At 41.4% G+C, this 225,696-nt stretch overlaps 4 protein-coding genes, 2 long non-coding RNA genes and 3 pseudogenes across 14 annotated transcripts; 3 read left to right on the top strand and 6 right to left on the bottom strand.

Annotated features, from left to right (window-relative positions):
* Positions 1-231: 231 nt before the first annotated feature.
* LOC121649248 lies at positions 232-4,377 on the bottom strand (annotated as a pseudogene).
* A 21,078-nt stretch (positions 4,378-25,455) lies between these two features.
* On the bottom strand, positions 25,456-27,423 carry LOC121649273. Its single transcript, XR_006012088.1, has 3 exons — positions 27,103-27,423; positions 25,756-25,841; positions 25,456-25,620 (listed from the first exon to the last, which is right to left on the bottom strand). It is a non-coding gene; the product is annotated as an uncharacterized LOC121649273 (long non-coding RNA).
* Positions 27,424-36,545: 9,122 nt separating this feature from the next.
* LOC121648287 lies at positions 36,546-42,903 on the bottom strand (annotated as a pseudogene).
* Positions 42,904-44,730: 1,827 nt separating this feature from the next.
* On the top strand, positions 44,731-48,477 carry LOC121649042 (annotated as a pseudogene).
* A 9,701-nt stretch (positions 48,478-58,178) lies between these two features.
* LOC121648524 (actin, cytoplasmic-like) lies at positions 58,179-76,934 on the bottom strand. 3 transcript variants are annotated; one of them, XM_041998717.1, is made up of 10 exons: positions 76,930-76,934; positions 76,457-76,459; positions 64,591-64,715; positions 64,389-64,517; positions 63,808-63,918; positions 63,571-63,655; positions 63,281-63,442; positions 59,508-59,699; positions 58,959-59,140; positions 58,189-58,471 (listed from the first exon to the last, which is right to left on the bottom strand). In XM_041998717.1, exons 3-10 carry the CDS (start codon positions 64,711-64,713, stop codon positions 58,328-58,330), a joined length of 1,128 nt encoding a protein of 375 aa, XP_041854651.1. In that variant the 5' UTR covers positions 64,714-64,715; positions 76,457-76,459; positions 76,930-76,934; the 3' UTR covers positions 58,189-58,327. The 3 variants fall into 3 exon arrangements, with proteins under 3 accessions (XP_041854652.1, XP_041854651.1, XP_041854650.1); XM_041998716.1 differs by lacking the exons at positions 76,457-76,459; positions 76,930-76,934 and adding an exon at positions 65,849-65,867; XM_041998718.1 differs by lacking the exons at positions 64,389-64,517; positions 64,591-64,715; positions 76,457-76,459; positions 76,930-76,934 and adding an exon at positions 64,054-64,067 and having other exon boundaries at positions 58,179-58,471.
* Positions 76,935-79,474: 2,540 nt separating this feature from the next.
* LOC121649329 lies at positions 79,475-80,873 on the bottom strand. Its single transcript, XR_006012095.1, has 3 exons — positions 80,672-80,873; positions 79,936-80,089; positions 79,475-79,816 (listed from the first exon to the last, which is right to left on the bottom strand). It is a non-coding gene; the product is annotated as an uncharacterized LOC121649329 (long non-coding RNA).
* Positions 80,874-92,679: 11,806 nt separating this feature from the next.
* On the top strand, positions 92,680-180,458 carry abca2 (ATP-binding cassette, sub-family A (ABC1), member 2). 5 transcript variants are annotated; one of them, XM_041999434.1, is made up of 50 exons: positions 92,680-92,807; positions 106,155-106,248; positions 106,402-106,404; positions 110,825-110,936; positions 113,115-113,278; positions 113,424-113,545; positions 118,250-118,363; positions 122,683-122,859; positions 127,375-127,596; positions 129,980-130,341; positions 132,300-132,459; positions 139,862-139,990; positions 140,101-140,268; positions 140,655-140,751; positions 142,523-142,696; positions 145,734-145,836; positions 145,934-146,048; positions 147,362-147,552; positions 147,799-147,949; positions 148,070-148,274; positions 148,368-148,532; positions 151,352-151,532; positions 154,654-154,866; positions 154,968-155,164; positions 156,241-156,414; positions 156,624-156,820; positions 157,521-157,641; positions 157,746-158,030; positions 158,191-158,412; positions 159,077-159,179; positions 159,544-159,869; positions 162,173-162,386; positions 164,127-164,232; positions 164,303-164,414; positions 164,494-164,554; positions 164,735-164,909; positions 164,989-165,104; positions 165,271-165,418; positions 165,702-165,825; positions 166,707-166,839; positions 168,240-168,360; positions 168,532-168,710; positions 171,831-171,972; positions 175,343-175,477; positions 177,059-177,162; positions 177,236-177,328; positions 178,313-178,415; positions 178,522-178,659; positions 178,753-178,962; positions 179,103-180,458. In XM_041999434.1, the coding sequence occupies exons 1-50, from the start codon at positions 92,742-92,744 to the stop codon at positions 179,130-179,132; spliced, it is 7,557 nt and encodes a 2,518-aa protein (XP_041855368.1). In that variant the 5' UTR covers positions 92,680-92,741; the 3' UTR covers positions 179,133-180,458. The 5 variants fall into 5 exon arrangements, with proteins under 5 accessions (XP_041855368.1, XP_041855367.1, XP_041855370.1 ...); XM_041999433.1 differs by having other exon boundaries at positions 179,097-180,458; XM_041999436.1 differs by lacking the exon at positions 106,402-106,404 and having other exon boundaries at positions 179,097-180,458.
* Positions 180,459-181,963: 1,505 nt separating this feature from the next.
* LOC121648302 (RING finger protein 223) lies at positions 181,964-197,211 on the top strand. Of its 2 annotated transcripts, none has more exons than XM_041998305.1 (3): positions 181,964-182,083; positions 190,944-191,714; positions 192,611-197,211. In XM_041998305.1, the coding sequence occupies exons 2-3, from the start codon at positions 191,101-191,103 to the stop codon at positions 192,852-192,854; spliced, it is 858 nt and encodes a 285-aa protein (XP_041854239.1). In that variant the 5' UTR covers positions 181,964-182,083; positions 190,944-191,100; the 3' UTR covers positions 192,855-197,211. The 2 variants fall into 2 exon arrangements, with proteins under 2 accessions (XP_041854239.1, XP_041854240.1); XM_041998306.1 differs by lacking the exon at positions 181,964-182,083 and adding an exon at positions 189,709-190,177.
* Positions 197,212-200,494: 3,283 nt separating this feature from the next.
* LOC121649317 (formin-binding protein 1-like) lies at positions 200,495-225,474 on the bottom strand. 2 transcript variants are annotated; one of them, XM_042000055.1, is made up of 18 exons: positions 225,192-225,474; positions 224,468-224,583; positions 223,675-223,725; positions 218,943-219,090; positions 215,600-215,662; positions 215,410-215,505; positions 215,287-215,301; positions 215,078-215,206; positions 212,832-212,978; positions 210,766-210,942; positions 210,479-210,670; positions 208,331-208,345; positions 208,146-208,255; positions 206,548-206,680; positions 205,143-205,288; positions 204,893-205,029; positions 203,668-203,826; positions 200,495-201,301 (listed from the first exon to the last, which is right to left on the bottom strand). In XM_042000055.1, the coding sequence occupies exons 1-18, from the start codon at positions 225,219-225,221 to the stop codon at positions 201,273-201,275; spliced, it is 1,893 nt and encodes a 630-aa protein (XP_041855989.1). In that variant the 5' UTR covers positions 225,222-225,474; the 3' UTR covers positions 200,495-201,272. The 2 variants fall into 2 exon arrangements, with proteins under 2 accessions (XP_041855989.1, XP_041855990.1); XM_042000056.1 differs by lacking the exon at positions 225,192-225,474 and adding an exon at positions 224,065-224,308 and having other exon boundaries at positions 224,408-224,473.
* Positions 225,475-225,696: the final 222 nt, after the last annotated feature.

Genomic DNA, 225,696 nt, shown 5'->3' with positions numbered 1-225,696 from the left:
AGAACACAAACTAAACCTAACAGAAAAACAGAAACCTGAATGTTTGATTAATTAAAACTGCGTTCTAATCATTTAGAAACAGTGAAGAGTGAGTATATTTGGTAACATTTGATCCACAGTACATAGTTGTTTTTGTGGCTTAAATAGGTTTAAGAAGATTAAGACAAAATATGATAACATTTCTGATAAAACATGGAATTATTTTAGCCCCATTACCAAGATAGAAACAGCTGACTTTTCCTTTTTTTCTTTATTTACAAACAAAGATACACAGAAAAATAATGCTCAGAAGAAGTGCTTCCAAACCTGGACATTAAAGACAATCTTTAAGGTACCACAGGATGTATGAAACTGAATAGTCTAACAACAAAAAAGAAAAGAAGAGAACATTTTTACACATCAACTTTCAGGTTTATATATTTATAAGATAACAATGACTGTTTAACTGGGACTTGTCAGATTTAAGAATTTCTACCTTGTGAAGTGTTTTCATCTTATATCCACCTCTTCATGTAATCTTACAATATAAAATAGATCAGTCTATACAACACTACGTGCGAATTTTGCTTTGTGGTGAACTTTAACTGTCTGTCAGGATGAAGATTTATAAATATGATCATTTAAAAGGGTCATCTGATTTCAGTCCTTTTAATACAACAGCACAGTGGTGGTGCTCGGCAACCTTACTTTGCTGTTATGTGTCAGTGTGACTAAAGCTGCAGCATAATGGCATTAAATGCACAGAGCAGAAATAACAACTGACAGTTGGCACCACAATACACACTGTAAATACTCTAAATGCAATGGACAAAATTGATAAGGGTTGACAAATGCCTCTGTCCCAGTCAGTATCTGTGCACTGACCAAATGTTAGCTACTACAGCTTAATGTGTTTACAGGAAGTAAGGTGTTGTTGTTCGGGGTGGGATGACTCTTTCAGAATCAGGCACTGCTCTGAAGAGCTTTGGCTCTCTTGTGCTAGCGTCTTTGAAGACCACGATGGATGCAATGTTGCCACAGCGGTAGCAGTAGTTGGGAGCCGACCACACTGTTACCAGCTTCTCATCAAACATGAACTTGTAGCCTTCATGGACGAGCTGATGTGCCCTGCAGATCAGCTTCAGGTTGTTGATGTGAACAAACTGCAGATAAAAAAAAAAAACAACTATTATTTGAAGCCTGTGCAACTCTGATGTACTTCAGCTTGACGTGGCATCCATCCATACACCGTACCCACTGTGAGACCATAACTATAAAACCTCAAGACAAACACTCAGACCTCAGAAATCCAGCTGTCGATGTCCTGTAATTTTTATACAAGCACTTATATTCAAACTGCACGTAATTCTTGCAGCTTACCTCATTTGTGACCTTTGCACCAAAAAGCCAGCCAGCTCCTCTGGGACTGATGGCCCAAGTGTCCACGTCCTCAGGGTCTGACCACACCAGGTCACAAAAAGCTCCTTTATGGGGGATCTCCTGGTTCCGCTCGATGGTTCGAATTAGGTCAAGAGTTTTTATGTCTGGAGAAAGGCCGCCGTGGACGCACAGGATCTGCTCGTCCATCAGCTGATAGAAAACAACATTAAAATCACAATTACTAGGACATCGGACTTCTCTCATCACATAATTATTTCTTACAATTATGAGCAAAATGAAATGCTATGACGGTGCTCTGTAGTATGTGGACCCAGCTGATCTGATTCTGTGCCAACTATGATGGGATCCGGCACCAATCCAGAGGATTTTAGGAAGTCTTTTCTTGGGTTGTGTATGGATTAATTAATAGTAAAAATATGCTAACTGACCTCACAAATCTCTCACAAAGTAGGCCAAAGGAACTAGAAAGACATTTATAAAAACAGAGATGATATCTGATCCTCAGTGAGACACCAGTAAAAAAAAAAAAATATCACACAACGTTCATGGTTGAGGTGTCATTTAGTCAGAAAAGCTTCCCTTTCCATTTTTATACAGATTCTGAAATACAATAATGTAAAATAAATCCCACTGGCATCAGTGAAATTAGCATGTAGCACAGTTAAAAAGTGTCACGGCCCCTTTTACACGTCAAGAATGTGAGAAAAGATTTTGGATTACATCATCCTACACGGCAAAAGTAAAGCTAAAATATCTCATCTGGTCCTGGTGAGGTTGTATGCACCTTATAATGCACACACAACATATTCCCTCTGCTACACTAAACTGAAACACCTACGTGGTGCTTAGGATCGAGCCTTGTTAATCAGACATCTTAAATACAGCCCACATGCAATAATTGAAAATAACAGGACATGCTTCTAGTACCAGAATTTCAATGCATTAGCACGGATTATTTATCAGGATACAACAACTTAAACAAAAACATATCAAGAGCATATTGTATTAATTTTTACTTACAGCTGCAACGGTGAACATATCAAACACTTTGGTGCAATAACGCCAGGCATTCGCATTCCCCTACTTGGTCTGGCACTCATCTGTAAGGTAAAAAATATTCCAATTAAGATGAAGATTTCTGAAGCTGCAAATCGCCATCTTTAATAGATCAAACCTCACCATAAAAACCATAAACTTGGGTGATCTGCCTGCTCTCGTGGTTTCCACGTAGAAGAGAGATGCGCTCAGGCCATTTGGCTTTCAGTACCAGCAGATAGGTGAATGTCTCCAAGCTGTAATATCCTCCATCTACAAAGTCACCCTACAGACAGCAGAGGCTTGTTAAAGATGCTGTCCCAAAATACCATCCTGGAAAGCAGAGTCCTACGTAAGTTCAAACTGAAAAAAAAACAAACCCTGAAGATGTAATTTGACCTGGCCGCCAGTTCGGAAGAGCTTGCAAAGATCACAAAACTGTGAAAAAACACATCACAATTCAGTGTGGAAATTATACTGAATTTGTACAATACAGTAAAAAAAAAAGAAAAACACAGAAGCAGGTAAAGATCTTGTACAATGTAAAACCCATCACATCAAAAGAGGAAATATTAAGATGTTTGAAGACATTTTTACCTGTCCATGAATGTCTCCACACACCGTTACAGGAGTAGAAACTGGCTGAACATTAGATTCTTCCAGCAGAAGATCACACACATAGTCGCATAACCTCTGTGTAGCAAACAAGTGTCAACAAGACAAACAGAAAGGGGTCAGGTCAGATTTATAATAGAAATAAACTTTTAAATAAATATTAACAAATACATTTGCAATTTCAGAATTGGAAAAAAAAACCTTATTTTTCTTCTATTTAGTTTGTTTTGGGCGAACTCATTAAAGTTCAGAGTTTGGGAAGAATAAACTAATACTGTTTCACTGAATGAAATGTGTAATATTTCCTTTGCATATCGAATATGAAGGGTGGTGCTCATCTGACAAGCCTGAAGGGATTAATCTAATAAAAAGTTTAGGATCAAGTCTATAAAAATTAGTAAAGAAAGGAGTTAAGTTTTAACAGTCACAGATTCTACCCTTTTTATATGACCACAAAGACATGGAGATGCCAAGCGGGGGCAGCAACAGAGCCACTGTGATCTGATAATCTGGTACATCTGTAGTCATTCATAGTGGCCCAACAGAGCAGCTCAGCACATGACATTTTGTTTTAAACTTTGATCAGTCGGTGGCTCACACTGACTGTCTGACTCCAAGGTTACACCAGTGTCTATCTTATTTATTCTGTTTCACGTTGTGAGGAAAAAAGCACCCTAGACAAAAGGTTAATGAAACCAGAAAGCCGTCTGCAAGAAAATATGCTTAACTTGTTAAAGTATGACTAAAACATGCTTAAATTCAATCGTTTAAAGCTTAAGATAATGTTATGGCATTATGAGCTCCTAAAATAAAATCAAGGCACGAGGGCTGCTGGGTATATTCCATATGAGCTTCTCAAGTTGTCCTTCACAAGCATCTAAGACCCAAATAGTTAGCGTCATCAAGTCACTATTAACGTTAGCTATATCTTATAGCTATTAAGATTATTACTGGAAAATAACGTAGCCGAACAGATCAGTCTCATCCTTGCTTTCATAAATCTTTGGGGATATTTGGTTCGGACTGTGTTTATAGAAGATCACATAAAATATTTGCTGGACTGTTTTGACTTCCTAAGACAGCAGGCTAGCATCAGTAGCTAGCAGAAGCTAACGTTCCCTAGTTAGGCTGTTACAATACAAAACAGTACAGAGCTAGTTTTACAATTATAAGCTAAGGATACATCTTTAGCTAAAATACTTCTCAAATGTCACATTTACTTTGAGGTCATTTTCTGGGAGATATTTACACTGTTTAGCAATCTCCGCGTATTTATCCAAATCTAGAGGCGCCATTGTACCATGAATAGTTGTCATGCGCAACTTCCTGTAACACTTCATCTGAATTCCGCACCGGTTTCTATGTTGTCCTTTCAAACTTTCACACAAGCTGGAGTAAGTAATTAAATAAATCAGTAAGAGTCCTCAGAGTTTTTATTTTATTTTATTTTATTTTTCTTTTTGTAAAAATTCCTAGTGTGCTTGATTGTTATTGGAAGCAGCCTGGAATTTCTACTAATCAGTTTTCGTAGATGTCAAACTGTCAGTTAAAAAAACAACAAAAGTAAATAAGTATTTTGCCTGCAAAGTTACTTAGGATTAATATGGGGCCTGACCTTAATCATCAGAGATTTTTTTCGCTTTTATGACGTCAATGCGACCAAAGGCAATCAGACGTCACGCGCGTCCTTCTTCGAATTGTCAGATTAATACGCAGTCATTTAGTCCGAGGTTAGCGGCTCAAACGTACGTGTGATTTTTGCACCCAGCAACTTTAGAGGACAATTTTGGAAATATTTAAATTTCGAAAATGGAAAACGAATTACTTAAAGACGTTTCTTTCGATCTACAAGTTGATCAAGAAGATGATCTACAAGGTCGTGTTGTGTGCAGTAAGACGAGTTCATACCTTGTTGAATGTTTTATTGGTGAAGGAACTTTTGGAAAAGTAGCCAAATGCAAAAACGTGTACACAAATGAAGAAGTGGCAATCAAATTTGTGAAAAAACATCGTTACAAAGCAGGACAAAGGGAATGTAAGGTGTTACACCATGTCAAACAGCTGGATCCAGAGAAAAACAACTTAACCAAGTTCCATGAGAGCTTCACATATAATGGCCATGTTTGTATGGCTTTTGAGATGCTTCATATAAACTTATATAAGTTTATGAGACAAAGACGTTGGATACCACTCCATGTATCTGAAATCCAAAGTATTGCTCAGCAGTTACTTGTGGCTTTGAATGCACTTAATAGCATTGGTTTTTCACATTGTGATATCAAAGCAGACAATATATTGTTGGTAAACCCTCAATTACAGCCTTTGAAAGTGAAGCTAGCAGATTTTGGACTAGCTACTAAATCAAGTAAATTGTGTAAATACGATACCTTTCAACACTGTAGTCACCGAGCCCCTGAGATTTTCTTGGGTCTGAAGGTCAATGGAGCAGTTGACACGTGGTCTTTGGGATGCACTTTGGCATTCCTGTACCTTGGTAAAAGCCTGTTTCCAGTAAATACTAATTATCAAGTTATGAGAGCCATTTTGATGATTATAGGTATTCCTAATGATTTACTGAATGAAGGAAGCAAAACAGAAACTTATTTTAAACGGGTGGAGTTGGCTTCTAGAACCGTGTGGAAATGGAAAGGTCCGGCTGAATATACAGGAGATGTAGGTTTCCCACTTGATACAACTTATATTGACAAGGAAATCTGGTCTCTGGATGATCTCCCAAAACTGCATAGAGCACCTGAGAAGCCCACTGAAAATGAGGACACCGAAGGATTCATTAGTCTTCTCAAACATATGCTGCAAGTGGATCCAGAAAAACGGACCAGCCCTGATGAAGCACTCCGTCACCATTTCATAACTCAAGAACACTTTTCCGGGGCAAATAATAACCATTCAGCAACTCTAGCACAGAAAAATATGACAGAGACTGATCTCAGTGCTTGCCAAACACAAACAGCATCCAGCGTCAGGGAGAAGCTCACCCCCTTCTCAGATGGTATTGTCGTGGCCTCAAACAAGCAAGTTAAAGATGAAGCTGGTGACTCCGAAGACGTCTTTTCCAGCAACAAGCAAGTTAAAGATGAAGCTGGTGACTCCGAAGACATCTTTTCCAGCAACAAGCAAGTTGAAGATAAATCTAAGGACACAGAAGAAGGCATAAACTATAATTCAGAGATGAAGGAGGTGCATCTAAGAAAACAGGCCATGTTGAGTGAAAGTCAACCTTTCAAAGCTCAGACATTAAATCAGAAAGATATGACAGAGATTCAACTAAATGAGAAAGAAGATGGGAAAGCTGTTACATCCAGTGCTGACAAAACATCATCAGCCAACAAGGACAGGTCCACATCTTGTGTGACCAACACTAACAGAGTTGATGGTGCAACTTATGTAAAAGTCTATGTTGGACGCAAGCGAGTGAAATGTGGAAACTCACCTGCAACGATGTCAAGACATATTCCTGTCGCAATATTCGAGCGAGAACGACCACAAAATATGTGGCTCACCACAATAATTACCAAAAAATCCAGTGTTGCTAAAACTGGTGATGGAGTAACTGCTAACAATGTGCACCAGCCACACGCAGCAAATAAAGAAACAGAAAATCTTGCTGATTTTCAACAAACTCCAACCAGCTTGAAACAAACTTCTGTCAACTGCTCAGGTGGCATATCTGCTACTGAGAATAAAAACAAACCAGCATCAAAAAACGTCCACAAATCTAAGGACACAGAAGAAGGCATAAACTATAATCCAGAGATGAAGGAGGTGCATCTAAGAAAACAGGTCGTGTTGGGTGAAAGATTTAGTCAACCTTTCAAAGCTCAGAGATACATTACTGTGACCAAAAAAAATCCTTCTATGACATTAAATCAGAAAAGAATGACAGAGAGTCAACTAAATGAGAAAGAAGATGAGAAAGTTGTTACATCCAGTGCTGACAAAACATCATCAGCCAACAAGGACAGGTCCACATCTTGTGTGACCAACACTAACAGAGTTGATGGTGCAACTTATGTAAAAGTCTATGTTGGACGCAAGCGAGTGAAATGTGGAAAATCACCTGCACCGATGTCAAGACATATTCCTGTCGCAATATTCGAGCGAGAACGACCACAAAATATGTGGCTCACCACAATAATTACCAAAAAATCCAGTGTTGCTAAAACTGGTGATGGAGTAACTGCTAACAATGTGCACCAGCCACACGCAGCAAATAAAGAAACAGAAAATCTTGCTGATTTTCAACAAACTCCAACCAGCTTGAAACAAACTTCTGTCAACTGCTCAGGTGGCATATCTGCTACTGAGAATAAAAACAAACCAGCAGCAAAAAACGTCCACAAGACCACGGCAGCTAGCAGAAACATGCCATCCTCCGATATGTCCAACACAGCTGCAGCCAGTCCATGTAGAGAAGACCTTTCGCATTTTGTTGAGGTGAAAACCCGCAAGACGTCTTTAAAAAGGATTAAAAAATCCTTCTCCCAGCTATTCGCATGTTTCAGAGGAACAGAATAAATGGAAACACACAACAGACACCAGTCAACATTCAAAGTGCAATGTGTCAGACATAAATTAAAAACATAAATAAAAAAAAAAATCTATTTTATCATGTAAAGCACTTTTCCTACCAAAAACACACACAAAGTGCTTTACATGATAAAAACAGTTTATGCATGTTAAATAAAACAAACCATCACACATCAAAGTAGCATAGCATTAAAAAAAATTATTGTTATCTCTGTAGTAGAAAAAAAATTACCAAGAGTCTGGTATGAGTAAAAGTATATACCGTTTTATTACAGGAGAAGTACAGAATACAGAATTACTTTCAAGTTGAGAGCTATCGTCCGACTCCGGGAAGTCAGCAGGGAACTCTGACTTGCTGAATCAAAGAAAAACAGATTTATTCAACTCAACTCTAGCTGAAGGCCAACCATAGAAACTGATAAAGCCAGTGGAGGGAGACTGGATGGCGCCACTGTCTTCCAGTTCCCAGAAAGGATTCACGCACAAACAGGCTGGTATTACTAAACAACTGTTTCTATCTAGCAGGTGCAACCAGTCTCAACATTTCCAAGGCCTGGAAGAGTGGTCAGCCTGACTTCACACAAGCCTGCACAATAACCCAGCAGAAAAGCAATAACTTCAATATTCTGTAAAAGGAAAACACACATTATGAAAATGTAATGTAATAAATCAATAATTGTAATAAATGAATAAAGAACAATGATTATACATGTGGTTATTACATGAGTAAATATGAGTGATTACCATATGCATTAAAATTACTTTCACATCTCTCACACATGTAGTCACACAGACATCCACACATGTAGACAGAACAGTTAACCCCCCCCCCCATTCTAGGAAAGGAAAAAATAAATACATAAATAATAATAATTAACTTCCAGATCTGTTAATTTCTTCTAAGAAGCTGCGCCGGCAAGTCATCCCTGGAGCCACTGCCATCAGAAGCCTTGACACACACACACACACACACTATCAAATAACAATCACTAAACAGAAAATAAATAAAAGTCTTTAACTTACATTTACAGTCTCCACTTAAGCAGTAGGGTCAGAAATATTTGCACGTGGTTCTACCTTTAAAAAGGTCAATATTTGTTGTTTTACATCTTATAAGAAAAATGTTATTGCAGTCAATTAACATGTGTAAATATATATATACTTCACCTTACACAAGTTAGGGCTTAATCATCAAGAAAATTAAACAAAAATGAGAGTTAAATCTTTTCATATCTAATGTCAGAGCAGGAATAGATCACTCTTCTTTCAGCCACTAAACTGAAGGCTGATTAATTTTAAAGATGGACTTTCATAAGACTGCACCACTACCTTAAATGATTCCATGGCACTGATATCTTCTGTATAATCTGTTATATTTACATGCATAGAAAACAGATGGAAGAAAAAACAAGGTGCTAACGTTATGCTAACAAGTCGGACAGCTTGATTTTCACTGTACCAAAAACACAATCTGAAATGTTAACCCAACCTTCTGCTTCTCAATCAGTTATTTAGCTAAGTGCAACTGAGACGATCCGTGTCCTCGAAACTGGTCTCCCAACATTTTCACCAACACAAGGAACATGAGTTTCATCCCATGCAACAGCTGGTGAGACACATACGATGGCTGGCGGGAGCAGTGGTGGTTTGTTAGGCTCCACACCTGCTCTTTCATTCCTACTTTTGTGCAAGTTCTTTTGGCTAATCCTGGCTGCGTTTGTCCATACTGTTGTACAGCATTGCTCCTATGAGAAAGAAATCAACAACTGGATAAATAATCCAGAAATCTCAACTCCAGACCATAGCACAGAAGACAATGGATACACCTGCACATGGCTAATTTGTTTGCAGCTTCTCCAGTCTTTCATGGATTATTACTTTAACCTACTACTGTTTAACTCATCATCATTGTCTCAGAGATAACAATATGAGTGACTGTTGTAACTGGTGAATTTTTGCACTGACTGGATCAACCTTGCACAGTTAAACTCCTCATCTTGTGTCACTGAAAACAACTGTCACTACTAATCTTTGCACTGGACTATATTATTTGCTGGCTATTCTCACTTCTTACTGTGTATAGCTAAATACCTCCTTGTATAAGTCTTGTAGATATTGAAATTTTTATACTGTTTTTTATTTTTTTGCTACCTTAAGAAGCACAACTGCTAAATGACTGTACAGCTGCAACACCTAAATTTCCCAGCTTGGGATGAATAAAGTACTTCTATCTATCTATCTATCTATCTATCTATCTATCTATCTATCTATCTATCTATCTATCTATCTATCTATCTATCTATCTATCTATCTATCTATCTATCTATCTATCTATCCATCCATCCATCCATCCATCCATCCATCCATCCATCCATCCATCCATCCATCCATCCATCCATCCATCCATCCATCCATCTATCTATCTATCTATCTATCTATTGGACCATGCCTGACTGTGATGAAGCACCAAGTAGTCTCATAAGCACCTCTCCCATGATTGTAATACCAACCCTGAACTTTTTTGGACATGGATATCATGTTGTTTATTTAACTTGCTGACAACAAAATCAAGTACATCAAGCTACAAGCAAGATTAAACAACATACAAAAAGCAGGAAGAAAGTACGGTCATTACTACTACTTCTGCTCCTGTTAGGTGGTGACATGCAGCTAAATCCTGGCCCTGGTCCAAGTAACAACAGTTTGGGTCAGTCTGATGGTCTACAGACTGAGGCGTGTCTGCAGCGGCTACCAGTGGCCTCACATGGAACTGAAGTGCTAAGGACTTCTACTACCCCTGCACGGGATGGAGATTTCTCATTCAACTTGAATCTTCACACATTTCCTACTGCTGCAGCACAGGTTGGAAATATTGAATTCTCTACTATAAAACAGGATACAATGAGGAGTAACTCACAAAAACATTACTGCAGCTCTGCTCCTCACTTTAAAGGATCTGCAACATCAAATCACTCAAAAAACATCACTGGACCTGCAGCACAAAAGCAACGAGAACTCAAATATTTTCAGACAGTAAATCATGCAAAGGTGATTTGGGGACTCAAGGGTTAAAACAAAAGGTATATTTGGAGGCCAGCTTAATATTAGAAGTATTTATCAAAGAGCGATGAAGTTAAACACTTACTGAGTGATTCTAATTTAGATTTTTTAGGTCTGAGTGAAACATGGCTTAATGGTAACATTCCAACAAACATGACTGACGTCCCTGGTTACACATGTTACAGAAGGGATCGACAGGGTGGAAAGGGAGGGGGTCTTGATTTATATCCGAGACATTTTTAAATGTTCTGTTATTGAATTGGATGCTTGTGGTTTAGAATGTCTGTTTTTAAATGTTGTGCTATCACCTACAATGAAATTTAATATAATGGTTTTTTATAAGCCACCCTCTCATAAAGTTTTATTTTATGGTGATTTTGATAATTTGTTGAAGTCATTTAATGCACAAACTGAAACCATTTTAATGGGAGATTTTAACATAAATTGGATGGACAATAATAAAAAGGAAAAACTCAAAGTGATTGCAGCAAAACATAAATTGCATCAGATCATAACTAATCCAACAAGAATCACCAGAACTAATAAAACACTACAGATTTAGTTTTCGCAAACAAACCAGAACGCATGATTAAAATTTACAACCTTTTAACGGGTCTGTTTGATCATAATATGACCTTAATTGTCAGAAAACTGACCAAAAAATGACTACGGACAGGTTTTTTTGGACCAACAATAAAATTTCAACAAAATGGAATCCCTAAACAGAAAATGCTCCAATTTAAAAATGAGCTCAAAAACATAAATTGGGAGAATCTATTACAAATTGAAAATGTAAATCCGTGTTGTGATTTTCTAATGGAGACACTATCGAATACAGTTCAGAAGTTTACATGTTCATTTAAAAATAATAGGAAAAAAACTAATTTACCCTGGATAAACAATGATAATAATAAACATATGAAAAAGAGGAATTTTGGCATTGAAAAAATCAGCCCAAACAAAATTACAAACAGATATGCTTGTCTTTAAAGGACTAAGGAATAAAGTGGTCAGTGAGCTGACGAAAGCAAAGTCATCTTATTTTATGAAACTGTTTGCTGAATCACGGGGTAACAGCTCACTTATCTGGAAACACATCAACAAGCTAACCATTAGAAAGCCTATTCAAACTAAATCTATAACCAAACTAAATATTAATGGAAAAGTTAGTACTGATGATGTGGAAATTGCAAACGTATTAAATAATTTTTTGTTAAATCTGTGGAAGAGCGTGTCGCAAATTTTAATACCTGCCTTGTGTCATGTGAAGAGGTGACAGATTCTCCCTCATCTTTTTACATCACACAGGTAGATCAGGACAAGATCAATACAATTATCAACCAGCTAAACAATTCAAAAGCTAAAGATATATTTGACTTAGATACTTCGCTAATCAAAATGCATAAAGCAATACTGACAAGACCAATAACACATTTAGCAAATCTATCTCTTAAAAAATGTAAATTTCCTCAAAATTTCAAAACAGCTGTTGTGACCCCAACTTTTAAATCAGGAGCACACGATGATGCATGTAATTATCGACTCATTTCAACTGCACCAGTAATCTCATAAGTTATTGAAAAGCTAGTAGCTAAACGATTGATGAGCTTCTTGGACAACAATCTCCTCCTAAGCCCTAAACAATGTGGATTTCGACCAAAATATTCAACAGAAATGGCCATATGTCATTTTACAGAAGCCATTAAAAGTAGTTTGGATCAAAGTAAAGTCGTTGGAGCAGTGTTCTTAGACTTTAAAAAAGCCTTCGATACTGTCAACCACGAAGTACTTATGTTAAAACTGAAAGAACTAAATTTCTCCCAGTAAGCGTTAAATTGGTTCAAATCTTATCTTAAATCTAGAAAGCAATGCATTAAAATAAATATCAAACCTGCTATACAAAAATGTAACCTAGGTGTACCACAAGGGTCGATACTGGGGCCTCTGCACTTCTGCTTGTATGTAAATGATTTATCTAACATCTGCAAAGATGCTACCTGCCAACTGTATGTAGATGATACTATCATTTGAGTAACAGCAGACACTCCTCAACAGGCTGCAGAATTACTAACTAAGCAGTTGGTTGGAATATCTCAATGGCTGCAGGAAAACTGCCTAACTTTAAACTATACAAAAACCGTTTCAATGTGTTTTTCTTTAAAGATAAAAACACAGAAAGAGTTTAAAGTATATATAGACCAAAGGGAAATTAAGGAAGTTTCTGAGTTCAAATATCTTGGGGTAATTCTAGATTCTAAACTTAGGTTTGATGCTCATGTTAGGTAAATGTCCAAAACTATCAAGACTAATATAAACTGTTTCCCTATGATAAGGCCCTATATATCTACCAAAGTAGCTCAAATGTATATGCATGCAATGATATTATCACATATGTCGTACTGCTCTATCATCTGGAGCCAGGCTTCAAAATCTGCCATGAAGCCTTTAATGTCATTATATAAGCAAACTCTAAAAGTATTTGATCAGAAACCAGCAAAGTGGTATTATTGCCAAATTCTTAAAAAATACCACATACTGAGTTTTGAAAATTTTCTTAATTTTTCTTTCGTGAAAACAATATTTAAGTGTATGAATGGTCTTGCCCCTGATGTGATTTGTCAGTTAATACACAAATATAATGAAGGCATGAGAACAAGAGCTGGAGTGAGTGGGAACTGTAGAGTCAAAAGGTGCAGAACCACTCTGGGACAATCATCGTTCTCAGTCAAAGGATCACAGTTATGGGACGCTTTACCACAGGATCTAAAGTCACTGTCAGACATGAGGCTCTTTTCTATAAAACTGAAGCATTGGCTGAAACAACAACAACACTGTGAACACTGAAAACTTGATCTGGACGTTTTTCCTATCCATGTATTTTACTTTAAATGTAACTTGTAACTGGACTGTACTTCTACCTTTGTCGTTAACTTCTAACTCTGTTTATCTAGATCAAAAAGCCTAACCAGGGATGGGGGCAGTAAATTAGCCTTTGGCTAGAAGCCTTGTGTACACTGCATCTGTTACCTAATGGGTGATAATGTAAAATTGTACTGTCCCTGCAAAAACAAACAAACAAGCAAACAAACAAACAAACAAATAAATAAATAAAAAGTCTGGCTTTCCCAGCCAGACACGAGGCCAGCATGTTTGTCCCAGTGAATGAAGTTTTAGGACAAAATGGGATCTCCTTACAAGCTATAACAACAACGTTTATGTCCTAAACTACATAAAAACATAAATCCAAAAACACCTGTCGCTAACTGAGTGTGTTTCTACTGTAATAATGGGTAGAAAAATAAAATGAGTTCCATTTTATACTCACTAGTTTTAAGACCAGGTAATACAATGTCTAACTAACATGCCACCCAAAGGAGTACCAGTCACACCCACGCCCTGCTACCTGGACCTGCCTGACTGTCTGGATTTAGAAATAATCACCAGAGTTTAAGCACTAATGTGACACAATGATATTTAAAACATTTTAGTAAACAGGATGCGTAACCTTCACATCTCTGCTACGGTACAATAAAAAGAAAAATCTAACTTGCTGATTAAAAACCACATTATGAGCGACTTAACTGCCGTTCCACTAAAAACTTGCTCTAATCTTAATTAAGATATCATGTTTTACAAATAAAACTACTGCTGCTTTATTCTGTTTTAATTCTGTTTCCACAATCCACAAGTGAGTTTAAAAAAAATAATCATCTGCTTTTCTGAAGCATCACCAGCAGAAGGATGTGGCACTGATTGCATGTATTGGCAGTCTTGGAGAGAGCTGGTAAAAGGCTCTTATCTGGCCACATTGGGGATTATTAATGCAGCTGGTCTGCAGCCATAAGCATCATTAGGAAAATGAATCCCAAAGAATTTCTAATAAAAAGACAAATGGCCTAAATATCCCAGCCTTGGCTGGGGAGGGGGGCTTTGCATTTACATCTTCATGATCTAAGAAGGCCTCAAACACTCAGACATGTCTGTAACTCAAAGAACTTATCAAACACACACTCATTTCTCTGATGATTAGCTTCGCTTCAAGGATGATAAATCCTAACTTGGATATCATTTAGAACTTTTAAGCTTAAAAGTTCCAAAATCTTCTCCAGTGTAAGGAAAATCATTTGGTCTTCAGCACAACCTCAGTTTGAAATAATGGACAGTCTCCATTAAATACAAGAGCAGGGACAGCTAAGACATGGTCTTAAAGATATGTGCAGAGGAAGTGAGCTGGAAAGAGTTGCATCATGGGAAAACTAGGAAAACTAGAACTTCAGGATAACTCAGCAACACCACTGTAACCAAACCTAACCTTTGTTTAAATCCAACACTGAGCTCTGCGCTGACTGAATTTAATAGCAGCGCAACAGAAAACATGAACCTGATCTCTTTTTAATGACATGCAGCAAGTTCAAATAAGTGGCTTCAGTGATAACTTGGGACTGATGGCTCAGCCACACTAATGTCCACAGATTCAGTGATCAATTAGATTATGCAACTCTTCCCATTTGACACAGCTGAAATATATTGATATTATATTAATATATACAGCAAAATCGACCCTTTAACAATCACAAAATCAGAGACAAGAAAACATCTAACCCATGCAATACAAGCTGATTGCTGTTTTTGTGGTGCTGTTCATAATAACACAGATTCCAGATGTACTAGTGTAGCTTTTTTAAACAAAGGTGAGTTGTACTCCCTACATGCCAGCCAAAATAGTCATCACAACTACCTGCACTAAAGAAAACGATCATTTCTGTAAAACAAACAGAAAATCCAGTTTGAACTGAGCAGCTCTACTTGATGAAGGTGCCATTTTCTACAGGGTTTCCATAGTTTGGATCAGGCTTTAAATAGATTAATCAACCAATCAGGATTGCTTTATTGAATGTGCTATGATTGGCTGGTTTAGTGCACATTTAAGATGATAACCAAGCGGAGCAAGCGTTTGATAGAATTGAGCGCTGACAGTACTAAACGGTCAATGTGTGCAGAGGCGGGAGAGAAAAGTGTTTTCATGGAAAGTAGTAAACAAATAGGAATTTAATGTGCACAGAATTTATTTTTTATTTTTTAAAATTCAAGTTACTCTGATTTTTTTCTGCTGAAAATATAGCAAATGTCATGGCTCACACTTCCTGCTGACCTTATTTGGACTTTGAAGCATCCCTGCAATCAGGACGGCGCAGCTGGAAGTCTTCAGACTGATTATCCTCGCACGCATAAGAACTCCAAGCAGACCTTCAGTCTTCGCTGGATTATACTACAATCTGTGGTAACCAGTCGCGATCTCAGTCTTGTCTCTGTCTCATAGCATGACATTAACCACTGTGTGTTTTCTCCTCACAAGAACCTGACCTGGACTTCACCCGTGCCTCTGAGGAATCCTGTCTGCCCGCTTCTGCCCGCTCCTGCCCGTCCTTCCAGCGTTTTCATCTCCGTCCACCAATCAGTCACAATAAAACCTCTGTTAACTCTTTCTGGTGCTCCCTTTTCCTTGGATCCTCACACCCTCCGTGACAGCAAAATAGATTTGCAAAAGTAATTTTGTTGCCAGGAATAATATGCAAGGTCCAATTCATGCAACCATGTGGTTAGCTGCACAAAAGCTTTCCATATAATCAGTCTACATCAAGGATCACCAACTCCAGACCTACTGCAGGTTTTCAATGTGTCCTTGCTGCAAAACACCTGGTTAAAATTAAACAGTTTCCCAGCAGCTAGTTGTCAAGGTCTGCACCAGCCTCTTAACGGCCCATTATTTGAGGAAGGTGTGTTGCAGCAAGGACCTGCAGGACACTGGCTAAAGAGGTGTGGAGGTGGTGATCCCAGGTCTACATCACAGAGATGCAAACAATGGCAATTCTATGCAATGTCTCTCCTCAAAATAGATTCTCCATGTTGGCCCTCTGGTTTCTCTACTTCAGCCTGCTAAATTTACCATATAGGCTTGCGTTAATAAATTGACTTTATAAAGTAGGACTTGTTCCAGTAAGTTTGTCTGTCACAATTACTAACTCGAGCTAATGATTATGGCATTTCTTGAAGTAAATACAGGTAGCTTAAACTTGAGCAAGATATTTTTTAAGGTAGATAAGGGTTTGCTTACTTTCAGGGATAACCAAGAAACAAGTCATTTTTAATTCCTTCTTAAATAGCAATGTCTTGCTTTTAAAGCTGTTTTTGTTTTTTATTTTTTATTTTTTTATTTTTTATTGTTTTTCATTTTTAATTCCTTCTTAAATAAGGAAAAGTGTCTATTCATCATTTTTATTTTTCACATGAACTGACTTTCAGATAACTTGCAGATATTATTATTTATTTATTTATTTATTTTTACTTCTTTTATTTATTTATTTATTTAGCTTTATCGCTTTCTAAAATGTCAGTTTCCCAGTTGGCTTTATAAGATGAGGAAAAAAAAAGGCACTATAATAAATTATTGAATCGGTAGCTGATTATGCACAAAAACCATGGCATTTTGAAACAGTAGGCTAGAGACCAGAGATGGTGTCAGAGTACTTACAACGTCATCCCCCGAGTCTGCCCCCACTGAGGTGATAGATTCCTTGCTAATGGTACGGGGTATTCGCACACCAGTCCGGGGTGCTGGCAAACATATCTTTCCCTTCAGTGTCTCTTTTTGAGCGCAGTTTGCAGTTTGTTGAGTTAGTGCCTCCACCTGAAACATGGATTTTACAGCTCCATGTTTTGTGGGCTGGAGCAAAGGTTCAACAAGGTTTGTTGTGCTGTTTCCATTCTGCTACATCTAAAAAAAAAGAAAGGAAGGATATGTTTTTAAAAGCAGACATTGCTATTCAACAGTGCATATCTGTATACATTAGTCCAAATTGTTGCCATAAGATCAATACCCACTTATTTTGACCTCCATAATTATTAAATTGTGACCATTTGAATATTTTGACATAAATTACTGGCATCTGCTTCCAAAATTTGGTTGTGGCCCGTTTTTAACATATTAAATTATTTTTGTCAAACTGGCATGCCACGATGGGCTGGGAGACCTTTTTTCCCCCAACAGTTGTCCAATGATGTTATTAAGTCCACTCGGATGACAGTCTTTGAACGCCTCTAAGAGTGAGCCCTGTGAGTGTGAACTACACAGCACCTTTAAATGCTTGGGGTCACAACCATACGTGCACTTTTCCTAAAACTCAGAAAACCTCATACTAATTCAGTAGGGCAAAAGATAAGTATACCGTCCAGTAAATCGATGTTTTTGTTAAGATTTCCGAGTTTTAGACTATTTTGATTCCATAGCTGGGTCCAGTTTATCCTGACAATTCAGTGTCGATCCGTTAGCTGACAAACTACTGAAAAGCAAAAGCTACATGTGTCTAATAAATATTAATCTAGTTATAAAAGTACAATTACACTTTCAGAAAAATATTTTTCCAGGTATCTCCTCAAGTCATAACAATGAGACTTAACATTACCACCCGGTGGCGTTAGCTGTCGTTAGCTTGCTCGTTCACTGATGTCGCCTTCCTCTTACCATTTTAGTTTTGATTAAATATTCTTCCATAGCGTTTTCAAGTGTTTAAAAATTCTTCTGTTTCTCCGCTGGGATTCAAAGAATAGTTCTAAACGTGACAGTCTATAAATAATGAAGCCTCATAGCGACTGTTTATTTGTTGGGATACTGGCGTGTACAAGGCTGGCCTAAGTCTTCGGTCAGAAAAACTGCAGCTTTCCAGGAGCTTAATTAACAGTTATTTATTGAATCCAACAGGTGCCTTCATGTGCAGTTCTCTCTGTGGGTCTGGACGTGTGTGTATGTGTGTGGTTAACTGAAAGGATAAACAATACAATTTCTGGTTAGGTTAGATGCAGTTCCTCTTGATAATTATGAATATGTAAGAGATAACAACTCTGACAGTACAGATCAGTAAGGTAAATACTCAAATTGCCCACTAGAGGTCTCTGTTAACCATGACATGGGTGGTAACAAGTACTTGAAACAGAAACCTAAGGAAATCAACGTTTTATGATTATAAAGTGGGGTCACAGCAACATAGTGACTCAGTAGTTGTACACAGTGTTACCCCAAGACGAACGTGAGAACTACTAAAGGGCCAGACCCAGAACTATATATCTCAATTACTACAAACCATTTAAACCGAACTACACAAATTAGCAACAGGGCTTTTTGTGAACAAGCATAATGATCAGCTTCAAAAGATAAATAAAGCAGCACTTACATTTTCATTCACGCACACTTAACAGAAGTCACATACTTTACTCGGAGTCCCGAGCATGCGCAGTACTCAGCAGTTGTTTGGGTGCGTTCCATTACTACATCTAGAAAGCCAGAGGAGTACGGGCGGGGACATTTGCACAGCTGCCAATTTGTGAAGAAACAAATGTCCCTGCAAATGATGATTGTAGTCTTTAGTTCTCTGGCATTTTTGGGAGTGAGATGAGCTTAGCCACAGGACAAATGTATGTTGTTCCCCTTATGTTCACTTCAGCTGAGCGAACCTGGCCATCATCACTGGGTGTGACCCGTGTTATGCGTCAAGCTGGCCAAAGTGCTCTTTGGAGCTGATGGTCAATTATCATGACCACTTGGTCTTCTTTGAGTTGTGAAGTAGATACATGCCATTTTCGACAAAGCTGTAGATTGGGGAGATAGTTCCTGATGAACTTAGCCCAGAAATTGTCAGACAGAATGACTGTGTTTCCAGCGACGCAGAGCTAAAATAGTGCTAGGGCCGTACACTACTTGGGGCAGAGATGCATCACGTCGCCCCATAAGCAGAAGGTTGGGTGTAATGGGATCTGGACCTGCAATGTCAGATGAGGCATAACCAAGTGGCTTTGAGTTCAAGATCCCCTCAACTTCCAATAATACTGTCATGAGGACCTCTTCTGGAACAGTTTGGTCTTTCAGGACCACCCGCAGGCAAGCTTTGACTGACTTGATCTCCCTCTCCCATGTACCACCAAAGTGAGGAGCGAGTGGGGAATTAAATCTGAAGTTAATGCTTTGCTCAGCCAGCTGTTTCTTTAAGGAGGGCTTGAGCTTGGCAAAGGCTTCTTGCACCTCTTTGTCTCCACTCCAGAAGTTACTGCCGCGGTCACAAAGAATCTTATATGGTTTCCCTCTTCTTGCCACAAAGCGTTGCAGAGCAAGCAAAAAGGAATCTGTATCCAGACTGCATAAAAGGTCCAAATGCACACACCGAGTCGTCAGGCATTTGAAAATTATGCTCCATCTTTTCTCATGTCTGTGCCCTATTTTTATGGAATAGGGACCAAAGCAATAAACCCCAGTTGACCAATATGGTGGCCGGTTGATGTGCAGTCGTGCAGCTGGTAGGTCAGCCATTCGAAGAATGACAGGTTTAGTGCGCCATCTGCAGCAATAGATACATTTATGTTGGTGTTTGCGGACTGCTTGACGTCCGCGTAGTATCCAGTATGTCCTCCGTATCTCAGCAAAAACACAGTCAGGACCTGCATGTAAAAGCTGGTTGTCATAGTCCTGTATAAGCAACTTTGTTACTGGATGGTCTGGTGACAGAACTATGGGGTGTATAGTGTCCTCTTTCAACTCTTCTGCTTTCCTGAGTCGACCTCCAACTCTAATTAATCCCACAGTGTTGTCATAAGTGGGTGAGAGTGAGAGTAAACGGCTGTTAGAGCTGACAGGTTTACCTGACTGTAATGCTGACACCTCCGCAGGAAAACTCTCTTGCTGTGATCTCCCCAGGAGGGCAACCTCAGTCTCTTGCCGGCTAGAGGAAGTCATGGAGGGGCAGCCGCCCCATATAAGGACTGATATGCAGCATGTACCAGTTCTGACCAGGATTTAGATTGGGTTAGGTCCAGGGCCGTTGGACTGGTGATGTTACTACTGAAGGCAGTGTTGCTGGTCCCCTCACTTCGTTCAGGTTTTGCAGTAGGACTGACCGGCCAGCAGGCTGAAGATTGATGAAGGAATGCTGGACCAGATGTCCAGCGGCTTGGCTTTTCTAAATCTGATAGTGATTTTCCCAGAGTGATGTCATCTGCAGGGTTTTCTCCAGAGGGGACATATCTCCAGTTATCTGCCCCAACAAGTTCCTGGATCTCTGCAATTCATGTCACTACGAACACTTTGTACTGCTGGGATTCAGATTGTATCCAGTGGAGGACAGTGGTAGAATCAGGCCACAGGGTTATCTGCAGTATAGGCATTGTGAGCTCTGCTTGCAGAACTTTGGCCAACTGTGCTCCTGCCAGGGCAGCACAAAGCTCAAGTCGGGGTATTGAGAGTTGCTTTTTAGGTGCTACACGAGACCTCGCCATCACAAAGGACACTTGGATGTCATCATCCTTCTCAACCCGCAGGTATGCAACAGCACCATATGCCCTTTCTGAGGCGTCAGAGAATATGTGCAGGTCAACAGGGGTGCTGGGAGAAATGCTTGATGTGTAATAGCGTGGAAGTGAGATGTTCTGCAGTTGGGATAATTCTCTTTCCCATACTTGCCATTCTGATAGAAGCTCATCCCAACTAATGGGTTCATCCATTCTCTCTCCTCCTTCCATAGTGCCAATACCTTGACTCGTGCTGTGTAAGGAATGATGTAGCCTAGAGGATCATACTGACTTGCCAGTACACAGTACACGTACCTCATGGTTGGTTCAGAAGGTGAGATGGCACGATGCTTATATCCCAGTGTGTCAGAACTGCAGTGCCACAGAAGGCCCAGTGAGGATTCTTGTGGATCTGTTTTGTTAGCTGCCAGCCAAAGTTGGCAATCTGTAGACATTGCCTCTTCAGGCAGATGAGAAATGACGTCAGGCATGTTACTGGCCTATTGTCATATTTCAAAGCCTCTGCTGGCGAACAGGGCTCTCATCTTGTTTATGAGGTGTCTGGCTTGTTCCTGTGAAGGCAGAGACTGTCGACAGTTATCTACATAGATAACTGTGTAGATGCAGTACAGATTCAACTACCTATTCATTGGCCTCACTGTGGTCCTTTACATGGCGCTGGAGTGCATATGTAGCATAGCATGGGCTACAGGTTTTCCCAAAAGGTAGTACATGCCACTCATAAACATCTGGGCAGCGTTCTTTCTCCCCGTTATGCCACAGGAAGCGAAGCAGTGGCTGGTCTTTGGAGAGGAGAATCACTTAGTGTGGAACATGGCATGCATATCTCCACTAATAGCCACAGCATGCTCCCGGAATCTCAGTAAAACTTGTTGGCTTGTTGGTAGTTAAAAGAGCAGTTGAAAACATCTCTAGCCTTATGATATACAATGTGGTGAGGGATGAACCATGATTCCTCAGAGTTGTTCACTTCATCAGTGCTGATCTTCACTGCATATCCAGCTTCTTCCAAATTGTTTGTTTCCTCATTGTACTTATGTAATTGCTCAGGTTTGTCAGACAGACGGCGCTTTGTAGCTCTGAGAAGTGACATCATAGCAGTAGGAGGTGCTTTTAGGCAAGGTGCATTACCTCTACGAAGGAGTGGTATGGCATACCGGGATGCCCCATCAACTGTAACTCGGACAGTATTTTGCTCCAGCTGCTCTATAGCTGCTTTGTCTTCTCTGGAGCGGACTGCTTCTTTGCTGGTTTGGAAGGGCAGTGTATCCAGCTGCCAAAGTCTTTGGACATGTTGCTGTAACTCCTCTGGGGAAGGAAGGCAGGATAAATGAAGACAGCTGCGCTGATCTGAAGATTGATGGAGGAAGGTGGTTGGTCCCTGTATGGTCCATCCAAGTGCCGTGCACACAGCTACAGGGCCACCAATGGGGCCTGTACGGATTGGGCATGTTGGTACTATGAGGTGTGGATGATCAGAACCAATGAGTATCATGCGATGAACCTTTTTAAAGGATTGCAGTGGGATGCCGCTCAGGTGTTTATATCTTTGTGCCAAGTATTCAGCTGCACATGACTGCTCTGCTAGTGTCAGTCTTGCTGCTGTGAAAGCATGATGTATGTCAAGTTTTTCTCCTTTCTTAGTCATGGCCGACACTTGGAATGATGCTGTAGCCCCATTCAGTTGTAGCATTTCCTGTCGAATTGTCCTCAGGGACAACACCTTAGCCTTTCCTGCAAGTCCAAGATGTTGAGCAGCATCAGGTAGTATAATTGTTCTTTTGGAGCCGTCATCCAGAACAGCATATGTGTCCAGTGTTTTCTTACCATTCTGAAGACGAACAGGAACCACTTTGAACATTACCTTTCCGGATTGGCTGGCTTGCCCTATGAGAACAACACTGGGGGAAGTGTTAGTAGTCGAAACTGTCTCTGTCATGGCCACATCATGCAGTATCGGCAGGTGTTGTTCTCCGCATGTATCACAAAGCTTCTTTAAGGTGCAGTTTTCAGGTGAATGTCCTCTCCCACACCTCCAGCATTTCTTCTTCTCCTTTATCCAGCAAGCTTTAGCACTATTAGTTAGCTCGGTAAATTTATAACAAGCATTGAGGTAGTGCTCCTGATTGTTGCAGTAGGGACAGTAAGGTTTAAAGCGATCACGTTTCTTAGACAGTGACACAGTGCTGGAACCAGGTGATGCATTACTGCTCTGTGTTACCTGCTGGTTACCAAGCAGAACAGAAGCAGTCTTGACTCTTTGTGGTCTAACTAATTTGTGTTCTTTATAATCATTGGGTTCTCATTGGCATGTTGCTGCTACTCAGCAAGATACCTGCAGGGTGTGGACCTTCTTCTCTAGCCATTCAGCTAAGTCTGGAAGAGTGTATGTACTGGTACTGCCACCCTGAAGTATACCCCTGTTAAATCAATGCTCAGCAAATGAATCTCTGTAGTTAGGAGGTAGTTTGGTAAGTTGTGTATCAACATGGGAAGAAAGTGTTTCTTTTGAAGAACTTTGATATTCCAATTTCAATTTTATTCAGAGGTCAAAAGGTCACTGGGGACAAATTTACTATCCTTACGGGTCATCGGAGTACAAAAAAGTCCCGTCTTAAAAAACTGCTATTAAAAGATTACAGAATAATATTTTTTTACCACTTTGTTTTGCTCAGATGTTTTAATCATCTTCAGACCTAATCAAAAATACCAAATATTAGTCATTCGAATTATTTTTAACCCTTTAAATGCCAATTTTCCAACACAAAGTCACTGTTTTTCATGAAACTAAAAGCAGAATAATTTTTTTTCCATATAATAGGTTTTTAGTGGTTGGGAACCTATTGTAAATGTGGTGAGAGACCTCAGGTGACAGCAATCAGGGTAGTTCCCGTTAATTGGGCCATGAGCTGCACCATATAAGGGCAGTGACGACACTGGGTGACAGAAGACTGAGCACATGCAGCTGGGTGTAGAGACGTTGCGTCTTTCCTTTCGTAAGATTGCTGCAGCAGGGATCATTGTCGGCCTGGTGCTGTTTGAGTGGATCAGTTTTGGTATGTGTTTAAACATTCCATGGTCATCTGTTGCATTTTGTGATGCTAAGTGGGCATTTCATATCAGGTGCACGCCGTTGAAGGAAAAGCGTCAAGCTCCCTTCGTGTAGGCGACCGATTGTCTGTCGATCGGTAAGTAGTTGTTGATTCTGCACGATGTTAATAGATAAATTACTGACATCGTGCTCCATGCATCACAGGGATTAACTGAAGGCTCATAGGAGCCCCAAACTTGATTGATCGTGTTGCAGTGGATTAAAGGTGGGCCACGGAGCGTCGCCGCCGCTGCTGCTTTGCCCGGAGAGGAAGTTCTTGGGTGTCCGCTGCTACGCTGTCAAGGGGGCGTGACTTCCCAACTGAGACGGACATACTGGTTGCAGGCGGACTTTTCCGCCATTACCCTGCATTCTTGTTTTGGAGGATTATTTGTTTTTCTATTTACAATTTAATTTCGTTTTAGCTTCTGTCTTGTTCCACTGGGGGAGGAGCTTAGCAACCATTGATCCCAGTGTGATTGTTTTATCCTTTTCTGTTTTATTTCTTTCTCTGTTTAATTTGTGTTTTTTTGCTTTGCAGGCCAGAGCTCACGGTGGAGGTGGTGTGGATTTGGTGGTGTCTCGTTGTGGTTTGCCGTGCTGTGTCTGGCACCATCGGGTTGAGGTAGCACGTGTGTATGGATGTGTCTGTGTGGAGGGTGACTTCGCATGTGAGTGGGGCGAATTTGACGCCCCATCTTACCTGCCGCTTCTCACTGTGAGTCTGGCTGCTGCATTGTTAATTAACTGGATTTTATTCTTTTCTTTTCTTTCATTTTAGTCATTTATTGATTTTATAATAAAAACATTTTGACAAACTTGGAACAAGCTCCCCTTTTTCTGGTCACGCACCTAGGTGCCTTGTTTGACTAAATTATTCTATTCCCGGGGTGAAATTCCCCGGGTGGCGTTGTCGAAACTTTAAACTTGTATACGTGTGCTGCCACATAAAGATCAGTCTTAGCTATACTAAAATGCAATAACAAAATCGATTTTGCTGCATTTTTAGTGTTTTTTCGACATAGTCGGATTTACTATCCTTTCGGGTCGTCAGAGGACAAAAAAGTCCCGTTTCAAAAACTGCTATTAACACACCTCCCAGAATCTAGAGGCAGTGAGCCTCATCTTCCTGACTTTATGTCACTACGCTGTCACTTTGGTCTCTTGTGGCCATCTCTATTTTCCTCGCCATTTCCAAGGTTACAGCAAGTGACATGAACTGGAGATGCTGCTGATGACTACACAAAAAATGACAAGTAGATGGCTCCAGCTTTTAGCCATCTATGGGCAGAGGTGGTGGAGAGGGGGCATCTGGGTGGCGAACCAGTACTCGGCTACTGGGCACAGGGTGCTGGTAAGAGATGGGGCTACCATACTGTACAGGGCCAAACACAGAATCCACCAACGGAACATCCTTGTTTATATCCATGGTGGTGATCAGTGGCACGATGTCTGCAGCAAAATCCTTGTATGCCTCAGCCACTTCTAAGACATCTGGGTCCAGCAGGTCCCCACGAACTGCTTTGTATCGCTTACTCCTATTAAGAAGTTATATTATTATCATTAGGAGTTGATGAGAATAAAGAGTAATGCACAACAATTACAGTGAGAAACAGGCGGAAAAAGAGAGAAAATAAAACAAAGAATCTGACAAATACATCAGGATACATTACCTCACACCATCAGCAACTGTGTACTGTCTGGTTTTTGGTTTGGTAGAAAGTACCGTCATCTCACCAACTCTGCCTGGTTTTACACCCTATTAAGCACAAAAAAATATTTAAACAATTAAAACGTAATAACTGGGATTTTTCCCTCACAGGGCTGTAGTAAATGCTGCAGTTAACATACTGGGTTAAACTGTGTGGAATTCATCAAGATTTAACATATGTATGCCCAATAATACTCTTATGAATAATTTTTATTACCATTGTGATTGTTATAAAAACATTGGACCATAACCTCCACCATCATCAAATATGTTTTGGATATTTTCATAGTTTACCCACCTCTCTTAATACAACCATAACTGAATAATAATTTCCAGTCCTTTGTTGTTCACTAATTACAAAGTAAAAAGTTACAAAGTTCACTTTGAATTATGTGTAATGATTAATAATTGTTACACTGATTTTAAGGTTACTAAACTGGAAATTTTTATATTTCAACAGAAACTTCCACCCATTGATGAGCTGCTGCTGTTCCTGATCCACCTCTCAGTGGGGTTACAACTCAAGGACCTTGCTGACAGGTTTAATATTCATCGCAGCACTGCCAGTCGAATTGTCCACTTGGACACAATTCCTGTACTGTCTGCTTGGAAGCAAGCGTCTGTGGCTCCCACCGGAAGTAGTGAAAGCTCATCTGCCACCTAAGTTTGCCGCTTTCTCCGACACACAGGTGGTACTTGATTGCACAGAGATCTTCTGCCAGACACCATCCTTTCTCCTTCTGCAGAGTGAAGCCTTCTCCACCTATAAGTCCCATTCCACATTCAAGGCGATGATTGGTATGGCCCCATGGTGCCATTACCTTTGTGTCTGGACTATATGCTGGATCCATGAGCGATCGTGAAATCTTCAAGCTTTCAGGGATCACAAAGCTGCTGCTGCCAGACATGAGGTGCCAATCATGGTGGACAAAGTTTTGTTGTTGACAACATTGCTCCCTGCAAAGTGTACCGGCCTGCCTTTCTCTTAAAGAAACAACAAATGAGTGGGGAAAATGTCAGGCAGACGCAGTCAATTGCACGTCTGAGAGTGCATGTGGAGAGGTGCATCAGGAGAGTGAAAGAAAACAAACTGTTTGACAAGGTGATACCACTGTCTGTGTGTGGCAACATTGAGGAGTTGTTCAGTGTCGCCTGCTTCCTGGTCAATTACCAGAATGGACCTCTAGTTAAGGCGTGGGCAGCTGGAGAGTGAATGTTGTTGTTGATGTGGAAGTAATGGTGTTATACTCTTCAAAACATTACAATTTAGAAAATCTGTAACATTTTATGCATGTTATTAAGTTCTTACCTTAGTTCTTGGTTTGTGCCAGCACTGTGCAGTTTCTGTGCAGCTCAGCACAGGCGGCACTGCCTTCAGATTTAGTGTGGAGTAATGTGCCGTTTGGAAAAGAAGAGCAACGTTGTGATTGCAGAGTGCTTTCCCAGCAACACAACTGCACTCGGCCACAGCTATGGTAACAGGTGTGCTGTTTTCAAATGTAATCTATGAATTAAAACAAAAATGACTTTAACATGACATTGTCAATGTCATTATATCACAGATATAAAAGAACACCAAAAGAGAGAAAGATGAGAGCAGGCTTTGCGTCCAAGCAAATAGTAGTGTGGACAGTACAGACATTTTATATCTATATCTATATATATAGATAAAGATATACACATACATACATACATACATATATATATATATATATATATATATATATATATATATATATATATATATATATATATATATATGTATATATATATATATATATATATATATATATATATATATATGTATATGTATATATATATATATATATATATATATATATATATATATATGTGCATATATACTGTAAATATGCCACTCTCAGTGATCCCTTCAATGGTTTTCTCATTTTACAATAGTTTCTACAACAATACTGAACATTAAACAGATTCCTGTAGCCTAGAACCAGGGTACAAAATCAGCTCTTACCTCTCACTGACCGATGTACCCCAACACGGCCACTTAAACCTGTGGTCCAAAGAACAGAAGCAAAAAAAAGAACAAACAAACAAAAAAAAAAACACTTTCTGGGGTGCTTATGAAAGCTACGTTTGGTGGTATATAACGTTTTTTAGTGCATACCACTAGCTCTAGCTACATAAACACCACAGATCCTGGCTTGAACCGATGGATTGAACATGTTTTAATCCTCCCTACTCTGAGGTCGTGAGGCTTTTCATGCTTCCTCACAGACCTGTGGCAGATAGCCCTGATGCTCACTCTCCCTGCTGGATCTTTGTTTGAAACTGTGTAGAAGAAATTACAATCATTAACATTATAATAAAAATAAAAAACTGTAATCGTAAATATTTCTAACACTGTATGGTGTCTAGATAATCCAGCTTAAACACATGTTGCAGACCTGGCTGTTCCGCGAAGAGACTGTAGGTGGAGCCAGCGCACCGTGGATGTAAACACATCGGCCAGGGGGGGACAAGTAGAAGAAGAAGCACAGAAGTGAAGAAGAAACCGTCATTCTTGAGCAAAATGAAAGAGAGGGGACAAGAAGCTACCTTGAACCAGAGCTATAAGACGGCTAAGTTGGAAATAAGAGACTCTGTTTTCAGACCACACCCAGGTTGTACCTTTACTGTGTTCGGGACTGTTGAAACAATAAACCTGTTGAGACGGAAGAACGCCTACATCTTTGGACTCGAGGTACTAGCACACGAGCCTAACTGCATTAAAGCCGGCGTTCCGTACCACGGTTAGGAGCGGTGAGTCGGAAGTTAACACTGGGGGCTCGTTCGACTTTTGGAGGCTTTCCCCGCAGAGAAACGGACAATAATAAACCCTGCCGGCCCCGAACGCGAGGAAATGGCGGAGGGTATAAATGACAGTGCAAACGAGGTGCAAAACAGCCGGCCGGCGGCAACACACCAGAGAGCGCCGCTTGGAGAAAAAGGAGAGATGGGGGGCAGTGTATGAGTCTCAGTGGAAACCCATTCGTGACCAGCATGGAGTTAACGCTGGCCACCGACTGCCGTGGAGAAGGAGAGGCTGCTTTGCCCCAGCTAGAGGAACAGAAATGGTTGTTAACTCCCCCACCATCGTCTAGTAGGGACCTCCATGCCAAATTAACAAAATGGCCCAGCAGGGTTTCAAACAAGCCAATAAACCTCCACAAACCGTGCTGTGGTGGGGGTGGAGCTGTCCCGTCCCACGTCGCCTCTCCAACCTACTACCAGAGTCTGGATTGTACAAGAGGGGGGGCCGCGATGGACACGCCGGGGCATTCCCCCTCAGCGCGGTGAAATCCCACCGTTGCACTCCACGAGTCTTCCCCGTGATTGGCCGACAGAACATAACCTGCTGATGTTTAACCATCTAACGACCTCACCCACGGCTGCCGCTCCACAACACCAAAGCCCCAAATACAAGCCTAGTGGAGGCTGGCAGCCTGGGCCGCACGGAACCCCGAAACCCCACTGTCACTGCAGCAAAGAATGCTATGAGAGAAATGCTTACGAGCATCAACCTAAAGAGGAGAGGATCCCCATCCTTCAACCTGGACTTTTTAATGGCGCTGGCTCCTGGAAAGATTTCCTCTACCAGTTTGAGAGCTGCGCCGCAGCAAACCATTGGACTGAGCATACGATGGCTACCCAGCTCCGGTTTAGTCTGACCGGAGCGGCGGGTGCCATCGTGCACAAGAACCCGAGATTAGCTTGCTGGGACTACCGGTGTATTGTGGAGGAGGTGGAGGCGGCATACGGATTGGGTTCTGAGCATGCTGCTACTGTCGGCATTGAATTACGGCAGCGTGTTCGGAGACCGGGGGAGGCGCTACATTCCCTTCGGGACGATATATATGAGAAAGCCTCCATTGTTTATGCAGACTGTACAGAAGAAGAGCAGGACCGCATCAGTGTGGAGGTGTTCACTAATGCTCTGGTGGATGCAGAGACCATCAAAAAACTTTTGGAAGAGCGCCCCAGCACTCTAATCAGAGCCTACGACATCGCACGTTGTCACGAGACCACTCGATGCACCGCCTGGGCCGTGACCCCGCTGATGCGGTCAGGGGCGCGGGGAGCGGCCATACAGAATCCCAGGATGGCCACCGTGAGGGACGGAGATGAATCGCCCCCATGCCAACCATGGACAGAGACGCCGAGAACCAGCCAGCAGAGAAGGGAACGGTGTAATAGAGGTGGCAAAGGACCTTCCCCTACTGTTATCTGCCATAATTGCCAGGGGAGAGGACACTTACAGAGAGAGTGCCCCTCCCCCCGTCACCCGAAGCCAGGGTGGGCGGGGGAGGCACATCACCAGCCCTGGATCCAAACACCGTGATCATCTGTCCGGGGGCTCCAGAGGAGGAAATGTGCATCCAAATAGGGGTGCATGGACTAAGCATGCGCGCACTGTTGGATTCGGGGGCACGGAGAAATGTGTTACCACTACAACAGTTCAACTCGATCGCCCCCGACGTCCGACCAGCAGTGCAGGCGTCACAAGCGGGGGTTCTTCAGGGTATAGCCCCAGAAGGTCTCGCAGTTCTTGGGGAAGTTGTGCTGCTGGTGGTGATATGGGACCGAGTGACGCATGTTAACTTCATAATGGCAGACACCCTTGGGGGTACGGCGGTTATACTGGGGCACCCCTTTCTGCAGCAGTCGGGCGCCCGTCTGGACTACGGTCGAAGGGAGATCATTTTATTCGGAGCAAACCCCCCAGTGAGGACACAGGTTGTCAGAGTGGCGCGTACTGTGGTGCTGGAACCAGGACGTGAGTATGTCGTGCCCGGCCTCACCCGCTCCTGCCGGACATTTAAGGGGGACGTAATGCTGAGCCCAGCTGCAGCTTTCGTTAGAAGACACCACCTCTTAGTTGCCCATGTGGTGGTCCGGCCTCAGCAGGCAACCCACACCCCCATCCACGTGTTCAACCCTGGCACTGCACCCGTCAAGTTAAAAAGGGGTGTGGTGGCTGGGGTTCTCCAGCAGGCACAGGTGGTTGAGCCGACTGAGACGCCCCCAACGTCCGCCCGAGACTTAACCCACCCCGATGGTCTAACCCCAGCCTCTGTCCCCCCCCACTTAAAAGGTCTGTACGTGGAAACCTGCCAGAATCTACCCGAGGAGGATCACCAGAGACTTGCACAGCTCCTGAGCTCCTACAGCGATGTCTTCTCGACCGGGCCCACTGACCTAGGCCGCACTAGCGTGGTACAGCATGACATCATGACCACGCCCGGGCCACCTGTAAAACAGCCAGCTCGGGATAAGCAAGAGGCGGCGGATCAGCAGGTGCAGCAGAGTCTGGAAGCGGGTCTGGCTCGACCCAGCAACAGCAGCTGGGCCGAGCCGATCGTAATGGTGAAAAAGAAAGACCAAAGCTCCCGTCTGTGTGTGGACTACAGGCCCCTAAATGAAAGGACTATTAAGGATGCTTATCCCCTGCCACGCACACAGGACACCCTGGACACTTTGTCCACAACCCAATACTTCAGTACGCTGGATCTGACCTCCGGGTACTGGCAGGTGGAGATGTCCTCTAGGGCCCGAAAAGCAGCTGCATTTTGCACACGGCAGGGACTATTCGAGTGGAATGTATGCCCTTTGGGCTCTGTAATGCCCCAGCCACCTTCCAGCGGCTGATGGACCGTGTGCTAGCCGAGCTTCAATGGGAAACTTGTCTTGTGTACCTCGATGACATCATCGTCATAGGCCGGGATGGTTCTCAGATGTTGGAACGGCTGGGGCAGGTATTCAGCCGTTTGCGGGCGGCTAACTTAAAGCTCAAACCGACTAAATGCTGCCTGTTCCGGGAGAAGGTTGTTTACTTGGGGCACCTGGTCTCAGCTGGAGGCATTGCTACAGACCCACGGTAAGTACAACAGGTGGAGGAGTGGCCTACCCCCCGAGATGTCAAGGAGGTGCGGCAGTTCATTGGACTGGCTTCTTACTACCGCCGCTTCGTCCGGGATTTTGCCACCCTGGCCCGGCCCCTCCATGACCTGACAAAAAAATATGCACGCTTTGTATGGACTGACGAGTGTCAACAGGCATTTGAACAGCTAAAAGGACACCTGGTTTCGGCACCAGTCCTGGGCTATCCCCTGGACACGGGGAACTGCTGTTGGACACAGATGCCAGTGACTCTGGGATTGGGGTGGTCCTGTCCCAGGTCCAGAGGGGTCAAGAAAGTGTCTTGGCATATGGTAGCTGGAGATTGTCGGCCACGGAACAAAACTATTGCACCACCCGGCGAGAGCTACTGGCGGTGGTGGAGTTCACGTTGCACTTCCGACAATACTTGCTGGGATGCCCGTTCACTGTACGGACTGACCATAGCAGCCTGCGCTGGCTAACGAGGTTAAGAGAACCTGAGGGCCAGCTGGCCTGTTGGTTGGAAAAACTGGCTGAGTACGATTTTCAGGTGCTGCACCGGCCTGGTAAAGACCATCAGAACGCGGATGCCCTCTCCCGGAGACCCTGCCGGATCGCCTGCCCCTGTAAGACCCCAGATCCAGAATCGGTCAGTGGCCGATACCAACATCAGGGGGTGCAATGCAACCTGGAAAACGACCCCTCAGACTTAGACGCTGATCTGGACCCCTCCGGGCCAACTCTAGTGGGGGTAATGGACACCCCAACGGTGCTGGGTGGTGTTGCCCCCCCGGCATCCACCGGGTAAGAGAACCTTTACCGGGCCTGTTCTGTGGGTGGAGCTGGGAGCAGCTGGTTGCAAAACAGGAAGCGGGCCCGTACTGAAATGGATGAAAAAGGGGGATGACCGGCCGCCATGGACTGACATAGCAGCAGAGAGCCCTGCTGTCAAGGCCCTGTGGTCCCAATGGGGAAGGCTATATCAGAAAGACGGAGCACTTATGAGGAAGTTCTATTGCACTGAAGGAAAGACCTTTAACCCCCAGATTGTATTGCCGCGGAAATATCGCTCGTTGGTGATGAAACAGTTTCATGATGGGCCGGTAGGGGGCCATTTCGGAGGGGAAAAGACCGTGGCGCGCCTGCGGAGCCGGTACTTTTGGTACAGCATGAAAGGGGATATCCTGCTGTGGTGCCGCACGTGTACCAGCTGTGCCGCGAAATCCTGCCCCCAAAAGAGCCCCCTGGCGGCCATTGGGACTGTGCGCGTTGGGGCCCCCATGGAGAGAGTGGCTGTTGATCTGATGGGGCCGCTGAATGAGACTGACAGGCACAACCGGTATATTCTGGTTGTGCAGGATTACTTCAGTAAGTGGGTGGAAGCTTATCCCCTACCAGATGAGCAAGCTAAAACCGTGGCTGATAAGCTGGTTTCGGAGTGGGTGTGCCGATACGGGGCCCCACACTCCCTACACAGTGACCAGGGAACCAATTTCGAGACCACTGTCTTTCAGAAGATGTGCGAGCTGTTGGGGGTGGAAAAAACACGCACCACCCCTTTCCGGCCACAGTCGGATGGGCAGGTGGAACGTTTCAATGCTACCCTGCAGAAGATCCTGGCTACCACAGCGGAGCGCTGCCATTGGGACTGGGATGTTATGATCCCGTATGCGGTGATGGCATACCGGGCAACGAGGCACAGCTCCACAGGAATTACGCCCAACATGATGCTTTTAGGACGAGAGATCACCAAGCCAGCGGATTTGGTCACCTGACCCCCACCGGAGGGGGATGAAACAAGCAGCCTACCACAATATGTCTTGGAGTTACGCCAGAGGCTGGAGCTCTGTCATCGGTGGGCTCGGGAAATGCTGGGCAAGTCCACCAGGAGGGCGAAGAAGCAGTACGACAAGAACTCACATCAGGTGCAGTACCGGGTCGGAGCAGCGGTGTGGCATCTGATCAAGGGCACCAAGAGGGTGAAGAATCGGGTACGGAAATTCCTGAAAAACAGTTTGACTGAACTTCAAACGAGGCTGTTATTAATCTTGATTAATCGTATAACAATATTTGTGTGAGAAGACCGAGCTTCTTGTCATTTCGTTAGGACGGGAAGGGGCTTACGCATCAGCTGCTGCTGTTCACGGAGAAGAATAAACTATAGCAGGGCTACTCAGTTCGGTCCTACACAATGACTCATTAATTTGACTCAGGTGTGTTGGTACAGGGATACATGGAAAACCTGCTGGATTGCGGCCCTCGTAGGACCGAATTGAGTAGCCCTGAACTATAGCCTATTTGCTTTCACGTTAGTCACCAAAAGTCTCCAGTATCATCAGCAAAAGATGTTAAGTTTTTCAACAGTCCTTTTCTATTTAAATAGAGTCGGTAATTGGTCTGAAAATGACTAAATCTAGCACCAAATTTTCTAAGTTATTAGCGGAAGTCTACCGTGTGCATCAGTACAATCGATGTACCAGGAAATTATGCATTGACAAACGTTCCGCGATTGGTCGGAGTTGTTTATTCCGCTTACAGTATACCATCGTCCCACACAGTAAGCATTTTATAACAAATTTATTTATGTTTACAAAAAATGCTAAATATTCTTAACTAAAGTAACTTTTTTATGTTTGCCTCGAAGTACTTTTCATGCTAAACAACCATTGTAAAGAGAAATGTAATGCATGATTATTTTGTCAAAAACCAACTGATCTAAACCAGTTGATGAACGCGTCGCCCAATACACATGAATGGAAAAAGTGACGTCATTTGGCCTAGTAAAAATTTAACTTGATATCTGATATTACATGACATTGTGAATGTCTGAAATGTTATTTTTGAATAGGAGGATTTGAATTGCAGATATCTGCAATACATACTTAGCCTAGCTATTAAATGTTAAAAAGGCTTGCCACAACTGTTAGGAAGAACGGCAGTTATGGATATCCACAACTTAAGTGTTCCTAGTAGAAATCCCATGGTGGAAATCTATAATGACATTTTTACTAGTCAAATATATTTTTTATATTAGCAGTTATTATGTAGCTCTCTGGAATGTTTTTTTTTTTTTCAATTTTACTATCTGAATATCTGATATCAAAAACTCAGGTTTTCCTAGTAAGAATTTTATTTCAGATATCCAAAATGTTTATTTTAGATAGGAGGAATGCCATTTAGGATATCTGGAAGTAAGAATGCAATACACATGAATGGGGAATGTGACATCATTAGTTCAAGAAAGAATGTCATTTTAGATATCTGAAGTGTTATTTGGAAGAATTGAATGAAGATATCAGAAATACTTATCCAGTATATGTTAACAATGGCCAACTAAAATTTGTAAAGATTTGTGGATTCCAGAAATTTGATTCTTACTAGTACGTTTGTAATTCTGGATATCTTGAAATTCAGTTTCTTGAAGCAAAAATGTGATTGAGGATATTTTTAATTAGAATTCTGACTAGTAAGAATGTAATTTTGACTAGGAAGAATTTTATGTGTAAATCGCGCTTTGAATAAATGTAAAAGGGGCTTGCCATAGCATCACTGGCGTTTAGAAGTGTGCACAGCCTTCGATATTACTCAGGCTCTGAAAGTGGGTGTACGCAAGGCTGACTGAAAAAAAAAAAAAGTGGGTAGGCCGATACGCCGTATACCCACGAATACCCTGGACTGCACCACTGTGTGGGGGCATTTTGCATGATGGGTAGAGATTTGCACACACATACTTTCAAATCTGTGTTACAGATTGTTTTCTTATTGTGTTGGTATGTATTATGTTTGTTACAATGATGTTAACATGTCTGGAATAAACAAATAAAATTAATTTAAATAAAAAAATTTATTTGGCATAACAGTTACTACAGAAAATCAACAAGTAAACAAAATATATCTGATAATCCTTAGTGGCAATTACATTTAATATACAGAGAGAAACATGAAGGAATTACCATTACATGATGTCATAAACTGATAATATACCAGAGTTCCATGAACTTTTGACATTTTTCATAAATTTGAATAACCCTAACTTTTTGTGAGTAGTGAATATATAAAACAAAACCTCAGCAGCCTTAAATCTGCCACACATTTAAGGTGAGGTTATAAAATTTAAAGCTCAAGGTAAGAAAAATAAAAAACAAAAAAGCTGTAAAAGTGTGAATTTAATTTTTTGTAGTAAAAAGGCCATATTTAAGTAAACTGATCAACTTTCAGATTTCCTGCACCAACTATTATCTTTCTGATGATTCTCAAACTGTGACGACAGGAGTTCATCTCTGAATGAAAGAAGACAGAAGGAAGAGAAAGTCCAGCTGCGTCCTCCTTGCCTCTGAAGTTACATGATTTTTACCAGCAGTGTTGTGAAATCACCTTGTAGGATTATAAAAACTGGTCATGTGTTCATTTCAGATGATAAAAATATATAAAAACAACCTGCACCAAATACGTTTAGTGTCAGTGTGGTAAAATATTACCAGTTCACTTCCCATCAACAAAATTCACAAATAATTCATCTATGATTTATCCTCTCGCATGACGGCGGAAGAAAAGTCTCCATCATGAGGAACCAGCTGATGTGTGCGGATGATGATAACATGAGGAAGACGACAAGCGGCAGAGATGCACGATGAAGATTAACGGAAGCTTCAGATTTTTAAGTTACCTGCACTTTCTCACAGGCATTTTCTGGAGCTGGTCGGTATTTTTCCTTTCAGATTCTGTCCATGTTTGAAGGGAATTGCATCCAGCTGGTGTTGAAGACATTTATCTACCTGTGTGTAAATCTCTCAGAATGACATAATATGATAAAAACAAGATCACCAACACCAACGGAATCAGGGAATATTTCCACATCCTTCTCTTCCGTTGATGCTCTTCCTGGAGCTTTCTGTGGCTTGACTTCTCCTCCTCCAGGCTCTGTTTTACCTCCTGATACACTCTTTCCCACATGTTGTTCCTTTCTTTGTCCAAAGCCTCTCGATCTCTCTTCATCTCCCGTCTACACTGCTCCAACTTCTTCTCTGCGTTTTCCCGCTGTCGTCTTTCTGACTGAAGCTCTTTGTCAAATGTTTCCTGTCTTCTTTTCCACTCTTGTCGTTGAGTTTCTTCTTGTTTTTTACGTTTTCGTTCTTCCTCCTCATGTTCTTTCCTTCTCTTCTCACGCTCCATGTTAATGGATTTTTCTTTTTCCTTTAGCTGCTGAACTCTCAGATTTCTCTCCTCTTCGGTTTTTCTTCTCTCTTCTTTGATTTTCATTTCCAAGGCTTTCAAATCTTCTTTGTGTTGTCTCTTGAGGTTCTCCTCCTTTTTCTTCATGTCTTCCTCTTTTTCCTTTAAAAGTGTCTCCATCTGTATTTGTGTTTCTTCCATCGCGTCGTCCATCATCTCAGTGGTGTAGCAGCCGCCATCATTTTCTTTCACCACCCTCTCGATCTTTGTCAGCAGCTCGCTGACTTGCGTACGGTTCTCCGGCTCCTTATTATTAAACACCTGGTATCTCCCTCCGCAGTCTTGTATGAGCCTTTTCACGAAGTCCGGGCAGTCATTGAGATAAGTCTCAAATGTCACACCCTCCAGCACATCTCCTCTGGTGAATATAATCAAGGTGAAATCTTTTGACTTCTTCCCAAAGTAATTCTTCATCAGCTCCACAGAGTCTTTTTCTTCAAGTTTGAAGCTCTCGATCGGAAGCACCAGAAGGAACACATGAGGTCCTGGAGCCAACAGGCTGATGCATTTTTTCATTTCTTTCTGAAACGCCTTATCAGACATAGCTGAGCCAAACAGCGATGGGGTGTTGACCACAGCAACTGGTCGTCCATCCGCCTCTCCAGTAGCTTTCTCACAAATGACGTTTGGTTTCTTTGGGGTGATGCTGGTTTTAAAATATGTTTTACCCAAAATGGTGTTAGCTGTTGCAGACCTCCCAGAGCCGACCTTCCCAATCAGCACAATCCTGAGAGGCTCTCTAGGTTGATTTTTATGAACACCTCCCATCTCACTGCTGTGTTTCTCATCCTGCGTTCCAGCTGGGAATCTTGTAAGCTTCTCCATCTGAGCCCTAGTGAACATGTCCTTTGTGAAACATCTGGATCCCTCAAATCTCATTCTCTCCACGGCCTCCAGTAGCTCTGGGATCTGCTGCTTGTCATTGATGTTGAGAACAACAGATCTTCCTCCACAGCTCTGATGGAGCTCCTGGATGTCTCTGTTGTCTCTGATGAAGTTAAAAGCTGGAGCTGCAGGATCTGACTCCACAGTGAACAGAATCATGGTGAAGTCATTGACTCGAGAGCTGAATGTATTCTGGATTATTTCCAACTCTCCCTTCTCTTCATCAGTGAGGGGACCCACAGGTAGGACCAGGATGAAGGCGTGGACCCCCTCAGGTTCACAGAGGGAGACACAGCTGAATGATTCCTCCATCACTTCCTCCTGAGGCTTTCCATACAAGGCAGGCAGCTCCACCAGGGAAAGCCAACGTCCACACACCTCTCCCTGATGTTTAACACACACTGGTGAGTTGGAGATGGAATTAATGTCTTTTTGGCCCAAGATGGCCTTGGCTGCGGAAGTCTTCCCTGCTCCTCTCCTCCCAATCAAAACCAGGTTTAAAGAGGGTTTCACGTGTGCAGACTTCATAGTTAAACCTGCATCCTCATCTTCAAAGACATCACATTGCAGATGTTCTCCTCTAACTTCCTTCGCAGTCTGATCTAACTGTTTTAACAACTCGGAGTGTTTGAGGTTCTTCTGCCAGACATATCTGTACTTGCACATTCTGATCATGTTTTTCACACATGGCTCCTCCCTGTACTTTTCCATGAACCCTGATTTCTCATCTCTGGGTGTTGCTATCAGAAGCAGAGAACGATGAAATGACTGGTCACTGAAAAGTTTAAGCACTTTGCAAAGACTCTTTTTATGTTCCTCACTGAAATCTTCAGGCTGCAGAACCAGCAGGAACACATGAGGTCCAGGAGCAGAAAGTCTCACACAACTGTCTATAAACTCTGACTGCTTGTGTTGGGAAATATGGAAACACAACATATCTGGGGTGTTTATGAGAACTATTTCTTTGTCATTCCATCGTCCACTGATTCTCACACAGTTGTCTGGTTCTTCCACAGTGTTGAATTTGGTTTCTCCCAGTATGAAGTTCCCCACTGAGCTCCTTGTAGTCCAGCTACTGCCCAGCAGAACGACCCTCAGCTCAGACACTGCAGTGTAATAAATAAAAACAAAACAAAACATGACTTTAGTTCAAAACTGACACAATTAAAATGAATAATAATTTAACCTCAATGAAAACACTTTTAAAGATGGACTTTTCTGAGAGTAGTGTTTAATCTCAGTAAATCTGGTGATTAAAAACCAGGAATGATTCAGACTCAGTTCAGTCTTACTTACGGTCAGATGGCAGGCCATGGCTGCTGCTGCGACGTGGTGATTCCACTTCATCTTTCACTATTCATGACACAAAACATTATTTTCTTCCTATTGTATTAAAGTTCCAGCATGTAAACAGAAATTCAGTCATTTTCATTTTTTTAAATTCCTGCAGAATCTTTTGAAAAGATCAGAATTTTTCTACTTTCCTTACTTTAAAACAAGCTCTTTATTTCTAAAAACTACAGCAGCCCAGAAGGGAAAAATCAGTCTATCACTACAGGGCTGTATATTTTGGAAAGATTTCTTATTTTAATTTTTTTATGCTGATTTAAAAGGCTATGCTACTTGAGTGATTTCTCCTGGTACTTTGGTCACTTTTTACCGTCTGTTGTACAAGAAATAAAATAGTTTTTATGCACATGGGACCAACTGAATGAGTTCTCCCAAACCCAGGTACTGCATCGAATAAAACTCACATAACCAAGAGGATGAAGTTTATATTATGCACAGAGTTCACTCAGATCAGAGCTACCCAGTTCAGTCCTATGAGGGCCGCAGTCCTGCACGTTTTCAAAGTTTCCCTGCTCCAACACAGCAATGACAATGTCTGCACCATTTATGCTTATTTCCATGTCAACTAGATACTGTTTTAGTTTAAAATCATTTCTATAAAAAATGCAGTAAAAGTTATTTAGCTGATTTTCCATGTTTAGTTCATCTACAGCCATGGGATGCTAAGACATGCTGATCATAATTTAAATCTTTTCTCTCTTCTCTACAACATCCCGCTTTGAACAGACACTTTTCCTGCTTAAGAAGTTGCTTTAACTCAGAAGTCACCATCATTATCACATAATAAGAGCATTAGTTGTGTTTTAGAAGGTGGAACTAGATGGTAAATACTTCTTCTATTACTCATTGGAGCAGGTGTTACACAGTATCCAGGATAAAGGAGAAATCACTCAAACACACAGTCTCACCTTTCACTATTTTAACAGAAACAAACATTTAAATCTTAACAAGACAAAGATAATTACAGTATAATTAGATTAATGTCTTAATGTTGCTGGATCTTAAAAAAGAAATGTATCCTGAAGGCCTGTTTAACATTAGTTTTAGTATCCGTCCTTCGGTAACCTAACGACAGGAGGCTTTTATCTCTCTTGATTACTATAGAAGTCCAGCTAGTGGTGGACGTGCTGCATTGACAGCGGCTCCAGAGGAACGTGAAATTTGACTAAAAAACCAGACAATACTGTCAAAAGTGAGAGACATTTAACTCACTGTCGGGCCGCAAAAATGGATAGCTCCCGCTGCATCTCCGAAATTTCTTTCTGACTCCTTCTGTTAAAAAAGTTAGAAAGAGAACAAGTTTCAAACTTTATTTCAAATTATTCTACACTGTTGAGTCAAATATTAATTCTACAGCTTTAAAAAGACTTGAAGGAGTGCAAACTACTGTGTTTACACCAGAAACAGCATGACGTGATTTTTAAGTTCAGGTACGTTTGTTGTCAGACCTGAGAAAGTATCCCTGAAGTTCAGCAGGGATGTTAATCACTGTATTTTCTCAAATGTGGCTCAGAGAAAACTGATGATCCTCTTTTAGAAAATAACGAATCAAAAGCAGCTTATCGCCTGCATATTATCACTTTTTATAGAGATGTCAGCTGGATGATGCTTGAATAAAACCTCTGTGTTTTCCACAGAGACGATAAATTATTGAACTGATTGAACTGAAAACACAACAGAAAACATCAACTTTGAACCGACAGGTATCTTTATTTTTGAAATGTGCCTTTAGCTTCCTCACCAGCTGTTGCTGCAGCCATGATGTTGTTTTCCTTAAACCCCCCACCGGAGGCCTTCATGCGTGAGGCCGCGTCCAGTGATGACCTCAGTCCTGTTGCAGAAACCAGATTACAGGATTTGTAATGTAAAAACAGATTTTCTCTGTTAATCTCAGGTGTATGAATGTGAGCTGCTTTCATCTTCAGCACATGAATATTAATTAAATATTAAGTGAGTTAGCAGATCTGAAAAAGAAAACAAATATTTTCAGTGTCAGTTTTTGTTGATTTAATGGTAGCAATCGATTTAGATTTAGTTTGTTTACTGCTGCTTCCCCGTCATGGTTTACACCGTGTTCAGGCCTATTATCAACCCGTCCCGGTGACCACGTGTAACTGGATGTCATGTTACTGCGCTAAACTAAACACGTGCATTATTTCTCACAGTGGATTCAGGACCAGGGCTTCCTCTAGGGTGAGATTCACCACAGAAGAACTGCCTTTGGTGAAAATGCTCTTTCTGTGGAAGGTGGTAAATTCTGAAACACTCTCACTAAGAGAAAAATACAACTCAGGCGCTGGCTAAAAACAAACCTGTGATCACTTTTAGCATATTTTAAAATCTTCATGTCATATTTTATGTGTTATTTTTTTTTTAGTGTACCAACATTTTAGTTTTATTATATTGTGTAATCTTTCTTCACCTGCTGAGGGACTACGGATGTAAATGAGCTTTTTAGCTACAATCTGCCGCCATGTTTAATCTTTTTTATAGATGTTCATTAATGTGCACTGTCCCTATCAAATAAACTAATAAAATAAAACATAAAATTACATTTCCGTCTGTAAAAAGCTAATGAATTGTTGTAGCCCTCTGCTAGAAGGAGGGTGTGTGCTCCTATCATCATCATCCTCATCATCTTTGAAGATATTTTCTTTAAACTCTCTTTTAGGACTTTAGGACAGATTTGTTCAGACATAAAATAAGATGACTTCATTCCCAACACGCAGCACTGAAACTTAACTACATATATATATTTTTTAATATAACGAGTAATTCTTCTTGTGATATTTGATGCCACAGGGACTTCTTCTGGGACTTATGGATCATTTCTCTTAAAAAATAAAATGAATACAGATAAATAAATAAAATAAACCCAATCGATCAGACCCAGAATTTATCCTTTCTTTTATTCTATTCTATTCTACAGTCATTTAGCAGACGCTTTTATCCAAGCGACCTATATTTGAGAGTAAGAACAACACAAGCAAGAATTCAAACAAGATGGGACATGTTTGAGTTTTTGAGTTGAGTTGGGTCCAAAGTTTTACCAGAGTTGTCCTGGTAGCAGGTGATGTCTTTTTATTATTATTATTATTTGTCTTTCCCAGATTTATACTGACTGAGAGACATTGTAAAACATATGTTGAAAGAACTGTCACCAGCAGCATCAATGCAGGAGAAGCAGCTGGAGAGGCCTCCGGCTTGTTTGTTATTTCCCGTAAAGTTAAACAAGTCGTTTAGCGGTTAAATCGTTCATGTTTAGGTTAAATTAGATTTCCGGTGAACCACTCCGGGTATTAACTATTATCTTTATAAACTGGTGTAATTTTTTAAGAAAATAATACCATCATTTTTACTTGTTAACTATTTCCTGCGTGTTTCTTAAACTCCACATATGAAAAATGGTATCAGCATTCGTTATTTTAATTAAGTGGCACTGGATTGGTTTAGTCTTTTATCGGATTTTGCTATTATTAAATGGACATTTAAAATAATTATTATAATAATAATAATAGTAATGGAGATTAAAAAAATGTGACTACAGAAACGGCCTACATGAACAAATAATGAAAGAATATGTTTCAAACTTCCTATTTTAAGTTCTTTTTACATAAACCCTATCCACAGACTGAGTTCGTTTGTCATATTTGTGATAGTTTATTAGATTAACTCACCAGCTCGTTTTTTAAGGCTCCTTCGTTTCCGTGTTGAAGAAAACGAAAGCTTCCTAACGCCAACGTCTGAAGACAAAAAAGTGGGTGTTTCTAAAGGAAACTCCTACAATCCCAAATGAGAAATTGGTGCTTTTTTGACAGTCGCCACTAGATGGCGCTGCGGTACTGCAGTACCATCTTGGACTAAAGGGACCTAACGACACAGCACAGGACCTACAGACGGACAACATGAACGAAAAAGAAAAGTTGAATAACAAATCAGTGTTCAGCAAACCAAAAGACAAAAACACAAACACGTGCTCTTATTTTATTTAACGGCAGTCTGGTATCAGCCTGTAAACCTGAAACTGTAAAAACGTAGACGTCCTTATAAATGAAGCTAAATAAAGCAAACGGTTGAACGCGGTTATAAACGGTTGTTGTCTGTCTTCCAGTGTGTGTCTACAGGTCCTGCACTCCCAGCACCTGACTGACTCTCCCCTGAAGCCCTGGGTCATCATGGAGGTCTACAGCCTGCAGCAGCTAAAGAAGACTTCTGGATCTGCTCTCATTGGTCCTCTTGTTGATAAACTTAAACATAGTTTGAACTGTATTTGGCACAATTTGACATTATATTGTTTCAGTGTTCAAATTTCCATGCAAAGATGTGAAATTCTCTCTCTACATTACTTGACGATATTATGCCACAACTTAAGTGTTTTTATTATATGTGCATATCCTGCATTTTCTTTTGTTGCAATTGTGCTGCTACTGTTTATTCTGACTGAGAATTTTGATAAAAACTACTTATATGAAAAAGTAAAACTGTCATCTGGTTAACAATCATGTTTTCTATTCAGTGTTTACCACAAGATTTTTTCATGTAATTAAAAATGAAAGTAATGTAATTTTCATTATCAAAACTGACACTGGTTGTTTATGTGCTTAAAAGGGGCCATGAAGAGTCAAAAAGATGCCATTGACACACTGTATTATTCATGTTTAAGATATGTACAAAAACAAAAAACTTGCACATTTTGCTACACAAATAGAATGAAAAAAGAAATTCCAACTATCTGACTGTACACATACATCATCTTCATCATGTGTCTCATCCTCTGTAATCAGCTGATCACCTTCTTCTCCAGCCTTATGTGTCCCCTCTCCGGTCTGAAGCTGACCGCTTTCCTCTCCAGATGTTCCTCCTCACTTAGTTGCTGACTGCTTGTTTCACCAGCATCAGGTGTCCCCTTCTTGGTCTGTTGCTCTCCAGACTTCATCCTAGTGGACCCCATCTCTGCTGCTTGCAGTGTCTCGTTCCAGCTGATCCCATTTTCTTCGTCTTGCAGAGTGTACAGCGTTTGTAGGCAGGGTGCGATTTGTGAAAAAAACAGAGGGGGGAGGGGATAATTTTGAGAAACATTTTTATTTTGAAAAATGACCACAACAGTGGACCAACAGTAAAACAGGCTAAAAATGGTTGTTCCTCCTGTAAACTGGCTTAACTCAGGTTATATAACAACATCAGTACGGTCTCTTTTCTTTAAAACTAGAACTGAACGCCTGCATTTGCAGAAATATTTGTTCTTTAACTTAAATTTGTGTTAAATAAAAATAAATGAAATTAATTAAAATAAAGGTCCCTGTATAAATTTAAAATAAAATATGACACAGTAAACACATACAATAAAAATGTGCTGTCAAAATGTTTTCTGGTTGGTGGATCAGTAGCAGCGTGGTGTCCCTGCTTCAAACACATCGCTGCACATTTGCGGGCCGGGAAGGAGGCAACATTTGTATGGTGTCAGATTTAAGCCATAAGTCTAGGGGGCGCAGTAACACACCCACGATAAAATGACACTCTCTCACACGCGTAGATATTAACTTTGCGCGCACAATCTAACTGTCTCACACACGTAGATATGAAGTCTGCGCACAATCTAACTCTTCGGACGCTACACTACAGGCTGCGAGCGAGGGTGTCAGCTCTGCGCAAGCAGGACTCCACCTGCGCGCGCTCTTTCTCTCGCCGTTTATGCTCGCGAGGTGAAGCTCTGCTCGCGCGGAGAAAACACTTTTGACACTTGGGGGCGGATCAGGAGACGTGGGGGGGTTGAGCCTTGTCCTTCTTATGATTGGTCACTTTCAGCCCCGATCCCGCCCTCACGGACATCTTTTTTTTTCCTGCAAGACAATTTCCGGTCATTCGTCGGCCACATACGTCATCGCGGTGCGCGAAGTACTGTCCCAATTCACAGAATTAGAAGGACCCTCCGAATCCACCCTTCGAATCCGCACTTCGTTTGGCCTCAAACGAAGGATGCTGGTGATGCATCCTTCGCGGCCTCTTTTCTCCCACAATTCGTTGCGCACAGGACGGTGGCGAATCAGCAACCTCAGAAGAGTCTTATTAAGTTTAAATAAAGTTTTATTTAAAAAAAAAGTTCGTTTTTTTAACTACACTTTAGTATAAACGTTACAAAACCAAGTACATTTAAAGCATGTTTGTTAAATGGTGACATTAAAATTCGGTAATATTTGATATTCAGTTACTTTTAAGGGGTTAATGAAGTGTGTACCGACTGGAAAACAACAGAGCCTCAAACCGTTTTTTTTTTTTTGTTTTTTTTTTGTTTTTTTAAACTGTCGGTGTTGCCGCTCCGTGTTCAGCGTCTACTGACGTTTCCTACGAGTAATTTCTGAGGTTTAAGTGATTAAACGTCCTGTGTTGTTGCTATGGGAAATTCTTGTAGACTAGGTAGGCTGTCCCATTTCACGAACGTTAAGCAGACTTCGAAGTGTGTAGACTACGGAGGACCACTCTGTAGCCTACGTAGTCTGCGCACTTCGAAGTGTGCAGACCCTGAAATGGGACACAGAAAAAAAATGATGTCCGTGAGGGCGGGATCGGGGCTGAAAGTGACCAATCATAAGAAGGACAAGGCTCAACCCCCCCACGTCTCCTGATCCGCCCCCAAGTGTCAAAAGTGTTTTCTCCGCGCGAGCAGAGCTTCACCTCGCGAGCATAAACGGCGAGAGAAAGAGCGCGCGCAGGTGGAGTCCTGCTTGCGCAGAGCTGACACCCTCGCTCGCAGCCTGTAGTGTAGCGTCCGAAGAGTTAGATTGTGCGCAGACTTCATATCTACGTGTGTGAGACAGTTAGATTGTGCGCGCAAAGTTAATATCTACGCGTGTGAGAGAGTGTCATTTTATCGTGGGTGTGTTACTGCGCCCCCTAGACTTATGGCTTAAATCTGACACCATACATTTGGTCCTTTTACAGCAATGAAAAGGAGATTGTTCAGTGTGGACACATTCATCCTGTTTCTATGAGGTTCAACTTTCATCACACTGAAACCAGCAGGTAGAATTTTTTGCATGTTCTCTCCTGTGAGAGAGTTTTGTGGATGGTGAGAAGTTTCTCATCATTTATGCGCTCGTCTTCGTCAGAGGCCAGTTCGATGGATAAAGAGCCGCGGCAGCAGAGATTATGCCATTATCATCCATTCTGCGCTCAGTGTTGTCAGCCAGGGAGACAGAAAGTCGCACACGAAACTCTTCTGTCTTGCAAAGGCCTCCATCACCTGGCTGAGACACACTGACCCCTTTGAAAGATGTTGAATTTTCCAATTCCTCCCTCATGCGTTTTGTGTTCACACCGTTGGCTTTCCTCGTTGATTTCAGTGAGCTCTGTGTCACGCCCACCTCTGTATTTGCTCCGACGGCTGTTGCGTCTCTTCTCTGAAGGAAAAGTGACAGAGGTTGCTGAATCTCCAGTGCATCTTTAATCAGTGCCATCTCCACAAAAAAATCCACTCTGTCATCTTAGTGTGCATTCCCTGACATCTCACCCTCTCCTTGCTGGATCTGGATGGTTCTTTGGCCAGCGCCCTAAAAAGTTTCACCAATGCTGGATAGCTCTCCCAGAGAGCTGTCACTGACATACAGGATGAGACAGCCAGCACACATCAAACACTCTCCCTATCCTACGCACCTGGATGCCCAAATCAAAAGCCACTGACTCAAGCTCTGCCTTATGTTTAGGGCTTTGGGAGAAAAGGGCATATAAGGAGTCAGTGGATCCATCCCACACAAGTTTGTGGTGACACCCCTGAGGGCACACCATGTACCCAAGAAGATCTGTGAGCTTATTCGGGACTACTACGGCAGCTTCAGCTTGAGATTCACTTCAAGGGAAGTAACATCTGCTTGGCACCGTTTGCAGAAAGGCATCACTGGCTGTGCCATATCAGTAGTGATGGTTGCTTTAGTTTGTTTGAACATGCTTGTCAAAGCAGCGAGGTGGAATGTCGAGGGCCCCTGTCCAGATCTGGCATCCGCCAACTCCCAATCCGAGCGTTCATGGATGATCTAACAGTCACAGCAACATCAGTGGCAGGATGCTGATGGCTCCTCCCTGGATTGGAAAGGATCTTTATGTGAGCAAGGATGTCTTTCAAGTCATCTAAATCAAGATCCCTGGTCCTGAGGAAAGGGAAAGTGGTGGATAATTTACGCTTTCAAGTGGATGGAGCCCAAATCCCATTAGTGACTGAGATGCCTCTGAAAAGTCTGGGGGAGATTTTTGACGGCACACTGAAAAACACAGCGGCAGTTCAGTCCACTTGCAGGGAAATGAAGCTCTGGCTGTCAGTAGTGGATAAGTCAGGCCTCCCTGGAAAGTTCAAGGCATGGATCTACCAGCACGGGATCCTGCCTAGACTCCTCTGGCCATTGCTGATTTACGAAGTCTCAGCATCTACTGTAGAGGGCCTTGAGAGAAGCAGGCAGCTGATTGAGGAAGAGATCCGAGCAGATCTGGAGGAGGAGCGTTGCAGCAGGACAGTGACCTCGCGGCAACAAGGGGCTTGGACAAACTGGGACCTTGGATGTCCTTCCAAGCCCATCCAATCTGCACAGCTGGGGTCTTGTAGAAACACCAGCATGCCCACTATGCCAAGCAAGGGGTTCCCTGGAGCACATTTTGAGCTGCTGCCCCAAGGCCCTGGGAAAGGGGAGGTACACGTGGCGCCACAACCAGGTTCTGAAGACAGTACGGGATGCTATCAGCACAGGAATCCAGCAAGCCAAACACCAGCGTGGTGCCCCTGCAGGGTGCAACATCACTTTTGTCCGGGCAGGAGAGAAGCCTCCAAAAAAGCTGAAGACCTTAGCAGGCTTACTGGCCTTGGCTCATGACTGGCAGCTGCAGGTGGACCTGGGGAGACAGTTGAAGTTTCCAGAGCACATTGCCATAACACTCAGGCCGGACGTCGTGCTAACATCTAATTCATCCAAGCAAATTATGCTTTTGGAGCTTATAGTTCCTTGGGAAGACCACATTGAAGAGGCTCACGAGCACAAGAAGGCCAATACCAGGAGGTGGTTGAGAACTGTAGGAGTAGGAGGAGGGCACGCTGTGAGCCAATTGAGGTAGGCTGTAGGGGATTTCCAGGCCAGTCTTTGCACCACACACTCAGGCTCCTTGGTGTCAGAGGGTTGCAGGAGAGAAAAGCCACCAAGAACATCAGTGAAGTAGCAGAGAGTGCTTCCAGGTGGTTGTGGATCAAAAGTGGATCAAAAGAGGGGATCCATGGTGTAGCAAGCTGCTTGGACACAAGTCGGGGTCTGCTCACCCCCGACTGGGTTGCCCAGGTGAGGGCGTCTGAAGATCAAAGACCTGAAGCACCCAATGACCCTGAGTACTTCACTGGTGATGTGCACAAGCTGCCCATCGATGTAGATGGTGTTTCTTTACACATACATACAAATATATATATATACATACAAACTACAGGTCAAAAGTTTGTGGTCACTTCCCTATTGAATCCCATGGCAAAGTGACCCCAAACTTTTGAACGGTAGTGTATATATATATATATATATATATATATATATATATATACTATAAAAAATGGAAGAATATGAACTAAGCATGATCAAGTTTTCTTTTTAAATGTAGCTTAAGAGAAACCGTGCAGATTTGGACTTTTATATACAAACCATTAAAATGCCAGTGAGAGACAGATCTTGTCTGATGAGGATCTTCTGTGTTGTCTGCATTGTGTCTTTGACTTTAAGTACTGTCCATACTGCTGGGACATTACATGCTACCACATGGCTGGCTTTAATAGATGAAAGTAAGCCGTCACTTAAATCAACATTAACACAATAATGCATTCAGTGACAAACATGTATGCGCAGCAATAATATGTTTATTTAGTTTTCACCATCAGTAGTTTGATCGCTGCTGTCTGTTCCGTACATAGACTGCATATAAAACATGGATGGAGCCTCCATGACGTCACCCAGGTTTCTGAAGAGCAAAAGTGAAGCTTGTTGGAAAATACAAAAATAGGCAAAGTGGCAGAGCTGAGAGGGGGGCTGTGAGTGTGGGGGTGGATGATTGACGTCTATCAAACTCCAAGCTGCCAGTAGCTAAGAGCTAACTGAGCCAACTCAGATCTAACATGAGCTAACCGGCTAATGAAGGTAGGCGGGCTAAAGCTAAGGCGCACTGTTAGCTAAAAACCACAGTTGTGCTGCAGTCTCCCTTCTTGCCGCAGATACTGGATATCTGTCAATCAAAAGGACACGCCCCTAATTATGCCAAATTTCAAGATTAAATAACATCCAAAAGGATGAGTTCGAAAAAAATTCACCCCCCTCACAGTTGTCATGAAGGTAAACTTAACCTATTAATTCTAAAATGGACTTTTGTACCAGGCTTTAAGCATGTTTATTTCTGCTGTAAAGTTGGCTTTTTTAACACTGGAGTCAATGGGGAATTTCTCTGTTTTGGAGCCAACCCCTAGCAGATGAGGGCTGAACTGCAATTTTTTACACTTCCACATAGGCTTCACATTTCACCGCCAGAGTTTGCCGCTTGGTTTCGTAGTAGAGTCTAGCAGCGCGGGTTTGTTTGGAACTATTGGAGGCTCCATGACCCAAGTCAACAGTCAACATATGTCGCCACTCTGAGTATATCGAGGGCTCTGGCAGGAACCACCAGAGACGGGGGGCATTCTGACCCGGGACCCCCTCTGGAACATGGACGTGAGCTGATGACAACACTGGGGGAGAAGACGTGGGTGCTGGGGTGGGAGCTGGCATGGGGTGCTGAAGAACCGGTGGCGACACTGGAGACGAGAGGCGTGGAGCAGATGGAGACACTAGAGGTGTGATCCGTGGAGCTGGCTGATGGATTTCAGCCAGCTGGCACAGAGACAGTTGAGGTATTTGGACCTGTCAGTCCACAGATTCACCAACCTGGTGGCAGTTGCCACACGTACAAAGAGTGGAATGAAGAATCAGACCAGGTGCACCAACAAGCAGAAACCAAGAACACTGAAAATGAACATGACTTGAATACCAAAACACACAAACCAAAAACATGACAAAACCAAAAACGTGAAACATAAGAAAACTAAGGAACAAAGCTGGAATCATGACAGAATATAACATATTACATAGATACTATTACACACCATCTAGTATAGGATGAAACTACTGGGTGATGATTTGTGTCGGAAATGCAAAGGGGAAACTGGAACTTTTCAACACTGTATGTGTTTCAATCAGATCTTTCTGGACTCAGATTCTAAATGTTTTAAGTATGGTTTGGAGCAAAATTGTCCTCAAACCAGAGCTCTGCTTACTGGGGGATAAATCTCAGCCACCCAACATAACCAAGTGTAACTTTTCTGTAATTTTCTGTAACAGCTTGCCAAGTCCTTTTAAGGCACTGGAAGGCATGAGAGTTTCCACAGGTGAAAGAATGGGTCAGTGCAATGACTGAAACTGCATCCTATGAATGTACGTATGCTTAGTAGATTAAGTGATGACAAGCGGGAGGGGGTGACCCCTTGGTTTGGGGACTACATAAAGATTGATTTATTTATCGATTTATTTTGCAGTTAACATGTTTACATCTAATTAGCTTTATTGTAGACTTTGTTTCCATCAGACAACTGAGTTTAGGACGTGTAAAAGGTAACCTCCAGTCAAACTCACAGCTACTTAAAATTTCTCTGCACATGTGTTGATCAAACTTCTCCAAGTTTCTGTTTGAAGGGAGGCAGCAGGCTGGGCTGCCCGCTTTCTCCCTCACTTTTCACTATTTTTATTGAGCCCCTAGCAGCTTCCATAAGACAAAATAAAGAAATTAAAGGAATCCATGCCAGAGGGGTTGTGTGTATACGTGTGTGTGTGTGTGTGTGTGTACGACTGTTTGAAAGACTTTCAGTGTTTGTTTTTTTTTTGTTTGTTTGTTTTGTTTGTGCTCGTTTTATTTTTAGTATGCAGACATGTTTTCTTTTTGTGTGTGTGTTGTCTTCAGCATGAAACGTGCTTTATAAATAAAGTTTGTGCTTGTTACGGCCCTCAGGCCTTCCAGCCTGTAGACTGATTGAATTATTGGCAGATTGATTGTCTGCAGGGATCTTCCTCAGGACTCCTCCTCTCCGTCATGCTGATTGACCAGCGACTACTCCAGTTCCAGGATCAGCTGTCCAACCAGAAAGCAGTGCCAGCCTCAAAAGAGACGATCATTCGGGGCAGCTGTGGACAGTGGGACACAGCTTGCCTGCTTGGGAGTTTTCGCTTGTGAGTACTGTTTGATATCCTGTGTGAATTTGTGATTAGAGACTTAGAGTGTTACAGTTTGTTTATTAGTTTGACAAGTACTTATATCCCTGCCTGAGGTGATCTCTTAAGTTTGTTTGGTTTAGACCTATTCCGCCACTGTGGGCGTTTACCCCGTTATTGTGGGACACTTTCAGTTATCTTGCCTGATTTGTTTGTTTCTGTTTAAGTGAGCTTTTGGTTGAGATTTAGTGAGGATATTGTTTTCTTTTGGGGATTTTGGAGATTCGAAACCCCTTTGTACTTGTTTTATTTTACTATTTGTAAATAAATAGTTTTATTTCTTATATACCCCGTTACTCAACTCGTATGTTCGTTCTCTTACGGGTACGTAACAGTGCTCTAGGATTGTGGCTGATAACCCGGGTGACACGGTCACTGAGTTGTCCAGTGGTTCTATAAATTAAGAAATACTTGTGTTTAGTTTCTTTTGTGTGTGTGTGTGTGTGTGTGTGTGTGTGTGTGTTTGGTACTTTCGTTGTTGTTGTGATACATGTTTGTTTTTTGTTATTGTCTTGGTTATTTTTTAGGAACTCCTGATGATTGTCCGCTTAGTTTACCTGTAAAAGCTGTAGGAAATTCTCTGTTGTGTTTCTGTACAGGTGTAGCAGCTGGTTGTCTGGTTCTAGGTTGGATTGAAAGCTCGTTGCTTCTATCTGTTGTGTCTTTGTCTCCTCTTACTTTTTCTACTCTCCTTTTTTCCTTCATTATTCTCCTTTTTATTCTGACCCTTCCAGTCAGGTCCACCAAGATACATAAATTCCATAATTCAACATAAATAAATATGATGAAAACCAAATTTAAAAAAAAAAAAAAAAAAAAGATTTGATTATCAAGAGGAGTGTTTTACCCATTAAAATCCCTGTGGCAAAGCAAATTTTTTTCTGCACAACACAGCAGTCAGACCATCTTTCTGCTTGCCGCGATTCTGGAAAAGACAAGTTAAAGAAAAAAGAAAATCCTAAATTAGCCCCAAAATGACAACAAGCCCACTGACAATCCTTCTGTCTTTTACTCATCTACCAAAAGAGAGAGATTGGATTCAAGTAATGCCAGTCCAGTGAACAAGCTGCATATCTGCTTAAAATATTAATGTGAACACATAATCATTACATGTAACTCAGTAGTCAGTCCCACTTCTGGGATATAAGTCTGTCCAGTTAGGAAGTAACACTGACTGAGATTCAATTTCACCTGCTGTTGTACAAATGGAACAGGCATTTCCAGACCATTTCCCTTTCATCCTTTCTGGCTGAGTTTTGCTGGCATTTACATTTTGTAAGTGCCCTCACCACCAGAGGTAACATGAGGCGGTGTCTGCTACCTACAGAAGTTGCTCAGGTGGTGCAGCTCATCCAGGATGGCACATCAGTGCAAGCTATGGCAAGAACGTTTGCTGTCTCCCAGCACAGTGTGGAGAGCATGGAGAAGATACCAGGAGATGTGGAGGGTGTCGTAGGAGGACAACAGCCCAGCGAGCAGGACCACAATCTGCTCCTTAGCACGAGAAGGAACAGGAGGAGCACTGCCAGAGCTCTACAAATTTAACTCCAGCAGGCCAATGATGTGCATGTTTCTGCCCAAACTGTCAGAAACAGACTCCATGAGGGTGGTATGAGGACCCCACGTCCACAAGTGCTCTAAGCCCAACTCCGTGCAGCCAGATTGGCATTTGCCAGAGGACACCAGGATTGGCAGACTGACCACTGGCTCCCTGGAGACGCCGTAGAGAATCTGCTGCCTGTAACATCCTCCAGCAGGACCAGTATGGCAGTGTGTCAGTGATGGTCTGGGGAGGCATATCTTTGGAGGGCTGCACAGACCTTCATGTGCTAGCCTGACCCTGACTGCCATTAGGTATCGGGATGAGATTCTCAGACCCATTGTCAGACCATGTTCTGCTGCAGTGGGACCTGGGTTCCTGCTGATGTATAACGCCTCATGTGGCTTGAGCACGTCAGCAGTTCCTGCATGACAGAGGCATTGATGCTGTTGACTGGCCTGCCCATTCACCAGACCTCAATCCAGTCCAGCACCTCTGGGACATAATGTCTCTTTCCATCCACTGCCGCCACGTGGCACCACAGACTGTCCAGTGGTTGACTTACACCCTGATACAGGTCTGGGAGGAGATCCGTCAGGAGAACCATCGTCTCATCAGAAGCCCAGACGTTGTGGGAACTGATACAGGCACATGGAGGCCACACACACTACTGAAGCTCATTTCAAAGGGACATTGTGTAAGAATTCTAACGTATAGTGCATTCCAGCGCCTCACTTTCTCAAACACGTAGCAGCCGTGTCCCAAAAAGCCTCGACAACACCGGTTAAAGTATGTCATCTGATGGCGTGTTCACTCAGGTGAAGAGGTTCATGATTTCATAAATATTGCAAACTATATCCCATCAACTGTCAGATATGTTTCCTCTATGTTTAGAAGGAAGAATGGTTCTCACAGAGGCAGGGCCGGCCCTAGGCCAGCAGGTGCCCTAGGCAAAACAGAGGTTTTGCCCCCCACCCCGTGGCAAAATGTTTACTTAAACTGAAGCTACAAAGCTCAGTCGCACAACCTTATTGTAACTATTGTACAAATTCTTGTCTCTTTATTAACAAACAAAACAAAGTCACATTGAAATACTCTGAACTAAACAAACAGCTAGAAAATGATAAATAGCAAATAATAAATAACATTTAGTTAAAAACAAAAATTGTTTAGTTAAAAATAAATAACATTTAGTGCAAAGGTCCAGGGCAAGAAACAAACAAGTGCAAATCCAAAAAACAATATAAAACGGTGCAATCAAAAAACACATTAAACATTAAAAACTGCTACAATCAGTGACATGCGGTCAGGGGGGGGCAGTGCCTTACCTGTCATGATAAAAAAATAAAAAATAAAATAAATACTAATATTTTCCACTGATCTGTGTTAAAAATGCATTTTCAGTATGACTAAGTATGATTAAGTGAAAATAGCTGAATTTGAGTAGGTCCTGATCAAATCCAGGGCAGATACCCCGGTGGAGGCAGAGGTGACTTGTGCCTCCTCTGAGTGGTGATTGAATACAAACTGGATTGCATGACATGTGCCCGTTTCTGTTCCTCAACTTATCGCCAATATGAACTTTACAGAAATATTTGTTATACAACATAACTCTACAGTCTGTGTAATGTCTTTAATGCATTTGTGAGGGAAATATGTAAGGGATAATGCCCGACGAGGCACTTATAATGTTGTTGTTTTTTTTACCGTTAAAATCGTACGTTTTTCACAAGAAGCAGCTGCGTGGACTATTTCCAAGGTAACCGACTCTGACACAGAAGCTGCAGCTCGGTCGGTCGCAGTTATGTTACGTGACAAAAACATTTCAGAGGGTTAGGTGAAGCTCTTACAGCTTGTGTGTGTCCAGAGGATGATGCAACTTTTGTTTCAAACAGTCCAGCTCCACACATCGTTTTTATTGCAAGAAATATTATCCACCATTCACTGATCATTAAATGTGTATCAAGCAAGTCTATCCTAAATAGTTTTTATAATGTTATCCACCATTCACTCTGTATCAAGTATGTAAGTAAGGTAATTAAGACAGAAAGACAGGCGACGACCTATTTAACATTAAATACAACATTGCCGTTGATCGTGACATTTCATAAAGATACTGGCATGTCCATAGTGGCGTTTGAAGGACGGAGATTTAACGTTTGTGGACTCTGACCGCTGCTGGTTGGGACGTTGCGAGACGACAAAACGTTGCTCCATTCTCGTCTCTCCTGGACTGACGGAGCCGAAAGAGCCTGCACCTGCTTTCACAGCGATGCGCTTCACAGACATGATCTGACACGTCTGCAGCCCGGTGTCTGAGTTTCTGTTGCCATGGTTACCAACTACCGTTTAGTCAGCATAATTTACAACAATAAGTCAGTTTGACCGGAACTTCTTTCACAGGTGTCCATTATCACTTTTTAATGGACTCCAGCCAATCAGAATCGAGTATTCACCCAGACCATGGTATAATTCTGTTTATCTTACAATAAAGTTAATCGAAAAGTCAGCAGGTGAGGCAAACAGTACTCTGCCTCACCTCAAGGGGACACACTCACACACCAACAAGGTGTGTGCAGTGTTACCAATTTGGAGACCTTTTTTTTTTCAAAGCAACTAGCGACAAATCTAGCAATTTTTCTGGTAGTATTGGAGACTTTTGGAGACTGACCTAAATGAACGTAGTTTATTCTTCTCAGTGAGGAATGGGTGCTGTGCAGGCCCCACCCCTCTCCAAAAGCAGCTCCCAGCTGCATCCAGAGCAGGAGATCACCTCTGTTTCATGACCAGGCTGAAAATGAAAGTGTTGTGAAATGTTGTGGCCTCCTAATTACAAAACAGCCTACACTTAATAAAGTTAAACTACAACAAAAGAAAATATTAACCATTAACTATTGTTTTTTTTTTTTTTTGTTTTTTTTGTTTGTTTGTTTTGTTTTGTGTTTTTTTTTATTTTTTAGTTTTGCCTTTTAAAACATTTTTGTCTTCTCATCAACTTTTGCCTTTCCCATGACATTCCTCTCAACGCCAGCCTCCATTACAACTACATGTACCAGGCTGTTATGCACATTAGATGATGTCATTTAGCGACTTCTAACAACTTTTAGGACAGCCAACAGCTACGTTTCTCTCACAAGAGTTAGTAATAGTGGGTGTGTGAGTTTAAATGAAAGAGGAATGCTGATGGGATATGAAGCATTACCAGTAGTTGCATGCTGTTGAATGAATATTGAAATAAGATGCTCTTTTCAGTTCTTACAATTGTAAATCAGTGCCTAACCAACCGCACATCACTGGCTACAATTATAATAAATAAAACAAAATAATGCCACTGTGTAAAACAAAAAAATCAATCAAGCAATCAAATTAGTTGTAACACAAAGTTGTTTAGTTATTAAAATAATTCCCTCATGTCCTTCCAGCCACTCAGAGACACAGACAGACGTCTGTCTGGATTCAATCATCTTTATGACATTTCTGCATTCAGTGTTCATTTAGATCTGCTTGCTACAGATCCAAATATTACTTAGTAATTGTTAGATAAAAAACATTATAAAACGTAATAGTACTGCAGTCATTATTCTTTGTTGAATTAACTACATTCTTCTCTGAGAGCCTCTGGTGAAGCCCATGAGGCTAAGGCCTCCTCTCTAGCAGCTTCTACAGGTTTCTGTTGTGGCTGCAAAACTTTTCTCAGTGCATCTGGACAAATACAAATTTAACACATTACTTTAAATTTTATAGCAGTAACATTAAATAGCAGTATCCTACCCTCACAATAAACAGACAGCTGCATAAATACTGCTTTGCAAATACAATTAGAACATTTTCATGTCGTATTAAACCTTTACTTTATGTCATTTTGACGTTATGATGCTTTTTATTGCATAATACAGGTGGTACTTTGGTTGTTTTGTTTTTCAGACAGTACAATAGCATCTATGCTAGCTAGAGTTAGCCCACTGTTGATGTCAGAATGAAGAGTTAACACACGCTGCCTTAATGTTCAGTAACTCAGACATTCCTCTACTTTGGGCTCGTTTTTCCTCCTTCCTACGTTTCTTGTTGGCAACACACGACAAGGTGACGTCGTCCATCGGTATTATCGTTACAAACCTGGATGCTCTCCTTCCTCCACTCTCTCACCTGCCAGCAGCAGTTCAGGCGAGGAGTTTGTCATCATCACAGAATATTGTAGCTTCTTTTATTTGTTTGGTCTAATTATTAACGAGGAAATGGAAGGGAAATCAAATGAGTGTAAAAAAAAAAAAAAAAAATTTTTGGACCTTTATTGCGACCACCTAGGTCGCCTCTGCCCAGGGCCGGTCCTGATGTTTGCTATCCATCAAAAGTCCACAATCTCTGCTAACAGCTAAGTAAAACCATTTCTATGACCACCAAACACAGTTAAGACAAAAAAAAAACAATTAAAAAAGCAAGTAAACAAAGTCTGAAAAAATGTAAACATGCAGGCAGGATGCTACCTGTGCAACAAGTGAAATTTCCTAACAGTCAACTGTCAGTGGTATCATAACAAAGTGGAAGCGATTGGGAACAACAGCAACTCAGCCACGAAGTAAAACGACTGGGCAAAGAAACAAATAAACAAATCTAAAATTCTTCATTTACGAGAATGTGATCATTAGCGGAGGTCATATACACCCATGATAAGACATATATACATGCAGACATCGATTTCTTCCAGTAAACAACAGCAAATGTTACACAATGTCCCTCAAATGGACTCGAGGCATTTCCACAGACGTTGTGTCAGCCTTGTGATCTGATCTTCTCACATTTACTTTGAGTATGATTCTGAATCCAGGATTTCATGGGTTAATGATTTTGATTTCCATTGATCATTTTAATGTTTTGCTCTCAACACATTTCAATATGTAATAAATAAAGATTTTCAACTAGAATATTTAATTTAAGATCCAAGATGTGGTGTTTAAGTCTTCCTGTTGTTGTTTTGTTCAGCGTAGTAAAGCAGTGATTGCCAATATTCAGCATGTGTAACTACATTTACACATGAAGGTCAAGCAGCAAATGACCACAGCAGAGAAGATGTAAACAAATGTGTTTTATTCAGGTTTAACCATGGTTAAATAATCTTCTTTAGAGAGTTACACACTGAGATTTTAGAAATGAAGCAGCCTTCCCCTGCAGCCAGATGTCATGTGGGATTCATCGGAGGTAACATGGCTCAGTGAAACCATCCAGGGTTGATGAGCATCTTGTATGTGGCATGTTTCAGTCTATCACAAGATGAACCAGACACCGGTGGAGATGGTGAGGAGCACGTTCACCACCAGCGCAGAGAACAAGCAGCTTTAGAAACACTTGCGATGGACGATGCCCGGACCAGACTCGTCGTACTCCTGCTTGCTGATCCACATCTGCTGGAAGGTGGAGAGGGAGGCCAGGATGGAGCCGCCGATCCAGACAGAGTACTTCCTCTCTGGAGGAGCGATGATCTAAAAGTGAGAAAAAAGCTCAAAATCAAGTTGAGTTCAAGAGACTGAGTGCTGTTGGAAAGGACAGCTTTAGTTTCTCATGGACTGAAGTCTGCTTAATAAAGTCTTAAAGTCTGGACATCCAGAACACCCGGTCTGCTTTAACAAAGTGTTTTATGCAGTTTAAACACTTCAGAGACGTGCTGCTGACACCAAAGAGAGGAGAATTTTTTCCTTCTTTCAGTGGCATAAAAACATAAATGTAGAAATACTTCCACTTCTATGCAGAACAATAAACTAAAACATACACTCTGTTGAGCTGATGAGGCTTTCAACTACGGGAAAAGACCTGATCAGAGTACTGTCCATCAGGGTCATTAGAACCTCTAAATAACCAGATGAACAAGTTCCTTAAGGAGCCTGGAAGCCATTACCAGCACAGTCTAGAGTTGAGACAATTCTGAGCTGCAGTGGCTCACATGGTCCTCTGCAGGAGAAAATACTGCACCTTGATCTTCATGGTGGGCGGGGCCAGGGCAGTGATCTCCTTCTGCATGCGGTCGGCGATGCCGGGGTACATGGTGGTACCTCCAGAGAGCACAGTGTTGGAGTACAGGTCCTTACGGATGTCCACATCACACTTCATGATGCTGTTGTAGGTCGTCTCATGAATACCAGCCGACTCCATCCCTGGAAACAGGAGTGAGAAATGATTCATGAAGACTCATGAAGGAATCCAGGAGTTAACAGCACACCCCCTTTTCCATTCAATTATAAAGCACAATAAGTTTTAACTGTATGACACTCTGTAACATGACGGTTTTAGAAGCATCTCAATTTAGTTTCTGTCCTAAACCCAATCACGTTTCTCCCAACAAGGACTTAATGACCACCTTGACCCCTAAAAGGAAAAGAGTAAACTCATTTCTGCAAAGAGGGAAGGCAAAAATGGAGAGCTTGATGTTTAAAATCAGGTCACACCAGAAACTCTGATCTAGTTGACTATTGTGAGTTCCTGTTTCTACAGAACTGAAAGGCAGTGTTATCTGTTACAGACCGATGAATGAAGGCTGGAAGAGCACTTCGGGGCAGCGGAACCTCTCGCCGCCGATGGTGATGATTTGTCCATCAGGAAGCTCGTAGTTCTTCTCCAGTGAAGATGATAATGATGCCGTCTGCATCTCCTGATCAAAGTCCAGAGCCACGTAGCACAGCTTCTCCTTGATGTCACGGACGATCTCACGCTCAGCTGCAGTTCAGAGGGTTACAGGTCAAATATACAGAAGATCCACACATGTTCAATCCTCTGTTTGTTGGGAGGAGAAGGGAGAGTGGATTAGGGCTGCACAATATACAGAAAATCTACCTTCATTGCCTTAGTAGCCTGCGTGATGTACTGTACATATTGAGACACGTCAGCTATTTGAAACCATTTTAGTCAGAAGAAAGACGACACACTAGAAACACAAGAACTCTTCAACACAAGCTGGATACTTGTTCCAAGCACCAGGGAAGTATGTTAAATCTTCTCTGACACCGAAAGGACAACCACAAAGACGAATCCAGCACATATTTTTGTGTTGCAACATCTTAAAGCCCATTTATGCTCCCTTACATACTTAAATAGGGACATCCTTTTCAATCTTCATCATACGTTGCCGTCCTCATAATTCCATGCATCTTTTACGTTGCCATGGTTGTTAAGTCAGTTCTTCCACTAGTGGGCAGTGATGAGTTTAGAGTTCACGCCCGTGATTTCACATCAGTTTCAGCCCAACACGCCCTAAACACTTGCATTGCTTTTCTTCAAAAGCTAGCGCAATTTCTACAGTTTATGTCCTTGTCTTCATTCTTCTTCTGCTATTTTTTTCTTCCTGTTTCTCTTCCTCTTTTCTGGTTTGTGTCTTTCGCTGGTCACATGTTAGCTACTCTGCTCAGCACTGCCCCCGCTGTTTCCGGTGGTATTACTCCATTATCTGCATCAAGCAATGGATGGCTAAGCTTCATGAAACAGATAAAATTACCCGGTTTACGGACGCAGGAGATGGACAAAACTGTCCGTCCGTCTACGTATCAGTCTTCAGCAGCCATTGCTGCGAGTCCTAATTACCTCGTATCTGCCGACGTGGACAGCAGCATGGAAATCTGGACTGATGAAGTCAGACGTTGGTCCACAGTTATTGATAAAGGTATCTGATCTGGAGATCTGACAGTTATTCTGATTTTCATATTAGACTTCAGAGCGTTAACGTAAACTCTGATTCATCTGACAGAAATTGCTTTTAATAAATTATAGAGATGGGAACTCAAGTCTGGGACTTGGACTCAAGTCGCATTTCCAGTGACTTGAGACTCACCTGGGACTCGCGATTTGAGCCTCGTGAACAATTTTTTGGACACAGCTGTTGCTGCAGCGCCTGTTACTTTTGGGTATTAAAACGTCATAAAAAGGGACCAATATAAGAGCAGCAAACTGGAACATCTGTGGTATAAAAATCCAGGCCTCTGGATCCACCACATCCACCTTCATTCACGTTAAAACACATCCGGAGAGGTTAGTCACTGTAATATGAAGATAATATTAGCACCGAGCTTAGAGCCGCAGTTGTGTAAACCTTAGCTTGTTACTGCTTTTATACCATCAGATTGGCTCAACTGAATGTGTTCAGAAGAAGAACGAGACTTTACTGAACAGTTTCCATAAACAGCCGACTTCCCATGATGACGTTAAACTGGGATCAGACCCACAGTAAACAACGTGGTTTTACTGGATATGTTTAGTAGCTACAGCTGTGGCTGATTTAGGGATGTATATTTATTAGGCCTGCAAGCATTGTATCTGCATTTATTAAAAACTTTTTTTATTATTAAATTTTAAAGTTTTAATTTTATATTTCCTGTACTCATTTGGCAGTTATTAAAGGATATTAAGATTTGTATGATGCACTGATGCAGGGATCACTAACTGTGGACCTGATCCACTGTCCTGCAGATTTTACACATTTACCAGCTGCAATACACTTGAGTCAAATTATTTATAGATCAATAAGAGGCTTGTGCAGAACTTGGATCATTTGGATCATAGGCCTGTTCCAGCTAAGTCTGGGTCTAAAAAGAAACTATGGGTTGGGAGGAGGAAGAGGCTAGAGAGGAGACACCGTCTGCTGAGATCCGGAGAGACAGACAGTAGATCTCTACCCATCACACATTTATGGAATTATGATTTCAGACGTGTGTGAGGACTTTCCTGATGACCTGAAACACTGTTATCATTCTGAAATGTTTTCTGTTGCCAGCATAATAAATAAAAAGGTTTCATTTACATGAAAGTTTTTAAATTAATGCAACACAAAGTACCAATATTGCTGTGATGTTATCTTCTGTTTACAGCGTGTCGTGTTGGATATGTACGGCAGAAGAACCCGAGTAACTGTAAAACGGTACCAACTGATGAGATATTGATAAGGAAATTATATCATATATGTTTGAGTTCTGAAAAATCTTCTCCCTACATAAATCATGGTTGATTAATTCCGCATCTAAATCTCTAGAATCGCATTGACACGAATAACACCATGTCTGACAGCTGCTTCAGGTGGGAGGAGACAGGTAGAAACTTAGTTTACGGTGAACCTACTAGGCGTCAAATGGCAGATTGCAACTGAAAGTGTCTTGTGGTCTTGACTTGGACTTGCAAAAACAGACTTGTGAACATCTCTTATAAATGATAAAACACTAGCTCTTCTTATAAATTATAAGAAGATAGTAAAGAAACAGCTTCAAACTTTTGCAAAGGCTGTTCATTTTCTATTTTATGTCTCGTCTTTAGGCTGCAGGACACCAATGTATGTGACCTGATTGCATCACTGACCCAATGAATTTTATTAAGAAGAAGAGAAGACTTAATAAAATCATTAGCTAAAGCAACAATACTAAAGTTGTTACAGCAAAAGCTATAAAGTTCATCACATGTCCATGGAGCGCCTGTAGTGTCTGATTCTCAGCATTTCATAGTTATAATGAATTAAAATTGCATAGATAATGATTAAACTGGATTACAGCTGCAAGCAGACAGCGATTTGCTAAGTGGTGAATTTTAGACTCCATGTATGGACAGGCTGATAAGTTTCTAGTAGTATCTAAGCATAGCATTATGTAAGGCACATCAAGAGTGTTCCATATAAGCGTATGTGTCCCCAAGCTGACTGGACTCTTCAAAAGTTCCTAGAACAGGACGTACAAAAAATTCACACAAACATTACAGAGTGTAGCATATACGGAGTCTCAGGAACTCTGAGGATTGGTTCCAGATGTGAGCTTAGCAATGCTGTTTGTGTCAACCATATAAGAAAGGCTGATACAGTCAGTCAGGGGGTTTTCTAAAGATTGGCCAGAGACCTCACAGATTCTCCAAATCAGTTTAAGTTGTCACTTCTTGTAATAAAACCATCATTTTTATATATACATGAAGCTGGTGTCCGGAGCTCTTTTTGTCTTAAAGTATTTTAGTCGCATCACCTGCTTAAAGTAATTCACTACAAAAGGGAATCATGATCCAGAGAAGAAAGTCACCATATAACAGAAACAATGTACGACACTGAGAAGAGGAAAGCTGTCAACCACACAATGACTTTACAGAAATATAGAATGTTGTCACAGACAAATAACCAACACGCCATACGAGGAAACATGAAAGTGGCATCAGATTTAATTCATCGCAGATCAAATCGTCATGGCAACATTCTACAATGTTATGGCATGTGTTCCTGGTATCATGCAGCCCAAGTGAACTTGAACTCAACTTTATTGTCGTCACAGTGTGGGTCATACCTGTTGTGGTGAAGCTGTGGCCTCTCTCAGTGAGGATCTTCATCAAGTAGTCGGTCAGATCTCTGCCGGCCAGATCCAGACGGAGGATGGCGTGAGGCAGAGCGTAGCCCTCGTAGATCGGCACAGTGTGGCTGACACCGTCACCAGAGTCCATCACAATCCCTGCAGGATAAATTCTAGTTAGTGAAGCAGCTCAGCATTAAGACCACTGTGTTGTGTTTAGCTGCAGCTCAAACTGAGGTTCTTTAGAAGAGTTTGACATCTGAGAGCTTTGGTCCACGTCCACTCACCTGTGGTACGACCAGAAGCGTACAGAGACAGGACGGCCTGGATGGCCACATACATGGCAGGAGAGTTGAAGGTCTCAAACATGATCTGGACCAGAAAGACATGAAGCGTCACGTTGTAACATCTGTAAAGTTATTCAGACATGGTTCTTTCCAGATACAAAACCAGCAAGACACTGCAGCTGAAAACTCATTTCTGTTCAGGAGTTTCTGGACCGGTGTGGGTCAGTCTGATCTCACCTGTGTCATCTTCTCCCTGTTGGCTTTAGGGTTGAGCGGAGCCTCGGTCAGCAGGACTGGATGCTCCTCAGGAGCCACACGGAGCTCATTGTAGAAGGTGTGATGCCAGATCTGCACAGCAGGACAGCAGCTTAGTGTGACCACAAAACAGACTTTAAAGTCAAAGATTTAATTAACAGCAGGTAAAACTTGTCATTTTACTTCTTCTCAGTCATAGACTGATACTGTGCTACATTGCAGTCTCACCTTCTCCATGTCGTCCCAGTCTATTACATTTTATTTTATTTATTTAAAGTATTTATTTTTTTACAAAACAATCAAAACAAAAATTTCAAACACTTGAATGAAGAAGAGCAGAAAGAAGAAAATCCGATGTAATGTGTCCCTTTCACACAGTAGGCTGCCAGACCAGATTCCGGCACCCAGGGAGCAGTTGGGAGTTCAGGGCCTTGCTCAGGGGCCACAGTGGTTCAACTCGGTTGCCAGCCTGGGGACTTGAACCCAAGGCCCCCAGACCCAAGCCCACCTCTGTGTCCACTAAGCCACCACTGCCAACACATATTGATGCACAACAGTCTCACCTTCTCCATGTCGTCCCAGTTTGTGACGATGCCGTGCTCGATGGGATACTGCAGAGTCAGGATGCCTCTCTTACTCTGAGCCTCGTCTCCCACGTAGCTGTCCTTCTGTCCCATCCCCACCATCACACCCTGCACAAAAACATCTTCAGTCACGTTGTTACACGTCCTGAGCTGCAGGCGATGCTCATGGTGAAGTGTGTACCTGGTGTCTGGGGCGTCCAACGATGGAAGGGAAGACGGCTCGTGGAGCATCGTCTCCAGCAAAACCAGCCTTGCACATACCGGAGCCATTGTCAACAACCAGGGCAGCGATGTCGTCTTCCATGTCTGAAAGGAGACCAGCATGTTCACACAACTCACATTTATCTTCAAGTAGCTCTAAGATGCCAAGTTTAAACATTTAAAATTAAAAAATGAAATGTTTGTCAGAGCGACTTTGAACAGATGCAGCACCTTTCAGGACGATGAGGCTCAGACCACATCCTTTCCCTGCATCTGTTTAAAGTATTTACACGCTCCCCACCTGAACAGGTTTCTTTTGAAATTTGCTTTAACTAGTCAGAAACTTTGAGGAAACTTTCTCTGTGGTTTCATGGAACATTTCTGGTTTTAATAAGAAAGGCTGTAAGATACAGTGGTAGCACAACTAATTTATACATGCAGATAAAAAATCATGTAACAGAAAATACAGAAGAAACGGAGAAAGGAAGGAACCGAGAAATCCATCATAAACCCCGACCCAGAGGCAGAATATCCTAAATAATAGAGGGGAAAGTAATATTTTAGTTATCTGTTGCATTAGTTCAAATTATTTTTCCAAGTGTAGCTGGTCATTTGTTATTCCAGTCAAGTTAAATAATGATTAAATGCTGGAAAGACCTTGATGTAACACATTTATCATATGCAAATGTGTTATTTATATAAATATGTTTCCTGGAATTGAAACAGATATACAGAATACTTCTTGAATATCATCCCTTTATGGTAACTGACATAGCTTATACCTCTAGGTATTCTAATTTAGAGAATTTCACTTTATTTGAGAAATAAATTAGGACATGACAATCTAAAGAAAAAATGGTTTAATTGTTCTTTTGTTTTGAGTAAAACTACGATTGCAAAAAGTATTTTCTATTTACATGTTTTTATTATTATCATCTTTAACCTGTCCAGCATCATGTCAGCAGATTTTTTTTCTTTCTCTTTACTTTTTAACTTTGCTCAAATTTTGCTCTGGGTTTTAACTAATTAATAATCCAAAGGACAAAAAATCATAAAAACATTAAAAGGTCCTGAAAATTCATTCAGATTTTAAAGTTTTATGATTTATTCACTTTAATTATTGAGAAGCATCGGTACCGTGTCGGCATCAAAGATACTGGCCCTGTTTTACTGGGTATCGGACCAGGACCAGTGTCACACACCACTACTGTCTCACTATAAAAGAGTGACGATCTTACCTGTTCCAGGTGAGTAACGGGTGTGTCTGCTGGTGTGTGTGTTTGTGTCCAGATGTACTCAGTCACTGCAGCATCAGGAGCCAAAGATCACCGGCTTTATTTGCGCTCCAAGACATCCGACCTTGTCCATAAAAGGTAACGTTCTTACAGCCGGCGCTCTGATTGGTCCAGGTGTGCAGGTACCCTGAAGTCTATCACCACACATCCTGACTGGCTGATTTGGTCAAATAAGTTGATAAGAAAAAATCAAGGGTTCGGGGAGAGCGTGTATGTCTATGAGTGTGTTTAGAGGTGTATATATATATATATATATATACACACACATAAACAACACAACACACCAGTGTTGTTTTCGTCAATGATGACAATGACAAATATATTTTGTTGACAAACCTTTTTTTCGTAACGATAATGAGACAGTGACGAGCTAAAAATGGCTCTCTGATGACTTCCCATCAGGAAGACACGGGGAGCTATAATTTGTGTTTACATATTTTTATGGACTTTGTGTACCTGCTCTTTTTGTTGTTTGTTGTCTTAACTGTGTTTGGAGGTCATAGAAATAGTTTGGCTGAGATTCTGGACTTTCTGTGGATACCACACATGGTCACAGTTACATTTACAGATCTGGCATTACACCAGTAAAACCGGATGTTAACCCCTTAACTCCCGGTAGCGGAGGGGATACATATCTAAAGTAATACTAGATACTTTATGGCAGAGCTTCGAGCGTCCTCACCTGGCAGCCATCTTGCCACAAGCTTGTTCTCTTGCAGGATGTGTGGTATCTGAGGGAAGGTGAGGGATCTGCACAAACACAAATACTCTTATTTTGCTGAAATCTTGACAGATTTACAAACAGGTTTGGTTTTTGCAAAAGTTATTAATGTGGCTATAATTCTGGATACTTGAACATGTTGAAATTGCAGCTGTTGTCTTTGAATAATGACTTAAACGTGCAGCATGGTTGTGTTCTCCATCAAAAGGCCCAGTAAGGCTCAGCAGAGCAGCTCATTCGCCAGGCATCAGCAAGTTCCAGCCAATCACAGCCCATCAGGCTGCTGGAGGTCCTGTACATGGTACGGAAGAGGATCGGGTCGGAGGATGTCGTTTTGCTCGAGAAGCACATCGGCTGCACACAGTATGGCGTAGACAGTCACCACCATGCTGCTGACATTAGTTGTGTCCCTGTTTTAAGCTAAGATGACTCCTCTTAGCTTACAGAGAAACAACATGCACCAGAAGCTCAACAACACAGTCCTGTTCACAGGGTTTTAGCCAAGTCATGTTATTTGGGCTGTTTTTTTATTATTATTTATTTATTTTCTTTTAATTTTTCTTTTACAAGAGCTTGTACTTTGATTACTGATTACTCTCACTCTGTTGTGCCCTGTGTATTTGTCTAGTGAAAACAGGGCTCCATCAGGAATCCCTGCATCCTGAAGAAAGAGCAGCCCAACAAATTCCTTTGTTTTCCCAAACAAGGACAAAAAGAGGTGACCTCGGACATCACCTTGACTCCAGTCACCAGGTGGACTGGACAGTTTTTTAACAGATTATCTTTAAACCCACATACCTACAGAGCACCTAGGTCAGCCATCAGTTGTTTGCAGATGTTCTGAGATCCAGATTAACATATGGAGATGTTAGGGCCTGAATCAGGATAACGGACGATCTATCCATATACACACTACTCTGCTGCTTTAGAAACACCACAAGACATGCTCTCATGCTGTTACTTGTTCATTTTTTGGGTTTATATACTTTGTCTCGGCTCCATATTAGTTAAACACTTTGTCCAGTTTGGTTTCTTTTAAATATTCTCTGTAAATGCAGTTTGACCTTTGTCGTGTTGGCTGATGGTTAAACGACAGTTTTTTGAAAGTTTGAACATCCTAAAAACTGCATATGAGCCTGGAACTCAGCAACTACCAGGAATAAAGAAGCTTTTTGGATGAGATGAAACATCAAAAGCAAAAATCCAGATGTGAACTACTGAAGCTCAAAGAGATGAACGAAAGTCCAGATGTGATGTAAGCACATATTTACTCAACCTGATCCTCCAGAGTTCTGTCATGTGAACATTAATCATATTCAGTGCTTTGCTAACAGCATGGAAGTAACGTTGCAAGAGCAGCAGAGAGCATCACGAATTTAAAACAGGAGACTTAAAAAGAAGTAGAAAACAGAAAAATAGATTTCTGTTTTTAACTCTTTATGGGACTCTCACTGAAATACTCGGAAATGTACATTTTCAAGCACAGAAAAGTGTGTTTTAATATTGGAGGATATTTCAAGACTTAATACAAAAACAGTTATACATCAGCAGGTGGTCAGTGCTAACAGTTTGTATGTGAAGACCGAGCTCAGTGGAGTAGCTGGGATGTAGCCTGATCTTTAATCGTGTGGAGAGCTCAGTGTGGTTCTAAGGTTTCATGGACCAGCATGCTAAGGCATTTTGTATGTCCGGTCAAGTATACAAATATAGTCAGTCCAACAAAGGCTTAAGAGCTACTTGTGTTAGCAGGAGGAACTTTGGTTACATGTATTTCACAACTGCCCTCCATAATATTCATGAAGACTTTAGACTTTGGAACAAATAAAGATTTATTGCTCATTGAAGACAACTGTCCTCCAAGCAGCTTTGTTTTGTGTCATAAAACTGATTTATATTGCTAAAGATGAAAGATTTAGTCTCTCTGACAGAGAATCAAACCAAAAATGTTTTTGATGATATGAACAGTGTTTCATAAAAAAAGCTTTCAGCTTTAACAGTTAAGGCCTGATTTCTTTCTCTCAACATTCTCAGAAAGTTGCATGAAGTCTCCATCCCGAGCTGCAAGAGGAAACAATGGAGAGAAAATCCTCCATCAGAAACACAACCAGGAAGGACGGTCATCTGCCTGGACCAGTTGGGGTGGAGAGGACAGGAAAGACGGGTCAACCAGCAGCAGAACTGTAAGATACCTGCTGAGAAAGAAGAGAAACACAAATGAATGACAACAACAACGTCAGATATTTCTATAGGAGAGTAAAGAGAGCCCAGTGCATCATGGGACGTACCCCAGCAGAGAGGAGCCCAGTGCATCATGGGACGTACCCCAGCAGAGAGGAGCCCAGTGCATCATGGGATGTCCCCCAGCAGAGAGGAGCCCAGTGCATCATGGGACGTACCCCAGCAGAGAGGAGCCCAGTGCATCATGGGATGTCCCCCAGCAGCGAGGAGCCCAGAACTAAAGGGATGGATCAGGGCACCAAGACAGACCTTCTATAAGATTTATCAGGAAAGAAAGTTTGACGATGATTTGAAAGGTAGAGAGGGGGTCTGCTTCCTGAAGCCAAACCGGTTCCACAGAAAGGGGTCCAATTACTGAAGGTTCTACCTTTAGAACCTCTAGGAACCACCAGTACACCTGCAGTCTGAGAGTGAAGCTCTGATGGGAAAATCTGGAAAAACTCAGAAGTTTAAGATCTGATGGAGCTTGTTCTATAGGAGCTTTTTATACATAAAAGAATGTGGTTCTAGAAACCTGGTTTATATAAAATATATATATATATATATACACAGCACTTTTATTTTTCTCGTGTTTCCTCTTTTATATGAAACTTACAGGTTTAATGTACTCATATTACAGCTGTGGCTAATACCCGGCTTGTCTTATAACAGAGATGAGCAGTTTTCCCAAACCTGCTTTTGTCTGAGATGTTTTGGAAGACAGTCTCAGTACTGCTGTTGGAAAACATGTTGTAGCCTGAACGATGGGTCATTTCTAACCCAGCCAAGTGATGCTGTTTCATGTGAATGGTTGAAGATACAGCATGTAGTCTACCATCCAACCTGCTCCCCACATCCCTCCATAGCTGGTTAAAGGAAAGATTTGTTCTGCAGATATCACCGGCTCCTTCTAAGAGGATGATTAACTCATACAGCACACAGTATCACTCCAATAAATCCGACCTCTGACCAGAAGTCACCTACACCTCTGTAGGAGGTGGAGTTTGTGAGGTGTGGTGTCCTGGAATATCAGCTCTGGATCACAACCACTTATAAAATCACAATGACATCATCTAAACAGTCCAGGCCACCTGAAGCTCATATATGACCATATAAGGTAACAACTCCTGACATTGGTTTTCAGAAACTGGTCTAAATGTCATGTGATGTTCACCCATGTTAATGATTGAACAACAGCAACATGTCGGTGAGCTGGTGTTTGCAGACACTGTCGTGTAAACAATATCACTTTTTTTTCACTTTTCAAGTGAAATTCGCTCACACACACACTAGTAGAATTCTTTTCATACATATTAGTGAAATGCGATTTTAGAAATGTCACTATAGTGTGTGAATGATTTCAGTATAGCGTTCACGTCTGAAAATATGTCAGGACCTGCTGGTTCTCTGCTGGGAAACACAATAAACATGAGTTTTAAAAAAAACAGAGATTTTTAGAGATTGTGGCCCCACACTGCCTGTAGGATAGCTTATAGCAGGGGTGTCAAACTCCGGCCCTCAAGGGCCACTGCAGGATACCGGCCCTCAAGGAATGGAGTTGTGGCCTCAACTGTATTAGTCTACCTCAGTAGATAGAAAGCACCATCAGCACAAACATTCATGTGTCTCTTACAACCCCTTTTTAATCTAGGGGGGTAAAAGGGCAGTAACACAACAAGTCGGAGTCAGGTTACACAAAATTATACTAATTTATTTACAACTGAGGATTCAATATACACAATATACAATGTAAAAATAAAATGTAACTAAGTTTAAGTTTAAACCAAAACAAGGTATCCCAAAATAAATACAAACTCCAACACTAAGGCAAACGAAGGTAATCACAAAACACAAATTCAACTCAAGCTGTCCTGTAATCAGGCTGAATGCCACACAGTTTACAGTTAACAAAAGGAAAGAAAGCTCAGGTAAGGATGTTGTACACAGACCAAAAGGTTTGTAGCCAAAACAAAGAGCTATTCTTAACTTAAAGTGTCCTCAATCAGGTTTAACGCCAGAACGGTGGGTTACAATTAACCCAAAAGAAATGAACTCAGATAAAGATCGTCTTACACAGACCAAAATGCTTGTAGTCAAACAAAGAGCTATTGAACTCTGTAATTTACTCCACAAAGGCACACAGAGCTGGTAGCAAACCACAAACACCTTAGTGGTCAGTCCCAGAGTGGCGAGCTGTGTTGGAATCACACACAACTACAGCGAATTAAGACAGATGACAGTATATAAAGGCAAGGCAAGGCAGTTTATTTGTACAGCACATTTCATGTACAGGACAATTCAAAGTGCTTTACATAAAACAAAGACATTACAGATATTTAGAATAGTAAAAGGCACACATAATCACAATAAAATAATAAATTACATTAAAATACAATAAAAAGGCGAGCGAGTTCCCTGAATGGCCAGCCACGTAGGGTCCGAAGCAGCTGGAGACCAATCACAGGGGAGGAGGGAGGATCCTTAACCTGGAACTACCGGCCCAGTGACTGCTGTATAGGCAGCTTCAGGCTGACAGGCCTGGAGCCATGACACCCCCACCCTTAAAGGTCCCATATTATGCAAAATTCACTTTTTAATGGTTTTGGAACAGTCATACTGGTCCCCCCGCATGTGTAGGAGACCCGTAAGTGTGAAACTCTTTCAGGCGCTCTCTCTCCCCCCTGCTCCACCTCTAGGGAAGTAAGCGCTGAAATGAGCTTGTTTGAAAGCGTGTACGTTATGACGTCATAAGGGACAATAACCACTCCCCACAGAGCGATGGACCCATCTACCGGCTCTCAAAGCCCGCCCTCTAAAAATTACCTAGCGCCCAGTGTTTTTCCCTCTTCGGCAACCCTCGTTAGCGGACATGGCTAAGCGACAGAAGCACTGTTCTGTTTGTGGCTGCATAAATGAACACGAAAACGTTTTTTTACTTCCATCCACTGACCCACAAGGACTGAGTGGATTAATTTTATTTTTGGAGGAAATGTACCCGGAAAACTTCCAAAGGTTTTGCATGTCTGTGGCCAGCATTTCAAAGAGGACTGTTTCCACAACATGGGGGCATGGAAAGCAGGCTTCGCCAACCGTTTGAAGCTGAAGCCAGGTTCAATACCAACTGTCCGTGACACAGCTGGAGAGGTAAGAGCTGGCAGTTATTTTATCGTTTCGGCCTTATTAGTCTGATAGCTTGAAAATATATTAACCTGTCAATCACCTCATGACGGGCGATGCGATGGGCGGAGCCAACAGCTGAGCCGCTCCACCAGGGTTCCGCCCACCATAAACGGCACATTTCTGAAGCTGCTAAAAAGAGGGAGGTGAAGAGAAGCCGCTGCACTCAAACTGAGGGTCGATTTGTCCATACCATGGCGGAAATATTTCATTTAGATATTAATGAATGGTCTCAGATTGGGAATAAAGTGTATAATATGGGACCTTTAAAACATTGATTCCAAACCATGTTGACATTATAAACCATTTAAATACAGCAAAACCCAAAACAATTATATTCAATAACATATATATAAAGTTCGAGACAGGGCATCAGTGAAAAGATTGTCTGCACCCGTTTTGTGTCTGATTTCCAGATTGTACTCTTGTACAATAAGAGCCCAACGCATTATTCGGCGATTATGGTTACACATGCGTGCAAGAAAAGTCAAAGGATTATGGTCTGTCAACACCTGAGTGGGTGCAGGAGTAGACCCCACATGCAAACTGAAATGTTGTAAACCTTACAGCAATGACAGTGTTGCCTTCTCAATGGTGGAGTAGTGCAGCTGGTGCCGTTGAACTTCCTAGAAAAATAGCAAATGGGGTGATCAGTCCCATCGCTGTCAGACTGTAGGAGCAAGGCACCTGCTCCCACAGCGCTTGAATGGTCTTTCCAGATCCGGTGCAGCTAAGACTGGGGCATGTACCAGTAAAGCTTTAGCACTTTCAAATGCATGTTGACATTCTGGAGTCCACAGAAAATCACTCTTTGGACTCATTAAGGAGGTTAAAGGATTGACTACTGTGGCGAAGTTTCTACAAAAGTTCCTGTAATAGCCGGTCATTCCTAAAAAGCGTCTTAAAGCTTTCCTGTTTTCCGGGGGAGGAAAATCGCCGATTACAGCGATTTTTGCCTCGACCGGATGCGCCTTGTCCTACTTGTCCTAAGTAAGTCACTGTAGCTTTGCCAAAATCACATTTGGCCAGGTTAAGGATTAACGACGCATTCGCTAATCAAGAAAATACTTCCTGTACAACAGACGTCTTCTTCCCATGTAGTGATACAATCACATCATCCAAATAAGCATTACAGTTTGGCAGATCAGAGTGTTCACCAGGCACTGAAATGTAGCAGGCGCATTACACATACGAAATGCCAGTACTGTATATTGCAAAACTCGATCAGGGGTTACAAATGCAGCAATATCAGATGCGTGGGTGGTAAGAGGGACCTGCCAATAACCTTTTAATTGGTCCAGCTTACTGACATACCGAGAGGATCCTATTGTGTCTACACAATTCTCAATTCGAGGTAAAGAATAAGTATCCGGCACTGTTATTGCATTTATTTTCCGGTAGTCAGTAACAAATCTTGGCGAACCATCAGGTTTGATCTCGACTAGGCATGGAGAACTCCATGCACCATGACTATGCTTTGTCAGTTCGTGTTGCAACATGTACTCTGTCTCACGTTTTATTAGGGCTCTCTTGGTGGAATTACAGCGATAAGGATGTTGTTTTATCGGTCTACTGTCAACCGGCGTCAATGACATGGGTGCAAGACGGAATGTCAGAACTATGGCTGGACACTAAGGAAGGTATGTCATTCCGGTGACTATTGGTGGTCGGGAGAGATTTTGATTGCAATTGATCGTTTTTAACTTTGTACATAATTTGAAGCATCTTGAATTTTAAAAAGTTTTCAAATTTCAATATTTTCAATTTGATGAACAGAGAGTTGGTTGGTTCTGTATCGGTGGAGTTTGCTTTATTCTTATGGCTTTTTTTTGAAGAAAATAGACTGAATTTAATGATGACTTGTATGTGTTCCCCCACACTTCAACACAATAGGGCATGTATGGTAGTATGAAGGAGCAATACAAGGTGAACAAAGATGACTTATTTAAAAAATATTTAACTTTATAAAGAACAGAAATTGTTTGACATATTTTTGAATTAATATAATTTATGTTTCTTCCAACTTAGTCTTTCATCTATAAATACACCAAGAAATTTTATTTGACTATCTTTCAAGTTCTATTACATTTATCACAAGTTACTTATTGATAGGTCTATTATATTTTATTTTATTTAAATTCAACTTATTTACGTCAAACCAACTCTTCAGTTTATTAAGTTAATTTCCAACAGTCTCCAAAAGCTCCTCCAAATTGTAACCACAACTAAATAAATTGGTATCATCTGCAAACAAAATCGCTTTTAACAAACTGGACACTTCACATACATTATTAATAAAAAATAAATAAATAATAATGGTCCCAAAACTGAACCTTAAAGAACATCGAACTTTATTCTCATTGATTTTGATTTAACTTGATTAATTTCAACATATTGTTCTCTGTTATTCAGATAACTAATAAGCCAGCAAAGGGTCACTCTTCTAATCCCATATATTTGAAGTTTCTTTATCAATAATTCATGCTCTACTGAATCAAAAACCTTTTTCAAATCCCCCAAAAATCTTTTTCTTTTCAGTAGCAGTAGTTAACTCTCCCACAAACTCTATGAGGGCAAATGAAGAGGTTTGTTTTTTCCTGAAGCCATAGTGTTGCTCATGTAAAATTTTGCCTTTAGTTATTAAGAACTGAGGAAGTAAAGAAATTGGCCTTTATTTGGAAAGTTTATGTTTATCACCAGCTTTAAATATTGGTACAACCTTTTTTGTTTTCATTTTACTTGGAAAGTAAATGGTTTCACTACACATTCAATCAGATTTTTTTTACAAATGCAGTATGAATATTATTATAATCTTTAGAATGGTTGCTTTTGAAACCTTTAACTATATCTATAATTTCTTTCTCATCAGCTCCTTTTAAAATATTCTGTCTATGATTTCTAAATTTATTCTATTTATGTTATTTATATTTTTAGATTGTTTTATTTCTCTCACCAGGTCTGATCCAGTATTTACAAAATATTTGTTGAATTCATCAGAAATCAAGTCTATATCTTCTATGGTCTCATTATTTGTATTCAAAAAGTAAGTAGTAAGGTTAGATCTATAATTTCTATTTTTAATAATTGTATTTAATACTTTCCATGTGTTATTTATATTATTCTTGTTGTTTTCTAGTATTTTTGTATAGTAATCCTTTTTACTATTATCATTTTGGTTAGTTTTTTTATATAACTTATATTTGAATTCTGCTTTTCTGGTCCTCTTCATTAAGCTTCATAAGCCAAGGTTTTCTAGCTGTATTTTTGTTTATTATTTTTGTCACAAGAGGACAATGTTTATCATAAAGATTTATTATTACTGTTATAAAAGCCTGGTAAGTTTCATAGACATCATCCGCGTATACCTTACTCCAAATAAATAGGCTCATTTTTAAGAGCCTGTATTGATTGTGCTTTTATTTGTCTTATTATTTTGTACCTTGGCAGATCGTGCTTTTTCTTATTGATTTGCATTATTGCAAATACTGGCTGATAATCACTTGAGTCATCAATAATTAATCCACAATTCACTTTCTGATCAACTATATTTGTAAAAAATATTATCGATCAATGTGGCACTATTTGTGATTGTTGGGTACAAACTTATGCTATACATTGAGTTAATAAAATCATCAATGGTCTTTAGCTCTTGTGGATTTAACAGATCAATATTAAAATCCCCACTAAGAAATAGCATTTTCTTATTAATCATTTTATTATGCATACCTACTATCACTTCTCTGAAAGTATCAATACGTCCCAGGGGCTCTGTATACACAGCTTATCATTAGCTCTTTAGATTTTCCTATTTCTATTTTAACTGTGACACATTCCACGAGGTTATCAATTGCTAATGACAAGTTGTCATTTTTTTTACTTTTGTACATTTTATCAATATATAAGGCAACTCTACCTCCTTTTTATGTTTTCTATGTGTAGAGAACATCTCATATCCATCCAGGTCAACAGAAGATGTTTGCTCCTGGTGTGGCCAGGTCTCAGAAATGGCTACGGCTGTAAATCTGGTTTTCAACTGACTTAAACACTGTTCTAGTTTTGGAATATTAGGAGTCAGGCTTTTACTTTTTACTATTAAAGTGTATGATTGATAACATTCCCTCAGTTTTCTTTTTTTTCTGTTTAGTATTCACAATCATTCTGTAAATCAATAAAAAAAAAATATTGTCAGGGTCTTCATTGTTTTCAATGTTCTTTATGGTCAGTAAATTGATATGCTGTCAATCTTAAAGTTTCCTTTTCAGGGTTGGAGTCTCCTTGTGATTCAGTTAACAGTTTGAAATATTTCACTGATCTTCTGGTGTGCCTTATGTTGGTCAGATCCATGACTGTAGTCAGGGATAGAAGAGATAGATACCATGCTGCCATTTACATTAGAATTATGACTGAATAACTTCATTCTCATATATGCACAAAACAGCCTGTGTCTGCACCGGTACCGCTGAGCTGTTGGCCGCCATTATTCTGCTCAGTTTCACACCAGATTTTTGGCCGAGTTTAGGGCAGGACAGGACAGTTTGCCACCATACCAGCTTACTGGTTCTGTGAATTGGCTGCAATCTCTCCAGTTTTTGGTGAGATTTGTATTCTTCATACAGATCAATCAGCAGCGATTGATGCACTAATGAGGAAAATGGTGCTCTCATTCTGCCTCTAGTGTTCCTCGTTTCAGCAGCTTTTCCTTCATCCATTCATTTGAACTTGTTAGACATGCCAGGTGTGTGGATTGAGTTTATGAAAGTCTGTCTTGAGTCAGTCTGGATTAAATAAGGTTGAGTTATGTTCCTAGAACGACATGAGCTAAGTAGGAGATGATGCTGGTTTGACTTCTTCAGGTGTCTCTCTAGCTGACTGTCATGAAATACTCCCATGAAACCTGACAGAGACATACTGTAAACTCATTTATTTGTACAACTTGGATAAACATGTAAATTTCTTCATGCTGACAGAAAACCTGTGGTTTCCTGGTACATGTATGATGTCTCTCATATAGGGCTGGGTAATATGAACCAAAATTCATATCTCGATATTTTTTGCCTACATCACGATATATGGTATATCTTGATAGTTTTATTTGTCGAATAACCAAAGAGATAGTTCGAATTTACAGCCTTGAGTGCTAGATGCACTTTTATTAAAGATCAGCAGCATTTAAACAGTCAACTGTTTTTAAAGTAGCTGTGTAATAAATTAAATACTCCTAAAAACAAAATGAATGAAAAATGCTTTTCAGTGACTATAACAAAAACAGTGCAAAAAAAATATAAATAAATAAATAAATAAATAAATTGCAGTATTGCAATACAAAACAAAAAAGCAAAAAAGAACAGGTCAGCACTCTCATTCATATGTATTGGTCCTGCCCATCCTTATCTAATTTTTGGGCATCATACTTTCTCTCTATCGCAGAAGTCCTTAACTACCAAATCCCACCAAACCCCCCTGACCGTTGTCTTCGGCCTGCCTAAAGCCCAAAATGAGATCTTAGCTTTCTCTTCCCCTGATAGCCCGTAGGGATGTTCTGCTATGTTAGAAAGACTCCACTGCCCCTTATACCTCACACTGGATCAGGGACATGATGAATCTTCTAAGTCTGGCGCCCCTTCCTGAGAGCCCCACAACAGTCATTTCTTTCTGTTATATACGGTTGTTACCATATCCTTGATTTTAAGTGTTACGCCAAGTTAAGGGAGAAAATTTGAAAATGGTCATTGTTTAATTGTCTGCCCATTTCATGTTTGTTTGTGAATGTTTGTGAATGGTTTAATAAAAAGAACTTTGTTTAAAAAAGACAGGTCAGCTCGCTCGTAAAGCCATTTTTTAAAATGATGTCTTTACTAGATGTTCTTCGTCTTGTGTGTAGTGTTGTTGAAAATTTTCGGGGAAAATGAGAGAACATGTAAACAGGTCGTGAAACAACCCAATTACTAAATCAGTGCACCTTTTATCTTAGTGCATCTTTTAACTTGTGCAAATAACAAAATAGAAAGTGATGCAAAATAACAAGACATCAAGCAAAAAATTGTTTGCTTTTACAGATTTTGGGCAAGAAATACAAGTCTGTCAAGAGTGTCTGGTTTCAGGGAAGCCCTGTGACAGGTTGCATGTCCCCACTGCAACTGAAGACCCTCTCGGAAGAGGAGCTGGTAGCAGGTACACAAAGGTACAGGCAGCTCAGAGCTTGAAAGGCAACTTCATGTTCCTTCCACCATTTGAGTGGTATATATATTTATATATATATATATATATATATATATATATATATCGGCGAGTCTCTGTAAGTCTTGGTAAGTCACACAAGAGTAGGGTCACATTACTGGAAATGAGCATTTATACATTTGGTAATATTTATAAATTCTCTGTTTGTATGTTTCACTTTTTTCTGACAACTCACAAAAAAGAGAAGTTTTTATAAAGTCTATTACAACCATATTATTATTTATATTATTTATTGTTCCATTTACAGCAGCAGTTGTTTGGAAGCAGCAGTAACAGTCGGGTTAACAAAGGGAAGCAGATGGAACATAATGCTATTTATTTCATAAACATAGCAGGTCTTTATAATAATATTAATAATAATAAAAACATCTGAGTAATGGGGGACCTGGGCCCCTGTAGAGCCCTATGTCTAGCAACGCCCCTGCCCTTAAAGCCTCCGTAGGCATCTTATTGATTACAAAATTCTTTTTTCAGGCTCAACAGATAGATCCCCAATAAGCTGTCAGAAATGTGGTTGATATTTATTACTGCACATCTAAACTAAACAGGAAGCCTTAGTTTTAATATTGCAGGGACTCCTGATGTTTAAACATCAACACAAAAACTTAAATCTAGCAGCAGGCAGATGTAAACAACTTCCCCAAACACCAGTGATATTGCTACACGTACCAGCTCTACATTTTATCCCTCTGATATTACCTTATACCCAGGTAGCAAAATTGGTCTGGCCCGGTTCTGGCCCACACAATACACTTAAACCTGGCCCACATACCGCAAAGAATGACGGCCCTTTGCTGGCCCAGATCTGGTTTGCCAAAGGTGGCCCACACATGGGCCAGCCTGAGGCCAGATGCAGACACAGTGGTGGCCCAGTACTGGCCCAGAACAGTTTCCACACTGGCATCGGATGTCAGCCTAATGGTGGCCCTGTACTGGCCCAGAACAGTTTCCACACTGGCACCGGATGTCAGCCTAATGGTGGCCCTGTACTGGCCCAGAGCAGGTTCCACACTGGCACCGGATGTCAGCCTAATGGTGGCCCTGTACTGGCCCAGAACAGTTTCCACACTGGCATCGGATGTCAGCCTAATGGTGGCCCTGTACTGGTCCAGAACAGTTTCCACACTGGCACCAGGTGTCAGCCTAATGAATACCTTAATCAAACTGTGCAATATTCAGCCTAGATTAAAAAATACTACAACAACGGTGATACAATTATACAAATAACATTTATTTTGATTTGAATAACTTGTTCAAAATAACAATATATAATAAGTAACAATATAAAAATCAAATAATATGTGACACTGTTGGAGAGCGAACAAGGTGAACAGAGGGAAACAACATTAAGTGGGGATGGAAAAAAATTTTATGCTTTCAACCCAATAAAATTATAAGATCAATAATTGAAATACATTAAAAGAATGTGAGCTTAAGGATAACAAAAGGAAAACAAATAAAATCAGGGAGGTTAAAGTCTTAGTAAAAAATTAACAAAGGGCACAGAAGTCCAAATGAAGCAGCGCTGTCTGTGAGTCCATCATTCCCACCGTGGACTTCTAAAAGAAGAAGAGAGAAAAAATTCAGAGCTGTGCATCCAGTTTAAATCTAGCCATAACAAATAAATAAAAAAATGCATGGTCTCTGAGGGAGTCAGTGTTTGTTAAGACAAACTTACCAATTACAACATCCTTTATTTGCAGGTGCTGGAAGCCAATCTTGCCATTTATACCGCGCATGTTGACATTCTTGGCGAGAGAGTGTTAAGGTTGCACATGACACTCTTTACACTCTTTAACGTCTCCCCCTCCTTTAAGAGCCAGTGCAGTTCTCTGTGAATTGATATTTCTTTGTTAGTTTATCAGCAGTACAATATGCCCTAACTCTTTTAAACATGTTTGAAAATATCAGCAGCAAATCTGAACTGGTCTGATAGTCTGACCAGCATAATTTATGCAATGTAAGCACAACAGTAATAATTTGTAAAGTAAAATAAAAGATGAGGATGCAGAGTGAAGTCAGTCTTCCTATGGTTTCAACTACTTTGATAATAGTGTGCCTGTGGTGCCGTGAAACTGTTAAATTTATCCGTGTAATTATGATTCCCTTTTCCCCCATATACTAAATAGTTTCTCAATTTTATACTGTATGTCCCAGCAATGTTATTTAAAGCCTATTTAATCAAGAACATGGTTTGTCATTGTATAACTTTTCTCCAGAAGGTTAACTGACATGACATTCTTTTATTTTAACCTGTCCTGTCCAGCATTATGGCAGCAGAATGATAGTCTGGCTGCTTTGTTGTGCCAAACAAAATTTGCTTTGCCAAGGGGAGGCTTATGGGTATAAGGCTGAATACACAAATTATTTTTGGTTTTCCAGTTCACAAGGATAGTTTGACATGACATTCTTACCAGATGGTTTTTGAGGTCAGCACTATTTCTGAGCCGCTCCTCCATGTTTTGGACAGACTGGCGATCAGCTAATGGTAGCAGATTTGGTCCAACACCTCTTCTTCAGTTACAGATTTCAACCCTTGGATGTGGTAGGCCTAGGTGTGCTAGGAAGAAAAAAGAATTGTGGATAAGTAAATAAACAACAGGTCTCATAAAAATGTGTTCAGGCCAACAGCAGAGCACAGCCTACGAATAGTAGTTGCCTGCAGCACCAGAGGACTCTGAGTAACGTCTGTCTCCTCCCTAGCTGCACCTGTCCGCCTCCTCTCCTCCCTTTGCCTCATCACCTCTGCTTGTGTGTTATGGTAGATTCTCTGATGTTTAATGAAGTTTGTTGGCTTCACACACACATCAAAGTGTGCATTGTTGCTGTTTGTGGAGCTGAAATATCTCCACTCATCACTCCATGTTGGACTGATCACTACGCAGTGGTTGAACCACTCTGCTGCGACGCGACGCTGCGTCTTTTTCAAACATGCCTGTGGCAGGCACAAGAAGAAGACGTAGTTCCTACATATCCTGGAAGTTTAGTTATGTAAAAGTTGGTATAGGATGAATAGATATTTATTCTTCTCAGATAGATGATATCGTAGGCCTGTTCCCATTTATTTGTTTCACCGGGACACCGGCACAAGAGTAACGCAGCCCACTGGGAAATCTTCCCGAACCTCCCGATTAGCTTACATTGCTCTTGATGTATGTTTCAGCGTGAGAAATTAGAGGACTGGCGTGAGAATTCACTGTGTGACTGTCATGGCCAATACGTGAAAGTTGGCACCCCTGGTTATATCCAAATTTCTGGGTTATGACGAGGTTTAAGGTAAAGCTAAATTGTGCATTTTTAGCTAGCTAGCTTATGGAAGTCACTCTTAGCTAGCTAGCTAACATTAATTTAAAACTAAAATGTAAGGTCCTACCATCAAACATTTACATACAATATTCCTTTAGGCGCCGTAGTTTTATTTTTATTTCGAATGTGCTTTTTCATTAACACATTAATATAACATAAAAATTACACTGAATGGCAAGATAACTACTATGCTGAAGATAACTCCCTTATGAATTTTTTAAAATATTAAAGAGTTGGATCAGTGTTTTGTGGTTTAATTATGTGGGTGGTTGCAGCATGTTTGCTTTATTTTACAGAGAGAAAAACAAAACATTTTCTACAGGCCACACTGCCACCAAGGGGGCAAAATATTGAATCAAATCATTGACTAATACTGTTTTTGTCATAATGGAAGCTGTGAGGACCCAAAAGCAGATGAGAAGCCTTGAAATCACGAAAGAGTGACAGTCGAGCAAGCAAAAAACAGTGCAGTCATCAGAGACAGCGGATTGGCAGGAGAACTTCTGAACAGAGTGGAACAAAAGTTATTTCACACAGGTCATGTACAAAAAAACCACCAGAAAACTGCAAAAACCAAAACTTTACTGCACAAATGCAAGCAACTAGAGATGTGACGTTCATGAACAAATCAATTCTTTTGAACGACTCTTTAAAATGAACGATGGGAACCAATTCACAGTTGTGAGCCGTTCATTTGTGAGCCATTCTTTTTATAAACAAATTTTTAACACTGCCTTCATCAAATCAAATCAAACTTTATTTGACAAGCTTTTTAAACTATTTTCTGGCATATTAATTTAAGCTGGTAGAACCATAGATTGTATATAAAAGATGGACAGAGCCTCCGTGATGTCAACCGTAGGTTTCTGAAGAGCAAAAGTGAAGCACGTTGGGCGGTTCCTACCATCGCCATCTTGGCAGTGTCACGCCTGCTGTCGCTCCCGGAAAATCCAAAAATGGGCAAAGTGGCGGAGCTGAGAGGGGGACTGTGAAGGTGGGGGTGGATGATTGACGTCTATCAAATGCTGAGCTGCCTGTAGCTAAGAGCTAACTGAGCCACTGGATCCAACGTGAGCTAACCGGCTAACGAAGGTAGGCGGGCTAAAGCTACGGCGCACTGTTAGCTGCTAAAAACCGCAGTTGTGCTGCACTCTCCCTTCTTGCCACAGATATTGGATACCTGTCAATCAAAAGGACACGCCCCTAATTATGCCGAATTTCAAGATTTATTAACATCCAAACAGGTGAGTTAGAAAAAAATTCACCCTCCTCACAGTTGTCATGAATGTAAACTTGACTTATTAATTCTAAAATGGATTTTTGTACCAGGCTTTAAACATGTTTATTTCTGCTGTGAAGTTGGTCTTTTTAACATGGGAGTCTGTGGGGATTGACTGTTTTGGAGCCAGCCACTCTGTTTGGCCTCTGTAGCGTCTCCTATAATTATTTAATCTATCAGCCCCAATAAGAAAGAATTTCTAGGCGCAGCCGAGGTGTAGGGGGGGTCCGGTTCGGTGGCCTCAGGATTGGGTCTCTGCTCTTTGCGGATGACGTGGTTCTGTTGGCTTCATCGGGCCGTGATCTTCAGCTCTCACTGGAGCGATTCGCAGCCGAGTGTGAAATGGCTGGGATGAGAATCAGCACCTCCAAGTCCGAGACCATGGTCCTCAGCCGGAAAAGGGTGGAGTGCTCTCTCCGGGTCTGCGATGGGGTCCTGCCCCAAGTGGAGGAGTTTACATATCTTGGGGTCTTGTTCACGAGTGAGGGAAGGATGGAGCGGGAGATCGACAGGCGGATCGGTGCGGCATCCGCAGTGATGCGGGCTCTGCATCGGTCTGTCGTGGTGAAGAAGGAGCTGAGCCAAAAGGCAAAGCTCTCGATTTACCGGTCGATCTACGTTCCTACCCTCACCTATGGTCATGAGCTGTGGGTAATGACCGAAAGAACGAGATCTCGAATACAAGGGGCTGAAATGAGTTTCCTCCGCAGGGTGTCCGGGCTCTCCCTTAGAGATAGGGTGAGAAGCTCGGTGATCCGGGAGGGGCTCAGAGTAGAGCCGCTTCTCCTCCACATCGAGAGGAGCCAGATGAGGTGGCTCGGGCATCTGGTTAGGATGCCTCCTGGACGCCTCCCTGGTGAGGTGTTCCGGGCACGTCCCAGGACACATGTACGCTGGACAGACTACATCTCTCGGCTGGCCTGGGAACGCCTCGGGATCCCTTTGGATGAGCTGGTGAATGTGGCCGGGGAGAGGAAAGTCTGGGTTTCCCTGCTTAGGCAGCTGCCCCCACGACCCGACTCCGGATAAGCGGAAGAAAATGGATGGATGGATGGATGGATATCAACCCCAATCGCTGCTTTGACTCACACTGATGAAATTCGGCATATTATTACTGTCATTAGAGTTCCACCCTGAACATGTTTGTACATGAAAAACGACTATAGCGCCACCTAGTGGCCACGTGAAATTTCCCTCTTGATAAAATCATGCTCCTGTAAGTAAGAATATGACACCATTTGTTAGACCATTTGTCGTGCATGCTTCAGATGTCATCACTGGACAGACTGAGATGCCAGTTGATCCTCTAATGAGGAAAATCACTTCTTAATGGGACTGGTGAACTCTACATTGTTTGTGGAGTGTTCCCTGGTCTTTCTGGGTCGGAGTGGTCCCTGGCAGCACTCCGTGAGTACGCAGACTGTGTTGACCCTCGTGGATGGGTGGTTCTTCCTCACCTGGTTTCTCGGTGGCCTTTTTATTATGTGCTATGTATGCATGAGCAGGTGCGTGTGTGTGCATGTGTATGCGTGGGTCTATGTCTTGTGGTGTGAGTGAGGGGCTGTTTCACTATTATGATGAACTTTGTGTTGCATTTAATGTATGAAAAGTGGTATATAAATAAAGTTTATATGAGCACTATTGTGCAAACAGAGGGGTTAGTTTAATTTAATGTTATTAATAATGAATAATGAGATGTTATGATAATTCATGCACCAAAAATCATTGGTGATGGGTAAAATATAATTTTGGTTTCTGAATGGTACTAAATATATTTTATGTACCCCTCCCTGTACACCACAGTTGAAAGACTTGTTTGAAGGCCTCGCTGCACAAGTCCGCCACTTTGACATACCAAGAGACAACATGGTCAATGTCTGTCGCAGTGCCCTCGTAGAAGCAGCACTGCGACCATTCCATCGCCGAACCTTCCATCCTGAGACAAGGCTAAGCCTTGTGTTTCTGGATTACTCTATGCAGGTGGAGGGTGCGGTTGATAAGGATGGGCCCTCGAGGGAATTTTTCAGACTCCTTTTGAGGGCCATCAAAAAAGTACCCTCTTTAATGGCCCCGAGTCATCCAAAATCTCTCTTTGGACAGCCATGGTCAGTACTTTTGTGTTCCCTCTGTTGTGTTTTTAAAGTCTGTTTTTATGATCTAGTTGTTTTCTCAATTATCTTTTTCTGTATCTTAGCATTGCAGATAGGGTTGTATAAGACATTTGGGACAATGATAGCAGTGGCCTTTGTTCCTGGAGGGGTGGCCCCTCTGTTTTTCTCTGAGAGGCTTTATAACAGCCTCTGCCAACTGGCCATGCAAACTCCCGCCCCCTGGATGAAGATGAAGTCTCTGATGGAGACCTCAGAGCAGGGACGGATTTTTATGTCAGAGTTTCGGGGGGGGGGGGGTCTTTTTAGGTCTTTTTAGGTCTTTAACCTCCTCAGTGCACTGACACTCCTCCACACTTCAGCAGACATGTTGGAACAATCAACAACAGCCTCACAAGGACCTCTACTGGATCAAAAATACCTCTGACTTCAGGCAGCATGCCTCTCAGCATGTCTGGTGTTTAAACATTGAAAGCTCTGATCCAGATTATCATCACGCTAACATTTGCCACAATGCTTCACTAACACAATTATGTTTATTCTTTCAACCTCACCTCTGAGCCTGCAGCTTCTTCTCCTCCATCTCCTCCAGCTTCTCCTACTTTCCCTCCTCCAGCATCTACATCTGCATCTCTACTATCCATCACCTGACAAAAATATATTGATGCATCACATGAACAGTGGGACAATTTGGGTGCAACAGTCATCAATTTTGATGATACAGTTATAGAGGAAAAACTTATATTTACAATTATCATTGGTTTGGATGCATAAAAATCACATTTGTATGTATTGTATTTTTCCCTTTTTAATAATAGTAATAATAATAATAATAATAATATAATAATACGATTTATTTATCAGCACTTCCAGTAAAAGAATACACTTTACAAGATTATTGTGAGTTTTGTAAATGATGAGGAGGGTCTTAAAGTGGATATGCTGCTTCATGGAGCCAGTGAAGGTTTCGCAGGATGGGTGTAACGCATTTCTTTGTGTAACTTACACTTTGACTTTTAAGGAAGTCTCTTATGTCCACTTTTATTTTTTTTTTAGACATCCTGGCTGCATCAAATTACCAAACATGCATACCCACAGGGACACAGATTCAAACGTAAATGTAAATGAAACTTCTGATATTAAATCCTTCCAGCTGACATGACCCAGGCAGAACAGATGCCCAACTTCCAGTCGCAAATTAACAAGGACTCCTGACCGTTGGCTAATAATGTGGAGAGACAGAGGAGACAGGCTTCAGCTTGAGCAGCCGTTTTCTGCTTGGTCCAACTGCTGGACGTGTCTGTTTACTAAAGCGAAACATCGTTTTTGGACAGTAAAAAGTGTAGGGGACCAAAACAGCCTTTTGAAAAAGTACAGGGGACATGTCCCCTGTGTCCCCCCCCTAAAATTACGCCCATGCCTCAGGGAGAAGCAAAAAAAGGTGATACCACTGTCAGTTTGTGCAGACTTTGTAAATAAATGTTTTAAATTTACTTAAACCAACAGCTTCACTCTTGTCACAATGATAAGTGATGCAGCAGATCTCATGGAGGCCAGAGCCGCTGTTGAGAAGGCTGCTGGGAGTCTATCTCTGTTGGGGTCACTAAGGCATATTGTGTTCATGGAGGGACGGGACCAATTGTTTGAAGCTGCAAACTCTTTTTATGTAGAGGAAAGAATTAGGAGCCCTTGGAGCAGTATGTTCTTTTCTTTTTAAACAGTTTTACTTCACCCAACAACCAGTGTGTATGCAATGTGGAAATGCAACACCTGTAAAAGTAAATTGTGTTTGATCTAAAACCAGAAACTTGTTGCCTTGTGATTTAAAAAAGCACATTTGCCAGACCTGTATAGTAGTTTATTTTTTCATCATCATCTCCAAAGAAACCATCAGACATTCTGCACTTATTAAGTTCCTGCTGAAGGAATCCAGGTTAGTCTCCATCATTTCATAAGCTGGTTGATCTGCAATCACATGCTTGGTTTTGTGTAAAAGCTAGTGAACATTAGATGCTTCCATTTACATTTCACAATCTAACCATGTAATCACACCAGTTAACCATCCAATCAGGTCTCTCAGAGCACAAGAGAAAATCTTATGCATTGATACGTATTTGTTATTATGCATTCTTGTTCTTTATCTGTACATTTAAAATTATTCACTCTGTGCCCTGTTGATAAAAGATGATTAAATAAAATAAACACTGATCGAACACAAACCCATTTCTCGCCCTCCCTGTTTGCCTGTAGTTTACAAGTGAGGTTAGCCAATGTGATTATAGCAACTTTACAAAGAAAAAGTAACTTTACTTAAACAAAACAACAAAAAAACCTCTCCTTCTTGCCTTTATAAAAATGGCAAGAGCAAACACACATGAAGGGAGATCCGTGTTGAAAGTGATGTCCTTCACTCTCACCGCTGCTACCCAGCCCATTCAACGCCTCCTTGTTACTTTCTCAAGCCTCTTTTCCAAGTGGGAAAAGTCTAATATGGCCAACTTTTCTACCATTTGTTTTTCATGTGATTTAGTATTGATGTATATTGCAAAGCATTTTAGGTAAAGGCGCTATATAAATACAGACCATTTACCATTTACTATTGTTTACAAGCGACCATGCAAAATGGCGATTCGACCCACAATACACTGCGGCAGTCACAAGCGTCACCTGACAAAGACCGATTGATCAATCTTGACCACAGCCTCAGTCAGTTATTTAAAAAGAAGGGCTGTTGTATAATTAGTCTGAATTTCTTATGAGACATACTGTACCAGCAACACCTAGAGAATTCTCCATGGTAACTGATGCTGTCCCATCTGGTCTATGCATGTTGTTCAGATGTTCTTATAACTCTCCTCCTTTGCCATTCATTCCTCCTGATGTATCCTGATGTATAAGCTTTGTAATTTAATTTTGATTAATCCTCACTTCCTTGGGTTTTTAACAGATACTATACAGTCCAGGTGTGTTTGCTGAAGACAATAGCTTTTTTTGTGGAAAGATTGTGCCTCCATTTAAATGTCTGTCTCTGTGACTGCAACAAACATGTATATTGCCTGGTGTGCATAGTGGTCATTTTTTCCTTTTTGTTTATTTTTATCTTCTCTGTGAAGTGAGCACTGAAATAACTCAATGGATGTGGGTCTGGGTTAACAAGACTTGGAAATTAAGTCAAGCTTTTCATGTTTTCTCTCCCCTGTTAGGCTATTCTGTTTGAGACAGAGGACATTCACAAACGTTTCTGATCGGAGCTTTGATGAGATAGTCGGGGAGATTTATTTATTTATTTATTTCGGAATAGTGAAAGTAAATAAAACATATTACAGAAAGGAAAAAAAAAAAAAAAAAAAAACAAAGACCGAAAGGGTGTAGGCTGAAGCTAGTAGCTTATAAAATGCCTACCCATTACTAAAACAATGTTAACAATTTGCTATAATTTACTAAATTGACATTGAAAAAAGATTTACATCATTACCACAATTGCTAATAAGAGCAACATGTGAAAAAAAAAAATTTACCCACAAAATCTTTTGCATGTCATTTATTATGATACTTCATTATTATATAATTTATGTACTTTCTTTTAAGTGATTTCTAAGTAGAACTCATTTTTAAGTCATCAGAACAATTGTTCCACAATTTGAGACCAGTGACAGATATACAGTGAAACTTGACATTTGTCCGTACCCTGGGTTTGCTAAACATTTAATTTCCTCTAAGTTCATAACATTTCTCCCTCTTTTTAAACAGCCTCTGGATACAGAATGGCATTTGATTATTATTAACTTTATACATGATTTGAATTGTGTTGTAATCTACTAGATCTCTGAATTTCAGTATGTGTAACTGAATGAATAGTGGATTTGTTGGTTCATAATACTTTTTTTTTACAAATTATACGTATGGCCTTCTTTTGCAGTAGAAAAACTGAATTTGTGTTTGTGTGGTAAGTATTTCCCCATATCCCTTCACAATAGGTCATATATGGAACAATCAATGAGTTATATAGAATAAAAAGCGATTTCTGACACAGATAGTCCTTTACTTTGTACAGTATTGCAATAGATTTTGACATCTTGATTTTAACATAATTTATATGTGATTTACAATTTAGATTATGGTCTACAATAACTCCTAAAAACTTAATTTCTGTAACTATGTCAATTTCTTGATTTATTATTTTAATTTTTTTGTAACTATTTGATGTATGATTTGCAAATATCATACATTTTGTTTTCCCAAAGTGAATGTATAATTTGTTGACAACAAACCATTGGTTAATTAACTCAAACTCTTTTTCCACTGTGTCCAGAAGCTGTTTTAAGTTGTCTCCACTACAAAAGAAAGTTGTATCATCAGCAAATAAAATGCACTTTAACAACTTGGAAACAGGACACAAATCATTAATAAACATTATAAACAATAAAGGGCCTAGTACAGAGCCCTGTGGTACCCCACATGATACCTGTAATAACTCTGAATCCGTATTATTTACATGTACAAATTGATATCGGTTCTCTAAATAACTCCGTAACCATTCAAGTGCAACACCACGGATTCCATAGCCATGTAATTTTCCAAGAAGTAAATTATGATCAACCGTATCAAACGCCTTCTGCAAATCCAAAAATACACCAACTGTATATTCTCTTCTATCAATTGCATCTGTTATCTGTTCAATAAATTCCATTAGTGCCAGTGAAGTGTTTAGATTTTTTCTAAAGTCATATTGTTGTTCACACAGTAAACTGTACTTATCAATGATGGTTGGTGAGAACGAAGAATTGGGAGCCAGTTCTGTTCGGGTAAGATTGGTTGCTACTGGCTTTTGTGTGCAGAGAAGAAGAAGAGTGAGGGAGAGTAGGATTCATGTAAAACCAGCTAGAGCCGCATAAAGGGTGTTAGCACACCGTCTACACAGAAGAACCTACAGTGTCGATGGCCTCAATTTACTGTGGCACATTGATGGAAACCATAAGCTTATCAGGTCTAGTTAAGAAGTTGAAAATGCAACCAGGTCATGCTGCAGCAATGTAGGAGAAGTTGTCGATGGGCTTTATTTATGTCTCTTTAGGTGGAGAGTTGTTATCTATGGTGGAATCTGTGGATTCAGCAGACTGGTCGTCTTTTTGCATGTATCAGGTAACAACAGGAGCAGCACTGTCTTTGAGCTCTTTGTCGAGCGGATTGCAAGCCATGGTGCACCTTCACGTGTCAGGTGTGACCAGGGAGGGAAGAACAATGACATTGGTCTCTTCATGAACATGGAGCGAGGAAGTGTGTTGAGAGGGCAGAGTGTGCACAACCAGCGAACTGAAAGACTCGGAGGAGACGTTGCCGGGCCCTGACAAATGTGGACCATCAGGTCTTCTCCTTTCGTGAGCAGGAAGGGATCATAGACTGCAGCAGTGACTTACATATGTGGGCCCTTCATTATGTGTACTTGCCCAGAATAAATCGGGACCTAGATCTCTCCAGAGGACAGTGGAACAATCATGGTTTAAGGACATCTGGTCATAATACACCAATGCAGATTTTTGTCCAGGGGTGCCTACAACAGCAAACACATCAGCTCACAGCCATGGCTGAAATATTTCAGTCCAGCGCCAACACACAGGGTAGACCTGCTGCTCCTCCTCTTAGCTGGCCGCACGTAATCACTGTTTCTGCCAACCAGTTTTCTCCCAATTAAAAGCAGCTGCAAACGATCGCTCCATTGGCAGAACCAGTTGGCAGTTTGACCATCGATGTTCTCCAAAGTGTCCTTGACATTTTGAAGCAATAATTGCATTTGTGTGCAGAAATATGGCAACTGTTGTTGTTAAAATAAACGATTACCACCAGTGATTGTTCACTTTAATCTGAACTTCAGTGTCCACATGTGCATCATTTGAAGATAAGAAAAATTAAACGTGTCATGGATAGTCTTTGTATATCATGTACAGATTTGTTTTGGCCATCTTGAGAGCAATTATGGCACTTGTGTTGTAGTTAATATACATCGGGATAACACAACTACTGGACCAGAATCAAGTTTGAAGAAGAGTACTGAAATAAACGTGAAGATTAGAGACAAGTATGCATAAAATCAGATCAGTACAAATGGGAAAAAGACAAATATATACAGTACAAATCAGAAATTCCCTCTGTCAAATCATTTGGGGTGAAAGGCTCAAGTATTTATTTAGTTGATTCTGGTGATTGGCTCTAGTATGTCTCAGTAGATAATTAGTGTAAGATTAAAGAAATTAGTCAGGTTTTTAGACATGAAGAACGGCCATTTAAGTTTGAAACAAATAGAAAGGTCTTGACACAGTCACTGTCCTTAAGCAGGTTTTCAGTTCTCCTTTAAAAGAAAAAAAAGGTCTTCCAATTTCAAACCAAGACAAGTACAATTTTTATAAACACTTTTATTTTATTTTATTTATATTTTTCCTGAACTCCTTTAAGTTTGTCCCCCTTATCAGTTCTTATTGTTTACAAGTGTATTTAATTTTGTTTTTATTGTTGTTTCCTCCTATTGAGCCTTCACACCGGTGGCTCTGCCTGCTCTGTCTGTGGGGTTGTTGCCATGGTGACTACCCTTGTCTGGGTGGCTGGGGGTCCTGCACTGCAGCCCTGTGGCTGTGGTGTGGACCCCAGCCTCTCCTCACCTGGGTGGTTCCTGTGGTGGCGCCCTCTGTGGTCATGGGTGGGTTGGCGTCCAGTGTGAATGGATCCCCAAGATATTGTTTCCTCACAGCAGAGTCAAGCCAGATGTTTTCATTTTATTTATTTATTTTTTTCAGAGACAGTTATTAGTGATGGAGTTCATGTTTGTGCATGTGCTTGGTTTGTATGAGTGTGAGTTTGTGTATGATTGTGCCTTTTTATTCTTTGATCCATTCACTCATTCTTTGATGTGTGAAGGCTTTTAAATTTTGTTTTTAATATGCATGAATTGTTTTTATTATGTACAGCATTTTGTGTTACTTTGTGTATGAAAAGTGCTATATAAATAAAATTTGATTTGATTCGATTAAACAGTAAACAAGTAGCAGGTTGCTGATCCTCTACAGACGGGATGCTTCCATCTGCTGGTTATTTTCGGAATAACAGCTCCAGCTAGGAAAGTATTCCCATCAGCTGGAGCTGGTAGCTGGACTGCTTGTTTAGATGCTGCAAGCTGTCATAGAAAAGAAATGGCAAATATAAGACTTCAGTAGTCATTGAAGAAGCAAACTGGCTCTTCTATTTAGGAACGTATGTCAAAGTGAAAGTAAAAAAAAAAGATCAATTACACTGACCGTTTAAAAATAATTTATTTTTTATTGTTCATTTGTTGTGTATTTTTTTTCTATCTCTAATAGCAAAAAACTAAACAACCGATGGCATAGGGTGTCAATAATTATAACAATAATAAAACCTACTGATGACACTGCCAACATCTGATGGTGTTACAGTCTGCAAGCTCCACGATTTTAAAACAAATGGCTTAACCCAGAGTCCTCAGCCAATGGGAGCGACTCAGCAAATGAATTAACGCGTTTTCCAGGTTAAGGTGTTCTGAGCGCGTTCAGAACGCATCGTGAACGCGCTCGGAACGCGTCGAGCACGCGCTCAGAAGGCGCATTTGGACGCACGTTTTTGGCTAAAACGGCTTTCCATACTGAATGAGCTCGCGTCATGTCCTTCATCACCGACTGAACCCGACAGCTTGAGACGGACGGAATGCCCGGAAACAGGACCGACATCCACCGGTTGTTTGGATCCAGCTACAGGCCGCCGCAGGCGGACAGAATCTGAAGCAACATGGGGTTCCTGCACCAGCTCCACCTCCTCCTGTGGAAGAACATCTCCCTGAAGAGGAGGGGGCCGGTAAGATAAACAGAGAAAATGGAGAAATGGGGAAGAAGTCATGTGGTTGTCGGTGTGTTTGGAGAGCAGACGGGCGGCGGCTCAGCCTCCTCTTCCTCCTCTTCCTCCTGCATTTGTCGCAGCTGTTATTTGGGCTGAGTCTGTCGGCACCTGTCCATCTGGAAACGATGGCATCAGGCAGGAAAACAGCTCCGCAGGTAGCTGGCTGAGCAGGACCGGGATGGGAGGCTCTCCTGTCGGCTTCCCCTCACCGGGAAGAGGGAGGTGACGGAGCAGGCATACAGGTTGTTGTTATTGGAGAAGTTGCAGCTCTACTGTTATGGAGACCTGTCAGCATATTCTCTTGGGACCTGTTTCTGTCTGTTTTTTACGGCCGGTTTTCACCCGCCGTCCATAGTTTTATATTTTATCATTAATTACGGTATTTGTAAAGCTCTCGTCTTATCCTTGCTGCCGAGCTCTTTATGGACAGTCGTTGTGGAAAAGAGGCAGAATTAACACGAAGAATGGAAATTTTGCAAGAATCAGACATTTTAGTGCCGATATTTCCCACTTTTTCCTCTTAATAAAGCGGGAAATGAATGAATGAATGAATGAAAAATACTTTATTAATCCCAAAGGGAAATTCAATATTGTAGTAGTAGTAATTTTTTAGTAAAACAATCACATTAATTAATTAAGGGCTTTGTTCTTCAGCCTGATAGCTGCTGGAAGGAAGGATCTTCTGTATCTCTCTGTCTTGCATCGGACTTGAACAAGCCTCCCACTGAACACACTCTGTTGTTTCGTCACGGCGTTGTGTAGAGGGTGTGAAGGATCTTCCATTACCTTTGTCAGCTTGTACAGAATTCTTTTTTTTTTTTTTTTTTTTTTGTTTAGCCAGTTAAGCATCATATTCTCTAACAGCTGTCAGCTGTGACAGGATAGCTGACAGTTTTTTATGAGTTAAGTCTTTTTTTTCTCCAGGCTTTCAGGCCTGTGGTGGGATCATTTAGCCAGGGGAGCTGTTTGAGTTCAGGGGCAGAGCTGGATTTTTACTGTTCTCTCTACCATAAACTCACATCCACTGCTCCTGTGTTTACTGTGTTTACATTAGACACATGAGCAATAAAACCTCATTAATGATCTGTATCACCAAGTGGCCACTGCCACCATGTTCATCCCTGAGCTCCTCCCCTGTTTTTTTTTTTTTTGTTTTGTTTTGTTTTTTTTTTTTCCTGGATCCACTAGTAACTGGATAAAAGCTTGTTGATGCTCCCTTACACACATAATAGGTACGTCCATTTCAAGCGTTGTCTTACGTCGCTGCCCTTCATACTTCCATGCTCTTTTGAGCAGACATGGTTATGGAGTCAGTTCATCCACTAGTGAGCAGTGCTGAGTTCAGAGTTTACAGCTGCGTTCTGACATCATTTTTAGACATGCACTGCTCTAAAGATGTTTGCAAATGCGCAACACACTCACACAGCATTTCTTTACAAGCTCCCTCCATGTCTAAGGTTGTTCTTTCCATTGTCATCTTCTTTTCTCTCCTGGTCCTTTTCTTCTTCTATGGTTTATTTCTTTCATTGGTTGCATGTCAGCAATACTGTTTAACACTGCCCCCGTGGTTTCCGGTGGTATTGCACTGTGTGCTGCGTTAAGCGATGGATCTGCATGACCCCTGGAAACGCACCAATTATGCGTGTAAACGATGGTATAGATAAAATAAATAGAACCAGGATTAATGTGGAAACCCTCATAAGTTCTACAATACAGAGTTACATTCACAACTTCAGATTTTACTGAGCAGAAAAGAAGCTACGTGTTAACCTGGTTTAGTACAGGTCGGCTCAGGGTCCTGGTTTGGTATGGTGCTGGATCAGGATCCTGGTGGTTCGGGGTCGGATCAAGGTCCTGGTTTGGTATGGTGCTGGATCAGCGTCCTGGTGGTTCGGGGTCGGATCAAGGTCCTGGTTTGGTATGGTGCTGGATCAGCATGTGAGGGAACGCCTTCCCACACCCACATGGTGGCTATAAATGGTCAGGTGTCATACATATTCATCACATCATTTCCATGATGGCTCGGTAAGGGAAAAAGTAAAGAAGTGGAATTTTTCAGGGTGTTAGAGATCCCGACTTTTGACAAATGTAAAAAGTCGGTAGCTCATCCCATGCTGGAGACAAAGTTTCTAATCCCTGAGTGGTGAATCGCTTTGGAGAAAAGTGTCTGCTAAATTATGGTAATGATGCCCTTAATTTAGTCATTTGTTTTAATTAATAAAATAAATATGTACAGATACACCTGAGATCGGTAGCAGTTGATATAGTGTAAAGTAATATTTCTTTCTAGTTGCTGGGCGCGCCAGGGTGGGCGGTGCTCCAGCTGGGTGGGTGGTGCAAAGGGACACAATCACCGCTATTAACCAGGTGGACAAGGAGTTGCGAGAAGTAAAGACTGTCTTGACAGAAATTGTGACAACAATTACAAAAAAAGCATTGTGTAAGAGTAAATAAATAAAAGGAAATCCTCCTCTTGTGTTTTTATTAACGTAGCATCACTTTTAAAACCTCCAGCCTCCACTCTGCGTCCCGCTCTGCTGGGATGAAGGACCAAAGCTACTTTTCACACTGACTGCTACATAGGCCTGTCGCGATATTTTTTTTTTCTCTCTTACTTTACCATAGGCTGTGTATGACGATGGGCTTCGCTATGGAGTATATCGACTGAACGCTCTGGTTTGTTGCGGAGTGATCTCTCTCGTGTCATACTTGACAGCAGCATGTTGCAGCACAACTCTCAAGCATCGGCCGTGAGACTTGCGCATTTGAGTGGCTTCTTACACTCTCACGCTAAACCTCAGATTTCTTACGCTGAAATACACATCAACAGCAATGCTGGATAAGTGAGAGGTTCAGGAAGATTCCCAGATTAGTTTGGGGCCGGTGTCCCGGCACATGTGGAAAAGCGCAGCATTGCGTCGCAGCATTGCATCGCAGCATTGCGTCGCAGCAGCGTTGTTCACTCACTGCTCATAGATCAGTCTGACACGCAGGGATGAGGAAGATATTTCATCTTTACAAACAGCAACGATGCACAGTTTATTTTTTTCTAGTTAAATACAATGGTGCTAACTGGCAGTTTCACCAGTTGTCTGTCTGAGCCCATGTTTAATATTTTGTTTAATATATTTTTTGAAGGGCCGTTTTGTTTACCGAACAGAGACTTTATTTTCTATTATACTTATTGTTTTTGGTTGTGTTTGGTTTTCATTCATTGTTAATGAGACTGAGAGTCTATTCTATTTATTGTAAAATGTTGTTTAGAAATGAAAGTTTATTGATTTTTGAAAGGGTGTACTTGCATTATTATGGCATTGTCATTATATTAGTTGAAAATGGTCTCAAAATGACAACATTATCACTTTGTGCAATGTTATCGCTTATCGCGATAATTTCTGAGAAAATTTATTGCACAGCAAAATTTAGTATCGCAACAGGCCTACTGCTACATGCTGGCAGCAGACTGGCCACCTTATTTAGCTGGATGGATTTAATGGCATGGAAGTTTTGTTCTAAAGATTCTTGTTAATATCATCTCCATTTTTCCTTAAAATCCTGTTTTTTTTTTTTTTTTCCCCCAGCGTGGCTCTTAGGAGAATTAATATGGAATGTGTGTCTTTATTCATTTTTGCAAACAGCTTTAATATCTAACATGTGGTGTGAAAGGTAATAGTGGATTGCGTACAAATATCTCACATTTCACATCATTTCCTTGATTTTATTCTGGACCGTTGGTGTCACCGTTTCCCGTTTTTTAGATTGTGTGTGTACGCCTGGGTCAGAGTTGCCGTAGCGATAGGAACGTTTTCCCATCAAGTTCGGTTTTGATAAATCACAAATATGTGGCGTATGCCACATATAGTCAACATTTGTTCATATGCAAGCTTGATAATAAGGCCCCTGGTATGGGGTTGGATCAGGGTTCTGGTATGGGGTCAGATCAGGGTTCTGGTATGGGGTCGGATCAGGGTTCTGGTATGGGGTCGGATCAGGGTTCTGGTATGGGGTCGGCTCAGGGTTCTGGTATGTGGTCGGATCAGGGTTCTGGTATGGGGTCGGATCAGGGTTGGATCAGGGTTCTGGTATAGGGTCAGATCAGGGTTTTGGTATGGGGTCTGATCAGGGTTCTGGTATGGGGTCGGCTCAGGGTTCTGGTATGGGTTCGGATCAGGGTTCTGGTATGTGGTCGGATCAGGGTCGGATCAGGGTTCTGGTATAGGGTCAGATCAGGGTTCTGGTATGGGGTCAGATCAGGGTTCTGGTATGGGGTCGGCTCAGGGTTCTGGTATGGGGTCGGATCAGGGTTCTGGTATGTGGTTGGATCAGGGTCGGATCAGGGTTCTGGTATGGGGTCAGATCAGGGATTTGGTATGGGGTCGGATCAGGGTTCTGGTATTGGGTCGGCTCAGAGTTCTTGTAATGCGGTCGGATCAGGGTTCTGGTATGGGGTCGGATCAGGGTTTTGGTATGGGGTCGGATCAAGGTTCTGGTATGGGGTCGGCTCAGAGTTCTGGTAATGGGGTCGGATCAGGGTTCTGGTATGGGGTCGGATCAGGGTTTTGGTATGGGGTCAGATCAGGGTTCTGGTATGGGGTTGGCTCAGGGTTCTGGTAATGGGGTCGGATCAGGGTTCTGGTATGGGGTCGGATCAGGGCTCTGGTATGGGGTCAGATCAGGGATTTGGTATGGGGTCGGCCCAGGGTTCTGGTAATGGGGTCGGATCAGGGTTCTGGTATGGGGTCAGATCAGGGTTTTGGTATGGGGTCGGATCAAGGTTCTGGTATGGGGTCGGCTCAGGGTTCTGGTATGGGGTTGGATCAGGGTACTGTTGGTTTTCCAGACTTCCCTGCACTTTTCAGGCATAAAGAAACACATTCTGTTGTTGTACAACAGCATGGCTGAGGAGGTGGAGGAAACTGGTACTGAACTGGTTCTGGACTGGAGTCCTGACCATATTATTCTACATTAGACCAGCCTGGCTGAGGAAAATCAAATCTGTTCACAAATTTAATAAAAAGTTGTGTTTTTTATATTTGTTTTTGTTAATCAGAGAAATAATGAAAATAGTTAAATAATTGAAACTTTTTTAATGTTCAGGCTCTGCACTCCCCCTCCCCAACTGCTCTGCTCCCCCAGGACCAAAGGGCAAAACAAAATGAAAACATTTTGAGTGTACACTGTTGTTATGTTAGCATAATTTCTAGAGCCCGACTGATAGATCAATCGACCGATTATAGCCCTTTCCAAAATGATCATAAGCGATCAATTTTTGTCTATTAAATGCCGATATATTTCTAATTTCTCATATAACAGTCGGGAGTCAGAATGATGTTGTTGCACCGCGTGTCCACTAGATGGAGCTTCAAAGCCAGTAAGTAACCACAGAAAATATTTGAGAATACAGAACGAGCGTTCATCACTCCATCAGCTGGGTGTTGAGACGCATTTCAGGAGGAGCGATGTGAAGCGGAGAGGAGGGGAAAGTTATGATGAACATTACTCTCTGTCTTCTGTCACTCCTAGTTTTACTTTGTCACAAAATACTACAACATGACTCGAGCAGTAACAGCAACTTACTGTGTTGCTGTGGAGTAGCACGTGTCCCAGACTGTTTGTGACTATTATGTGTTTAAAATACAACTGACATGTTTTGACATCTGAGAAAGGTTTTTATTTTGGTTCATATGAGTCATGACTTCATGGCAAAAAAATAATGGAGCAGAAACAAATGTGATTTATCATTAAAGAGCATCAGAGGGCTGCACAAATAATGTTTTGCTAGTAACTTTACTCATTATGTTACTTATATACATAGCGTACACCTATGGTCTAAATCTAAAGATTAATTCATAAGTCCCACTGGTAGCTCTGCACTGCTGCATGCTCTATAGCAAGAAAAATGCACAATGCAAATTTAAAATAAAATAGAAGTTATTTTATTCATATTTTTTTTAAATTAATCGGCCGATTAATCGGTTATCAGAATTTTTTTCTGCCAAACATTCGAATCGGCATCGGCCTCAAAAGATCCACATCGGTCGGGCTCCACTAATTTCTACTTTATAGAAATATCAACATCCAGTGCAGAACCCCTGCTCATGGAAACTCGCATAAAACTCAAAAACTGTTGTTCTAGAACGAAGGTACATGTAAAAGCTGCATCATTCATTTCCTGTTTCGAAATGCTTTAAGAAATGTCTTTCTGTAAGGCATGAAATAGTCTGGTTTCCGGCCACAGCTGATGCGTTTCTGTCAGGCTTGTTTGGGTGGATAAGACGCCTCTCTGGATTCAAGCTTTATTCAGCCCACATTTAGTACATTTAGTACATATAACAACAGACTGCGTCTTTCACAAATTACTGCATCTGTTAAAGTCGGGCTGTCTTCAGAACGTGTATTAAAAAAACACGACATAAACGTACTGAGACATTCAAGCTTTTTTCTGTCTATGTGTTATTATCTAACCGGGTCACCTCTGCTGCCGTCCTGTGCTTATTGTGAAGGCTATAACCCTTCCAGCGTATGCTCATGTCCATCAGAAATGCTAATGCTTGCTGGACATTTCATGTCGGGGATGGGTGGGCTGTTTCTAAAAGCTTAAGCCTGCATCCGTCCCGTGACAGCAGGGTTTTTAAGTCCGCCTGCTGCCTCTGCTGCTGTTGCTACAACAGGGCCTGTTTGTGTTTTGCCCTCCTGTGTGGGAATAGGATGCTTTATTTTTTTATTTTATTTATTTATTTATTTTTTTGGTATATTTACCTGCTGACATCAAACAGGTGGAGGCGTGAAAGATGCACTGGAAAGCTTATGTCATATCAATGCTAACAACTGCGTCGTTTCTGTTAGATTTATAATCAGACTGCTTTGGTTTGGCCTCATTAAAGTCATCCATAGAACTGATGATGGAGCAGAACAGGCTTGTCAGCAATCAGCAAAGATGGCTTCAGTCCCAGATGTTGGACTGTTCAGACCAGGAGCAGCAGTTTCCTGGAGAAGCCTTTTATAAAGATTTAATCTTTAAATAAATAAAAACATGTACTGTATAGGGCCGCAGCAAACAGTTATTTAGGTAGACAAGTATTCGATTGATTTATTAAGTAACTGGTTAACAAATACTTCTGCCTTTTTAAAGAGCAATAATAACTGTTCAGAAAAGGGAAAAAAAGTTTCTGAACACGAACCTCTGTTTCAGTTCAACAAATAGAATTATTCAATCAGAAATCGAGTGAAATAATAGAAAAGACCACATCTTGACCAGCAGTCACTAGTTTTACATGTGCATCATCAGCTGATAAAGTCACCATTAATAATGTCTTTGTTTTGATGTAGGTTGAACTTTCATTAAAATGAGAGGAGTTTGGTTGTCTTAGCAAGGCTGAGATCAGGATGATGAAAATAAATTAAATGAAAAATGCTCTGCAGTTTCTCTCTGGGACTAAAAATGTTGGAGAAGTTTTTTAAAAGCAAATAATAATATTTACTTAACAGTTAAGTTCTTGTTTTAGAGGCTGATGTCTGCTGCAGGAATGACCTCCTGCAGCCTCTGACTGAATGTTCAGCAGCATTTTTCTCTGGACAATCAGCTTCAGGAGCTCCACTTCAGTCCCCAGAACAGAACCAGTTTCTTTAAGTCTCTGGTTCTGCTGCCCCAGCAGGTGCAGCAAAGCAGATGAAAAGACATTTCCAGAGCAAATGCACAGCTTTTGCTGAAAAGTGCCAACCTGGAAATGAGTGAAAAAAGCATTTTCAGAACTTCTGTGGAAAACTGAATATTGCAACATACAACTTAAAAAGTTGATCAAGTCCCCAAACTGAGCTACTGCTGCAGATTTTGTGGTGACTCAGGAGATGGTGAAGCAAGGAAAGTGGAGAATGCACTAAAGAATTATTCATTAAAATATCAGATCATTATTCTTGGACTTAAAAAACAAATTTGGTGTTTTGCTCAGCTGGTTGAGCGGCCGCCAAAGACAAAGTCAGCTTATTGTCAGTTAAAATTAAATTTAAAATTATGGTTCTCTCAAACCTTGGTGCATGAAATACAAAAATATAAGCCAATAAACAAAACAAACAAAACAAGTACTGTCACTAAGTAAATAAAACACGAATAATGGAATAAATGGACAAGAGTTGATGGGGGTGTCAGAGTCCAGACCTTCAGCTCTTCTGCATTGCTCGGTCTCGTGTGTCTCATCTTTCTCATCTTTCTCTTGGTAATGCTGCATAGATTTTCTACAAGGTTCAGATCAGGAGAGTTTCTGGCCAGTCCAGCACAGTAATCCTTGGTCATTGAACCAGATTGTGGTTCTTGAGGCAGTGTGTGCAGGTGCCAAGTCCTGCTGGAAATAAAGTCAGTATCTCCACAAAGCTTTTCTGCTGAAGGAAGCATGAAGAGCTCTAAAACCTCCTGGTAGACGCTGTGTGGACTCTGGACTTAATAAAGCCCAGTGGACCAGCACCAGATGACATGGCTCCCACATCACCACCCACTGTGCAAACTTCACGCTGCATTTTAAGGGTCTTGGATTGTTGCCTCTCCGTTCTTCCTCCAGACTCTGGAACCTGGATTTCCACATGAGATGCAGAATTTGCTCCATCAGAGAACTTTGGACCACTGCTCAGTAGAGCTGCAACTAATGACATTTCTGATGGTCGATTAGTCACCAAATATTAAAACGACTAGTCGACCAATCGGATTATGTATCTCATGATTATTAAATGGCTCTTATTTCACTTTCAGCTTTGAAATCTTGCATGAGGTTGTTAAGTAAGTCCGACGTGCCCCGTCTTTAAATGTTCGAGCATTGCAGACGTACTTCTGTGGTACACAAGGTCCGCTTTACAAATCTAAAATGTATTTAATTTATTTTGTAAGTTTAACGTGAAGTTATCCCAGACTTTTGACATCCTCTGCCGTCGTTTTGCTCTCTGGTCCGCTGCCATATTTTTCCCCTGGAGGACTTTATTGATCATGTGCAACTCTCAGCAGAGATAAAAAAAAAAAAGAAGACGATGTCTCACTCTGTAGTTATTTTTTTTGGGTTTTTTTTGTTTTTTTTTTGCCGACAATAGTCGACAGGTAAAATTCATTGTCGACTTTTTTTATTGTTGACTGTTGTCGACAACGTCAACTAATCGTTGCAGCCCTACTGCTCAGCAGACCAGGTCATGTTTTGTTTAGTTTGGGTAAGACGCTTCTGACGTGTTGTGTTCAGGAGCGGCTGGACTAGAGGAATATGATATGTGAAGTCCATGTCCGGGATCCGTCTGTGTGTGGTGGCTCTGGAAGCTCTAAGTCAGGGGTGCCCAAGTTCGGTCCTCGAGATCTACCATCCTGCAACTTTTAGATGCAACCCTTCTCCAACACACTTCAATCAGATGTCATCTGCATGTCATTCAGCTCTGCAGAATCCTGGTAACGAGCCAGTCATTTGATTCAGGTGTGTTGGAGAAGGGTTGCATCTAAAAGTTGCAGGATGGTAGATCTCGAGGACCGAACTTGGGCACCCCTGCTCTAAGTCAACCTCAGTCCTCTCCTTGTGAAGCTCCCCCACATTTTAAATGGCTTTTCCTGACCATCCTCTCCAGCTGCTTCATTCTTGCTGGTTGTTTCAATCATATGTATCTGAGATGTGTATGTTTCTTTAATTTAGGGATGCACGATATATCGGCATTAATATCGGTATCAGCCGATGTTAGTAATTTTTTAACATATCAGTATCGGTCCGATAAGCAAAACTGGGCCGATATTAACAGCTGATATTTATTTTCGTATAATTGCTGATTGTGTACGTGTGTCGGAAGGTTTGGCCATGCAGCCATGTTTGGACATGTGACAGTGATGCAGCACCACATTGTGGGATGTAGCTGAAGCAAGAAGCAATTTCAGCTGTGTGGTAATTTTTACAGTGTAGAAAGAAGGTACTCGAAAAGCAGTATGCAATATCTGCAAAGTCGAAGTAATGCGAGGAGGATGCCGTGTGAACTCGTTCAGCACCACAAATTTGATATGTCATCTGAAAAACTGCCATCCAGAACTTCACAAACAATGGTGGGAAGCTAACACCCCTAATGTTTGCCTTATTTTCACTTTGTACAGAATTTGATAATCTTAAACCTTTTAAAACAAAATACATATATCGACATCGGTAAATATCGGTTATCGGCCATAACAACAATATTAATATCGGTATTGGCCAAAATTTTCATATCGGTGCATCCCTACTTTAATTCCTTTATAATTCTGCTTTTGTAATTCCATGTTGTAATCATTTGAATGTAATTGGATGTTTTTGAGAGAGGGCATTTGTTGTCCATCAGTGGTCTGTTGTCTTCGTCTAAAAGGCCCATTTGTTTGTCATGACCTTCATTTATCAACACACACTTTGGTTTGTGTGTGTGTTTGCATGTCTGCTCCAAGACAGGCACAAAAAGACATTATGGTCGCCATGGTTCTGTGTGGACAATGTTTAAAGAGCTCTATTCACCATCACACACTCTTTCTGACAAAAGACAGTGTCCTCTGTGTCCTCATGTCCTTGTCGTCCTGTGATGTGTTATTAAATTTCATGTGGAAGGGGTCAGATAATACCACTGCATGCTGAACAGCAGCTGAGAGAAATCTGAAGCAGAAAGCTGCTGTTTCAGCCCCAAAGGGTTCCTGAGTTAATGCTTCTTCACGGAGCTGATGCTCACCTCGAAGGGGCCGTCCCCATGACGCCAAACTGCAGTAAAACTGCAAAAGTATTTTAGCAATCCACCTTTTCATCCCCACGAAAACAGGGATTAGCCTCCATGACACCGATCACGTCTGAAACCAGGTACCAAGGTGGATAGGTTTGAAACCTCCACCGTCTGCGGTCCTGTGAGGACAGCTTAACCACACCACTATAGAAAATGATGTCAGTGTGATGAACGCGCGCCAAACACACCAACAATAATGCCATCCATGACCAGCTGTGTTGTGGTGCTTCAGACAGTCCTGGCTTGTGTGCAGCTTTGGCACCAAAATGCACTGCTTTTACAACAGTGCTGCGCTGCTGCACCATCGACAGCCGGAGCAAGCAGATATTATCTGTGCATGCGCTACGTCTTGTTCTAGCTCTGGAGTGTTAGTCTTTAATCATTGTTGCGCCCCCCACAGCTTTGTAGTATGTGCTACAGCAGTTTCGTGGGGATGTTGAAGCCTTTCTTCTAGTTTTCGCCACCATTTTGACACCTGAACCGGCTTCGGTGCCGTGTGGACGTAGCCTTAATGGCCATGTTTCCATGAGAGTTTTAATTCCCCTTTAATTCAGAATAAATTAAATCCTCTTTATAATACCCTTAAAAACACCTGATTCCGAATTAAACGACTATTCCGAATTAAACTTTAACCCGGATTAAGTGGTTGTTTTATTCTGATTTTAAATCTGAAGAGAATTATTCCTCAATCACACATATATGTTCATTCTGCTTTCAATGAATTCCGGTCGCTCTGAGCATGCTCGTTCCCTCGTCCTGTCACCATGACGGTACGGTACTCTCCCTTCTCCTCCTCAGCGGACCAACGTGAAGCAGTTTGCTGGTGTCGAGCTGCTGCTTCAAAACTAGAATGAAAATCAGAGTGAAAATGGTTCTTATTACATGGTCGTCCATGTTGTAGATGAAAGGGAAAGAAGCTGGAACTGGAGTTTGTTTTATTCTGGTAGACGTAAATACGTCACATCCACCTCCTGTCCAATCAGAACCCTCCAACCCCCAGATCTAAAGCAGACTTAAATAACGGGGATTAAACATGTTTTCAACGTAAACCTCATTTCGGAATTACTATTTCCATGTAAACACAAAGGAGAATACTTTAATTCCAAATTATTTAATTCTGAATTAATTAATTCCAAATGACAAAACACCATGTAGCCGTGGGCGATGATGGGAGGAGGTGAGTTACAACCAAGGCCGGCTTTACGCAGGGGCAAGAGGGGGCAGTGCCCCCTCAAACAAACATTCTGCCCCCTCAATCAAATGCGCCGAAATGGGCAAATCTCTCCAAACGCTCTCTCCCCTCTGTACTGAACTCTGTGTGTCGGAGCTTCACAGGATCCATTGTACTGTCTTCAACAAGTCCTTCCCACCACCACAGAAAACAACCAATCAGTGTTTAGTATGCAAATGAGTTGACATACAGCCTGATCTTGCGGTGTCATATTTCTCCCCCTCGTAGAGAGAGCGGCTGCTGAGCTCCAGCGGTAAAACTTATAGAGTAAAGCTCTGTTAAATGTGTTGTAGCGATACTGAATAAATACTTATAATAACAGACGTATTTATTGCATCTATTCTGTCAACTGGGGTTTGTTTCTGTTCTATTTAAACGCCTGTTAGTAGGAGCAGTGATCAATCACGCACGGGCCATAGATGTGACTGCCTCCTCGGTACTAGACTGAGGGAAAACGAGCTGCGCATATGAGACCCCTCAAGCTCCGCCCAGCCTTTAGTTCAGCATGCTAGTTTGAAGAAAAAAATAACAGAAAGTTTCACTCTACATTCCCGCTGCTTTCAGCAGTTCAGCTCAGAGCTTCATGTATGCCTTGTTGGTTCTTAAAATTTTGATGAAGGATCATTTAGTTTTTACTCATTTTCATTTATTATTATCATTATTTCCCCCTGAAGGTTCACTGCCTTATTTTGGTAGGGGGTTTAATTTTTTGCTCTGTTATTGTTGTGCTTGATAGTTATGATTCTTTAATCATTATGGTCTATATACAGACAGAAACAAACACACAGATAGTTGAGTTTATTGTTATTAGTTTCAAATTTATTCAAAATGCTTAGACATCTAATGGCTGTCCAATAGGGCAATTGTTATTTTGTTGGTTGTTAAAGCTTTGATAATGGATCATTCTTTTCTTTTTTCTTACTTCATTTTGTTATTGATATTTTCTGTTCCCCCCCTGAGGGATTGCCACCTTATTGTGGTCAGGGGGTTTGCGTGCCTCAGTGACTCTAAGAGCTATACCAGCAGGAGCTTTGGTTTCAGGTGGGACACCCAAGCTGGACAGGTCTTAGAGTAGAGGCCTGACAAAGTGCAATCCATTTCTTTGAAGTTGGACTCCACTAACAGCACAGTTCCGTTAAAGAAACACTTAAAAAACAACAACAAGAAAATGCTGAAGTATGTACTCATAATGCCCCCTTCAAATTTATGCCTGCCCCCTCATGTATGCATTCCTAGAACCGGCCCTGGTTACAACGCCATGGAGCTGGACTAAAGCTGGCCAGGTTTAATGACAGGTGTACTGAGTAGTTGTCTTTATTTTTCCTCTCCAGTGGGTGCTGGCCTTTGAGATCTTCATCCCGCTCGTCCTCTTCTTCATCCTTCTGGGTCTGAGGCAGAAGAAGCCAGCGATTCCTGTCAAGGAAGGTAGGCAGATGAAGCAGGAGGAAGATTGTCTTTATGTAGACTTCTGCATGCATGTTGCAAAGGAAACCCTCGTCTCTAGTGAAAATCTGACCAGCTATGGGTGGTAAAATAAAATGTGTAGGACAGTTTTTCCATGTCAACAGTCTGTAACAGTGTGTATATAGAGGCTTCTTGTAAAATGATTTTAATTTATAACACATTTGATATTTTGAACAGAATATGAAGAAACCAAAAACTATAAGTTTATATCAGACATGTTTTTACTGATTTGCAGAAATGACCTTTATTACTACTCAGAAAACAGGATCTTTTTCCAGAATGTGGTAAAATGCTCCAACATCCTGTAATTTCATGTGATGAGGGACATCCAGACATTTGGATGTTGTCGCTGTACTTTGCCAGACTGGAAGCCAAACAGTGAAATGTGATACTTCAAACCCCGGGTGCTCCAGAGCAGATTCAGGCCCAGAAATTTGCATAATGACTGTCAGAGGCACAGTTTTCATACTCCTACTGCTCTCCTGTGTGGCGTTAGAGACACGATGGACATTCATCCCACCCAGAGAACAAACAGCTCATAGAAAGCACAGAAGTGCGTAAGCATCAAAGCCCAGCAGCTTTAGCAACCACCCTTAATTCAGCGTGACGTTTTATTCCAAGCCGCAGGGTGCAACAGGCTTCATGCATTTCTGGATGTTGGAAACACAGACACCAGTTTCTTGTCTCAAAGGAATTATTTGGTCATTGGAAAAAAATCTAAAGGAATTTAGGATTTAAGTATTTAATCACGCTGCTTTTTATCCTAGTGTTGTTCTGTTGCATACAGACAGAATCTCTGTTTAATTTAATTTATTACAATTTATTTGTTTGAGCTTATTACAATTTAGTACAAGTTATTTGAGTGGATTATAACGGGCCCACAAACATTAAACACCACAGGAAGAAAGGATGAGCTCCAGGTATGGTGATGATGTGGTGGGACCATCGTACCAACATGAAACCATTAAAAACAGTGTTGTTATGTTCCAGTGAGAAGTTTTACACCAGCCTGTTAATACCAACAGCATGGTGAAAATAACTGTGTCATATCTACATTTAAACCAGCACAAAATGTACCCCATGATCATTTGCTTTAGATTTTAGGATTTAAGGTAAATTATTGCCTGAAAGGATCCTTCTGGTATCTTTTTAAATGTTGTGATGTTGTGTTGTGAGGGGGGAGGGGGGGGTGTGTTATGACTGCATTCTCTGTACTTCTGTCCATGTTAACTTGCATTTTACGGCCCGTATTTGCATTGATTTGCCTGCAGTAATGATGTTCTACAGTTTAGTTTTATCCTTGCAGACTTGTTGCTCTGCAGATGTTAGAAACATGTGGTCTGCCCTCATGTCTGTCTTGGTAGTTGCCATCGTCCTCGGTTCAGGTTTTAGTTTGTCCTTGGAGCCCTCTCTGTTGTAGCACCCAGTTTATTTTCATGTGTTGTCTTTGTTCTTTTACTTCATCTCTGTCACATGTCTGCTGTCCTTTCTTTTTTCTCTCTTACTGGACGTGGTTTTCTCTATTCCTGTGCATGATGCATGCTCTCCACATATTGAATGGACCAGTGTGTAAGTGGCCTCATCTCTTAATACAACCCTGAAAACTGATCCCAGCTCATACGTATGAATAAAAACACCTAACTGAGATGTGCTAATCATATTTTTGCGGAGGTGTCACTCTGTTTGTGTAATTTTGTGTTTGTGTATGAACGAAGAGGCAGATTTACTATCACTCTCCAGAATTTGCCAGTTTTGGTGTTAATCTGTGCAGGTGCAGTAATACATCAACACCTGTGCAAGCAGTGATCTCTGTGGCTGCTCCTGTTGAAGGATTTACTAAGTTTTTAACCATGCAGCTCTCCACCGACTGCGTCGTCATTTTAACTTCTAAAAACAAGTCATCGGTGATTGTTTCTGCTCTGACGTGTTCATCCCGGGCTGGAGGACAAAGTGTGTAAGCAGTATTTATTTGGAGTCCCAGAAGAAGGTTTAATCAGAACATTTTGATTGCCAAGCCACACGATTTTTAATTGACTGGTGAAACTTGGGACTCTCAGAAGTAGGTCAGTACCTGCCACACCGAAGCTTTTAGCAGCACTTGTTTTAACACTAGCTTCTTCATGAAGGTGGAGGGGTTGTGTTATTTAAGTTTTCAGATCTGAGCTATTCCCTAGAAAACTAACTCAAACCACAGTCTGTGATGACTGCAAAGAAAAGTGACGGAAACAGTGTGCACTATGATCTAAGTGTAGTTTTAGTTTTGCTGCCTATTTGAACACGTTTTAACCTCAGAAACTCAATAAATAAACAAATGAATAAATTCCTCTTCAGGTGCAGTTTCTCCTGCATGAGAAGGAAGGACACATGGAGGTCTCGTTCTGGTGCATGCAGGGATTTCCTCATTGCCCACTTACTAAATTCTGAACTGACAATCCAGTTCTGTAAAACTTTTGCATCAAACTGAGCAGAACCAGAGTCAGTAAATGAGAGTTTGGTGCATTGATTTCTTTGTTGTAACAATAAATCTTCTAATGTTGGAAAGTCTGTTTATTTCCCTTTTGAATGGAGCTGCTACATCTGGAAGGGAAATGTGTTTGTGGGATGAGCAGCAGAGTTGAGTATGTGGGTTGTAACCATGAAAAACTGACAGTCATCCTTTAGGAAAGTTTTTAATGGAAATAACCCACATTAGTGTGACATTCACAGAAGACTGTTCAGGTGTTGGTAAGCAGGTTATGATGTTGACCATGGGGTGTCGGTCAGAACACAGAAAACTGGCTAACTTTCTTTACTGTCACTCGTAAACACAACAGCATAGTAATGCAACCACAGGCTTACAGGTGTGGGGTTCCAGGGCTGGCTTAGTGTGCATAGCTTATAAAACGGAAATGCAAAGCTAAATTTAAGGAACATTAATTCCAGCAAATAATCACATTCAAAGTGTGAATTATTACTACTGAATCTCTTACAGTTAGAACTTCACATGAATATGTGTGTCTGTGCATAATTGTCCCTAATGTAGAATAAATACATTTTCACTTTCTAATTTGTTTAGCTTATATCAAGTTATCCAAGGCTAACAGTTACACAGGACATAACAGGTCAGATAGCTTAACAGCATGAACAAGCCAGATAGTTAAAGGATGAACATTTATACACACACAAATTAAATAAATAACATTGAAAGCCGTAGAAAGATGCTGTTTAGGCAGAAATATAACTAACTCACAACATACTGAGTCTGCTCTCCATGTGCTGACCGCTGCTCTTAAGTTTCAACGTCATCATCCAGCCGTTCACCTGCTGCTCAGTAGTGCAGCTGCACACTCTTGCCCTAAGGGGGCACTCATACCTCATAAACAGCCAACACACGTACCCCACTTCTCATCCCACAAATCCAGTTTCCTTCCAAATTTGGCTCCATTAAATAAAGATTTTCCAACGTTAGAAGATTTATTGTTACAACATAGAAATAATCCACCAAATCTCTTCAGTTTGCTGGTGTAAAAGTTTTACAAGAGTGGTTGGTCCGACACTTTTTCAATAAAAAGATAATTTTTATCAGGAAAATATTCCTTGGTTTTACAGTAAAGTTATGTCAAACAGCTGAGAGAAGCAGTCCACAGAGATCACGTGCTACTTGGCTCAGGATAGTAAATCTGCTCCTTGTTCTAGGCTTAACCTGAAATACCTGCATATTCCAGTTATTTAACAACACATAACATCTTCATCTATGAGCTCCAAAGAAATGAAAACATGACAGAAAATCTGTTTTGCGTGTTAACACTGGTGTGAAGTAAAAGAAACAACTTTTTCTTTGTACTTAAACAAAGACCCCCTCTTCCCTTTAATGTGGGGATGGATTAAAGAACAGCTAAATAAACAAATCTGAAGGTTATGTATTCACCACTTATTTATGTCAGAGGGCAGTTTGCTTTTTATACTTGATGAAATTTAAGGTGTGAAACTTCGTATCTGTGGTGGTCCCTCCCTGTAGGATCAGCTGCTGCCACCAGATACATCCTCAGCTCTTGTTATCTGATGAAAAGGTCTCTTTCAGTCTGGTCCATGTACCTAAACTTTTTCTGGGGATGAGTTTCCTGGAGCAGAATCACTCATTGCTTTTTAACTTCAGTCCTCCATTTTAAATTCTTCTTTTTTCTTCTTCTTCTAACTTTAAGTCGCAGATCAGATTTTCTGTCTTTATTAAAGGAGTTAACTCGTAATTATTATTTGTGATTAATAAATTGGCTAAATGAATTCATTCTGTTGCTTTAACTGTATTATATTTCTAGCTCTACTCATCTTCAGATGGTCCACCTAACATAATCCTTCTTTTCCACAGCAGCTTTCCCTCTGATTTGACTTCCTTTGAGAGTAAAACGACTCCTCACTTTCTGCTCTTTCTGTATTTGCATCCTCTGTTTTTCCTCGCCACCTTCCTGTCTGACTTTTGCAACCTTTTCCTGTGTGTGTGTGTCTGGCTTTCTTTTTCTCTTTTTGTCCCCGTTTGTCCCTCGTCCTCCTTCATGTCCAGCTTTTTACAGCGCAGCGCCGCTCACCTCAGCTGGCATCATTCCTATCATGCAGTCGTTGTGTCCAGATGGACAAAGGGATGAATTTGGTTTCCTGCAGTACAAGAACTCCACGTAAGAACATCCTTTCAACAAGTAATATTTATTGCTACTTTTTTTAAAGTTATGTTTCTAATAAACAAAGGAAAATGTTTTAATTATATTTTTAATGGTAAAAAATATAAATATAATATAAAATATAAAATATTTCTCATATTTAAAAATAAAATCACAATAATTTTTATTCCTTGGCAGTAATAAAAAAAAATATTCAGTTTATTACATTCTTATGCTCATAATTCAATAATGAATTAAAAGTAGTGTAAAGTACAACTATATGACCAACGTTCAGGAACTTTTGGTTTTCAAACACTTGGATCATCTGCTTTTTAACAGCAGTTATTAAACACACTCTGTCCCAAAAACAAAGTTACCGCCTGGATTTAACAGGTTAGAGCCTCCCACTGGATAATTCCTGCATAGATGATGACGTTTCCCCTGCATCATGTTATTTAACCCCAACCGAGCAGATTCTCATTTCTTAAACAACCATGTGGGGAGACACATCCTGTGGTCGTGGAAAAGATGTTCATCTGTTTCAAAAGGGTCAGATTACTGGCATCAGGCAGAGAAAACATGTAAGGAGATGCTGAAACCACTGAAACTGGGTTAAGATCTGTCCAACACATTATTTTAAACTGGAAGGTTAGTGGGGAACCATCATCTTCCAGGATAAAGAATGCAGTCTGAAAAACATCTTCAGTGATGGTGATCAGCGATCACTTAAACATTTGGTGAAACCAGATGTTTAAAAACCACCAGCAGAACTCAGGGCGATGTTGAATAGTAGAAGAACATTTCCACATGAGCAATGTGAAGCGAACTCAGAGGATTGGGCCTGAACAGCTGTGCAGCCATAAGAAAACCAGTTTGCTATAAAGATATAACTCTGGAGGAGTCCACATGACCTTCTGGTCTGATTAGTCCAGATTTACCCAGATCCAGACTGATGGAGCATCAGGGTATGAAGAGTTGCAGATAAAGTGATAGAGCCTACTGTATAAGCCTTTGGGGGCAGTCTATGACCTGGGGTTGCTGCAGTTGGTCAGGTCTAGTTTCAGAGGCTGGACTCTCCCATCATCAATACAAGATCTTGGAGAGAAATGAAGGCAACTCTGGATGTGACATTGTAGAAGCTTATTGGGATGATGCCACAGTGAATCCCACTGGAGTCAGAGCTGAAGGAGGTCATAGACTCTCCAACAATGTGTTAGTGGGGGAAAGTTCTATGGCTTTGTAATTCTTGTAAATCTTATCCATTAATGTAAAAAATTAATGAAAAATAAGGATAAAAATTCCAGGATTTATTAGTTAGAAGGTAACAAGTCAGCAGGATGAGTGTGAAGCTGCCTTTCTTCTAAACACAGAGGGAACAACACCTGATTTCCACCCACCAGGTGAGTTTCCTACTAGAACTGACAAAATGTTATAATGTCCTATAGCCTATAGCTATAGTCCTACAGCCCAAGGGTTGCCGGTTTGATCCCGGCCCACAGAGCTCATGTCGAGGTGTCCCTGAGCCAGACACTGAACCCCTAATTGCTCCTGATGGTTGTGGTTGAGCGCCTTGCATGGCAGCTTCTGCCATCAGTGTGTGAATAAGACGTATATGTAAAGCTATATAAGTACAGACCATTTACCATAATCTAGATCGGGAAGGGAAAGTAAATTTTATGACATTTTAGAATCTGACAAAAAAGCTATAAAATAGAACTTTTAGCACTTTCCATAGTAATTCTGTGAAATGAATGAAGAATATGAAGAACGGGTTTTCAGCTGCTTGTGGACAGACCAGAGATAAGAAGCTGGAGGAGGAAGAAACCTCAGCACAACACTGCTTCATGTTAACACAGATCACCCTGAATGCTTTAAATCACTGAGCGCCATGATGATATCAGTCCCAGTCCAGTACTCCCATCATGCCTTGTTTATCTGCATGAGTTTCCAGTCAGTAAAGAATGGACTCAGTTAACATGCAATGAAATAATTACTGTGTTGATGTGATAACTTGCCCTGCCCTAATATTTTTATAACACTTAAGTATATTTTATAGTTTTTATTTATAAATACATAATTATAAATATTTAGTTAAATTGGTGGCTTGATTTAAGTAAAGCTTTCTTTGGAAAAACTTGCAAATGATGAAACCATGTTGTTTTCTTGAGCTGAAAAGTATTCACGTCCACATGTTAGGGTGACCCAGCTGCTGGAGCGGCTCAGTGAGGTGGTGGAACAGAATCGACTCTTCATGTCTGACAGACCTGGGTTGGGTCAGGAGCTGGACACCCTGCAACAGCACCTGGAGAGTCTCAGCTCCACCCCTTTACCACCTGACTACAACTTCAACAAGAGCCAAGGTCTGACATGCAGCCAGTCTTTATCTCATCTGTTGTCATGACAATGTGAAGAATTTCGTCTGTACAAGAAAATGCTGAACACAGTCATAGCTGATGTGAGATGGAAGAATGGATAGTAAATTAAAAATATATGTGTTGGATTCAGGCTTCACTCTGGCCAGCGTGTTAAAGAACCAGACAGTTTTCCAGCAGTTCCTGCTCTCCAATCTTTCCCTGTCCAACTCCTCAGCCAGCCTTCTGCTCAACACTCCCATCAGCCTGAAAGAGGTAAGCCAGCCTCAGTCAGACATTTTAATATTCTCACTGTCAGTTATGTTCAGGAGAATATCTACCAGGATTCCAGGCTTAACTTCTTCCACTAAGGGTTCATTCCCACCGGGATAGTCTGAGGGACTTTCTTCAATTGGCCAGGGAATCTCAGGAAATGTTGCACCTTCCTTTGGCTTGGCTTTCACATTATACTTTACTGAATCGGACCAAACCGCCTGGACAACGTCATGCAGTTACAACAGCTACTTACTAAGGGGTTAACGTCCCCAAAATGAACACTGACCAAGAAAAAAGAAAAAGATAGTTGCCTGGTTTGGCATCGGGATCCAATATCCGCGGCAAGAAGGGAGAGTGCAGCACAAACGCGGTTTTTAGCGGCTAACAGCGCGCCTTAGCTTTAGCCCACCTACCGTCATTAGCCGGTTAGCTCATGTTAGATCCGAGTTTGCTCAGTTAGCTCTTAGCTACAGGCAGCTCAGTGTTTGATAGACGTTAATCATCCACCCCCACCTTCACAGTCCCCCTCTCAGCTCTGCCACTTTGCCCATTTTTGGATTTTCCAGGACTAATGACACGTGATGATGCCAAGATGGCGACAGTGGGAACTGCCTAACGAACTTCACTTTTGCTCTTCAGAAACCTACAGGTGACATCACGGAGGCTTCGTCCGTCTTTTATATACAGTCTATGTTGTGGCTGCCAGATCTGTATTTCTGCCAGATTCGTATTTTTGTCGACTGCGCATGCGCATCGCGGCGGCCATCTTGGACGCTGAAATACGGCAACACCGTCTAGTCAAATCTGTGTGGTAGACGCTTTTTAGCTTATGGTGAACAACTTTTTTTGCCTCTTTTTGCAGCTTCGCGATGAGGGGATTTGTCTTCTTCAACAATGTTCAAGCCTTCATGGCTGATGGCGTAATAACTGAGCAACAGATTTACCAACAACCTAAACCAAGTTTGTTAACATGCAAAATCTAGAAGGGAACTGACCCAAAACATGCAGTTCAATGTAACATGTTCACAATTTCAAAAGACAACCCTTTCAGCTCAATGAACATAAAAAATAAAGCTTTTATAAGAAAATGTTGATGTCAGTGCTGCTGAATGTCCCTGCTATTCTATGCTCACTTGTTACAATCAGGGGAAATGGACAGCAGCCTTCAGGTCATCATTCTCCACCCTGTGGTCCAGCTGATTCTGGAGTCTGATGACCTGTTCAAGCTCTCGGATCTGTCGGTCTGTTTTATGACTGACAAGTGTGCGGTAAAAGTGGACAGCGAAGACAATAAAAACAAGTCCAAACGGCACCATGATGCAGGTGGAAGCAATGGCTGCCGCCTCTCCGGGACTTATGGTGCCATTATCTTCTTCCTTGTCGTTTTTAAGAGGTAAGAATTTCACCCACACAGATTTGACTAGACGGTGTTGCCGTATTTCAGCGTCCAAGATGGCCGCCGCGATGCGCATGCGCAGTCGACAAAAATACGAATCTGGCAGAAATACAGATCTGGCAGCCACATATGTGTCAAACTCAGCTTCTCGAGGGCTGCTATCCTGTAGATTTTTTGGGGGTTTCCCTGCTCCAACACACCTGATTCCAATCAGATGGATCCAATGGCTTGTCAACTTCCTGACTCCCATTAATTTCAGTCAGGTGTGTTGAAGCAGGAAAACGACTAAAACCTGCAGGATAGCGGGTTTTAGTCTAGGACTCTAGGACCGGAGTTTGATACCTGTAGTGTAGAAGATCTTAGGGCTGCATTTCTTATTGATGAGAGGACTTTAATTACCTATTTTTTAATTATTTTCATGACCTCTACTTTAGAGCTCCATCCTATGCTCAGATATGTTCATCTCTCACATTGTTTAGTTTTTTCCAGTTGGAACACATCTGTCTTTAATTTGTCAGAAATGTCAGGTCTGACACAGTCAGTTCACAGTTAATGTGCAACAGGTTAAAGGTTTTAACCCTTAAAACTCCACTAAATCTCCAGCACCCCCAAGATGCTATCACTAATATCAACAACAGTCTCTCAGGAACGGTAGTGTGTAACTCTGTGGGTTAGATTGTGATGGATAGCTTACCCTTTAGGTGATCTACGGATGTTTTCCAGGCATTTATATTCCATCCAGGAGGTTTACAATCCAGCCACAACATGTAGTGTTTATTCTGACTCCACAATGATTGACCCATGATAACACCATTATTTATTGAATTCATAAATGAATGAATGAATTCATTCATCATTAAAAAGATCACTATCACTACTATGTTTCTAAGAGACCTCTATTTTCACCAGGAAATTATGATGAAGACACTTCCTGTCAAACCTCAGATAGTTAAATGTCCACTCAGGAGCAGCAAAAGTGAGCAGAAAGTTTGTTTGTTTGAAAAGGGAAAAACGGTCCTCTATGGCTGGAATAAAGCCAAGAAGACATTTTTGATGCACAGTGGAGCCAAAAACAAGCTGAGTTGAAGTTGATTTTGTAAGGATAGTAGATAAATAGTCAGATAAATAACTATAAATAGCCACAAACAGCCGGAGGTAAAAGTGTAAATAGTTGTGTTTTTTCTCTTGAAAGCCAAGACTTTAGAGAATGATGTGCAGATGAGAAAAGGCTTGGTCACTGTTGATCTGTGTGCTATGTCCACAAAATACTGTTAGTAATAAATTCTGTTTTGTTGTTTTGGTCGGCCTTTATGCTGCTATATCTATTGATACATTCATTTTGCATCATTTTAGCCTCAGAATCTGACAGCTGCGGATTATCTGAAGAAATGTCTGGATGTTGACTGGGACACAAAGGGTTAAGCTTCTACGTGCAGTTTTACATTGAAGAAAAAAAAGAGAGGACCAAACATTTTAAACAGGATTTGGAGTTTTAAGGTTTAATTTAGTATGACTTGTGGGGACCCACATGCTAAAGTTGTTGGCAGTTTACTTCTACAGGGTGTGCAGAATTATTAGGCAAGTTGTATTTTTGGGGATTAATTTTATTATTGAATAACAACTATGTTCGCAATGAACACAAAAGACTCATAAATATCAAAGCTGAATATTTTTGGAAGTTGGAGTGGGGCTTTTTTAGTTTTAGTATCTTAGGAGGATATCTGTGTGTGCAGGTGACTATTACTGTGCATAATTATTAGGCAACTTAACAAAAACCAAATATATACCCATTTCATTTATTTATTTTCACCAGGGAAACAAATATAACAACTCAAAATTTACAAATATACATTTCTGGCATTCAAAACAAAAAGAAATCAGTGACCAATATAACCACCTTTCTTTGCGAGGACACTCAGAAGCCTGCCATCCATAGATTCTGTCAGTGTCTTGATCTGTTCACGATCAACATTGCGTGCAGCAGCAACCACAGCCTCCCAGACCCTGTTCAGAGAGGTGTACTGTTTTCCCTCCCTGTAGATCTCACATTTGATGAGGGACCACAGGTTCTCTATGGGGTTAAGATCAGGTGAACAAGGAGGCCATGTCATTATTTTTTCTTCTTTTAGACCTTTTCTGGCCAGCCACGCAGTGGAGTACTTGGATGCGTGTGATGGAGCATTGTCCTGCATGAAAATCATGTTTTTCTTGAACGATGCTGACTTCTTCCTGTACCACTGCTTGAAGAAGGTGTCTTCCAGAAACTGGCAGTAGGACTGGGAGTTGAGCTTGACTCCATCCTCAACCCAAAAAGGTCCCACAAGCTCATCTTTGATGATACCAGCCCATACCAGTACCCCACCTCCACCTTACTGGCGTCTGAGTCGGAGTGGAGCTCTCTGCCCTGTACTGATCCAGCCACGGGCCCATCCATCTGGCCCATCAAGACTCACTCTCATTTCATCAGTCCATAAAACCTTAGAAAAATCAGTCTTGTGATATTTCTTGGCCCAGTCTTGACGTTTTATCTTGTGTGTCTTGTTCAGTGGTGGTCGTTTTTCAGCCTTCCTTGCCTTGGCCATGTCCCTGAGTATTGCACACCTTGTACTTCTTGGCACTCCAGTGATGTTGCAGCTCTGAAATATGGCAAAACTGGTGGCCAATGGCATCTTGGCAGCTTCACGCTTGACTTTCCTCAGTTCATGGGCAGTTATTTTGCGTCTTGTTTTTTCAACACGCTTCTGTTGACTATTTTGAATGAAACGCTTGATTGTTCGATGATCACGCCTCAAAAGCTTGGCAATTTTAAGAGTGCTACATCCCTCTGCAAGACATCTCACTATTTTTGACTTTTCAGAGTCCGTCAAATCTCTCTTCTGCCCCATTTTGCCAAAGGAATGGAAGTTGCCTAATAATTATGCACACCTGATATAGGGTGTTGATGTCATTAGACCACACCCCTTCTCATTACAGAGATGCACATCACCTGATATGCTTAATTGGTAGTAGGCTTTCAAGCCTGTACCGGTTGGAGTAGAACAACATGCATGAGGATGATGTGGTCAAAATACTCATTTGCCTAATAATTCTGCACACAGTGTACAGAGAATAAAATCACAGAAAGCTTTGCTGCTAACTCCTTTCTACATTCAGCTGAGACATGAAGACACAGGCTACTTTTTCTGATAGTAGGGATGAGAGTCAGGCTGATTAAAGATGAGTGAGTCGGATACCGTTACCAGCATTCCTGCAGTGTGACAATCATAAATGCTGCTTCTTTATATGTGTGGTGTTTCTGTATCCTGCAGGTGTACAGTCTGCTTTTTGGTACATCTCTCGGAGATGCTGGAGGGACCCATACTTTGATTCATGGAGTGAAGGACATCAAGCAAAAATCTGGAGACAAAGTTTTGCAGATGAAGGTGAGGTCAGGCACACACAATATTTTATTTTATTTAACCTTTATTTAAGCAGGAAAGTCCCACTGAGATTAAAAACAAGGGAGCCTTGGCCAAGAGGCAGCAAAAATATCAATTACAACAATTAACAATTAAAATTACTTACATTATTATCCCTCACTTTGGGGATAATTTGATAATTATCATTCATTTATTTTTTCTTATCAAACATAGAGATTTAACATTAGATGAGAACAGCAGCCCCTCTCTGGTCTGTCACCTTATCTTGGTGAAGGGGTTTGTGTGTCTCAGTGATCCTAGGAGCTCTGTTGTTGTGGGCTTCATGCCCCTTGTCGTCATACTTGAAGCCACCAGCTGCTTGGTGGTGAGTTGGTTGAGATGGTGGGGAAGTTGCTGTTCAGACCTGGTAACTCGGGCATGAGAGAAGTGTGGTGAGGCCATGGAGAAAGACTTCCAAATGGCTTCGAGGACATTCTGGTGCAACATCCAGCAGCTCAGGAGGGAAAGCAGTGATACTTCAAACATCCCAGTAACACCGCTTCCGATGAGGAAGCAGAGTCTGGGGTCCCAAGGGTGGGCCCCCTAATCTTCAGGGCTGAAGGTAGTTAAGAAGCTCCTCGAATGCAGATCCCTGGGGGTGGATGAGATTTGCCCAAAGTTCCTCAACGCTGTAGAGTGGTGGGGCTGTTTTGGTTGATATGCCTCTGCAACGTCCCGTGGACATCGGGGACAGTGCCTCTGGACTGTCAGACTGGGATGGTGGTCCCCATCTTCAAGAAGGGGGACTGGATGATGTGTTCCAGCTACAGGGGGATCACACTCCACAGACTCCCTGATAAGGTTTATTCAGGGGTCTTGGAGAGGAGGTTCTGTTGGATAGTTAAACCTTGGATTAAAGAGGAGCAGTGCATTTTTTTTCCCAGTCATGAAACAGAGGACCAGCTCTACACCCCCTTCTGGGTCTTGAAGAGGCGATGGGAGTTCACCTAACCAGTCTACATATGTTTTGTGGACTTGAAGAAGGCATTTGGCTGTGGCCCCTGGAGCATCCTCTGGAGGGGGTTTTGGAAGTATGAGCTACTGGATCCCCTTGTACAAACTGCCTGGTCCATGTACAAACGCAGGGCTGCGTATCGTCACTGATTTCCTGAATCGATTCACAGCCTATTTCAATTCGAAGGCAATACAAAGTGCTTTACATGATTCATGCATGTTAAAAACAAAACAAACTTTTACACATCAAAACTGAATTACCTAAAGAATTAAAAACACTCATTATGATCTTTCACACGGTCGCACACACACACACACACACACACAAAGCAACCCCCCCAGACTCTTTAACTTCTGTCTCCAAGCCGAAAGCAGCTATAAAATATTTAAAGTAATAAATAAACACCTGGCTCAATGCTGCTGTGAGGAAACGAGATTATGGGGATCCATCCACACCAGGAGCCGGTCCACCCACGTCCTACATGGGCCGCCACCGTGGCAGCCACCCCAATCAATGCAGACCAGCATTGGATCTATTTAAGCCTTAATACAACTTAGAAATTCCTTCAATGACGCTTGTTCAGCTGTGCACGTTCCCGTGGCAACTGTGATGCTATCAGTGTAACTGTAAAGAAATCCTCCGACTGCTCCTCACTGGAGCAAAATGCTTCCATCTCCACCTGGCTGAGAGTATTTAGAAAACTTTCATATTTTTGTCTGATTTTCCACTAGTTGACATGTTTTCCGACGCATGCACTCTGTCCTCTGATGGAAACATGCGTGTGTGTGTGTGTGTGTGTGTGTGTGTGTGCGTTGACTCATGCAAATCAGAAAAAAAGCATCAGACTGTTTAATGTTTGATAAAAGGACGAAATGTAAATGACCATATTAGATTTTTTTCAAAGTACATACATGCGTGGTGACATCATTTCCTGCGTTCTTAGCATTAGCCACTAATATGAGATCCCGCAGTCTTTGCATTAACTGCTAACATGAGGATGCTAATACTTTACTCTTCTTTAATGTTTCTTTTTTTAAGCTTTGCAGATGTATGTTATCTTGTGTCTGAAAAATTCTGTCCAGTTTAGTCAGAAGTGTCATGTTTTTCTTTCTTTTCCACAGATGGGGAAGGTTGTGCAGCATATTTCAATAATTTCATTTTCACAAATAGAGTAAAGGTTTCACAAATCAGAAAATTGAAAACACATTTATTGAAGTCTGAGTTCATTATAATGCAGCTATAGTAGAGTCGCATTATAATTATAATGAAAGAAAAACTCACAATGGTCACAGAAATAACTTGAATCTGACTAAAGTAATAATATAAGTTCTATTAAATTTAACCAATGAACATTTTTTTTAAATAATTCAACAGAATTATTTAAAAAAATAAATGAAACAGGCCTGGACAAAAATGATGGTACCCCTAGAAAAGACCAAAGGGACGTGTTAATCCAAGGTGTGTCCACTAATTAGCATTACAGGTGTCTACGATCTTGTAACCAGTCAATGGGTCTATATATAAGCTACAGGTAGTCACTGTGCTGTTTGGTGACATGGTGTGTACCACACTCAACATGGACCAGAGGAAGCAAAGGAAAGAGTTGTCTCAGGAGATTAGAAAGATAATTATAGACGAGCATGTTAAAGGTAAAGGCTATAAGACCATCTCCAAGCAGCTGGATGTTCCTGTGGCTACAGCTGCACATATTATTCAGAAATGTAAGATCCATGGGACTGTAGCCAACCTCCCTGGACGTGGCAGCAGGAGGAAAACTGATGACAAATCAAAGAGACGGATAATACGAACGGTAACAAAAGAGCCCAGAAACACTCCTAAAGAGATTAAAGGTGAACTTCAAGCTGAAGGAACATCAGTGTCAGATTGCAGCATCCGTCCTTGTTTGAGCCAAAGTGGACTTAATGGGAGATGACCAAGGAGGAACCATTGTTAAAAACAAATCATAAAAAAGACAAACTACATGCTGACAAGCCACAAAGCTTCTGGGAAAATGTCCTATGGACAGATGAGCCAAAGATGGAACTTTTTACCAAGACACATCAGCTCTATGTTAACAGGCGGAAAAATGAAGCATATGAAGAAAAGAACACTGTCCCTACTGTGGAACATGGAGGAGGTTCTGTTATGTTCTAGGCCGCTTTGCTGCATCTGGCACAGGGTGTCTTGAATCTGTGCCGGTACAATGAAATCTCAAGACTATCAAGGGATTCTAGAGAGAAATGTGCTGGCCAGTGTCAGAAAGCTTGGTCTCAGTCGCAGGTCATGGGTCTTGCAACAGGACAATGACCCAAAACACAGTTAAAAACACCAAGAATGGCTAAGAGGAAACATGGACTATTCTAAAGTTTTATGAGCCCTGACCTAAATCCTATTGAGCATCTTTGGAAGGAGCTGAAACATACCGTCTGGAAAAGGCTCCCTTCAAACCTGAGACAACTGGAGCAGTTTGCTTATGAGAAGTGAACCAAAATACCTGCTGAGAGGTGCAGAAGTCTCATTGACAGTTACAGGAATCGATGGATGGCAGTGGTTGCTTCAAAAGGTTGTTCAACAAAATATTAAGTTAAGGGAACCATAATTTTTGTCCAGTCCTGTTTCATGACTTTATTTTTTTAAATAATTCTGTTGAAACATGGTTGAAAAGAAATGTCTGACTTTCATTTGTTAAATTTCATAGAATCTTTATTTATTACTTTTGTCAGATTCAAATTATTTCTGTGACCATTGTGAGTTTTCTTTCATTAACCGAAGGGAACCAACAATCTTGTCCACGTGTGTAGTTATCAGAAATGGTGACCTCGGTGATCGTGGCTATGTGAGGGTCACATTATGTTAGAAGAGTCCAGACATAGGTTTGCATTAAGGATTGTAAAAGTGCTTCACATTTTGTACAGTTTTATGTGAAATGTGAACTTGTTTAGCCCTCAGAAAGCGTTTCGTATTTTTGTAAATGTCAAAACGATTTCTATGATGGAAATGTGCATCCCGAAAATGTAAAAGTGTTGCAGTGGATGTAATATTGTTTTTCACCTCCCGGCCACCGTAGTATTCTGATATCAAGATGGTTTACACAGAATGATAAATTCTTTTGGTGTCATTTTCAAACAGAAACCTCAAACAGTGTTTGGTGCAGAATTTGCTGGTGACACCAGATTGATGCTGACATTGGTGATGTTTTTTTTCTTCCACTGTGGGTGATGAACATAATGAACATCAGTTCTGTAACTGTGTTTATAGACTACTAAACACGTCCAAACCTGGTCTTGACGGACATATTTTCCTTGTCCACCCCACCCTGATCCTGTAGGAGAAGCTGCTGGGAGGTGTTAACAGTCTGGGTGGAGGTCTGATACATGAAGTCTTACATGATGCAACAAAAGCCACCCTCAGACAGGCTGCGTTCAGGCTGATGTTACGGGCGTTGGGCTTCCCCGAAGTCTCAGGAGGCCAAAGAAACAACCAGCAGGAGATAAAGGAGGTGGAGGTATGCTCACCGATTCACAGCACTTCTGGTTTCCAGCTTAACTATCAGCTACTTTAAAAACTACAGTGTAAACTAAAGTGTTGACCTAAACAGCTCTGCAGACCTAGCACAACTAAACCAGTTGAAGCAGGGATAATTACCCTTTAATCTTACCCTTAAAGGCTAAGATTTAACTCCTGATTAGAAATGTTTGCTGGGGAGACTGGACTATCTGAATTATTTAAATAAAGATCAGTATGCAATCCAAAAGCCTGTCTCAAGACTGCTGCAGACAGAAGGAATCCACTGACTTATTTTGATTAAATAACTTCTTTGGTATGTGCAAAAGAAAGGCTTTGAAGCTAATATCTGCTTTGAGGTGACTTTTTTGTGAATTGGTGCAATACAAATAAATAAATTGAAATTTATCTGCTTGAGATATTTCAAGGCGTTTAGAGAGAAGCTTCTGTTCCAGGATCAGGAGATGTATAGATGAGGCAGTCAATGGCCAACAAGGACGTCAGTCAGCGGTTCTTTCACGAGGCATCACTTCAGTTAGACGTGTACAAATATGGAATAGTTTGCTTTCGATTGCTTTCTATTTAATTGTATTTCTTATAAGTAAAATCAGGTCGACAGAGGAGTGAGTTAAGACTGGTTTTAATGTACAACCTGAATTCCAGAAATGTTGGGATGTTTGTTAAATTTGAACAAAATAAAAACTGAAAGACTGTCAAATCACATGAGCCACTATTTTATTTTCCACCAGAACATGGTCAGCATGCCTCATGCCTGTAAGCATCACATTTGACATGAGCTCATTTTGCATAAAATTGTCAGAAGTCTGTTTTTTTTTTTTTTTTTTATGTTCTGTTGTGAATAAAATATTGGCTCGTGGGATTTGAAGGTCTTTGTTTTTGTCTAGTTCAAATTTAAAGAACATCTCAACTTTTCTGGAATCGGGTTGTAGTTTGTAGTCACTGAAACACATACGAATATTTATATTTAAAAAAAGGACTATCTAAATCTTTTTTATAATGATGAAGAGGTGTGATCAGAGGGAAAACAATATCCATTTTCTCTTATGAAAAGAAAATTGGGTTTCAAAAGCTAAATAATTTTGAGCTGAACTGAGGATGACTGCCCTGACAAATAAAAAGTTAGAAGATGAACTGAAGCTGTCAAATGTTGGATACACTGATTAAATTGTGGTAAGATTATTAGTTTGCAGATCAGAAAACTCGTCAGAGGTCTTGAGACGGTGCCCTTATAACTTACTTTGCACCAAACAAAGATGTCAGATTTAAGAAATTGATTGCAAAAGGCTTAAATTCTTATTACTTATTACTCCACAAGAGGACGCTCCAGAGTTTTGGAGCTCTTTGGAAAAACTTCGGTTTGGAAAAAAAGGACTCTTATAGATTTAATGGAAGATGGAAGTTTATCATTTCTATCCTTAACTAAATCAGGAAAGTGCAATAACGTCATCTCTGAAATATACAGTGGTCTTCAGTTTTTTAAACGGAAGGGAACAGACTACATCTGAAGAAAGAGGAGAGGAAACATTGATCTCTGTAGAGAGTTGTCAGAAAATACTTATATTGGAATGGTGTGGCTTTTGCTGACATTACGGTAACGGTGATGCTTGTTGGAGACTTTGTGGGACCAACCAGCCACAGTCATTTGTTTTGGTGTTGCCAGTTTATTAACCTTTGCTGGGAAGAGATCTATAGACATATAGAGAATATATTTGCAGTAAATGTTTTCTTTCCATTGGTAACCATGTACCAACACCACTGACAGAAAAGTAGTAAATATGTTCCTGGCTGCAAGTAAAAATGTGTTAGAAGGAATTGGTTGAAGGTGAAGCCACCTAGTGTTGAGGAATGGATGAACATTTTGATATTTACACTGTAAGATGTGATTCATCTGAATCCATTTAATATGTGATTATTTACCTTTTTTCCCTCCCTTTAATAATATTGTACACCAATATGACCTAGCCCCCACAGTTCAGACCAAATGTGGACTTTTTCCTGTTTCATTCCCACTTAGACGAAGAAAAACCGTTGTTAGCAGAGTAACCTTTTCGAAGTCTGGGAAAGCCGTACACCAGCGTCATTCAGCTCCATTTTCCCATGGGTCAGATAGTTGGAAGGCTTTGGCCAGCGGGCCGTACATTCTCCTCTACTTTTACATTTATATTGCATCCACAATTAACACATTTGTATTTAAATCACATGCACTCAAAATCACATAAAATTACCTGCTGGCTTTTACTGCAAATAAGACAAGTAAACATAACTAGTTTATGATTTAAAAACGGTCTATAACCAGCTCTCTGACTAATACTGGGCTTACCCCAAACGATTTTCACAGTCGCAGACAGAACGGAAGATCAGAGTTTCAGAGAAATCTTAGGAGTCTTATTGGAGTCACAGCGCGCTCCCGTCATCTCCATCGTTAGGTTTAAGCTGGTAATCTGTGCTGTTTCATGTCTATCTTTTCCTCGTCTTGGGTCTGCAACAATATTAAACGTGTTTGATATTTTCGCAAGTCGCAGTGAGGAAACACAGTCAACAACAAATAGATGAGCTCTGACAAAAGCAGAAACAGGAATCCTGACAGAACGACGACCAAAATGGACAAAAAAAAAAAAAAGACGGAACAAGAAGCGGTGATGAAACGTCGTCGGTGGAGCATCCAGAAAGAGGAGCGGATGTTATTAAGAAGTAAATGTCTGCTGTGCATCGTTTATGTTACAAAGCCAGAAATCTAACAAAGGAGAGAAGAACAGAAACTCATTCATCCCTCCAGATTCTGATGAGTCGGCGTAACACCTGGTGGGCAAACATGATGTGTAATCCCTTATTGATCCTGGAGGGAGACTTCCCCCTGTTTGCTTTGCTGTGGGCAGATCAGCCCTGTTTCCATATCTAGTTGTAGTCTTGTAAATGGTGATTCACCGGCTGTCAAATCCCAGTCTGAGACTTAAAACTCTCAACATTTGTCTTTAGATGTGTCTTTTGCTAATCTTTTCAAAGTCTGCTGATGTAAGTCAGCATAAGACCGGTCAAAAACACACACGGGCCATGTTGTCTTTAACAACAGGTGAACACCTTTCAGGACCCATTACAGTTTGCATACCGTAATGGGCTTGGGGTTGAAGATGCCATCATATACCTGCTTCAGAGAGCCCACTCTCATCTGGACCAGTCAGGCAGCACTTTGAGGGTCATGTTCTTTGATTTCTCAAGTGCTTTTAATACGATTCAGCCTGCTCTGCTGTGTGAGAAGCTGCAGAAATTCCAGGTGGATCCCTCCACAACCACCTGGATTTACGACTACCTCACAAACAGACCACAGTTTGTGAGACTGAAAGGTTGTGTGTCTGAGATGGTGGTCAGCTGCACTGGAACACCACAAGGGACTGTACTTTCACCATTTCTATTCACGCTGTACACCTCAGACTTCCAGTACAACTCTGAGTTCTGTCATCTGCAGAAATACTCTGATGACTCAGCAGTTGTTGGGTGTATCAGTGATGGACAAGAAGCAGAGTACAGAGAACTGGTCGGTCAGTTTGTGAAATGGTGCGGTGACAATCATCTCATCTTGAATACCAAGAAAACAAAGGAGATGATTGTTGACTTCAGGAGGAACAAGAACACACATAGAAGTGTTTCCATCATGGGAGAGGAGGTGGAGGTGGTGGAGGAATACAAGTACCTTGGAGTTCAGCTGGACAACAGACTTGAGTGGAAAAGCAACACTGAGTACATTTACAAGAAAGGTCAGAGCAGACTCTACTTCTTAAGGAAGCTGAGATCTTTTAACGTCTGCACCAAAATGTTGCAAATGTTCTACAGGTCTGTTGTTGAAAGTGCAATCAGCTTTGCAGCAATCTGCTGGGGCAGCGGCATCAGAACCAGAGACTTGAAAAGAATTAACAAACTGATCAAGAAAGCCGGTTCTGTGCTTGGAGTAACTCTGGAGCCGCTGGAGTTGATCATCAAAAAAAGAATTCTGTACAAGCTGACGAAGATAATGGAAGATCCTTCACACCCTCTACACAACGCCGTGACGAAACAACAGAGTGTGTTCAGTGGGAGGCTTGTTCAAGTCCGATGCAAGACAGAGAGATACAGAAGATCCTTCCTTCCAGCAGCTATCAGGCTGAAGAACAAAGCCCTTAATTAATTAATGTGATTGTTTTACTAAAAAATTACTACTACTACAATATTGAATTTCCCTTTGGGATTAATAAAGTATTTTTCATTCATTCAAAATGAACTTTGATGGTAGTTTAAAGTAAGTTTTTTTTTTTTTTTTGTTTCTTTGTGGTCTGGCGAGCATCTGAGTCTGGTGGATATTCGTTGTCCAAAGTGTCGTGGGTCATCTTATGCACATTATATTCTTAATTCATTGAGCAGATGGCGATGCCTTCAGCGACGTCCACCTCATCTTCTATTTATATGTTCTTTAGCTTTAGGGGTGACAGGTTCTATAGATGCTAACTGGTTCTGTCTTCCACAGGGGGTCCTCCTGACTGGATCCATGCTGGAGTTCCTCACCTGTGGGGACGGCAGCACCACCGAGCTTAGTAAGATTCTGTTGGTGGCTGAGAAGCAGCGACCGGTGCTGCAGGCCTATCACAAGGCAGCATGCAACGAAGGAGAGGCTCAAAGATCGGAGCGCTTCAGGCAGCTGAGCCAGGAGCTGAGAGAGCAGATCAATGCACACAGTGTTACTGAGAAGGTACAGCTGAAGCCTGGACGCTGTCGTTCCACTGCAAACACTTGCTAACGGCACAGACATAACTTTTTTTCCCCCCTAAATTACATTAAAGTGAAAAAGAAATGGTCTGATTCCAATTATGAGGGATTTTAATCCAGTAGCCTGTTTTAAGAAACCAGAAGTAAAGACAAATCCAGCAGCTGATTTATGTGTTCCGCCATCTTGCTTTGCGGCCATGACCGCGGTGCTGAGTTGTAATTGGCTGGTTTCTACCATAGATATCCACAATAAAGGCTAGATGACTCACCTGCGCTGCTGGCCAATGGAGTCAAACATCCGTATTTATGTTAAATCAATATTTAGGCTACTAAAACTCAGCGTACAGAATGACAACATTATTTTATATATAAGAAAAAAAAACAGATGTGAGTGGAACAGTGGAATTGAATTTAACACTTAAAAGGCTCTGAGTTATACTGATTGACAATTACATTACCCAATTGAAGATTTCACTAGGCAGATACACAGGACACACTAGGGGATGCACGATAACCATGTTTTTTTAAACCGATACCGATAACCGATAACTTTCAGCTACTAAAGGCCGATACCGATAACTAATAACTGATAACAAACACACTTAAGATCATCATGTCACTACTAACAAAACCTAAAAGGCTTTTCACTGTTTATACGAAGAGACATTGATTTTTTTCCAGTGAAAAACTTTTAGTATGCCTCTCAAACATTTTCTAAAGATATCAAACAGAACTATTTGCTATAATGTGTGAATACATTTGGCACACGTCAGCAAAGTAGCGGCAGCTCGGCATCGTAAACCGTGGCTCCAAGTGAGGAAGACAAGAAAAGCCTCTGTCCTCAACGAGGATAAATGGCTGGTCGTTAAGCGCCATGATTAAATCTTCAATAGCCTTAGCCCGTGGGCCATGTATGGCAAATTTCTTGGATGTTTCCAACACCTCATGGATCTCTGTCAGTCCCGGTGGCTTCTTTGCGGTTGGCTTTAAGTTTTTTGCATCTTCAGCAGCCGGGTGTCCTCATAAGCTTTCAAAACTCCGTTGATTGTTTCAGTTGACTGATCAGGTTTGTAGTATTGAAGCTCGTGCTACTTTTCCCTCCTTGTGGAACTTGCTTGGAACAGTTATTACAAATAACCAGCAAACTGTCTTCTTCGGAAACTTTGAAGAATTCCCACATTACTGACACCATGTTCTCTGTTGTCAAACATAAGCGCACTGTGCTGCATGCTGGTGGTGCTGCGTTCACAGGGTGATAGAAATTCCCCATTCCCACGTTTGCTTCCAGCCTTTTCAAGTTCACACTTCTATTGTAACATATCGAAAAATACACTGGATATTGGTTCAAGTCAGTAACTCAGTCAGTTTTTTGGTTAGATTACTAATTTAAAAAACGAGTTGTCTTCCAACATGAGGGGTTATTCTTACATTTTCCCAGTCAGAGAGATTTTCTCTTTTTATGCTAATGTCACATGAACGCAGCATTTACTGCAGACCAATCAGGTCTCAATGTGTAAGCGGAGCACTGCCGCACTGACAAAAATATATATGTTTTCGGGGCGAGTCATTATGATACTGGACTTATCGGAATGACGTAATAATTTCCTGTTATTGTGCATCCCTAACCAACACAAACTACACCTCATTAATCAAAGTACACCTCAGTAAGCAAAGTACAAGCTCTTGAAAAACAAAATTGAAAAGAAAATAAATAAATATAATAAAAAAAACCAGCCCATAAAACATGACTTTGCTAAAACCCTGGGAACAGGACTGTTCTGGTTCATGTTGTTTCTCTGTAAGCTAAGCAGAGTCATCTTGGCAATGTGATGCAGCCTTAAGGCGGATTTATGGTCGCGCAGCATCTGCGTAACCACTGTAGGCAGGTTTGCTGCACGTCTTTTCCCAACTCTCTGGCCCCCTTTCCTGTCGACCTTCTTTCAAATAAAGGCCACTAGAGCTCAAAATCCTTCAATAAACAAAAAAAAGTGGCAAACGTCTGGGAAGCTGTTGTATCAGTAAGACCCACGTTACTATATATATATATATATATATATATATATATATATATATATAGATCAGATTTACCTGATAAGGTTGACTAGGAGCCTAGAAATATGAATTTAATTGATTTTTTTCTTCAGGATAATAACTTCTTCTCAGCATCTTTTTATTGTTTTATTTAAAACAATATAGATTTGTTACTTTAAAGATTAAAAATCTGAATGTTTTGAGAATCTGGCTGGTCATGTGTTGAAGTGTACAGGTTGAGAGGTCAGATCAGTTAATGTTTAACATCTGAATAAATTCTCAAGTGTTTTATTGTTCTTTGTACTTCCACCCCCACCCCGCCGTCACCTCTACAGCTGCATCTGGAGGCACCTGGATCCTTGGTCCCTCTCTCTCAGTCCCAGCTCGGGGGCCTGTTGAAGGATCTGGCAGAGGTAAAGAGGCTTCTCAAAGACGTAGACCTACTCTCAGGCTTGGCTCGGCTGTTGCCCAAAGGAGCCTGTACTGGTCAAAATCCAGCATCCCCAACCAACGTGAGCTGGTCCCTTAACACCACCACTTGTGGGCCCAACATGACTTACAGCCCTGGAGAGGAAGGGGAAGAGGGTGGAGAGGGGAGAGAAAAAGACCAGGACGAAGCGGAGAACCCTCATTCCCAGTTTTCAGCATTTGTGCAACTGTGGGCCGGACTGCAGCCCATTCTGTGTGGGAACAACAGGTAGGTAGGTGAGACGGACAAGGGGAGGAAATTCAGAAATGACTCAGTACTGATTGTTTCTTTAGGAAACACAGACATTGAAAGTCCTTTACACAAAAAATAAATGGTATATTACTTCACTTTAAACAAATTAATACCTTTTTTGTGCATGGCACGAGTCCTGGAATAACTGGTCGTGATGGCGTAAATACAGTTTTAGTTTCATTTGATGCAAAGTCAAAGAGGTAAAACAACACAAGCAACTGGTTTATTCGTTTGTATTTCTACCAAAAAAGGCTCTCTATGTTGGTTTTATTATATAAATGTGACATTTTGTGCAAAAGAGAAAATCTCTAAATTCTGATGATGAAAATTAAATATTTGTTCTTTTAAATGTTCTGTGGAAGATGGGCCGAAGCAGAGAGGACGTGCTGGACCTACAGCCAGTTAACACTCTTTTAAACTGTATTTTAGACATTAAGTCATGGAAGGCAGACAACTTTTTACAGCTTAACCAAGACAAAACTGAAGTTTCAGTTATCAGTCCTGAAGATAAGAAAGAGATCATTTTATCAAAATTACAAAACTTTAAATATTCTCAGTATGTGAGAAATCTGGGTGTCCTTTTTAGAAATGTCACAAAGACAGGATTTTATCATCTTAAAAACATCGCCAGAGTCTGCCTTTTTCTCTCTTGCCAGCACCGAGGAGCTGAAGCATGCTTTTTTTTCTAGTAGATTAGATTACTGTAATGCTCTGGTCTCTGGTCTTCCCAAAAAGTCTATTTCTAAGCTGCAATTACTCCAGAATTCTGCAGCACGAGTTCTGATGAGGACCAGAGGGCGGGAACACATCTCACCAGTTTTAAAATCACTGCATTGGCTGCCTGTGCTTTCAGGATTGATTTTTAAGGTTCTTTTAGTTGTTTATAAATGTCTTAATGGTCTTGGGCCTTCTGACTTATCAGACCTACTTTTAGATTAAGAACCCTCGCAAACCCTGAGGTCCTCTGGTACCGGCCTCTTGGTTGTTCCCAAAGTCAGAACCAAGACTTCAGGCCTCGTTCCAATAGCCTGCAGAGAACCTCAGGGCTGCAGAGGCTGTTGGTGTTTTTAAAAACAGGCTCGAGACCTTTCTTTCTAGTCTAGATTATAGCTGAATTTTATTTGTTATTGTTTGCTTATTTAATCATATATTCTTTTGTTATTTTTACCACCTATTTATGTAGTTTTCTGTTTTATTGTTTTACTGTTTATTGTTTTATTTATTTTTACCAAAGTACAGTTTTTATGAATGCCTTTATTTTATTTAATTTTATTTAATTTTATTTTTCCTGAACTACTTTATTTGTATTTTTATTCGTGTCACTCTTATCAGTTCTTATTGTTTACAAGTGTATTTAATTTTGTTTTTGTTTAGCTCCAGTGTTTCCTCCTGGGAAACCTTCACACCGGTGGCTTTGCCTGCTCTGTCTGTGGGGTTGTTGCCATGGTGACTGCCCTTGTCTGGGTGGCTGGGGGTCCTGCACTGCAGCCCTGTGGCTGCAGTGTGGACCCCGGCCTGTCCCAACCTGGGTGGTTCCTGGTGCGCCCTCTGTGGTCATGGGTGGGTTGGCTTCTGGTGTGACTGGATCCCCAAGATATTGTTTCCTCACAGCAGAGTCAAGCCAGATGTTTTCATTTATTTCTTTTTTTTTTTCAGAGACAGTTATTAGTGATGGGAGTTCATGTTTGTACAGATTGGGTATGAGCGGGTGGGAGGGAGTGTGCATGCGCTTTGTATGTGTGTGAGTTTGTGTGCGATTGTGCCTTTTTATTTTTTGTGCTATTCTTTGATCTGTGAAGGCTTTTAAATTTTGTTTTTAAAATGCGTAATTTGTTTTTTATATGTACAGCACTTTGTGTTGCTTTGTGCATGAAAAGTGCTGTATAAATAAAATTTGGTTTGATTTGCAGAAATTGAGATATCTGTTGTTCCAGGATCATTGAGCCGGAGGCGTTGAAACAGGGTAATATGAGCTCTTTGGGATTCACCAGCAAAGAGCAAAGGAATCTGGGGCTACTGGTTCACCTGATGACTGCAAATCCCAAGATCCTCTACTCCCCCATTGGTTCCCAGGTGGACAAAGTGATTCAGAAGGCATGTAGACAGCACTGACATTAGTGTGTGTGTCTGAGCAGAGTTTTAACCTTTAAACGGATTCAGTAAGCTTTGACATGCTTGGGACCAAATCAGCAGAGTATTTCATTAGCTGTCAGCTTTAGTGTGAAGGTTACCTTCCTCTCATACCTGTCTGCCCCATAGATTGTATATAAAAGATAGACGAAGCCTCCGTGACGTCACCCGTAGGTTTCTGGAGAGCAAAAGTGAAGCTTGTTGGGTGGTTCCTACCATCGCCATCTTGGCAGTGTCACGCTTGCCTTCGCTTCCGAAAAATACAAAAATGGGCAAAGTGGTGGAGCTGAGTTAGAGGCTGTGAGCGTTGGGGTGGATGATTGACATCAAAGTCCGAGCTGCCTGTAGCTAAGAGCTAACTAAGCCAACTTGGAGCTAACGGTAGCTAACCAGATAATAAAGGTAGGCGGGCTAAAAAGCACGTTTGTGCTGCACTCTCCATTCTTGCCGCGGATATTGGATACCTGTCAATCAAAAGAACACGCCCCTAATTATGCCGAATTTCAAGATTAAATAACATCCAAATGGATGAGTTAGAAAAAAATTCACCCCCCTCACAGTTATGATGAAGGTAAACATGACCTATTAATCCTAAAATGGATTTTTGTGCCTTGCTTTAAACATAATTCTTTCATTCTTCTTTCATAATATTCCACTTGATGTCTTACAATGGGATGCAAGCCTCTCTGCAGCCCTCAGAAGCATTAATCTCATTACGCCAACCCTGATTGGCTGATGAACGTGTGAACGTATCCGTCCGCATCACGTAGTGCCATCTGCCTTAAATAGCTCATGCGGACGGACCAACTTATTCAAAAACCTCTTCTCACTCGGATCATATCTCACGTCCACGGCTAGCTAGCTTAACTGTTCACAGACTGATCCTTGGCTTCGGTCGCCGAGCGCTACCTAGCTTGGACTCTTGGCTCTTTTGGTCACACCAGACCATAGTGCTTCCTTGCCCCTCCACCAGCTGGGGCTCCCAGCTCGACGTAGCCGCAGATTCCCCGCCGGAGGAAGACGTCCTGGACTTGGACTACGGGGAAGACAAAGATGACGCCTCAAACCTCCTCATTTCAGAGGATGAAGAGGAGGACGACATCTTCATCACTCCTACCCATGCTGCACAGCATGCGGCCTCCGTTGCTTCTCGGGATGGAGACGAGAGTGGCACATCAGCTTCTCCCCTCCCCAGCTCGGACATGCTCGACGTGTGTAAACGCGTGGCCGCCCGACTGACCGTCCCCTGGCCCGCGGTTGTAGCTGAGACCACCAGATCCCGCCACCAGATCCTGATACGAGATTGCCCTTGGCCAAGAGTGCAACGAAGCAACTCCTCCCCGTCTTCCCTGAGCTGCTGGATGACGTGGCTCGTTCATGGAAGGACCGCCCTTACAGCAGCAGGAGCCCGAATCCCGGGGCCTCATCTCTCGATTGTGAGGCGATGGAGAGCCTGGGCCTGCTCCGCATGCCTCCGATGGAGCCACTCGTTGCAACCCACCTCCACCCCCGGCTGTCGGCAGTGTCCCCCAGGAGTCCCAGCCTGCCGTCTAAGTCTGACCGTTTTCAGTCGGCCCTGACCGAGAAGGCTTATAAGGCAGCGGCACTTTCGGCCCGGGCACTTAATGTCCTCTCACTGCTTACCAAGCCGAGTTGTGCGAGGATTTTGGACAAACGCAGAACCCAGCAACGTGGGAGGTGATTCCGGTCATCATCGACCTATGGCTCCACGTCCAACGCTGTGCGGTTCATGCCACAGGCAGAGCACTGGGAACTATGGTGCTGCAGGAACGGGCGCAGTGGCTGAATCTCGCCAACCTGTCGGATAGGGAGAAGGATGAGATGCTGGACATTGCCTCTTTCGGGACAGCGGCAGCGGTGCACCCATCGCTGCGCTGTCATCTCGGACATGGATGCACAGCGCAGTCCGGGAACCATTACACTGTTTCGCCGAGGGAGGGCGCTACCGCATCACGGATAGAGCCTCCTATGGCAGATGGGCTGCAGAGTGTGCCTCCTCCCTCCCTCAGGTGGGAGAGGTGGGCCGCACACGCAGCCCCACCCTGGGTGTTAAGGACGATTTTGATGGGATACAGGTTGCAGTTTGCCACCGTTCCCCCGCATATTTCCACATCCCTGTCTACCCTCCCCACAGAAAAGTCCTAAGATTCGCTTTCCAGGGGATTTGCTACAAGTACCGAGTGCTTCCTTTCGGTCTCTCTCTGAGTCTGCGGGTGTTTGTGCTGTGCACGGAAGCAGCAATAGCTCCGCTGAGGTGCCAGGGCATCCGCCTGGCCACATACCTGGACGACTGGCTGCTGCTGGCACAGTCTGAGCAGGAGGCCAGGGCGCACACTCATGTTCTCGTGGGGCACCTGTCCGACCTGGGTTTTGTGATAAACACAGAAAAAAGCGTGCTGTCCCCAGCGCAGAGCATAATTTTTCTGGGCCTGTCTCTGGACTCGCGGCCTTTCATAGCACGCCTCTCAGCGGAACATGTGGGGTTTTCAGGACGTGTCTCGGGCTTTTTCATCCGGGAAAATTGGTCCAATTCAGGCTGTGTCTTCGATTGCTTGGACTGATGGTGTCCACCATTCTGGTTGTCCGGCTCGGTCGCCTCCACATGAGGGATTTTCAGCTTTGGGTGGCCTCATGCGGAATGGAGCCCGTGCGTCTTGGTGCACGCAGGGTGTGGATCACTGCTGCGTGTGCCAGGACACTGCGTCACTGGCGGATCCCGGCCTTTCTGACGCAGGGAGTCCCTATGGGCCCCATCCTGTCCAGGAAGGTGGACACTACGGATGCGAGCCTGACGGGCTGGGATCCACGAGGGCCGAACTGTGAGGGGCTGATGGAGCGTCGGTATCCAGCGGTCCCACATAAACTTTCTGGAGTATTCTGCGGTATTCCTCTCCCTCAAGCATTTCCTCCAGTCCCTCGTGGGCCATCATGTCCTGGTAAGGACATGGTAAAGCAGCGCCTGTCACACTGGGTGGTGGAGGCGATTGCTTTGGCATATACGAGTCAGGGTTTGCAGCCTCCTGGGGGCTTGCGGGCACATTCGACTCGGGGCATGGCCTCTTCCTGGGCCCTTTTTCAGGACATCTGATCAGAGGCAAAGATTATTGAAACATTGCTGTGTTGAATGGTATGTTACACAGGATAAGCCTCACCTGTACCCCATTTTCCATGCCAATGCCCTCTCTTAAGGGCATTAATGACTATCATCGGCAGTGTGCGCTGCAATGCACCCTCATTAGCACACAAAGCACGCACTTCATGCAAAACAAAATGTGCCACAGGAGGCACGTTATTTGATCAATATGTTTTGGGCTGAAAGTTTTTTTTCATCAGTAAAAGTTAATGTTTTGTTACAGACCTTGCTCTGCAATCTGCTCCTTTCATTTCATTTATTTATTTGGCACATGTTAAAAGACATAATACAAAAATTATTTATATAAAAACAGTACAAGTGCAGGGAGAGGCAGAAAACGTATATGGGCTTATTTTAAAGCCTCCACCTCAAAATTACTTTACAGAAGAATTACATTTTTGTTCATTTACAGTTTATACAATATAAGTTACAGTTCCACAAATCAATAAGATTTAATTAGAACTTTTTTCAAACATTTCTTATAAGATTTTAATAATCTATTACTTTCTGCCAGATGTGAAAATTGTTTCCATAATATGCAGCCTCTGTATCTTAAAGAAAACTCAGCTCTGGATGTGACATATTTAGGTACATGAAAGTGTTGTGATTGACGAGTATTGTACCTGTGAACCTCTGCATTAGTTTTAAAATAAAGTATAAAATGTTCGGGGATAGTACTTGGATGGAATTGCATTTTATACATGAAGATACAAATTTGCATAATATTGAGATCATAAATATTAACAATATTAAGTGTGTAAAATAAACTCCAGTGTGTCTTATCTAGTATTCATCTGCAGTAAGTGAGCTGCACCAGCTGCTAAATACTGGTTAGAGAGGCATCTCCTGTGCTGGCCCCCACCTGTCTTATTTGCCAAGGTGTTTTGGAACTTCTTCTTATGTCTTGTCGCCTCCTCTTAACCTCATCTGATGTTCCAGTGGTTTTGCCAGCTGGTCATTCTGGTGACATTTGGATTTCTTTGCTGGAGCTCAGCAATATTTTTATTTGCCTTGTCCACAAATATCTGTATCTCAATCGGGTCGAATTTCATGATCAACATTCTTAGTTGATCACCTGCAAATCATAAACAAACAACATGTGCAATCTATTTGTGTGTGCATGCGATTTTGCGTTCTTTATTGGGGGTCTTAGAAAATCAGGGCAATAAAGATGAGCCAAATTTCCCAATCTGGATTAATAAAGTTAAAAAAAAATTATTATTATTATTATTATTATAAGCTTATTTTCTGGACCACAAGTCCACTTTTTTTCAGTTTGGCTGGTCCTGCAACTTATATTCAGATGCAAGTTAGTGTATATATGTAATTTAACATGTTTTAAAATGTTAATTCATACCTACATGAACCAAGGAGTAAACATTACTGTCTACAGCCACGAGAGGACGCTCTATGCTTGTGATAACCACAACCTCCTGGCTGCTGTACAGGCTGCTCCTGTAACACTGAACAAATTGAACCTTTAGCTTAAAGACAACTGAGAAAGATTTGCTAACCGGTAACTTGCTTGTTGGAGTTGCTGGCTTGTTATGTTAAAGCCTAGTTAGCCTCCCAGGTATGTTCTTTATGCTATTATGAAGCTAAATGTGTTCAGGGTTTCCGCTACATGTAAATGATCATGACACACCATCAAAGCAAGGCCTCAGAATTGAGATTTCTTTTTGTTTTCAGATTTTACAAATGTAAATTATTTTGTATGAATGGATCCATGTGAACATAAAGTCTAAATTGTCGCACATTTGCAGACCATAATAAGAGCGTGAATGCATTTTCAGGAAATGGGACACTTCTCTGCAAATGTAATGTTGAAAAACGAACACTGGAGTTCGGTTCTTCGGCGACTCGTTTGACAGTGATGGTGAAGAGGTGACGGAGCGGAGTAAAGCTTGTCACATGCTCCACGAGAAGCCAGAACTTTGTTGATGTTCTTGAGGCCGCTTGCTTTGGTCCGGTCATTTCATATTCCACGAGAAGCTTTGTCCACGACGGGGCGGGAATGACTGCAGGTGGGGAGGCAGGGCGGTGTTGTGCACATCACGGTGTCGCTGTCTTTAAATGCCAAACGTGATGTTTACATTTTATTACTTTCTCAGCACCTCAATCAGCTGTTTAGTAAGTGCAATAAGGAGTTCTCCCTCACGGTTTAAAAAAATCCTGGAGGAAACCCTGGTGGTGACACATTCATGTTGTTCCATGTGCTAAAGTGCAGTTGAGTAACAAACCTTTGCAGGTTAAATATTTGTCTTTGGGTTTAGATTTTGTGTAATAACTTTCTAAATAAATGCGACTTATAGTCCAGTGTGACTTTTATTTTTATTTATTTTTTCTCATAACACATTTTGTGATTGATGCAACTTAAACTCCGAAGCAACTTATAGTCCGGAAAGTATGGTAATATTATTATGTCAAGTGATTAAAATGTTTTGTTCAGATTAATTAATTTGTAAGCGGTGATTAATCATGATTAATCACCATTTGTGATTTTGCCTGAAATCTGCCCGTTCTTACTGTATTGTATCAACAGAAGGAACAAACCAATGCTAACTTGGGTTTTCTTCACTTTTTTACATTAAATGATAACTTTAGTTGTAATAATCAGTTCATTATTACATAAAATCAAGACCTTAAAAAAATCTCGTTTGTACCTGTTCTAGACCAACCCTGCATAGCTGAGGAATAAATCTTTTCTACCACCTGTCAACTACTTTATTAGAAAGGAGAGCTCCTCTGAATTCTATCTCAGAACCAGTTTATAATTCCTCTCACTACATTAATGGCCCCTAAATGATCGGACCTGTGTCTCCAACATCTGACAGCAACATGGATCTGATTGATATGAGACTGATAAAAGTTGTTTACTTTAACTAGAGAACAATACTTTTGGGTTAATATGTGCCAGTGTAAACCATGAACCGCTAGTTTCCTCCTAAGCTGAACGTTAACAAACGCAACAAGAGAGACGGTGCTAGCTACAGAAAAGCCGATCAGCTGAACACCAACAGCCGTCATGATTCACAGCAGCAGGAGGAGGAGGAGGCTGCCACGCTGTGCAGACCACCAGAGCAGTGATGTTTGTGCAAACTACGTGAATTTAAAAAAAATTTTTAATGCGGGAAAAGTGCATTTAAATGCATTTAATTACATAAATTAGTTACCATCACTAACACATTGTTTTTGATAACCTTAATTATTTTTCTTGATGCAGGCTGATTATTGATTACATCAGCAAGTCCAGGTTTCTCTCTATTTTTCACTCACTGAGTATCAGGACCCCACAAATAGTAGTTTTTGCTTGACTTGCTCTCTAGGAGAGCATCACTCAGGTTTAGAGAGGATTTTAGAGTTTACTGTAGGCCTGAACATAATGAGAAATATGAAGCCTGAAAGTTATTTTTCCTCTAGAAGTGCTTTCTACTTTAAGTTTTTACCACAAGGACAGTGATGTTATTTATCACAGCACCTCATTTCTCTCTATGTGATGTCTGTGCTGCACACACATGCATGCACTTACAGGTGCGCACACTCCAACCAGCAGAGAACGCTTATCAGACCATATATGGCTTCAACCACCTGAAAATCAGACAGAAATCATGTTTTTTAAACTCTCACAGGGAGGTGAAGATGGAAATGTGATGCTGGGAATTCGTGTCCATCACAGAAACGATTACTCGTTCAGCCCCAGTATGCTGACAGCAGTATACTCTCTTTCTTCCTTTTCAGACACACAGGATCTCTGAACAGGGGGTCTGGTAGACAGCATTGTAAAGCTTTATTGTAGACTTCCTTCAAAGCTGTCCTTTGGGTGTTGGAAAAGACCTGATGATTTCCTGGTTGACCTACCACTCCATAAGGATCTGATTATGAGTTGCTCAGACCTCTCATGCTTTGCTTCAGCTTGTTGAGAGAATATTCAGTATACAGGTCAGGGTCAAAATTTAGCAAAGGTTTCACCATTTGAGTCCATTTCATTCTGTCTGACGTTAGACCGAATAGTTGAGATTAATCTTGAGGTTGTCACGGCTCTCGGCTGATGGGAGTTTTCAAGCAGCTGTAGCTTGGCTTTATTTGTTGCCTCTTTGTGGAGCTGGGGTCTCGGCTGGTCATGGAAATGTCATCAACAGTAGACTTTCTACACAATCTAAAAGAAAAGGGATGTTTGTTAACTTTGTTTATGTCTTCCTCTTTTCCCCATAGGCAAATGAGACATTTGCTTTTGTTGGGAATGTGACACATTACACTCGGATTTGGTTAAACATCTCAGCCCAGCTCAGGAATTTCCTGGAGGAAGGCCGACTGCAAAGCCATCTGATGTGGTTGGAACAGGTACGCTCAGATCTAAGCCCTCCTGTCACTTTACGGATGAAACACTGAAGATGAGTCCTTCATTGTTTTATGGTGGCTCTGGTCATCTTGTCTCTCATCTTTCTCCATAGCTATCCTCAGAGCTTCAGCAGCATCCTGAGATGCTAAACAGCACAGACAGTGAGCTGATGCAGGGTCTGATAGAAGGAAACTACACGCTTCCTAACGCCTCCACCCTGCTGGAGCAGCTAGATACTATTGACAATGCTGCTTGTGGCTGGACACGCTTCATGTCTAAGGTCGGCACAGGCCAATCTGTAATATGTTAAAGATCTGTAGTGTCACGTTACAGGTCTGTAGGTTCACATTAGAGATTGGTACAGTTGTGTTAGATATTTGTATTATCGCATTAGATATCTTTGGTACTGTATCAAACATCTCTATATTAGAGATATTGTATATTTTATTTGAAATATCCAGTATTGTGTTAGAAATCTATAGTAACTTTATAAATCTCATCAACCCATATTTTATTCCCAGTAGAACATAAACAACATATCAGAAGTTGTAAATGAGACATTTTACCATTTCACAGAAAATATTATCTCCTATTGAATGTCATGGCAGGAACACATCTCTAAAAAGTTGGAAGTGATATTCTGTCATGAATCCTTTTCGCTTCCAGGTCAGTGTGGACGTCTTCAAAGGCTTTCCTGACGAGGACAGCATCGTGAACTACACGCTGAACCAGGCCTACCATGACAATGTGTCAGTGTTTGCCAGTAAGTCACCCCAGTGGGTCCATCTGGGATCATAGTACCTCAGAGACTGGAGCTACTTGTGGAATATTATGGGATCATTATCCTCTAAATAAATCCATAATGTGAATGCATGAATAAAAAAGAAAAGCTGTAATGTTGAATGGTCTTAGTTTTACTTGTACCAGCTCTACCAGAATGCCAGGTGTACCAGAGGACAACCCGTGTCTTATCTCATCACCTGCAGCTGGTCAAGAATGCTGCTGGGCATCCATTTAACTTCTCTTTAAAGTTCTAAATGTTTACGATTTTTTTAAACATGTAAACACGAGGCGGCGTGGCTCAGTGGGTACAGCAGTCATCTTGTAGCACGAGGGTTTCCGGTTCGATCCTCAGCCTGTCGAGCTCATGTTGAGGTGTCCCTGAGCAAGACACCGAACCCCAAACTGCTTCTGATGGGTCGTGGTTAGTGCCCTGCATGGCAGCTTCCACCATCAGTGTGTGAATGTGATGTATAATGTAAAGCGCTTTTGGTATCATTCCAGGTACAGAAAAGTGCTGTATAAATACAGACCGTTTACCGTTTGTCTTCTAGCTGTTTAACCAGCTTCTCCACCTTTACAACAGCTGTGAACTAGAGCCAGATGCTCCAGATGCTCCAAGGTCTGAGTTAAACCACTGATCAGGCTTTCTCATTGGCTACCCCCCCCCAAAGACCGGTGGGGGGTGGGGGTGGGGTGGGGGGTTAGTTAGAGTTCATAGGGTTTTTGTGTTGAGGAGTCTTTCTGAACTTTTTAGTGAGTTTGACTGGATTTGTTTCACTAATTGGTAGTTCTTGTTTTTAAATGAACTTGTTATCTCCGCCAAGGCAGAAGTCATATTCGACAGCGTTGTATGTCTGTTAGCAACACAACTCAAAAAGTCATGGACGCATTTTGATGAAATTTTCAAGAAAACTCAGAAATGGAATAAAGAACGAGTGATTAGATTTTGGGGGTGATTTAGATCACCGCCTGGATCTAGGAATTTTTCTAAGAATTCTTCACTGTAAGGATATAAGGAATATTTTGCTATTAGAGCTTGAAACTCAAAAATAATACCTACAATCACTGGCAAAGGAAATTAAAATGGCTTGGCAGAGGTCTGCGCTCTACTAGTTAAACACTTTGTTTGGTTCTTTGTAGTTAAATGTGGTAAAGAAATAAAATTGATGCCGAAGAATGTCATGATTGTCCCCAGGTCACACAGTGTTTGGTTAATGAAATTAAATTATGTTTAATGACACCTGCAAATGTTTTACTACAACTTAATACCATTTTAAAATGTTTAAATGGTTTATTGAAATTTATGTGCATTAGTTTTTTTTTGTTGTTTTTCTTTGTTTTCCTACAAGTGCTTTCTGGCAACAATTGTAAATAAAAATTTGTTCTTAATGTTTTGCCTGGTAAAAATAAAGGATAAAGTAAAGTTAATTAAATTAAATATTCTTTGCAATTTAAATAATGTTGCAATAGGATTTTTCTTTTTCTTGCTATAAACAATAATTATTAATCAGAAGATAATGACTTGTTCCGGGAGGTGATGCCTGCTGGCAGGAATGAGCTCTTGTACCTTCCTGTGGACGTGATGAAGTCTCTCACTGTGTTGTGTAGAGGATACAAAGAATCTTCTTTTAAAAAGGAAAACTGAGAAACTAAACTGGTGCTGGTCTCCCCTGGTCTAGCTGGTGGACCTTGTGGTACTTGTACCTGATTCTTAGTCATCCTGTGTATGTACTTCTCTTTCTTCTTCTCAGGTGTGATTTTCCAGACGAATAGAGATGGATCTTTGCCGCCTCATGTTCTGTATAAAATCAGACAGAACTCGAGCTTTACAGAGAAGACTAATGAGATACGACGGGCCTACTGGCGACCTGGACCCAACACTGGAGGGAAATTCTACTTTCTCTATGGTTTTGTTTGGATCCAAGGTAAGTGACTGAAATATAAACTAAAAAATACTTAATTAATGAAATACTATTTTAACATTATTTCCAGAACTGGATGTAAAACTCCAGACACTGCTGAACGGGATGGATGCCAGACTGTTGTATGGAAAGCTCTGCTTAGTGTGTCTTACAGAAAAAAGGGATTTATTCTGATGAAGTGCTTACGTCTGTGCAATGTGAACCTAGAGCACCCGTGAATATGCAGGCTGCAGCAAAAGCATAAAAGTCATGTTTTATTCAGGAAGCAGGAACACTGCTCATCTGATAGAAAGCTGATCCACTATTACGCATCAGTCCATCCTTTCATGACTTGCTCTCAAAAACAGCACCAGAGATCGCCAGAGAAGGCACAACCAACTCCTCATTATCTCCTACTACTTTAATCTGATGGCAGCAAAACATCTTTAAAAGTTGGAACAGGGACAACAAAAGGCTGGAAAAGTAACATTTGGAGCAGCATTTGACAACTTAATCAGGTTAATTGGCAACAGGTCAGTACCATGGCAAGGTATAAAAGGAGCATGTCAGAGAGGCAGAGTCTCTCAGATATAAAGATGGATCCTTCACAACAGCATGACTTCACAGGAGAAGGGTTGGGTGCTGAACTGGTCTGCCTGCAGTCCAGACCTTTCACCATTAGAAATTTGGAGCATCATGAAAGCAAAACTCCAGCAACCAGGGTCCAGGACTGTAGAGCAGCTAGAGTCCTGCATCAGACCAGAAAGGGATAACATTCCTCTCCTGAACCTCCAGCGACTGGTCTCCTCACTTCTCTACACTAAGAACATGTTTCGAGATAACAAAGTGTGATATATCTTTTGACTCATACAAAGACCCACATGAGCTGACAGACTGTATCAGCTCATACAGTAAATACAGTTCTTTGAGGACTCTACTGTTAAGACCAAAGACATCAAAATATTCCCCAACAACAATTCCCGGCTGTCCAAAGATTCGAAGACACAGAAAGATGGCATCTCTTAGGGAATTATACTGAAAGAGTTAAAGACATAAGGAGGGAGCTCAAGGCCAGTAAATACACTGCAAAAAATAAATTCCAGAGGAAAATCGACAGAGTTTTATTCAGGAAACCCCTGACAGGCATGAACAGGGTTGAACAACACAATGGGCATGACATCCAACGGGCAGGGTTATAGAAGTATGAGATGCCTCTCCTTTGTGAATAAACAGCTTTTATGGATTAGTTGACACCCAAGACTGTAAGGACAGGAGCAACATTAAATGTACCAACATACCCAGAACCACCACAGTCCAGCTGACTGAGGAGCAGTCTTTCTCTCTCAGATCCAGCTCCGCAAAGCACCTGGACCTGATAGACTGTATTCTCAAAACATGCTCCTCCCAGCTAAAGACTGTTTTAATAAGGCTTTTTCATGTGTTCCTGAATACTCGTACTGTTACAAATACAGTGGTGGAAGAAGGCTTTCAGACACCCTGTGCATTGTGGAATATTACATTAAGAATCCTCCTACTTGGTCTTCATGTGCAGTTTCTTTTAGTACAGTCACAGCCAAAATACTAAACAAAGTACTAAACAAATCCTAAAATAGCAATTTAAAAACTTGAAATTGATTGGTTCCATAAAAAGTAGAAATTTTGAGTATTGGGTCATTTTGGTGCCAGTAATCCACTAATGTAGGTCATGCTTTTTATTAAGACACTGTTTTTGTTGCCATGCTTCATGTCTGTATAAAGCGAGCACATTTGTAAGTTCTTAGAGATAAAAATGACTGAAACAAAACTTAACGCGCCCAAGGGTTTCTCCAGCAAGAAATGACTGAATCTGATCTGCATGTGCAGGGAAAACTGCCGAATGACATCACAGGAGCTTCAGCAGCAGTGGGCAAACCAAACTGGTGTCCAGAGGTCCACCCCCACTGTACGCGACCAACACGACCAACTTTTAAACCATGGCCTCAGGTCCTATAATTCCATGCAGATTCATGCACTTTTTCAGTAGCTGTTGGATTTGGATCACTGCAGGTTAGCCCTGCATTGTTGGGCTCAAGCAGACAAGAACTGACATATTGAAACTGTCAAGTTATTTTTGTTAGTTTTTCTAATAGTATAATTTGTATTTGTTTGTGTCCATTTTTCCACAAATATTTCATGATAATATTTAAAATTGTCTAAATTTTTAAGGGGTCTCTGAAAACCGTGTTCACCACTGAATATGGAAAGCATCTATAATTAGACTGATACCTAAGCACCTAGGGTCTTGAGACCTAAGCGTCCTGTGGTTTGAACTTCAGTAGTGGCAAACATATGGAAAAAGTTGTCAGCAATCATCTTACTTCATTCACAGCATCTCAAATGGACTCATTACTGTTTGTCTACACAGAGGGACTGAGGACGCTATGCTAACTATGCTTAACATGGTGTCCAGCCACCTACAAAATACTTAATACATATGTTAAGATTTTATTTTATTTTTTATTTATTTTAGTTTTAATAGCTGTTGGATTTGGGGTGATGGGGGGGCCTGATTCACTGGATCAAGATATTTTAAATAATTGTCCCCAGAGAGTCTGAGTTGAGGATGTCCTCTCTGAGGAGGTCACTTCAACTACTGGAGTACCACAAGGTTGTCTCTTATCACCACTTTTTTTCTCAGTTTATATGAATGAGAAGGGAACGCTTAGAAGTAAATTTAGGCTGTTTTTATAAGCAGATATCACTAGTGAGCCTCTTTCATCACAGTAATCATGACTCTGTCATGTTGCTCATGTTTCCAGACTGGAGAACCGGAGCAGATGGTTGGATGTTTCTGTGCTTATTGAGTCTTTGATTTATTTACTGACGTGTCTTTCAGTGACTGATATTTCTGTTTGAGTGTGTGTATTTAGTGTATTTACCTACTTTTAAGTACCTATAATTGCTGGTGAGACCAAATAAAGTATTTCTGTTCTCTGAATGTTTGTACATCAGTTAGTGTGTGTTCATATGACGGATGCGTGTTGAATACATGTCTGCTCTGATCTTCGTCTCGTTCTTTCAGACATGATAGAGAGAGCCATCATCAACACATTTGTGGGCCATGATGTTGTGGAGCCCGGTAACTACGTTCAGATGTTTCCTTACCCGTGTTACACCAGAGACGAGTAAGAAGATCGGCTTCCTTTGTGTGTTTCTGAAGATTTCATGCCTTTTAATTTGCTGCCTGGTCTGTGCCCAACAGCCTGTGTTGTTTCCTTCCAGTTTCCTGTTTGTGATTGAGCACATGATGCCTCTCTGCATGGTGATATCCTGGGTTTATTCAGTCGCCATGATGATTCAGCACATCGTGGCTGAGAAGGAGCACCGCCTCAAGGAGGTCAGACGTGTTCGGCTCATCACTGATCTAAGTCAGGAGTTTTAATCTAATAGGATTACTTTTATTTTAAATCGTTAAACTCTGTTCAGACCCAAAACAGCTTTGAACTGATTTTCCAGAAGTTGTTTTTGTTTTTATATTTTTATGCCATTGCAGAGGGAAATTACAGCAATACTGCAAAAATGATTAAGAAATGAGGTAAAAACTAATCATTGGTATATTTTCTTACACTTATGTGTTACTGGCTGATTGAGTAGCGGTGCCCTGACTCTTCTCCTGAAAGCCCTTCTTAACACCAAGCCTTATGCTTATCCACACACAGAATAATCTCCAAAACTTTATTTGCATGCCTTTCCATAACAGTCTAATTTAACAATGTGTACAATAAAAACCTGGTGCAGCTTCAACTTTAGCCCAGGCTGAGACCCACTGCTCTGCAGCACCAGTTATGGATCCAACTGCTTTTTAAAAAGTCTTTTACACACGTTAAATTACAGCCACTGTAGAAAACGTCTTTATCAGTCAGCTTAGCTCTGAGAATTCCAGATGTGCTGTCGCTGGTTGGGTTTGCTGGACAGCTGCATCTTTTAACAGAGGTTCCCAAACTTTTTCTGCAGGATCTGAACAAATATTCATTCAATGTTTTTTTCTTTTACGTGTGTAGTTCAGGTTAAAGATCAATTAGAATTTTTTGAATGTTGAAATTTAAAAAGAGGCAGGTTAAACAAAGATATTGATCTAAAACAGTGGTTCTCAAACTTTTTCTATAGTGCTCCCTCTTTAGAGGAAAACCTGTTCCCCGGCTCCAGCTGCAAGGCTCTGACTCATAGACGAAGTCCTGCAACGGGCTGGTTACCTGGAAAAAAGTTGCTTGTGTGGCAGGTCACAGATGAGGATTCACTAAATAACTGTGTGGATATTTAAGTGTATCATGCGCTGGGGTAACCTTTCTTTGGTCCTTTTTCTGAGCTGGATTTGTGATCCAGGAATGGAGAACATGGCTTAAACCACAGACTGTTAATGTTTTAATTCTGTGTGGTATGGACGGAAATAATTGGACATAAAAATAATTATCTGCTCACAGCTGGAGGTTTATTACATTCAGATTTCCAAATATGTGGTTGAGATGGGCCAGTTTAACATCATTCATAATCTCCTCTAGTCCAGGGCTAATATGACTTTGTATTTAGCTGCAGGCTAATCAGACAAGCTAACCATGCAGCTCTATTTCAGGAAACCTTCCCTTTGTTTTAGAGGAGTTCTGTGGGGGTTCTGTGGTGTCCCAGTACATGTAAACACTTCTCCACTCTCAGGTGATGAAGATGATGGGTTTGAACAATGCAGTGCACTGGGTGGCGTGGTTCATCACCGGTTTTGTCCAGCTGTCCATCTCTGTCACTGCTCTCACAGCCATTTTGAAATACGGTCGGGTGTTGCTGCACAGCGACCCTGTGATCATCTGGCTCTTCTTAACCATCTATGCTGTGGCTACCATCATGTTCTGGTGGGTGCTCCCCATTCTGACAAAAACGCCACGCTTCCCTCACTTTTCCACATGTTAGCAGCTAACAGTAAAATCCTCCTGCACACATAATCGCTCACCAAACAAGGAGCTCACAGTAAGTTTTTAGGTCACCAGCTTGTATTTGTTACACATTCTTTCAGGGAATTTCAGACACAGTTTTCTCACGGTTGATATAAAAGTGTAAGTGCATGAAGTCCTTGTAATGCTTCCATCTCTGTTTTCCAGTTTCTTGGTGTCAGTGATCTATTCCAAAGCTAAACTGGCCTCAGCCTGTGGAGGAATCATCTACTTTCTCAGCTATGTGCCCTACATGTATGTAGCCATTAGAGAGGAGGTGGCCCATGATAAGATCACTGCCTTTGAGAAGTGCATCGCTGTAAGTTCTTTTCTGTTTCATTCTATCTGTGTTTGCGGTTATTTAGTAAATTCTGCCTTACTACATTTTTGTTCAGATAATTCAGGTGATAAAACATTCTTGTTTGTCCCCTTCGTCCAGTCTCTCATGTCCACAACAGCCTTCGGCCTTGGTTCCAAGTACTTTGCGCTGTATGAGGTAGCAGGTGTGGGCATCCAGTGGCGGACCATCAGCCAGTCACCCGTAGAAGGTGATGACTTTAACCTGGGGCTCTCCATGATGATGCTCATCGTCGATGCTGGAGTGTACGGCGTGCTCACCTGGTATATTGAGGCTGTTCATCCAGGTGAGAAGTCGCAGCTTGTTCAGTCCAAACATCTTGTTCCTAGTTTCTTAGATTCATTATCATTCTGATTAAACAGAGGAGTGTTTTTTTTAGGGATGTATGGACTACCGCGCCCGTGGTACTTCCCTCTGCAGAGGTCCTACTGGTCAGGCAGTGGGCGGGTGGAGACTTGGGACTGGCCGTGGTGTGGAGGAGGGGCTTCCAGGCTTAGTGTGATGGAAGAAGATCAGGCATGTGCCATGGACCAGCGGAGATCCGGTACAGAAACGTGCTCATTATCTGCTTCTTTACAAGATGTTCGTGATCTAACGATACAAGATTCAAGACGTTAAAAATGTTGGACCAGGTTAAAGACAGGAATAAGCTGCTAGCTTACAACTAGACAGCGTAGCTTTGAAAAAGGCTGTTAACACTGTAAAAGGTTGGTCATTGATGATAATAAATAGATCCAGACCATTAAAATCAACAGAAAAATCCTGAAGATTATCATCACAACACTTTCTACTTCTTCAAGAGGAACTATTTCCAGTTACTACAATTCAGGTATGACATAATGCCTAATTTTAAAACAGATTTACCATATGTTAACATGAAACAGCATATGTCCAGCTGCCTATTTTAAAGATGGAGGCAGAAATTTTACAATCTGGGCAAATGAACAAGAGCTGTCTCCATGGAGACGCAATGAAAGAAGAAGAGGATATGCAGAGTGTCTGAGTAATTCAGTGGACTCATATTCATGTATTTTCGTATCTGATCCACACCAATGAACTTTCCTTCCATAGAAAATAGATTTTCATCCATCTCCTGTCCGTTCTGGATGGTTTGGAAGTGTGGTTGCTGGTAGTTTGATTTTGTGAATCTGTAGGGCAGATTGTACAGAAAAAACCCTTTTACTAGGAAGGACAACCTCCATCAGAACATCTAAATGATAACACTCATCATCGACACTGGAGTGTACCGCATGCAATCAGGAAAACCTCCATCAGACCCACAACCAGGAGATGCGGCCATCTGCCTGGACTGTTTGGGGGTGGAGAGGACAGGAAAGACGGGTCAACCAGCAGCAGAACTGTAAGCAGGGATACCTGCTGAGAGCGAAGAGAAACAACAACGTCAGATATTTCTACATGGAGAGTAAAGAGAGGAGCCCATTGCATCATGGGACATCTCCCAGCAGCCTCAGCTTATAGCAGCAGGACTAAAGGGTGGATCAGGGTCACCAACCCAGACCTTCTATAAGATTTATCAGGAAGGAAAGCCTAATTGGGAGCCGGTTCCACAGAGAGGGGTCCAATTACTGAAGGTTCTGCCTCCCGTTCTACCTTTAGAACCTGTAGGAACCACCAGTACACCTGCAGTCTGAGAGTGAAGCGCTGATGGGAAAATCTGTGACTCTTCAATAATCAGGAATTACAGTCCGCCAACCTGGAAGTTACAAATCCATAGACTCGTTTTTCTGCATCACTCTGAGACAGGATGGTCCTCATTTTGGGAATATTACGTAGATGGAAGAAGGCGGTCTTGAAAACCTGTTTTACATGTAAATCAAAGGACAGATTCTAGTCTAGAATAACTCCAATGTTGCTCTCTGTAGTACTGGAAACCAAGCTAATACCATCCAAAGTAATTTCACAGCTTCACAGTATAGAAAATGTACCTTCACTGTGAAATAAGTCTGTGCGATAAACGTATTGCAACACCTGCCTAAACTGTGATGAGCAACGTTGGCTAAAACATTGATTCTAACATTGGGGTGAAAACTATTAAGTTCAACACACGTTCGTGCAGGAGTTAAGCAGCTAGAGCTCCCTATGAGAAAACATCAAAGCGGCATCAAATTTTATGCATTGCAGATCATATCGTCATTACAACCTTCAACTGCGTTATCGCATGTTTTCCAAAGACAACAACCTCAGGCTGTCTGAAGTTAAAAAAAGAAAATTCAGTCATCCAGGTCTTTGTGTCTTTAAGACCTCTTTGTAATCTGACCAGCTTCATCAGGCTTCATGGAGAGGTGTATTCATACCGGTCTGTGTAATGATATTACCTAAAGGAAGCATGTACAACATGAAAAGTGTTAGTCCAGTGACAGAACCCTGAAAAACTGGCCCCTGGCTGTGTAACCACTTCCTTTTAATGGTTTTATCCTTTTATCTTTTTTATAGAGAAACTGCAAACACAGTTGCCCATCAGGAATGAATAAAGTTGTTTAAACTGAATTGTACCCTCAGAGAAACTGGTGTTGTTCCTGTGCTGTACCTCTGGTCACTGTCTTGTAGCCTAATTTAAACAGTAATGGTGTTTATAAGGTACAAACCACAAGGGTTTTAAATAAGAGTCCACTGTTAACAGCACAACAACTTTACCTTCACCGCAGCATTAATCCTTTGTTGCCCTAGCTGTGGTTTAGAAATGATAATACTCATTCTGGAAGAAAAAAAACAAGAGAGGCAGTGGACGGTGGTCTGTGTGGCCATTAGATGGCTTCTTCTTTGTTCCTTTCACTGGTCGCTGTTCAGCACTGCCCCCATGGTTTCTGGTTGGTACTGCTCTGTTTGCTAAGTTGGCTATGCATCCATAAGTTCTACGAAAACAGACCAAACTGCATGTAAAGTATGCAGAAGATGGAAGAAAGGCTTTGTATCCGTCTGTAGTGTAGTGCATAAATCAGGTTAAATTAGATCCTTTCTCTGAGTGTGGTTGCTGTGTATTTTATATTGTCTCTTTGTGTAAATTCCAATTAAAAAGTAGTGAAGGTCACGGTGTCACACAATAATGGTAAAAAATCTTAAATTATTTTTCAACAAAATGAACCAACACCAGTTATTAGTCTGTAATCATTAATGCAGCATCATATAATGTGCTCCAGCGGCTCCTGGACATCTAGCACATAACCAGCCCTCCTTATCAATGATTTTAGATTTATTCACTTCTCTAATTTCAAAAAAGAGAAATATTAACATGTAGAAAAATGTTTAGGAGTGATGGGAAAATATTTTAGTTTCTTAGGTTTATTTTCATGTTTTACCATATTTATGTACTCTACTGGTTTCTCTCTGTCTTCGTAACTCCAGAGGAACTGCGAGGCATCGAGGAGGAACCGAGCCACTTGCCTCTGGTGGTTTGTATCGACAAGCTAACAAAAGTGTACAAGAATGGCAGCAAACTGGCTCTCAATAAGCTGAGCCTAAACCTCCACGAAAACCAGGTGGTTTCCTTCCTGGGACACAACGGTGCTGGGAAGACCACAACCATGTAAGGAGAACATGAAAGATGCTGAAAGTCAACACAGTAAATAGTTTCCTTCCAAACCCCAACATTTCTGTTCATGTCATAAAGATGTGATAACTGTTGAGTTTTACTGTGAATATTAATCTGACAGTCACATGAGTCAGTCCTTTCCTGTCTGAGACGGTGGAAACAGCTTCCAGGGTAACGGTAACTGGGCTACTTTATTTAAAGAATAATGCATTAGAGTATTAGTTACTGACAACAGCATTACAGTAGCGTGTTACTAGGAACACGTTACTACCCAACACTGGTCATCAACATCACCACCATCACTGCACAGGGCATTACACCATCACCACCATGATCATTACATCATCACAGAAAACACCATCATCAAGGCAGGGCAAATTTATTTGTATAGCACATTTCACTTACCTGTGATCCAGATACAGACCTTCCAGGATGACCAAATCCAGAAATAGTGCTCTAAATTTGACTAAATATAACAATAAAAGATATATGAAGAATAACATGTAGACTAATATGGGGTCACTGTAGGATTCTATTTGAAAAGAGAAACAACTAAAACTCTTAAAAATATACAGGTTTTTGTTTTCTTTCAGTCATCAGACCCATTAAAAATTAAGCTATTTTTCACCAAAATATTTATAATATATATTTTTTGTAGATGCAACAAGTGATAAATGTCCAATAGATAAAAGTTAATTTAAAACCCTTCATTCCTGACGACAGCAGCCTTGTGAAGCTGCTTTTAGGAGACGGATCTCAAGTCTGGCTTTGGTTTGCTGTTTAGCAGAGTGATTTGTTCCAGTGAGGATCCACCTTCTTCCACTATCTGATTAGTCCTTGTCATGGCTGGACAAACCAATTGCAAATTAAAACAGAATTTGTATATAAAATTACATGATACAATATGTGATTGGGTGAGGATCGGGACCTACGGCGAGGCCTCTTTCTATTGTTACGACCCTTGACTGTTGAACTGCCTGCCAGAGAACCTCAGGGCTGCAGAGACCATAGATGTTTTTTAAGAGGCTTAAGAACTACCTTTTTAGCTTGGCTTTTAAGTAAATTTTATTTCATGTTATTTTATTTTCATTTTACTCAGCTGTATGTATGTATTTATTTTATTTCATTTTTTATTCTTAGCTGTTCTTATTGTTTCTTAAGGTTATTTAATCTTTGTTTCGTCTCCAGTGTTTTGCTCGTGGGGATCCTCTGTGCTGGGGGTTTTACCTGCTCAGTCTGGGGGTTGTTGCTGTGGTGATCGCCCTTGTCTGGGTGGCTGGGGCCCGGCACTGCAGCCTTATGGCTGTGGTGATGTCCCGATCAGGGTGGTTGCCATGATGGTGGCTGCTGTAGGACATGGGTAGACTGTCTTCTGGTGTGGATGGATCCCCATGATATTGTTTCCTCACAACAGCATCAACCAGATGTTTATCACTTTTAGTGTTTTATACTACTTTTAGTTCAGAGACAGAAACCAGGGAGTCATGTTTGTGTGTGTAACTGTGTGAAAGACTTTGAGTGTTTTTTTTCTATTTATTGTTATGTAGTCTCTTTTGATAAAGAGGCTAAAGGCTCGTTTTGTTTTTAATATGCATGAATTCGTTTTTCCATGTAAAGCACTTTGTGTTGCACCTGCATGAAAAGTGCTTTATAAATAAAGTTTGATTTGATTTCATTATTAGACCAGTTTTAAGTTAGTTTTATTATACTTTGCTTGTGAAATTAAGACTGGATCCACCTTTCTTCTGCGATCAGAATAATCCAGCTCTTTTGGAGCAAATGTATCCAAAACCTACCTAAAATTTTTTACACAAACTGAAGGTTTGATCCAGACAAAATCCAAGACTGGATTACGTAATCCAATCACAGAATAATTTCTTTTCTTTTGAACAACCTGTTTTCAAGGCTTGATCCAGTTAGCATAACTTTTATCCCGTTTAAATCTTTTGAACAACCGGACCCAGATCCAGAATATTAACATGATCCCGGTCAAACAATGTCTGATTATAACATCTACCATAATGTTGTCTACTTTCTTTTCTGCTGTAAAGGTAAATTTATCCCTATCTCCCAGTAGTAAAGAATCCTTAAAAAATCCTGTATCCAGACAGTGATCTGGATCACTGTTCCTTATTTATTTCTGAAAATTTAATCAAAATCCGTCCATAACTTTGTAAGTTATGTTTAAAGGTTGTGTTAAGTTTGACGTTTTCTATTTCAAATACAAGCCCAAAGTAATCCCACATGCTAATCAAGTTTATTTATAGTTAATGTATTTATTTTACGTTGTTTTATTATGTTTTTCAATTGATTTTATGACTTTTTAAATGTTTTATGTATTACTGTTCAGCACGTTGGTCAGTACATACTGTTTTTAAAGTGCTGTATCAATAACGTTGGCCTGGCTCATGCTGCGTTGGCTTAGTATCAAAATGACCCCGTCTAGTGGTTCTACGGGGTGTTGGAATGTTGGCGGTTCTGGTGTTGAAAAAACTTCCTGAATCCAGGCTGTGATCCGGATCACCACCAAAATCTAATCAGCTGTTCCTTATTTCATTTTGGAGATTTCCTGAAAATCTAATCGAAATCTGTTAATAACTTGAGTTATTTTGCTAAAAAACAAACAGATAAACGTACGCCTCTGAAAACATATCGCCATCATCCCCATAACTACCACCAGTACCATCATTATCAACACCACCATGACTTCCTAAGGACTGTTGTCTCCATATCTGGTTAGCTGAGGACGTTTCTGAATGACCATGAACAGAACAAGCAGGTGAGGTAGAACATGTGGGATTTATCATCAGCTGATTACTATCCGTCTATTACTGACCTCCAGATGTTTGAATACAGATTCTTTTGTACTTTTAACATTTTAGATTTCATACATAGGGTGAGGTTTACGACAGTTTCTATGAACGGCTGATAAATGAGGGAACTGGTTAATGGTAATTCAGAGTGCCGGTTTCTTGGGTGGTGTTTTTATACAGTAAACTCATATTTTCTTTAAATGGGTGCTGTTGGTGATTTGGTGATACAAATCTTGCTCGAAAGGTCTAATTGTTTCTCCAATGTAAGTTTTATTAACCACCTACACTTGTTTCTTTCATAGGTCCATCCTGACAGGCTTGTTTCCACCTACGTCAGGCTCCGCCATCATTTATGGCCATGACATACGCACTGAGATGGAGCGGATTCGTCAGAACATGGGAATGTGTCCTCAGCATAACGTCCTGTTTGACAAGCTGAGTGTAGAGGAACACCTCTGGTTCTACTCCAGACTCAAAGGCATGGCTGAAGAAGACATACGCAAGGAGATGGGCAAGTGAGTTGTGCTCTGCTGCATTTAAAGTTTAGTTTATCCGTGAATGAACATTCCTGAAGCAGAGATGAGATGGAGGAATGAGCACTTCTCTTTGTGTGCAGAATGATTGTTGACCTGGAGTTATCCAACAAGCGTCATAGCCTGGTACAGACGTTGTCGGGGGGGATGAAGAGGAAACTGTCTGTGGCCATCGCCTTTGTTGGCGGTTCCAGAGCCGTGATTCTGGACGAGCCCACAGCAGGGGTAGACCCCTACGCCCGCAGGGCCATTTGGGACCTCATCCTCAAGTACAAACAGGGTGAGTAATCCTAGAGAACCAAGAGGACATCCTCGTACTTAAATCCATCTCCGGAGCAGTTTTCGATGCGCCTTATGGTATGATGGAGACTGTGACGGATTGGCCTTTGTGAGCGTCCGGAAACAGTGAAACGATGACATCGGAATACAAAATCCTTTCATGTATTAAATATAAATTTGGACCAGGAACTCAGACCATCTGATTCTGGAGCAGTTCAGCCTCCACCAGCAGCAACCACCACATGAGCAAACAAGCACAATTTATCTCCCCTGCTGCTGATTGGGCTAAACCACTTCCTGGAGGTGTTTCCCAGGTTATAAAACCTGAAATTACACTATACAAAATCTTAAAAATAGCCATAACCTACTTACTCACATTATTATATAAATACACAGTAAAGTAAACCCAAAGCCAAAGTAGGAATAATCTCCTCCTACCCCCGATCTCATGGCCTCTCCAGGAACCTTAAAAGAGTGCTCAGGCGCCTGGGGAAGCATTTGCCCGAACACCCTGGAGAGGACATGAGTCAGTAGAGCCAACACACCATTTCACTACTAATTACCTTATACACTTTACACACACACACACACAATATTTCCTGTCTTTCACCATCAAAAGATTACTTTTTTACAGGTATCTGGAAGACAGAATCATATGTGTCATTATTTCATTGTTCAATCAATCCAATAAATAATGACACCTTTTGCTGTACAATTATTCATTTTACAAAATCCACGTAACAAACTTCGTTACAGAGAGCTTCACAGCAACGACCTGGTGCTGTTCCCGCTTTGTAGTTTAACATTATACCTTTACTCAAAGCTTCCTTTTCTTATTTATCTGCATTATATTGTTTGCCTTTTTTAACCACCGGAGCCTCATTACAGATTCTTTGGATCATAATTGTATTATTGAATGTCATCAAATTGCTTAACCCTTAAAAATCTGCTGGATCTCAGGCACCCCAGAAGGCTATCACTTATATTCTCGACTGTTTCTCAGGAGTGGTGGTGTGTAACCCTGTGGGGTAGAACAAGCTGTCTTAACCATCCTGTGTTTGTGTGTATCGGTCTCAGGCCGGACGATCCTGCTGTCCACACACCACATGGATGAAGCAGACCTTCTGGGAGATCGCATCGCCATCATCTCGCACGGGAAGCTGAAGTGCTGCGGCTCGCCGCTCTTTTTAAAGAGCACCTATGGAGACGGATACAAACTGACGCTGGTGAAAAAACAGCTGGAAGGCCAAGGTGATGTGGCTTCATTTATACTCCACGTTGTCCATGTCTTAAGCTGAGTCCTTCAGTTTTCATTGATGTTACTGATTTTGAATCAAGAATCCAACATAAAAGACGAACAAACTTTGTTTTACCTCAAAGTTTTTTCTATAATTTACTGGTCAAACACCAGATGAGCTGACATATGTCAGCTTAATGAAATGGTTTCTTTCCTCCTCCAGGCCAGGGCAGCCAGCTGCAGTCTCCTTCGTCCGTTTCTCCGTCCTCATCTTTATCGCCTTGCTCAGAAGCTCGCGTCACCCAGTTTATTCAGCAGTTTGTGGCGTCCTGTCTGCTGGTGTCAGACTCCAACACCGAGCTGTCTTACATCCTGCCCTCTGAGGCCGTCAAGAAGGGCTGCTTTGAGAGGTTGTTCCAGGTACTCGGATCCACACAGAGACTCCGTCGTGTGTCTCTGCTGCCAGTCTGAAGTTTGGTGGAAATATCTCTAAATCGGATTCTACACAGTCAATTGTAAAATGAAGGGAAGGTGCTGCCACAACAGGATTTACACTAAACTTAAAACTAACTAAACTCTGGAATAAACCCGGTGGACTGACTGGCTAATGGCTAATATGATATTTTTGGCTTTATCACGGTACATGATATATACCGTGATATACCTTTTTAAAAAACACTGTTAATGTTGAATTCAACATCATCATACATAAAAAACACTAGTAGGATTTAAGGAAACTCTCTTAAAAAGAAACAATCACAATAAAGTTAAATTTAGCAAACATTTTATTTTGAACCAGGGAGCTTCACTAAGCTAACAAAACCAGTGTTTCCCCCACCGTTGTATTAGGGAGGCTACTGGAAACACACACCAAAACCCTAAATTTTCTACAGCTCAAGAGCACATCTGAAGTAATTTAAGGTTCCCTTTCCTTTAGAAGAGGTTTATATTTGTCCTTTTTTTAAACATGTTTAAACATGTTATTACATCATGTCATGCCTCTCAAGCTTCGAACACGCAGATACACTCCCACCAGCAGAACCCAGCGCTGCACTTCAGTTATCACCTAGTCAGAAATGATCTCATGTCATTGATTCTCCTTTGGTGTTGATGCTTTCAGGCTTTGGAGCAAAGCTTAGACAGCCTGGCTCTAACCAGCTTCGGAGTGATGGATACCACCTTGGAGGAGGTCTTCCTCAAAGTGTCTGAGGAGGACCAGTCTCTAGAGAACAGTGATGCTGGTGAGATTATTCTCCTCCATTGTTCGTCTCCAGTGTCTCCTCCAAGATTTTACTGTGTGCACTGTCCAGGCTGTGATGATAATCCTCTCTCGGTCTCTGGGCAGACATGAAGGGTTCCCCGGGTGGAAGCTCAGTGGGGAAATCATCAGTGGGTTCAGGAGCCCAGGTGGGACCTCAAGCTGAGTCTGGGTCCACGGTGCAGAAGCCGGAGGTGGAACTGAGCAACCTGGTTCTTTGCTCCAAGCTGAGCCAGAGCCAATCCTCTCTGAAATCCTCCTCATCTGTGGGCTCAGTCAGGGGAGATGAAGGAGGTCTTTACGCAGACTTCTACGGAGACTACTGTCCTCTGTTTGATAACGACCAGGAGTCTGACTCGGCCAGCTTGAGAGGTGAGAGCACAGCCTGACTCAGGTTTTTCTAAGGATGCATCAGAAGAAGGATCTTTTAGGTTAAACCAGTACAACTAAATAGTTGGTAATGTGGTTCTATTTGAATTGGCAGGCATTCAGAAGGTCTCCCATTTCACCTTTATGTCTCTTTAACCCCCAGGGAATGCAGAGAACCCCCCACCCCCAGAGGCAGAAGCACTGGAGGGGCAGGGCAGCTTCAAGTTGGACGGTTGGTGGCTGAAATTAAGTCAGTTTCATGGACTCATTGTGAAGAGGTTCCACTGTGCTAAGAGGAACACCAAAGGTCTTTTCTCCCAGATCCTCCTGCCTGCCTTCTTCGTCTGCGTTGCCATGACCGTCGCCTTATCAGTTCCCGAGATCGGTGAGCTGGTTTGTGTTGAGTCTTTTTTCTTATTCAGCAGAGGTATATGTTGATGTTAGTGCTGGGTAACGACTTAAATCTTCAGTTGCGATTAATCGCATGAAATGTTGCGATTAATCGCATTGTTTAGCACAAAAGGCAGTAAAGTTTGTTTTTACAAACACTAAATCAGGGGTCTGCAACCTGCAGCTCCGGAGCTGCAAGTGACCCTCTGGACCTTCCACAATAGCTCTAAATACATGCCTAAAAATGCTCCAGAACTAACTATTTATATATAAATATATATATATATAAATAAATAATAACAAATGCAGGTTTTTAACTTTTTTCTTTTTTTTTGTGGAATATTTGCATTTAATTTCCACAACATAATGACACAAAAAGTACTAGTAATATATATATATAATTTATTTATTTATTTCCGTCCTGATCCTGGGAAGCATCAGATCATGATTACAAGCTGAATCATTATTCATGTTTCAGTGAAACATGCTAAACATGGTGTGTATGATGGAATCTGTGCACAGGACAGAGAAAAGGATGGCAGAGTGTCATCAAACACCTTATGTCACCATAGTCATACATTAAGTATTACTCTTGTTTTCTTGTTGTTTATGAATGAGACTAACTGGTGCATGATGATTCTTTTGGTCTTGTTTTACAGGAGATTTACCACCACTAATCTTGTCTCCATCTCAGTATCATAACTACACCCAACCGAGAGGCAACTTCATCCCTTACGCCAATGAAGACAGACCCCAGTACAGGTAGCATTACTTTTCATTTTATTTTTTTCCCAGTAAGTGTTATATGTCCTGTTTTTATCTATTTTCCAGCCGCACACCCAGGTTCTCTGGCTCTGTCCCCTCCGGTCAGATTTTTATAATTCCAAAAAAATAAGATAAAACAATATATTTAAAGAAATAAAAAATTTGATTATCAAGAGGAGCCTTATACCCATAAAGCTCCTCTTGGCAAAGCAAATTTGTTCAGCACAACAGCAGCCAGACCATCATTCTGCTGCCACCATGCTGGACAGGACAAGTTAAAAAAAAAGTCAGCATTGACACCAGAAGCATGTTTATTATAAAAAAAAACGTGCACCGTCTCACTGAGTCCTTCTCCTTCCAGAAGTAAACTGTCCCCAGACGCCAGTCCACAGAAGATTATCACCACACTCCGTCTGCCCTCGGGTGTGGGGGCCACATGTGTCCTCAAAACCCCCTACAACAGCACCCTGGACCAACTGGCACAAACCCTCAACCCCTATGCAAACAACTCTAAGACCCTGGCTGCTCAGTACTTTGACTCCATGTGTCTGGACTCCTTTACCCAAGGGGTCCCATTGTCCAACTTTGTTCCCCCTCCACCTTCACCAGCTCCTTCAGATGATCCAGACCCCCATTTTGAGGATGGACTGTGGAACTTCACAGTTGCCCCCCCAACCTCAGCTCATGGTGAGTACATCCCTCACAGATACCTTTGTTATCTTAAAGATGGAAAGTTCAGCTTGACATGCTGTGACGTGTTCTGACATCTATCAACAGGTCATGACACGTATGTCATGGTCCAACATATAACGACATGCTAAGACACTCTGTGACATGTATGTTGTCTATTGAATCATGTTATGACATGTTATTACATTTGGTTTGATGCGGTGCGGTGTGTATGACATATGCTGACATGTTATTTTGTGTTTTGACTTCACATGTTCTGATTTTTTCTGCCGGTTTAACAGTATAACAGGTTGTTACATGTTATATGTTCTGACATGTTTTTGGAGTTCCAACATAAATACATTCAAAATACGGACCAGACAGTTTATTTCTCCAGCACATTTATCTCCACAGCCACACAAAGTTCTGCACAGCACAACAATAAAACACGTCAAATAAATACAATAAAAACCATATTAATCTAAAAGTGGTAAGAGTACCTATTACCATGAAGGACCAACTCGACTAGGTTTTAAAAGCCAAAGAGAAAAAGATGGAGATGGAGCACAGAGAGGGCTCTTTCACCTCTGGAGATACATCTGGTTTGAGGTTTGAGGAACCTCCAGAAGCGACTGTGAGGACGTCAGAGCTCTGACAGCCCACAGACAAGAAAGCAAGAAGAAGCAGAAGAAGAAAAAGTTCGGCTGAATGTGACTTGAGAGAAGAATCCAAAAAGAACCTATCAGCACTTTAGAAAGGAAGTGTGAAAATGTAAGAAGCAACAACAACAATCAATAAAAACGCTGTCGTTTGCAGACGAAGCAGAAAGGAGCTTTCGTTTACCAGAGGCACCGCAGGCCGCAAGCTAGGTGTTTACACTTTATAATGTGATTAAATGGATTATCCACAGGTGTCCTGTGACTAGTTAGATTAAAAGTTTGAATGTTTTTAATAGGGCTGCAGCTATTAATCATTTTAATAATCAATTAATCTGACACCGATTGACTAATAAAGAAGATAAAAGGAAAAACTTTTCCATTTCTTTAGCAAACTGAACTGCAACAGAGCAGTAATTATACAAAAGTCAGTAACACACACATATTTATATATTGAAATAAACTTTATTGCATTGAATCTCATTCGCAGCTTCTTCACTACATTCTGAATAAATTGCAAAGAAGAATAAATGATTTCACCAGTAATGACTTTACCCAGTAATATGATTACAAGATTAAATAAAACAAGATGTATATTGTTTAATTCAAATAAAAATAATGAGCAAATCAAATAAATACAAAAAATAAATTTCTTCACTTTTTTCTTCTCTAATAGATAAAACTACAATGTGCCAAATGATCAAATACATCAGGAAATTTAAAACACCGTGGGTTCTTTTAGTGACTTGAGTAGAGAGCATTATTTTTGTTACTTGTTCCTAAAATATTTATATTTTTTATTCTCTTTAAAGGGAGTCTGCACCTCCTATATTTAACTTAAATTTTCCAAAAATAAGACTTCTGTTTTGACTGAAACTTTCAGCGTGATCCTGCTGTCATGCAACACAACTTATCAATGTTTTATACGTTTTATATCTTTTATACTTTTGCATTTAAATGAATTTGGTAAGATACAGAAAAGCTGCACTTTAAATTCCCTTGTCCATGTAAAAAGTAAAACACTTTCTAACAGCCCTGTTATGCCTGACGTAGAAGACGGATATGCGGACGGACACGAGATCAGCAAAAGAAGCAAACCATAGAAAAAAAACGGGGTAACAGTTGTAGAGATAGCGGGGCACCAGATGGCTGGAGACCTTGGAGGAAGGCTGTGTGAAGTGTCATCAGAGCGCGGAAGTGAGCTTTGGACTCAGCACTGCCCACCAGTGGATAAATTGAGACAACAACCAGGCAATGTTCAAGTTTCCTCCTCGCTATCGCTTCTCTCCTCGCTTTGCTGATTCACTTACCGGCACTTAATACCGGAAGGTTATATAGACCAGAAGTGATGGAAAGTTTTTTTTAAATGGAAAGTGACAAAGATGTTGTTACTAGAATTTTTATGGATAATTTTTTGGTAATTGATTAAATCGAATAACTCAGTTAAGAGTTTTAGCTCTACATTGACAGCCCTAGTTATTTTAATTTAATAACGTGGTTTGATACGGACATAAATTCAAAATACTAAAGAGACATCTGACATGGAAATAAATTTAGTACATGGAACAGACCCTCTCTTTCCATCTCTGTGAGGTTGGATCTGGATGCTGCTGAATGTTTCCATGAATTTAAGTGGAGAATAATGTCGTCTCTGTGTTTTCTTAGAGCCCGTTACGTCTCCGCCAACCCTTCCTCTGTCCATCCACGAGCCTGTGCGGTGCGTCTGCTCCATGCAGGGTACAGGCTTCTCCTGCCCCAGCGGTGTGGGAGGACATCCCCCCCTGATGAAGGTGGTCACAGGGGACATCCTGGTGGACATCACAGGCAGGAATGTATCTGAATATCTGCTCTTCACATCGGACAGACTGAGGCTGCACAGGTGGGAGAGAAAAAGCCTGAAAGGCAAATATGACATCGCTGCACATTTCTTATTTGTTTAACTTCTGCTGTTTACTGAGCGGAAAATTAACTCTGCTCCCAGACTGGTGCAAACCCTGTTTGGCTTGAATTGATTGACAGTATTTAGTCATGAGTTACAGTTTAGTTAAAGGTGAAACATAGTTATTTGTATTTCTTTATGGTAGCTACAGTGTCAAAGAGCAGATTTCAGGAAGGACCATATTTATATTATTTAATCAGCATTATAATTAATTTTTAGGTTACACACTGTTTCCTACTGGAGCCTGTATTATTTACTGCGGAGAAATTAAAAATGTGGTTCAATTTACTTCCATTATAATCCAATCCAGGTCTTTCTCATTCAGGTTTAAGACCCTTCAGTTCCATATGAGGGCTTTTCTAAAGAGTCCAGCTGACTCCAGGAGTCGGTGTGAGTAATGATAGACTCCAGAGCCCGGCCTTATTTGTTCTTTAACATTCATTTTTTCATTTATTATTTATAGTGTCAGCCCAGGAAAAAAGAAAAGCCTTTTGTGGAAACTAGATACGAGGTGTACCCCATCTCATAAAAGGTAAAGCCGTTAATAAAAGAGACCTCCAGCAGAAGCAGGAGATGTGGTCTAAGGAAGGAAGGTGAAATGACCCTGAAGGATTTAAGCGACACTTCCCGTCTTCCTTTAAACAAAAGAGTTTAGGAAAATATATTTTTTTGTTGCTGTAATCATGGTGTCTGTTTGAATTTACAGACCTAACTACGCTTGAGTTTGGAAAGTTAGGAAGGAGGAAAAAGAATTAATCAAATGCCTCTAAAGAGTCAAAATTCTCATTTTAAGCTCGGTTGTCTCTAAGTACAGAGGAATACAGTAGCGTATTATCTTCTTCTTCATCCTGTACAGGAATCTGCACGAGATCTGTTAGGAAAAAACGTGTATTTAAATATGTTTTCACAGCTCTACTCACTCTCTGAGGCACACTTATAAAAACAGTTCTGAGTATCTGTGTCCCTTACAGAGAGTCACAATATCATGAATAACAGATTTTTACCGTACAGAAGATGTTTGCACACACTAAGGAGCAGCAGTGCTAACATGTAGCATAGCGGAATGAGTGTGGTCGTATTGCTCTTGTCTTTAATTAAGAGCGTAATTGTTTGGTTTGAGAGCAAGATTTCTTGTTTTTATGCTCAAATATCTTGCTCTCAAAACTCTGCTCTCACACTCTAAACGTCTCTTCTTTCTCTCTGTTAAATCGTTCAAAGCTCTGCTCCTCTTGTCTTAGGGTTGCAGGTTTGAATCTCCTGCGCCCCAGCTTGTTCTCTTTCCCTCACACTCAGAAATTCTGCTCTCTAAACTTCTGCTCCTGGATATTCTGTCCTTTCTCTCGGGTTGCTGAATGAGCTGTCTGTCAAATGTCCTCCAGCCAATAGAAAACTAGATCAATGCTGCCTGAACAAATTGTCACCGCCTTCTTCGGGGTGCGCTTGTTTTACTTGAGCAGGAGTTCCTGCTCAAGTAACTGATGATCTTGATATTCTGACACCTCTGTACTAATCTCACATCTCCGAGCTTTCTTTTCAGACTAAGATTATACTTACAGCCCTTGTAGTTATGAAGATATACTTAATTTATTTTGGACATCATTCTGTTTCAGTTTTTGTGTCCTATGTCAGACAGAAATACAGATTTTTGCTGCCTTTTTTCTTACATTTATTTCATAACAGATATGGGGGTTTAACTGTTGGAAACATCCAGAAATCAGTTCCTGCATCCTTTGGCAGAAAAATTCCTCCGATGGTTCGGAAGATTGCCGTACGCAGATCAGCTCAGGTAAGATGGGTTGAAGTCTGAACTAAACGCGGTACAATATACATGTTCGAAAGCCCCTTCGTGTTTCCAGGTTCTGTACAACAACAAAGGCTACCACAGCATGCCTGTGTACCTGAACGTCCTGAACAACGCCATCCTGCGAGCCAACCTACCTTCATCTAAGGGAAACCCTGCTGCTTATGGTACACATGTCGGACCGAGTTATTAAAATGTTTCTGGTTTTTCCTTCTTAACGACTCAGTCCTGGTTGTTTTGTTGTAGGCATCACTCTGACAAACCACCCGATGAACCGGACCAGCGCCAGCCTCTCTCTGGACTATCTGTAAGTTCCTCAGCAGCTGTTTTAACCACTTTTGTGTAGAATAAAAATGAATTTAACTAGATTCCGGCTGTATTCTCCAGCCTGAGACTGACGACTGTCACATAATGAGAGGGGGTCCAGCTTGTGGCCGTTGTGGTTTGGGCAGCTGGTTAAGTCTTCTCCTCTCTGCTGTATCTCCAGACTCCAGGGCACTGATGTGGTTATTGCCATCTTCATCATTGTGGCCATGTCCTTCGTGCCGGCTAGCTTCGTGGTTTTCCTGGTGGCAGAGAAATCCACAAAGGCCAAACACCTGCAGTTTGTCAGCGGCTGTGACCCCGTCATCTACTGGCTGGCCAACTATATTTGGGACATGGTGAGGAAGATGAAATTGGACTGGTTAACATGAACGTCTCTGTATATCCGTCTGATCTGAATCCGTTGTGTCACCTCAGCTGAACTACCTGGTACCCGCCACATGCTGCATTATCATCCTGTTTGTGTTTGACCTGCCGGCCTACACCTCTACAACCAACTTCCCTGCTGTCCTTGCCCTCTTTCTTCTCTACGGGTGAGAATCTGTGTCAAAGAGCCACATATTTATTTATCCATCATAATGTTTGTTTGTCATCAACCTGCAGACTGATGAGTTCAAACTAATTTTTATCAGCTGTCTTTGTTTTATTATTTTCACTCACCTAAATGCAGTTTGTGCCAATACAAATGTTTCCCTCCAGGTGGTCCATCACTCCCATCATGTACCCAGCATCCTTCTGGTTCGAGGTTCCCAGTACAGCCTATGTGTTCCTCATAGTCATCAACCTCTTCATCGGCATCACTGCGACCGTGGCCACTTTCCTCCTCCAGCTCTTTGAACATGACAAGGTGCTTTACTCTCTAACCCAAACATCTACTGCTGCAGGTTGTAAAACTAATCCTGAACAGTGTTTACCCCACAGGTAATAATTTATCCCCAGAATCGTTTCTCCTCTGACCGGGTTATTCACTTCAAAGATAACCTGTTTGATCCATCAGGATGTGTCAGATAATAAATGAAAAATAAAAAATTAATCTTATCACAGTGAATTACTTAGTTTGCTGCCATACTGCAGCAGATATGGTCTTAGATTATGTCTGTTTATTTCTTGATTTATTTATTCTTTTTCAGGATCTAAAAAAGGTCAACAGCTACTTGAAGTCCTGTTTCCTCATCTTCCCCAATTACAACCTGGGCCATGGCCTGATGGAGATGGCTTACAATGAGTACATCAATGAGTACTACGCCAAAATAGGTACTCTTCACACGTCAGGCCAAATCCCGGTCTTTACCAGAATAAACCTCAGATATCCACGTGCAAGTGAATGCAGCACATAATGAAATTGGAATGGAAACAGATTTCCTCCACCAGGATGAGAATAATTCTGCTAGTTGAGTTTGAGCAGAAAACATGTAATGATGTGGAATATCATGAAATAATACACCGTCCCTCCAAAAACAGACACCACCTGGTTTAACTAAGCTAACGGGTAATTATTCTCCCATTGGATAATTCAGTTGCATCATGTTCCCCAGCGGATGCAGTGAGCAGCTTCTCATGTCTTAAAACAACCGTGAGGGAAACAAATCCTGTGGTTGAGGACAAAATGTTCATTTTTCAGAAAGGTCACATTATTGGCATCAAGCAAAGAAAACATTTAAACTTCTAAAACTTGGTTAAGGACTGTCCAACACATTATTAAAACTGGAAGGATAGTGGGGAACCAGCAAGTGAAAGTAAAAACATTTCCACAGAAATAATGTAAAGAGAACCCAAACAGTCTCTAATCACTCTACTAAAATAACTGTTATGTTTTAATTTTCTGTGTGGCCTTAAGAAAACCAGGATAATTAAAAAAAAGGCTTCAGGTTGCTAGGGAGCATAAAGACTGGAAGAAGGTCATGTGGTCTGATGAGTCCAGATTTACCCTGTTCCAGAGTGATGGAGCATCAGGGTAAGGAGAGAGGAAGATGAAGTGATGCAGCCATCAGGTCTAAAGTTCCTACTGTACAGGCTTTGTATTTAGTCCTGGAATTATCTTTGGGCCATGAAACTGTAGTAGCTAACTCCAGGAAGCTAAAGCTAACCTGTGAAGTCAGCAGACTGGAACTAATTGCTGTAAACTTTTGTTTCAGGACAGTTTGACAAAATGAAGTCTCCGTTTGAGTGGGACATTGTGACTCGAGGACTCGTTGCCATGACAATAGAAGGCTTTGTTGGCTTCCTCATCACCATTCTCTGCCAGTACAACTTCCTCAGGAAACCCCCGTAAGTGACATCGGTCTCCATGTGTGCCATGAGTTTTATGTTGTTATCAGTGAGGTTTTCTGGTCTCAACCACCGAGACGGTCATTTTGACCATTTATAACGTACATATTCAGTAACTTTGTCAAATAAAATTATAAAGCTTTGCTGGTCCCTGACTTTTCCCAAAACTACATTCATTTTAATTAAAAGACGTTTTAATATTTAGTATGTAAAGAACAGAAGAAATATCACACACAGGTGGTTTTTTTGATTGCACGGGATTTTGTGCTGTTTCCTGACGTTTTAAATCGGATCATGGGGAAGTATTCTGTAAAGGGTGGTATGCAGAGATGGATCCATGCTGTATTTTACAACATACAGGACCTTGTAGGAATAAATGTCCACATCAACATGAAGTGCGCTGAAACCTGAACAGCTCAAAGGGGTTTCTGCAGTTAGCTGGTAGAGGACCGTCCAGCGAAGGCTATGAGCTAGAAATATTCCTGCCTTCGCTCCTCATCGCAGTCGTATCAACCACGTGCACGCTGCCGTTGTACGTGCGGCAGCATAAGATGCTGTGAAATAAATTAAAAAAAAAAAAAAAGGTAGTTACCAAGCTGAATTTTGTTTTGTTCTTTTTTGTAATTCTATTTTTCTTCGTAACACAGCATTAAAGTGGACATTTTTCACGCTCATGTAGAGGTTTAGCTCTGTCTGCTTTCACCAAGTGACTCAGGTAATCCTCAGGTCCCATCTGCACCAGTCCTTCTTAAATAAGTCCACTTAGATCTTCCTGATCTTCGTAAAGTCAATTCAGTTATCTCACATTTTCAAGAGGAGTTAAAGCTGTTGAGTTTTTAAATAAAAAACACTTTATGTACATGTTTTTTTTGGGTTTTTTTTTTTACCAAAGCCAACCTTCTATTTATTGATGAGCTGCTAAAAATCTAATAAAAAATCTAAAAAAAAAAGGAAAAAGAATCCTAGAATCATGGCCAGTGTTAGCCGGTTTCATAGTTCTGTTTGTAATCCTGCCATCACGTGTTTGGATTATGTAGGTGTTTGAAATCATCATTGCCTGAACGTTATGTATTTTAGCTGCTACATTAGCTGTTTTCAACGATCTTTGTTTGGACACTGTTGATTGTTTTTTCAACAACTTCAGATGGAGCTGCAGACAATTCCAACATACAAACTATAAATATGTTTCTAAGATACTCAAAACATACATGTTCTAGCTTTGTGTAATACCTTTTCTGCTTCTTACTTTTCATGTTCATTAGACCTAATACCACCAGCTAAATGAGCATAGCTGGTGACGTCTTCTCTGATGTTTGGTAAAAAGTATTTTAGGAGATGCCAAGGCAGCTCTGTGCAGCAGGGTGAGCATGCTCAAACATAACTGAAGTGTGTCCATCCAGGAGGGTCCCGGTTAGCTGCCAGCCAATAGACGATGACGACATAGATGTGGCCTGTGAGAGAAGAAGAGTGCTGCGAGGAGACGCCGACAATGACATGCTGAAGATTGAAAACCTGACAAAGGTGCAACTCTTTGTTCTCACCAAAAAGAGGACTTCTTCAGTTTTCACCAGATTACACATTCCTGCATATTTATTCAAACATCAGTCCAGTTGTCAGAAAAGAAACCTGCAAGTTAAAAGTCATGGTCAGGCTGTTCAACTTTTACAGAGACAGTTGTATGTTCACCCCCAGGTGTACAAATCCAGGAAGATGGGTCACATCCTGGCAGTGGACCGCCTGTGTCTTGGTGTCCGGCCCGGCGAGTGTTTTGGGCTGCTGGGAGTGAATGGAGCTGGGAAGACAACCACCTTCAAGATGCTAACAGGCGATGAATGCACCACAGGAGGAGAGGCTTTCATTAATGGAAACAGGTCAGAATCAGAAAACAAGATTGTCCCTGCTCATGTCATTCTTACAGGAAAGTGTGCAACAATGTGTTGCAACCCTGTCTGACAGTTATTCAATAAAAAATGTCTCAAAATGAAACTCAATTTAATAGTTGAATAATTACCACGCTGTAAAGAAGATACATACAGGCTATATGACACACCTCAGTCGTTTAAAACTGGACCTGGATGTAATCCTGGCATCCATCAATTAACGTCTGGTAGAATTTCAGTTGGCTGTTTGGCCATTTTCTGACTAAATTTTGGTTTAGTTAGGTTTAATAGTTCATGACACAAGTACATAGCTTTCAAACAAAGTCTGCATATTTTCCATTCAGTTAAAGGCAGGACTTGCTGACAGTTAATGTTAGCCAGGACTTGGTGAGGGTCAACATTAGACAGAACTTGGTGGGGGTTAACGTTAGACAGAACTTGGTGGGGGTTAACGTTAGCCAGGACTAGGGGTGTGCCATCTTAGGTATCTCCCAATTCGATTCAGTCACAATTCACGGTGCTTCAATTACATTACTAAACGGTCATCAGGATTTTCAGTGCATCTGTTTTCCACATTTTGGGTTATTTTCTCACTCTGTGGGTACTTCAAACTTAAATCAATTCATTATCCATTAATTCAAGTAACGAAACAAACTTATTGGCACTATATTTTATTTATCTTAAACCATAAATAACACATATCCAATGTATTTTTCATGTTCATATTTTTCCATGGAATCTAAAGGAAAATAAAAGGACAAGGCTGTAGTATGTTATTCTGACAACATATGCCAAACCAAAGGAAATGGTATGTATTATTACTGTTATATTTTATTTTGGCTTTAAATAGCTTACATATGGAGTAAGTCTTGTCAATGCCTTGTTAGTTCTCATGTTCATTGAAGCCAAAATCTTTCCAAACTCAAGCCTCCATTACATTACAGTTCTTTAGCAGACTTAAAGTTCTTAGGCAGTAGCGTTGAGGGTCTTGCCTAAGGACCCAACTAGAAGGTGTTAATATTCGTCCCCTGGGGTAATCAAACTCTGTTCTCCCAGATGGTAGACGGATGTTCTGCCAAACTGAGCTATCCAGCCACTTCAGACATGATGAATAAATCTCACACTCAGTAACAGTGGCTAAAAGGCTTACTGCCACCTTCTTGGAATCTGTTGTTTACTATTTAAAGTGTCCAGGCAGCATGCTCGGCTTTTATGTTCCTGCCACACTTTGCAGCTGTTTCTGTCATTTAATTATTTTGAACATTTAAAAAGTGTTATTGAATCTGCTCACCCCTAGCCAGCACTTGGTGAAGCTTAATGTTAGCCAGCAACCCTCTGATGCCCTTTAAAGCCCCAGTGTGTAAGAATTACTCACATCTAGTGGTGCGCTAATGTAATGTAAGCAACCCAGTAGTGCTCTACTGCAACCTCACTGTTTAAGTGCGTTATTACAACCACTGAAGCCGCGGAGAGTCATAAATGTGAAAATGTCAACATCTCGCAGAAGTTCGGGTGTCCCATCAGGTGATGAGGTACAGAACTATACATTATTCTGTTATTATTTTATGCCGATAAGTTACAAGCATGCCCTCCATGTATTTGGTACCAAGCTACTGCTAATAGCTAATGTTATCATGTGAAATGAAGGGAGAGAAAGAGGGAGTCAAAGCCGGGCAGTGTCGGCGCTGCAAGAGGAAGATCCCGTGCTGTAACACTGTGTTTGATAACATTTATTTCAGCTGATTTATCAAAGGAGGTGGTCAACGTGTTGACTCGAAATAATTATCTGAAAGATATTTTTACGTTAGAATACTTGCGGTTCTAGTGATTAAATCACGACGATAAACTGGTATTACTTTGTTGTATTTTGTATGACTAGAAGGAGGACAAGTACCCCCACCCCCTTTGACAAATCAGCTGAAATAAATTATCAAACATGAGGGAAAGCGCTCAGAAAATACGTGAGAAAGAAGCGCACGGTCTCCTACTGGTATGACTTCTGTAAAGAGTAACAACATCTCCATCTCGCAGGGCAAAAAGTATGGATGTTCCTCTATTTCATTGTAAACTGACAAGCTGAAGGATCCACGCTCGCATTTGGATGTGATTGTGATTAGTCTTTGGTAAAATACGTATTCATGATAGCGATACTTGATTTGGTTACAGCCTGAGTCACTTTCTAGTATTTTCTGACAGAGTAAAACTAGGAGTGACCTCAGGACAGCTGCTGAAAACAGAGAGGTCTTACTGGTTACTTACTGGCTTTTAAGCTGTTAACTAACACTGTGCTAGGTTGGCATAACCACAGCGATGTTATTGCTAACATAAACAGAGGGAGTAACTAAAGCTAGCACAACTTTAGTAATGCTACGTAAATAAAAAAGCATGGCCGACACAACAAAGAAAGGTCACCATCATAACATTTCAAACTGAGTTAAATTAAGTCATTCTTAATTTCATGTTGTTATAAACATGCCGCTAAGCTCCGCTTTGCCCACCCCTGTAGTGCTGCCTGGCTGTAGCTAATGCTGTAGTTAGCAGTGAGGACTGAGGATTAAATGGAGTCAGAGCTTCGTCGAGTGGACAAATGGCGTAACGTCATCATTCTGCACGACTTCGACACTTGACAACATTTACTGTTTTATGATAAATTAAGAATATAAACTCATTTAATCGTCAGTCAGTCTGCCCCAGAGCAGCCGTGGCTACACACATAGCTTACCATTACCAGGTCTGAGTGAGGAGTGAATGAATAATGGACATAATGAAAAAAGTGCTTTGGGTGCCTTGAAAAGCGCTATATAAATCTAATCCATTATTATTATTATTATTATTATCATTATTATTAAAAGTCAGGCTGATTATGATCATTTTGAAAAGGTGCTAGAATTGGCCAATTTAATCAGCCGGTTGATCAATCGGTCAGGTTCTAAAGGTTACTCAGGTTAGGCTTAATATTAACCAGAACTTGGTAAAGACTTTGTGAAGGTTGTGCTAAAACATCTATGATATAGCTGTAATTAGTACCTCCGTGATCACGAGGAGTAACTGTGAGAGGAACTACTTTCATTGGTGGAATAACACAAAGCATGTGTTTTTGTTTGTGCATAGCATCCTGAAGGACCTGTTACGTGTGCAGCAAAGTATTGGTTACTGTCCACAGTTCGATGCTCTGTTTGATGACCTGACTGCCCGTGAACATTTGGAGCTATACACCCGCCTCCGTGGCATTCCCTGGAAGGACCAGGGGAGGGTTAGTATCTCTCTCACACACACACACACACTTCTCCATGCTTGTGGCTTGTTTAATGGTATAAAACATGAAGGTGGTAACAGTGAAGAGTGGCTAAAATGATGAAATTAAAGTTGGTTCATCAGTTATAGATGGACTTGGTGCTGTAGAGAAACTTTGATAGAGAACACACTTGTCATGTCACTATTACTTTGTCCACAAGCAGAACCCAGTTTCCGTCGACACTTTCAGGTTTCTCACTTTAAACTGTGTTTAAACGTGTCTTAGAGAAACGTCTTTACCACAATCAGTTGACAAAAGAAATGTTATGATGCCGAAACACTAATTAATAACTTAGATCAGATGTCACTAACAAGTGGACTGCAGTCCAGATCCAGACCCAGAACCTGTCTCATATGGACCCGGACCTAAAATCTAAAATCTGACAGGGTGCTTTCATTTTAACTGGCTCAGCATTTGTAGTCTTCATTAAAGTGGTCAGGAAACACGCAGGCCAATTGAGTTTGAGTTAAGCCATCCCACGAGATGTACTCAGCCAATTAACTGTGTGAAGCTGCTGGCGGTAAACTGTGCAGCACTACAGCGCAGACACACGAGAGTTTAAGAGGCAGGTAACAAGACGGTAAAGGAGAAAGAACAGCGCCAGAGAAAGGCAGCAGTTAAAAATATTAACGCAATTAATTACAAAAATTAACGCCATTACCGCGTTATCTTTGACAGCCATATACACTACCGTTCAAAAGTTTGGGGTCACTTTGCCATTGGATTCAATAGGGAAGTGACCCCAAACTTTTGAACGGTAGTGTGTATATATATATATATATATATGTGTGTGTGTGTGTATATATACACAAATCTGGATAGCTTTTATCCAGATAAAATTTTTTGAACGACAGGCCCCAGGAGTTAACCCACAGAAGTCTCAGATTACACCATGTTTTCAAAAACAAACCTAGTTTGCAGAGCGCTGCTGTTAACTCCATTACTAAGCGGAGATGTTGTTTATAGATAAAAACGGTCTAATAAGCTGTTAGTTCCAGGTTCTAGTGGGAAATGTTTTTATTAGAAATTACAACAGACAGAATTCACAACAAAGGTAACATGCCATGATGCGTTCAGGGTCCTTGCTGTAGTTTTGCTACTACTGACAGCTGTTCTGAGATCAGGCCTGGACCCAGTAGGATTCCTGTGTTAGTGAAATAAGGAATCGAACCCGGTCAGCTTGTGGGGTGAATGGATCTAATCTGTTAACTGTACCTTGTATAACTCAGAGTACAGCAGAGACCAGAATAAACTTCATGAAGCTGCTGTACTTAATGTTAGATCTCTGTCCAACAAGTCACTGTTAGTTAATGACTTCATCATTTCTCACATTTTAGATTTTATTTTTCTGACAGAAACATGGTGAACAGAAGAAGCAGTGTTGGGAGTAACAGGTTACAAAGTAACGTGTTATGGTAACGATATAACTTTTTTGGGTAATGAAGTAAAGTAGTGCGTTACACTTAAAATATCGATAATGAAATGACTTTACTGGACTACAGTAACGCGGTTTTCTGCGTTACTCGAGCTGTGTTTGCCTATGTGTGAAGTTCTGATCTGTTTTAATTGGTACGTGCATTTTACTGCCTGTGTGTGTGTGTGTGCTTGCCTGGGCACGTTGCCATAGTGATCGATTTGCCTGACATAGTTGATTGTGCGCCAACTACTTCCCAGAGACAGGGATGTTGTTCTTATGGTTTTAAAGCCATTTTCTTTACAGTATACAGTAAACACTGTGCAGACAGGCAGTGATGGTTCGGCTATGATGTTTGTCCATGTCGACACGGTAAATTAAGAAATGGTAAAATAATAATTAGTGAAGTTACTTTTCAAATGCTGTAATGATTAATTTCATTACAATTTACAGAAGTAATGAGTAACTAGTAACTAATTACTTTTTTTTAGAGTAACTACCCCAACACTGGACAGTGCTACAGTTATTAATGAAACAGCATTTTTACCTTACATTTTTAAATCCAGGTTAAAAACTTTTCTTTTCTCATGCGCCTATGCATGAATTCTGCACGTTAACTTTTTAACTCATCTTACTTTTAATCATTTTAATGTAATTTATGATTTTATTCTGATTCTTGCTAAGTGTTGATGCCTTTTACGATTTCTAAATATCAATAATGCTTTTGTTTTATGTAAAGCACTTTGAACTGTCCTGTACATGAAATTTGTTGTACAAATAAACTGCCTTGCCTTATTAAGGTCCTTTTTACTCAGTTTTCAATAAAAACTGAACCAGTACCATAACCTTTCAAAATAAAGGTGCAAATAACAAAAAAGTGATAAAATGGCTCATACAAAAAGAACAAACAAATAAAATGTTAGATGAAAAAAATACATAAATCATTGTGGGGATAAGAAAATGTAAAGGTAAAATAAATAAATACAAGCATAAAAATATGGGATGAAAGACATACAAAAAACGACCCAAATAAATAAACTGAAAATTACATGGAAAAGTAAATAAATAAGACTATCAATACAAAGTTATATTAAAAGATTTGAAAATGAAAATACAAATATAAATTTGTGTCCATTTTATAGGTTCCTTATTGGAAAGGTTATTTTCTATATTTTGTATAACTTATTGGCATTGCAATTCATTTATTGATCAGTTTTTACATTTCTGAATTTTTATCTTATTTATCTTTTTGGGCAGTTTCAGTCCTCATCTGCTCATGGGAGTTTCATCCTGACTGGTATCGTTTTATTTATAATCCTGTAGAATGTAATCTACATGAATTCTCAGGTGTGCCATGTCACCTGTTCTCTCATCATGCCATTCATCTAGCGGACACCTTGTAAATGCAGCCGTCTGAACTGTCCTTTATATCCGACCCACGATCAGTCAGAAGCTCGAGGTGGAAAAGTTTCTGCAGAAGTCCGCTGTTCTCTGTGATGTGTTAGCGCTGCCTCAAAGACGGAAACAGAGGATGAAAGCTGCTGCTTCATTTCCTTTTTAGAACTCCTGCCACAGTTGAGCGCAAAACTCAGAAATTCTGAGTAAGACATAGATGAAAGACGACGGCCACTTCTGAACTGCTGTAAGCAAAATGCAGGTTCTCCAACATGGAAGATCAGTTGCCTTGTCCTGAGTGTTGATCATGTACAGTATGTGCACATTCTCTATAAGAAGCCAGAACCTTTTTTAAATGATGAAAAAACCTGACCTTATCTGAGGAAAGTTTAAAGTTCCCTCTGTTTTATCAGCTCATCCTTCAGCCTGGTGCCATATTGACCCAGTGAGAAGAAATCCTCATGTAGCTTCTTCATCTGTGCATCGTGAGCAGCTGCCATGACCCTTTTCTCCCTGCAGGTGGTGCAGTGGGCTTTAGAAAAGCTGGAGCTGTCGAAGTATGCAGATAAACCGGCTGGTACTTACAGCGGAGGAAACAAGCGCAAGCTTTCCACTGCCATCGCTCTGATTGGGTATCCATCGCTCATCTTCCTGGTAAGACCTCTGAACACATGTTGCCCAGTTCAAACCGTTTCTTTCTAGCTCTTTAATGAACTTTAGTTCAGGTGACAGACAACATAATCATAGAAAATAATTACAATGTTGAAAATGAATGATTAAACCAACATTTTTATTGATGCCAATTAAACAGGAATGAAACTGATCCACTGTGATCAGAAGGATAAATAAATATCGCAGAGAGGAAGTTATTGGCTGAGCAGGCGTCTTGAAGCTTCACCTTCCTGCTTCAGAGCACTGTGATTTGACACAGTTCATCCTGCACTGTTATGAAGGAACCTGGAGAAATCCAGGGCGGTGCCTCCATAATCTGCTGGATTACTGAATACCTGACACACAGATCAAAGTGAGAATTAAGCTCTGTCACTGTAGAAATACTCTGATTACTCTGCAGCTGTGGGGTGTATCAGTGATGGACAAGAACCTGAAAACTGATGTGAAAACAATCATCTCATCTTCAATATGAGCAACAGAAAAGAGATGATTGTTTATTTTGGAAATGCCATTAAAATGAAGACTGTTTCCATCCTGAAAGAAGAGCTGAAGGACCACAGATAGCTACTGACTTTATTTCTCACCTGAACTCTGAGGAGGCCGGCCTCCCTCAGCTCTGATCCTGGAGGAACAAGGCATGCCTCCCCCCTAGCAGAACCACAGCCCCACTCCTCTCCAGCCCAAGATTTTTTAACCCTTCAACACCTGATTTTATGTACATATATATAAAAGCAAAACAAATAAATAAAATCAGGAAAAAAGAAAATAAAATTACATCCATCCATTTTCTATACCACTTAGTCCAATTCAGGGGAGCTGGAGCCATCCCAGCTGCAGGCAAGAGGCAGGCACACGTGGACAGGTCGCCAGTCCATCACAGGTCCAACACAGACAAACAACCGCCCACCCTCCCTCCTAGGGAGAATTGAGGCTACCCTCTCGGCAATTACTATGCCCTCACCTGGCCGGCGCCTCTCACCGATGATAGGAAGAGGGTTCAGTCCTTTTCTAAGACTCTGGTTCCAGAGCGTAAGCCAGCTATATCTAGCTGGAATCGCTCAACCTAACGCACCAGCTCAGAATCCTTCTCCATCATGTCCCATCAGCCACCGCCCAGCTCACAATGCTCCTGAGCCCTACCCTCCGTGCCCCACCCCAGGCCTGGCTCCAGAGGGGGGCCCCAGTGACCCGCATCTGGGCAAGGAAAACTTGGCCCCAATGTTTTTATAGCATCATAGGGGTTGTTGGGCCATGCAGTCTGGTCCCTCTCTTAGAGACCTGTTTGCCATGGGTGACCCTACACGGGGCGTAATGCCCCTGACATCATAGTTCCTAGGACCTTCAGCACGCTCCACCCCTCCACCAAGACAAGGTCTGAGAAAACAGTATGCAGAACTGGTGGCTATTTTTCCTTGTAGTCTTTTGTTCCTGGAATAAGAACACGATGAGACCTCACTGATATTCAGAACAAATTTTATCTTAAAAGCATGGCGAGCTCTTTTAATAAATCATCATTTTCGGTAACTCGTTAGCTTCTTATTTGGTTTCTGTGATGATTTTCAGGATGAGCCAACCACTGGCATGGACCCAAAGGCCCGCAGATTCCTCTGGAATTTAATCCTGGACATAATCAAGACTGGACGCTCTGTAGTGTTGACATCTCACAGGTGAGACCCCAGTTTACAAATGACTGTTTCTCTCTTTATGCGTCTTTAATGTGGAATATCATGTTCTTCACAGCATGGAGGAGTGTGAAGCATTGTGCACTAGACTGGGAATTATGGTGAATGGGAGGTTTAAATGTCTGGGCAGCATCCAGCACCTGAAGAACAGGTCAGTGGTCTCTGCATCATTTTTCCAACTTTTATCTGGATGGAGCCATTTTTGGTGAATGTACTGTGTTTCTGTAACTTCCAACGTAAAAAGGGGTGCATCCTTCTAAATAACTTAATAAACCTGGATAATGCAGAGGTTTGGATGAACCTGGGTAACCCGGACGTTTGGATAAAGCTGGACTCTAATTCAGTTCAGAAGAAAGTCAACAAAGGATAATATAGGGAGGTGGAAAGTAGGTTTTAAGGAGGGGTACAGCTGGGTGTCACCCGCATCAGGATGGTGGTGAATGTGGTATTTCTTAGTGATATAGACTTATGGGGGACGATAAAGGCTAGGGGGAGTAGTGACAGAGCCCTGAGGGTCACCTGTGGTGACAGCGAGTGAAAAGTGAATGATTTCAGCTTAATGAACCAGCTGATGTGTGTGTGGTGGTGTGTGATGGCAGTGATGGCGGTGCTGAGACGTGCGTTCTGGTGATGATGCCCACATTCAGGAAGAGGAGGACACATAAGAGACCAGAGTCAGGTGGGAGGAGATCATAGTGGTTTTTGTAATGCAGTTTCAGAAACCGGACTGGAATTGCTCCTAAAGATTGAGAGCTGGATGAGTTTGGAGCTGAGAATCAACAGCTGTTTTGAGAGGAATGGAAGATTGAAAAAAGGATGAAGGTTACTGAAGTTATGTGGTTGAATAATAATTCTTTATTAATCCCAGAAGGTAATTGTTGTAGTAGTTTGTCTTTTTTTTTAATCCGGAACTGCAGCAGGTTTCTTTAGTGTTTGAGTGACAGCAGCTGTTTGGAGGAATGAGTTCCCTCCCAGTGATGATGAGGCTGTTACAGGAAGCAGCAGAACACATGTGGGTCAGGAGGCTGCGTGTCATTCTGCCTTGTTTGAAGCTGTGTGGATGGAAAAGCTCTGTTTCTCTTTCATAAAAACATCAGTGAGCCGTTTGAATCATTTCCTCTGCCATGTGCTCTAGGTTTGGAGATGGCTACATGATAACGGTGAGGACCAAGAGCAGCTCCAGTGTAAAGGAGGTGGTACGGTTCTTCAACAGAAACTTCCCTGAAGCCGTCCTCAAGGTGAACACAGCAGCTCCCACTGAGCATATGAACATCAGCTGCATTTAAAGCAAAGTTTCACTCAGACCCACCTCTGAATGTGTCGCTTATGCTGCCTGATTTGCAGGAGCGGCACCACACCAAGGTCCAGTACCAGCTGAAGTCTGACTGGATCTCCCTTGCTCAGGTCTTCAGTAAGATGGAGCAGGTGGTGGAGGTTCTGGGCATCGAGGACTACTCTGTCAGTCAGACCACTCTGGACAACGTTAGTCCACCTGTAACATGCCTGCCTGCAGCTTGCAGAACTTAGGAGAGATAAAATGAAATAAGTTAGACTAACTATCTTCCTTCTGTCCAGGTGTTTGTCAACTTTGCCAAGAAGCAGAGCGACAGCTTGGAGCAGCAGGTGGTGTTGCCCACAGGTGGAGGACAGTCCCCATTACAGTGCATCCTGAACTTCCTGAGGTCCAGACCAGCCGTCACAGAGCTCAATGCCCTGATCAGCGAGGCGCCGGAGGAGCTAGAGACTGATGACGATGAAGGACTCATCAGCTTTGAAGAGGAGCGGGTGAGAGGATCTTCATTTAGTCTGTTAGGGGTGTTTTCATTTCATCCTGTAATTTTAATGAAATGAGCTGAAACTTGGCAGTAAACAAGTACACATATTAGCATGTAAAGTACTCATGGTTGTGTGTTTGGTAGGTGCAGCTCTCCTTCAACACTGACACTCTCTGCTGAAAGCCGCCGTCAGCAGGTCAGAGAGACGAGGATGGTGACGGAGAGGAAAACCTGATCACGTCTGTCTCTGGGACGTGGGGCCAGACAGCTCCAGATTTAACCTGGCGAGGACCAAACTGCAGCAGGCTACACAGGCCGGCTGGTCCAGAACCTTCCAGATGATCTGCAGCAGGCGGAGGAATGTTGACTTTGAGAATGTGTGTGGTCCTGGCTCGTGTATATTGCAGGTTTGCTACTAATGTTAAAAATGGAGGGTTTTTAAGGATTTTTTGATTTAACTTTGCTCAAAGCCTTGACGTAACCAGAGCGGGCCCGTGCTACTCTACCAAACTCAGCCTGCCTTTAGAGCATGCCGCAACGATGGAAATGTAATAGTCTATTTTTCTGTGACAAGAAGAATGATTTATTTTAGATATCGAAGCAACTGTGTGGTTTATTTTAGAAGATTTAGTGAAAGGCAGTGGGCAGGCGTGGAAGAATTTGTCCTTGATGTCAAACATGGAGGGAATCCACTCCGCTTGGATCTGTCTAATAAATATTCTTTTGTGGTTTTAACATCTGATTTTATGGTTAATAAGCTGAGAAACTGTAAATAGTGACGGTGACGCCATCTGCTGTGAAGGTAATGGATGTTGCGCCTACGACTGCACTACCATCACTGTGACACTAAACTCAACTCTCGGACCAGAATGAAAACTGACTCCATGTTTTATGATTTGAAGATGATCCAGAAACATGTACTGGTATCTGCTACATTTACAGAACATGTCTTTATGAATATTTGTTGGCTTGTGCTTTTAAACGGCCTTTCTCTTCGGTTCTGTGTTATGTGACTTATTTCACAGCTAATTCACTCTACATTTTGGTGATTAATATGGTGTGTTTTACTTTTTCTTGTTTTCTACATGAGGTGATTAAACGAGGAAAACTGTTCATTGTATGAGAATGTTAAGCTGGTGGGACATAAATTATTGTTTGCATAGATTTGATTGTAAAATACAGTGAAACACTGATTACCACAGATTTCTTTTTAGAGCATCTGAAGATCTGTCTGTGATCATTGGAGAAATGAAGCTCTGAAGTTTTTCTTCTTAAAACAATACATATAAGAATCAGGGATGAGTTTAATCACAAACCAAAATGAATCAGTAGGGCAGTAATTCATGTCACCAGCAGCCACTGGGCTTATGTGCAATCAACGAAAAGTTTTGCTCGTTATTTACAGTGAAGTTCTGGATGTTGTGGGGATGTAAAGCATCAGATTCTGCACAAAATGTGTGACGTTGACATTAAAGTTCCTCTATGATTAAACTTGTTTCAGAGCTCTGCATTTGCACGGTTGTGGTTTTATTTTAGTCAGAAAAGGGGAAAAGGTGCACAGGAATCCGTTGTACCCACAGGGGTACAGGGTTATAGCTTGTATAAGAAAATACCAGAGAGCTCTCAATAAATAGAATCTGTTAGATGGGCCACAGTGTCCAGTTTATAACAACTGCATTCATTCATATAAACTAATTAATTTCATTTATTTCATTTATTTATTTATTTTTTTCGAACAAAGTTATAAAAAAAAGATTCTCTTCTAAAAGATAAAATAAAATACATGACAAATCAAGAAGAACAAGAAAACAAGCAAGCAAAATCTTCCAGTCCCCATCTTTGTCCCTTTTCCCCTCTTTCTACAATTTGAATTGCTTGCCTGATTACCTTTGTGGTCCGAAAAAAAAAAAAAAAAATCTAAGGAAACCCTCAGGAAGGGCAGAAAGGAAAAAATCTTTTATAAGGAAGGAAAACCTCCATCAGGACCAGAACCACGAAGGGCGACAATCTGCCTGGACATGTTGAAGGTGAAGAGGAATCAAAAAGCAGCAAAACTCTAACCCAGCGACATCTGCTGAAAAAAGAAGAGAAATGCAAATTAATGAAATCAGTGTTCGATATTTCTACATGGAGAGAACAGAGAGGAGCCCAGTGCATCATGGGATGTTCCCCAGCAGCCTCGTATATACAGTAGCAGCAGAACTAAAGGGGTGGATCAGGGTCACCAAGCCAGACCTTCCATAACATTTATCAGGAAGGAAAGTTTGAAGATGATCTTAAAGTTAAAGAGGGGGTGTGATACCTGAAGCCAAACCTGGAGCCGGTTCCACATAGAAGAGAGGGGCCCGATAACTGAAGGTCCTGCTTCCTGAAGCTAAACCTGGAGCCGGTTTCACAGAGAGGGGCCTACTTAGTTATCAAGGTTGTGTTAAACATTACACAAAAAAAGTGATCAACAGTGTTTTGTGACCAATTAGTTACCTTAGAAATAGAAATAAAAATGAAAGAAAATAAAAATAGAAAAATAAATAAAGAGATAGGTATGCACAGAGACTCGGACTGATGAGTATAATGAGTATGACCAACTTCCTTCCTAGTGAGGAAAACGACAGGGAAGTTGCAGAGTGTCTGCAGGTGGAGATGTTATCACTTGATGGAATGGATATTATCAGGGACATTATCACACCATTCCCATAGGATGTCAAAGGCCCAGAGGTGCAGCTCCTCAGTCCTTATATTGATTAATTGGAAAAAGCCAGTTTCCCAACATTTCATCCTACCCATCCAGACATCCTACCCATCCAGACATCCTACCTCTGCTTTCTGTGCATGCACACAACACGAAAACATCATTTCCATTTGGGGCGGACACTGATTTGGACTGACAGCTGAGACTCAGTCTGAGGTCTAAAGGAGCTGCTGGTACACAATCATCCACTAGGTGGTGCTGTCGCACAAACCATCAGAGGTCTGGAAGTGCGGGTCTAGAAACGAGGCTCTGAATCTGCAGCTGAAAGGTCACGCGCAATCAGCATCACGTTCTTTAGGTGTGTGAACCTTCAAACGCTGCAGGTGCGTCGTTTCAGACAGAGAAGCAAACAGTCCGGAGAGAGACCAGCCTGGCAGAAATGGTAAGAGCGCGTGAACTCAGCGATCCAGCACGTGCAGAAATACACCTCGTTGGGTTCTGGATTAGGTTCGGTTCAAATCAGAATCAGAATCAGAATCAGAAATACTTTATTAATCCCTTGCAGGGAAATTCATGTTAAATGCTGCAGATAATTTGTTTTATTGCCTTCAATTCAGAGAAAAGTCTGGAAGTTTTTTTTATTATTATTAATATTATTATTATTTCTTCTTTCTTTTAAGGTTTTCATGTAAGGAACCAAAGTCAGAACATTTATCTGTAAAATATTAATTTAATAGCAGTTTAATGTGTGGAACCAGTCACTGTGTCTCTGACGGGCAACACATCTAACGTGGTGTGAAGATATTCATATAAACGTGACAGAAATAACTATAAAGATTTGATCGTAAACACAGTAAATTTAGTTGTATGAGAAAAGTAAAGCTAGAGTTGAAATCGACAGCGAGTTAAGAAGCATAAAAGCTCTGATCTGATGGGAAACGTGTTTCAAGTTCAGTTCAGTTTTCTGGGGGTTTTAATGAAAGCAGCTCAACAAAGAGAAACTCACCTGAAAGAGTCGGACTCAAACCAGACCCACCTCCTACTCAAGCCTCAGGTCGTTCCCCAAACGCATCACAGCCTCATTTAATCATGACTGATTCCAGACAGACTTCCTAGTCTAAATGCAGCACCCGGAGATCCAACCATCCCAGATAAATGGATGAAGGAAAAGTTGATTTAATTAACGACATGAGACAAAATCAGAGTTCTGTTCTTCTCACCTCTGACAGAGCTGTACAAAGAATGAAAACATATTTTCACCCAAAACGGGCAAAGCTGCAGCTCTTGCACCAGAGCCAGAGGGTTGTATGGCAGAAATGCTGTTCAGCTTATTCCTGCTGTGGAGCTGATGTGGAGGAGTGGTGGTTGGAGAGATGCACTAGTGTCTGAATGAGTTACAATCAATGAGTTAAACTCAAAGGAAGAAAATCTTAATTGGAGTAATAAAAGTATTTATTATTCAGTGTTCTTTGTATTTAACGTCCGTACAAGATGTTCTCAATTAAATGAAAAATACTTATATTAAAATAGTATCTTTACTGTTATATTTAAACAGATGGGTGTGAATGGAAATTATTTGGAAATGTTAAATGATTCTGATAATATGGAGATATCAGATATGGGACTCTGCTGGGATTCTTTTAAGCCACAAGGTGGACTGGATTCTCACTTTGATGAGCGAGATGCATTGAAATAACAAGATTTTCCTTTAACCTCTATGTCCTGTTAAGGAAATTTGTGTAGTTGTGAGGTGCATCCATTGAGCTGCGATTGTTCCACAGCCATGAAATTTGAGAAGGAAGTGTGTGTGTCAATGAAATTTGTGAGTTTCATCCATATCCACTGTATTTTTATGTTTTTGTTACATTGGTACTGTTAAGTACAAGATTTGAACCACAGACTTCAATTAGAAAGTTTTTACTCATCTAGTTGATTTATGGATTGCATTTGGTTCCCGCTGTCCAACAACCAGCAACAAACCAGAAAAAATGAAGAATTTTTCAGAATTTCTGTCAAATTTCAGAATTGCAGGCTACTGTACTATAAAATCTAAAATAAGGTAAACTTGTTGCCATGGACAGGAAGCACTCTGGTCCGCAAGTTAACGGCAAAATAAGAATGTGTGTGTGTCTCTGTGTGAGTCTGCACGTTTGTTTACATCAGATTATTAGGCTCTGTTTCTCTCATCTCGCACACTCATGAATAGACCTTCACACATACACATATTTTGTCATGAACATGTCAGCATCAGTCCTTATGATTTGTATGAGAACATTTTTGCCTTTTTTATAGACTGTATTTGTAGGTTTTTTGTTTTACAAATTTAAACACATACACCCTCTCCAGTCTCCAACCACCCATTTAAGCTCCCGTCCCACACAAATACACTGGTATAAAGAAAAGAAATGCAAAAAATGGCAATTAATACACAACATAAAGGCACTACATTTTGATAAATGGATAAAGTCACAACTAATTGATGCTCATTCCTACTGTGTTCATAGTAGGTTTGCTTTGTTTTGAGGTTTTCTGTAATGGCCTGTTTGTTTAATGGAAAGGTTATTGAATTCTGAGCTTGGAGAAGTAGCGTACTTATTGTCGATCACTTTTATGTGTTGAGAAAGTCTGTGTTCTTTTTCTCTTGCTCTGCATAAGAATTTATTTGTCCCCTGAGACGAGCTTTAAGTGCTTCCCAGACAGCAGACCCGGCCCCAGTGGGCAAGGCCCACCCATTCACAAACCAGGCCCTCCCATCCAGGAACTAGCCTTTATATTTTACTTTTTAGATGTTTGAACATTACTTTTCATTTATATAACATCTATTATATAGCAGCACTAAATCCTCATCTTTAGAATCGGTTCCTGTTGGTGCTCTTTCTGAGCAAGCTGACCTCTGGAGATATCAGCAAGTTGTGCGTCTTCATACTGAATCTATGTGCATATATAATCATCAAATCTTGCGAGAACCTAAAGGGGGAATTATGTTCTATAAGTCATCGCAATATTTGCTGCAAAGTCGTTGACTAGCTCTAATAAAGCAGCAGACTGATGCTTTTTGACAACGAGCATAAGAAAATGGTTCAACGGTAACGTGAAGAAAGGAACATGTGAGGCGTCACGCTGCAAGAATCAACCATGTCCAGCTGCTTGGATGACTCCAGCAGTGTGACGAGACCTAGCAAGATAGTAACCATAGCAACCACAGGTGCGTGTCCCTCCTCATCCTCTGCCTCTTCCTCATCGTCTGCAGCTGGATTAAACTCAGTCCGACTCATCCTTACTAAGTGGAGTAAGTCACAACTACATTTTTACTGACAGTCTGTCATTTAATTATAAAGTCTGATTATTGGTTGAGATTTCTAGACGGACTGTTATTCATGAATGAAATGTTAAATTCTCTCTGTCGGTCCCAGCTGGATCCAGTTTTAGGCGAAGTGTCAGCAAACATTTGTTTTGTTTAATAGTGGAGGAAAATACTCCAGTGGAAATATATACTTATTCTGCTTTGATATGCGTCAAATATTGAATTGTTAATTTACAATTTGGCCCTATTTATAAATTCTGACTTCAGTTGATAAATGGGGCCCTCCCAAAGGGATCGATTGCCTGACCTTCTACTGTGTCCTGGCACTGGGGCTCTTCCAGGTATTAGTATCAATAAGTCTACTTGATCTGAAATTATTTCTTGGAAGGGTTTACAGGATAGTGACAATAGATCCAAACACCTTGTACATTGCGTTATAATATTATCTGGGAAGGTTAGGTCTATTACAAGGTCGGAGATCACTATACAGCTCTGGGGAAGAAGCTGTCGGAGTCTTTGTGGTGGTTTTAATGTTTCTGTTCCGCTTTCCTGATGGAAGTGGTACAAACAGTGCATTGCCCGGGTGGGGTCGGCTGCAATGCGTCTGGCCCTCTTCTGGACTCTGGTGGCGGCCCACAATCCCCTGAGCTGTCCTCACCACCTGGGCTAAGTTCCTCTTGTCCCGTGATATGCAGCTGCCATACCACATGTCACACTGAGACACAGGATGCTCTCCACGGAGGCTCTGTAGAAGTTCACCAGCAGCTGAGAAGAGAGTCCCGTTCACTTTACCTTTCTGAGGAAGAGGACCCGTTGGCCTTCTTCACCAGGTGGGAAGTGTTCACAGTCCAGGAGGGGTCAGAGGAAATGTGGATGCCTAGGAACTTAATGCTGTCCACGCGCTCCACTGCCTCTCCATGGATGCAGAGAGGAGCGTGCTCCGTCTGCCTGGACCTCCTGGAATCTACCAGGACCTTCCTTGTCTTGTTGATGTTGAGAACCATATTGCTCTTGGAACACCATTTTTTGAGACTCTGGACCTCTTCTCTGTAGTGGGTTTCATCATTGTTGGATAGGAGACCCACCACGGTGGTATCGTCGCCAGACTTAACGCTGTTGGTGGGGTGGATGGTAGAGCAGTCCTGTGTGAAGAGGGTGACAAAGGCAGGGCTGAGCACACAACCCTGCAGCGTTCCTATATTGGGGATCAGTGGTGAAGATGTTGACGTCCCTATCCTCGCCACCTGGGGCCTGTTGGTGAGGAAGTCACTGATCCAGTTACAGAGTGATGCTGACAGACCAGGTTGTGGAGCTTCAGGGCCAGCACATCCAAGAGAACGGTGTTACAGGCTGAGCTAAAGTCCAAAAACCGCATCCTAACATAAGTGTTGGGATGCTGCAGGTGAGTCAGGGCCATGTGAAGCGCTATGGAGACAGCATCCTTCGTAGAATGGTTCTCCGTGTAGGCGAACTGCAGACTGTCCACTGGGTGCAACAAAGCAAACTACAGCTGGTGTATGTAGGGGAAAATAGGAAATGTGGTGCACAAAAACTTTGAGATTTATGAAAGCGTGCGCACACATGTCCCACACCTGTTTCCGATTATGAATCAGAATGGTGGCTATAAAAGGTCAGGTGAATGCCTATAATAAATATTCATCATAGCATTTCCATGATGGCTCGGGGGGGGGGGGGGGGGGGGGGGGATAGGATTTTTTTTCAGAATCTAAGACTGAGATCCTGATTGGCGACGGTGAAAAACATAAGAGTTTTATTTGGTGGGCTTGGCATGGTCATCACCAGGGTCATAAAGTCAGAGGAGCAGCAGCAGGTGGCAGAAGCTGTCAATGCTGTGTCAGAGGGAAGACACGCCAGAGGCACCAGGTTGGGATGACTTCTTCTGAAAGATGTTTGCGAGACACCAAAACGTAGTTTCACAATGATATATTTTAGTGGTTGTTTCTTATTAATATCTCCTTTTTTCCTGTAAATCCTGATTTTCTTTTTTTTTTCTTTTGAGCATGCACTCTTAGGGGGATTAATATAAAATGTCTCTTTATTCAATTTTGCAAATAGCTTAATATATAACGTGATGTAAAAGATGTTTGATTTTGCACAAATGTCTCACATTTTAATAACAAATTTTATTTGTATTGCACTTTATATTAAAGTGAATCTCAAAGTGCTACAGAAAACAGGCATAAAAAGGGTCTATAAAATGTTTAGCGGTAGGCTTTATTTATTTTTTCATTTATTTATTTTTTTATACAGTCTTAAGGCAGCAACTGAAAAAACCCAATCACCCATGCTTCATAGCTTGGTTCTGGGAACTTGGAGGGTGTTTGTGGTTGCAGAATGGAGGGTGCGTGAGGGGTGAGGAGTTCCTGTAGTTAAGGAGCGGCATGTTCATGAATGTACTAGTGGGTGAGGAGAGAGACCTTTTATTCTATCCTGAGTGGGACATGGAGCCAGGAAAGAGTTTTCAGGATGGGGGTGATATGGTCTTGCTTGCGCACCCTCATCAGGACCCTGACAGAGCTGTTGTGGACTTATTGTAGTCTTTAAGTCCTCTTTCCAGGGATTCGAATAAAGAGTGCATGACAGTAATCTAGCCTAGAGGAGACAAAGGCATGGATGAGCTTCTCTGCATCTGCCAGGGTGAGTGTTGGGTAGAGTTTGAAGATGTTCTTGAGGTGGAAGAATGAGGTTGTACAGAGATGTTTGATGTGGGTGTCAAAAGTAAGTTGAGGGTCCATTTTTAACAACCAGAGTTGGAAGCAGATGTGGAAAGGGGGATGTTTTGGCCAGTGAAGGTGATGCTGGTGATGGTGGAGGAGCGGAGCTGGTGTGCAGTGCCAAAAAGAATGATGTTTTCACATCATTTCTTGGTTTTATTCTGTCCCATTGGTGTCACAGTTTCCCGTTTCTCCATATTTTGTGCGAATGGCAGGGTCAGAGTTGTCCTGGAGGGAGGTAGGGACATTCTCCTGCCAAGTCCCAAAAGTTGACTATAGTTGGCATACGCTGGTTTTTGTATGTATGCCAGCTTTATAACTGAGGCCCCAGGCCAGCAGGGATGGTGTCCTTGATGTGTAGTAGGAGGATCTGTTCAAAGTACTTAAGGATGACTGGGGTGAGAGCGACGGGGAGGTAATCATTTAGGCAGGTAATGGTTGGTTTTTGGGCACAGGCACAATGATGGAGGACTTCAGACAGATGGGAACCTCAGAAAGCTGCAGGGACAGGTTGAAGATGTCAAGAAAGACTTCTGCCACTTGGTCTGCACAGGATTTTAGTGTCCAACCTGACACCTTATCTTGATGCGCAGCCTTTTTGATGTTGATCCTCCTCAGGTTGGAGGTCACTTGGTGCAGCTGCAGGGTAAGAGGCTGATGCTGCCTCTGGCTGTGGAGGGTGAACAGTACTTCTGCTGCCTGGAAGATTGAAGCGTGCAAAGAAGCTGTTCAAGGTGTCGGGCAGTGTGGGGTCGTGCTGACCTGCTGGTCTCTGTACTGGTCTTGATGTCTTTCCACACGTGTAAATGTGTGTTGTTGTCATTGAAGTGCTCCTCAATGGGCTGCTTGAACCTGAGTTTTGCCAGCTGGATGCCCTTTTTCAGTTCTTTGCGGGCCCTGCTATAAAAGCCAGTTTGTCTCCTGTTCTGTCGGCTGCATCCCGGCTTTTAGCAGGGACTGAACTGTGCTGTCTACCCATGGCTTCTGATTGGGGGAAACTGTGATTGTCTTTGTGGGTAGGACAGTATCAGTAAGAAGGAAACATAGGACAGCACAGTATTCCTCCAGATCAGCGTACTGTTTGAACACTCCCCAGTCTGTGTGCTCAAAGCAGTCCTGTAAGACTAAGGACGCCTCCTCAGTCCAAACCTGAATGGTTCTGGTGGGTCCAATATATTAAAATCTCTTCTCGGAAAGTTTATAAATTTGCAAAATTTCGGGAGGACAGATTTCAATACCGCAAAATTAAAGTCCCCTGCCGTGACTATAGCTGCCTTTTGGATTAGCGTTCATTTGCCCAGTGAACAGGCAGTACAGCTCCTGCAGCTAATCCGAAATTAGCATTAGCTTGCAGTGGTATGTAGGCGCTATGATCATGACAGAGTTCTACAACCAGTTTAAATAATCTGCACTTCACTGCCAGATATCCAGGTTGGGGGAGCAGAAGGTTCCAATAATGTTTGTAGCCGTACACCACAAGTTGTGAATGTACAGTGCCAAACCTCTGCCTTTGATCTTACCCAGGACCTCAGGACCCACTGCCCTGGTTGTTTTAAAAGTTTCTTACTCCAGCACACTTGATTCAGATTAATTTCACTGCTCATCAAGTTCTCTGCTGGTCTGTTAACGAGCCATTAATTTTATTTGTGTGTGTAAAATTCAGAGCTCCACCACTGCGTTGGGGATATTGTAGATCAGCCAGTTCTCGGTGAAGATTGCCACACAGCTGTCAGTCTTTCCATTACTGGATTAAGGCTTCCGCATGCAAAACATGTGACCTGCATCAGAGCAGGTCACATGTTTTGCATGTTATTTCCCTTTGTAAATAAAACGGGCAATGCAAATTTCTATGTGTATACCATACACTAGACTGGAACATGGATCAGTTGTTTGATACAGTGATGCTCATTCAGACACCGACCAGTTTTATATCAACATATGCAAACCAGATGAAACATGAGGTATAGTTGGGTACAGAGAGCTGCTGTGTCAGAGAGGACTGCAACCCCTAAAGCTGGAGGACTGATCTGACTTTGATCCATTACTTAGTCCTGGATTCAGACCTGGAACTATTTCACTTTTGAGATCCACAGCAGAAAAAACACTGTTACTGAGGAAAAAAGTCAGATTGATGTTTTAGTTTTCTGGGTTAATGGTAGACGATGTGGTGATTATTTCATTTATTTACCTGGAATCATTTGATCTATTTATACTTTTGAGGGGCCTGTAGGATGTAGCCCTGGAAAAACCTCTACAGATGCCTGGTGTTGTGGTTATCGTACTCAGATTTGGAGATAACTGTACTAATGCCACAAATTAAATTTTGAACTGTTAGAAATTTTCTCTACCACCTAACAGCTGGAAGCAACTGAAGATTTTAACTGTCTTTAAAATGAACTAAGAGCCAATCAGAGGAGACTTTACATCAGATGTTGCTGCTGTTGTTTTTTCTACAGATCATTTTGTAGCTGAACTGAGCTCCTCTTAAACAGCGTCAGTAAGTCAGTTTCTTCTATCTTTCATTTGTTGATTGACAAATACGCCATCTCCATGGAAACGTGTCAATGCTGCACATCAACAGATTTAAAGACTGTATGTAAATGGATAAATAACTCTGTCTTTAAGCGTTTTATATGCTAAATATTAAACAACAAAGTTGCATCAGATATTTTGGAATAGTTTGCTGCAAACAGATTTGATTGTCAGATGATCCATGAAGGTCGTTAAATTAAATTGGCTATGAATTAATTAATGACATTAACATGTCATTAACGAACAGAAAACACCCCTTCTGATAGCTTCTCTAGAACATTTCTCAGAAAAAAAACAAAATTTAATAATCCATACAGCCCGACGCTTTGTCTAGTTCACTCTCTAAATCCAAATATATTATTCTGCTCGTTTTTTTTTCTCCTAAAATCCCATTTTTCCAAAAAGTTCAGTTACAGCTGACATGATGGTGCTGAAGATGGTGCTGTATCATTCATGACAGCCACATTCTGGACTCAGAGGAACACAGCGTGGTCCATGTTACAGGAAGATCTTTTCCTACTAACAGCTGCTGCACTCTGGTTTCGCCTCACCAGGTTTTTATATGAGCAGGTTTTAAGCATTAAAACCCATAAAACATAAACTCTCCAGGTTTATGGGTCTGACTTGTAGAGATTCTCAGACTGAAGCTGGATTATCAGACAAGTTCAAACCACATATACAAATCATTCATATAATCCACTGAATCTGTTTTTAATCCATTTTTCCTTCAGAGTTCTGATGGAGACATGATGAACTGAAGACCAATACCAGAAGACTTCTTTCTCTGATAAAGTAAGAATTCCTGGTCCTCTGCCCAGCCCTGGGTTCCCAGTCCCATTCTTGCCTGTGACTTCCTGGTCCCCTCCTCACAGCCTCCACCCTCCAGTCATGAATCCCTACAGAAGTACAGACCTCAATTCTTCTCCATCTTCATCTACCTCATCTCCTCCGGTCATCCAGACCGGTCACAGCTCTGCAACAGCTCCCCCTCCCCCCGAGGCCTCATCAGACCAACCTGTCCAATCACCAAGCTCCGACTTGTCCCTTCCAGCCTACAGTCCCAGATCCATACCTGAGTCCTTCTCAGTGTCTCCTTCCTCACAGAACCCTTACCCTCCCTTTGCCACCCTGTCCCAGCAGGTGTCTGTCACTGCAGTGTCCCCAGACCTCCGTCCATCTCTCCAGTCTCAGTGTTCCGAGGAATCCTGCCCGGAACTGGAGTGTGCCATCTGCTTCAGCCAGTTTAACAATATCTTCCGCTGCCCTAAGATGCTCCACTGCAAGCACACCTTCTGCCTCGAGTGCCTGGCGCGCATCAACGTCAAGTCGGCAGAGCCCAGTGCCATCCAGTGCCCGCTGTGCCGTGGCCTCACTCCGCTGCCCACCCTTGGTCTGCCCAAACTCACCACAGACCAGGGTGTGCTGTCCTACCTGCCAGCCGCTATGCAGAGGGTCTACAGCATCCGCTTCATCCGAGACAAGGGGAAGCTGCAGGTCAAAAGGTGAGTCAACAAGCCTTTCTGTGTTTCCACAACCCTCAGCTGTCCTCGGGAAGGTGGAGATGCGTCCAGGAGGACAGCTGAGGGTTGGACTGCTTTATCATCTACATAAACTTTTTATTCTATGCCAGGAAGTTAAAGACAATCACTTGGATGAGATCTGTTTAATGTAAAGGAAGTTTTTCCCAACACAGATGTTACCTACAAATGCGGTTTAAGTGGACCAAATACAGGAGACAGACTACAAATCAGCCTGCATTGTGAATTCAGTGTTGTTGGTAAACAAACCTAAACACGCACATCTAGGACGATATGTGGCCCTAGATGGGAGAAATGGCTCGCGGTGGGATGTGGAAGAACTTTGTAAAAGATCTGATAGAAATCTGATCAACCCAAGACCGCTAGGATGCGATGCAGGTCCATGTTTTACTCTGATGAAAACAGAAGGTTTCCTGCGTTAACCAATAGATGAACCAGTTTTCTTCTTCGTCTTCTCCTTCAGTAATTCTTGGTGCAGCGCTGCCTCTGGTGAGGAGTAGAATACATTATTTAAAAGGGACGATTCTTTTGAGTAATGCAGCGTGAAATCAAACTCAGTCCAGAACAAAGTTGCCCCCCCGCAACTGAAGAAAGTCCTCAATTGTACCGAGTCTAGCGGGCTATCTTGGTTTGAATGCACCCTACAGGAGTGCAGTAACAATAAAAACAATCTGAGTGGGTGTGCAGAGGAAACTTGTGTGTAACTCGTATCACACCTAACTCTGAATAAAAGTTGTTTCCTGGTGGTGTTTAGTTTTTCTGAAGACAGATACTTGTCCTGCACTCTGGGATGCATGGAATCTGACCAGAGCAGATTGGGATATCAGAGGAGTTTAATGGGTAAAATTGTTGTGTTTAAGGTCCACTGATGGTTCTCAGCGTAGGGGTCGCAGGTCGCTGACATCTCTGCGCTCCATCAACAACTCTCTAGACGTGGGGCTTCCCAGTCCCAACCTGGAGGACCCCAGCCAGATGAGCGGCATGGGCGGAACTCTGTTTCGACTGACGGGCAGGCCCGCTTGCCGAGCCTTCCTCCTGATGTCTGTGGTGATGATGTTGTTGCTGCTGTTGACCCTCATTGTCTTCCTCCTCCTCTTTAAATGAAACAGCTGAGTGACATCACATCTCGTCGTCCTACAGTAAGAACTGCTGTCATGTCTGAACTGACTTCTCCAGTTTTAATAAAGTTTTTACTGCTGTGGTTAAAACAACAATTTGAAGATGATGAAACTCTGAACAGCTGCTCTGAAAGTCATTTCAAGATGTTCTGAAGTTCAAGAAGTTCTGGCAGCTTTTAGCCCTTTAAAGAGTGAATGTTTGCTTCCGCCTGGTGAAACTAAAACTCTGCTCTAAACATTGACAGGAATAAATTAAATGAACTGAGCTCACACAGACTACAGAGGAACGACGATCTCTTCCTAACTTTAGTCAAAACCGGTTCTAACTGGACCTTCAGAGGGGTTTGTTTCAGATGGCTTCAGATGTGTTTCTCCCCAATAATCACAAACAGGAGCTTAAAAGTTTGAGGGCTGACTTCAAGCTGACCAGAACATTTCTGTTCACGAGGATGCAAACGTCTAAACATGTCTGCACCCTTTCACCCTCATAGCTGTTTTGGTATGTTTGGTCTGAAGAAGGGCCTGTCCTGGTGCCCTGACCACTGTCCTGGTATCCCCCACTGGTAGGGTAGGCCGGGAGTCTTTTGATCAGTTAAACGAGATCATGTTTTAACAAACCGGTCCTGACTGAATATTTGAACTGGAAAAATGGCAGCAAAGCACACATCCAATTTTAAAAAGTTTGTTTCAGACCATCAGACATTCAGTTTGAGGCTATTTTCTAATGGATTTTAAGCTCTGAATTGTTTTATTGTAAAATGTAAAATAAATTATTTTTATATATTTAACCATTTTAGCGAAGCTTGCATTGTTACAGTTTTCTGGTGAACTTAAATAAATTTTATTTTGAAACAGCTGATTGTTATTGCACAGTTTTCATCCATATGATGGTGAACGGATCATTTTCTGTCCCCACGTTTCGTCTTCATCAGTGATGTTTGGGGTAAACCAAATGATCCGCGTAACCAACAGAGACGGACGAAACTGTCCGTCCATCTGCTTATCCTTCGTATCCGTCTTTTGCGTCGAGCAATAATGAGCCTTAAGACAGAAAATAAATAAATGGACGGAGCAATCGGGCAAAGGAATACCTCGATAAGACCCAGTCATAGTTCAAAACTGACCCATACGAGCACGAGGAGTGGTCCCAAAAATCTAGTTTGTGTGCACACTGATGAGGCTCCTGGAACCTGAGAGCCTTGGTTAAATGTTCTGATCCCATTTGTAACTTAGTTCCACTTTGTTCCACAGTCCAGCAATCCCAGTCCTCTTCAAAAGGTTTTTATTGTTTGTACAGTCTGAAAGAACTGCAATTCTAATCATTTTAGAAATAATAATCCATGTATTTAATGTTTTTAGTATACCTACAACTACTTTCTTTGTGTTTACTTCATAAATGTGCATTATATTGGACTACAGCCATTGGAGGCTGACTAGTGATTTGACTGGCTTTTTGTAAATTTTGATTTGAGTTTATGGAAAGTTTTAATAATATAGCGCTAATATTGTTTCTTTTTATTGGAAAAAAACATTTTAAACTTAAAATATTATTAAAAATAGTTTAATAATTCACTTGTTTACTTTCCCCAACAATTTTATGTTGCACAAAATATTACATAGAATTTCAAAACATCACATCAGTGCAAATTTGTTGCACAATAAATGAGTTCAATGGTAACTGGTACAGTAAATCCTTAAAACCGGATTGTCATGGAGAAATCCAGCGCAGCCACACCAGCAACATCAAAGTCGTCTTCATCAGAAAGATGCTGCAAAGAAACTCACCTGGAGTGAGTTTTTTTAAATTTATTTACAATATCTGATTTCTTTTTCTTCCACTGTTGTGAGACATATTGAGTTTAGATTTTTACTTTTAGTATTTTTTGGGGACCCTTCCATTGGGGGTACAAATCTAATCGATCCGGACCAAAACAGTGGAGCTCGACACACTGTAATCCGCACCCTGGTTTTAAAAAAAACGTTACTTCCCATGCGACCTGGCATAAAAAAAAGCAGGAATCTGTTTAGAATAACAGATTTTCTTTTAAGTTGATTAACTCCATTTAAAATGGTGTTAAGAAGCACCACCAAGAAGAAAGAACAAACTGGTGGATGACTGCCATTCTCCTCTCTTTCTGAGTCGTCTTTTGGTTATACTGCGATAGCGCCATGCTAGCTGATACTCCGCCTCTCAGGTAAGGTTATGGTTGGCTGTGGAAACGCAACAAGATTACAGTTTACAAACCGTATCTCCACCCTAACTGTCCCGGCCTGACTCGTACTCGTTGGTGGAAACGATACTTTATAGAACTAGCTCCCTGCGTTCAGGAGGCAGACACCATCTCTACCTTTTAGGTTCAGGCTAAAAACTTCCTTTTTGATAAATCTTATAGTTAGGAGTTGTTAGCCATGTCTTAGTTATGCTGCCATAGGCTCAAGGCCCATTTATGCTTGACGCAGACGACGGATACGCAGACGGACAGTTTAGTTTCTCTCCTGCGTCCGTTACACACATAATTTGGTCCTTTTTCACAGAGATTAGCTATCTGTCGCTTGACGCAGAAAACTAAGCAATACCATCATAAATCACAGGGGCAGTGCTGAGCAGAATCGGCCAGTGAAAGAAATAATCCAGAGAAGAAGAAGAACAAGAAGGAAAAAAAGAACAACAAAAAATGTGGAAATTTTTCAAGCTTTTGAAGAAAGGCTTTGCGAATGTTGGGCGGTTGGAAACAACCTTATAGCAGCACAATTCTGCCGCCAACCGGTGTCTGAAACTGCTGTCAGATCACTCTGAACTCAGCACTGCCCACTAGTGGAGGAATTGATCTAAGGACCATGGCAACGTAAAAGACGCATGGAAGTATGAGGACGGGCATCTCTGTTTACGTACTTAAGGGAGCATAAATGGGCTTTTACGATGTAATGAGCACTTCCTTTTCATCTCACTGTGCTTCATCTTTTGTGTATAAACATATGACAGTATTTGCATAGTTAACGTATTTCTGCCTGTTGATCTCTCTTTCCTGTCCTCTACAACCCAACCGGTCGAGGCTGTATTTGCATTCTTGTTCTTTCAGTCATTACGCAACTCGTGACCATAAGGTGACCTTTTAGCTCAGCTCTTTTTTCACCACGACAGACTGCCGCAGCGCCTGCATCACAGCCGACACTGCACCAATCCGCCTTTCAGTTTCCCGGGAGATTTATCTCCAGTAGACTAATTGCAAAGATTTATTGATATTTGCAACCAAAGATGTTTCTACACTTTATTTTAAACCTATTTGGGAGAAGGAGGCCAAAATAATAATCTTAGAAGAGGAGGCACTTCAAACTCAGGTCATTGGAAGGAATTTATGTGGAAAAATATGATCTGATTTTTCATTATTCCCAAATTAAAACAAACTGAAACGGGCCTACCAAGTCATTTCACATTTTGTGGGATTGTCCAAGAATTCTGCTTTGTTGTATTGAACTGATAAAAATGATTAAAACAATAATGGGGTTTGAGATTAAACATGATTTCTGTGAATGTATCTTGGAAACAAACCACCCACAATCAATTCTAGAGACAAATACCTGATCAATATAATGCTGGCAGCCAGTAAAGAAGCTACAACCAAGTGGCTAAGCGAAGAACCCCCAAGACAGAAGGAATGGATTGGACTTGTTAAGGAGATATAGAACATGCAAAACATAGTTTTCTTATTAAACCTTTATTTGGACAAATTTACAAATTGGCTAAAATGGACACTCCTGGAAGATGAGACATCCCAATAATACAGCGATATATCTGAATACTTATGTGTTTCATTATCAAAATTTGTAAATATGCACACCAGGAAAGTGTGAACGCGTCATGTCAGTGGATGTAGGTGCATCAGTCGAGGTACCGATGTGTGCAATAAAAATCTGTACATATGTATGTATTTGTAGACTTGAGGGTAGATGTATGTTCTCAAATACATGTCTAAAGTATGAAACTCCTTAATGGATGGACAGTGGCCAGCTCTTGTAAAGCGATACAGGTGCCCAGTGCAGACTCTTACATCAAAGCTATCTTAATGCTTGCCAGGAGCTATCGGATGAATCATGTACATGGACATGACCTGATGTCCCATGAGAATATATCTGCATGGTCAGACATGGACTGAAACAGGATAAGATTTAGGCTAAGTTGACCCTCTTAAGTCATGATGGGACAAATTGTGACTCACTTTATTTTTGTACCTTTGGTGTTTGACACGTCTCTTTTTTTACGTTCTTTTGTCATTGCATTTTTTTGTTTTGTCTGTTAAGAAACGTAAAATCTATTAAAAATAAAGTAATTATTTTAAAAATCATTGTTTTGATTGAACTTTATTAAATGAATTGAGTCTGGGTGTGATTTTAATTCAAGCAGGCGGGTCAGTGCAGTGGTGAAAAGTAGCAAAAACATGTTTGAGAAAAGCTTTTGAGACGGGGATCCGTGCGTTCATCACAACACGACTCGACTGCTGTAACTCGCTGTAAGTTGGCTTTTCTCAGTCGTGCTCCAGCTGCTGCACAGCGTCCACAACACAGAGCTCATTTCTCCTGTTTGAACGCCACTGCACTGGTTCTTTACAGGGTTCATTTCAAAATTCTGTTTTGAAGACATTGGTGTGGCCCCGCCCTACTTCTCTGAGCGGTTGCATATCCACTGGTCGCTCAGGTCAGCTGACCAGCTGCTCTCGACTGTGCCAAGGATGGACCCAGTGGCAGCTGTCCATTTTTCTTTTTTTTATTCTCTACCCATTTCTTCTCTTTGGCCTTTGAGAGTTGATTTTATTCTATTACTTTTGTTCTTTTTATATATATTTTTATCTTGTTTTTATTTTTGTGTTCATATTTTACTGTTTTATGTTCATGAATCTATTTAATGTCTATTAAATGTTTTACATATTCTTACTGTTCAACACTTGGATCAGTAGCTACTGTTTTTTAAAGTGCTTTATAAATAAAGTTGGCTTGGTATGAAGTCCCTGTGATCCAAGATGTCTCCTTAGCTAAGCTACATGCCATATCCCCTTTTCCATCCAAGTTTTCAAACAACTTTCTGTAAAGAAAATATGTTATTCCACAGTGGAGCATTGTGAGGAGTAAATTTATGTCAAATCAGATTCTAATTCTAGAATACCTACGGGTGAAAATCCCTTTTAATGGGAGTTTCATTATATTGCACCATCGAGTGATTGAACAATTCAGTCAGTAATGAAACAAAATGAGTCTTTGTAACACGGTTTACAGAATAAAAATTGATGGCATTCAGACTTCCACCTTCCAAGCTTTTAACAATGTTAATTTTTTGAATGAGTCTCACCCTTTTTTCCCATATGAAATTAAAGTTAATGGTGTTTTTTTTAACTGGTTTCTTTGGAGTGCTCAAGGAAAAGGCTTGATAGACTCCGTTTTAGAAGGTAAGACTCCAATTAAAGTTAAATCTCTGCAGCCAAATTTATTTTTTTGTCCATGTTTCTTAAATGTTTGCTCTTTCCATAACACTTCAACACTGTTTAATGAAGGGGAAAATACAGATTATAGAACCTTTTTACAATTAGTCATGAAAATATATAAAGACACAGAAGGTGTCTGTCTCCTGAACCCAAACTGGATCTGGTTCCTATTCTACTTTTAGAACCACTAGGAACCAAAAGTAAACCTGCAGGCTGAGAGCTATGAGCTGTCTTGGGGAAGAAATGGAACTCTGAGATTTTGGGGACTCAATGGAGCTGAGAGTTTCATATGTGAACAGAAGAATTTTAATTTCTAATCCTGGATTTAACAAGAAGCCGATGAAGAGAAGATAAATCTGGAGAAATATAATCTCTCCTGATCATTTTCATCAGAACCTTTGCTGCAGTGTTTCGGATGAGATGGAGATTCTTCAGAGCATATTTGGGGAAAAAACATCCATTAATTTTCTATACCGCTTATTCCAATTCCGGGTTGCAGCAAGGCTGTAGCCTGTCCCAGCGAATGGCAGGCGAGAGGCGGGTACACCTGGAGAGGTCACCAGTCCATCGCTGAGCCAACACAGAGACAAACGACCATTCACGCTCAATGCTAGGGAGAATTTAGACGGAACAATCAGAGACAGAATATTTTAAACTTAGGGAATCACGTGGGTGAAAGGGTCCTAAAAACGTGTTTTATGTCCATCAAATTAGATCCTGGTCCAAAAAAACTTGATGCAGGCCTTGAAACAAAGAAGTGGCTTTACTGAGAAGTAAAAGGTCTAACACTCAACTTTATCCTGGTTTGGACTGTTTGCTGTCGAACTGATATTTTTGAAGATAAAGTTCAAGACAAATGAAGAAATTGATGGACGGAGGAAAGTTGTGGCTGACAAGCAGGTCAGAACGTGGAGATTGGACTGAGGCTGAAACTGGAGCTCAGAGGAACAGCGTGGCAGTGATGGGAGGTCTGGGTCTTTTCCATTTCTTTTAGCTTGATGCCTTTAGAACTTTGTATTTCAGCTGAATTTAGCAATTATGAATGATTCCTGTGTTGATAAGACTTTCTTATTTAGTCTTTTCATTAAAAAAAAACTTTTTAAAATAATTTTTCTGAAATAAAAACTTAGTATTAGTTAGTATTTTAATCAAACCTGGTTAAAACAACTGAACACAGAAAAACAGAAAAAAATCATTAGATTTCTTCACTTTTTACTAAACAAGCTTGCATTTAACCCTATAGGGCCATCGTAAAATATGTGATACGTACAGTTTCTCAGACATTTTTGCATCAATTTATGGTAAAAACTCCAAAAATCCTGATGGTTGTCTTATCCCTAATAGATACGAGGAAGCAGTCGATTATACTATAATTTTGACATATCACATAATTAATGGTAAATATTCCAAAAAAAGTAAATTTTTTTGTTACATTTTGTTATTTTTTTGATTCACTGAATAACACACCACAGATGAGAGGAACGAGTGGCTTCATATCCAGTAATTAGAGCACTGTACCACAACAGAAGGAAGTAAAGTTAAATTATCTCTGATACTAAAAGTAATGTTCATTTATTAAATTAATGAACACACAATACTAATGCTATTCTTGTCATTCAAGAAACATCAGGAACCTTATACAAAAGAAAAAACATGACCTGACAGAGCTTTTGACAGAGATTTTTCAGAGCTCCTGCTTAGGTCCTGTCCCACCAGCAGGTCCGCCTGGGGGCTGGTTTGGTTTGATAAACCCTGATCTACGTTGCATTTCCACAGCCAACCGTACGGTTACCTGGGAGGCGGGATAAAAGCCAGACAGAGATACACAATAGCATAATGTCATATGCCTTCCTTGAATTATAACAAAGAACGAGGCAGAAACTAAACTAAAACCCTGCCCTTCCTGCACGGATTCTCAGCAGAGTTGGGAGACGACTCTTCTCTTTTGCTACAAAGAATTGGCTCTCGGAGCTGGTTTGTTTGTGAACGACACATCACTAGTACCAGCGAAGCTTGTGGTTTATATGTGACAAACGAATTACGACATGGTTCTGATCCGTCTTCCGTCCATCAGCTGACCAAATACAAGACCATGACATGGTCGCTTATGTGGAATTTTTAACCTGAACAGAAAGAAAAATGTTCAACACGCTCAACTGAAATTGGACTTTATTTTGAAATCTAACATTACAGGAAGTTGAAAATATCATGATCAGCAGTTTCACATCTCAGTTTTAAAAAAAACAAACAAAAAATCAGTAAACAGCTGATCAATAGCTTACCAATACATGAGAAAAGTTTCACATTTCACACAATCAATTACATGATCGTTAATCAACAAGCAGGAAATGGGTGGAGCCTACACAGGCTGGTTCCTCTGAGGGCGTAGCTAACACCAACAGGTTTACAGGGGGCAGGGCTAATCTTTCGCAGTTACAGTTTATATTTACACGCATTTTTTTAAGGTGACCACGCTCACAATGATGTCACAGTTTAATTACATCACTGCGGTGAGGGAGCTGACGTCACTTTAAACTCATTTAAAAAGATTCAAGTGTAATAATTACATGTTTGATCGCAGGTCACTTTGCTAATAAATCTTATCAATTAAGTTTAAAAGTTAGTAAAGTTTTGTTTTTACTTACAGAAAGCTGAAAAGGTTAAACAGGATTGGGATTTAGTTCTTCCTTTAAGTTCTCGTGGAAACATTCAATAAAGATCTGATCAGAGATCAGTATGACCGACCTCTGACCTCTGATTGGTCTCTGATCTGTAAGTTTTCGTCTGTCACATATCAAAAGCCACCTGGCGGCTGATTGGTTGACATGTCTGAGGAGCACTTTTGTCCAATGAAAAGCTGTCACCAGACCTCCTCTGAGCTCTTTACATCACTTCCTGTGGCGAGATGTCCTCACTGGTCGACTAATGTGCTAGACTAGCCGACTATTCTGCACAAAGCCTACAAGACAGACAGACAGACAGACAGACAGATGTTAGAGAAGGAAGAGGTCAGGAGGTCAGACGACACCGAGATCAAATGTTCACATCGTGAACAGGAAGAAACTGATTTCAACTCATGACAACAGACCGAAGCCAATCAGGATTTAAATTTCAGTCAGCTCGTTCATCAGCTGGAACATTTAAAGACTCAGTTTTTATTGTTTTCTGACATTTTTCAGACAAATCCATTAACTGAGAAATTAGTTGGGACAGAATCAGCATCGGGACAGAAGACAAACATCTGGCAGCAGCGTTTTAGATGTGTTTGTTTAGGGCATTAAATGAAAAAAGAAACCAAATAGATGTAATCACTGAGCAGTTTCATGGTCATCAGTGGCTAATTAAACCTCCATCCGTCCATCCATGCATTCATCCGTTCGTCCATCCATCCGTCCGTCCATCCATGCATTCATCCATCTGTCCATCCATCCGTCCGTCCGTCCATGCATTCATCCATCTGTCCATCAATCCGTCCGTCCGTCCATGCATTCATCCGTCCATCCATCCATCCGTCCATCCATTCCTCCGTCCGTCCATGCATTCATCCATCTGTCCGTCCGTCCGTCCATGCATTCATCCGTCCATGCATTCATCTGTCCGTCCATCCATCCATCCGTCTGTCCGTCCATTCATGCATTCATCCGTCCATCCGTCCATCCATCTGTCCGTCTGTCCGTCTGTCCATCCATGCATTCATCCGTCCGTCCATCCGTCCGTCCGTCCATCAGTCTCAGACACTGAAGCAGTTTCTTCACTCTCTTTAAATCAGTTTTGACTCTCAAAATCAATTTAGACTCTGAATCAGTTTATTTTCTGACTGAATCGATTTAATATCTGAGTGAACAGGTTGAGTCTCTGACTCTAAATCAATTTAATTTAAGTCAGTTCATCACCAACTGTGATTAGATTTAATTTATCACCCCGAACCAGTTTAATTTCTGATTGAATTTGTTTAGTTACTCTGATTGGATTTAATTTCCGACTGAATCAATTTAATTTATGACTTTGAATGATTTTATTTATTTATGACTCTAAACCTATTTAATTTCTTATTGAACTGGTTTAGTCTGACTGATTTGATAACATTTTTGACTCTGAATATCTCTGAGTCGGTTCAGTCTGACGGAATCTATTTAATTTCTGACTTATTCTGCTGAGCCTCTGATTTAGAATCAGTTAAGTCTCTAAATGAACCATTTTAATGTCTGACTGAATTAGTTTAGTCTCTGACTCTGAACTAGTGATGGGCATTTTAAGTGATCTTTGAAGATGACTAGTCAGGCTTTTCAAAAACAATTAGTCAGTTAGTTGTGATGTCGTCGTGACGTCATCAGTGATAATAATAAAAAACTTTATCTCCAAATGGAAATTGTACAACATGTATGAGATGTTATTTGTATATTGTATGTATTTCATAAACGGGTGTTTTTTTATTTTTAACATTGTCTGGGCTACCTAAGATGGACTGGTGACCTGTCCAGGGTGTACCCTGCTTCTCACCTGCTAAATGCTGGGATTACTCCTAGGTGAAGCTGCAGTTAGCTTCAGGGTTAGCTCCCTTCACTTTACCCAGCAGTGGCGAAGCAGACACGGGACTCTGCTGGACCTAGAAGAGCTGTGTGGTGTTCATTGCTAAAGCTGGTAGCAAAACACTCACAGCTAAACAGGAAGTTTCTCACAGTAACTTCCTCTGCTCCGATGTTACCCCCAACATTCAATCAGTTTCATGCCTGATTGAATGTTTAGTCTTTGATTCTGATTTTATCAGTTGAGTCCTTGAACCAATTTAATCTCTGACTCGGAATGGGTTTAGTATTTGACCCTCAATCCGTTTCAGTTCTAAATCTAAATTGGTTTAATTTCTGACTGAATTGGTTAAGTCTCTGACTCACTTCGGACTCTTTAGTACACCGTTTGTTACTGATTGAGCTCAGTCTGAGCTTGAAGCATCAAATCAACATTTACATGGAAAAAACCATAAACATGTTGCTGTTTACATTTTTCACACTGCATGGTCGACAACAGAAAAGAAAACTGCATCCCACAATGCACTGCACACCAGTGAGTGAATAATCAGGCGATCCTGATCAGCCACTAAAAGGTTTGTTAAACTAATGAAGAGCACCTGAACGCATCATCAGTGGTGTGTTTGAGCTGCAGAAGCGAAGCTTTAAACACCTGTCTTGTAGCTGTACAGGTGTGTCACAGAGGTTGATGGGTTTAAAGCAGCAGCACAAAAACAGCAAGTTGAGGTGTTACCATGGTAATTAATGTTGTGACATTCACAGGTCAAAGGTCACACAGGTTATATGTAGGTCATGGCACCTTTGGCACTGTTGTCCAGGAAGACTTTGATGTAGGATGTGGGAACGTATCCTTCTTCCTCCAGGTTCCTCCGAACTCTGGTCCAACCATCACCTTTGTCCTCCTCCACCACAGAAAGTAGTTCTCCCTCCAGCATTGACAGAGTGCCCTCATTCTGACCTGCAAGTGATACAAAACAGATCCTCAGACCAGTGAACCACAACTGAATCAAAGCAGAACCACACAGACTCGACCAGGAACAGGTAGGGTAGGTAACCAGCTTCGTCGTACAACTTATCCAGATCCTGCATGTCTGGGTAAGTCAACCCAGGTAACAGAGAGATATCCTGGGTATGTTAATAACGCTTCGTAATACAGGCCTCAGCTTCCTGTTCATCGTTTCCCACTAAATTAAATAGATTTATAAGTGAAATATACCATGCTATCCTTGACATAGGATACACCCAGCTATTACAAAATGCACATTACACTCACATCAACTTCCCCTTTATATCACTTAAATGAACCTTCTTCTCATCACAGCATATATACATACATTTAACTCATATCTACATACAGTTACTACACAACAGATGCTTCTGATAACCATATATTTCAGAACCTGTTTTTCATTTCTCTCACTGTTTCACTCTCTACATATCTGAGCGTGATCTGTCTTCATAGCTGTCTCATGACTAGTACATTTTACAGCTGTGACACTAGCAAACCTCATAAATACTGAAACGTTATATAAAATAAAGCAGAGGCAGCGCAGGCAGCGAGGACCGGAGGGCCATATTTGTGCCACCATTTTACTACGGTGCATGAAAACTGCTTTATTTGATAGATACTAGAGCACCATTTGGGATAAGTAATTATCCAGAACCTTAAAAGGACCATAGAAGAAAACAGTACACATGTGCACAATGATGACGTAGTTACTTGTAGTGCAGCCATTGCTGCACCTGAGGCCACTGGATCCACCCACACATGAAAACATGTTTATGTGTAAAACGACTGACGGCCACATTCATTTGAAGTCATTTCTATCTTTTCCACCAGATGGCAGTAATTCTTACACTGTACCTTTAGATAAAGTTTCTCGCAGATGTATTTAATGTGAATCTTGGCCAGTTGCTGAAAACTTTAACCCTTTAAACTTTTAAATTGATGGTTAATCCAAACTTCAGATTTTACACTGCTGGTTACAGATGTTACAATACTGACTGTAGAAAATAAACAGTACCTTGAAATGGGTAAAGGGATTTACAGGTGCCAATACTCGGTAATGGTTCTTCATCTTCAAAGTCATCATCAAATTCTGAACTTCGGGACTTAAAGTGGAGCTCTGCGCTGTGGTCTTCAGTGTAACTTCCATCGGGACTGAGGAGAGAAATCACAAGTTCAGTCTGTGAGCATCAAGTCTGAGAACCTGAATGAATTAGAAATACAAGAACAGCTGATGTGGGTCAATAATTAACCAATCGTGTCAGCACCTCTCTCTGCTGGCTGGACTGCGGTTGTCCAGCTGTTTCATGCTGCTGCTGCCTGGCGTTGTTGCCTGAGAATTCAAGCCACAACTTCCACTCTGTCTCCTCCTGCAGTGATCAGACATCCTGCTGTCTGCCTCCGACAGCCACACCTGCAGTGACACAAAAACACAAACACACACACAAGGTGCACACATTAGCTCACAGAAGAAAATATCTCCTGCTTTTGTGTTTATACCCACTGTCCAATTTACCAGGTCCACCTTCTAGTATCGGGTTGGACCCATTTTTCCTTCAGAATTGCCTTCATTCTTGTCACAGGTTTGTCGGCTGCCTCCATGATGAGAATCTCCCGTTCCACCACATCCCAAAGCTGCTCTACTGGACTGAGATCTGGTGACTGTGGAGGCCGTTGGAGTCCAGTGAACTCTTTGTCATGTTCTAGAAGGCAGGTGGAGATGATCTGAGCTTTGTGACATGGTGCATTATCCTGCTGGAAGTAGCATCAGAAGATGCTCCACTGTGGTCATAAAGGGATGGACATGGTCAGCAACAATACTCAGGTAGGCTGTGCTGGTTAAACCAGGACACGCTGGTACTAACGAGGGTCAAGAAAATATCCTCCACACCACTACACCACCAGCATCCTGAAGCACTGATCCAAGGCACGATGGATTCATGCTTTCACAATGTGTCCGTCAAATTCTGAGCCTAGCATCTGCATGTGGAGCTGAAATAGAGACTCATCAGACCAGCAACATTTCTCCATCTTCTATTGTCCAGTGTTGGTGAGTGTGTGTGAATTGTAGCCTTAGTTTCCTGTTCTTAGCTGACAGGAGGCACCCGGTGTGGTCTTCTGCTGCTGTAGCCCATCTGCTTCAAGGCTGGACGTGTTGTGTGTTACTATTCTGCAGACCGTGGTTGAACTTGGTGGTGTAACTTATTTGCATTACTGTAGCTGATCTATCATCTCCAACCAGCACTGGATATTTTCTCTTCTTCAGGCCATTCTCTGTAAACCCTAGAGATGGTTGTGTGTGAAAATCCCAGTAGATCAGTAGTTTCTGAGATACTCAGACCAGCCTGTCTTTGTATATTTCTGTCAATGAGCAGATGAACAGGTGGTCCTAATAAAGTGGACGATGAGTGTAAATATGCAGTATGTTCACAGAGTGTAGAAAGACAACACTATTGTGCAAACATGGGGCTTCAACATTTTGTGTCTTCATCAGAGTCACCTCACTCTGATGCCTTAATCCATCAGTGAGCTCCAGCTCTTTCTCCTTCTTTTGCAAGTTTGATGTCCTTCAGCTGTGAAGCACCTAATACAACCATTGTCCTTTCTGGAAAAAGCGCAGAGTACCTTGATTTCATGTAGAAAGACAACACTCTGTATTAACTGTGTCAGCACCTGGTTCCTCCTGAGCTCCTCCTCCAGCCTCTGCAGATTCTGCTTCACCTCCTCCAGTCGTGGCTCCAAACTGCCGGCGTCGCCCATCTGAGGACTTCGTTCGTAAACCTCCCTCATTTTCAGCAGTGCGTCTCTGAAGACAGCAGTCATACATGAGATGTGAGGCACATCTGTAGGTAGTAGCTGGATTATTCTAAACAGCAGCCTTTTATTTATTTAATAGGCATTTGTTTGTTTTTTTGTTTAAAACCGTTAATAAAGTAACTTGAGTGGCTAAACTACCAGAAACACTGGACATTCAGGAACTATTAACTCTTATAAAATGTGGAGATAATGCTGTAATGGGAAGGTTGTTAGTGCAAACCCCACATTTTCCTTGAAGCCCAAGTGTGTTCCTACAGAGGATTTGGATGTTTAGGTAATATGAGAGTGGGCTCATATCATCAGCCTGACAGGAAGAAGGTTGCTGGTTCGAGCCTTGACTGGGGAGAGGTTCGAACCTGGGGGGCTGTGGCCTTTCTGTGTGGAGTTTGCATGTTCTCCCTGCATATGAGTGGGTTCTCTCCGGGTTCTCCGTACAAAGACATGCATGTTAGGTTAACTGGTCACTGTAAATTCTCCCTGTGTGTGAATGTTTGTTTCTCTCTTTTTGTGTTGGCCCTGGGATGGACTGGTGACCTGTACCCTGCCTCTCACCTGTTAAATGCTGGGTTAGGCTCCAGCGTACCCGTGACCAGTAATGGAAGAAGCAGTACAGATAATGAATGAATGGTAATATGAGTTTAATCAGATCTAGGAAATCTCTCCAGACAACATCTTTAGAGAATTTTTAACTGATGTCTTAAAGCAACACTACATAACTTTCTTACCTTAAAACTCCATCATTCTGACTTATTTTAATTGCATACTGACATTCATTATGTACATTTCTGGGGCTGTCATTAACTAGCTGCATCCTGAGGCTGAGAAACCATCATTCATAACTTCTTTTCCAGCATGTGAAAGTAGCTTTTCACTTTATAGTACAGCATCACACACAATCAACTGGATATAAACACACTGGCTGTTTTAAATGTGCACCATGGCTGATTTAGAAAAGAAATGCAAGAAAACATTATCAGAGGAAAAGAAAGAGAGAAAGTGGCAGAGCAAGAGATAAGACGAGTCAACATCGGAGTGACTTTTACTGACTGGATAGAGCTCAGACAAGAGGCAGGATGAAAGATGGATGCTGAGTTAGCCGTCGTGAGGGAGCACCAATATGTGGATCTTTTGTTCCTCAAAGACAGAATTTGGACGTATTTTTTTACCTGATGTGGACCCGGTTTGCTGGGAATTGTTTAAACTGTAATAACTACATACTACATCCCATGAAGAAATTCATGACTTCTGTAACCTCAGAGTGCCCTTCAATTCAGCTTCGTCCATTGTTTGTGATGCACCTAAGTTGAGTTAATAAAGACATTTTCATCTTGTAATGAAGCAGCTGGGTGTAGCTTTGACCAGTCTGCTTGTTTCTGTGCAGTGAAGCCCCCAAAACAGACATTATTATTATTGTTGTTGTTGTTGTTATTATTATTAGTGTGAGTGTGTGTGACCTCTGCTCTCTTTCCTTCTGTATTTCCTGGTTGATGTTGTTGATTCTGGCTTGAAGCTTCTTGTGTCGCTGCTCAGGTTGAAGGTGGCTGCAATCTGCAGGACTGGACCCCTGCAATAGGAACAGAACCAGTTCACATCATGCGATCTGATACACCTGGAAGAAACCTGCAGGTTAGGTACTTACCAGTTTTAGTGACAGCTGTCCAACAAGAGAGGAAAAAAACAGAACCAGCGAGGGGGACATAAAACCAGAGAAGGGGACATGGATTTAACAAAACATATAAAAAACGCCGACACACAGCTCTGAGATAAAGTGTGTGTGTGTGTGTGTGTGTGTATTTTGTACAGTGATGAGTACAAATATCCAGCTGTCTGATGTGTTGTTTGTCCCTCATGTGCTGCCACCCACTGAGTCCTGGACCTGAATCGCGTGGGATCTGGAGCGTTACACATGTCACTGTTTCCTAGTTATTACTGATGTTGTGCTGAAGCCCGTCAGCTCGACTCTGTCTCGATCTTATGAACCAGAAGTGCTGTGAGCATCATTTCGATATGCTTTAGCATGTCAAAAAATCTAAATTAATTGTCAAACTCATCACAATTTCAGTCGCTGTCAGACTTGCTATAAGTAAAATCGGATGCATTGATCAGTAATGGATGTTCCTCGATCTGACATCAGCTGTTATTTGTTGCTGGATTAACTGTACTGAGACATCCCAGTACAGAATAGTTCTGTACTGGGATGCCCCTTGGACCCACCAGTTGAGTGTTGGGAGAGAAGAAGATAATGGCTAAGCTCTCATCCATGTTGAAGGACAGCCCCCCTTCCCAACACCCCACAGCCCTCCTGAGTGCTAACAGCCCTGCAGAGCTCCTTCAGCCACAGACTGCTGCACCCAAAGCATGAAGGAGCTGTTGAAGGTCCTTGATTCCTGTGGCAGTTAGACTGGAATCCACCACTGCTCTCAGTAGACTAAGGCCCAGCTTACAAGACAAAATTCAGATATTTTTCCTTTGCATTTTTTAAATAAAAAAATGCATTTACACGACAACAGAATGAAAATTATGTCCGTGCAGGAGAAAATGCAAAGAGGACCAGAAACAATGTAATGTGCATGCCAGACCTCTAGTGGGCAGTGTAACTTTACAACGACATACTCAGCTATGTACAACATCCTCATAAAACCGTAGAACACAGCAGAAGCATTTACGTTACGTTATCTGGCGCGTTTCACCTCTGGGTCTTTGCTGAAGATATAAATACTTCTGCTTCAACAGACCAGATAAATTAAAAAAATGCAGCAGCGTAAACATGACACTGAGGTCATTGCTGTTGTGTTTTTCGCAGGTTAAGCAAGGTCTGCATGCACAAGTGCAAGATGACAGCACTCGCCAAGTACCAGAACGCAACAAAATTTTTACGTTTTACTGTCCCAGCGTTGTGGTGTAAACTGGGCCTAAAAACACACTGCAAGATAACCAGTATTATTTAATAATGTATGTGCTTAATTTACCTTATTTTTATAATTATTATATAAAAACAACAAGTGGGTTTCTGGGGAGACCCTGTGTGGAGTTTGCATGTTCTCCCCATGTATGCATGAATTCTCTCCCGGCTTCTTTCCAGAGTCCAAAGGCATGCATGTTAGGCTGATCTGAGTCTAAATTCTCTCTAGAGGTGAGTGACAGTCTGACTGAATGTTTCTCTGTGTTCTTATCTTATGTTATCTTAAGAAAACAAAGTTTGTTTTCTCAAGATAAGATAAATTATTCTGTCACAAGAAAGCTGTATTAAATTAGCACGGCTGCTCTCGGCTCCTGTAGTTAACTTTTTTTAAAATGCCGTCAACTTTTCGTGCCATTTTAACAAACTGATTATTCGATGAGTCGTGCACATCCCGGCTGTTTACATTTTCTGCCTGAGTCTGAAAGCGTGATCTGGATTAGACTCGTTCTCTAGGTGGGTTTACACCAACCTCGGCTTGATTTTTAACCCATCATCCGATGATGTCGCTGTTTCTGTTTGTCAGAGAGCTATGATTACAGGTAGGATGCTGCATTAACCATCATTTGGGGCAACTCACCAAGAAAATCTTCTGTTGTTCTTCTTTAAATCGTTCTACTAGTCCCTTTTTGTGCATTAATGTTGAATTCAACATGAACACATGTTTTAGAGGAGAATTCAAAACACTGACATATTTATTGTGTATCATGATAAACCAAAAAATACAGAAATATAAAAATATTAGTAATAGACCATATCCCCACGCCATGTCTAATCGGTGAGTTCAGTTTGTGACCACACAGTGTGTATGTGTGTGTGTATATGTACCCCTCTCTTGAGGCTGCGGAGACACTGCTTCCTGGTTCTTGAACCAGAGCTCATGAGGTCATTGAGCCGTTGTGTGATTGGCTCTCTGGAGGCAGGGGGCGGTGACTGGGGACTGTTAACCACGCCCCCAGGTGAAGGTGAGGTTGGGGGTGGAGGTGGAGGCTGCCGAGGGGAGGACAAGAGGGTCAACAACTGGACAGAGAGAAAGAGAAAGAGAAAAAAACAGTGTGTAACAGGTGATTCCTACAGGTGTTACTGCAACCGTGTGTGTGTGTCTGTGTGTGTACCTTATTTTTTCGTAAGAAGGGCCACAGCCTCCTGCTATGTCTTCGCCCCTCAACCCGGTTGTCGAGGTAACTAGATTCGGAGATGCTCCGCCTCATGGTGGCGCTATAATCTTCAAACTCTATGTCGCCCGGAGGTTCAAAGCCAGATTTATACACCTCCACCACCTGACGGGTGTCCTGCGAACAGAAGCAGCTCAGCATCAGACCAAGGCCAGGAAAGCCACAGGTCCAGATGCCATCAGCTCCAGGGTGCTCAGAGAGTGTGCAGATCAGCTCAGTGAGGTGGTCCTGCACTTGTTCAACTCGAGTCTCTGTTTGGGGAAAGTCCCAGTTTTGTGGAAGACCTCCTGTGTGGTTCCAGTTCCCAAAATATCCCAACCCAGGAAACCAAACCATTATAGATCCAACGCCCTGACTTCCCATCTGATGAAGACCATGGAGAGGATCATCCTTGGCCTTCTTCAGACCCAGGTGACCTCTACGCTGGACCTGTTGCAGTTTGCCTACTAACCTGGCATCAGGGTGGATGATGCCATCATCTACCTGCTGCAATGGGCCCTGTTTCACTTGGAGTCCCCTGGGAGAACTGTGAGAGCCATGTTCTTTGACTTCCCCAGTGTTTTCAACACCATCCAACCATATAATAGACACCTCGTCGGGCATTATCCCTTATCCCTTACATGCTATTGCTCCCCCCATCTTATCTTATCTTATCTTATCCTATTTTATTTTATTCAGTGAGGCTGCCTCACTGAACAGCATGTGTTTCTAAAGCTGACTGGAAAAACCAGACTGCTGTTTTTAACACGTCCAGGTCCTCTGATCCAGACACTACCTGAGCTGACTGGATCTGACTGACTGGAGGAGGAACATTGCGCTTACTTAAATTCACAGTTAATTGCTGTATTAAACGCTGTGATTCATTAATCATAAAGATCCTTTAATGTCGTCACTTTCCATCACGGAAAATGTCTGAACCATAACAGATCAGCACATGGACAAAAACAAACCAACTCAACAACTGTGTTATCGCTTGTGTTGCTTTGCTTCTATCCCAAGTGAGTAGCAGAAGAGGTGTGTTAGAGTAGGAACGGCATGGCAGAAGAAAAGTTAATCCCACCAGACAAATGGATTAAGTCACCCTTATCAGTTTTTTGTTTACAGAAAAAATTACCAAAGTGTCGCTGTTCTCTACAGTGTCCCTTAGTTTGGTTCAGTGTTTACCTAACATAACACTGAAATCAAATGTTATCATGTCAGGAACAGTTTTGTAATTGCACCTGGTTGTGTTTACAGCGCAACATGACGCCTCATTTAATGTTAAATTATAAGGATTGAAAAAGCCAAAAAAAAACAACAAAAAAACAAACAACAGTGTGAAATCAATGCCCTTTTTTCACCAGTGTGCAGTGGTCTGCAGAAGACACTATTTATTCCAGATTTATGCTCATGTTTCTTCATGGGTTAAACAACAGCTTTTCTGCAGGAGGACAGCTGGAAGTCAAAGCAGCGAGATGTTTTCCTGTGTTTCTAAATTCTCTACTCTGGTTGAAAAGTTTTATAATGTAGTTTCCAGAAAGAAGCCTCCCAGGTCCAGGTAGGGGTCCTATAGCCTTTTCATCTGTTTTCTTTGAGAGAAATCCAGAGTTAATATGAAGGATTTAACCACTGTTTACAGAGTGGATTTAGTTCGAATGGAACTCCTTGTTTGCTTTAATTTCTTTTTTATTATTTTATTTTGTCGTAAAAAATGGAAATAAATTAAAATTAAGACGTATGAAGAGTGTTCATATGACTTTACACTATTTAATTATACAATCTTGATTAATTTCTCAGACGATAATTGCATCAAGAAAATCTATAATAGTGACACCCCACACAGGAAACAGTCCAAACTTTCACTCTGGAAAGTAAACCGGTCCCAGTTTGATAAAACCAATAGATCTTCAGCGAAAGTAGACACCAGTCTTAAGTCTTGATGAGAGGAACGTGGTAATCAGGTCCATTCTAGATGTGTAAAGCTGATCCTAATGTGTCAGTCAAACATTCACAGAACTCCCACTCACCTTTCTGGGCTGGATGCTTTCAGCAGCATCTGTCATGGCATCCAGACAGCGACTCACTACAGGAAGAACTTTTCTCTCAGCCTCGGCTGACAAACGCATCGCCTCACAGACTCTCTCGATCCGCCGCTCCTCCATGTCCTGAATACGCTGCCGAGCAAAGAAACACGTCATCATACACCGTAGGGTTGTAGGAGGTGGACCACAGCAGGTTCACTGTCCTCATAACGGATGCAGCAGCTCAGGGTTACCTGAAAGATTCACCTGACATCTCTGCTCTCCAGGTAACTGTGAGCGTATTAGATATATGTTTGTTTAGATGTAAACAACCTCAATCTGTAGAAGTTGGGATGCTGTGTAAGATGTAAATGAAAGCATTCATTTACAAATCTAAAAATCTGATGTTTATAAAAATATGGGCTCATCTTAAATTTCATGGCTGCAACATGACGGGGCCAAAAGTCTGGAAAAGTAAAGTAACATTTGGAGAAACATATTGCAGCTGATCAGGTCGGTGACATGACTGGGTTTAAAAAGAGCACCTTAGAGAAGAAGAGTCCCTCAGAAGTAAAGATGGACAGAGACTGAGATTCAGATGAATCATGAAACATGAAACATGCCAGATCCAAGTGTCCAGGTCACCTGTGACTCCCAGATCCACCTGCTCAATGTGGTCTCCCGCTTCCCGAGAGGACCACATGACTCCACTCTGTTAGCACGAGTGTCCAACAAGGAGCAGCTGGTGATGCATGGCTCAATGTTATGTTTTTTATTATTATTTTAAAACATCTATGGTATTTATTTATTAGAAGATGGAGGTTATGCCCTCCCCTCCTGGTTAATAACACCACTGATCAACCTTCAGACTCAACTGGAGGTCATTTGCTTTCCAAATTGTAGAAGGTTCAGTATGTAAAGAGAGATCAACATTTGTTCTACAGTGCACCACTTTAGCCGCTACTGCCCGAGGAGGCTCGTGGAGGATGCTTTCATGGGACGAGACTGCAGGCTGCTGTCCAAGTGCAGGAATAATTAATTGCAGTTTGTACATGAAGCTGCTTTTATAGGATCTGAATCTCCCTGTGTGATTATTTATAACCAAGTTATCATTTTAAACTTGAGGACAAACGGTTTCAGTGCACAATGTAGTTATTATTTATTTATTTTTATTAATTTCTTTTCACATTCTGCACATTTGTTCTCCTTTCAGGCAGCTCTGCATTAAACCCTGACATGATTCTGGACTGTAAATCACTGCATGGACTCAGGAAGATTTCCAGAAATCAGTGTCTGTGAACTGTTGAAGAAATTTTACTTATTATGCCTTTTTGCTTCATATGTTAACTTCATTAAGGGTTTATTTATCCCATTATTTCTTTCATTATATATTCATTCATTATTTATTGATTGTTACTATAATTCACTTTTTATTACACTTTTTACATTGTACATTTGTACTCATCATGCTTTAATTCACTTTTAAGGTTTGTTCTCTTCATATAAATGCTCTGTTGAAAGTTCACTACGAGGGTAAGATGACCTTTATCTGGTCCTGCCTCAGACCCTTAGTCAGACTGGTTCTGGTGGTGATTCTTTCTACAGAAATGTTTAACTTTTGTTTTTCCTCCTGCCTCCCCAGAGTCTCTTCCAACTTCAAGCGAGTCGGAACGACCACTCTCATTACTTGCAAGTAATTTGTCTGTGTTCATTTCCCTTTAATAAAATTTGCTATACTTTTACTAATTCCAGACTCTTGGTAATTCTTCTACAACAGAACACAGCTCACCATGAACTGAATTAAATGGCTACCTGCATCATGAATTCAGTTTTATTTCTGCTACTACAGATTTAGAGGAGGTGTTGTGGAACAGCGGGAAGGACTGGGTCTGGTTTCATACATTCAGGACGCTGTGGGCCCAACTGGATGTATGAGGTTGCTTATTTGCATTTTTCTGTGATAATGTTGTTGGTGGTAAACACCTGTCCAGATTATTAGTGACTGCAGTCCAGATTTGTTCATCTTTGCCAGAGCGATCAAACACAGCCACTTTAAAATGTTTTGGTTTGTTTTTTATACTTTCTAAAATGTCACCACTTGACCGTGTGGCGACTTCACGCCACATAATTTAGATTTGTAAAATGAAAAATTCTTTGTTTTGGTTGTTCCCACTTCTGTCACAGCCTACTAGACTGGCCCATCACAGACAAATACCATGATATCGTACATGAGGCTGGTATCAGTGGTTTACCTGGTATATAACTGGTACCAGTGTGTGGTAGTGCTGGTGCTGGTCCTGGTTAAACTGGTTTAAACTGGCTACATAGTCTTTCCTGGACTCCTCTGCAGCTTGTTGTTTCTGCTGAGCTGTTTGTCGAGCCTGAAAACAGCACAAGAGTTTTAAACCATCCAATACGGACGGAGTTATTCATGAAATGCTGAGTATCAGTAGAATCTTACCTTCAGGGAGCAGCGCTGAAACACAAACGGGAGTTCAGATCAGTTAGTTATGACCACAGTGACGGATTAAAAAAACTACCAGCAGACAGCTGGTTGTGAATTCTGATGTCCAGGAAAGCGTACCTTCTCTCCATCCGTCTTGTTGTCCAGGTCGATCCTGTCAGAGACGTGCTGCGCCCGCTCTGCCTCCTTACAATCACGTTCAAAGCGACGTTTACTCTAAACAACATCAAGATGACAACAAAACCAGTGAAACTACATTACTCTAAGGTTGGACTTGTTACTGCCAGGTTGGTGTCAGATGGCCACTTACAGACTCCAGCTGTTTCCAGGAGCTCTCAATGTGCTGCTGAGCACGCCGGCCATCTTGGAAATGCTACAAAAGATACACAAACTGGTCAGACTGGTCAGATGATCTCAGTAGCAGTCCATACTACAGGGGCATCCACATCTAAATGACATCAGACATTTTATCTGAAGCCATTTCCAAGTTCTGAACAGTCTCTTCAGTCCATCAGAAGCTGCTGCCTAAGTATTAAAAACTGCTACAGGACAGAGTCCCGGAACAACCGGCCCAGAAGGCCAGGTAAAGAATCTTTAGATTTTCTTGAAAGTAGAGAGGGTTGGTTTCTGGAATTTATGTTGTTTATTGATATCTGAGGTACTAATTAGATTTGATCTAATCTCTTGGTGTCCGTAGTACGGCACCGTTTCATGAAAAGGTGTCATATGAACTGGACTAAGTTATGGGATTGTAGTCAGATTCTGAAATTTGGATTAAATTAGAGTTTATCTTTAAAGGTACAGTGTGTGAGAATTACTGACATCTAATGGTAAAGATGGGCATAGAAATAGCTTCAAATACTAAATGCATAATGTGAATGGATGGTGGCCATCAGTGGTCAAAATTCTTTCAGACATAAACATGTTTTCATCTGTAAGTGGATCCAGTGGCCTCAGGTGCAGCGATGACTGCCCTACACTAACTACTTCAAGAGAAGGAGGGGGGAGAGGGAGGTGTGCAGTCCGCCTGATGCAACATATGCACAATAACCCATACAAACAGTTGCAATAACTTATACGTGCAATAGTGAACTAGGAATCTGTACCACCTCTACTGTGTGCAATGCTTGTTTATATTACTTATCTTATTGTTATTTATTGCATTCTATTTATACTTTTCTTGCACCTTATTGCCTTTATTTTACTTTGTACCTGTATATATTATATCTTGTGCTTATCCTGCTTCACTGTTGGTGTTGTATTGCTGCTGGTACCCAAATGTCCCTGAGGACTCTCCAAAGGGATTAATAAAGTATTTCTATTCTATTCTATTCTATTATGCATGTGTAACATCTTCCTCTATGGTCCTTTTAAGGTCCATAGAACGATATGCCAAACGGTGCTCCAGCATCTATCAAACAAGGCCAGTCCTGCCGTTTTCAAGCTCAGATCATTCTCACTTCACACAGTTATTTGTCCATTCAGAGACACCGTAGGAAAATGGTGCAAAAGATATGGCAGCTGTCATGTTTGTGGACCCACAACAAGCAGATATAAATCGCTCATTTTAGGAAAATAAATAAAAAGTTATTTTAGTAAAGTGATTATAGAATAGAATAGAAATACTGGTTTTGATGATAAAATGTTTGGTAAGTTCAGTAAGTCAGACTGTACTGAACCCAGTTATTTAACCTTTTACAGCCTGGTACCTCTCAAACTGTCCCTGCCAGTCCTCCTTTTGGAACCAGATAGTACTTTAGAAATCCACAACCCAGAAACAGTCAACTTTAACATTCACAAGCACCACTTTAAAGAGGTGCAGAGATCCAGGCAGCACTGGTTTTAAACTGTCGAGCTGGATGTTTTTCTGACCAGTTGAAACTCTTGTTGGCCAAAAAGCCATCCCACTCAAAGTTTAGAGCCTTTCTATTTTTTTAATTCAACTATCTGACCTTACAAGAGTTAGGCAAAGCTACACGAGTTCTGAAAAAATCATCTTGAATATAGGTCACATGATCCTGAACACAGATTCACTCTGTGCAGTGTTCAGAACCAGTGGGTGGAAGTAATGTGGACACTGAGGATTGTGTCAGTGACCCAGTTTCTGAATGTTGTGTCTTTTGAGATGTCAGAAATTTCTGAATAAAACAAAGGAGGCCTCCTGCTTTCTGATTGGCTGCAGCTGTCTGAATGTTTATAGCAGCGCCTGCAGGAGGCGTGACTTTGTGTTTCTGTACTGGGTCAGATAGATGGCAAGACACAATGAAGCGAGATGAGCGATGTTTACAACCAGCCGTGAGATAATTCTACTGATGCTGCAGCAGGAAAACAGCGATGAAACATCATGTTTAGCCTGCTGTCCAGACGTTTTACGCCCATCTAAAGTCTTTCCTTGTAGTTTGTCTTCTTTTCCTGCAGTCGTCTGACAGAAATTAGTGAGCAATGAAAACTGGACTAAAACGAGTCACAGGCTCGTATTTGAAGCCCAGAGTTACTTACAGGAAGTGGACCTTCATGGTTCTGTGATGTAACAGTGTGATGAACCCTTAAAACTCAGCTAGATCGCCAGCACCCCATAGTGATATCACTTATTTGTCAGCCATATCTCAGGAATAGTAGTGTGTAACGCTGTGGGATGAATTGTGATGGATAGCTACCCTTTAGGTGATCTACGGAAGTGTTCAAGACTTTTTTATCCCATCCAGGTTTACAGTCCAGCCACTATATGTAATGTTTATAGAGACTAAATGGTAAATCCACAATGAGAGATCCAGGATGACACCATTATTTATCACATTCTCATAATTAAAAAAGATCACTACTATGTTGCTATGCTGCCTCTATTTAGACCCGGAAATTCTGTCAAGGTTTTCACCAATCAGAGAGCTTCAACTGGCAGTAATGTCCAATCAGGAGCAGCCAAAGATCAACCAGTGAGTAGAAAGTTCTATGTGTGTCTGAAAAGAAGAAAAATAATGCTCCTCTATGGCTGGAATAAAGCCAAGAAGACGAGTTGGAGTTGGTTTTGCGAGGATAACAGGTAAATCGCAGCATAAATAGCAAAAACCACCAGGAGAAAAAGTGGAAACATGAAAATAGTTTCTGTTGTGTGTTTGTCTCAATGCCAATATTTTTTTCTCCTGAAAGCCAAGACTTGAGAGAATGATGCAGATGAGAAAAGGCTTAGTAACTGCTGATCTGTGTGTTATTTCTGTTAGTTATAAATTCAGTTTTCTTGTTTTGGTTGGCCTTTATGCTGCTATTTCTAATGATACATTAATTTTTTACATAAGTTTGGCCACATAATTTGTCTAAATTTTGACTGGGATTAAAAGAGTTGCGCTTCTACAACTTCTCCATCTTTACATAAAAAATGGATGACCAAAGATGGCAAAAAATGGCAATTTAATGGTTACAGTGTTGAAATGTGTGTTTAATGAGACTAAGATCAGAATACGCTGCACAACTTGGGCTGATTAACACTTTAAATATGATATTAATGTATTTATCTATGTGGAGGATAAAATGATTTGGGATCAGTGAAAAAACAGATTTTGATATAGTTGTTGGCAGCTGTTGGTTGCCATGGTAACCGGATTCTTTGCAGGTTAAAACCTGTCAGTTTGAGCAAGTGTGTATTTGTGTTTCCTCACCGTCTTCCTCTCAGCCTTCAGCTCCTGAACGTATCGCGTCAGTTCGCAGACAACCTGAGAGTTCATGTTTTCGGCGAGGTCTTCTCTCTGAACCGCCAGCTCATTCAGCTGCTGCAGAGTCGCCGTGAACGCCACACACCAGGTGTACCTTAAGCAGCCAATCAGAGACCAGGAGACAGGCATGTGAAATGATACACACCGAAACCAGCTCATCAATCTGTGCATGAACTTCAAACACACACATTTTATTACACACTTGTTAATATCCACATTTCTCGTTCACTCACTTTAAATGCCCAAGTGTGTGTTCTAAAGGAGTGTTTTACTGTTAAGGTCTAGTTTTATAAAGTGACATGTTTACATTACAAGGTCTGGTCAGTCAGACCAGTGAGTTGCGAATTTGTGTGATGTGTTTTCTGCATGTGTAAATACAAATATGACTAAACCAAACTGAACCAAACAAACTAATGTTTTCCAGTGCAGCGACTTTGGTTTTAAAGAACTGGAGAGCATGAATGAATGAATGAATGAATGAATGAATGGTTGGGATGAATGACAGGTTGCCAGTCCATCGCAGGGCCAACACAGAGCCTATTTATTGTTTAGAATACAATAAATGAAGAACAGAAAAAAAAACAAAAAAACAAATCAAGCGCATATACCCACATACATGCACACCTATATCCACATATGACATACAGATACAGTATGTACATATACACATTTCATACTGACATGTACACTACACTAGCATACACATACATAACAGCATTTACCTGCACATACTGGTAAATAGAGCTTATCATGATGTTTCTATTCCTGCTCATGTCAATCTCAGCAGTTATGTATTCACAAACATTCTCCACAGCCACTGTCAATCTGTCCACTGCACTGTACTTTAGTCTTCTGTCTACATACAACGCTCTTCCGACTCCTTCTTTTTCTGCTCTGTTTATGTGGTTTAACTCATAACCTGGAATTTCATAGTCCTCACATCTACCAACCACAATCCAAGTTTCAGAAATATCATAATAAATCAACTATGTCCTGAAAGTTCTTGTTCAGACTACAACTATTGAAGTGAATTATTAAAATGCTGCCCTCTACTTTAATGCTGTTCTCTCTGTTTGTCGTTCTGGCTCTTCAGTAAATGAACATTTGTGCAGACACTTTAAAAAAACTAATTTCTTTAATGTTAGCACATGCGTCATTGCACTGGCATCTCCCGTTGCCATGACAACATCTACTTATTCTGAAGTCAAACCAAAAGAAAAGTGGACCCATAAGGCCTTGATGCCTTGTTTCAATGACAACATCATAGATGTGTTTTTTAACATCCTCACATTGTCCAAGTTTAAAAAATATTTCTTTTGAGGGGCTGAGAATGTGAGTGGAGAACACAGACCAATGAGAAGGACCAAGTAGAATGTGAATAAACCATACCACACCATACCATACCATACCATTCCATACCATACAATACCATACCATACCATACCATACCATACCATACCACACCAGACCATACAGCACAAAGCACACCATACCATACCATACCATACCATACCACACCAGACCAGACCATACAGCACACAGCACACCAAACCATACCATATCAGACCATACCATACCACACCTGACCATACCATACCATACCAGACCATACCATACCACACCAGACCAGATCATACCATAACACACCAGACCATACCACACTCCACCATACCATACCATACCATACCATACCAGACCAGACCATACCACACCAGACCATACAGCACACCAAACCATACCATACCAGACCACACCAGACCATACCATACAGCACACAGCACACCAAATATTACCATACCATACCATACCATGCCATACCATACCATACCATAGTATACCACACCACACCACACCACACCATGCCTTGCCACACCACACCAGACCAGACCAGACCATATCATACCATACCAGACCATACCATAACACACGATAGCATACCATACCACACCAGACCAGACCATACAGCACACAGCACACCAAACCATACCAAACCATACCATACCATACCATACCAGACCATATCACACCATACCATAGCACACCACACCATACCAGACCATACAGCACACAGCACACAAAACCATACCATACCACACCAGACCACACCAGACCAGACCATAGCTGACCATACCATCCCAAACCATACCATACCACACCACACCAGACCAGACCATACCACACCTGACCATACCATACCACACCAGACCTGACCATACTATACCACACCATACCATACCATACCATACCATACCATACCACACCTGACCATACCATACCACACCAGACCATACCATATCATACCATACCATACCATACCACACCATACCACACCAGACCATACCAGACGAGACCAGACCATAAAACACTTGACCATACCATACCATACCATCTTTATGTATAGAGTACTTTAAAAAACAGAAGTGTTGTACAGTAAAAATAAATATAACAAGCCAGAATAAAAACTGTTTATTAAATCTCTGTGTAAAAAGGCGTTATGAAGCACCGCCAAGAAGGGAGAACACACATTGTTGCATGACTGCCATTCTCCTCCTTTGTTTCTGAGTTGTGTTTCAGTTTAATGATAAAGAAGGAGCTGTGATGGCGTCATGCTGTTACGTAGCTGAAGCATCTATTACTATCCGACTGATTCTCTGCCTCTTAAGTAAGGTTATGGTTGGCTGTGGGAACGCAACAAGATTACAGTTTACAAACCATATCAACCCAAACCCTAACCATCCCTACCCAACCTGCACCCATCTGTGGAAACGACGCTTATGAATACATGGACGGAGGTGTATGTGAACATGGATGTGAAAGAACATGGGTGGGGATAATGTGGATGGAGGAAAAGGTGGTCACAGGAAAATGTGGATGAAAGAAAACGTGAAAGAAGCAGAATGTGGATTAAAAAAAATGTATAGAATTATTCTGGTGCACTTCAGAAGCAGATTCTCCTCCATTGCTGAGGTGGTATTTCTGTTCATGTCAGAGCAGAGCTGATCAGAAAAGTACTATTATCTTAACAATGTCAAAGAAATCTGGAAAGACTTGTGCATTTGTTACAGTGGCCTGGAAGTGCAAAACAATATTATATAGAGTGAAACACTTTTACACTTTCACGATACAAATTTACATCCACTGCAAAAATTTTACATTCTCACGATACACATTTACGTCATAGAAACCATATTCACGTTTACAAAACAAAAGTATGATGCACATTATAATAGCTATCAGAAACGGTGACCTCTGTGAACCTGGCTGTGTGAGGGTCACATTACGTTAGAAGAGTCCAGACTAAAGGGGTGACAGAGGTTGCCATTTCTATTTGCTATCAGAATGTATGACTTTACTTTACTAAAATAAGTGTTTTCAAGACTTTGTTTATCTTCTAAGACATGCATGCAGAGAAATTTACACTATCGCCCCCCTGTGGTCACAGATTCTGATGGGTCTCTGATTTTGGTGAAACACCTATCTTTGTTATTGTGCTTCCTGAACTTGTACAAATGTTCCACGTTAATGTAAAGTTGCTTTGTTGTTGGTAAAAGTGTTTAAACAATGTTTTCAGAACTTTGTAAAAATTTTTGCAGTTGCACGTTTGCATCAAGGATTGTAAAAATGTTTCACGTCTTGTGCAGCTGTTTCTTTTTCTGAAATTTAAAGTTGTTTAGTTCTTGGTAAAAGTGTTTAAAATGTGGCCCCTCTAAATGTGGCATTAAAAAAAGGAGGGGCGGGACATGAAAAACACTGAGCGGTGCTTCATGAACATGAACACTTTCTGACACTGGGTGGGGGCAGGTTGACGCTGTTTGTCTGCTGATGGCGTTGCGTTCGTTTCAGGGTGAACACAAGACACACAAAGAGCACATGAGAAATGACCTGCTGTCATGGCAGAGGAAGCACTGGATGTTATCTCCAACAACAAACACACTGTAAATTTAGTGAACAGTCGTCAATTTGACGTTTAATAGTTGGTATCCATGTTGATCCATGTTGGACATTTCCACAGTTGTTAGTATTGAACACTGAACGTTGACAGGCCTGATGGAAGTAAGGAGAATCAGAGCTTCTCCAACATATCCCAAAGTTCTTGTGAGCACAACGGCTGATTTTAGTAAAGAGGTGATATCAACTGATCCCAATTACCTAAGTGTGATCATCAGTGTCACTTTTATTTAAGGTATTAAAAATTCCTGTTTAACTTTTCATGGGCACAACCCACAAACTCAACTCTGCTGCTCATCCCACAAATGCATTTTACTCCACCAAGCACCAATGTCCTTCCTTTTAAGTTTATTTCTAACACTTTGTTCAAAGATGTCTGAACCACTACAGGTACACTCTACACATTGCACACCTTCCCACCATTACATTACCAACATTTACCCCGTCAAAGTTTCAATTAAAATGTTTTTAAAATGAAATAATTACTTTAACTGATAAGCTAACCATGTCTTAGCTTGTGTGCTAATTTTTTTATCCAACTTCCTGTCACACCGTGACCTCGCTCTCTTTCCTTTGGAAGTAATTTTTGTCGTCAGGGCTTAAATTGGGCCGTGGGTGAGCCCAGGCACATAAGCCCAGGCTGCATCATTTGATCTTAAGCAATGAAGCTTTTTCATGAATTTCAGTTTTGAACAATCAAAGAGAAATTAAACTAAATTGATTGACTGACCTGCTCTCATCTTCTCTGCTACGTTTTGGATGGTACTTCTTGGACAAGCTCCTGCAGCAAGACAGGTGGACAAAGACAGAGACAAAAGGACAGATGTACATTTCATCAGTGACATTAACACATTAAAACTGAAGACCGGTAGGAAACAGAGGGGGTGGAGAAGATTCAGGTGGAGTCCTCTGAGCAGGTTGTCCAGGATGATGGATATGGTGTTTTTGGTGAAACATCAGAAGATGTGTTAGAGAGGACGGTAAAAGGAAGAGGAATGGATGAGGAGATGAAAGGATGAATATACAACATGGAAACACAGGGATGAAGAGGTGATGATGAAGCTCAGGCAGCTTGTGAACCACAGAAATGAAAATGAGATGAGATGAGACAAAGACTAACCAGTAAAATATGACCTCCTCACACCAGAAAGAACTACTGGCAGTGACCAGGGTTCTGGAGGATGAGACGGTCATGGAGGAAGGTCACTGAGAGGAGGAGGAGGAGCAGGAGGAAGAGGAGGAGGATTAACATCTTAATCCTCCTCCTCTCAGTGACCTTCCTGCTTGACGTGTTCTATTAGATGTCCGTGATGATGATGACGGTGATGATGATGATGACAGTGAAGATAATGATGTTACCTGATCTGTGATGACGATGATAAAGATGATGAACATGATGATAAAGTTGGTGGTGATTAAGTTTATGGGGATGAAAATGATAATCATGGTGATGATGATGTTACCTGGACTAGCGTATCTCAACTTGATGTTAGTGATGAAGATGATAATGATGAAGATGTTACCTGATCTGCTTGGCATAACTCAGCTCTATGTCGGCTCGTTCTTTAACAAACTTGGTGTATCTCTCCAGAAAGTCGATCCCCCAGCTTGTGTGTTTCTCCAGGTTGTCATATTGATCCTGAAACATCAGACAGCGTCACTGATCACCCAGATCAATCAGTCTGATTAATACCGATCAAAAACATCTTTAACATTTCATCTTGTTCCTGGCTATTTCACCCGAATCTCACCTGGACCACATCACGTGTTTGTTTAATTTTTAATTTTAAAAGAAATAAAAACTATTTAAACTCTAGGCTCAGCCAATGACGTCACACCAGGTATTTTTTCCCTGGATTTGGTCTCACGGGATGCTGCAGCAGGTTCAATGCACGTGATCAGGACTGATTTTTTTTTTTAAATCTCTGTTCAGTAAAATTCATTCGAACATCAAGCACGCGTGCACACATGCGCGTGCTCAAAGAAAGATTGATCTCAGTTATCGATACTTTGATTAAACCCGATCAGTGAGGAGGTTCTTCTGTTGCCTCCATGATGCTGCAGCGCAAGGCGCTGTCGTCACCCATCGTGTTGCTATGGCAGAGCAGACAGATGCACGAGGGCCTCACACACACACACACATACGCACGCACGCACACACATCGGCAGCCCAGTTACCGGCAGGTGATGGATGAACGGTCATCAGATTAGCGGGTTCTGGTTTGGGCGGTTTAAATAAGAACGTACCCACAGCTCCGTGCCCCAGTTGCAGCTCATGGCTCCGGTCTGCTCCTTGCGATCCTCCGCTGCGGCTTCTCGCGGCTCCACGACAATCAGCGCGAGCTGCAGCTGCCCACCGCGCGCATCCCAACCATTACGCCGGCTTGTCTGTTTGTGTGGTGGCGTGTGTGTGTGTCTGTCTGTCTGTGTCTGCAGCAGCACGAGCACTAGACGTGGTCACGCACGGCGCGTCTCCCTGGCGAATTCTTTGTCGTCAGTATGTGTGTGTGAGTGTGTGTAGGTTTGTGTATGTACACGTACATATAGTAAAGCGCATGCGCAATGGCAGCCCCGCCCTGACGCCATACATGACAGCAATCAGCCTGCAGCGGAAAGCAGCAGGTTCCGCCTCATTGATACAGATATTGGGATCAATATTAGTGATTATTAGTTTTTTACTAACTGAGACTAAGAGCATCTGTTTCATCTCTCATTAATGATCATGTGTGTGCGTGTGTGTGTGTCTGAAAGA

Source organism: Melanotaenia boesemani, chromosome 11 (assembly GCF_017639745.1).
Source record: "Melanotaenia boesemani isolate fMelBoe1 chromosome 11, fMelBoe1.pri, whole genome shotgun sequence".
In the NCBI taxonomy this organism is placed as follows: domain Eukaryota; kingdom Metazoa; phylum Chordata; class Actinopteri; order Atheriniformes; family Melanotaeniidae; genus Melanotaenia; species Melanotaenia boesemani.
The sequence above is the reverse complement of the archived record's forward strand: the minus strand, read 5'-3'. Positions and strand labels throughout refer to the sequence as shown.

Excerpts from the sequence above, each read along its gene's own strand:
- LOC121648524 (XM_041998717.1), bottom strand. The coding sequence starts at position 64,713 with ATGGAAGACGACATCGCTGCCCTGGTTGTTGACAATGGCTCCGGTATG. Across the intron at positions 63,919-64,388 it reads ACTGGGACGACATGGAGAAG|ATCTGGCATCACACCTTCTA; the intron begins GTGAGACTGTTG and ends CCTGCTGTGCAG. Across the intron at positions 58,472-58,958 it reads CGCCCACCATGAAGATCAAG|ATCATCGCTCCTCCAGAGAG; the intron begins GTGCAGTATTTT and ends TCTCACTTTTAG.
- LOC121649317 (XM_042000055.1), bottom strand. The coding sequence starts at position 225,221 with ATGAGCTGCAACTGGGGCACGGAGCTGTGG. Across the intron at positions 215,506-215,599 it reads CCTGGAAACAGCTGGAGTCT|AGTAAACGTCGCTTTGAACG; the intron begins GTAAGTGGCCAT and ends GATGTTGTTTAG. Across the intron at positions 212,979-215,077 it reads TGGTACCAGTTATATACCAG|CGTATTCAGGACATGGAGGA; the intron begins GTAAACCACTGA and ends TTTGCTCGGCAG.
- LOC121648302 (XM_041998305.1), top strand. The coding sequence starts at position 191,101 with ATGAATCCCTACAGAAGTACAGACCTCAATTCTTCTCCATCTTCATCT. Across the intron at positions 191,715-192,610 it reads GGGAAGCTGCAGGTCAAAAG|GTCCACTGATGGTTCTCAGC; the intron begins GTGAGTCAACAA and ends GTTGTGTTTAAG.
- abca2 (XM_041999433.1), top strand. The coding sequence starts at position 92,742 with ATGGGGTTCCTGCACCAGCTCCACCTCCTCCTGTGGAAGAACATCTCC. Across the intron at positions 142,697-145,733 it reads TGGTTTTGTTTGGATCCAAG|ACATGATAGAGAGAGCCATC; the intron begins GTAAGTGACTGA and ends TCGTTCTTTCAG. Across the intron at positions 159,870-162,172 it reads CCCCCCAACCTCAGCTCATG|AGCCCGTTACGTCTCCGCCA; the intron begins GTGAGTACATCC and ends GTGTTTTCTTAG.